Raw genomic sequence first — 288,358 nt, forward strand, 5'->3', positions numbered from 1 at the left:
AATATATTAACCCATTTTAGGAATCTGTCACCAAATCCATATCTCTGTAAACATGCATGGAGGAAAGGCCACTTAAAAGAATCAAAAGCCTTGGCCTCATCCAATGATGCCAATGCCCATTCATTGTCCGGCACCAGAGAGCTATATTGGACCACCGACTGGACTTGTCTAATATTGATGGAAGTACTCTTACCAGGCATAAAGCTGGTTTGGTCAGGGTGTATGAGGTCTAATACGACTGAGTTCAACCTGGTGGCCAAGATTTTCGTAAAAACCTTATAGTCCACATTTACCGTATATACTCGTGTATTAGCCGACCCGTGTACAAGCCGCCCCCCCTAATTTTGCCACAAAAAACTGGGAAAGCTTATTGACTCGTGTACAAGCCGAGGGTGGAATCCATAGACTATGCCCCCATATGCTGCTCCATAGTTTATGCCCCCATATGCTGCTCCATAGAATATGCCCCCATATGCTGCTTCATAGTTTAGGCTCCCATATGCTTCTCCATAGTTTATGCCCCCATATGCTGCTCCATAGAATATGCCCCCATATGCTGCTCCATAGATTATGCCCCCATATGCATCTCCATAGTTTATGCCCCCCATATGCTGCCCCATAGACTATGCCCCATATGCTGCTCCATAGACTATACCCCCATACGCTGAAAAAAAAAACGCCATACTCACCTCTCTTGGGTCCATCGCCGCTGTCTGCCGCTTCTTGTGTCAGTGACTGTTCAGCCAGCAGAGAGGCGGCGCACACTAACCACGTCACCACGCCCCCTGCTGCCTAAACGTCACTGACACAGGATGCAGCAGAGACAGCGGTGAGCAGCGATGGACCGGCGGACAGGTGAATATCGCTATACTCACCCATCCTGCCGCGGTCTCTGCAGCCTCACTTCTCCACTGTCTCCCTTCCTGTCTTCAGCGGTCACGTGGTACCGCTCAATACACTCATGAATATGCGCATATTCATGAGTGTAATGAGTGGTACCACGTGACCGCTGAAGACAGGAAGGGAGATAGTGGAGAAGCGAGGCTGAAGAGACCGCGGCAGGACAGGTAAGTGTGATCTCTGACACCCCCGCTCCCCCTCCCCGCCGACCCCCAGGTATAAGACCTGTGTATTAGCCGAGAGGGGGACTTTCAGCCCAAAAAAATGGGCTGAAAATCTCGGCTTATACACGAGTATATATGGTACTAATGATATGGGCCGATAAGATCCACAATCTAAAGGGTCTTTCCCCTCCTTTTTATGCACTATTATATTAGCCTCGTAGAAGGACTCCGACATGGATCCCCCTCCCAAATCCCCCGAAACACCATCAACAAAAGTGGCGCCAATATCTCCCGGTATTTCCTTTACAGTTCAATAGGAAACCCATCCGGTCCAGGGGCCTTCCCAGAGGCCATATCCTTCATGGCGTCCTCTATCTCCTCCATAGTAAATTCAGCATCCATAAAGGCCCACTGGGAAGAACTTAATGTGGGAAACGTTATATCTGACAGGTAGTCTAGACACCCCCAGCTATCAACATCAGTTTTAGAGTTGTACAATGAACTATAATAATCATAAAAACAGCTTAGTATTTCTTCAGTTGAAGAAACCAAGGTACCATCCGAGTTGCGAATCTGTAATATGGTATTAGTTGTATTATGTTGACGCACCAAGTAAGCTAAAAATTTACTTGCCTGATTCCCCAGCTCGAAATAAGACTAGCGAGCAAAAAATAATTTACGTTTGGATTTAGTGTCAATGTGTTGAGTATATAACCTTTGAGCGGTTATCCACTCCACCCTATTGCTATTAGTCTGGTCAGATATGTAGGCGGCCTCCGAATCTTTCAAACGCCGCTCCATCTCATCATCCTCCCCCATTGTCACTTGTTTAATGTAAGAAATCATAGAGGATAAGCAACCCCTCAGATATGCCTTAAGGGTATTCCAAAATAAGTGAATATTCCGGGGTTCAGGGTGGAATGAGATGAAGCAACGTAACTGATCAATCATTCTAACGGGCGATTTCACCAACTTCAGCCAGAAAGGGTTCAATTTCCACATTATCCTATTATTTAATGGTCCGTATTTAAGCTTAAGAATGACCAGACTATGATCTGAAATCCACCTACTGCCATGTCCAATATTATCCACCCTCATTGCCAGACTGCTGGATCCAAAGATATAATCTATGCGAGACAAGGAGTGCTTCGTGGATGAATGGCAAGTATACTCCCTCATCTCGGGGTGGCGCATTCTCCATGGATCCAACCATCCGCCATCTTCCATGAATTGTGACAGTTGGGATGTAGCCGGCGGTGGGGTCCCACTCTGTATACCATCACCCAGTCTCAGTTTATCAAGATGATTATTCATGACCAAATTAAAATCCCCCATGCAGATGACATCTGCATCTGGATAATTCAGGGCAAAACTCAATGCCTTCTGGAGAATTGATATATTAGCTCTGGGGTGGTTATAAATACACAGAATAACATACTTCCTAGAGTTCATCAGTGCGTGTACAAACATGAAACGCCCCTCAGGATCTTTCCGGGCCTCCCTGGCTTCCCACCTAACATCCTTATGTATTAATAGTGAAACCCCCCTTGAATAGCTGGTATGAAATGCATTAATAAACCATTGTACCCACGGTTTTTGCACACACTGAACTGTGTCTCTGGTCAGGGGTGTCTCAACCAAAGCCACAATGTGAGGATGATATTGCCTAATTTGTGAGAACACCTTAATTTTCTTCCGGGGGGGGGTGTTATGCCCCTCACATTCCAGGTCATACTTTACATATTAATTCAGAACCCATTCCTGCCTATCTGGATATGTTGCATATTGGTGTCCGAGCAGAATTTAAAGATATCACAAAGATAACAGAATTGCCATTGGCTGCGACTTTTACCTAAATAACAATAAAAACTAAAACTTTTGAAAAAGAGGAAACTAAATAAGAACCTAATAATATAGGAGCAAAGTCCCACGCCCCTATCAAAAAGCAAACAAGGGGATAGCATCACTGAACACAGTGTCCGGTATTGTTGGTATCTGGATACTTGCCGAGAAAGCTCCAATTAGACCTTTAGTTGAAAGGATTCAAATTAACAGCCGGTATATTAGGATTTCTTTGCAGGAGATCCCTTATGGGACCGCAGCCATTCAGTCGCCTCCACTGGATCTTTGAAAAACATGTAGGTGCCCCCGTGGACAACCCGGAGCCGGGCTTGATCTATCATTGAATACATAATGTTTCTTTCCCTGAGCTGTTTCTTGATTTTGATGAATTGTGGCCGATGCTTCTGAAGTTCCATGGAAAAGTCCGGGAAGATTGAGATCACAGCATTATCGAACTTGATGGGACTTTTTTGCCGTGCAAGACGCAGAATGGTATCCTTGTCTTTACAGTTGAGGAGACGTGCCAAGAAAGGTCTAGGCGGGGCTCCCGGAGGAAGGGGTTTTGTAGGGACCCTATAAGCCCTTTCAACAGCGAATACTGAAGAGAATTCATCTCCCAGAGAGGTCTTAAGCCAGCCCTCCAGAAACTGCTCAGGATGTTGACCTTCCGAGCGTTCTGGCAGACCGATGACGCGGATATTATTCCGGCGCATTCTGTTCTCCAGATCGTCCGTCTTCTGCTTCCAGGCATTCATAGACCCCGCCACTTTTGTTATCTTGGCCTCCATAGTTGTAATGGCGTCCTCTACCTGGGACACTCTCGCCTCCACTTCCATGATGCGTCCCCTCATGGCCTGCGTATCTTGACGGAGTCTCCCCACCTCAGTTTAAACGTCCTCTATTTTCTCAGTCAAGGATGTCCTAGTTAGGGAGATAGCCTGCATCAACTGTTCGGACTCCTGTTTGAGGGTCAGTTCTTCCTGCTCAGTCTCCTCCTCACCCCCTGAGGGATGGTTTTTACGCTGACCTTGAGAGGGATTATTTCTTAGAGATCGTGCACTTTCAGAGGGATCAGGTCTGGCAAACTCTTTTAATTTTTCGACTGCTCCTGACCCCTTAGATCGATTCATGGTCAATGGCAATCTGACACAGTAAGATAGCTAGAGGTATATGCTGCGGGGACTTCCCACTTCAGATGGTGAACACAGCAGGGCTATTAGTAGATGATTATAGCCCAGGACGCACAAAGGGGCCACGAGAAATTGTGAAGACGGTGACCAGTACCGAGTCAATAGGGTTCTTTGTGGCCGGGGGAGGGAAAGGGGGGGCCCACAGAGACAACAGCAGTGGGGGAGTTCAGAGGCTCCCACAGTGATGACGCCAATGGGTATAGCGAGTCTATCAATGGAGGGGGGAGAACGCAGGGCCCAATCTTCCAGGGCACTCACCGCGCGTTGCCCTATAGTCTTCAGTATGTATATTCACTGCCTGGGTAGCGCTGCAGCGGTATGGGCCGACGCCGCAGCTCTCACTGACAGCGCGCGTCTAAGATGGCCGCCGCCTCGTGCAGGCTCAGCTGCCCATCCCGGCCTCCCTGGCCGCTAGCTCACCAGAGCTGCTCCACGTCCTCCTGCGGGGGGCCAGGGGAATCCCGATATCCAGGGGGTCCGGGCAGCTCCAAGTATGCCGCAGTAATAAGGTCCAGATTCCAGGATAAGGCAGGATTCTTAGGAGCTCTCCCAACATGCGTCCTCTCTCTTCAGCTACATATCCAAGCCCCGCGATTACAAAATTTACAAAACCATTTTTTCAGGGACCACATCACATTTGAAGTCATTTTGAGGGGTCTATATGGCAGAAAATACCCAAAAGTGACACCATTCTAAAAACTGCACCTCTCAAGGTACTCAAAACCACATTCAAGAAGTTTATTAACCCTTCAGGTGCTTCACAGGAGCTAAAGCAACGTGGAAGGAAAAAATGGACATTTTAATTTTTCCAACAAAAATTTTCTTTTAGCATCAATTTTTTTCATTTTCACATGGGTAACAGGTAGTGTGGAGCGATACCTTCCGATATCGGGAAATATCGGATCGAAGTGGATCGGACCAAAAATATCGGGCATCGCCGATTCCGATACCAGAAACCCATGCAAGTCAATGGGACACAAATATCGGAATGAAAATAACCCCTTTCTTTACTTGCACATCCAGTTCGGGAGGGGGGGAGAGTGTGGGCGGTGCGTGGGCGGACACTGTACGTGTCTGTGTGTGCGGGCGGGGTCTGTACGGTCCTCTCGGGGGTCTGTGCGGGCCTGCTGGGGTTCTGTGCAGGCCTGCCGGGGGTCTGTGCGGGCCTGCCGGGGGTCTGTGCGGACTGCCGGGGGGTTGTGCGGGCCTGCTGGGGTTCTGTGCGGGCCTGCCGGGGGTCTGTACGGGCCTGCCGGGGGTCTGTGCGGACTGCCGGGGGTCTGTGCGGGCTGCCGGGGGTCTGTGCGGGCCTGCCGGGGGTCTGTGTGGACCCGCCGGGGGTTGTGTGTGTGTGCAGGCATCGTCCAATGGGACTACAAGTCCCATCGGGCTATGCCTGCTACAATGACAGTGATTGACACATTAGCCAATGATGGGACAGCAGTCCGGCTAATGTGTTGAATGTAAAAAAAAACAAAACATACATACTACATACATACTACATATATACAACATTCATACAACATACATACATACTACATACATACTACATATATACTACATTCATACAGCATACATACTACATAATACATACATACTACATATATACTACATTCATACAACATACATACTATATAATACACACATACTACATATATACTACATTCATACAACATACATACATACTACATACTACATACATACTACATACAGTATATACTACATTCATACAACATACATACATACTACATACTTACTACATACATACTACATACATACTACATACATACTACATACAATACATTCATACAATACATACATATAGACATACAGTACATATAACATAGAGTACATACTCACCATCACTTGTCCCATCGGACGATGCCTGCACCCACACACAACCCCCGGCAGGCCCCCACAGACCCCCGGCAGGCCCGTACAAACCCCCAGTAGACCCGCACAGACCCCCGGCAGGCCCGTACAGACCCCCAGCAGCCCGCACAGACCCCCGACAGGCCCGCACAGACCCCCAGCAGGCCCATACAGACCCCCGGCAGGCCTGCACAGACCCCCGGCAGGCCCGCACAGGCCCCCGGCAGGCCCGCACAGACCCCCGGCAGGCCCGCACTGACCGCGCATCATGTTGACATGATTTCAGCAGCCAATCACAGCCATGCCATTAGTTAACATGGCTAAGACAACTGGCTCATTGCATTATGGGAACTTCTGATTCCGGTATTCGATATTGTAAAAATATCGGTACTCGGTATTGGAACTCCGATACAGCGAATATCGGCCGATACCAGATATTCGCCGATATTCGGAATGCTCAACACTAGGAAGAGGATAAAATGGATCCTAAAATTTGTTGGGCAATTTCTCCTGAGTACACCGATACCTCATATGTGGTGATAAACCACTGTTTGGGTGCACGGCAGGGCTCAGAAGGGAAGGAGCGCCATTTGACTTTTTGAATGGAAAATATGGTGGAATATTTAGCGGTTGCCATGTCGCATTTAGAGAGTCCCTGTGTGCCTAAACATTGGAGCTCCCCCACAAGTGACCCCATTTTGGAAACTAGACCCTCCAAGGAACTTATCTAGATGCATAGTGAGCACATTGAACCCCCAGGTGCTTCACAAATTGATTCGTAAAAAAAAGTCCTTTTTTTCACAAAAAAATTCTTTTAGCCTCAGTTTTTTCATTTTCACATGGGCTACAGGATAAAATGGATCCTAAAATTTGTTGGGCAATTTCTCCTGAGTACACCGATACCTCATATGGTCATAAACCACTGATTGGGTGCACGGCAGGGCCTGGAAGGGAAGGAGCGCCATTTGACTTTTTGAATGGAAAATTAGCTCCAGTCGTTAGCGGACACCATGTCGCATTTGGAGAGTCCCTGTGTGCCTAAACATTGGAGCTCCCCCATGTGACCCCATTTTGGAAACTAGACCCCCAAAGGAACTTATCTAGATGTGTGGTGAGCACTTTGAACCCCCAAGTACTTCGCAGAAGCTTATAACGCAGACCAGTGAAAATAAAAAAATCATTTTTTTCCTCAAAAATGATTTTTTTAGCCCGCTACTTTTTATTTTCACAAGGCTAACAGGAGAAATTGGACCACGATTGTTGTTGCGCAATTTGTCCTGAGTACACCGATACCCCATATGTGGGGGGGACCACTGTTTGGGCACATGAAGGAGCTCAGAAGGGAAGGAGCGCCATTTTGGAATGCAGACTTTGATGGAATGTTCTGCGGACGTCATGTTGCGTTTGCAGAGCCCCTGATGTGCCTAAACAGTAGAAACCCCCCACAAGTGACCCCATTTTGGATACTAGACCCCCCAAAGAGCTTATCTAGATGTGTAGTGAGCACTTTGAACCCCAAAGTGCTTTACTGAAGTTTATAAACGCAGAGCCATGAAAATAAAAAATCATTTTTTTTCCTCAAAAATGATTTTTTAGCCCGCTATTTTTTTATTTTCCCAAGGGTAACAGGATAAATTGGACCCCAAATGTTATTGTCCAGTTTGTCCTGAGTACGCTGGTTCCCCATATGTGGGGGGAACCATTGTTTGGGCGCGCGGCAGGGCTCAGAGGGGAAGGAGCGCCATTTGACTTTTTGAAAGGAAAATTAGCTCCAACCGTTAGCGGACACCATGTCGAGCCCCTGTGTGCCTAAACTTTGGAACTCCCCCACAAATGACCCCATTTTGGAAACTAGCCACACACTAAAGAACTTATCTAGATGCATAGTGAGCACTTTGAACCCCCAGGTGCTTCATAGAAGTTTATAACACTGAGCCGTGATAATAAAAATATTTTTTTTCCTCAAAAAATGATTTTTTTAGCCCCCAATTTTTTATTTTCCCAAGGGTTACAGGAGAAATTAGACCCACAAACTTGTTGTGCAATTTTTCCTGAGTACGCTGATACCCCATATGTGGGGGTAAACCACTGTTTGGGCACACGTCGGGGCTCGGAATGGAGGGAGCACTGTTTGACTTTTTGAACGCAAAATTGGCTGGAATAAATGGTGGCAACATGTCACGTTTGGAGACCCCGTGATGTGCCTATACAGTGGAAACCCCTTAATTTTAACTCCAACCCTAACCCCAACACACCTGTAACCATAATCCCAACTCTAACCCTAAGCACAAGCCTAACCCTAATCCCAAACCCAACCCACCCCTAACCTTAACCCTAATTTCAACCCTAAACCTAATTCCAACCCTAACCATAATCCCAACCCTAATTCCAACCCTAACCCTTATTCTAACCCTAATTCCAACCCTAACTCTAATTCCAACCCTAACTGTTATGCTGAGTCACCGAAGGAGGAAAAAACAAAATACCAGCTAAGTCCAGAAAAACCAGAGCGGTTGGCAGCTATCGGATTGCAGACCCCTGAACCTATCCACAACAACTAGCAGTAGCCGTAGGGGGTTCCTACGGTGCCCTAGACCACTCGATCACAGCCGGAGAATGCACACACTGACACACTCAGTGCAGAAATGAATGCGTCTCATGGATTTATGAGCTATGTAGCCTAAACACAGAAAGGGGAAAAACTAAACTGCCCCAGAGCAGACCCCAAAGCAAAATAGGCAGCCCCCAACATATAATGACGGTGAAGCAAGATGAAAACACTAACACAGATAGAAAGATAGGTTGAGCAAATGATGGGGCCCAAGCTAACTACATAGGACAGGATAGGAAAGCTGCTGTCTGCCATCCGCAAAAACCCTAACAAAATGAGCCAATCGACTGATAGGAAAAGCAGGCCCTTTAGTCGCTAGGCTTTCAAAAGACTATATCAGCACTCAGGTATATTCTGAAGACAGAGCAAAATATCAACAGATCAGAGACAAAAATGGAGTTCAGCTCACCCCTGGCCGGGGATGGCAGAACTCCCAAAAAACAAGGCAAAAACAAAAACAAAACTGAAGAGTACAAAGAAGAGCAGAAAAAGTTAGCTTTGAGATGCAGGAATCAGACTGGTCTTCAAGAATCCAGCAGGAAAATCACCAGCCAGGAAGAAGGGCGTCGGCAGCCTTATATCCAGTCCTCAATTCCAGCCACCCAGTCATCATCTAGCTGCCCAGGTGTTTGGTAATCAGCCTCACTACCTTCCTTCACCAGAGGAGGGAGTTCATCAGACCTCAATGGTGAAGGGAAAAATGAACTCACAACACCTAACCCTAATTCCAACCCTAACCCTAATTCTAACTCTAATGGAAAAATAAAAATATTTTCTTTATTTTATTATTTGTTCCTACCTATGGGGTTGATAAAGGGGGGTTTATTTACTTTTTTATTTTGATCACTGTGAGAGTTTATCACAGTGATCAAAATGATGAGTGAATGAATCTGCGGCGCCACGGTCGCATTCATGCGCCCGCCATTTTCCAAGATGGCGGCGCAAATGATCCGGGATGGTGGGACACCGGGATGGTCAGAGAGACATAGAAGGTACCGGGAGGGTGGAGGGGGATCAGAATTGGGGGGGCGGAGTGGAGGGGAGAGGAGCAGATGTTAACGGCGGCGGCAGATTGCCGCCATCAGTCGGTGTTGGGGATGATCGGCCCTGTCAGTCGTGGGGGGGGTCGGATCTCGGTCTCCAGCCATGGCAGATGCTATTGCAGCATCGGCCATGGCTGGATTGTAATATTTCACCAAATTTCATTGTTGAAATATTACAATTGCTATGATTGGCTGTTAAAAGTGAAACATCCAATCAGAGCAATCGTAGCCATGGGGTCCTGTGCCTGTGGGTCGGGTGACCTTTCAGTGGTCCCGGTCACCTGACCCGCAGGAACTCGATCCCCCCATGACACAGCATATGCGTAACAGGTTGGATTGGCACCGACTTTCATGACGCATACTCTGTGTCACAGGTTAGGAAGGGGTTAATTTTTGGTGGTTTCTTCAGCTCCAGAGTGGAGCACTGACTTACCATCAGTGTTCGCCCTTCTGGGTGCCAGCGAGTGACGTCAGCAGCGTGATCACATGACCTGATCACGCTGCTGGTGTCGCTCTGACCCGGCGGTCAGAACTTCAGTTGAACTGGCATCTGTACAGACGCCAGTACAATTGATCCCTGGGAGTCGGCGCACGGCAGCTTCTCTGCGTCGGCTGTTAGCTTGACAGACGTCACAGAGAACGGCCGACTCCCAGTCCAGGGGGCGGCAGAATGCAGCTGCAAGGGGAGACACTGCCCGACTGCGCCCCCACGGCTGGCTGCGCCCGGGGCACATGCCCCGGCAGCCCCTCCCTAGATACGCCTCTGGCCCTCTGGCTTCTGTCACAGCATACAAAATCGGGGTACTGTGCAAACTACCGCTCTTTTCAAGGGTCTACCAGGGGATTCACCTCTGGGCCATGTTTCTGCATTCTATATCATATAGAAAGCAATCAAAAAGGCAGAGACGGCAATAGACCGCCTCTGCCTTCTATGGAGAGTTCGGCTGAAAAATAAAGTTAAAAAAAGCCAGAAATGCTGTTTTTTTTAGCATCTCTCGTCCCCTCAAAAAATGATAATAATCACATCATATATTTACTACCAAGCTGTAACAATAAAAACTTTAAGGCTACGTTCCCAAAATGAGAGTTTGGTGAGTTTTTGACGCTGCATATTTTTTTCTGAAGAAAAAACAGTGTCTTACAGTTCCATCAAAGTGGATGGGATGTATAGAAATCTCAATACCTGCTGTGTTTTTATTTTACGTAGCATAAACTGACCTCAGATCTGCAAAATGTAAATTTCTCTTGTGAGTATGAGTTTTATGTGCAAATTTTTCCCCATAGACTAGCATTAGATGCAGAAAATCCACAGGTAAAAAAAACTACATGCATTTTTAGCAGGGCTGTGAAGTCGGTAAGCCAAACCTCCGACCCCAACTCCTCAATTTCCATGACACCGACTCCGACTCCCTCATACCAAGGCTGTGGAGTCGGTAAGACAAACCTCCGCCTCCAACTCCTCAATTTCCATAACACCAACTCCAACTCCACAGCCCTGATTTTTTAGTGCATTTTACTGTATCAGTAAAATGTTGTCGAAGCCAAATACCTGGAAGTATCAAAAATAAAGCAGATTTGTTTGAAACATGGCACATCAACAAGAGACAAAAAACATGAGCAAAAATGCATGTAAAAAACTCAATCAAAAACACAAGTACCCTAATTTACATAATAGGTGCAGAAAATCTACAACCTCAAGAACTCACCAAATACTCATCATGTGAGTGTAGCCTCAAGCTATATAGTCACCATGAATTCTTGATGAGTATTTTCAAAAAATGCACACACTGACACACTCAGTGCAGAAATGAATGCGTCTCATGGATTTATGTGTTTTTACATCAATTAAGGAATTTGCTTGTCACGCCGCGCTCACCTGGGGGTGGGACCTCGGTCCCGACGTCATCTCTTCCGGAGCCGTGGTCACTCCGGGGGTCCCGTCGGGTGCGCACGCGCAGCTCTCGTCCCCGGGTCTCCTCCTCCATGTCACGGTTGCGCTTGCGCGCTCCTGTCAGTGCTGTATAGGGCTTGGTCCTCTCTATGGTAGTGGAGGACCTGACCCGGAACCTGTAGTGGTCATGTGCTTTCTGGCTAGGTCCTGACCCGGAACCAGTAGTAGTCATGTGCTATATCAGACGACCTCCCCCTAGGGGAGGTGCCTGATTATTGTTGTGCTTCCTGGCTTGGTCTGCCGTGTCCCTGCCTGGCTGTGCGCTGTATTCAGGTCCCCTGCCTTGCACTCTGTTGAGCCTCTTGGCACATGCTCTGAATCTGCACTCTGCCTTGTACTTGGTTGTGCCTCCTGGCACACGCTCTGACCCTGTGCTCTGTCTCGTACTCGGTTGTGCCTCCTGGCACATGCTATGACCCTGTACTCTGTCTCATACTCGGTTGTGCCTCCTGGCACACGCTCTTACCCTGTACTCTGTCTCATCCTCAGTTGTGCCTCCTGGCACACACTCTGATTCCGTGCTCTCTTATACTCAGTTGTGCCTCCTGGCACACACTCTGATTCCGTGCTCTGTCTTATACTCAGTTGTGCCTCCTGGCACACACTTTGACCCTGTGCTTTGTCTCATACTCAGTTGTGCCTCCTGGCACATGCTCTGATCCTGTACTCAGTCTCTTACTCTGTTGTGCCTCCTGGCACACGTACCAATCCTGTGCTCTGTCTTATGCTCAGTTATGCCCCCTGGCACACACCCTGCTCCTGTACTCTGTTACACCTCCTGGCACACCTGTTGCCTGACTCAGTGCTCTGACGTGCTCCTTGCACGCATCCTGCTTCACTCACACCCGGACGAACGAAGTCTCTGTATACCACGTGTTCCCGTGTCCATGCTTTACACGTCCCTGCAGACACACTCACCCACTCGTGTCTCCTGTGAGCCGGCCGCCTGGTACCAGCAGTCATGGTGCCTCACCCCCTGGGGCTTGCCCCTGACACTCCCTGTATAGGGGGTGGTCTTCACTAGGTCAGCTCGCCCTGGGAGGGTTGGTGTCACGACCCAGAGGGTCCACTCCAGGAGTCGTCACATTGCTCTTCAGACCTTCTGGAGTCATCACACAACACAGAACCAGTCACCAATCAGAGGACAATAAAGTTTTCACACTCCTTATCTACGAACTGTTCCAATATTTATGTTTATCTCTCTCCCACAATGATAGTTCTGCTTCTTGTCACTTGTCTTATCTATTGCATTTTTTCTGTGCTGTATTGTGCATAAATATGTGACTTCAGATTTTGTATTAGTCTATGCCTGATGAAGAGACCCGAGTAGTCTCGAAAGCTTGCAATGTGTTACCATCTTTTCAGTTAGCCATTAAAAGTTATCAACCACTGTGGACTCTCAATTCTTTATATTTTTCCAAAAAATGCAAGTAACCCATTCTACTCAGTGGGTGCTGAAAATCTGCAACATCAAAAACTCACCAAAAGCTCATAGTGGGAAGGTTGCCTAAAAAATGATGAGGTTGCCGCCATTTTAGACAGCATAAAGGAAGAGGGCAGTAGTTGAGTCTTCATTGATCTGATATTGATGGCCTGTCCTAAAGTTAGGCTGTTTATTTTGGAATTCTAGAATATCCATTTACAATACTTAATTTGTTCATTCTCAGACCCTGGTATGCAGAATTCAACCTGCTCTTAGTTTTCAGACTTGCCTCATCTGGACGTCTCTCCTAATAAGGCTACATTCAATATTTTAGCTCAGTATTTATAAGCCAAAACCAGGAGTGGAACAATCAGCGGAAGCGTATAATAGAAACACGTCACCACTTGTGTATTTATCATCTTCTCCTGGTTTTGGCTTCCAAATACTGATGTAAAATACTGATCAAATACTGAACGTGTGAATGTGGTCTATACCTGCTCGATGTTCTGATGTTCTGTCATCCACAATTCTGCTGTACAAAATTTAGTAACACTATAACTGTACTCTAGTTTTTACTATTTTTACCACAACGTGAACAATGTAAAAGCAAAACTCAAAAAAACGACGGGTTTTTTTTTCAATTCTAACCAGCATGTATTTTTTTCTGATTCTCGGTACATTAAATGAAGTCTCAGGGATGGCACAGGATTGATAAGGTGAGCGTTCTGACATATGTTGTTTTTAATTTCACTGGATCATCCACACCTAAAATTTTTGCATCACATAAAGAGAAAAAATAAAGAAGAATAGAAACAATAAGAATTATGAGTATCACGGAAACACATTAAATTTACACACAAGTTTGATCAATATAAATATTTATTTAAGTCAAACTTCCACATACTTTCATAATAAAAAATATAAATTTTCAGGTAAAAAGGAAACATTTTTTATTCATATCACCTGATCTGATGAGCCAACTTTCATCACATCCATGTAACAATCTTCCCACTGCCATGTTCCGATGTTAAATTAAAGGGAAGGAAGATATACCATGGGAATGTACGGTAATTACTTATTTGCTTTCAATTTCTTTGGTTTTGAAAGCACATTGTTAAATACTTTATTAGGTAATTTATCAAGCAGGTGATTGATTCAGAATCAATTCTGCCTTTGATAAAATGTGTTGATTTCTAAGATTACAGATTTATGTCATCTTTTCACATTAGTCATGGTAACATCTTGGTTTACCATCATTGAATGATTCATGATGTGGAGATAAAAGCTTTATCTGACTTGTAAAGATTGCAAAAATGTCAAAGATTTCAGATTTCTGGTGATTGTCACGACACTGATGTCATACTTTGATTTTGACTACCACAACTTAAAGGGGTGGTTCCCATTCAAAGTCAAAGTAAATTTCATTCTAAACTCCTATCTACTGTATACTATTTTCTAATATACTTGCATAAAAAATTCTCTATCCTTCCCTAACTACACTAATTGCTTATCTACTTTGTTTCCCCTACTTCCTCTTTGATGACACTTCATTTGGGAATCCCAGTGCATGCTGGAATAGTCAAACAAAGTGTCCTCAAAGGGCAGAGGCTGTAGTCACTGCTGCAGCTCCTGCCTCCGCCTGGATCTTTTTTGGTCTCTCAATTTTTTTCTTGTTTAATTGTCATGTATGAGAGTGTCCTGCAGATCTGACCCAGAGTACCACTTGGTGCTGTGTTCATTATAAATAGAATGTGTTCTGTTCTTTGGATTGTGTTTTCAGGTGCAAGCTAAAAATAGCCCCTCATAACCAACAAATAGGTTATTAGGTTAGGTTCCCAGCAAAGAGGATCACTTTGTCGTGGCTGCTGGGCAAACATGTATTGGCTAATTTATCTGCTATCTTTATTTTAATCTTTTTTCTAGAGCAGTAATGCAATGCAAACTTCATATTTTTAATATATATTTTCATACTATAGTATTACAGAGTGCAACTTTGTTAGTTATATATGGAGGTGGGTACTTTTAGTGTGTACCTGTTCACACCCATTTTCTGTTTGGAAGCGATGGTCAGTCTTTGATATTTATACATATGCTTTCTGACTGAGCACTCCACATCATGATCCTACCTACCTATATAATCGTAGGCTATTCAGCCCAGGAGAGGTATCATCAGGGTAGGTTCCCAGCAAAGAGGATTGCCTTGTATCTGGCTGCTGGGCAAACATGAATTGACGAATTTATGTGCTAAGTATCTTCATTTTAATCTATTTTCTAGAGCAGTAATGCAATTCCAATTTCATATAATTCATGTTTGCATGCTATAGTGTTACAGAGTGTAACTTTACTGTTAGTTATATGTGCAGAGACCAGTGATGTCACCTGCGGGGGCATCTCTGTTGCTGGTTCATCACTGCTGATCTGAGCTGGCAGCATCGCACACGCTGTGATTGTGCACATCAGGAAGGGACTAGCCCAGCCCTTGAAATGAGTATCACTTTATGCTTTGTTTCAGGGAGGGGCTGTAACAGTGACTGCAGCATCTGCCCCCTGATGGCGCTTCGTTTCAGTATCCCAGCATGCACTGGGATTCTCAAATGAAGTGTCATCAAAGAGAATGTTGGAAAAAGAAAGCAGAATAGCAATTAGATAGTGTAGTGAAGGAAGGATAGGGGATTTTTAATGCAAGTATATTAAAAAAATAGATACGATTATTGCACTAAATAGAAATGAATGAAATTTAATTTGACTTCAGACCATCCCTTTAATGGCAACCAATAAACATATAGCTGTAACCGAAATTTGGTCTGCAAAACTGCTTTCATGCATTTCTTGCATGTGTCTTTTCTGTTTCCAACTCTACAACTTTTATGAAAAATGTGAGATTATAATATGGCAATATTTGGAATGTGCTGTGATTTTTACTCTATGCAGGTCTATTGGTTCTGCCCTAAGGGAAAGCATCTTTCTTATGAGCAGATCAGATGCTGCTTTTCTGTTCAATGCATTTTACTGTTCACTGTGGATTATGTATATACTGTAAACATTTAAAAGGAACCTGAATCAGGCTGTCTGAGGATAATGCGACTTCATTTACTAATCCAAGAGACAGGTCTCCTTTGGCTTCTCTTTTCCTCTGCCCCTGAACTGACAGGTCTCTTCCCTATGTAAGAACTGTCAATCAAGGATGACAAGGCGGGGAAAAACCGCTAAGGACCTGTCTCTAATTGTCCATGATACGATTGTTTTTAAAAGTATGTGTTATATAGTAAAAAAATGGCTGCAATTATACTAATCCTACATGGTGACATGTCATGCAACCTTAAAATTGTGGCGTTGCATTGCGACCTCTCAACTATTGACTTCCTGTGGTGTGGCATCGTGTTCTACAGCACATGGTCAAAAGTTGTATGTTACTCACCTGCCATAGACTTCAAAACAAGTCACATGTGACTGCAGCTTGTATGTGACACAGCACTAAAATAATCGCATGACAGCAAGGTGCACAAATTTTTGGGGTCACGAAACTGGTGTCGCGGACACATCACCCAGCCCTACACAGCCAACTCTTGATTCATGCTGTCGGAGGGACAGGCAGCATGGATCAGTTGTCAGGTTCTCTTTAACATGGTTTCATGTCCTACTGATTCAAACAGTTCTTTTGTTTTGTTACTTAGTTTCCTTCTAGTTTATATTGTTGTGGATCATTTTCCAATTTCTGCTTTTTATAAATGCATAAAAAAATTAATTTCTGATGACATCAGCATAGCCATTCATTCATATACTTTATCTTTGTCCATATAACGCATTTCCATGGGTAAAAGGTACTCGTATATCTCAGCCTAAATACCCAATAGCATAAAATTATGAACTAATTTGTCATGTAAAAACCGACATTTGTGTGCATGTCACCTTGGCATAGAATAGATTTCACAGATAAAGTGAGATGTCTGAAACAATGTAACAGTTGTACAAAGAATTGCTATAATAAATAGAACCATAGCACAATATGTTTATTTCTAAATATTTAGATTCTTAGCTATTATTAGGAAAATATACAGGTAATCTTTATATGTTCCAAGTTGCTGGTGGTTTTCTAGGCCCCTTTGGCTTTGCAAATCGATTCCCAAAACCTGAAAATAGTTAAAAATAGTGTTAGAACGCAATAATTATGGCAGGATTTATGTGACACAAACTTAATCCAATATCCTTCATAGTTTGTGCCATTCTCACAAGGGTTCAGGGAGTTGAGGTACAGGGATTTGTGTTCAGGGTCCTCACACTAGGGCCAATTTCAAACGTCTACATATCACAATGCATGGATTGAGATTTATTCTCTTGACCCTTACTCTACAGGTATATATACAGTACTTAATAGCACTCCCCTGGATAAAGCTATATAGCTATACGCGAAACGCGCATCGGGGTACCGCCGCCACACACAGGTAATGTGCCTATGCATCTTTTTTCATGCATTCCTCTTAGTATTGGCTTTGTAGTCTTTCCCTTTGCTGGCACTATTGCACCCTGAAAGTATAGGGACATTCTTACTGTTCACACAGCCATATGTGATATACAGGCTACCTTATTGATACTTCTTTGCACTTTATGCGCAAAACTCTATCTATTCATCACAATATGTGTCAGTCTTGTACTTATATCTTAGGATATACAACTTTATTTTTACATATACTTGTTGAAATTTGCCTTGCCAACTAGTTCCCACTGGTGGATTTAATTTGGTCATAGTTCTTAGGCCAGTTAAGAATCTCTTACTGGAAGCTGAATTTCTAATATCTTAATGTGTCTTGAACTTTGACCTTTGAACTGGGTTCCTTCTTTTTTACTTATTTTTTTGTCACCTTACCATCTGTGAGTGGCTCTTTTTGCACTTTTTGTCCCTATAATACTCTTTTACTTGCTTTAAATTCATTAGTTTCAGTAAAAATTATGTAATTTTATGGCACATAACTTCCTTTCTCCTTTATGATTTGATCTCTTATTGGACTTATCTAGGCAGTATTATATTTGGATGTGTATATACTTAATAGGTAGATATGAGACTGTCAATAAGACTGACGATTTGAGAAACTACATTTTTGCAAACAGAAAAATGGAAACACATTTTAATTGCAATGTGTAATTACACATACAGTAACATAATGATATGGTGTTAGTAATGCTTTTAGATTGGTTTTTATACTGGTAAGTAAGGTATTTAGTTTGATTTTAGAGGTTGTTTGTCCTTGGGGTACCAGCTTATGTGACTGCAGACTTGTGAATCCACACATCACGTGCACTGCACGCTGGCAGCATTCTCCGGTACCGGCAGTCAGGTGACCGCAAAGATGCGATTTGCAATCTTTCAGCCACATTTCGACTAGATGTGTCTGGCACGTCTAGTCAGCACGTGGCTGTATGTATGCAAATCACATACTTGTGCTCAAGAGCCTACCACTCCTGGCATCGAAGAATGCGCGCAGTGGGTGCAATGTGAGGATTTACAAGCCTGCAGTCACACAGAATGACTGCAGACTTGTATCGTAGGGCTGGATGACCTTTGGAAAGCTCTAGCTTAACCCCTTTCTGCCATTAGACGTACTATCCCGTCCATGTGCCCTGGGACTTAATTTCCAAGGACGGGATAGTACGTCTAATGCGATCAGCGGCACCCATGTGGTGAGCGCTGCTAATCGCGGCCGGGTGTCAGCTGATTATCACAGCTGACACCCGGCACAATGTGTCAGGGGTGATCACGGACCGCCCCCGACACGTTAACCCCTTGTACACCGCGATCAAACACGATCGCGGTGTATCGGGGTTAAAGGGAAGCATCGGCAGGGAGGGGGCTCCCTCCGTGTTTCCCTGAGCCCCCCACGGCAGCGCAATACGCAGCGCTGCTGCGGGGGACTCCTTCCCTACAGGCCCCCGGATTCAAGATGGCAATGGGGGCCTTCGGGGGCCTGTAGGGAGCTGACTTCCTTACTGCCTGCAAAGCGCAGGAATGAGCAAGTCTGCAGAACTGCCTGTGACAGATTGCTGATCTGTCACAGTGATCTGTGATGTGACAGTTCAGCGATCTGTCACAGGACAGTGATGTCCTACCTGGGACTATGTAATATAGTAAAAAAAAAAAAAAAGTGTAAAAATAATTTTAAAAAAATCGCTAAATAAATTAGTAAAAAAAAAAAAATATTCCCCAATAAATTCATTTTTTGAAAAAAAAAAACAATAAAACTACACATATTTGGTATCGCCGCGTCCATAACGACCCGCCCTATAAAACTGTCCCATTAGTTAACCCCTTTAGCGAACCCCTTAAAAAATAAAAATAAAAAACGAAGCAAAAAATGATTTATTATCATACCACCGAACAAAAAGTGCAATAACGCGCGATCAAAAAGACGCATATAAATATCCATGGTACCGCTGAAAATGTCATCTTGTCCCGCAAAAAACGAGCTGCATACAGCGTCATCCGCAAAAAAATAAAAAAGTTATAGCTCGCAGAATAAAGCGATGCAAAAATAATAATTTTTTATATAAAATTGTTTTCATTGCAAAAAACCGACAAAACATAAAAAAACGACCTAAATGAGGTATCGCTGTAACCGTACCGACCCGAAGAATAAAACCGCTTTATCAATTTTACCGCACGCGGAACGGTGTAAACGCACCCTCCCAAAAGAAGTTCATGAAACGCTGGTTTTTGTTCATTCTGCGTCCCAAAAATCGGAATAAAAAGCGATCAAAAAAAGTCACGTGCCCGAAAATGTTATCAATAAAAACGTCAACTCGTCCCACAAAGAATAAGACCTCACATGACTCGGTGGGTCAAAATACGGAAAAATTATAGCTCTCAATATGTGGTGATGCAAAAACTATATTTACAATAAAAAGTGTCTTTTAGCGTGCGACACCTGCCAAACATAAAAACCGCCATAAATAGTAAATCAAACCCCCCATTATCACCCCTTTAGTTAGGGAAAAATAATAAAATAAAAAAAAGTATTTATTTCCATTTTCCCATTAGGGCTAGGGTTAGGGCTAGGGTTAGGGCTAGGGCTAGGGTTAGGGTTAGGGCTAGGGTTAGGGCTCAGATTAGGGTTAGAGGTGTGTTGGGGTTAGGGTTGGAGTTATAATTGGGGGGTTTCCACTGTTTGGGCACATCAGGTGCTCTCCAAATGCAACATGGCGTCTGATCTCATTTCCAGCCAATTCTGCGTTGAAAAAGTCAAATGGTGCTCCTTCCCTTCCAAGCTCTGCCATGCGCCCAAACAGTATTTCACCCCTACATATAGGGTATCAGCATACTCAGGACAAATTGCAAAACAACTTTTGGGGTCCAATTTCTCCTGTTACCCTTGGGAAAATAAAAAAATTGGAGACTAATTGATCATGTTTGTGGAAAAAATAAGATTTTTTTATTTTCATGCCTGGGCATTATAAACTTCTGTGAAGCCCTTGGGGGTTCAAAGTGCTCACCACACATCTAGATAAGTTCCTTAGGGGGTCTAGTTTCCAAAATGGGGTCATTTGTGGGGGGTTTCCTCTGTTTAGGTACATTAGGGGCTCTCCAAAGGCAACATGACACCCGCAGACCATTCCATCAAAGTCTGCATTCCAAAACGTCACTACTTCCCTTCCGAGCCCCGACGTGTGCCCATACAGTAGTTTTCTCCCACATATGGGGTGTCAGCGTACTCAGGACAAATTGGACAACAACTTTTGGGGTCCAATTTCTCATGTTACCCTTGGGAAAATAAAAAAATGGGGACTAAAAGATGATGTTTGTTGAAAAAATACGATATTTTTATTTTCACACCCAGTCGTTATAAACTTCTGCGAAGCTCTTGGGGGTTCAAAGTTGTCACTACACATCTAGATAAGTTCCTTAGGGAGTCTAGTTTCCAAAATGGGGTCACTTGTGGGGGGTTTCCACTGTTTAGGTACATCAGGGGCTCTCCAAAAGCAACATGACACCCGCAGACCATTCCATCAAAGTCTGCATTCCAAAACATCACTACTTCCCTTCCGAGCCCCGACGTGTGCCCATACAGTAGTTTTCTCCCACATATGGGGTGTCAGCATACTCAGGACAAATTGGAAAACAACTTTTGGGGTCCAATTTCTCCTGTTACCCTTGGGAAAATAAAAAAAATGGGGACTAAAAGATGATGTTTGTTGAAAAAATACGATATTTTTATTTTCACACCCAGTCGTTATAAACTTCTGTGAAGCCCTTTGGGATTCAAAGTGCTGACTACACATCTAGATAAGTTCCTTAGGGGTCTAGTTTCCAAAATGGGGTCACTTGTGGGGGGTTTCCACTGTTTAGGTACATCAGGGGCTCTCCAAAAGCAACATGACACCCGCTGACCATTCCATCAAAGTCTGCATTCCAAAACATCACTACTTCCCTTCCGAGCCCCGATGTGTGCGCATACAGTAGTTTTCTCCCACATATGAGGTATCAGCGTACTCAGGACAAATTGGACAACAACTTTTGGGGTCCAATTTCTCTTTGTACCCTTGGGAAAATGAAAAAATTGGTGACTAAAAGATCATGTTTGTGGAAAAAATACGATTTTTTTATTTTCACTCCCGGGCGTTATAAACTTCTGTGAAGCACTGGGGGGTTCAAAGTGCTCACCACACATCTAGATAAGTTCCTTATAAACTTATGTGAAGCTCTTTGGGGTTAAAAGTTCTCACCACACATCTAGATAAGTTCCTTGGGGGGTCTAGTTTCCAAAATGGTGTCATTTGTGGGGGGTTTCCACTGTTTTGGTGCATCAGGGGTTTTCCAATCGCGACATGGTGTCCGATCTCAATTCCAGCCAAAAACGTCAAATGGCGCTGCTTCCCTTCTGAGCTCTGCCATGCGCCCAAATAGTCATTTACACCCACATATGGGGTATCAGCATACTCAGGACAAATGGCACAATAACTTTTAGGGTCCTGTTACCCTTGAAAAAATAAAAATTGGGGGTGAAAAGATCATTTTTGTGGAAAAAATATGATTTTTTAATTGTACTGCTGTACGTTATAAACTTCTGTGAAGCCATTGTGGGTTCAAAGTTCTCACCACATATCTAGATAACTTCCTTGGGGGGTCTAGTTTCCAAAATGGGGTCACTTGGGGGGGTTTCCACTGTTTATGTACATCAGGGGCTCTCCAAACGCGACATGGCGTCCGATCTGAATTCCAGCCATTTTGCATTGAAAAAGTCAAACGGCGCTCCTTCCCTGCTGAGGTCTGCCATGCACCGAAACAGTGGTTCCCCCCCACATATCAGGTATCAACGTACTCAGAACAAATTGCACAATAACTTTTGCAGTCCAATTTCTCCTGTTACCCTTGGTAAAATAAAAAAAATTGAACCTGAAGTATTTTTTTAGTGAAAAAAAGTTAAATGTTCATTTTTTTTTTAAATATTCAAAAAATTCCTGTGACGCACCTAAAGGGTTAATAAACTTCTTGAATGTGGTTTTGAGCACCTTAAGGGGTGCAGTTTTTAGAATGGTGTCACTTTTGGGTATTTTCTATCATATAGACCCCTCAAAGTGGCTTCAAATGTCATGTGGTTTGTAAAAATAAAATGGTGTTGCCAAAATGAGAAATCGCTGGTCAATTTTTAACCCTTATAACTTCCTAACAAAAAAAAATTTTTCGCTCCAAAATTGTGCTGATGTAAAGTAAACATGTGGGAAATGTTACTTATCAAGTTTTTTGTGTGCCGTATCTCTGTGATTTAAGGGCATAAAAGTTCAAATTTGGAAAATTGCGAAATTTTCAAAATTTTCGCCAAATTTCCGTTTTTTTCACAAGTAAACACAAGTTATTTGAATGAAATTTTACCACTAACATGAAGTACAATATGTCATGAGAAAACTTTGTCAGAATCACCGGGATCCATGGAAGCGTTCCAGAGTTATGACCTCATAAAGGTACAGTGGTCAGAATTGTAAAAATTGGCCTGGTCATTAACGTGCAAACCACCCTTGGGGCTTAAGGGGTTAAACAAAAATATAGATGCTTTACAGGTTTATGTGTGTGTGTCTTAAAAGGATGTCCGCTTTGGTAGTAAGCAATGGTGATGACATGACTATGCCACATTCCTATTGGGACCCGTGCACGATCAGCAGACATCATGAATGTATTGATTAGAATAGAACAAGCTCTTGATACTTGCCAATCGTAGACTCGTCCTGACAGGTATGTGAGGTGATATGGTCATTGGCGCTACTCACCTCCAATGTAGAAGTGAAGGATGCAGGAAAACCCCTTTAGGATAGCCTAAACTAGATTAGTTGATGCAAATTTGCAGTAAGCAGAGGATGAGATTTTGCCAAGAATTAAATTACTTTTCCTTTGTATGACACTGGAAAATTTCAGCCTGTTGTTTGTTCTTAATTGCTCTAATTTTAGTGATTTACAGGATTGTAGGCACTTACAATAAGCCTGTGTTCACACATTCAGCATTTGGTCAGTTTTTTACATCAGTATTTGTAATCCAAAACCAGGAGCTGGTGATAAATCCAGAAGCGGTGACGCGTTTCTAATATACTTTTCCTCTGATTGTTCCACTCCTGGTTTGGTCCTACAAATACTGAGGCAAAAAACTCACCAAATACTGAACATGTGAACATTGCCTTAGAATTTAATAACGTTTAATTATATATATTTTTATGTCTTCAGGCTGCACCATAAAAATAAGTAATAAAAATTACCAAAATGTAAAAATGAGAGAGGACTACTGGATTGAGAAGAGGAAGATTCTGTTTTTGCCAAACTGCAAACATCTGATAAAAGAAAAAAAAATTATTTCCATCCTACAGTTAGAAATGATCATTAAGAGCAGCTTATCTGGAATTATTAGTCACAGAAAACACGACAACTCCATTACATACCAACATGCATTTCATGTGTATTTAGCTGCTTTGTCCGGAATGTTCTTTCATGTATAAACAGAACTTCAGTCTCAGTAAACTACTTTTATGGGAACGTATGTCTAGCCTCCATTATAGGAAAAGAATGTTTAAACAAATCCCTTTTCCGACTATGCTTGTTGTATTTCTATATTACAACAGATTCATTTATGTACATGTATTTCTACATAAACTAGGCTTCTCAATCTCTGAATTTCACGGATGAGGCGCCCACTACTTGTAAGGGCTCATTCACACATCAGTTTTTTTCACGTCCAAGAAAAATAGACCAAGTTTCATTAGTGATTTTCAGCAGCATGTGATCAGCGTTTCCCGAGAGTTTGGTGTGATCAGTGTTTCCTTGTATGTGAAAAAACTTCTCCATCTTCTCCTCTTCTCCTATCTAACAGAAGGCTTCTGAGAGGCGTCCGATTTTTGTTTCAAGAACCATTAGACTTGCATTGCAGAGTTTGATCCGACGCTCAGATCAATATTACACAAGTCTCCATGATTTTGCTTGATCTGTGAAAAATCACGAACATGTGTATGGCCAATTTCACTATTATCGGGATGAGTGCTATCTGTAAAAAAAACTTGGGTAACCTTTGTACACCAAAAAAACTTGACATGTGAGAATGAGCGCTGCTCAATTTTAATGCGGACAGCACTTGTCCATATTGAACTGGCGACTGAACAGATCTTTAGTGAGACAGCGTTTTTCCGTCTCTATATTAAGAACTTTATTGTATTTTGTTCTAATATAGCTTAAAATTTGGGTTTGGGCTATAATGACCTGAATAGTGGTAAGACATATGCATAGTTTTGTTCTGGCTGCTGAGGCTCCAATAGAAAAAGGTTGAGATGATGTTGTCTAGGGTAACATCTAGACCAGAGGTCTCAAACTGCATTCGTCAAGGGCCGCAAACAGGTCATGTTTTCAGGATTTCCTAACAACCAGACTGTCAGACATTACTGTGCTCACAGCTAGATTGGGACCATAGTAATGGAAGATAAGGAAAAGCAATTGTTAGAGGTGAAGCCATGCACTTCTATCTTTTACATCCATAGGAAATATCTTTTTCTAAAAAGGTAGATTTAGATAGTGGACTTTTTTTAGAGGCATATTCCAGACATTATCCTGTATAAGATCAGTGATTAATAGATCAGTTTGGCGGCCAACTGCTTGGACCTACACCGATTCCCAGAATGTGGACCCCAGTCATAGAAAGTCATTGTGAAGCCATGTTCTGAATATTGTACAGAAATAAAATTACTTTATTACATTTTTCATTTCAATTCAAACTTACTTTTTTTCATGTTTCTCAATATTTTCAGACTCTGTAAATTGACCAAAAATAAATAAAAATGAATCACATAAAAATGAAAAATACTTATCTAATCCTCTTTATTTGTCTGAACTTGGATGGTTAGTTGTCACGGGTTCTAAATTTCATCATGCAGGTGAAAAAAATAATAAAAAGTATAATATTTTTGTATATTTAAAAATAAATTTCTAAGTAACTAATGATCCAGATGCAGACAAAGGCAGGCTATAGGTTTAAAGGGTGAGTTTACATCAATGACTTCAACACCCTGGTAGTAAGCAAAGCAAATACACTGCTCAAAAAAATAAAGGGAACATTAAAATACCACATCCTAGATATCTCTGAATAAAATATTCCATTTGCAAATTTTTATTCATTGCATAGTGGAATGTGTTCAGAACAATAAAACTTAACAATTATCAATCTAAATCAAAATGAATATCCCATGGAGGTCTGGATTTGGAATAATACTTAAAACCTAAGTGGAAAATCAAATTACAGGCTGATCCAACTTCAGTGGAAATACCTCATGACAAGGAAAAGATGCCCAGTATTGTGTGTGGACTCCAAATGCCTGCATGACCTCCCTACTGTGCAATGCCTGGGCATGCTCCTGATGAGGTAGCGGATGGTCTCCTGAGGGATCTGCTCCCAGACCTGGCCTTAAGCACCCGCCAACTCCTGGACAGTCTGTGGTGCAACGTGATGTTGATGGATGTAGTGAGACATGATGTCCCAAATGTGCTCAATTGGATTCAGGTCTGGGGAACGGGCGGGCCAGTCCATAGCTTCAACTGAATTTAAACGCTATTTACCTGCAGATTAATCTTTTATTTGCAGGTAAATAGCATTTTTTGGATGTGACAGGATCCTTATACTAGTGAATTTTTTGGGGGGACCCTTATTAATAGTCTGTATATTGCGAATTAAACTCATTTGCCATAAAAAAAATTTCAGTTATGTGAGTTGTATCAGATTTACTGTCATTGATGACAGAGATGAGACATTTTGCCCACCATATCTTGATCTCCAGTGCTTACAGAGGAACTGTTGTCAGATTTTGTACTTTTACCTATATGCAGTGGGCTATCACTCTTAATGGTTAATTATTATCATATAAATGTAACAATGCAGGTTCTTTAAATGAAAGGAAGCCTTTGATGAGAACCATTTGAATACTCATGTTTGCTGCCTTCAAAGTGTTCAATACCTTTTTTCTGGTGATTTGCTGTTCAGGCTCTGAAGATGGCACAGAGCCACTGATTTCTGTTTCTATAAGATGTAAGGGCTCGGGGATTTCACGAACAATGCTTTCTACATCTGAAAAAGAGGAGCCCAACTGTAAGGTCTAAGCAGCAAGAACACACTGAAACACAGCTAGTATTTGCTCAATAAGTAATATTTAAAGGAAATCTGCCAGCAGGATTTAACTCTTCCAATCTATTTCTATGCACATGTAACTCCTTCAAAGGACAAGTCCTGCAAAAGCTTTACATGACCAGCCAATTCCTCCATTACTGAGAAATCAGCTTTTAATTGACATGCAAATGAAACAGTAGATCTGAAGCCTCTGTCACTCCAGCTCTATTAATCTCCCAGAGACATCTCCTCTCTCCTCCTGCTTGACTGACAGCTCCTTTGCCTGAAGTCACACAGAACAGAGGCTGTCTGTTAAGTAAGTGATGGCGACACTGGGCAGGGAAAAAGCTGGAGTGAAAGAGGCTTCAGATCTACCATAGTCCTTCAGCCTCATTTGCATATCAGTTAAAATGCTAATTTCCTAATGTCTGAGGAATGGACTGGCCATAGAAAGGTACTTGCATTTGAAAGAGCTACAGTACATGCACCTATAAATAGTTTGGAGGGGAGAGGACAAGGTGAGGTGATATACTGCCACATCATTGGAACCAGGGTCTCTGCCTCTACTTAATGCTGATCTTAGATTACATAGCAAAGTTCTACTGACAAACCCCCTTTAAACTGTCATCCTATCATCTTAAATGGAAAATTTGCCTAAATAATATCATTAATTTTTTTCCTGTTTTTTACCAGTCTAATGAAACTTTTTAAACACTTTGTAAGTCAGTAAAAACAAATGCACGTCTGTTACAATTTTAATTTTGGTTATGTTGATTACTAATTATAATTAGAAAAATTAAAACAAAATCAGATTTTTTTTTTCACATTTTACTCATGTTGGACTGCCTGCGAGCAGTTGATTCGAGGGATCTACTACTGGGAATACCTAAAGCAGAAATCAATATATACTTTTACCATGTCACTGCTGTAAAAAAAACCAAAACATTAATATAGGAAGCCTATGGAAATCAATAGCTACAATTGTTTTCATGTGATGCCGGTAGTCTTCCCCATTGTAATTCTGAACTTGTAGGTTTTGCTAATTGAGTAGGGTCCTTCCATTCTGTTGCCTACACATTCCCCGATGAGCAAAGTCTTTACAAAGTTTATCAATAAGAACAATTTTCCCTTAAATGGGTTGTCCAGTAAAAGAAAAAAAAACTACTTAACTGCTCTTACAATAATAAGTTATACAGTATTTGTATTATCACAACTGCACCAATCTTCACCTATTTGACTATCCCCTTTAACACTGTGCTCCATTGATGGCACGTGAGCAAAGCTGTTTGTGAAAGGGTCTGGCGTACTGCTTTATTAGCCAGCTAAGCTAGCCCACCTCTCTGTCTATGCATTGGCCAAGACAAAAGGAAAGGTTAACTCAGCATGTACAGTATTATGATGAGCTTCAAATTTTTTTTTTACTGTTCTGTCTTTATACTCACAGCAAGCTTCATCAGCGATAATATAAGAGTCCTCAGTTCTTTCTGGTATAGGAGGTGGAGAAGGGGATCTGTTCTGGGGTTTTTCTAAAACATAGAAAATATGTTTTTTTGGTATTGAAAAAAAACACAAAAAACATTGAATAGGAGCTGGAAAGCTGTTCTCAGCAACAGCTAGTAAGTAGTGTATGGAGCTGTGCTATTCCTGTTGCATCCACTGTTACATCTGGAAAGCACCAGAGCTGATAACAGATGATGGGGGGGAGGGAGTACCATGTGCTGGACCCCCACTGATTTGTAATTGATGATCTATCATAAAGGGAATATCCACGAAAAGTCACGTAGTTGCCAACAGAGTCAACTACCTGCTTGTTGTACCCGATGCCGGTCATTGACCGCTCCTGCCAGAGACTTAACTACTCCCTGTCAACAGAGCAGCCGTTTCTCTTGCTGCTGACAGGGCGGAACTACTAGGGTCATGTTGATTGACAGCCGGCTCTCCGCTTGCCTAACTGGGGGAAGCCTACTGTCAATCAGCATGACACCAGTAGTCCTGCCCTGTCAACAGGAAGAAAACTGCTACTCTGTTGACAGGGAATAGCTGAGTTTCTGGCAGGAGAGTTAAGTGACCGGTGCCGGGTACAACAGACAGGTAGTTGCCTCTGTTAGCAGCTACATGACCATGACTTTTTGTTCTAAAAAAAAGTCCCAGATCTTCCATTTAAGGAAATGTCATCAAAATCAAAAGTAGTAGAAGTAGTAGCCAATCTCCTGTGAAGGTGTTTCTGAGACTTGGGGTGTGGATTTTGATAAAAGCCTATGAAATTGTAGAGAGAAAAAAGCCCATTGGGTGGCGTGTTTGCAGATTTCTGAAGCAGATGTGAGCAAAGCATAGTAATGTGTTGCTTAAGCTGCAAGCTAAAAACCCTGTATATAATATCTCTCCCAGGACATCAAGAGGACCACTTCAGACTTTCAGGATTTGATTATTAGCTTCTGTAATGAGTTTTCAGACTGTCTTAATTTTCTGAGACTATATATGTTTGGCACAGCCTTTGGAGTATGGAAGGAAACCGGAGTAGTCAGAGGGAACCAAAACGCCTTGCATATCTTGTCCTTCGTGGGATATGAACCCAGAGTGTAGCAATGCTAACCACTGAGTCACTGTGTTGTCCATATAATAACCAAACCTTCAAGGGGTGAGAGATGGGGTAAAGGTAAAGAATGACAGATATATTAGATTTCACACGTGTAGGCTACCATACACATATTTTATAATGGTTTCCCGAGCTGTTTTCTGCTTTGCTGCCAAGCTGCTTCTACCACCGTTAGTTCCAACTTGGTCTCTCTTCTTATTCTATGTTCTTGTCCAGAAAATCTGCATTCTGCATACCGTATTTTAGTTGTCTGGGAACTAATATCCAGGTATGCTCTTGGACATAAACTCGTTGGTGAAGTCACCATATAACCAAGTTAAAAAGTGATAGAAGCAAGCAAAATTTCAAAAGCAATGACTGGAGGAACACAACTGGTAGCTGGAATGGCCACTGCGACTTAAAGACAAATATATACTGAATAGTAATGATGTACACAGGCTATGCAATATCTCCTGAAACCTCTGTGGAAGGACTTCCCTTCGGTGACTATTGCAGAACTTGCCAAATGCAGGAAATTTCAGGTGCTACCACATAGGCTTATAACCAAACCCTCAAAGTGTTGAGAGGTTCCCCTAAAGGAGAGTAACATCACATGATGCAGCGGGAGCTAAATCCTATAGGTGGCACTAGAGATCTAGTCCTCTTCCTCTATGAAGAGACAATTTTATATATCTTAGTATTATAAGTTATTTATATTGATGTAGCTCTACTAGATGGTGGCCCGATTCTAACACATCGGGTATTCTAGAATATGTATGTAGTTTATTTAAAGGGAATCTGTCACCCCATTTTTGCCCCATAAGCTGGGGCCACCGCTATCAGGGGCTTATCTACAGCATTCTGTAATGCTGTAGATAAGCCCCAGATGAAACATGAAAAATAAGAAAAACACGTTAGATTATACTCATTGGGGGTGCAGGTTGCTTCTCCCTCGGCTCCTGCGCATGCGTACTTTTTCTGCCCTGTTGAGGGCAGAATAAAGTACTGCAGTGTGCAGGCGCCAGGAAAGGTTAGAGATCTTCGGCACCTGCGCACTGCAGTACTCTGATCTGCCCTCAACAGGGCTGATAAAGTGCGCATGCGCTGGAGCTGAGGGAGAGGCAAGGAGGAGGACGTCATCGCATGAAGATGGGAGGCGCCGGACGGGATGGCGACACCCATCAGACCGGACCGAACACCGGGGTGAGTATAATGTAACTCTTTTTTCTTATCTTTCAGGTTTCATCAGGGGCTTATCTACAGCATTACAGAATGGTTTTGAAAGTTTTGTTTCCTTTTTCCATCATTTGCACATGATTAACCTATCTATCGATCCTGTGATTCCCATAATTTCATGACATTTCCTTCTTGCTATTGCAACTTCAACGTTGAGTGCATTAGAATTACACAAAACTTGTGCCTAGTGGTTGATAAATTGCATGCGATTTTAGTATATTCGTAGTATTACCCTATTTTATTATTTTCTGTATATTACCTATGAATTATGGTCACATGTATTTTCAGCGAATCGTTATATAGGCTTGACTAAATGTATGGACCACAGTCTCTCTATTCAAATGAATGGATCAAAATGGAATGATAGACTTACCCAACTTTGATCCTCTCACTTTTACACTCTAAAAAGATAAAGAACAAACTTAATAATAATTAATAATAATAAACATTAAATCACGACATGGTATCCATCAAACACGATCATGATTCAACAGTTTGCTATCACATTAAATGACTGCAGACTTTTTTCTACATACAACCCTTGTAAAAAGGGAATTTTATATTGAAGGCCTATCCTTAGGTAAGGGTGCAACATCTGACACCCCCATTGATCAGCTGGTCCCGATGTCGCTGTCCAGATGTTCTGAGTGACAGATCTGTCAACTGAATAGTGGCCACAGCCGCGTACACTACTTCTGCCGCTATCCACAACTTAGTACATTCGGGCTGCAATGAGAACAGCGGATCAATGGGGGTACCAGGTTTTGCACTCCCACCGATCAGAAATTGATGGACATCAATCTAAAGGTCCTATACAACCACTTTAACGTTATTATTGGTATTATTAGGATGAGAACTAAATCCTATGAATAATTCTGCTATTTTAGACTGATATAATGTATGTGCTGTGTCCTTGGCTCATTTATGCCTTTATAGAATTGCTGCATGCATCAGACTCTATGCATGCTGTGTGCCCATAGAAATGTTCATGTATGTAAGGAAAGGCAAGAAGAAAAAAAGAAGAGGATGAATAAAGTGTACACTGTATTCCTTCCTTTTCATGCTCGTATAAAAAGCAGATGAATCGTCTATTATCTTATAGTCTGTTTGTCTGATTGGTTTAGTTCAAGATATCACATAGCGTATATGGCTCACTAACAAACTAGTAGAAATGTCAACCCCTTCATCAGCTAAATCAAGAGAGTTGTGAACCATAGAAGCAGGTGTGAAGTTTGCAGTGGGAATAAGAAGCTAAGAAATAGTCAGAAAAGCATAAAGACAGGATAAAGCTGAATTTGCACGGAAAGATATCGTCAACAAGCATTATTAATATCACTAGTTTCATGATAACCTTTCCCTGTAACCATTCTGCCGATCACCCAATGAATGAGCAACATGCTTTGTTCATTGGGTGAAATGAACTTTTTTTGCAGTGCAAAACATTATTATTCTTGGCTGTACATTGTCTCATGTATTCAGATCCTATTATAGGTCGCTCGGCGCACATTGTTTACTTTGTTCTGCCTGTGTAAACAGGTTGTTAAACGACCACTGATCGGTAAAGGTTTACCAGTTGGAAGTCATATAATGCCACCGGTCAGTCCATGTAAACAGACTTTAAGTTACTAATTGCGCGTCCCTATTGCAGCTCTGTTTTCTATAAAGCGCAATAATTCTCCTAAAGATGTGCATAGGGCTTCTACTGTACCTATTTGTGCCTCATATAGGGTTTTGTGGCACACTCCATTGGATGATGTTTGTTTGGAGATACAATCTGATCATACAACCTGTTCCAAAACACATGTGGGTTGTGAGAATAAGTAATGTGAAGCTGTAGGGCCTCTTATTTCCCAAGCAATTGGCAAAATAGAGCAAACTATATTTAGGTGGATATTCCACAGCGCCATAAATTTCCATGGGGCAGATATATGCGAAACTTGTGTTCTTTTGCTATATGGATGTTGACATCTGGAAGCTGTTCAAAGCAACAGAGATCCATAAAAAGGGGAATTTATCAGATAAGTATTGGTTCTTTATTACGCACCATTTACTCTTTCTTATCACTCGTTAAAATGCACCCGTCACCATAGATATGTGATTTTTTCAGCCTCCTGAATCTAGTGCTGTTTAATTTTGACCTCCCAATTCCTAAGATTTTTCCTCCGCTTCTTTGTATGGAAATGTAGTCTTGATATCAAAGAGGGTGTGGTCCTCAACTTTTTTCTGTGGGTGTCATCATGAAGATGATGTCCCATTAACAAACAAGACTTGATTTACAGTTGTGTGAAAAAGTTTGTGCCCCCTTCCTGATTTCCTATTCTTTTGCATGTTTGTCACAATGAAATGTTTCAGATCACCAAACAAATTTAAATATTAGACAAAGATAACACAAGTAAACACAAAATGCAGCTTTTAAATTAAGGTTTTTATTAGTAAGTAAAAAAGAAATCCAAACTTACCGGGTCCTGTGTGAAAAAGTGATTGCCTCCTAAACCTAATAACTGGTTGGACCACCCTTAACAGCAACAACTGCAATCAAGCATTTGCGATTACTGGCAATGAGTCTTTTACAATGCTCTAGAGGAATTTTTACCCACTCATCTTTGCAGAATTGTTGTAATTCAGCCACATTCAAGGGTTTCCGTACATGAACCATCTTTTTAAGGTCATGACACAGCATCTCAATCGGATTAATGTCAGGACTTCGACTAGGCCACTCCAAAGTCTTAATTATGTTTTTCTTAAGCCATTCAGATGTGGACTTGCTGGTGTGTTTTGGATCATTGTCCTGCTGCATAACCCATGTGAGCATTAGCTTGAGGTCATGAACTGACGTCTTCTTCAGGATTTTTTGGTAGACAGCAGAATTCATGGTTGCAATTACCACAGAAAGTTTTTCATGTCCTGAAGCACCAAACCAGCCCCAGAACATCACACTACCACCACCATATTTTACTGTTGGTATGATGTTCCTTTTCTGAGTTGCTGTGTTACTTCTACTCCAGATGTAATGGGACATACACCTTCCAAAAAGTTTATTTTTTGTCTTGTCAATCCACAGAGTATTCTCCCAAAAGTCTTGAGGATCATCAAGATGTTTTCAAGAAAAAACAGAGATGAGTCTTTATGTTTTAATTGCTCAGCAGAAGTTTTTGTCTTTGAACTCTGCTATGCAGGCCATTTTTTGCCCAGTCTCTTTATTATGGTGGTGTCATGAGCACTGACCTTAACTGAGGAAAGTGAGGCCTGCAGTTCTTTAGATGTTGTGGAGTCATTTGTGACCTCTTGGATAAGTTGTTGTTGTGCTTTTGGGGTAATTTTGGTCGGCCAGCCACTCCTGGGAAGGTTCACCATTTTTCTATGTTTTTGCTATTTGTGGATAATGGCTCTCACTGTGGTTCGGTGGAGTACCAAAACTTGAGAAATAGCTTTATAATCTTTTCCAGACTGACCAATTTGAATTACTTTGTTTCTCATGTGTTGCAGAATTTCTTTGGATGGCAGCATGATGTCTTGCATTTGAACATCTTTTGGTCTACTTCACTTTGTCAGGCAGGTCCTATTTAAGTGATTTCTTGTTTGAGAAAAGGTGTGGCTTTATTTTTTTAAGGGGGAGGGCAATCACTTTTTCTCACAGGGCCCTGTAGGTTTGGATTTCTTTTTCCTTTAATAATAAAGACCTTCATTTAAAAACTACATTTTGTGTAATCTTTGTCTAATATTTAAATCTATTTAATGATCTGAAACATTTAAGTCTGACAAACATGCAAAAGAATAGGAAATCAGGAAGGGCAAACACTTTTTCACATAACTGTATACAGAAAGCACAAAATGGAAGAGGCGTCAATACATCAGGAATAGAGCGACATAGGAACAAAGAAAAAACAAAAAAAAGCCATCATATTCAGAAGAACAGGAATTTAAAAAAATTACATATTTATGGCAAATGACAGGCCCTCTTTAAGGTACATATTTGTGCATGTTTCCACAGTTTTTATGTGGATCCGTCTGAAAGAAAAATACACAGTTCTGTACATCGTCTCTCAAAGTTATGACAAAACTCTGAAAAAGGACCTGTCTCCAGGCCAAATGTGTCCATTTTTTAATCCTATTTTATTCTTTCTGTTCCCCTGAGTATTCAGCTTTTTGAAAATTTTGAGAATATTGTGAGCCATGCCCCCTTGATAAAGATCATAAAAATTAGCACTAGAAAAGATGTATACATTTGAACCAAAAAGTGGTCACTTTTGTCCTGCTAACAGGTCCTTTTTATTCGGACTCCCATGACAGCACCATGAGAGAGGGGATCCGCCCTATAGGAACAGGAAACCTACAGATACAAAAGGGCGGCACCTCTCCCACGCATCAGTTGGTTTCCTGTTCCTGAGGGGACGGGATCCTACAGAAGACAGCATTTTTGGTAGCGATAACATCCGCACGTAGGGTGAGCGACATACAGGCACTTTCCAGATTTCCCCCTTACACAGAGTTCTTGCAAGATAGAGTAATCCTAAGGCCAGATCCAGCATACCTTCCCAAGGTAGCAACACAATTCCACAGGACACAGGAGATAGTTCTGCCTTCCTTCCTCCCTAATCCAACCAACCCTAAAGAGCAAAAACTTCAGGCATTAGATATTAGGAGATGCTTACTTACATACTTAGCAGCCACGGATCCTTGGAAGAAGGAGAACGCATTATTCCTATCCTTCCAAGGTCCCAGGAAAGGATACAGGGTATCAAAACGCACGTTAGCAAGGTGGATTAGGGAGGCTATCTCTCTTGCCTACACAGCAGGTGGCGGCCCAGCTCCACAGAATCTGAGGGCGCATTCCACTCGGGCAATGGCATCATCCTGGGCAGAAAGATCTGGAGTATCAATTGATCAGATATGTAAGGCGGCCACCTAGTCATCTCCTTCCACCTTTTTTAACCACTATCGGTTAGACATGGGTGCCTCCTCAGACCTCACCTTCGGGCTAAGGGTGCTGCAGGCTGTAGTCACTCCCTAAGTTAGTTTACATCTCTGTAATTCTCTCGTGGTGCTGTCATGGGAGTCCGAATAAAGTATTAAGTTACGTACCGGTAACGGTATTTTTCGGAAGCCCATGACAGCACCCTTAGTTCCCTCCCTTGTTCACGTATAGGGGTGCACTCCTTTAGAAGATTGTTCATAAAATTACCTCATGTGGGAGATGGTGTAAAATAATTCTGGTAAATAGGGTAGATAGGTTGTATATATCATATGTTGTGTACTAACCATGGTAGCCTCTCAAGCTCTGTAATCCAACTGATGCATGGGAGAGGTGCCGCCCTTTTGTATCTGTAGGTTTCCTGTTCCTATAGAGCGGATCCCCTCTCTCGTGGTGCTGTCATGGGCTTTCGAAAAATACCGTTACCGGTACGTAACTTAATACTTTAATGACACTTTTTGGTTACCATTTGGCTTAGCTTTGGACAAGTTTGGTGTATAGATCGAAAGGTTTGTGGGTTAACACAGTCATTTTGATCCTTGCGCTCATTCTTCATTATAGTCACTCAAAACAAAAGGTTTGGCTGCCATAGCTCTACTGGGTATCCCCAATACTTCTGTTTTAAACAACAAATTTACCTTGCTGCGTGCCATGAGCCTGAAATCACCAGTCTTACTTTGGGACATACCACCCCATTCCCGTGATGTGCCAATTCTCACGCAGGGAGCTGTTGATTGCAGTCTTGGCTGTAGCTTAGATGAGTCCTGTGGTTGCTCCACTCCTAGAATAAATAGGAAAGAAATGGTAGTACCAAGATTTTGAATGCAGGATACATAGCAAAAATCATGTTAATGTGTTGTCCAGTCTCTACTGCAAAGAAAGTGGACAAATCCTTCAAATATAAAATTGACATATTTTTAAAACATGTCACTTTTTCTCTGTCTTTTTAGTGATTTTTTTTCAGTTGTGGGAGGAGATAGTAGTTCTCATTGTGTCTTATATGATCTTTTTGGAGCACTTCGTTATACCTGTGCTAGTTGTTCTAAGAACTAATTAAGATGTAACTTTTCTAGCATAAATCTCCGTTTGCAATTTGTCGATCATGTCCTCTTCTCCCAGTTTTACTGCAGTAGTTTACGTTTCTAGTAAATAAAGTAAGGGAAACCTGAAGCTATTGCTTAATTTCCAATGCTTGTTTTAAATACTGCATGATGTATATAAATGTATCTAAATAAGAACCCATGGAGGGACTGGAAAAGACAAATTTCATTAATTGACATTAAAAGGGGTTTTCCACCAAAGGGGATATTTTTTCTTTTTTACTAATATCATTTATGCAACTGGGTTTTAGTAACATTTTGCCCCATTTGCCTTCTATAGCCTCTGTTTTGCATTATCTACTGCTGGCTATAAAATGAGTTAGCTGAGAATCCATCAGTGAAGTTTTTTCTAATGGTTCAGTCATTGGCTTTTTAACACTTTTATTTGTCTTTTCTATGCTCCTTTCAGACAACATCAAAGTTGAATGTGCAGGAAACAAAGAAACACTAAAAGCAGAAACGGTGCAAAATCTTTAATGGAATCACATTGAAAGGAATACTTTTACTGTAGCTCGAAATACACGTATTTGAGGAGAAGAAAATGTCCCCAGAGGAGGACAACCCCTTTACAGTCATTCTCCACTCATATAATTATGAGATATCCATAGAATATTCCATAAATGTCTAATAGATACAGATTCCAGCTGTGCCATTGACATCTACAGTGGTATAAAAAGTCTACATACCCTTGTTAAAATGCCAGATTTTTGTAAAATATTTGTCAATATACACAGCTGCTGTCATTTACAGTGATACAGATTAACCTCATATAAAGTTTAGCTGTTCTAGTAGGATTTTCCTGACATTTTCTTGGCTGCATTTTACAACAAAATCCATGGTCAGTAAACACCTTACAACAAAGTAATGGGATCTCAATGTTACAAGATATCAGTCAGGAGAAGGATAAAAAAAGGCATTAGATACACCATGGAATATGTTGAATGCAGTCATCAAGAAGTAATTTAAATTTGGCACAGCAGTGACATGACATTACCTAGAGCAGGAAGTCCCTCGCAAATTGGGGAAAAGACAAGAAGAAAATTGGTCTGTGAGGGTGCCAAGAGGCCTACAGCAACATTAAAGGAGCGGTAGGAATTTTTGGAAGCACTGGTTCTGTACTGCATGTGACAACAAACTACTATCTTCTTAATATGCCTGGCCTGTAAGGTAGAGTAGCAAGACATAAGTCATTCCTTGTAAAGAAAAACATCCATGCATGGATATGTTTTGCCAAAACTTACATCAAGTGTATCAGATGCGTGTGGGAAAGTGTATTATGGTGTGATGAGACCAAGGTCGAACATTTTGACTAAATTTCAAACAGGCATGTTTGGCTCAAAGGCAACCTTGCACATCACTAAAACAGCACCATACCCACAGTAAAGCATGGTGGAACTGTAGTTTTAGTAAAGATTAAAGTAATTATTAACAGTTCCAAATATTAGTCAATATTGCATCAAAACCTTCACTTTTCATGAAGACATATACCCTAATAAGCATACCTCCAAATCAACAAAAGAATGACTTCGCCAGAAGAAAATCAAAGCCTTGGAATGGCCCAGCCAGGGCCCAGACCTGAATTCAATTGAAAATCTGTGGAGGGGTAATGTGATTAGGGCTGTACCCAGGAGAAGCCTTTGTAATCTGACAGACTTATGTAAAGAAAAGTGACAAAGATTGCTAATTCTAGATGTGCCATGCTGATAGACTGTCTCCCCAAAAGACTGAAGGCTGTCATAAAATGAAATGGTACTTCAACAAAGTATTAGTTTAAGGGTGTGCATATTTATGTAACCATATTATGTTAGCTTTTCAATTTTCTTTTTTTCACCCAAAAAGAAAATTAAAGGTGGAAAGTTCTGAAATGATTCTTCTTGGTATGATTTTTTCTTAGATGTCAAAAACCTGACATTTTAATGAGGTGGTGTAGACTTTAATATCCACTGTAGTCAATCAACGCTTGTTTATAGTTAAAAATTGACCTTGATAAATGAGCCTTTAGATGCAACACCCAGGTGGACAGTTCCATTGGAGTTCCTGAAACAGCTGAGCATACCAACTCTCCAATTCAAGGATTTAGTGGACACCTGTTTTCAACACAGATGTGGGTGCTAGAGGTCAGACGAGCAGCATCTATCAGAGGGTTATGGTACATTATGTGTTAGTGTATTCATGGGATAATTTCATGAACTGTGTAAATTAAAACTTAAACAAGTGTATGTGAGAATAAATGTACATACGGTATATAACAAAAGTGTTGTTATAATTGAGGATTCAAATTGAGTATGGCTGTGCAAAAGAGTGCTGCCGACCTGGCGGTATGGGAATATACCATTTGCAGGAATATCCCACAAAGTGGATACCAAGGTAAAGAGCTAGGGGATGGCGCTCTCACATTTACAGATATTTTTAATATTTTTAAATAATACACTGTTTTTATAGCTATAGTTTTCTTACCTAGTTCATCAGGAACTATAAAGGACTCAGGTGTACGCTCTGGCAAAGGAGGGGGGCTACCATCATCTGTAATAGGAATACGGTCCAACTGAATCACATTTTTTAAGTATACACTGATTCACATACCATTTGATATTACAGGATCCAGAGAAGACAACTGCCACCTCAATACCAGAATGTAAAGAAGCCTCTTTTCCTAAAGCTAGCCATACACTTCAGATGTATAATGCCTGATACTCCCACCACCGCACATTTTGGGGGAACCAGCTTATCATTTAAAGTGCATGAGGGCATACTGAGTGGATTTTAAACAACCTAATCCTTTTGTTTTTGATGATAGGTGTCTGCCTATGGCTTACTGTTCTTACTGAAAACACATTGGCTAAGTTGAACACACACGCGTACGGAGATGTAGGGAAATTTACAAGACGGCAAAAATTTTAGACATGTGTGGAAAACCTGCTGTAATGACAGAATGCTTTCAAAATAGAAGTGTTAATTGTTTAGTTTTATCAATTAACAAAATGCAAAATGAATGAACAAAAGAGAAATGTAAATCAAGTCAATATCTGTTGTGACCACTTTGCCTTCAAAATAGCATCATAGCTTAATTTCTTCTAGGTGCACATGCAGGTTTTGAAAGAACTTCGCCAAGAGGTTGTTGCAGATATCTTGGAGAGCTAATCACAGATTTTCTGTGGATGTAGGTTTGCATAAATCTTTCTGTTTTTTAATGTAATCCCAGACAGACTTGATGATGTTGTGATCTGGGCTTTGTAGTGGACAATATCATCCCTTCCAAGCTTCCTTAGTCTTCTGCACACTTATGATAGTTCTTAAAGCGAAACTATCAGCAGGAGTTTGGTAAAGGCACCGTGACACGCATAAATATGGGTGCTGGAAAGCACGTCCATCATGTGTTCACTTCCGCTAGGCACCAATTGGCTGTTCATTAGAGAAAGTCCCGCCCCTTCCTTTTTTCTTCCGAGACACTATGCTAACTGCACAGCTGACTAGCGGGAGATACCGCGTCGCTGCAGGACACATACGCGCATGGTCTCCGACCACAGGTGGGCTCCACTTTCCTCTGGGACACTCTCCATTCTATTCCTTCGTATGCCACAACCTTTTCTCTATGTTTTATGCCACACAGGCCAAGCAGGCAGAATAGACCTTCGGACACTGATAGTTCAAGTACACAGCGCTCATTTAAAGTGGTAGGCTATGTTTATTTGTATGCTTTCCTCTCATCACACCTCTGATAGGACTAGTAGTCACTATGTTTACCACCCTCTTCATAGATTTATGGCTACTTCTGACTCACTAAATCGGACAAGACTACACATATTCATTGCAGTCTGGTAGGTGATCTTTCCTCCCTCCTCTTACGCTCTTGGTTAGGATATTATTATCTCTAATATCTACAACCTTCTAGTCCTAAATACTGTCTAAACATCCGTTTTCTTGAGCAACTTATATGTGGATTGCACTGCATTGATATTCAGGCTATACCATTTTATGACAAATGTATTATTTTTGTCTATTGTATATACTTTCTTTGTCTTCACTTATTTTGTTTAGTTTCGGCAATATAATAGGCTCTGTTTTCTGTAACAGTTTATTATGGACATTTTTTATTTTATAGTAACTGATGAAGGCCAAATCAGGCTGAAACGTTTTATTTTGATTTCTGACTGCATTAAAATACAAGAAATCATCCAAAGTTGAGTGCCAAGTTTTCTTTCTTATTTACATATGTGACACCCTAGAGTCCGGTTGTCTCAGTGATATTGCCTCCCTCTAAGGGGTAAGGTCATGCCTGGAGGCAGGAGGGGGGCCCCCATGCCAGGTAACATAGATTACATGACAATTCCTGCTGCAGGTCAGAAAGGGGAGCTTCCTTATAAATTCTGGACAGCAGATGGGGTTAGTGAGTCAGCAAGTAGTCAGCTGAGAGAGTGAACAAGGGAGTTGTCATGGAAACGAGAGCAGCTGAGAGCTCATGACAAGACAGTCAGTTGGTGACAGGGATCTGATCTGTGAAGAGGGAAAGGACAGCAGCGGAGACAAGAGGCTCGGGGGAAGCTAAAATTGCATGTAGCTGACCCTAGAGCAAAGAGCTGAGATATAAAAAGAGGATGCCAGAGTCCTAGGCTGAACAGGAGCTGTATGCCCTGATCGCCGAATCTGGAAGTACAGGGTATTGCAAGTTCCTGGGGGACATTGAACACCTGAAGGCGCGGCAGCAGATCAAGAGCCCGGATCTGACAGTGAGAAGGACAGTACCCGTGATATTGGCTCACGCTGTCAGCCATACAGGTTAGAAACCATCACACAAGAGAGGGTTGCAGCTTAGTTACAAACAAAGCGCAGAAAGAAGGTCCCAAACCCCACCTGGCAGGGTGGATCCCCTGAATGCCTCCAGGCGAGCCGGACTCAATCCATCACCTGTATGTGGTACCCCGAATTGCAACGACTTGCAAGTAAAAGGTAAAGAAACCTGCACCTTTCTGTGTCCTTCTCTTATTTCTCTGCACCCCAATGTTCACCGCTATCTGAGCCATTAATCAAATATCTTTGCCCTGGGGCCCCCGCTCTACCCGTGGGGAGCTGAACCATTCTTTGCTGCGTCACCATCAGCCCCAGAAGTCCAAAACCGCAGCGTCGGCCATTCCTTGCCGAACACCACAGGTGGCGTAACATCACACAACTTTCCTCCATTTTATTACTGGACGCCCAGGGCCACGGACCGGGTCACCGTCACCGTGACATTCCCCAATGAAGTTAACGGGCCCGGTACCGAGTAACCTAAGGCCCTGAGGGGCGCTCCAACTGGCGTCACAAACAGGATTTATCGAGCCTAGCAAAGCTGGGTACAAGGGGCCTTGCAAAGCTGGGTACTGTGTGCCATAGACTTTATTAAATTGAGTGCTAGAGATTTTAATGAGTTTTCAAATAACCGCCATAACTGCATCACACAGTGTGTGTGAGCAGAGAGGGGCGTGCCATTGTGGGCGGAGCCAGAAATAAAGTATGACGCGAAGCCCGGCCCGCACTCTGATGTCAGTGGGCAAAGTGAAGCTTGAAGATCCGATTTGGAGACTAGGAAGTTCTCAATCCAGCCTGTCAGAGAGCAGCTGTTGACAACAGTAAAGGTACACTGAGGGAGGAAGAAAATGCCCAACTCGGGTGAAGATTCAGCGGCGGTCGCAGCCTCAGCCTCCATAATGCCGCTATCAATGCCATATATATCAGGAGCAGCCTGGTTACCACAGTATTCAGGGGAGTCACACACCCTGAGCAATTTTAAGGAAAGACTATGTAGTTTGCTCAAAGTGTCCGCCTGTCTGAGAGTCAAAAAGTCAGTATCCTCATTGGCCAGTTAACTGGTGCGGCCCAGAGGGAAGTAAAGTCCTGGCCGGACACTGATAAAGGAACTGTCAAACAAATCTTGGCCAGACTGAAGAACACTTTTGATACCCGCATTGCAACAGATAAAAATGAGATTCTTTAGGTGCAAACAGAGGGTGCAGGACAGTAAACGGGACTATGCTCTTAACCTTCAGGGGTCGCTACGGGCCATAAAGCAGGTTGACCCTGAGAGCATGCAACATGAAGATAGATTACTAACGGAGCAGTTTATAGAGGGAATCCAGTCTAACAATCAAATGACACAGCTGCGTATAACGGCCCTACAAAATCCTGAATTGGACTTTGCACACTTTAAGGAAAGAGCCATCCGGGTTCTGCGTGAACCAAATCTTAGCAGCACAGAGCCCTCTAAGCATCCAGCAATTACATACCATCAGGAGGTAGCATCTTTTCCAAAGACCTCTATTGAGACTGACAAGCCGTCCCAAGATAATGACTCTGCTGCAGACTTATGTCTCCAAGTCAAGAAACTAACCAAATGTGTAACTGCACTCACAAAAACTATGCAGTCCCTACAAGTGGCTCCAAAGAAAGAGATCCAGCTGCCTCCAGTCCAGATGATGCCCCATGGCGACAGCAGAGGAGAATCCCACCGACCAGAGGGAGAGATAGCGATCATTACGACGAGGACGGACAGTCTATCTGTCACCGCTGCAACAAGGCGGGACACCTAGCAAGATTCTGTCATTTAAACAAGCAGCCCCTGGGACAAAGGGCCAACCCTCAGGAGTAAGACGACCGGGCCCACCAAATTGGCGAGACAAGTACTTAGGAGGACGGCCAGTCCTGCCTGTCGTGATTGACGGCTTTCCGATGAACGCTTTACTGGACACCGGCTCCCAGGTGACAACGATGCCATATGTTGTTTTTAAGCAGTACTAGGCTGATTCAGACATTACTCACAGCCCAGATAAAGACTTGCTATATTTGACAGCAATGGTCAGCCCTTGCCTCAGATGGGATATACAGAGGTGACCATCAAGATTGGCCGAGTAGAATTGCAATCGCAAGGTTTGATTATAGTTGATATTGACAAACGAGAATGCCAACCTATGATCTCTTTAGGCACTAATGTAATTGAAAATTGTCTTGGAGAAATTATTGTTTTGTTGCAACAGGTAGCCAAGACCGCCAGCTCCAGTCAGCAAAGGGTCCTGCAAAAGGAGATCAGAGCCCTGATGCAGAGACAACAGGTAGAGCTGTCTGGTGGAGAAGTCGGCAGTGTCAGAGTAAGTGATCCTTTTCCCATTGCAGTACCTCCCAGAAGTGAAATGTTAATTTGGTGTCGGGCAGCAATAGACCTCAGGGGTCAAGATTACCAAGCCATGGTAGAACCCATGTACTCTGATAGTAGGCCCACTATCCTAACAGCCAGAGGGGTAGTTGATGTCCGCAAGGGGAGAGTACTAATACGCATCTTAAATTTTGGAGAGAGAGAGAGAGGTCCATGTACCCCGGCATGCCACCCTTGCTAAGCTGTTAACTGTTAGTAACAATGCAATAGAGGCACTAGAACCCTTGCTTCCGTCTGACAAGGTGGAAGAGAATGGCTCTGAAGGGCAGCAGGAGGATTGGTGTTAGCAGCTACACGTAGGCACTGACTCCACCCCTTCGCACCAAAAGCATGGGGCTTACGGGTGGCTCGAGAATTTGAACAGGTCTTCAGCAAACATCCTTTAGACTTTGGGCAGGCAAAAGGGGTCCAACACCATATCCCCACCGGAGATCATCCACCCATTAAAGAGAGGTACCGGCCTGTACCCCCGGCACACTATCAATGTGCCAAGGGTATGTTACGGGAGATGAAGGAGGCTGGGGTAATCAGATATAGTTGTAGCCCCTGGGCAGCTCCATTAGTCCTCGTTAAAAAGAAAGATGGTATTATGAGAATGTGTGTAGACTACAGGTGGATTAACAGCATTACACATAAGGATGCTTACCCATTACCTAGAATTGAGGAATCATTAGCTGCACTGAGAACTGCTAACTATTTCTCGACCTTAGATCTCACCAGTGGGTATTGTCAGGTTCCTGTGGCAGAGACAGACAAAGAGAAGACAGCGTTTACAACACCAATGGGCCTCTGTGCGAATTTAACAACATGCCGTTCGGGCTCAGCAATGCGCCAGGAACATTTCAGCGGTTAATGGAATGCTGCCTTCGACATAAAAACTTTGAAACCATTCTGTTGTACCTGGGTGTTCTCCAAAACCAATGAAGACCATTTGAAGCACCTAGCCGAGGTATTCGAAGCCCTGTCCAACTTTGGCTTGAAAGTAAAGCCGTCCAAATGTCACCTTTTGAAACCCAAGGTGCAGTACCTAGGCCATATGGTGAGCGCAGAGCGCGGAAGGTGTGGCACCCGACCCTGACAAAGTCACCGTTATCCGGGAGTGGCAAAGACCCAGCACTATTCATGAAGTAAGGCAGTTTCTTGGGTTAGTAGGCTACTACTGAAGATTTATCAAGGACTTCACCAAAATAGCTGCACCCCTGCAAGATCTGATAGTGGGCCAATCCAAGAAAGCCAAGAACAAGAGTACTCCGTTCGAGTGGAATAGATGAGTCCTTCATCAGGTTGAAATTGTCCCTCATGGGAGATGAGGTCCTGGCCTACCCTGACTATGCCCAACCATTTGTACTTTACACTGATGCCAGCAACGTGGGATTGGGAGCAGTGCTGTCACAAGTGCAGAAAGGCAGAGAGAGAGTGATTGCCTACGCCAGCAGGAAGCTTCGTCCCATTGAGAGGAACCCTGACAATTACAGTTCCTTTAAACTGGAGTTCCTCGCCATAGTCTGGGCGGTAACAGAGCGCTTCAAGCACTACTTGGCTTCAGCAAAGTTCACCATCTACACGGACAATAATCCGCTAACCCACCTTGAAACGGCAAAACTTGGGGCACTTGAGCAGCGATGGATGGCCCGGCTGTCCAACTACGAGTTTACCATCAAGTACCAAGCAGGACATAGGAACGTTAATGCGGATGCGCTGTCCAGGATGCCCAATTCACCCGACGGGGGAGAAGATCCAGAAGAACTCGAAGAAATCGAGTTACCAGCCTTCCACCATCCAGTTGCAGCCCAGCGCTCCCAAGGGGTGAGGAATAAGCGCTTTATCATATGAGAGGTAACGTTGAACCCATTTCCCCATCATGAGTGGGCCGAGACACAAGATAGTGACCCAGGTGTTCGCCTAGTAAAGGAGTGGCTGGCACATGCTGATTCACACACTGGTCCAGATGACCCACAGGAAGCACAGCTGTTATGGAAGGAGAGAGGCAAGCTGTTCATCTATGAGGGTAAACTGATCAACTTGCGCACACACGAACTGGTCTGGCAGGTGGTAGTCCCAAAGTGGGATGCTCCAATGGTCTTGGAGGCATACCACAATGGAGAAGGACACTTCGGGTGCAAGAAGTTGGAGGTCCTACTTCGTGAGAGATTCTACTGGGTTGGCATGAGGAGAGCCAGTAAGAAGTGGTGCCGAGAATGTGGCCCATGCAACCTGCGCAGGAAAGACCGTAACAGCAAGCGAGCCCCATTACAGCCGATCATCACAAAACAGCCGCTTGAACTGGTAGCCTTGGATTACGTGAAGTTAACTCCGAGTAGGAATGGCTACGCCTATGCTTTGACCATCGTGGACTATTACTCAAGGTTCTTGGTAGTCGTGCCTGTTAAAGACCAAACAGCGAAGACAGCAGCCAAGGCATTTCAGCAACACTTTTGTCGACCACACAGATACCCTGAACAAGTGCTCACCGACCAAGGTCCAGCCTTTGAGGCAGAAGTGTTCCAGGAGTTCTGTAACATGTACAGTTGCAAGAAAATCAGAACGACGCCGTATCATCCACAGACAAATGGCATGTGTGAGAAGATGAACCAGGTGGTCATTGACTTATTGAAGACCTTACCTCTGGAAGAACGAAACCAATGGCCAGAGAAGTTGCCAGATCTGGTAGATCTATATGATCATATACCGGTAAACTCCACCAACTGCAATCTGGCCTACCTGATGAGGGCAAGACCTGGCAAGTTACCCATTGATTTAAACATGGGAGTCTTAACATCTGATGCAGACTGGGATACAGAGCGGCAGCAACAATACCGCAAAGTGCAAGAATGTGTGTAGAAAAGTTTGTCCCAAGCAAGACAGAGGCAGGAAAGGAATTAACACCTGATGCAGACTGGGATACAGAGCGGCAGCAACAATACCGCAAAGTGCAAGAATGTGTGGAGAAAAGTTTGTCCCAAGCAAGACAGTGGCAGGAAAGAAATTACAATCAACACGCCCCTGCAGTTCCCTTGACACCAGGAGAACAAGTACTCAAAAGAAAAAGACGAGTTCACAAACTAGATGACCAGTGGGAGGCAAAGCCATACACCGTTATACCTTCAGACTTTAATAACACCAAGGTATGCCTCATCAGCAAGGATGGAGGGGAAACCTTAGAGGCAGTCTCGAGAGATCATCTAAAGGTGTGCCCTGATCAATTGAAAGACAAGGAGGAAGTCCAAGACACTCCACGGCCCACAGTAGAGGTGGAAGAGAAGATCCATACTATCCTTGGAGAATTTCCTCAGACATGGACACAAGTGAATCAGGCTATCGCAGTACCAGTCCTAACCTTTCACCAGTCTACTGCAACGGATGAAGCAGAGACTCTTAATGAAATGGCTCCAGTAACAGATGCCACATCTGCAGTGGAATGCGGAAATCTGTCACCTGCTAGCGGCAAATCTGTCAATCTCATGGTGAGTCTAAGAGTCAGTAGAAGGCAGTCCAGAATACCAAGATTACACAAGTCCACTTATAGCGCAGTGACTAGTGCACCAGCAGTAGACATTATAGAACAGGTCAGGTCATCAGAGATACCTATACTGCGTAGATCCACTCGTAGTACCAGAGGTCAGATCCCTGTCCGTTATAGAGAATACATAATGTAAATAAATTAATAAGAATGTATAGTTGTAACCGTTAAGCATGAGAGCCTACAGAGACTTACTGTATGAACTTTTTAAGTATTTGTAATAACCAGTTAAAGGACAATTGGACCACAGGACTATGTGTGGTCAGAACTTTATTTATAAATAGTTACCCCAACTTGGCCTTGAAAATAAGCCACGGGCGTGGCCGAAAAAACAGGCCCATCTACAGAGTGCCCTGTAGCCATGCCCAGGGACGACACACAAAGTGGGCTAAGGCGATTCCCACAACCAAGCTCCAGGTACAAGGACAAAGACAATTCCTGGACGGCAGTGTAAGGATTGGTCGCTGCAGTAACTGTGTTATTGTTTCTTTTTCTATTCTGGTTTTGACAATTTTTACATTTTTTAAGACTTTGTAGATTTTCATTAATTGTTGTTAACAATTCTTGTTATGTTTCCTCAGTCCGGGATTACTGAACTTCACTGGGGGGGAATGTGACACCCCTGAGTCTTTTTGTCACAGTGACATTGCCTCCCTCTAAGGGGTAAGGTCATGCCTGGAGGCAGGAGGGGGGCCCACATGCCAGGTAACATAGATTACATGACAATTCCTGCTGCAGGTCAGAAAGTGGAGCTGCCTTATAAATTCTGGACAGCAGATGGGGTTAGTGAGTCAGCAAGTAGTCAGCTGAGAGAGTGAACAAGGGAGTTGTCATGGAAAAGAGAGCAGCTGAGAGCTTATGGCAAGACAGTTAGTCAGTTGGTGACGGGGAGCTGATCTGTGAAGAGGGAAAGGACAGGAGCGGAGACAAGAGGCTCTGGGGAAGCTAAAATTGCATGTAGCTAACCTCAGAGCGAAGCGCTGAGATATAAAAAGAGGATGCCAGAGTCCTAGGCTGAACAGGAGCTGTATGCCCTGATTGCCGAATCTGGAAGTACAGGAGACTGCAAGTTCCTGGGCAACATTGAACACCTGAAGGCACGGCAGCAGATCAAGAGCCTGGGTCTGACGGTGAAAAGTACAGTACCCGTGATATAGGCTCACGCTGTCAGCTAAACAGGTTAGAAACCATCACACAAGAGAGGGTTGCAGCTTAGTTACAAACAACAGGTAACCTAAGGCCCTGAGGGGTGCTCCATATACAGTGTGGGAACCTACTTGAGCACCTCCTCCAGTAGTGCACACAGTGTTTTTCTTCACTGAAGGATCAGTGACCTGTCATAAGTCCATACTGATGAATAGTACGTAATCAGAACACTAAGTGAAAACCCCCCAGAGGCCGCTCAGGGCACGAGAATATCATAAACTGAAAACTGAAAATAAAGATTAAACAACAACCACAAGACGGATTTCATCAACCAAGGTATCATTTTAATCAGTATAATGGCATTAGTAGTCTACTTAGCAAAATCCTGCTCTCAGGTTCACTTTAATGACATTGGCTGTAGGTCTACGGTAGTTGTTCTATTGCAGAATAAATGTGGAGCCAATCAAATGCCTGATGGTGCTGGATCGTAGATACATATCTGCCTGTACAGCTCAGCATTGAGGACACCAAAAAATGGCAACATCAAGGACCATAGAAACAATTGTCGCCAAGGAAACAGGGCAGCAGATCAAAGACATATTGTTTACTTTCTTTTAAATTAAGAAAATATCCAGCAGGAAGAAGGGCAAAATGAGCAATTATAAGTACACTGTATTATAAATAAAAATAAAAAATAAGCTTTGATGGGAGTGCTTCTTTAAGAACTATATTCAGCATAAAGAACATCAAGGAGTGGTAGAAGTGGTGATATGGCCCCCAGAGAGCACTGATCACAGCATCATTGAGTCTGGGAAAATAATAACAGCATCCAATCCAGGTGTAGAAATTCAAAGGAACTTTATTCTGCCGTATACAGCATACAGCGTTTTGACATCCAGCAGGTCTTTGTCAAGTATTAATTGAATGGCCTTTTCTTAACAATTCTTTCAGGACTGCGGTTATCCTGGTTGTTGTGCACTTTCCTTCCAATCAACTTTCCATTAATATGCTTGGATACAGCACTCTGTGAACAGCCAGCTTCTTTAGCAATGACCTTTGGTGGCTTACCCTCCTTTGTCGAGTGTGTCAATGACTACCTTCTGGACATCTGTCAAGTCAGCAGTCTTCCCCATGATTGTGGAGCCTACTGAAACAGACTAAGGGACCTTTTTAGATGCTTAGGAAGCCTTTACAGGTGTTTTTTGTTAATGATTCTAATTTACTGAGATAATGACTTTTGGGTTTTCATTGGCTGTAAGCCATAATTATCAACATCAACAGAAAGAAACACTTGAAATAGATCACTCTGTATGTAATGACTCTATATCATATATGAGTTTCACTTTTTGTAGTGAAGAACTGAAATAAATTCACTTTTTGATGATATTCTTAGTGAGAAGCACTTGTACATCCACAGAAGATCAAAGATCTGTGGTTAGCTCTCGCAGATGTTTGGAACAGACTTCCTGCTGTTTCCATCAAAACTGTGTGTAAGTATATATAGAAGCAAAGATGCTGTTTTGAAGTCACACCAAATATTGATTTTATTTAGATTTCTCTTTTGTTCATTCACTTTTCATTTTCTTAATTGATAAAAATAAACTATGAACACTTCTGTTTTTTAAAGCATTCTAATTTTTGTAGCAAATTTCACACTTGCCTAAAACTTTTGCACAGTACTATAACTGTCAAACAAACTAGCTCACTCACCTGACAGCTATCTGTGAATGCCCAGCCTCAGAGTAAAGGGCTAAAATTGTAGAGCAAAGTTGTAGACAGCTATCTCTAAAGGTTCTGTCACACTTAGCGATATCGCTAGCAATATCGCTATAACTTGTGACGTTATAGCGATATTGCTAGCGATATCGCTGTGTCTGATACTTACCTACGACCGCTCCCCGCTGGTTATCGCTGATCGTGCGAGAACGTCCTGGACCGTTTCTTGTCGTCAGCTTCCTGCGGCGCTTCCTGTGGAGAGACGAGCGACGAGCGTGGACGCGGGCGGGAGGACGCAGGATCGCCTAGTGTGACAGGTAAGTAGCGACCCCCGACCCCTGCGATGTCGCTGGTGAGATCTGCCTGTGTGGCAGCTCACTAGCGACCACTTAGCGATGCACCAGCGATCCTGACCGCGTCATATCACTGGTCGGGATCGCTGGTGCATCGCTAAGTGTGACAGTACCTTAACTTTGCATGGAACACCAATGTACAGCGCTGACAAAAATTAAGAGGCCACTTTCAAATGTCCAGTTTGTATGATTTTTCCCTTTATAGGTATATTGTTCTTTTAGTCTATAAAATTCTGACAACATGTCTCCGAATTTCCAAGCAAGCAATAAATTTTGTTTTCTTTTTCTGAAAAGGAGAAATGGTCAAAATTTAAAAAAAATAACGAGTGCTTTCAGACCTCAAATAATGCAAAGAAAACAAGTTCATAATCATTTAGAAACAACAATACTAATGTTTTAACTCAGGAAGAGTTCAGAAATCAATATTTTGTGGAATAGCCATGATTTTTTATCACAGCTTTCATGCATCTTGGCATGCTTGCCACCAGTCTTTCACACTGCTTCTGGTGCAAAAATGTAAGCAGTTCTTCTTTGCTTGATGGCTTGTGACTATCCATCATCCTCTTGATTACATTCCAGAGGTTTTCAATGGGGTTCAGGTCTGGAGAATGGACTACCCATGACAGGGTTTTGATGTCGTGGTCTCTTCATTTTTGCCAGAGCTGTATATGCTCAACCGGCCATTGGAGAAGCACTCCCACTTACTTTTTTATTCATTAAATATATACAGTGTATGTATATATATATATATATATATACATACACTTATATATATATATATATATAAATATATACATATATATATAATGTTGTGTGCGTGTATTAATATAGTCACCTATCGCTGCTCTATCTGGTGTCCAGTGCCGTTCTTCTGAGTGATGTCACCACAATTCACAATTGAAGCTACCCGACTCACTCCATGCGCTATGCATGATGCAGAAATCTCTTTTACAATGAAAACTTATCGAGTTTTGTTCTGATGCTCCATAGGCTTTCATAATAAAAGAGACTTCCAGGTCATGCAGAGCGCAGCAAGACCCCAGCCAGGCTGCAGTGCGGTGATATCACAGAGAAGCCGAGAAGAACTGCGCTGGACACCTTAGGTGGGTATATTAATACACTCACACTAAATTACATGCGTGTACACTCAAGTTTGATGAATAAAAAAGTTAGTGGGAGTGCTTCTTTAATCAACAGGAGACTCAGGACCCCGGTTTTCCTGATAGCTTGGGTTCTGAGTTATATAATTCCGTGATATTAGCAATTTATCTCCTATTCTATGGATAGGTAAAAAGTTGTGTTTGTCGGACAACTTCTTAGGCCTCTTTCACACTTCAGTTTTTTACAATCAGTCACAATCCGCCAGGGTTTAAAAAAAACGGATCCGCAATTTTCTTTTGAGGATCCGTTTTTTTCTCCATTGACTTCCATTATTGGCGGATTGTGACGGATTGGCGTGCCGGACAAAAAATTCTCTCTCTCTCTCATTCTCTCTCTCTCTCTCCTTTCCAGGCTGCGATTCCTTTAAAATTCTTCATTTGTCGGATCCGTCAAAAAAACGGACGGGTGGCATCCGTTGTCATCAGTACTAAACGGATCCGCCATCCGTCCTTTTGGCGGATTTTGACTGATGCAAAAAACTGAAGTGTGAAAGAGGCCTTAAACTGCTGATAAGCTTGTGATAGATGACTGTACATTGCTCATTCATCGAGCAACTGTTTGTATCATAACTCTACCATGATGACCAGAACATTCGCATTTTCCTCCAGCAACCCCTGCATTTAGTGTATGGGCTAAACTTTCATCTTTACATCAGCCATTGTAAGGCTGTGTGCACACGCTGCGGATTAGGTGCGGATTCATCTGCGCGGATTTTGTAAAATCCGCAGGTCAAAATACCTGCGGTTTTACCTGCGGATTGCTCTGCGGTTTTGCCCTGTGGTTTTTCATCTCCTCAATGGAGGAGATGGCAAACCGCAGTGGAATCCGCAGAAAGAATTGACATGTCAATTCTTTCTGCGGATTGAAAACCGCAGATAATCCGCGCGGAAAATTCCGCACCGTCTGCATTGCGGTTTTTGATTCCCATAGGGAATCATGGTACTGTACACCGCAGCAAAAACTGCTGCGGGTCCGCAGCGGCCAAAACCGCTGCGGAACCGCAGCAAAATCTGCAGCGTGTGCACACAGCCTTAGAATAAAACATTTTTCTATGGCATTATAGGATCCTAGCAGCACTGAAATGTCTGTTAAAGGGAATCTGTCACCAGGTTTTTGCCACCATCGGGTGCTGACCGAGTGACTTCGGTGTGCTCGAATAATAATATGTTCGAGTCCCCGCGTCTGCATGTCTCGCGGCTGTTAGACATGCATGTGTTTCCGCTCTCGAGCATGTTCGCTCCTCACAAATCACTTTGATATCTCTGCCCATACTTCATGCTGCTCTGAGATGGGGTAGCAAAGACTTGGGGACAGATATATTTTACCAAATATTCAGATCGCTTCAAGTATCGGTTAGCAGAATGTTTGTTCGTGCTTGTATACATAATTCAATCGGCGTTCATGTACTAATTGCATATCAGTTGATACTTACTTTTTCCATTTAGGTTTCTACATTGAGGAACATCTATCTGCTCCATTGGTCGTTGTATGGAAGACTCCTTCATAGGGTACAAATTATGTGAAGACAGTGAATCGGGGTTCTGTATACTGCTGATTTTTGGCTCAGTCATTTCAGGACCAACAGCTTCTAGGCAAAAATCTTCAAATTTAGGTGAGCCTGGATCGAATGATGGAGTTGGAGAAAAATAAGGGTCTTCTGTCAAACGAATATATACATGACTGCTATGAACAGTACTTATGCTTACTAATGAGTTTGTCAGTTTGGATCCTTGCTCCATAACATAACATTTATCATGACACATATCTGACTCTTTTGAGGAATTCTCCAATATACAGGACTGTCTCTGTTGGTGTAGTTGAAAAGGAGTGGAATTGGCTTTCGTTAATGCTGAATGTCCACTGTACATAGTTTTTTCTACTGTTGGAGAGTTAGTATTGGAGTAATCACAAATTACATTCTGGATATGCTTGCGATATTGTGTCCTTGGTAAAGGGTGGGGTTCATCAAAACATAAGTCAATCAGATCCTGCCTTTGGCTTTTGAGGTTATTTATCTCTGTATTGCCACAGATTTTATACATCTTTGGTGATGTTAACGGCTCCAATGTGTTATTTAAGCTTATTCCAGTATTACAGGCTTCGATCCATTTATGAACATCTTCTTTCATCTGCCCTGTAAATCTTTAAAAGGGACAATAATAACATCATAGATACATGCAAGGTCATTAAATTAATACACAATATCCTACTGCCTACCAAAAGGGTTAATTTGCTATGATTGGAGCTGGAATGATGGCAACATCCCTTTATAGAGTGGGTTCACCTCATGAAACCATCAATACACTAACATCCAACATTTGCTCTATAAATTAAGGTTTTTAGCACCATATGACTTAAATACACACAATGTTTTCATTATCTTCAGTATTTTAATATTTTCTCAGTATTGTGTTACCTGGACAATTCTATAAATGATGTCTAAAAGGACACTATTAGAATATTTTTACGCATGTGAGATATTTCAAACCCAGCTTCGGTGTACTGCAATCATCTGTTTACCATGCAGTAACTGCATAGCCCGGCTGCTATGCAGCTTTGGTAAGTATTCCGTGATATTACTGTATGCCATAAATTGAGTCATACAGATTAAAGATTGAGGGTAATGAATCATTACCAGCACCCCTCGCTGTGAACAGATAATTCAAGCAGGTTATCTGATGGAGAGAAGATATGGCATGTGCATACAGTGTAATTAACAGGAAGCTGACAGTTTTTGGAAAGGCAAACTGTGTATATCCTAATCACTAAAGAGGTGCTAGTCAATGTAAGGTGACGATACCTACCCTGAAGGCAGACAGCACGGCTACCTGTCAAATACCTCAGGTAACAATGGAAGTATAATATTTTCCATGCCGTATCTATAAGATCCAAGTTTGACACAATCTATGGGTATACCTATGATCATATTCGCATCTGTGAGTAAAATCACAAATATTTTGGTAGCTGGCAATCCACAAGAATGGAAAATATCCCTGAATTATGGATATATCTAATTCATGCGTGATATGTATAGAATGCTTGAAGGATGTTAAAAGATGGCCATATTGTTTTTCTAGGAAATTCTTTGGGGAAAATATGGCCGACCACATAAATATGGCCTAAAACTCGATTAGAATCTAATCCAATCAGCCGAGGGAGGAATGAGGGGTCTGGTAAATTCCTTTATAACATCTCATCTACTGAATTTCCAAGTTAGGTCCCATGACAAGCAATGAGAATTGTAGATCTGTTCATCATTCCTGTGGTTTTTCCTCCACCAGAAGCTCTCACTGATCCAATTTGTGACAGACAGGGAAAAACTGACCCCAGAGAAATGGGCAAAGATTCTGGCTCCATACCTTACTGAGGAACCACAAAAATCATACTATGATCTTACCTACAGGATGCCAAGGAGTACAAGTTGTAGGCGGAGATTCCAGCACCTTTGGGCATAACCCAGTCAGCAGAGCACACTACTAAAGACATGAGCCTTCTCAGTCCCAGATGTTTGACATGTTACACCTGAAATGGCAGCAGCCTGAGTCCTGCTCTCCAGATAAAATGGTGGAAAGAGTGGTAGTGAACAGATTTATACACTCACTACCGAAATCCATACAAAACTGGGTTGCTCAGGGAGATCCCGAGAACGCAGATGACCTAGTAAGCTTGGCGGACAGATACTTTGCTGTGGAGAGTTCCCTGAGCAGTCTAGGGAGCCTGAGTTGACCTTTCATGGATACCCAAAGAAGAGGCCCAAGATCATCTCTGAGGGGTGCCCAAGGTCCTAGGAAAGGTCAGAACTGGCTTAATTTTGTAACATTATCTGTTGGAAGTGTCGTGCCTCTGGTCATATATCAGCCAATTGTCCCTTGACCTTGGAGATGATGGATGACTCTGTAGGCTAGCACTACTACTACTTCGCCTTGCAGTGCTCCTCATCCTGGCAAGAGGCCTTAGGAATGCCAGGTGATTATGAACAGTGTTCACGTAATGGGACTTCTGGACTCTGGGAGTTTGATGACCCTGTTAGGGGCCAAACTTCCACATGTTCCAGTAACTGGGAAGATGGTGGGCATCAAGTTATTCATGGAGACGGCAAGAACTTTCCTTTGGCTAGGGCCAACATTTCCCCAAGACTGTGGTTCTGTGACCCACAAAGTGGGAGTGGTCAAAATTTGTTGCATCCTATAATTCTCATCCATAGTGTTCCTCTGTTTAGAGATTTGTGTGGGAAAAAGTTACCATCTAGAAGCTCGACTGCCAACCAGGTTACGGCGATAAAAACTTTGTCACATTCCATGATGAATAGGTTGCCATTATCTTTAGGGGTTGGCAAAAATCATGCGGAAGCATCCCATAAATTCAATATCCATGAGCTGGAGGTATCCAGGGAAAACTCTGAAACCACCCAACTCAGGCACCTAACTTTGAAAGGTACCCTGGAAAATGTAAGGGTGGTAAATGTCGTTTCCCAGTAGCTGGAAATCGGTGTTTGGTTTTGACATTTGGCCATGCATAATGATATGTTGTGTCAAGGGATCAAAGCAAGGTAAGATAGCGCCTCATCAGGGCCCAGAAGGAAAATCCCAGGGTGTATAATTGTTCTGCAGTGAGAAAATTTAGACTTGGGGATCGGGTATTGGCGTTGGTGCCCAGAGTTAGCTCCTCACCCAGTGGAAGGGACTGTATAAGGTGGTGGAAAAGGTGGTAGAGGCGATAGAGAACTGGCCACTAGAGTTGAGCGACTTTGGTCGGATCGGGTTTCAAAAAACAAAATTTGGTCTAAACATCTGAAGTTTTATTACTTTCATAACACTCCAGTGGTGGGCACCATCTGCAAGCCCACAGTGCCTACAGCAGACAGTTTTTTTTTCTTTTTAGTGAGGAAGCGTGGCCAGTAGAGTTGAGCAACTTTGGTCGAATCGGGTTTCATAAAAAAAAATTTGTTTCAGATGTAACTGGTCTGACTAGGGCAAAAAAAGTCAGAGTTTCGTCCGAAACCCGACCCCAATGCAAGTCAATGGGAAATAAAAGTCGGCATTGAGCGGATAACATTGGAGCCAGAATGCTGCTTACTACCAGAGAGAATGAGTCCCTACAGTACCCACAGATCTTGAGGAAGGCGAGAATAGCGTTGTGTTACTCTGTGTATGCAAGAGTGCTACCTATCAGATGTTCAGGAAAGCAGGGTGACATGTGTGCTACCGTGCTTAGTTTCGTATGTGCAAGCATCTTGCCGGCCCATCAAAACAGCAAGTGGGGCAGCAAACAAAAAGTCTGGATGTGAGAGCTGGCTATGGGTGCGCACACCTCATTGTCAGCTTATTTCAAGAGATGATAGGATAAGTGAGTGTGGGAACCAGAGTCTCCCATTTCAATAGCATCTGAGGCACGTGTGTCGAGAGCGGGAGGTGTTCGTGACGAGTTATTGGAGGCGGTAGTGTTGATCCTTGCTAGAACGGTGCTTTTGGTGCTTGGTACATCTAACTTTTCGAAAGGCTATACTGCTTGTTTAAATTGGAAGATTCTATGTTGATTTTTTGTTAAGATTTCATATTTACCCATCAGGTAGACATCTTTCAGTGCTTTGCGGCTCTGTTGTGTTCTTGAAAACCTACAAATTAAATACATAAAAATATTTAATGTTTATCTAGTTCTTTAAAATGTATAGCGGATCTGTAGAAGTAGCCTTCAGTATTAAATTGGTGAGGATCAGTCTCTTGGCACCAACATCAATGGCCCTTTTGAAGAGACCAGGGGCACTTTTTCCTTTCCCATTGGCCCCTTCCACAGTTTTGATCTTTTAGGCCGTGTTCGGCGTAACACCTGACTCATTAACTTTGAGTGGGACAACAGTGTAGTAAATTGTAATACCAAGCACAACCGATGCAGCCACCGCTAAAGGGAATATAAGAAAATAGTCGCATTCATACAACAAACCCATATTCTGTATTAATCACTCTTAAAAATAACTCTTAAATAATTTGCTGAACTGTAAAAATTGGCGCAGGTGCACAAATTTAGCAATATATCCATTAGAGGAAGCACTAATTTTCCAAGTTTAACCTTTACTGCACAGAGAGACATGTTCTACTTGTGATGCATGGCCACCCTTTTCTGCCTATGAAGTACAATGTAATGGCCTTCTGATAATATGACAAAACAGCTCATCTCATTAAGAACCATTAGAAGGACAGGATGAAATAGATAAAATGCCTTGATGTTTCAAGGACACATATACAAATCCAGGTCTGTGGACTTCAAGAGACTCAAGAGTTTAAGAGGGAATAAGAATAAAGTATATTTCTGAAATAGAAAGCCACTCAAGTAGCCTTTAAAGGAGAAATTCATTCTAAGTCATTTTCTTCTTTGCCGTTAACTTACATGGAGTTTACCTTACCTGTTCCGTGTTGAATGTATGGCCGGAGTCACACAAGCGACTAAATTGGACGAATGCAATGCGATAAAAAATCGCATTGCATTCGTCCCAATGTTATTCTATGGGGCAGCTCCTATCATGCGATTTTTTATCGGATCCGATCGTCGGACCAAGACAATCGCAGCATGCTGCGATTGTCACCGATTTTCGGATCGGATTCGACAATGCAAGTCTATGGATGCGATTAAAAATCGCATTGAAAACGCACCACACGTGTGACTTGCGATTAAATCGCAAAACTTCTCCTGGGCAACAGGAAAGAGCAGGAGGCATGGCCAGGAAGCTTGGGTATGCAAATTTCTCTTGCAGCATAAAAAAAACCCAGGAAGAACGCCTCCACGGAGTCCTCCATCATGTCCACGCCAGTCAATGTGGAAATGCTGATAGTTCTGGTCCAAGAGAGGCCAGAACTATGGGACCAGAGTGATCCCCACTATGCTGACCGCAGACACAGGGAGGCAGCGTGGACAAGAATCTGTGGCCAGATGCTCCCTGAATATGCGGCAAGACCTCGTGAGGAGCGTGACCAAATTAGTAAGTGAAAGAATGTGTACACATAATCAAATCCCCAAATCTAATCTGCACAATGTAAGGCCCAATAAGTGTCGTCATTACTCAGATATCAGTAATTAATTACTTCGCCTTTTTTTTTTTTGGCCCATATTTACAACATCTACATTCCAACTCCCTGACTGGTGGCAGCATGAAGATTTTGCCTTAAAAATATTTGAATTATTTAGCTAATTGTTCTGCCACCAAATGCAGTGATCTTTTTCTTAGGGCCCGTATCTTAGCCACTATATAACTAGTGTTTTTGTAATAAAAACATCCTAGATGTTCGCATTAATACCACAGGATTTTTTACATTTTTTTAGCAATTATGTTGTTTCGAAGGTCCTTTGTAGTAGGCCGCAACCTTTTTTTTTTTTGGATTGGTGTGGAGTCAACAGGAATATAAATCATATCATTTGTAAAATGTGTGCCTAAGCATAGGTTAACCCTTGATACCATTGCCATATGTGTGTTGTAACAAAATCCTGTGTTTTTGTTAACATTGTAGTGACTGATGTGCAAGGCGTTGGCGCAGCTGCAGGGACACATATAGGAGGGAGAGACAGCTGAGGTCCCGTAGTGGAGCGGCCGGAACCACCAAGAGGAAATACCTCTATTACGACCACCTACATTTCCTGGCTCCTGTGATGGAGCTGAGACCGTAAGTACATGGTTTAATGTAGTACTTTGTATATTCTGTATGCACAATTTACTTGATGTTATTTTTACAATTGTAGCACCGAGTCAAACCTCACAGAGAGGGAGACGGGTTCCGACTCTGAGGTGCTGAACGATCCTGAGTCGGATGTTGCTGCAGGCTCCGGCCCATCTGCAGGACTTCCCAGAGCAACACCACCACCACCACCAAGATCACCACTACCAGAATCAGTTTGCCAGCCAGCACAGCCTGATGACCGGGGCAACAGTAGCAGCCCCACCATGCCACTGGAGACCTCACCACAGCCTTCTGCCCTACCACGACAAGGCAGGCGCAGGAGAGAAGGAGCAGCTTCGGGAACAAGGATGCAGGTTGACCGAGATGTATTGGACTACTTGTCGACAGCTGCTCATGATGATGGGGAGGAGGCTTATGGGTGCAGTCTGGCACAGTATTTGAGGGCAATTCCCCGTGGGTACAGGCTGCGTATGAGAGGGGCTCTCCAAATTGTTTTGGATGCCAGCACACCACCCAATAATCCCCGCAGTGTCTTTCAGTTTCTTGAAAGGTGGCAGCTGTCAGATGAGAATCAGACTGATAGGCTGGTTGGACTTAATGTGACAAGTCAGCCATCCTTGGAACCTGTTCCTCCTCCTCCTCCTCCACGGGTGCCAACACCTCTGCCTCAGCCTGCACATATCCCCAATGTGTCTCCACAGGTCCAATATATGGGCCGGGGCGCACATGCCCAATATGGCCACTTTAACTTACCCAATGTTGGTGGTTGGCCCCAACATGGGTATGGTAGACATGGACATATTGGGGGATATGGGCAATTTGGGCAGCCCTACCAGGACTACCCACAACAATATCCAAATTAACCCTACCAAAACCAACAAATTGATCCTGGCAGGATGCAACAGATGCCACGGCCAGCTGCCAGTGCACAGGGGGACAGAGATGTGGGCCAGGAACCAAGGCCAAATGTACAAACAGGCCCCCCACCTTCACCACCCCCAACCTACCATGACTTGTAGGTTTTCCTTTTTACCTTGTTGGTAGGTTTTGTGTATTCTACATGATGTTTAATTTTTTGATTGTAATGTTTAATACTAATGTGCTGATAACATTAGGCCATAGGCCAGTACTATGGTTATTTTGTACGGCAATAAGCCAAAAAAAAACAAGTAATAAACTTGGTTACATTCACAATGTGTGTCTGTTCATGTACATGTTCTGTAATGTGTTAGATAGATATATTAACAAGTACTGGTTAAAAAATATAAACAAAAAGGTGAAGCAAACAATCTTTATGAGAACACAACACTACCAAACCACTACATAGATAAGGCATCATCTTGCCATGGAGTTGCACCCTGAGGTGTTAGGAAATAATTTGTAAACACATCACGTACTTTGAGTTCGGAAATTGGACAACGGGGTGGGTTTACATGTGTCCTAGGCCTAGACACATTAGCAGAGTCCACTTCAGCATCATCATGAATTCTTGTGAAGTTATGTAGGACAACACAGGCTTTAATAACTTCATTGACATTAGCTTCACTCAGCTGAATTGCGGACTGTAGGACCCTCCATTTGGCCGTAAGAATTCCAAAGGCACACTCCACCAGTCGCCGAGCACGTGATAGGCGATAGTTAAATATTCTACGCCGGTGGTCAAGGGTTCGTCGTGGATATGGCCTCATGACATGTCTGCTGAATTGAAACACCTCATCTGCTTCAATAACATAAGGCACCGGTTCCAGATTTTAGTTGGGAAGCTGACGTGGTGGTGGTAGGTCAAGCTCATTATTACGCAGCCGCCGACCCATAATGGAAGAATTGAAGACTCTGGAGTCTCCAGTTCTTCCATAGGCCCCAATATCTACAATTATAAACCTGTAGTGAGTGTCAACCAAAGCCAACAATACTGCTGAAAAATATTGTTTATAATTATAGAATTGGGACCCTGAGTTGGGCGGCTTACGCACACGGATGTGCTTCCCATCTAGGGCTCCAATACATTGTGGAAACTGGCGCGTGTCCTCAAATCCACGGGAGATACGCAACCAGTCAGGCATTTTAGGCTCCGGCATTACCACATGATGGAGTGTGGTCCAGATTTCAGAGCATGTAGACCGTACAATGCCAGAGATTGTTGATTTCCCAATGAAAAATTCTAAATGCAGACCAGCATATGAAAGGCCAGTTGAAAGGAACCTAAAAAAAAGAAAAAAAAAACATTGAGTACACAGCCAAACAAACAACAGATACAGTTTCAAAAACATTTAAAGTCGAGGAAGTCTAAAGTAGGCATGATGAACATTACATTACATGCCATGGCTTGGTTCCGTAAGCCACAAGCATAACATTTGTTTTGGTAAATGTTTTCTACATCATTTAAGATAATAGGGCAATACGAAATAAGATTCAAGGTGTGTTAAATAAATATGCAGCTTCACACATCATCAACATATTGGTGTGAGACATACCGTAAGGTGAGGAGTAGACGCTCCTCTGCAGAAATAGCTTTGCGCATCCTCGGGTCCTGAAACGTGATCCCAGGGTGCACAATCTCCAGCAAAATATCAAAGGTAGCAAGGCTCATCCGACAATATTGATAGAACTTCTCCGGATGGCTACGCAGAGATGTATAGAGACGGTGGAAATGGCCTTTAGATATCCTTCGGAGCAAAAGGGGATGGACCCACATTCGCCTACGCCTCCTCGGATCCACAATCACAGGGTATTGCTCCCCAAAACGTCAGGATTAAACCCAATAGAAAAGAACATGCTCAGTGGTGTTAAAACTGAGCCTGTCTGTCATGTTTAGCACAAAGCAGAGCTAACCAAATCCAAGCACTGACTGTATGTCAAAGGTAGCAGCCTCACACCTGTAGGAGAGGCCATAAATATAGGGTGAGATGATTTTTTAAATGAGTTTCAGGCCTAAAAACCGTTATTTGTCAAATCGGCAGATGGATGTGAAACGGATCCTTACATGCGATTAAAATCGCATCAATGAAGAAAAATCGCATCAAAAACGGATCACTGGTTAAGATACCTTTGTGCGATTTCGGACAGTTAAAATCGGACCGTTTTTTTCATCGCTGTGTGTGACTCCAGCCTATGAAGTATAAAGTGACATGTTGCACTTTTAAAACCCTCAATACTGGTTCGTTTACATTGTTCCCCGACAGAAATTCCACCATAAAAGTGAATATTTTCGCTTCCTTGTTTCTATAGTCCAAATTTCTATATATAAAAATGAATGTGTGTGTGTGTATCACCAACCAATCTCGAAGCATCCTTCACCAGAGCTGTTCAAAAGAAGCTGAGCTGTGATTGGTTGCTTTGAGCAACAGTTTTCCTTGCAACCAATCACTAAGCATCTCTCATTTCACCAGAGCTGATTAAAAGAAGCTGAGCTGTGATTGGTTGCTATGAGCAAGTTTTCCCACTTGACAATACCTGAGCAGACACTGACATGGTGAGAGAAATCTAGCATCCCCGTCAACATAAGCTCCCAGCCAGAAAGGAGCAGAGAGCAGATGACAGAAATTAATCCCCCCTCCGGTGCCTATATCCCCATCACACATCCTCCATCCCATAGGCACATCTTTCCTCTTAAAAAGATCATTGGTATGAAAGTTAGGGCAAATCCATCCAGCGCTTTGGTTTGCACCCCAGGCCTCTCTTAAAGGGATCCCCGGTATGGGAGTCATGACAATTGCCTTCAAATGCTCTGGTACTGACCCCAAGCTCTCTTAAAGGGATCTCCTGTATGGAAGTTAGGGCAAATCCCTCAGCACTCTGATTCTGACCCCAGGATTCTATTAAAGGGATCATTGGTATGCAAGTCAGGGCAAATCCACTCAGCACTCTGGTTCTGACGCAAGGCCCCTCTTAAAGGGATCCCCGGTATGGAAGTGAGGGCAAATCCATTCTGCGCTTTGGTACTGACCCCAGGCCTCTCTTAAAGGGATCTCTGGTATGGAAGTTAGGGTAAATCCCTCAGCTCTCTGGTTCTGACCCCAGGCTGATGGGATGATGTGGGATATTAGGGGTAGTAGTCCGGTGGCTCTGGCTGACTGGATGATGTGGGATATTAGGGGTAGTAGTCCGGTGGCTCTGGCTGATGGGATGATGTGGGATATTAGGAGTAGTAGTCCGGTGGCTCTGACAGGACAATGTGGGATATTAGGGGTAGTAGTTTGGTAGCTCTGGCTGACGGGATGATGTGAGATAATAGTGGTAGTCCGGTGGCTCTGGCTGACAGGATGATGTGGGATATTAGGGGTAGTAGTCCGGTAGCTCTGGCTGATGGGATGATGTGGGATATTATAGTGAGTGTGGCTATGCGGAGTGGGCAGGGCTCTACACTCAGCTTTATATATAGATATAATCATTATAATTTGTTATAACTAACCATAGTTAGTTACTATGCCCGGGCAGCGCCGGGCTCATCAGCTAGTATTAAAATAACCATGGGCCTGACTCATAAAGAATATCTTCTACGCAGCTCAAAATTTGGTGACTGTTGGCGTTTTTAAGCAAGACCGGTCCAGCTTTGCTAAAGAAGGCAGATCTGGGGCTGGATGGGGCATGGCAAAGCCTGGAAAGTTAATCAAAATTCGTGCCGTGTTAGTGTCTTAAATTATGCCAGACATGTTCGCCAACCCCTTGCTGTAGTAATAATTCTGGCAGAGGCGCATGTCAGGTGTAAGAAGTCCGAGGGGTGCACCTCTAACACCAATATTAATGAATCAGGCCCATTATCTTTGCTTTTCTGGTACACAGCTCAAAAATTTCCTGCATAAACAGAACTACATTTACTGTGGATCTTTCACCAGATATCACAATACAAGCTGAATACATTACTAAATATAGCTCTTAGACTTAATGAGGCTGGTGTACATGCTTTGACAATCCATTTCAGAATGGCTGTCTGATCCTGAAACTAAAATGAAATAAAGAATGAAAGGCCCAGATTCCTCCAAACAATTTTACTGGAATTTTCGATGAAATTGCTTTGAAAAGTCTCAAACTTTTTGTGAAACTTGCAGTCGTGCAAAAATGTTGAGATTTTTGGCGTTATAATAACAATCTCTCCCAACGTCGCCAAAATGAGCGGCGCTGGAGAGGGAGTCAGGAATCTGAAGAAAGATTTCTGGTGAGGTTCACGCCACATATCGCCTGATTCGAGAAGAGGCCTTTTCATCAATCAGATCGTCTGACGCCCCCACGATACCTCATCAAGGTCAGCAAAAAAAAAAATCTCTTGCCTTGTTGAATCAGGACCAAATAGCTCATGAGTCTAAATGTATTCAGTCTCCACTCACATAGACTGACTGACAGCTGCAGCTTGTAGTGAGCATTGTGAGATCTCAGCAGCAACAGAGAGAAGGAATGCTGAGGAGCTATCAATTAGTCTATGTAGGCAGAGAGTTTACATTTCTCCAAAAGTTTTATATAACTATTCTGACATACATTCTCATCAGATATAAGACGATATGATCTACTTGTTTTGAGTGCTTTATACTGTCGCTCAATGTATACCCATTATACAGAAGTCTTTGTTTTATTCTATCCACTGCATCTTCTCTGCACCTTTTATAGCTAGGCTACAGGCCAAGCCTATTGTCATTATTCTAGTAGCACATAATACATCAGGCAGATATACATGACCAAGGATTTTTGCTAGGTAACACACTTACCATATGCTCCTCATCACCTGATATCACATTTATCATCACTTCTTTTTTGAATAGATGAATAACTGCACTGTAGACCAGCTCATACTGTTCCTGGAAAATATTACAAACCAAACCATGCATGATTATATACTGTACTTGTTATCTCTGCCAAGTTATTGAATTCTATAGTGTTATACATAGTCAAGATGTTATTAGTAATGCTATTAATATTTTTTTTATATTTTTTTCCTAAATGTTAAAATTCTATTGGAATTCAATTCAATTACTGAGAGATATTGCCAAGAATGAAAGTAAATGAGAGGGTTTTCAGATGCACCCAGACATCCACTCTGGGGGGTATGTGGGGAATAAATTGACTATACTTTATTCACGCTGCCATTCCTATTGATTTGTCCACTTTAAATATGGAACCGGAGATATTTGGAGGTCATTCACCTTACATTTCTATAGAAATTAACTTGCATGTTGATTCATTAAATTATATAAAAGTGAACCTGACAGCTGATACTTGCTAGCCGTTTCACAGGCAGCATGTATCAGGCACTGGATTTACGACCTCAACCAGCTATGTTTGACTCTGAAACTCCGGCGTTTCAGAGGAAGGCATACTGGAAAGTTCGCCAGGGACTGAGACGCTCTGGATACTAGTCTGATAGGTGGGTCCTAGGTAGTCCCTCCCTGCCCACTGCCCTTATTTCCAGGTCTCTGCCTAGACCTGTCTGTCCAGGGCAGCGGGTGGGGAGAAGTAGGTAGAGACCCACTTGTACGACTAGTCTCCAGCAAGGCTTCTTTTAAATTATTTTTTTTCTGAAACACTGCAGTATTTCAGTCAAACATACCTGGCTGAGATTATACAGCCAGTGCCTGATACATGCTGCCCGTGATCGGCTAGCATGTATCAGCTGTCAGGTTCTCTTTAAGTATGTACATCAAAAGTGTTACATGCCTAGATTAGTGGCACTTCCAAAAAATTCATGAATCAAAAAAAGGGGGGAGAAGAATAGGAAGCGATAGTATATGTCATAAAATCACAGAAGTTTATTGAAACAAATTTAAAAATTTACCTAATAATATCCTCGTTTTTGGGTATTGGGATAGCTGTTTTGATTTTTTGGAATTGAGATGTAGGTAACTGATGATATGTCCTCATTGAATTAACTCTTGTGGCCCCAATATGGCATATAGCTTCCTGTTCTTCCCCTTTTTTGATTCTCTTTAAGTATGGTAGACTTAAAAAGGACCTATCACCCCCTTGCAAAGATCATAGATGAAAAAAAGACCAAATATATATATATATTTCAAATAAATATAATAAGGAGAATTAATTAAATTAAGCAATATTTCCTCATTGATTTAGTGAAAAAAGCTCTGGCCCTTTAAGAAAAGGAGACTGAAATCAGCTCAAGTGAAGTTACACCATGTAATAGTGGTTTAAGGTCTCCTGTTTCTGAGCTGGGAGATACTATTGTGTGAAGGAGAGTGTTGCATGTAAATAACACAAAATAATTTCTTTATTGATGCTGAATGTAATTGTACATATGGCAAAATCAGAATAATCTCTGTATATTATGTAGCAGCTGCAGCAACAGAAGGAGGAAAGAAGCAGGAGCACAGGTAAATCTTACAGTCCTCTCCGGGTAGTTTTTCTACTATTGTTTCTGTGAAGGTTGTAGAAAGAGACTGAGATTAACCGTTTACAAGCTGCGGTGTCCTCCGATAAGCAGATTAACCCTTTATAAACAGCTATGTTCTCTTCCTTTAGCTGGTCTGCAGGAATACACAGGAAATGTCATTACAGTTATGATGAATAACAAAAATCAGTTTCAGAATCTAGATTGAAGGGAGTAAAAATGTTACCTGATTTGCGTCTCACTGATTTACTGCTCTTTGGGACGCATTTGGGAACTGATTCACCATGTTTGTGAATCTGTTCTTGGAGTATTTGTAGGAAAAATAAGTTAATCTCTTCTACTTATTGTATTGTACCACCTTGACAAAACAGGTATATTGATGAGTCAACCCTATATCCTGCAGATCTAAGCCCAAGGCTTCATTTATCATTCATAAGCGGTAATATCTGACACTTGATTTATCCCAACCTCACCAGATTTAGAGCTCATTGTGGAAAAGTGGAACTAAAACCTTTGCCCACGTAACACTGAGAAAAATCAAGTGATTGGCTAATGACATGTATTTGAGAAGAGTCTTATCAATTCCTTGACTTTCGCATGTGATGTTTTTCTCACAACTGATAGGTCCTCTTTAAAGGGTATCCGAAGAAAGGACAGCGAATATAATAAAAAATTGTTGCCAATGATTAAGTACATACTTTGGTCTGGACTAGAGAAGACCTTTGTGTTCTCATCTCTTGGATAATGGAATAAATGCTGAAATTAACTGGAATAATCTAGATTGGGAGAGAAATAATGTTAAAATATGTTACAAAGACACTGAAACCTATTGATGTCTGCATCTGTGACATGAACATTCTTACCTGATCTTTAAGAAGTCTCCATATGTAATCAATGGTGCAAATGACGCCAGTCCGCCCACAGCCAGCACTAAATTTAATAACACATAAACATTCCCATTAAAGAAAAAATGATAGATAGTTTAGATATAACAGTTTCCAGTAGTTTTTTCAATAGCTATTAAAGAGCAATGAAAAACTGATGAAAATGAACTAACTGAATTTTCCTATACTTATGTAAACCAATGCGTTATATGCATCAGCGAATAAACTCTACATAATCTATGTCTAATAATTCATTTTTACATCTAGAAGCTGAAACCTCCTACTAGAAACACTTTAGTAGAAATGAAATCACACTTTCCTTACCTGCAGTGGATGCATATTGGTGGACTGTCATCTTTCTGGAGAAGACGAATGTCCTGTATCATTTCTAAGATATGCTTCACAGAAGATGGGACATCATGATCAGGCCAGTTCGTGTAATGAATTTGGTAAACTATTCGTATCTCCTGCATCAGAGAAGTAATGAAGTGTTGATATAGCATACTGTACGTTATTGACCAGGGACTGATTGAGGATTGCGGCTATTTGTTTCTGAATAGCCATAAATTAACCATGGATTGATTTTTACATCAGCAAGCCATATGAGTGCTTTATTTGTGCAGAATGTTCTGTAACATACAGCATACAGCTTACACCCCTGTGAATGGCATGGGCTCTGCTTCTATGCCAGTTCCATCCACTTGACATGCATTAACAGTTCTGAGTGTAAGGTATAGGCATCATGCACTGTAAATGCCAATAAACAGTAGTTTATTTACTTGGTGAACCCACAAAAACTAGTGATTTATTTTATGTCATAAACACTGTAATCAAAAAATAAAAACATCAGAAATGCCATTTTTTATCACCATTTTTCCCACTCAGCAATGCACTGTAATAAAAAATTTTTTCAAAGCCTTGTATGTACTATAGGGATGCAGGAGGTAACATCCTGGATGGCAAGTATGTATCACCGATGTGACTGGCCTCAGTGATGTAGGAATAGAGTGCTCCAGTAACAACAGGTTACTGAGAGGATTTTTAGTAGTCTGGATTTTGGGTCCGGGTTTTAGGAGCGACCAAAACAGCTTGGGTGGGAAAGGTCGCACCCATACACTCCAGATCAGGTCTTGTAGATCCTATAAAAGGCAAGCAGGGTTGGCTCAGGTATGTCTGACAAGTTGGTGTTGGAGAGTGACCACAATTGACCATGCTGAGCCGAAAGCTGTGCCTGTACTGCTGCATGGGTGGGACCATATTGTGTCTTTTCCTACCCAGTAGGACTGTTTTTTTTGTTATTCGTTTAAGCTGGGAAATGGGTGTTTTCTTTTATTTCAGCGTTGTTAAATGATTATAAAACCGGGGACTGTTTTATACAAGAATCAAGTACCCGTGTGTACACAAACAGCTGCCAGAGAGCTTGAATCTCTACAGTACAAAAATAATGGAAAAGTTCATCACAAAAAAAACCATGTCCTTACACAGGTCTATCAATGGAAAACAAAACTCTGAAGTATTTTTAAATAAAAACATATTTAAATGTGTTATTGCCATAACTGTACAGCCCAATTGTATCAAGTCACCAGGTCATTTTGTCTGTGGTGAATACCAGGAAAACAAAACAACTCCCCAAAAATCAATGGCGTAATTGCATGTTTTTTCACCATTTTGTCTAATGTGTGTCTTCAGTACAATCATCTCATTGTAATCAGTGTAGAGGGAAGGGGAGAAAAGCAGAGCTATGTGTCATTTCATACACCTCTTGCAGCTTTCATCTGAGGGCACTGTCAGCTCTGCTTTACTCCTCTTCCCCTCACTCTGATAGTATCATGAGTGGAGCCCAGCAGATGCTGAGGTGCTTGTATAGACTCGCGTCTGCTCTGTACTCTATTTAGTAGATAATAATAGTAACTTCACAAAGGATAGTAGGGCTGTTTGTCCTTACATATCTAACATGAGAAAGCCTGCTCTAAATTTGTCTAGGGGCATTTTTGCTTTTTTCCCCTGCATGACAAATCCTGCTTATGATTGGTCGATGTAAGGAAGCGGGAAAAAGTAACCGTCCCAGTGACAAATCTCAGCTAACGCCTCCTTGGTCTTAGCATACATGAAAATCTAAACTTCATAAGCTAATATCTCACAACGATCATGAGAAATTAAACAATAAAAACTATGCTTTATTCAGCTCCGCAATCACTATTCCATGATGTGGCCAGTTTAACATGTTAAATCTGGTGAAATGACCTCTTTAAAGAGGTTGTCCACTACTTTTTCATTGATGACCTATCCTCAGGATACCCCCCGCCGATTAGCTGTTTTTGGTGGCGGTTGCCGGCCAAGACTGCTCATTGCGGTGCTGTTCTGTCTTCTGATAGTGGCCACGGCCGGGGACTGCACATCCACCTCATATTCAGATCAATAGAAGGTGGATGTGCAGTACCCTGTTGTGGCCAATATCAGAAGATAGAGCAGCTCCACAATTGAGCAGTTCTGGCCCATGACTGAGGACAGCTAATCGGCGGGGGTGCCGGGTGTCGGACCCCGACCGATCAGACATTGATGACTTTCCTAAGGATAGGTCATCAATTATAAAGTAGTGGACAACTTCTTTATAGGGTTAGTGGACTTGACATTGTGTTGGTGACCTTAGAACCTAGATGGGCATTGTTGTTCTAGTGACAGATCTACTTAAAGACAGTAAAAAGGTACCGGTATGTTATATAATGTATTTATGAAAAAAAAAAAATCACAAAATGCTTACATTCCCATAAGTTATGGCCAATTGCCTGATAACGTAGTCCATCTTTTTCTCTTCTTTAGTCTAAGGAACAAGGAATGATAATTTAAAGGAAATATTACAGATTTTTGCTTGTGCCAATCACTAAAATAGTGATCATGATACTTACACATGTAATAGAGAATGGTCCACACTGTAACACTTCACATCCTACTTCTGCCCAGTAACGTTCACACTTTTTCTAGTTGTGGAAGAAACACTTTTTTTTATTTATAATTTTTGATTTATGAATAAGACATAGCCTAGCATTGAGAGAGAAGAAAATGATGATCTATTGGCTTTTAAACTTACTTTTCCCATTTCAAACTCCATACAGGCCATGACAATAATCTGGAAAAAATAAAAATATATATATATATATATATATATATACACGTAAAAGGTATTTTTGTTTCAAGGGATTAATGTTATCCATGGTATGATGAAAAGTGACCTTAGTTATTGTGCAATGTAACCTTTGTATCAGTTCCGCATGAATTGTAAAGATTTCTGCTTGCTGCCATTCAACAGCGGCCTCCATTATTTATATGCTGTGAATAAAAAGATTTTTGTCCACTGGAAAACATTGTTGACATCAGAATCCCCCAAATGTTTTCATGACAATATAAAAACTGTGAGGGAAATTAATAGGGTATTCTGCAGTTAAAGAGATTACCTAGGTAATATAAAACATTGCCCAGGGGACGGGATCTGTAAAAAATATCAAGTTCAGTCGTACTCACCTACTGGTACTTACCTGAATCCAGCACAGGTGGCTTTGTGGTCTGCAGTAATGTCACTGTTCTACCAGCTGCTAAGCTACTGCTGCCTGTGATTGACTGCAGTGGTCAGGTGACTTTAGCAGTGCATTTCCGGATGTTTGTAGCCAATCACTGGCCATAGCAGTCCAGGGGCTGGTGGAAGAGTGATATCACTGTTCTTCAGTAGGGTTTGGAGGGAGTGGATTGGCAGTCCTTCACCAATCATGGCTATATTACATAAAATTATAAATCACAATACCCCTTTAAGCACACTGGTTATTTTGAACGAACATCTGACACGTCTGTAATTATTTTTCTGCATTTTTACAGATTCTGTTGAAGTTAAATATATTCTTGCCATTTGACAAGACCAGTAAAAAGGCCAGACATTAGCTTATAGGGTGCTTGACAGCTAGCTTTCATCTTCTTAGAGCTGATCTGTACACCTTGTTCCCATACCTATATGCCATAAAATTATAGAGGAAATTATCACTTTAGGCACTTTGGATATTTGTAACGTACATTTTGACGTATCCTGAAATAATGTTTTTCCATTTTTAACATTTTCTTCTAGAGTACATGACGTTACACAGGACCTTCAGTTCAGCATAAAATTGTGGAACTGCTGTCATTTATTAACATTGGTCTCATCGCAATTGCTTCATTAGAGGACCATGACAGTATTAAAGGCAGTGTGACACCCCATAACACAAATTAAACTATTTACAGGGGGCTTAGTTGCTGTAATTCTTACCCACAGTATAGATTTCAGTATCCTGAGAAAAACAACAATTTATTTCCTATGCATGTGTAGGGGGGAGGGCCCCCGCAGAGTGTCCAGGCCGGAACCAAGGGGACCTCCATTTAGGTTCCTAAGGGAACTGTACCCAGGGAACGGAGGAGGGAGGTGGACGGCTGAGAGTGACAAGACAAGGGGAGGGGCGAGTATAAAAGGGGCAGGGAGCGCACAAGGCGGTCAGTTAGCTGAACGGCAGACACGGAGCAAGAGACTGTAGGGGCGTGAGAGAGCCAGAGCGACAAACAGTGACCAGACAGGAGGCCAGCAGCAGAGGGGAGACTTACAGCGGCCTTCGGGTAGGAGACGCCGAGCTTACCGACAAGAGACTGTCACTTCACTCCGATCCGGAGTCACTACCTGCCCATGGTCATCCGCGGCCGTTGCAACTGTGCTCCAGCCCGTTACTGCCTGTCCGCTGCCTCTCGCGGCCACTGCCGCCCCACTCAAGCCTGCGGTTGCTGCCGCTTCGCTTCAGCCCGCTGCTGCTGCCTGTCCATCACCGCCTGCGGCTGCCATCACCCCGCTGCAGCCGGCAGTTGGGGCCTGCTTCTCGCTAGCAGAGAGACTCTTTGCACAGCCCCAGGCCGTGCACGTGGCTGACCAACCGCCACTCCTGGTAACTGCGACACACCCCTGTTTTGGGACTGGGGTCTCCCTGAATGAGCGGAGCCCCGCTGCCTTCCCAGGGGGTTACCTCATCAAAGGACTCACCCAGGGCCTGTTGTGCCCCTACTCCTCCTTGGCGTTGGAGCACCCAAAGACTATGCCAGATCTTCAGCAGCTGGGCCCAGCGGCTGCAACACCAAGCAGCTCCAACAGAGACGCAGAGGGACGTCAAGACGGATAAGTGACACTATGGGAAATAAGGACCTGTAGTCGGCCATATCGTGGCACTATAATAACCGGCCTTTGCCGGGTTAGTCGTGTTCTCTTTAAATAGTGTTTGGTTGTACTGAGTCCCTGCGAGGACAATTGCTGTTACTTGGTTTTGGTTTCTTAGGATAACACTAGCGGCTTCATTTTATAAAAGTTACTTCCCAAAGTACAACTCAGTCTCGCGTCTTGTCACTGCATCCTGCGTACCTGCTATAACCTACATTTGGCGTAGTTGGCAGGATGCAGTCTCCGAGCGCGGACAATGGCACCCCAGATCAGGGCAGGGCCGTGAACTCAACAGATAACAAGGGCCCCGGTCCAGCATTTCGCTGGGGGCTATGCTGAGCAACCTGCCTAGGTTTTCCGGCTCCAATACCATGCTATGGAGCTGGACAGAGCGCATGCGGGGGTTCTTTCGGATGCACCCGATGACTCCTGACCTGGAAGCCGAAGTAGCTCTCATGGCATTAGATGGGGAGGCTCGGAATTCAGTAATGTTGATGCCCCTGGACACCGCAACACCTTTGAGAGAGTTTTACAGATTTTAGAACAGACCCATGGGGACCCAACCAACCTGGGAGAGTTAAGGACCCGGTTGTTCAGTCGGATGCAGGGGGAGGGGGAGGCCATCACCCAGTATATGAATGTCCTCCAAGAGTTACACACGGCCATCGAAAGGAAGGACGGCATAGGGGTAGGACCTATTGACATTACACTATGCGACCTGTTAGTGACTGGACTGCGGGACCCGTTAATAAAGCAGGCATTACGGGAGCAGGTCAGAATGAACCCACATATGGACTTTTCAGAGGTGGAAAGTCAAGCACATGCTCGAGAGCAGGAGCAGGGAATGGCGGTCCTCGTGGGGAAGGTCTGGAGTGTGGAGGCTTCCGTGAACGCAGTTGCGGAGCCTCAATGGGTAGAGGAGATGAAACAAGAGTTGAAGAACATCAAGGGCGAGTTGGCCGAAGTAAAAAGGACTGAGTCCGGGAGTGGACGGCCTAGTTTCAATCCTGGTCCCTGGGGGCCCCGCTCCACCCGGGGCGGTCAGTCTTCGCAGACCAGGTGTTATGAGTGCGGGGAACCGGGCCACTTCGCCTGAGAGTGTCCGCAGCGTGGGAGATACCCACCCCGGCGGCCATTAAACTAGAGGGCTCCGGGCTGGGTGGACGCCGCTCGTAGCCAGAAACCACGATTAGGGGTGGTGGAAGTCCCGAAGATTTGGTTGCAAAGTGTCCGGTGGTATGGGCAGAAGTCGGGAGCCGTGCCGTCTGGTGCCTAGTGGACACGGGGTCACAAGTAACAACTATGCCTGCAACTTATTTCTGGCAGAATTTCGCCGAGGCAGCGAGACCCCAGTGGGGGCCCATGATCAGACTGGTAGCCACCAATCAACTACAGGTCCCTGTTGCCGGGATGGTGTGGGTACAGTTGATGCTGTGCGGTAAATTCCTCGGCCGCAGAGGAGTGGTTCTGACCCAAGGGGAAAACGATAAGCAGCATCCAGTCATTCTGGGCATGAACATACTGCGGGCGTTCGGAAATCTGCTCCTCAATGATCCCACGCATGAGATCCTGAAGCAGTGGGGTTCCCGCATGGCCCAAGGACAGGTATTCCAGCAGTTGGTGTGGGAAGCGCGAGCGCGAGTACATCGGGACTGCCGGGAGGGCGAGGCTCTGGGCAAAGTTATCATGCCAGCGGCTCCCCTGCTTGTACTACCCCCTGGGCAGATGGTGATGGCCCTGCCAATTCGTGCCTCGATACCCTTGGAGGGCTTAGAGATGCAGGTGGAGCCATGCTACTCGGAGCGCTTGCCTCCTGGCATACTGGTGGCTTTCCCTGACCACTGTGCAGAAGGGGACCATCCTGGTTTCGCTGCGTCAACCTTGAAGACCAAGACATCGTCCTGATGTCCCGGACCGAAATGGCCAAGCTAGTAAGGCTGTTGGAAGAAGTGCTGCCGGCTCCTGCGGTCCAATTGAAAGTGCAACCTGAAGACCCTTGGGCAGTGACTATCCGAACTCTACAGGCTGCCGAGACCTCAACTCGGGAGAAGGGTTGAGACATCCTTGAACAAATGCGGGCCGAGCTCTCCGGCCTGACTTCAGCTCAACTCTCCCAGGTAAAAACACTGCTTGGACAGTATCACGAGGTATTTGCTAGTCATGAGGATGATTTTGGATGCACCACAGCTATCACCCGTGGAATTCCCACGGCAGGAGCGGCCCCCATTCGTGAACGATATTGGCAGATTCCTCCACAGCTCTACCAAGAGGTGAAAACTTTTCTGGCTCAAATGCTACGAAAGGGAGTTATCCGAGAAAGCCAAAGCCCCTGGGCGGCTCCCATCGTGTTGGTCCGCAAAAGGATGGCACCCTACGGTTTTGCGTGGACTATCGAAAGCTTAACGCCTGTACCATCAAAGACTCGTACCCACTACCCCGTATAGAAGAATCCTTGTCCACCTTGGGGAAGGCGACGTACTTTTTGACTTTGGACCTGGCCAGTGGGAACTGGCAGGTGCCCATGTCAGAAAAAGACAGAGCTAAGACGGTGTTCATACTTCCCATGGAACTATTTGAGCTCAATCGGATGCCGTTCGGACTGGCCAACGCGCCGGAAACCTTTCCGCAGTTGATGGAGCGGTGTCTAGGGGATCTCAATTTCGAGGCCACGCTAATATACCTAGACGATATTATCATCTATGCTGCCATGTTCGAGGACCACCTGAGGCGGTTGGGGCAGGTACTCGGCCGGCTGCAAAAGTACGGGTTAAAGGTAAAACCCCAGAAATGCCACCTATTTTGCACCCAGATCGAATATTGATGCATACCGTCTCGGTGGAAGGTGTAAGACCGTCCCAGGAAAAGGTTGCTGCCATCTAGGGATGGCCTACCCCCGAGACGATAAAAGACGTGCGGGCCTTCCTGGGGCTGGCCGGATACTACCGGCGTTTCGTAAAAAATTTTGCATGCCGAGCCCTGCACGACCTGCTGAAGGGTGCTCCCGCTGGGGCAAATGGACGGAAAAAACAAGTGGCAACAACCCCAAGAAGAGGCCTTCCAAGACCTTAAGGCTGCACTCTCGGGTGCCCCGGTGTTCAACCGTTCATCCTGCACACTAACGGGAGTCTCTACGGGCTAGGGACTGTGTTGTCACAGGTTCAAGACGGCCGGGAGAGAGTGATCGCGTATGGAAGCTGCTCACTTCATGATTCCGAGCGCAACCCTGACAATTACAGCTCCTTTAAGCTCGAGCTCCTCGCAGTAGTGTGGGCCATGACGGAGCAGTTCGCAGAGTACCTGGCGGGCTCCAAAGTGGTGGTGCGGACCGACAATAACCCGCTGGCCCATTTGGAGAAAGCCAAACTGGCGGCTCTAGAACAAAGGTGGGTGGCCCGGGTGGCTAAATTCAACTATAAGATCATCTATAAAAGAGGGGCCGAAAATGTACACGCTGACGCCCTCTCAAGGATCCGACATACAACTCCAGGGAAGAGTCGAGATGACGAACTGGAAGGGGAAGAGATACTGTTCGCCCTCACTGCCTCCATACTCATGGCTGCCACCCAGAAAGTACCCCCTTTGGAAACCCTAAAGGGCATGCTGGAGCAATCCCATGATAAATGGATCCAACAGCAGCAAGAAGACGAAGAAATTGGACTCCTCCGGCAATGGGTAGCTGCCAGCAAACTGCCCACTGACTCCCAAAGACAGACTTTGACTCAGGACATGTTGCTGATGTTACGACACTGGGAGAGGCTGGTTATCAGAAAGGGACTATTGTATCGTAAAACGACATCATGGACAACATCTATGACGATTTGGCAGGTAGTTGCGCCCGAAGCCGAACTCAACGAACTGGCTCGAGAAGCCCACGAAAAAGGGGCTAATTTCGGAGCTCAAAAGACCTTGCAGTGGTTGCAGCAGATAATTTATCATCCACGCTTGCATGCTGTTGTGGACGAAACTTGCCGGGCCTGCTGCCTATGCGAATTAGCCAAACCGCCCGCCCAGCGAGCCCCAGTACAAACAATAGTGACCTCAGCACCCCTCGAGCTTCTGACGGTGGATTACCTGACCATTGGTCCCGCATTCCAGGGGTATGAACACTGCCTCGTCATGGTAGACCATTTCACCAAGTTCGCTGTGGTCACTCCCACTCAAGACCAAACCGCGGAGTCGGCCGCCTCCGCAATTTGTAGAAACTTCATACAAGTGTACGGCTGTCCTCAACGTATACATTCCGACCAAGGAGTATGTTTTTTGGGAAAAATTATAGAGGAGCTACACCGTCTTTACAGTATTGACAAATCCCGGACCACGCAGTACCACCCGCAGGGGAACGGGGCCTGCGAACAATTTAATCGTACATTAATCGGACCTTAATCCAAATGTTGCGTACTCTGGAGAGTGACAAGAAGGCCTGTTGGCCCGAATATGTCCCTGAACTAGTATGGGTTTATAACAACCGGGTGCACCGAGTTACCGGCTATACCCCCTACTCACTGCTATTTGGATGAGAAGGCAAAGGGATCATGGAGGTAGAGTTGGACCCAGAGGAGCCCCAGCCCTGGACCCGGGTATCATCATGGGTACGAAATCACCGACACTGGCTGCAAACTCCCCATCGAATTGTTCATACCAAACTCGAAGATTTAGAACATCCAGGATGGAATCTACCTCCACCTCCCAACCTCCAAATTGGAGATCGAGTACTCGTACTAGACCAACGCCCCCAGAACAAATTAGAGCCATGCTGGGAAGAGAGTCCCTACCGAGTCCTATGCCGTATAAACCCTGAAGGACCTGTATACAAAATACGACCCGAGAAAGACGAAACACTGCCCACTCGCATTGTGCACCATAATATGTTACGCCCATGTACTTCCACCGACCCGGTACAATCCGAATCTACTCCTCAGGTCTCTGGACCATTGCCAGTGGTCTGGGACCCGGACGACGAAGAAGACTTCCCCACGATATCCATGGGCTCTCCATTCAATGACAACTCAACTGACCCAATTAGCCTGCCCGAACCAGCTAGCCCACCACCATCCACCACCCCAGAAGACTTCACCCTAGTCGAACTTAGACACTCCAAGCGGTCAACAGCTGGCAAACCCCCCCGAATGATACGAACAGGACCAGTTCATATGGCAACAAAAACTGACATCTCCGCAGACTAACCCAAGTATACTAAGGCCATCGCCCGAGGACTGGCGAGCATACAGGATGGGGGAGTGTAGGGGGGAGGGCCCCCGCAGAGTGTCTGGGCCGGAACCAAGGGGACCACCATTTAGGTTCCTAAGGGAACTGTCCCCGGGGAACGGAGAAGGAAGGTGGACGGCTGAGAGTGACAGGACAACAAGGGGAGAGGCGAGTATAAAAGGGGCAGGGAGCGCGCAAGGGGGTCAGTTAGCTGAACGGTAGACATGGAGCAAGAGACTGTGGGGGCGTGAAAGAGCCAGAGCGACAAACAGTGACCAGACAGGAGGCCAGCAGCAGAGGGGAGACTTACAGCGGCCTTCGGGTAGGAGACACCGAGCTTACCGACAAGAGACTGTCACTTCACTCCGATCCGGAGTCACTACCTGCCCACGGTCGTCTGCGGCCGTTGCCACTGTGCTCCAGGCCGTTACTGCCTGTCCGCTGCCTTTCGCGGCCGCTGCCGCCCCGCTCAAGCCCGCTGTGGCAGCCTGCCCACTCCCGCCCATGGACGCTGCCGCTCCGCTTCAGCCCGCGGCTGCGGCCTGTCCATCACCGCCCGCGGCTGCCATCACCCCGCTGCAGCCGGCAGTTGGGGCCTGCTTCTCGCTAACAGAGAGACTCTTTGCACAGCCCCAGGCAGTGTACGTGGCCAACAAACCGCCACTCCTGGTAACTGCGACACACCCCTGCTTGGGGACTGGGGTCTCCCTGAACCCGCTAACAAGTGGAGCCACGCTGCCTTCCCAGGGGGTTACCTCATCAAAGGACTCACCCAGGGGCTGTTGTGCCAATACTACTCCTGGGCGTTGGAGCGCCCGAAGACAATGCCACATCTCAACGGACTCACCCAGGGCCTGTTGTGCCCCTACTCCTCCTGGGCGTTGGAGCGCCCAAAGACTACGCCAGATCTTCAGCAGCTGGGCCCAGCGGCTGCAACGCCAAGCAGCTCCAACAGAGACGCCGAGGGACGTCAGGACGGATAAGTGACACTATAGGAAATAAGGACCCGTAGTCGGCCATATCGCGGCCCTATAATAACTGGCCTTTGCCGGGTTAGTTGTGTTCTCTTTAAATAGTGTTAGGTTGTACTGAGTCCCTGCGAGGACAATTGCTGTTACTTGGTTTTAGTTGCTTAGGATAGCCCTAGCAGCTTCAATTTATAAAAGTTACTTCCCAAAGTACAACTCAGTCTCGCATCTCGTCTCTGCATCCTGCGTACCTGCTATAACCTACACATATGTGGGCAGTCTGGTGCAAGCTTGGTATGGCCAAGGGTTTTGTGCACCAGTACTCCTCTAAATTTGCATTCTGAGCACTTCCCCTTATCCTAATTAGCATTACATGCTGGCCCAGTGTGAGCACTATCTTAAGGCCGTGGTCAAACTTGCGAGAAACTAGGATGAGTCTTACACGTCAACACCCAACACTGCCGCAGGCACTCGGATCGGAGCGTTCAGCTGCATGTATTTATATGCAGCCGCACGCTCCTCTCCCGAGTGCCGGTGGCAGTGTCAGGTGTTAAGATGCAAGACTCGTCCGAGTTTCTCACATATGTGATCCCGGCCTAACTAAGTCTTCCGCACACTGACACTAAATGAGTTTCTCTGCGGGCGTGCACAGTGTGGGTGCAGGTGTACTCCCATCCCTAATTCTTGTCTGAGGTTGCAGCATGTACATTTTTGAGCAGTGGTTACAGTAGCCATTGCTCCATGTCTCTCGGCGGTTCGACAGCCGTAACACTTGCAGGGATTGACTCTATGTTAGGAAATCCCTGTATGTGTTGCGGCTGTTGAACAGTTGCGAGACATGCAGCAACGGTGACTCAAATATAGTATTCAAGCACGCTGAAGATACTCTATTAGCACATGAGCATGCTCAGATAACACCTTATCCGAGCACGCTCGCTCATCACTGATCCTAAGTCAATTGGCAAGACTCGTTAAAAGTGTAGGAAATTAATTTCTACTGTGGCTACCTCCAATAAGTGGCACAAGACTGATAGCTTTTTAATTTGCATCTTTGTTTTCCCAATGATCATTGCCTGACCTCACTTTGAAGATTGGTGGTTGTCACCAGAAAAAAATAGTACCCCCCAAACTTGCAGGAAATGTACTTTTTCCCCTAGGCTTTTTTTTCAATGAAAAGTGTTGTCTGTGTCAGGAGCTTAGACGTAAAGGCCTACAATTATCCACCCAGGCTATCCACGAGTGAGTACAGTTAATATGGCCGCGTATATTGGTCATTTACCGGAATTTACCACATAGGTGTAATGAGTATGGAACATGTAATGTACACTTTACCATCGATACTATTCACATTAATTTTAATACTTTTGGCCTTGTTCAGATGTCAGTGATTTTTCTTGTTAAGTAATAACATGATTTTTCATCAGTGTTCTGTATCCCAGTTTCATCAGTGTTTGGTCAATGTGTGAATTTTCACCATTATTGTTTCATCAGTGATTTTATTGTATGCAAAAATAAAAAAATTGCAAAGCTTCTCCTGTCTATTTACTGTATTTTTCGGACTATAAGGCCCTGTGCACACATTGCGGATTTTTAGCGTTTTTGCCGCGTTTTATCGCCGCGAAAACGCTGCGTAAACGCTAAAAATCCGCAACCCATTGAATTCAATGGCATTCCGCACATGCTATGCTAATGCTGCGTATTTTTCCGCGTCGGAATCGCATTGCAGAAAAATACGCAGCATGCTCATTCTTTTTGTGGAATCGGAGGGATTCCGCACACATAGGAATGCATTGATCCACTTATTTTCCGCATGTTGCTATGCCCACCATGTGCATAGTAAGCGGAAAATGTGCGGATGGTACCCACGGTCTGGAGGAGAGGAGATGCTCCTCCAGGCCCTGGGTACCTTATCCCTGTTAAAAAAAGAATTAAAATAAAAAAATGTGATATTCTCGTGTTCCGGCGTCCCCCGCAGCGTTCCCAGGCCTCAGCGATGCTCCCAACAAGTCCCGTTCCCAGTGAAGCCTTGCGACAATGACCTGTAATGATGTAGCGGTCTCGCGTGATGCTACGTCATCTGGGGTCATTGTCGCAAGGCATCGCTGGGAACGGGAGTTGCCGGGAGCATCGCGAGAATCGTGAAGGCTGCAGGGGTCGCCGGAAGGTGAGAATATCACGATTTTTTATTTTTTTTATTATTATTTTTTATTATTTTTAACATTATATCTTTTTACAATTGATGCTGCATAGGCAGCATCAATAGTAAAAAGTTGGTCACACTTGTCAAACAATATGTTTGACGAGTGTGAACAACCTGTCAATCAGTTTTCCAAGCGATGCTACAGATCGCTTGGAAAACGCTAGCATTCTGCAAGCTAATTACGCTTTCAAAACGCTAGATTTACGCGGGAATTCCGCATGCATATTTCCCGCGGCAGGGAGTTGCGGAATTTCCGCTGAAATTTTGCACATGTGCACATAGCCACTTTTTCCCCCCCAAAATTTGGGGGGACTATGGGGGCGCGTTTTATAGTCAGAATGTACTTACCAGTAGAGTGGCGGCAGCAGGAGTAGGGCAATTCTGCCGGCCCTAGGCTGTGAAGAGGGAGTGTTCCATGGTCCGACGCTGCAGGGCAATGATACGACTCCCGTTGCCGAGATCTCAATCTGCACATGCGCTGCCTCTGGTGGCCATTTTTCCGGAGACCGCCATATTGCAGTAATAGATGTGCGAGGGCTCCGGGCTTTCACAAAATGTTAGAGTAGCCACCGCGCCACCGAGCACTGCCAAATACTGCCACATCAGTCTGGGATGGTAGTTGTATCATCGCCGGACCACCGAACACCCCCTGTGACCCCACTCCACCAGCAATGCCGATCCCCCTGTAAGCTGAATTCAAACTGGAAGAAGGACCCCCACTTGACACATTAATTTTTTTACCTGTTTTCCTTCTGAAAATTTGGGGTGCGTCTTATGCTCCGGTGCGTTTTATAGTCCGAAAAATACGGTAAATGTTAAAAATGGACTGTACACAGATTGCACACAGATGCCAATGTGTACTGTTCATTTTTCACAGAGTTTTTAGGGTAATTTTGATGCCAGACTCTGTTTGACACATCTGATTACGTATGTGATTATATTTTATGGACACACAATCTGCAAAAAAAACATGGACGTGTGAATAGCCCCCATAGACTATAATGAGTATGTGTTTTATTCATGAAAACCACAGATAGAATATGTCTGTGATTTACTGACATCTGAATGAAGCCTTATGTTTTTATTAAGACTACTTTTCTTACCCCAGTATTATATTCCCAGATCATTCTCCAGAAATCTACAACAGTATGTGGCAGGGGGCCTTGAGTGGCAATATACGCCCGGGGTCCATATACACCCTGTAATAAACAAAATATACATGATATAGTCAAAGCAAGCAAATAATGGAAATGGATGTTACAGATGAAGATTCCAGGGGGATCTTTTGTGCCCTGTAGGTGTAGTAATGGCCCGGACTGGGGGATGGTCCAATGCTTACCGCGACCAGACGATGCAAAGACGAGATGGAGGCAGATTCCAATTGTAACAGGTCCGAGTTTATTAGCCGTCTTCCTGATGACCGTAGTCACACACCGCAGCACCTTTACAGCTCTCCGTATCCAGGCCCGGGTACCTTCACCTTTCCTTCAGTCGTGGTGACGTTCCTCGTGGATCTTTCGCTGGGGCTGTCCTAGATCAATCTACTGCCAGCGCTTCACCTGCCCGAGGACGTCATCCAATCGGTACCCCGGGGCCTCGTCTGTCCTGCGGTATGTCGTGTCAGGGCCACCCCCCTGACTGTCTTCTCCTGTCAATCCCTTGGTTGAGCTCTCCACCGTCGTCCGTCTTCTGTCTCTCCACCTGAGCTCCTCCCGGGACTAACCTCTCCTGGAACCCCAACCTGTCCTATTTATCCCCTCTCTCACTGGGAATTTCCCTCCTTGGTTCCTATCTCCCCCCCCCCATGACTAAGCAGTTTCTATAGCCATAAGCTGATGTCAAGTCCAGAAATACACTCCCCCCTGCCATCTTGTGGTCAAATTTCGGTACTGCACTCCCTTTTTCTATCTTTCCCTGCTGTTACCTTTCTGTCATTGCCAATCTCCGTCTATAGTGCACAAATCGTCCCCTCCTACTCCCAGTCAAGTCTGCCTGTCAAGTCACCTTCCACACACTGGATTTTAATCCATGACGGCGTAGTTTATTACTAAGGGAAATGTTAGCGACTGTGGTCCCAGCTCGCTTCATTGATCAGGTCCTCCCATGTAGTTCTGGGCCCCAGTTATTACACTGGCTATGTCTGTAAGTGCCATAGACAAAAATCAAGTGGAAATGTCAATTCTTGACCGGCATTGTGTTCAAACAGGAGACTCCATCAGTACGACAACAATTTGCGACAAATCCTCTATCCTGTGTATAGGTGTTAAGTAGTAATTGTGGGATAACCCCTTCAATTTAATAGACAACAATAACTCAAGCAATAAAACACAGATATCTTGAATCCTAGTTCAATAAAATGTAACACGTCATTTATCTTTTGTAGCTGTAATGTTTGAAGGGAACCTGTCAGGTCAGATAACGATACTAACCAGCAGATATAGTGTTAATCTGCAGGTTTATAGTGTTAGGAGGGTTCCAGGCTTTCAGCTGTATAGGTGTACAAACCCTCCAATGCTATTAACCTGCAGATTAACCCTATAACTGCAGGCTACAATGCACCTAACAGTTTTCACATAGACATGAATTAAAATGTATCCAAAAAGCAGCAACATGGATGGAGGAAGTGACAGGTGGATGAGGCAGTCATCAAGTCACACACACACTATGGATAGGAGATACATATACTGTAGGTATGCAAAGGGGAAGCCATGAATTTTCTTAGTTCAGAAACACTCAATAAAACATTAATGAATTTATGTTATATACACATAGCTATGGTTGGGTGTACTGGGAGATGGCTATCGTTGGGTGTAATGGGTGATGGCTATGGTTGTGTGTACTGGGTGATGGTTATGGTTGGGATGTACTGGGTGATGGCTATGGTTGGGTGTACTGGGCGATGGCTATGGTTGTGTATACTGGGAGATAGCTATGGTTGGGTGTACTGGGTGATGGCTATGGTTGGGTGTACTGGGAGATGGCTATGGTTGGGTGTACTGGAAGATGGCTATGGTTGTGTGTACTGGGAGATGGCTATGGTTGGGTGTACTGGGTGATGGTTATGGTTAGGTGTACTGGGTGATGGCTATGGTTGGGTGTACTGGAAGATGGCTATGGTTGTGTGTACTGGGAGATGGCTATGGTTGGGTGTACTGGGTGATGGCTATGGTTGTGTGCACTGGGAGATAGCTATGGTTGGGTGTACTGGGTGATGGCTATGGTTGGGTGTACTGGGTGATGGTTATGGTTGGGTGTACTGGGTGATGGCTATGGTTGGGTGTACTGGAAGATGGCTATGGTTGTGTGTACTGGGAGATGGCTATGGTTGGGTGTACAGGGTGATGGCTATGGTTGTGTGCACTGGGAGATAGCTATGGTTGGGTGTACTGGGTGATGGCTATGGTTGGGTGTACTGGGTGATGGTTATGGTTAGGTGTACTGGGTGATGGCTATGGTTGGGTGTACTGGGAGATGGCTATGGTTGTGTATACTGGGAGATAGCTATGGTTGGGTGTACTGGGAGATGGCTATGGTTGGGTGTACTGGAAGATGGCTATGGTTGTGTGTACTGGGAGATGGCTATGGTTGGGTGTACTGGGTGATGGTCATGGTTAGGTGTACTGGGTGATGGCTATGGTTGGGTGTACTGGAAGATGGCTATGGTTGTGTGTGCTGGGAGATGGCTATGGTTGGGTGTACTGGGTGATGGCTATGGTTGTGTGCACTGGGAGATAGCTATGGTTGGGTGTACTGGGTGATGGCTATGGTTGGGTGTACTGGGTGATGGTTATGGTTAGGTGTACTGGGTGATGGCTATGGTTGGGTGTACTGGAAGATGGCTATGGTTGTGTGTACTGGGAGATGGCTATGGTTGGGTGTACAGGGTGATGGCTATGGTTGTGTGCACTGGGAGATAGCTATGGTTGGGTGTACTGGGTGATGGCTATGGTTGGGTGTACTGGGTGATGGTTATGGTTAGGTGTACTGGGTGATGGCTATGATTGGGTGTACTGGGAGATGGCTATGGTTGTGTGTACTGGGAGATGGCTATGGTTGGGTGTACTGGGTGATGGCTATGGTTGTGTGTACTGGGAGATGGCTATGGTTGTGTTTACTTGGATATAACTATGGTTGGGTGTACTTGGTGATGGCTATGGTTGGGTGTACTGGGTGATGGATATGGCTGGGTGTACTGGGTGATGGATATGGTTGGGTGTACTGGGTGATGGCTTTGGCTGTGTGTACTGGGAGATGGCTATGGTTGTGTGTACTGGGAGATGGCTATGGTTGGGTGTACTGGGAGATGGTTATGGTTGGGTGTACTGGGAGATGGCTATGGTTGTGTGTACTGGTTGATGGCTATGGTTGGGTGTACTGGGTGATGGCTATGGTTGGGTGTACTTGGTGATGGCTATGGTTGGGCGTACTGGGTTATGGCTATGATTGCACTTATTGGGAGATGGCTATGGTTGAGTGTACTGAGTGATGGCTATGGTTGAGTGTACTGGGTGATGGCTATGATTGGGCTTATGGGTGATGGCTATGGTTGGGTGTACTGGGTGATGGCTATGGTTGAGTGTAATGGGTGATGGCTATGATTGAGTGTACTGGGTGATGGCTATGGCTGGGCGTACTGGGTGATGACTATGGTTGGGCGCACTGAGTGATGGCTATGATTGAGTGTACTGGTTGATGGCTATGGTTGAGTGTACTGGGTGATGGCTATGGTTGAGTGTACTGGGTGAAGGCTATGGTTGGGCGTACTGGGTGATGGCTATGGTTGGGTGTACTGAGTCATGGCTATGATTGAGTGTACTGGGTGATGGTTATGGTTGGGTGTACTGGGTGATGGCTATGATTGGGCATACTGGGTGATGGCTATGGTTGGGCGTACTGGGTGATGGCTATGGTTGGGCGTACTGGGTGACGAGGCCGGTGCCAACAAGCCATATTTATATACAAATATTGGCACATCAATCTGTACTTTTGGCCCTGGGTGATAGAAAACCTAACTATGGCCCTGTTTATAGATAATTTATTGTATATAGTTAGAGCTAATAGTTTAAAGGGAATATTTCACCAGGTATTTGCTACCTGAGCAGCAGACCCTGATTCCAGCGATGTGTCATATACTGAGCTGCTTGCTGTAGGTTTGATAAAACATTTCATTATCCTTATTATTAGCAGGAGATTAACACTAGTAAACCTCTTTCCATACTCATGAGCTCTGCATAACCCCACACCCACAACTGATTGGCAGCTTTCTGCCTATGCATAGTGTACACAGCAAGATAATAATTAGTTGCGGGGGGGGGGGTTATACAGAACTCAGCATCCAGAGACCACTAGATCTGCAGTAGAGAAAACAGTGATTTAAAGAAAACTGCAGCAAGCAGCCTAGTAAGTGATACATCACTGGAATCACAGTCTCTGCCTCTACATCATGTTGCTCTCAGACAGGTAGCACAAACCTGGTGACAGATTCCAAATAACGCTTTTTTGCAGAGACTAGAATTATTAAAATCTCTACCTTAATAAAACTGGCATTGATGTAATCCGTATCTTCATCCGATGTGATCAGAGAGAGCTCTACACGACTGTGGTCAACTGTAACATAGAGAAATAAGGTGAAATAACGCTGAAAACATTCACTGCTCACCAAATTGTGAGCTGTGCCGCCACATATATTGTATGAGCGTCATGCTAATTTTCTAATACATCTGTTTAATGTATGTTGTATTTTACCACAAACCCACTGAAAAGTTTCCACTCCACCCATTTTATGTCCACCCACCATCTTCTGTGTTTTTCCACCTAACCCTAAACATGTTTGCGTCTATACGAAGATTTGTTATATACCATTAGGGTGGAAAAAACTGCACTTTAGGGAGTTAAGAGTTTGCAGGGCGTTTTTTATGCCTTTGGTGTCCATTTATGCATCCAGAATCCAGAGGATTTGCACAGAGAATGCTAGAGAGACCTCATTAACACAAATAGCTGCTCAAGTAACAAGCCTCTATCCCTCAAATTGAATAAAGAATGCCTATCACCAATTTGGGGGTGACCTTTTTATTTAATAAGACAATGAACAGCCTCAGGTTAGTAATTCTAAATATATTACAGTCCCAAAACCTTACAAACAGAGCACTAATGTCCCCCAAAAGGATCTGACTTTCTAGCAAAGTTGGGCCCGAACTTCCAGGTTGTGATCCAGGCATGCAGAACAGGATCCCACAACCCCCCATGGCCATTATCTCTTGTGAGAGCTCACACTATCCATTAATTTAGTGCTTGTGAAAGCTCTTCTTTGAAGGGAATCTGTCAACATTTTTGCCCCTTAATCTGAAAGCAGCATATTGCAGAAGTAGAGACCTTGATTCCAGCGATATGACACTTATTGCTTGATGTATTTTTCATAAAATCACTTTTTTATCTGCAGCAAATCATCCTTAGAGGACTAGTAAAACCTGCTGCCAGCTAGTCACGCGTATTCATAAGTTCAACTAAAACCCTCCCTCCCTGTCCTCTGCACTGATTGGCATCTTTCTGTGAGCATCGCTAGAAAGCAGCCAATCAGTGGTGTGGGCAGGGTTATACAGGGCTCAGCATTCAAAGATCTGCCACAGATAAAACGGCGATTTTATCAAAATAACAGCAAGCAACCCAGTAAGTGATAATCACTAGAATTAGGGTCTCTGCCCTACATCATGCTGCTCTCAGAGGGGGGAGCAAAAACCTTTAACATAAAAATCTGATTTAAATTATCGGTCCTTTACTGATAACACATTCCTTTTCAGCCTGCCAGATACTTTTTATCCCTCCTCGCCCTTGTTGCTTAAGTTTGAATTTAATATATATTAAAAAAGTATCACCAGGCCTATCACAGCAAATAAAAAATTCAAACCTCTTAAACAAATGATCTTTAATAAAGTTTTGATCGTACAAACATTATATAGCAGTGTATGGCTTACATGGAAAGATGTCTTTGTATCGATTTTTTTTTAAGTTCTCTGGCCTCTCCGCCGCCTTCGTTGTATAGTTGTTATCCGTCTTATATTTCGCCGATTGTCGTTTTAGGTGCTGTTGAATTTGAAAAAAGATGTCATTATTTGATTATTTGATAAGATTATTACTAACATTTATTATAGTACAGTATTATAATATACAGATTTCACAAGAAGAACTGAACCATTGTTTTGAACAATATCTCATTTTTTACCCAAGGGATATATTGTTTAATAGATGATCAATAAAATTACTTTAGCAATTAGAAAGTGATAATTTATGTGTATATTTGTGTTTTAAACAAATGTTCTCATCTAATACTACAGCGTTTTGCTGCCTAACATTCTATGATCATTATTCTAAAACTTATATCTATATCATTACATATATTGTTATTTTTCAGTATATCTCTATAATAGTTGGAGCTTTGGAGCTCTGTCTTCCTGATGCATAGCTATAAAGCTCCTATATAGATTTAGAGATAAATAATGTTTTTTTTCTCCTGTTTGAGGTCACCACAAGGAGGAGCCTAAGAGACTACTGTATACTTCTGAAGAATATTGGAGATAAAATTTCATGTTAATCATTTGTCTCCCATTTGGCATGGGATGCATGCCTCTAAAGGGGTCAAGCCTCAAAGCCTGTGAGTGACAAATCTCACACCTTGAGCCATCTAAGCTCAGAGCAAAAGGCTTTCCTGCAAAATAGATACCATGTGGTCTAACTTCTTTGTTGAGTCAGCTATGATGTCTTAAGGAGAATATGGACTTATCGTATGTCCTGGTCACACACCGGTTACATTTTCGAGATCTCTGGACTAGACCGAACGCCTTCCAGGGTCTCGATCCATTCTAGCACCACTGGGTGGGGAGAAACATAGAATTTCTAGTAGGAGTCAGGTAGCAAAGCTGTGTTTGGTCTCAACACATAGTAGGGACCTGGCAGGATCTGATGGCACCAAAAATGCCTCCCTAGGACCGTACATTAAGGAGTTATGACATTGGGCTCCCTCCCAGGGCTGTGGGGTACTCGGTACCAGGCCCGATGAGCTTCAACGGGAGATGTCACGGTAGCTGGGACCCGGCCCATGGCCCTGGGCACCCATTGTAAAAAGGGGAAAGTTTATGAATGATTTGTGACGCCACCTGTGGTGTTCGGCAGTGAAGATGTAAGGGTATGTGCACACTTTGCGGTTTCTGCTGCGTTTCTGCTGCGTTTCCGCAGCGTTTTTGGCTCTGCAGAAATGCAGCAGATTCTGCTGTGTTGTACAGTACCTTTATTTCCTATGGAAATAAAGAAAAGCTGTGCACATGCTGCGCTTTTTTCCGCGCGGTTTTGCTGCGGTTTTCAAAACGCAGCATGTCAATTGTTTGGTGCAGAAATGCTGCAGTTTTACACCTCATCCATTATGAGGTGTAAATCCGCAGGGCAAAACCGCAGATAAACCGCAGATAAACCGCAGGTCTTTGTCCTGCGGATTTACCTGCGGTTTTCTCTACAAAATCCGCAGAGATAAAAAACTATGTGTGCACATACCCTAAGCCGATGCTGCAGGCAGATCCTCTGGGACAGATGGTGTGGTGCAGCAATGATATCATTGCCCTCCACAGGCAGGGCTGTAGTCCCAGGGCAGTGTAGGTGAAGTGACACTTAGATGGTGTAGTGTCGGGCGCAAGGGATGTAGCAGTGCTGGGCGGGTTGACGCAGGAATAAGTGGAGGACACCAGGGCATGTAGTTCCAAAGCTTTACTCAGTCTGTTGCAGGTACAGGTGCCGCATCCGTGCTGTGTCCTCCGGGTCAGGAGCTCAGCCAACTTCCAGGCAAGATGAAGTACTCCTTTCCAACACTCCGCCAACATATGTGCCTTTTCTGAACGTCTCCTCTTATAGCGCCTTTGAATGAAGTACTCCTTGTATTGAGTTACACTGGAGTTCCTCCTGTCAGATGTTCCTATGAACTCTTACTTGTACGACAGACAGCTGTAGCCTGCTTCGGGGACTCCTTCTACCTAGTCCCGGCTCACACACACACGTTGCTGTTGGGCCCCCAAGTCTGGTGTGAGAATAAAGTGGTCACTACTTCTATTCCTCCGTTGTCTGCTGCAGGACCATTAGTATCCATACAACCTTGGAGACCGGACCCCGGCCTTGCGCTTAGAACTTGGGAAGGGTTCTCTCCTTCAACCCTGATCCTTGGCTCTCTTATTCTCCTTATGTTCCATGCTAATCCTTCTTCCCAATGGAGAATCAAGCTTCCTTTCTCTGTCTCTTACCTGTGCCAGCAGACCCAGATCATTATGGCCTGCTGCAGCACTTCCTTCTTCCATCCCTCTCCCGGGGATCTTCTCTGTCTCACTCTCTGTCCTTCTACATCCTCACTCACAGACTGAATGACTGACTGACTGACTCAACTCTTCCCGCTCTTTTATGTAAACTCAGCTCCACCCACCTCCCAGCACATTTCGTGTTCCAAGCAGGGAGCCACCAAGGGGTGCTATGCTACATTCCAAGCAGGGAGCCACCGAAGGTTCTTTGCTACACTACTTTGTGGTGTGGGCTGCACCTCCTTATCTGGATGGTGGGGTACCACACCTCAGGAGGAGGTGCAGTGCCTCTGTGGCGACTGAACCCTCAGGGGCGCCACAACATCATCTTCCATTTTGAAGTTTTTAGCTGTTAGAGGCAAGAGGAGAGGATTTAAATTCAGCCCAGAGTGCAGGAGGGGAGTGACCCAAAGAGGATAAAAGCAAGTGTAAGGCCATATGGTCTTTCTGTCTGATATGCTTGCTGTTCACTTCGAAAGTGGGGGCCGCATTGAGTAACGCGCTGTGAAGGAATGAGAAACCAGCTGACAGCCCATGCCCCCGGCAGCCCAGTGCACACATGATCTAACATCTGCTTATATCTTTTGTCCTAATTCTATTGTATTTGCATATCTGACCATTGTATATGTATAACCATTGTGTATATAGTGTAGTGTCTAGTGTGGCCTTAAGGAGATTAAATATATAATTTAACCTTGGACTGCCCTTTTATCTCAATCCACACGTCTGTTTCTTGGTTTAAGTTTCCATGCTACCGGGACTGGCTTCTGGCTCGTTAACGGACTGGGCTTATATCTAACGAGGAACTGGTGTCACTCCTACTGGGCTGGCAGCGCTCTGGTTCATTGGCGGTAGGGAAAGGGCCTCTCAGCCTTTCATGGTTGTGAGTCAGTGTGGTTCCATGTCTGTGACTGCATGGGCCACATCCTCTCACTCTCTGTGCCTCCGTGGGACTGTGCACAAGAGGTGTCTGTCTAAAACTTTGCCAAGCTGACCTGACGAGTCACCAGGGGGTGCGGAACATCACGTTCGTGAAAGTGGGGAGACCGCACTATGTGATCCTTCTGATATAATAGTGACACCAGGCAGGGTGGCAAGGTGCGGGTTCATCGTATGTGGTGGCCGCAGTGGGATTCTGTGTGATCTCTCCAGTGCCATCCTTCACAATACTGTTTTAATAGTCAATTTGGAAATAGTGTGCAGTAGGCATGCAACTCCCCCAACTCACAGGAGTGGACATCCTGCCTACAGGGGCTAACGAGGGAGTGGAGCCCAATGTCAGAAAGTTCAATATTATGTCTTTTATGTTTAAGAAGGGACAAAATTACTTTAGCCAGCAGGTAGCAGCATTAAAGCACAGCCTTCCGCTTTGGGTCAAGGCTTCTCCATATCACTAGAGGAATGGTAGCAGTGTGGGAGAGAGAGGGATAACAGACTGATAGTCTGCAGAGCCAGAAAGGAAAAGACGAGAAAGTTCAGTTTTCTCCCTTCTGTTCTCTGTGTCCTCCTCCTTCTACACCTGGTTATTATTATTATTATTATTATTATTATTATTATTATTATTTATTTATTGTTATAGCGCCATTTATTCCATGGCGCTTTACAGGTAAGGAGGGGTATACATAAAAACAAGTACAATAATCTTAAACAATACAAATCATAACTGGTACAGGAGGAGAGAGGACCCTGCCCGCGAGGGCTCACAATCTACAAGATTATGGCTTCTTTGTTGTGTTGGCGCCTGCTGCTTCCAGAGATCATATATATCAGTGTGTGTATACAGCTCTGTCAAAAATTAAGAGAAGATGTCTGATTTTTCTCTTTATAGATATATCTTGGAGTAAAATGTAAATTGCTCTTTTATTCTATAAACTACTGACAACGTGTCTTCGAATTTCCAAACAATAAATTTTGTATTTATTTTCAGAAAATGAGAAATGGTCAAAATAACAAAAAAGATACAGTACTTGCAGACCTCAAATAATGCTAAGAAAACAAGTTCATAATAATTTAGAAACAACAATACAAATGTTTTAACTTATTTTGTGGAATAACCATGATTTTTAATCACAGTTTTCATGCGTCTTGGCATGCTTTCCACCAGTCTTTCACACTGCTTCTGGGTGACCTTATGCCACTCCTAGTACAAAAATTTAAGCAGTTCTTCTTTGTTGATGGATTGTGACTGTCGATCTTCCTCTTGATTACATTCCAGAGGTTTTCAATGGGGTTCAAGACTGGAGATTGGGCTGGCCATGACAGGGATGACAGGGATTTGATGTGGTGGTCCTTTATCCACACATTGAATGACCAAGCTGTGTAGCGTGGCGCATTGTCCTGCTGGAAAAAACAGTCCTCAGAATTGGGGAACATTGCCTAAGCAGAAGGAATCATCTTTTTTTCCAGGATAACTTTGGATGCGACTTGATTCATACGTCCTTCGCAAAGATAATCCTGCCCAATTCCAGCCTTGCTGATGCATCCCCAGATCATCACCGATCCTCTACTAAATTTCACAGGGGGTACAAGACAGTGTGGCTTGTACATCTCTCCAGGTCTCCATCTAACCATTAGATGACCAGGTGTTGGGCAAAGCTGAAAATTAGATTCATCAGAGAAGATTACCTTAATCCAGCCTTCTATGTTCCAATCCTTATGGTCTTTGGCAAACTTCAGCCTGGCTCTCCTTTGCTTCTCATTGATGAAAGGCTATTTTCTAGCTTTACATGACTTGAGCGCTGCCTCTAGGAGCCTGTTACGAACTGTTCTTGCCATGCACTTCACCCCAGGTGCCATTTGCCATTCACCTTGTAGGTCACTTGATGTCATCCTGTGGTTGCTGAGTGACATTCGAATAAGATGACGGTCATCCCGGTCAGTAGAGAGTCGTTTTCGCCCTCTGCCAGTCTGTAGCTTTGTTGTCCTCAGTGTCTGCTGCTTGACCTTGTGGTAATGGACTGTGGTCTTAGAAATTTTAAGGATGGAGACAACATGATGCTCACTGTATCCCTCTGCTAGTAAAGCCAGAATTGAGCCCTTCTTTTCCTCACTCAAGAATTTTGTTTTCAACTTCTTTGGCATGGTTGAAAGTTACTTTTTCATTCCTATTACTTTTGAGATATTACTAGCACTTGTCTTGCCATCTAGCTTGCCCTATTGCAAGAGGATTGTGAACATCACAGCAGGGTTTTTATACTTTCCTTCATTAAATAAGATTTGGTTCAGGTGATCGCCTAATCAGAAGCACATTAAGTAGAATGAGGTGTACTCTGGTTGGAATTCAACCGACACTGGAATGGAATGGCTGTCAGACATGTAGAGAAGCTGATTTTTATAAAACTGTGCAGTGGTCCCTTAATTTTTGCCAAAGCTGTATGTGCATACACTATGTACATTCCTTATGTTAGGTCTTCTGTGTGTTAATGAGTGTATGAGGATATTTATCTGCATTCTTCTATATGTATGATTGGGGATTTAAGGAAGGTTTTATGCTTTGAGCAGTATTAGACCCTGTTCTCATGATGTTTTTCATCCATGTTTAGCATGAATTTTGGCAAAGTATGCAATGTACACTCTAAAGCTGTCAATTGCCTTCTATTGCCAGACAGAGGCCAAAATAGTGTCCTTTTGACCTCGGTCTGGCCATTCTGTACGTCCGTATACTTCCCACAATAAAGGTTTAGAATAGTGCAGTAGATAACTTTATACCACACCACAGTATCCTGTAAAATAACCTAAGTGTATAATCATAATAACCCATGGATAAAAGATGCCGCTGTCATTAAACATGACATTATCACAGCGGAGTGTAGACTCTATACATCCACTGTATACTTCAAATCACCTGCTCTTCCATGTCAGTAGATTGCACCCACTGAAACTATTCTTTCTGAACTATTTTATTACTTCCATGATAGTACCATGTAATGACAAGGAAACATCAGCTTTAGCCCACGTTCACACTATTAGTATTTTGTCAGATTTTTACCTCAGCATCTGTAAGCCAAAACCAGGAGTGGAACTGTAGCACCCCAGGAGTACGGTTGCCACAGTGACCTTACCTCCCCCCAGAGGGGAGTGATGTCATGCCTGGAGGCAAGGAAGGGATCTCTCTATCAGGTAGTTCCAGCATACAACACAGTTCCTGTTCCAGGCCAGCAAAGGGAGATCTAAACCCAACTACAGGAGAGCTGCTCTCTCTGGTTAGGAGGAGGGAGTTAGTAGGTAGAGCTCGAGCAGAGAAGCGAGAAGATGTGTGGAAGAAATGCTGGGGACAGGAGCATAGCAGAGCTCATCCCCAAGCTTAAGCGCGAAAAAACGTACGCTGGAGTCCGAGGCTGTGTGGGTGCTAAAGGCCCCACAGTAGAATCCGGAGGACAGGAAGTTGCAGATTCCCTGTTCCCAACTGAGACTTGACTACACAGCAGTATGTGTGAGCCAGAGATGTCATTGAGGAGTGGTTCATGAAGGAGGCTACAGCTGCCTGTCATGCGAGTGGAGTTCTACATAAGTAACAGACAGAGGAACTTGAGTGGAGTTCACAGCAGCAAGTATCTCAGAGAATAGTGCTAGAAAGGAGACCTCACAACCCACCTGTATAGAGAGATTCCCAAATTGCTTCCAAGCTGATCGACTCCTGCACCAACTGTAACTTGAACCCTGGACTGTACCTTCACAGATCAGTAAAAGGTAAAGGAAACTGCACTTTGCTGTGTCGTTTGAATTCTTTCTGCAACACCTTCTCAGCTCTGCTACAACTCTTGCTAAATACTACATCACCATCTTCCTTAACATCTTTCCTCTGCCCTGGGACAAAGCTCCGCCTGTGGGGAGCTATACCAACTATGCTGCATCCTATCATCAGTCCCAGAGGATCTGCACTGCGGCGCTGGTCTCCTCTGATCAGATACCATAGGTGGCGTCATGAACACTCATTACAAAAACTCTTTATCTCATCCCTTGTAAATATACCCCTTTTTGGACACCCAGAGCCACGGACTGGGTCACCGCTGCTGTGACACTGCCCCTTTAAGAGGCTGTAGGGAAGTGGACTGACCTATGAACCTGTCTGCAGCAGGAAGGTGAATACAAAATGTGCCGTAAAAGTACTTGATGTGAACTGGTGTAGATGTATGTGGGGAGACAGCTAGAGACAGTGGAGGATGGTAAAGTACTGGGTTTTGATCACTAGGGGGAAACCAAGAACAGCAGGAAAAGGAGACGGTGCAGTACTAGAGTGTGGCCACAAGATGGAGGCAGAAAGCAGTGAGGAAAGGGCTTAACAGCAGCTTAAGGCTACGAAACTGCAGAGTCATGGTGGGCGGAGTTACAGGAGCTCTAGAGGGGAATTCCTGGGGATGGAAATAAATAGCCAGAGGGCGTTCCCGAAGGAAGCCAGTCCAGGAGGAGGAGCTCAGGAGAAGAGGAGACAGAAGGGAGAGTGGACAGAAGAAGCAGTTCCGGTAGGGACTGAGGAGAGAGATGGTCTGGGGGTGGCCCTGACAGGAGAGCCGCAGGACAGAGAAAGCCCGGGGGTACCAGACGGACGGACTCGGACAGGGGAAGCGCTGTGGCCATGGGCCTAATGGCAGCCATAGTGAAAGAACCGCGAGGGACGTCACTGTAGAGGAAAGAGAAGGTGAAAGGTACCCGGGCCTGTGCGTAGTAGCTGTCATGCTGCTGTTGTGCTCCTGTGGTCGTCGGGAGGACGGCCAATAAAGAGGACCTGTTGAATGCATATATGTTTCTGTCTCCAGTGTGTTCACGGCGAAAAAGGGACTATCCCCCAGTCGGCACACGTACCTACAAAGCGACCCGGTACCGAGTAACCCACGGCCCTGGTGGGCGCTCCAGAACAATCAGAGGAAAACTATAATAGAAACACATCACCACTTCTGTGTTTATCACCCACTCCTGGTTTTGGATTAAAAACACGGAGGTAAAAAACTGACCAAATACTAATAGTGTGAACGTGGCCTACTTCTGTTAATTTATGTGGCACACACAGAAACGGGACAGTAATTGTTTAATTAAAGGTACAGCATTCTAAATACTATCAGGTCAATCTTACTGATTCAGAGATTTATGTTTGCCTGTGAAAATAGTGTTTACATTTTTCACATCAAAAACTAAAGGAATTGACCAGCTGCTTCCACAAACTGGAGATATCTGTTCATAAGGTCATATGAAAAAATGCTGCCCCCTACAGTTAGGAAAGTGTGCCACATGTGAATGCCCAGCTCATGGATCGGGCACTCTGACGTTTCCATGGATCTATATTTTACTATTTCTCCTTCATTGTGACTCAACCCACAAGATGGAAGTAAAAAGAGGCCTAAAAGTTCAACAACAAGTTTGCAATTTTCAAAAACAATTAAAAAAAATCATGCAAACCGTATACTGTATAAGTAAAAGTGTTTTCTCTTTTGGAAAGCCCTTGTTCACTGACTGCTGTTTAAAAAACAAACTGCACTTTACTCACCCTTCCAGGGTCCAGCACTGAGTCTATACTGCTGCTCCCGGTATATGTTATTGCCTGTTATCACTTTCATAGTGCTATAGCCAAACGGTGCGAGGGAGAATAAAGTTCTTTTTCTCCCTGCAGCTTTCTGCAGCCTCCAGGCAGGTTAGTAACGCTATTAACCTGTAGGATAACCCAGTATCTGCAGGTTAATATCGTTTTTTCTAGTGGCAGGTTTCCTATAAATATTTGCTACAGACATTTCTGCATCAAAACGTGTCTCTTGGCAGGAAAAGCGCTGCAAATCCCCCACATTTTTGCAGCATTTCTGCATGCTTTTATCATGCGTTTTTTCCCCAGTTATTAGAATAGGTAAAAAAAACCCTACAAAAACTCTGAAAGACCTGACATGCTGCAGATGTGAAACTGCGTTGCATCAGCAAGGGAAAAAGAAGCAATATGAGCATGAGAATTCAGAAAAATTCACTTTGCAGGGACAGAAAAATGCTGTGTTTTTCGCAACACATAAGTGTGTGTGGGTGGAAAAACAGGAAAACGCAGTGAAAACCTTACAGGTAGACACACCCTAACACCGTATTGGCCAAGTTATTTTTCATTTTTACACTTTTGTTTTTTCCTATCCTTTTTTCCAATAGTCATAACTTTTTTTAACTTTTTATTTGTTTATTAGTATATTTATCTGAAGACATAGCCAAATGAAGACTTGCTTTTCGCGAGCCAAATTGCAGATTTGAATGACATCATTCATTTTATGGTATACTGTACTGAAAAATGGTAAAAAAAAAAAATCCATATGGGATGAAATGGGAAGAAAATGCAAATCTGTCCGTTTTTTTCATTTTAGGGTTTATTCCATTGTAAAATGACCTGTAAACATGATTTCCGTGAGTAGCGGGCTCGGGTGATGAGCATGCTTCACATACCCAAACCCGCTCCATGATGGAATTAGCTGTTATGGGCTGTTAAGGGGTTAAAACATGGCAGTAGAACAGAAGCAGTATATACAATGAAAAAGACAGCTTCCTTGGGGCTTGGCGAAGTGCAGGCAGGTAATTCGGAAGTGATCCTAGTGACCACAAGAAAGGAGACTAGGTAAATAAACTAAAAAAGAGATATGTAGCAGTTTATACAGTTGTGGCCAAAAGTATTGACACCCCTGCAATTTTGTCAGATAATACTCAGTTTCTTCCTGAAAATGATTGCAAACACAAATTCTTTGGTATTATTATCTTCATTTAATTTGTCTTAAATGAAAAAACACAAAAGAGAATGAAGCAAAAAGCAAAACATTGATCATTTCACACAAACCTCCAAAAATGGGCCAAACAAAAGTATTGGCACCCTCAGCCTAATACTTGATTGCACAACCTTTAGCCAAAATAACTGCGACCAACCGCTTCCGGTAACCATCAATGAGTTTCTTACAATGCTCTGCTGGAATTTTAGACCATTCTTCTTTGGCAAACTGCTCCAGGTCCCTGATATTAGAAGGGTGCCTTCTCCAAACTGCCATTTTTAGATCTCTCCACAGGTGTTCTATGGGATTCAGGTCTGGACTCATTGCTGGCCACCTTAGAAGTCTCCAGTGCTTTCTCTCAAACCATTTTCTAGTGCTTTTGAAGTGCGTTTTGGGTCATTGTCCTGCTGGAAGACCCATGACCTCTGAGGGAGACCCAGCTTTCTCACACTGGGCCCTACATTATGCTGCAAAATTTGTTGGTAGTCTTCAGACTTCATAATGTCATGCACACGGTCAAGCAGTCGAGTGCCAGAGGCAGCAAAGCAACCCCAAAACATCAGGGAACCTCCGCCATGTTTGACTGTAGGGACCGTGTTTTTTTCTTTGAATGCCTCTTTTTTCTCCTGTAAACTCTATGTTGATGCCTTTGCCCAAAAAGCTCCACTTTTGTCTCATCTGACCAGAGGACATTCTTCCAAAATGTTTTAGGTTTTTTCAGGTAAGTTTTGGCAAACTCCAGCCTGGCTTTTTTTATGTCTCGGGGTAAGAAGTGGGGTCTTCCTGGATCTCCTACCATACAGTCCCTTTTCATTCAGACGCCGACGGATAGTACGGGTTGACACTGTTGTACCCTCAGACTGCAGGGCAGCTTGAACTTGTTTGGATGTTAGTTGAGGTTCTTTATCCCACATCCGCAATTGTGTCAATTGTGTCAATTTTTCTTTTCCGTCCACATCTAGGGAGGTTAGCCACAGTGCCATGGGCTTTAAACTTCTTCATGACACTGCACACGGTAGACACAGGAACATTCAGGTCTTTGGAGATGGACTTGTAGCCTTGAGATTGCTCATGCTTCCTCACAATTTGGTTTCTCAAGTCCTCAGACAGTTCTTTGGTCTTCTTTCTTTTCTCCATGCTCAATATGGTACACACAAGGACACAGGACAGAGGTTGAGTCAACTTTAATCCATGTCAACAGGCTGCAAGTGTGATTTAGTTATTGCAAACACCTGTTAGGTGCCACAGGTAAGTTACAGGTGCTGTTAATTACACAAATTAGAGAAGCATCACATGATTTTTCGAACAGTGCGAATACTTTTGTCCACCCTCTTTTTTATGTTTGGTGTGGAATTATATCCAATTTGGCTTTAGGACAAATCTTTTTGTGTTTTTTCATTTAAGACAAATTAAAAGATGATAATAATACCAAAGAATTTGTGATTGCAATAATTTTCAGGAAGAAACTGAGTATTATCTGACAAAATTGCAGGGGTGCCAATACTTTTGGCCACAACTGTATGAGAAAATCAACCTCATATATAAAAGAGGACACCAAAAGCCGTGAACCTTTCTAACCTGTTTATTTTTTGGTTGTATATTTTGTTATTGTGTTTTTTTGCTGCTTTTCTCTGTTAACAGCATTCAGAAATATGCTTTACATTAGTCACATGGACATAATCTGTAATCTGAAGATAATTACTTCTATGCAAGAGCGTTGTGGTAATGCTCTATGTCCTGTAGAGAGGTTGTTGGGCATGAAGGAGGAGGAGGTGATCTGTGATATCACCTTTTGAGAATGATGGTTCCTGTGTTATCTACATCTGTCATTGTAAATCTACCTTTGAATCTAGCTGAGCTGATTATTGAGAAGTTTTTAACAAGTGATCTCCTACTATGTGACTCAGTGTCCAGTCGAAGGCTGAGTGCAGACGGAGTTTTGAGCCCTGCGGATTTTTCCGTGCAGAATGGAAGAAAACCGCAGGTCAAATGACCTGCATTTTTCCTGCGGATTTCTTCCATTTTTCACGCGGTTTTCATGCGGTTTTTGTGCGGTTTTCCATTGCGGTCTTCCCCCTGCGGATTTGGTAACAGGGGAGATAGAAAACCGCACAAAAGAAGTAACATGCTGCGGATTTTGTACCGCAGGAAAACCGCGCGGAAAAATCCGCAGCGTCAGCACAGCGTTTTTTTTTTTCATTCATTTTAAAGGTACTGTACATCACAATGCGGATATGCAACATTTCTGCGCGGTAAAATCCGCTGCGGAAACGCTGCAAATCTGCATCGTGTGCACATGGCCGAAAGCTGCGAGATTTCAGGATTATTCTTAAGAGAAGATAACAACATAGCAAATAAAAAAAGATGGAAACAAAATGGTAAAAACAAAAATAAATCAACATAAAGAACTTGATTTTAAGAATAGGTTACTGTTAGGTTAACAAAGTTGAGCAAACAAGTTGTATATGGCCACCCTAGAAATATTTGGGGCCTCGTGTCTTCAGGTGCTAAGGAAAGCTGCAAGTTATAGCTAATGAGAGCGAGTCGTCTAGTGACAATTCTGCAAAAAGTAACCAGCCTACATTCTCTGCATACTGCTCATATAAGAGCCATATAGGGCCAATAACGATCTGAGATACTATCTGATGAAACTAATCTTAAAAGTGTTCAATTGTGGTAACTCAAAAAACATGCTAAGGCAGTCCCACGTAAATGGAATGTGTATGTAACATATACAGTTTAGTACAGAATGATGCAGAAAAATATATTCATCAAAGAAATGTATAGAGCGCCTGGGGAACACTTAAATCATCAGCAGAATTCCGTTATGAGCACTATATTTCATCATAGGAAGAAGAAAACAATGACAACTGGCGTCTATTATCCTTTGAACTATTGCATACACTGGAGTTTCTGGGGTTTCTTCATTTACCGCATCATCCTACACATCAGTATTTACTACATTCAGGTAGACATGGTTTGTATGTGCTTTCCTTTTTTATATATACTGTATAATACATAATGCAAGGATTTCATTACTTTGACTTCAATTCTAAGACTTAGGCCGGGGTCACACTTGTGAGTGCAATGAGAGAAATTCACTCAAGTCTCTCGCCTCAATACCCGGCACTGCTGCCAGCACTCGGGACTGGAGTTTGCGGCTGCATGTCTTTCTATGCAGCTGAACGCTCCGGTCCTGAGTGCCAGCGGCAGTGCCGGGCATTGAGGCGAGAGACTTGAGTGAATTTCCCGCGTTGCATTTGCAAGTGTGACCCCGGCCTTAAAGGGATTATCCAGGTTATATTTTCTTTTTTTTCCCGCTGCTCTGGAAGTCCGTGCCTATTTAAAGTAAACAGAAATGCAGAGTCCACTGACATGGTAGAATCATTAGGTGATTATTGGTTATATTTTATACTATTCATCACTTTTGGGAGAAAATAAACCTGGAAAATTCTCTCTAAAGAAGACGTTTCACCAATTTTTTCAAGTCTAACTAAACACGCGATGTAATACTGGCTGCAGAGAGTAATAAAACGTTTTTTTTCTATTTTGCCTCTCAATTGCAGAAATATTAGCAACAAAGTATCTGGCACCTAATGAGTTCACCTGGTCTACCTCCTGCATGAGTCAGTGTATGGGGAGGGGCATTACATCTCACACAGGAGTAGTCCAGAACAGTCATTCGAGACACGTGTGAGATATAACGTAGCCCTGATCTCACTGTAGATTGATTACTATTTGCATCAGCACAACAGGCATAAATGTGATTCTGACACACTCAGTAACCAGGAGAACTGATAAATGGGTTTGTAATGTGTCACGGCTAAACTCAGCTGCACTTCCTCACACTGACTCATGCAGGAGGTTAGATCAGGAGGTCAGGGCTGTCTGTTATTATACCTATCGCTTAATGATAAAGCTACTCAAAGCTACTGCAGGGGTGTGCTTTTTTTCTCTAAGTGTTGCTGCCTGATTATGATTGGTCAGCTTCATACAGGGAGATTAAGTACACCCCCCCCCAATGAAAAGCTATATTAACACCAACTTGGACTTTAAAAAAGTTAACTCCTTAGATGCCAAACACTTTGATTGCTAATATCTTTGCAACAGAGAGGCTAAATTAAAAAAAGAGCAAAACAAAACCCCAATAATGTTTTATTCTGCTCTGCAGTCAATATTACTTTGTGAGTCCAGCTCAACATGAAAAATTCAGAACAAGGTCCTGTGAATCTCTGATTTGAAACTATGGTAACTATTAGGGCTCGCTTTCAAAACCAAATAAATCATATGAGTGCATTACGATAAGAAAAGGCATCACACTGGGACCAATGTTATTCAGATAGATTGCATTTTTTCTCAGCTGTATTTGACATGAGTGAAAATGCTGGAAATGAGGAGTAAAAAAACAACAACTCACTTATTGTTTTTCCCCACCTTTCTTATTCTGACACTGTACTGTCCTCCACTCTTTTCTGTTTCCAGCTGCAATGATGATGTCCCATCACAAGGAAATGTGACTGCTACAGTCAGTGATTAGTTGCAGCATGAGGGGATTGTAGGACTCTCGTCACAATTTTTTTTATGCTCTGAACCTTTTCTTTTGTAAAGTATCATTATTGATCTCTCATGGAGTGTTACATGCATAATTCTGATAGAAATTATACAATGCATATGCTTTTTGATTATTTTTATATGTAGTGAACTTTAGGCTCCATTCATCATTTAAATTTTTTAAGTCACTTTTCTTTGTCTTGTGGACAGTATTTGTTGATGTTTCTTTTGCAGCAAATTTTTCAAAATGGCTCATGAATTTTGGGTAAAATACAAAATGCTCTTTATTTGTGTCTTTAATCTGCTTTGAGACATTTTAGCTAAATAATTTGCATAAAAATATAAGGTGTAGATAAGATCATTCCAAGGGAGGACTGGAGTACAGTTGTGTCAAAATGTAGCAAATTTTATAAAAAGTTGCATTTGATGGATCAGCCAAAAAACATCTGTGAACCTCAAACCCTGTCCACGATGGCAATCATAAAAAGGTGAACACATATAAAATAGATTTTATAAAAGGCAAATGTCAATGAAGAATAATGCGCAAATCAAAACAGGCTGAAAACACCTAAATCGAGATAAAAAAAAGGTGCAAATGCAATAATGAATACTGTACGGCACTTTATGCTTATCTTTGTATCTGGTGAATACTTGTTTCTCACCATATTTTTTGAGCCTGCATTTCCTCACAAGCACTTCCCCTACATTGCTTGCTAAACACATTAACCTCATATTTAACATACACGGCCCATACAACCCAAGCCCCCGTGACGCCTGCCGCGTCTGACATACCGTAATTTTTACATGACTTCAGTCACTTCAGTTAGAAAATTTATTTTTATACTATTAAACATGGCAGGAAAAAAATCTTTGGGTTTACTAATTATTTTTTTAAATGCTTTCATGCTTTAAGACGGAAGTGGCATCTTCCTCTCTCCTCTGCCTGAAATAACTTCAGTATTTGCTTTCATGTGCCGAGCCCCAGTTACAAAGCACAAATGTAATCATATACTTGCCAAGTTTCGATTCCTATGGACTACATTGGTTGAACAAATGCTATTTTGATTAACTCCTTCCAAAACAAAAATTGGAGGCTTATATATGCCATCATTGACATTTATAATAAGTCATTGCCATAAAGGGGCCCAGCAAGCAGAGATGGGGCCTTCATACATAGGGTCCATCAGAGCTGCTTAACCACTTCCTGACAGTTCATTTGCATAAACATATACTGAGCTTTTTTCATTCTAGCTTTTTTTCTAGAAGAGCCTGTCTAGTATTCATGGTTTCTGTGGCAAAATCATAGTATAGTCATGGTACACTGACAATTATTTATTCTCTCTACCTAGGCAGAGATTCAGTTTGGTGTTCCATTGCCATGGAAGTCTACTCTCAACGTTGAGTCCCGATTGTTGTACAGTAGAGTTGAGTGGATAAGTATGACGAGAATCAACTTGAAGTCAATTTTTCTGAAATTTGCAGGTCTATGTGAATTCAAACACTGTGATTTGTGAATTTTTTTGGATCACTTTGTTATTGTGGTAGTCCAATATTAGACCCGTACATATGCCACCTTAATACCGGACCTGTTGCAGATGCTTTCTTTTGGGATTTGAATTTACCCAGCTTTCTTGTCCTGTCCTTTTTACAAAAAAATCAGTTAACAGAAGTATTCAAAAACTAAAATGTGACCTTTCTTTAATTGTCCAATTTAGCAACTATAATGTATGCTGTTGCCACGTGTCTCTTACCAGTCCTGAATCTACATGTAGCTACTGTACTTCACTAGAGATGGGCGAACCCAAACAGTAAAGTTCGGCATCCAAGATGAGGAGACGTAAAGCCACAGTGCTCCTCTGGGAAATATGCAAATTGTCTCTTCAAAGAGGTAGAGGACTAGAACTCTAGTGCCACCTATTGCGGCTTTAAGTCTCCTCATCTCGGCAGGCTAAGCATGTCAAACTCTGCAAGAAGAAACAATACTTCTTGGACATCGGTCAGACGCCTCTCACACAGCCAAACCAGATCTCACACTTTGCACTGACGAGGGGCAGTACCCCGAAACACAGTGTCTGCAAATTGAGATTCTGGTTTAGCTTTTATCCTAAGTCATGTGACAAGGCTCGTTAAAGTGTCAACATTGACTTTTAGGACTGCTACTTCTAATAGGTGGCACTAGAGTTCTAGTCCTCTTCTTCTCTGAAGAGACAATTTGCATATTTCCCAGAGGAGCATTGCGGCTTTGTCTCCTCATCTCGGCATGCTTAGCATGTCAGTCTCTGCAAGAAGAAACAATACTTCTTGGATTTTTAAAAATAACACAGTTATACTCACTTGATGTCTAATTCCACTGAAACCCTTGTCTTCTGTAATATAACTAAAATAAAAAAGAACAATATCCCTTACCTGTCTGTCATTCTGTCCTACACAGTAAACCATGTCTGGGGGATTAATAGTTTTCAACCTGGACGGTGCCAAAATGAGAGGCGAGTATTTAATTTTATTTCTTTTTTAAATGTTTGGAGCAATATATGGGGCCAATTATATATGGAGCAGTATATGGGGCCAATTATATATGGAGCAATATATGGGGCCAATAAGATATGGATCAGTATATGGGGCCAATTATATATGAAGTAATATATGGGGCCAATTATATATGAAGCAGTATATGAGGCCAATTATACTGAATATGGAGCAGTATATGGGGCCAATTACATATGGAACATCTTATGGGGCCAATTATATGTGGAGCATCTTATGGGTCCAATTACATATAGAGCAGTGTATGGGGCCAATTACATGTGGAGCATCTTATGGAGCCAATTACATATGGAGCTTCTTATGGGGCTAATTACATATGGATCATCTTATGGGTCCAATTATATATGGAGCATCTTTTGGGCCCCATTATATATAGAGCATTTTATGGGGCCAATTATATATGGAGCATTATATGGATCCCATTCTGTTTGGAGCAATATATGAGGCCCATAATATACTAGAGCATTATATGGTGCCCATCATACACTGTATGGAACATTATATGGGGCCTATTCTGTATAGAGCATTATATGGGGCCCATTCTGTATGGAGCAATATATGGGGCCCATCATATACTGTATAGAGCATTATGCAGGTTCATGATACTATATGGAGCATTATATGGGGCTCATTATACTGTATGGAGCATTATACAGGGCTCATTATACTATATGGAGCATTAGATGTCACTCATTATATTGTGTGGAGCAATATATGGGGCTCTTTATTCTGTATGGAGCAATATATGCAGCTCATTATTCTGTATGGAGCAATATATAAGGCTCATTATTCTGTATGAAGCACTATGTGGTACCCATAATACTGTATGGAGCAATATATGGGGCTCATTATTCTGTATGGTGCCCATAATACTGTATGGAGGACTATACTGTCTGGTTTCTGAGCTATTGATATCACTCATATAATGTCAGATGTAAGTGAAATCTTTGGTATATCTGTGCATCATGAATCCGTGGTATGTCTTAAATGGGCCCACTGAGACTCTTTCACCCGGGGCCCACGATAACCTGGAGCCGGCCCTGGTTACATATTTATGTTGCATTTTTGTTGAATTGGGAATAGTAAAAAATGTAAAAAAAAACAATAAGAAGTTAAGGTTTTGCAACTGTTTTAAGTTGCATTTAAGCACATGTGCCACAAAAATACTGTTGGCCTTTGCCACAACTTACTTTTAGTTTTCTTGTGTTTGCAACCTAATTTTTCAAGGTTAAACAATTTTTGTCTTAGGGAACAGTTAAAATTAAAACATAAAATATCTATCCCCAAAAATAAGAAATGAAAATAGTAAAAAAAATTGTACATACATTTTTGCATATCTATTTGAATAATTGACATTGGGCAACAGTATACCAAACAAATATACTGTACTCTTTTGCAGCATGTCTACAAGCATGTGTTTTTACGTTGTCTTTTTTGGCCAGCTGGAATTAATTTACGTTAGCTCAAAATTTGCAAATTATTACAGTAAAGTGAGACATTTAACTGTGCAGGTCTATTTTACCACATTTTTCAATTCTGATACACTGGAACGCCCCACCAGCAGGCTGTTTTTGAGTTTAACGTTTTGTCTGTCACATAAACCCTGCTTAATATTTGTGGTTGATTTGATATTATTCCTGGGTTGGCTATGTGTGGTTGCAAAGCTTTGTACATTAATTAAACGTTATACTTATGTCTAAAATTTATGTTAAACCAAATAGAAAAAAAACTTCTTAGCACGTAAAAAAATATGGGAGCCACTAGCATCAGAAAAGCCACCGGCATGGCTGGTAGCAACTGAGGGACCAAACACGGGTCATACTTGGCCTCTTTTGCCTCTGGGAAATGTATTTGTGTTGAAGAAGTGGAGGGCACAATGGAATATCTGTCAGATCAACTCATCTCATCATCACAGCATGATGTAGCATCTTACAGCAAAATCATCAGCTGGAGTCAGTATTCTGCTTATTCCACCTACTCTGTCGCTATAACACTTAAAGGGGTGCTCCGTGGAGATAAAAAAATGTTGTACTGTCTCTGCCCTCATAAACTATAAAGGTGAGATGCCCAGTGCAGTTCTTTTATCTTTAGAACACTTGCAATTCTATGTGACAGCAGCTGCTCCTCACTGCTCCCCCCATCTTGGATATTACATCACACACCAGCTCCCAACTCTGAATAACAGTCAGTCTCAGAAGAGGGTCATGGCCACAGCCCCTGTTCTCTGCAGAGAAACAGCTATTATTAGGAGACTGGCTGATAGTAGCAGCATAGAGCTGCATACTGCTGCAATGTCACAGACAGAGAGATGAGCATTGAGGAGCAGCAAACAGTGAGGAGCAGCTTCTGTCACACCAGCTCCATGACAATGGCTCCCTGTCTTCAGTCCAAGGTGAGGGGACGTGGCCTGCTCCCTATTAGTAACAATGCAGTGAAGGAGACAATGAACAATGAACTGGCTCAGCAAATTGAACCAGTGGAAAAAAGTGATATAGTTTGCCATCAGCTTACTGTTATGTCCAAACTCCAGTGTACTGTCAGAGAGGGGATTAAGTGCACTCACTAGTTTTGTCACATCCAAGTAGACAAGATTATCCTTCACCAACGTGGAAAATCTTACATTTGTCAAAATTTATCAGGCATGAATCAGTGGCAATATTCATTCGCCAACGACTGATGTCAATGTTTCAATCAGCCATACTACCTGCCTACTTACTTAACTGTCCTTTTTATGTCTTCGACACCATTCTGTTGCCAACAGTACCAATGGCCAATGTTTTTGCTGCTGTCAGGCTACTATTGCTGGCCCTGTTCTGCCACGCATCTCTTTGCATGCCCCATTATAAATCTTTTCTGTGTGGTCTAGGCTGCTGTCACTGCAAAGCTACCTTGGGTAACAAATCTCCTTGCTGCCTATCATGTTTTATTGCTATAATGCAAAATTCTGAAGCACAATTATTGTTGGAAATGCATCAGAATTCTTTTTCACATGTTGAGTGCATGGTCGCCAAGAGTCTAGAAATTCCTGGATAGAAAATCTTACTGTATTAGCACATGTTGATGCCAGTACAATTCAAAGTGTTGTTTGCCCAAAGCTCTGGGACACTACCATGCTGTTCCGGGCAGTGAAGCTGCTGAGATGAGGAGACGCGCTGCAGCGGGGAACGAGGAGAGGTGAGGATTCTAGTTATTTATTTTTTAAATCAGGGAGTACATGGTGGCCATAATATTGGAGGAATATAGGGGCTGCATTACACTCCTATGGGGCTGCATTATACGCCTGTGTGAGCTGCATTATACTCCTTTTGACTGCTGCATTGTACTCCTATGGGGGGGCTGCATTATAATCCTATGAGGGGCTGCATTATACTCCTGTGGGGATTGCATTATACTCCTATTTGAGCTGCAATATACTCCTAGGGGGCTGCATTATATTCTATGGGGCTGTATTATTTTCTGTAGGGCTGCGTTATACTCCTATGGGGGCTGCATTATACTCTTATGGAGGTTGCATTATTCTTCTATGGGGGCTGCATTATACTCTTATGGGGGGTTGCATTATACTCCTATGGGGGTCGCATTATACTACTATGGGGGCTGCGTTATACTCCTGTGTGGGCTACATTATACTCATGTGGGGCTGCATTGTACTATATGGAGGGCTATGGTGTGCATTGTACTGTATGGACGAGTTTGGGGTGTGTATTAAACTATATGAAGGACTATGGGGTGCATTGTATTATGCAGAGGACTATGGGGTGTGCTTTGTACTATATGGAGGACTATGAGGTTCATTATACAATATGGAGGACTATGGGGTGTATTATGCTATGTGGAGGACTATGCGGTGCATTTTACTAAATGAGCAAAATGCTGCCTATTAGTTGAATGATTGGATTGTTTATGCCGAAACAAAAATCATTGCTCTCAGCAGCACATCACCAGGTGAAAACTGCAAATATGCTGCTGATAACATGATACTGTATGGGGACAGATTGATCTACTAGTGATCATTCTGTCTCCATCATTCTTCCTCAGCCGGTGTAAAGAGGCTGGGAAACAAGCGTTGAATGACTTCAATATTGTCAATCACGCTCAATTAACAGGCTGAACTCTGCACATGTACATACAGCCAAAATATTTGTGTGAGGTGCAATATGTGAGCATTTGGGGCCCGACTTTAAACTTTTGCCCAGGGCCCCACTTTGTCTAAAACCAGACTTGGATCAGTGACTAATGACTCAACTGCTATTTTCTATGTTCTCTAGGGTTTTTCTTTTCTTTTAAAACTTTGCACCCCTAAGGATTTTACAGGGTAGAGAAAACATCCATATGGCCCTCACTCTCCCAATGCCTTTGCTGACCACAAACCTTTTCTAGGTTTCCTATTATAAGTAGCTACATTGTGAATGCAGCTATTTATTATCATACACACGGTCAAAATTGTTGGTACCCCTCGTTTAATGGCAGAAAAACCCACAACAGTGACAGAAATAACGTGAATCTGACAAAAGTAATAATACATAAAAAAATCTATGCAAATGAACAAATGAGTGTTAGACATTGCTTTTCAACCATGCTTCCACATAATTTAAAAAAAAATAAAACTCATGAAATAGGCCTGGACAGAAATGATGGTACCTCTGAAAATAATGTGACAAAAGGGACATGTTAAATCAAGGTGTGTCCACCAATTAGCATCACAGGTGTCCACAATCTTGGAATCAGTGAGTGAGCCTGTATAGAGGGCTACAGATTCTCACTGTGCTGTTTGGTGACATGGTGTGTATCACACTCAACATGGACCAGAGGAAGCGAAGGAAAGAGCTGTTTCAGGAGATTAGAAAGAAAATTATAGACAAACATGTTAAAGGTAAAAGTTATAAGACCATCTCCAAGCAGCTTGATGTTCCTGTGATTACAGTTGCGCATATTATTCAGAAATTTAAGCTCCATGGGACTGTATCCAACCTCCCTGGACGTGGCCACAGGAGGAAAATTGATGACAAATCAAAGAGACGGATAATACGAATGGTAACAAAAGAGCCCAGAAAAACTTCTAAACAGATTAATGGTGAACTTGAAGCTCAAGGAATATCAGTGTCAGATCGCACCATCCGTCATTGTAAGAACCAAAGTGGATTTCATGGTTCATGGGAGACCACCAAGGAGGACATCATTGTTAAAAAAAATAACAAAAAAGCCAGACTGGAATTTGCCTAACTACATGTGGACAAGCCACAAAGCTTCTGGGAGAATGTCCTATGGACAGATGAGACAGAAATGGATCTTTTTGGCAAGGCACATCAGCTATATGTTCATAGACAGGAAAAATGAAGCACATCAAGAAAAGAACACTGTCAGGACTGTGAAACATGGAGGAGGCTCTGTTATGTTCTGGGGCTGCTTTGTTGCATCTGGCACAGGGTGTCTAGAATCTGTGCAGGGTACAATGAAATCTCAAGACTATCAATGGATTCTAGAGAGAAATGTGCTGCCCAGTGTTAGAAAGCTTGGTCTCAGTCGCAGGCAGGGGCGGGACTACCGCGGTCGCAGGGGTCGCAGCTGCGACAGGGCCCGGAGTCTTTAGGGGCCCGATTGCGGAGTTGCAGCCGCTCATTGGTTGTGCAGCTCCGTTCCTTGACGGGCTGCAATTGGCTGCTCTGTGCGCACAGGACCTGTGATGAGGTCACAGGAGGGGAGGAGTCTGGGGTCACATGATCAGGAGCCTCCGTGTGTGTGCATGACTCTGCCGTGCTGGTTGTCATGGTGCACTGCTGGATGCGGGTAAGTTTATGTGTGGGGTCAGGAGGGGTTTACAGGGTGGATGTAGCAGAGATGTTTGTGTGTGCAAGGTGAATGGAGCGGAGCCATGTGTGTACTAGGTGTACGGAGCAGAGCCGTGTGTGCGAGGTGTACGGAGTGGAGCCGCGTGTGTACGAGGTGTACGGAGTGGAGCCATGTGTGTACGAGATGTATGGAGCGGAACCATGTGTGTACGAGGTGTACGGAGCGGAGCCATGTGTGTAAGAGGTATACGGAGCAGAGCCATGTGTGTATGAGCTGTACGGAGCGCAGCCGTGTGTACGAAGTGTATGGAGCGCAGCCGTGTGTGTACGAGGTGAGCAGTGCCATGTGTGTATGAAGCGGAGCCGCGTGCATATGAAGTGTACAGAGAGAAGCCACGTACGTACGAAGTTTACGGAGCTGAGCCGCATGTGTATGAGGTGGATGGAGAGGAGCGTGTACGAGGTGTATGGAGTGGAGCGTGTACGAGGTGTATGGAGCTGCACGTGTACGAAGCAGAGATGTGCATGTATTTTGGCATTGTGGGGCCCAGTTGAAAGTTCGCACCGGGGCCCATAACTTTGTAGTTACGCCACTAGTCACAGGTCATGGGTCTTGCAACAGGATAATGACACAAAACGCACAGCTAAAAACATCCAAGAATGGCTAAGAGGAAAATATTTGACTATTCTGAAGTGGCCTTCTATGAGCCCTGACCTAAATCCTATTGAGCATCTTTGGAAAGAGCTGAAACATGCTGTCTGGAAAAGGCAGCCTTCAAACACGAGACAAATGGAGCAGTTTGCTCTTGAGGAGTGGGCCAAAATACCTGTCGAGCGGTGCAGAAGTCTCATTGACAGTTACAGGAATCGTTTGATTGCAGTGATTGCCTCAAAAGGTTGTGCAACAAAATATTAAGTTAACCCCTTAGCGACCGCCAATACGCCTTTTAACGGCGGTATTTACCTGTACTAAAACCACAGCGCCGCTAATTCACGGCGCTGTGGAGAAAGTGAATAGCGCCCCCCAGTGTCGGATTTTCTCCAGGGTCTCGGCTGCCAGGGGTAGCCGAGACCCCAGAGAACATGAATCAGTCGGTTTTTACCGACCCCGCTTTTGCGATCACCGTTATTAACCCTATAACGGCGACCGCAAAAAAAAATCCACGATTTTACATTTAATTTCTCTTTCCTCTGATGTGATCGCACATCAGAGGAGAGAGAAAGAGGGTCCCCAATCCCCCCGGTACCTCTCCGTTGTCCTCTGTCCCCTCCCGGTGGTCCTGCATCCCGCCGATATCCTCCGGTGGGCGCCACCATCTTGGATCCGGGGAAAATGGCGGGCGCATGTGCAGTGCGCCCACCGGGAATCTGCCGACTCCGGCTGGCAGATTCCATTCATTCATTTTGATCACGATGATAAACTATCATCGTGATCAAAATAAACAAAATAGTACATAATCCATCCATTTATCACCCCCTTAGTTAGGCCACCATAACGAAATAAAGAAAATATATTTTTTTTCAGTTTTCCATTAGGGCTAGGGTTAGGGTTGGGCTAGGGTTAGGGTTAGGGTTGGGCTAGGGTTTGGGTTAGGGTTAGGGTTGGGCTAGGGTTAGGGTTAGGGCTCGAGTTAGGGCTAGGGTTAGAATTAGGGTTTGGGCGAACTAGGATTAGGGATTAGGGTTGGGATTAAGGTTAGGGTTGGGATTAGGGTTAGGGGTGTGTTGGGGTTAGGGTTGGAGCAAGAATTGAGGGGTTTCTACTATTTACCAACTTTGGGGGTCTAAAAATTGGGTCTAAAAATTCACTTTTGTGGAAATAAAAAAGACTTTTTATTTTCACGACTCTGCGCTTACAAACTTCTGTGAAGCGCTTGGGGGTTCAAAGTGCTCACCACACATCTAGATAAGTTCCTTAGGGGGTCTAATTTCCAAAATGGGGTCACTTGTGGGGGGGTTTCCACTGTTTAGGCCCATCAGGGGCTCTGCAAACGCAACATGACGCCCGCAGACCATTCCATCAAAGTCTGCATTCCAAAATGGCACTCCTTCCCTTCCAAGCTCTCCCATGCGCACAAACAGTGGTTCCCCCCCACATATGGGGTATCAGCGTACTCAGGACAAATCGCACAACAAATGTGAGGGTATGATTTCTCCTGTTACCCTTGTAAAATTAAAAATTTGGGGGCGAAAAGATCATTTTTGTTGAAAAAAATTGATTTTTTATTTTCACGGCTCTACATTATAAGCTTCTGTGAAGCACTTGAAGGTTCAAAGTGCTCACCACACATCTAGATAAGTTCCTTAATGGGTCTAGTTTCCAAAATGGGGTCACTTGTGGGGGGTTTCCACTGTTTAGGCCCATCAGGGGCTCTGCAAATGCAACATGATGGCCGCAGATCATTCCATCAAAGTCTGCATTCCAAAATGGCACTCCTTCCCTTCCAAGCTCTCCCATGCGCACAAACAGTGGTTCCCCCCCACATATGGGGTATCAGCGTACTCAGGACAAATCGCACAATAACTGTGGGGGTATGATTTCTCCTTTTACCCTTGTAAAAATAAAAATTTGGGGGCGAAAAGATCATTTTTGTGGAAAAAAATGGATTTCTTATTTTCACGGCTCTACGTTATAAACTTCTGTGAAGCAGTTGAAGGTTCAAAGTGCTCACCACACATCTAGATAAGTTCCTTGGGGGGTCTAGTTTCCAAAATGGGGTCACTTGTTGGAGGTTTCCACTGTTTAGGCACATTAAGGGCTCTCCGAACGCAACATGGCATCCGATCTCAAATCTAGCCAAATCTGCGTTGAAAAAGTCAAACGGCGCTCCATCCCTTGCGAGCTCTGCCAAGTGGTTTACCCCCACATATGGGGTATCAGCGTATTCAGGAGAAATTGTACAACAAATTTTGTGGTTGATTTTCTCTTTTAACACTTGTGAAAATAAAAAAAATTGGTTCTGAAGTAAATTTTTTGCAAAAAAAAGTTAAATGTTAATTTTTTCCTTCCACATTGCTTTAGTTCCTGTGAAGCACTTAATGGGTTAATAAACTTCTTGAATGTGGTTTTGAGCACCTTGAGGGGTCTAGTTTTTAGAATGGTGCAACTTTTGGGTATTTTCTGTCATGTACACCCCTCAAAATGACTTTAAATATGAGGTGGTCCCTAAAAAAAATGGTTTTGTAAATTTTGCTGTAAAAATGAGAAATCACTGGTCAACTTTTAACCCTTATAACTTCCTAACAAAAAAAAAATTGCTTCCAAAATTGTGGTGATGTAAAGTAGACATGTGGGAAATGTTATTTATTAAGAAATTTTTGTGATACATCTCTCTGATTTAAGGGCATAAAAATTTAAAGTTTTAAAATTGCAAAATTTTCAACATTTTCGCCATATTTCTGTTTTTTTCATAAATAAACACAAGACTTATCGAAGAAATTTTACCACTAACATGAAGTACAATATGTCATGAAAAAACATTCTCAGAATCAGCAGGATCCATTAAAGCGTTCCAGAGTTATAACCTCATAAAGGGACAGTGGTCAAAATTGTAAAAATTGGCCTGGTCATTAAGCTGCAAACTGGCTCTGTCGCTAAGGGGTTAAGGGTACCATCATTTCTGTCCAGCCCTATTTCATGAGTTTCATTTTTTTTTAAATTCTGTGAAATCATGGTTGAAAAGCAATGTTTGATTTCATTTATTCATTTTCATATACAGTATTTTTGATTTATTATTACTGTTGTCAGACTCAAGTTATTTCTGTCACCATTATGGGTTTTTCTGTCATTAAACCAGGGGTACCAACAATTTTTACCACGTGTGTATACCTATTAACCTGTTACTCAGATACTGGCATGCCAGACCTGGCATGTCTCTCTACATAAGGAGAAAACTTACCTCTTAGATATCAGATTCTGTATAACACAGGTAATGAAATTATATGCATCTGCATTTGATGTAAATATATTGTATTGAATATGGAGTACCTGTCTTTATTTCTTGTCTCCATAGCTATAAGCTTATAAGCATGCTTAATGCTGAGGAGGACACAAAGGCTACTACGTGATTGTCTGTCTACCACGGCAGATATTGTAGAACATGAAGTGCAGCGCTGCACAAACAAACAACTCATATTTTCCTACTCTTCAGGAAGTGGAAATATACTACCTAACCATGGTGCATAAAGAAAGAAAATATTGCAATAGAAACTTAGTATAATTGTAAAGTTAAAAGAAAACACAGCCATGTGTTTATCAAGATAGGAATTCCATCTAATATGAAACTATGTTACACACTTATACATGGGAGATCTATAGAAATTATAGCCATGAGTTACGGAGTGACATAGTACTTTAAAGAGCTGTCTAAGGCATTTATATACTTTGTCAGGGAGTCTAACATGCGGAATCCTTACTGTGTAATGTACTGACTGTTAGGATTCTGCTGTTCTTACTCTCTTGGAGCTCGACATGTGACTTTCCATATGCCACCCATTTGCATACTTGCAATTATACGCCACTTCTTTTTATCTTAGTGGCCTCAATTAAGGGAAGAAGAGAAAACGGTTTCAAGTGATTGCAGGAATGCAAATAGTATGTGAGTGGTCACAGGATGAGCAATGGGAGTGTAAAAACAGCAGAATCCTAATAATTAGTATATTACACACAGTTAAGATTCCATGTTAGACTCCATGCCAAATTACATAAATATCCTGATTTCTGAACAATACCTTTTAACTAGAGTTGCGCGACTTTTGTCGGATCGGGTTTCATGAAACAAAATTTGAGTCGAATTAAACTGGTCCAACTAGGGCAAAAAAAAGTCGGAGTTTCGTCCGAAACCCGATCCCAATGCAAGTCAATGGGGAATAAAAGTCGGCATTGAGCGGATGACATTCATCCACTCAATGCCGACTTTTATTCCCCATTGACTTGCATTGGGGTCGGGTTTCGGACGAAACTCCGACTTTTTTTTGCCCTAGTCGGACCAGTTTCATCGGACTCAAATTTTGTTTCATGAAACCCGATCTGACCAAAGTCGCTCAACTCTACTTTTAACACATAAGGCCTTATTCATCAACACTGTTATGCCAGCATTCTTGTTTTTTATATTTTATCTTTTTTCTGTAAATGATTATAGTCAGCCATATAGCTTCAGATTTTACTTTGAACTGTAAACTGCAGTTTAAAGATTTTCTTTATAGCAGTCATATGAACAAAACTTGCCACTGTTTTATTGTACCTTTTCCATTTTATAAGACAGTGCTGTGGGCATGCTCTATAACCTGTGGAGAGGACGCTGTTTATGCCGGGATCACACATGCGAGAAACACGGCCGAGTCTCGTATGTTAATACCCGGCACTGCCGCCGGCACTCGGAGCGGAGCGTGCGGCCGCATAGAAATACATGGAGCAGCATGCTCTGCTCTCAAGTGCTGGCGGCCCTGTCGGGTGTTAATATACGAGACTCGGCCGTGTTTCTCGCATGTGTGATCTCGACCTTAGGGAGAGGGAAGAGCTGTGACCTTCGCTAATAGGAGTGGATTCTATGATATCTGCTTCCAGCTTTTTAATTCAGATGCCCAGTGATGCTAATGAAATGACTGCTGAAAGAGATTTTTACAAACCAAAAAGAGATAGGCTTCTGGGAGGGACCGTGTGAAAAAATAGGAATATTAAAAAATAACCCCACCACAAAATGCTTACAATATTTTAGCAGAAAAATTTGTTTTATACAGTTGGACATTTTTAGACAATTGATTCCCTTTATTCCTGTAATAACAATCAAATAAAGCAAAATAACAAAATGTGTTCTGTCCTGGTTGTTCCTGCCTGAAAACTACAGGGATTTTTTTGTGTTTACAAACTTATTTCCAGAAATCAGCTGACCGGTTTATCTAAAGGGGAAGTAATTGTTTGTCACTTCCATTCCTTAAACTATATTGTATGCTCACCCATGACAGACTTGTTGAAGAAAGGGCTTCAACAGAAATCTGTTCCATACCTTCGGGATTGTTTCTGCAACATGGATGTGGATTTTTTTTACTTTATTCAAATTTAAAGCATTCATTTTTGATGTCTGCAGTAAAATTCCACATGTGAACATACTGTATGGTCTCCTTTACATTTTTGTGGTAAATGCCAAAGAAATGCCACTCATAAAGGTCACATGGGTAGATGTAGTTTCCTACGAAGTTAGGCTACAGTCACACTATCAGTATTTGGTCTGTATTTTACCTCAGTATTTGTAAGCCAAAACCAGGAGTGAAACAATCAGATAATAATAGAAACATGTCGCCACTTCTGTATTTCTCACCCACTCATGGTTTTGGCTTAGAAATACTGAGGTAAAATACTCACCAAATACTGCCGTATAAACATGGCCTTAGAAGCAGATTGCTATTACAGGTGTTTTGTCTCCAACATTTAATTCATATCATAATCCCTGATTATCTGCTTGTTAATGTTTACAGTGTTTTCTGGCTCCATCTAGTGACCAGAGTCATAGCCGCAGTGTTATTGTGTGTTTTACTTTCACTTTGAGAATTTCACTCCGTTTGCAGTGCATTCTGGTAAGGTTGCAATGCATACTGGTAGACTTTTGCAAAGGATTATGGTTAGTTCAGCCCCCATTTTCCCTCCAGTCCATCATTTTCCTTCTGCCTGCATTCAGGAAGCATTTTATTTCTCTTCTCCCCTTGTGACAGCATTGCTGGTATGTATTTATGTTTCCTGTATCCAATTCCTGTCTCATATTAGCCTGCTTAATTAGTTCTCCCCTGTTTAGCTATTAGTGCAGATGATGTATTATGTATATATGAATCCCTGATGAACCCAGTATTGATTGTATGCATATATGTTTTTGTTTGTAGTTTCACCGTGCCATTATACCATCACGTTCAATAAGGCACAGATTCAACCTACAGTCTCCTTATTGTACCCCGGTATAGCGGTTTAGCTGCCTGTATAAACTCCATGAATTCTGCTTCATTTATTGAGGACAAAACAGTGAAACAGCAGCTATCCAGCTAGTGGGAATTTAGAGAGAAGAGTCTTCCATCCTGCTGGGGCCAGTGAAACAGCGGCTATCCAGCTAGTGGGAACTCAGAGAAAGAAGAATCTTCGATCCTGCAGGGGCCAGTAAAACAGCGGCCATCCAGCTAGTGGAATTCAGGGAAAAGACAGCCCTTCATCCAGCTTGCAGTAACTAGTGAAACTGCAGCCACCCACCTAGTGAGATTCAAGTCACCGGCTACACAGAGACTAATACAACTCCAGCAATCTCTGCACAGCCAAGCATTCCTCCAAGACACAATGTCCCACAAATCACACAGGACAAAATCTGGTACTTCTATCTCCTCAAAGACTATATCCATCAGCAGCGCGGTCGCCATTGCACGCGCAAATGCTGAAGCCGCCAAAATGCGAGCAAGCTATGCTGAAGAAGAAATGCAACTTAAATTAGAGAAAGCACACTTAGAAGACCAAGAGAGAAGGTCAAACATAGAGAGAGAGAGGTCACACTTAGAAAGAGATGAGCAAGAGAGAAAGATGCAGTTAGAGAAGGCACATGTGGATGCCGCTTTAGAGAGCTACACAGTAAAAAGAGAAGCTGCTGCAGCACTAGCTGAAGCAGAATCGCTAGAAGCCGCGCACAACCCTGAGCTGCATAGCCGAAGCAGTACGTCAAGTCTGAAGTTGCCACTGCAAGATTCGCCACAACGCACATCTCAGTATGTTAATGAACTTCCTGATCCAAACTATAACCAAGAACATGACACATCCAGTGAAGCGAGTGAGAATCATCATGAGGCTCAGCTCCAGGAAAACGTGGAGCAAAACAATTCTGCTAATGACTACCTTGCTCCTCACCAGGTAACCAACGTGAATCACTTTGCTGACACACCGCACGTCAGATCGAAGCAATATGACAGTGGCTGGCGTCACTCTGAGGATACTAACAGGTATGAATGCACCTCACATCACTATCAGGGTGACCCATCACCAGTATACTCTGCTGACAACCGGTTCGCAACAGAATTTGCTAAGTTCTTCACATGATGTGATCTCATTGCCAAGGGACTCATGAAATTCACTGGCCACACTGAAGGTTACAGAGCTTGAAAAGCTTTCTTCCAAAATGTCACTAGAGACTTGGAGCTACAACACAGGGAAGAGATAGACCTCTTAGCCAAATACCTAGGAGAAGAGTCAGTCAAACACGCAGTAAGGATCAGAGATATTAAAATAAACCACCCTCAAATTGGCCTCAAAGAGATCTGAATAAGTGTTAAGGCTCAGCAGAGGTAATAGAGAGAGCCTTGTTCAAAAGAATAGATGACTTTCCTAAAATATCTAACAAAAGTCTCCAGAAACTTAGAGAACTAGGTGACCTGCTAAAGGAAGTTCTAGTTGCCAAATGTGAAGGTCACCTAAAAGGACTTGCATTCTTTGATACAGTCAAAGGTGTTAACCCTATAGTCCAAAAGTTGCCCTACAATCTACAGGAGAGGTGGCTCACACATGGTTCCACGTACAAATACAAACACAGTGTTCCATTCCCTCCCTTCTCCATTTTTGTAGACTTTATACACAAACAAGCGACAATCAGAAATGACCCCAGCTTTGATTTTGCAATGTCATATGCCACACCGTCACCAGCTGCAAACCAGTGGTGATACAGACAAGGCGTGCACTGTGGATATGAGGTAGGTGCAAGCTGAACCTGGAACTAAAGGTACTGTCACACTAAGCGATATCGCTAGCAATATCGCTATAACTTGTGACGTTATAGCGATATTGCTAGCGATATCGCTGTGTGTGATACTTACCTACAACCCGCTCCCCCGCTGGTTATCGCTGATCGCGCGAGAACGTTCAGGACTGTTTCTTGTCGTCAGCTTCCTGCGGCGCTTCCTGCTGTGATGACGAGCGACGCGTGGAGCCGGGCGGGAGGACGCAGGATCGTCTGGTGTGACAGGTAAGTAGCGACACCCGTCCCCAGCGATGTCGCTAGCGAGATCTGCCTGTGTGGCAGCTCACTAGCAACCACTTAGCGATGTACCAGCGATCCTGACTGCGTCATATCGCTGGCCGGGATCGCTGGTACATCGCTAAGTGTGACAGTACCTTTAGTCCAGACAGTCATCCAGTGAAGAGAAAACAGCTGCACTCTGGGAAATTTTGATTTTCAATGCAAAAAATTTTTTTTATTATTGAAGACACCACAGGGGAATAGTGCGTTGAGGTAACGTTTCGACCCTATGTCGGGTCTTTTTCAAACCTCACTTAAAGCACAAGAGAAAAAGAAGCAATCATGGCAGTATGAATGTGCAGGAGGGGCTAAAGTGCCATATGTAGAAGTCCGGTCTGGCAGGGACTAGGCAGAGGTCCTAAGATGAGCTGGAAGCGTGGGGCAGCTAGCGCCGTCTGTGGTGTAAGAAGTGAAGTACGGCAGAGAAATAGCGGTATAGTACAATGAAAAATACTTCACTTCTTACATCACATGACTGATATCCATTTTAAATTCCCCAATAGCTCCAAAAACGGACAGTATATTACTCCATACAGTATTATGGCCACCGCATATTGCGCTATACAGAGTAATGAGGCCCATTTATTTCTTCAATCATTGGTCCCATATAATGTTCGATACAGTATTTGATGAGCTCCACATAATGCTACAGTATATGTTGGTCCCCATGGATGAAGCTCCACTGTCTTATGGGCCCAAATAATGCTCCATATATAATGGGCCCCATTTCTAATGCTCCAGTGTATAATGGGCCCTGTAAATGCTGCTCAAGTGTCTGATGTCCACCTTTGGAATGCTCCTGTGTATGGTGGGCCCCATATATCATTCTCCAGAGTATAGTGCTCCCCAAAAATTGCTCCCAACCTTTAAAACAATTAGATAAGTCTCCTCGCTAGGGAATCCTTGTACTAGTCTGGACTCCTCGTCGTCCCCATCTTCCATCTCTCTGCACTTGGACTGTTTAGGCAGAGGGCGTACAGAAGTGATGTCATCGCACTCTCTGACCAGAATGTCACTGTCAGGAAACGCGGAAGGCGTCACAGCGGTGGAGCAGGGAGAGGTAAGTATTTCAACTTTGCAAGTGCTGTGATCCTGAGCAAGCGGGGGGGGCCCACTCGTTGGCGACGGCACTGGCACAGGGCCCCTTATAGTACGGCGGTGTGTCTGATGGCGGGTGGGCCCTCTGGCAGAGACACTTTTGCATACTATGAGGGGCCCTGTGCTAGTGCCGTCGTCCATGAGTATGCCCCCCCACCTGCTCAAAGGTCTTTGCGCACTTTTTGCAGATAACCTTTGCCTGATCATTAGGATTTGGTTCAAAAAAGTGCCACACTGCACTCTTCCTACTATGGAAGACATTTTGAGGCCTTGCACGCTGTGCTAATTTGACCATCTGGCCAAGCTGTCCTGCAACTCTTTTGGTTTTTGTAAACCGTTTTTGAACTGCTACGGGCCTGCCAGATAACAGGTGTTGCGATGCCGATGCCTGCTGCGGATCCTCCTCCTCCTCTTCTGAGCTATTGGCAGCGGCACCCTCTTCCCCCAATGGATGCTAATCTGGGTCAACAACTGGATCATCCATCACCTCCTCTTCAATTTCATGTGCACCTTCCTCTGTGTCACCGTGTAAGGTGGTATAATATGTGGGAAGGGGCACCTGAGTTTCATCAGCGTCAGATTCTGGCTCAGTACACTGCGAGGACAATGTAGTGCTCTGAGTGAATGTATCAGCAGAAAAATCTAGCAGTGACTGTGCATCAGTGCACTCCATGTCAGATTCATCTTGGACTGGGGAATTCACGATTTGACTTGATAACCCAGGCATGGTATGTGAAAAGAGCTCCATGGAGTAATCTGTAGTGTGGCTTGCCGCATCCTTCACTTTTGGTAGGGGTGAAGGACACAAGGAAAGGTGTTGTTCCTGACCAGGAGCCTCCACTGACGACTCAGTGCTTTTATTTTTTGAAACTTCAGAAGAGGAGGCAAGAGTGCTGGAGGCTGTGTCAGCAATGTAAGCCAAAACTTGTTCCTGAAGCTCCGTCTTTAAAAGCGGTTTACCTACTCCCAGAAAAGGGAGCCTTCGAGGCCTTGTGGAGCCAGACGATGACGCAGGCTCAACACCTCCTGCCTTAGGTGCTATTGTGCTTTTGCCACTACCATACAAAACCTACAAGAGACAAAATGAAAAAAACCCTGCTATAATTAAATAAGTAACTTATTTAATTATAGCAGGGTTTTTTCATTTTGTCTTTTGTAGGTTTTGTATGCTTTTTGGCCATGTGAACATGCATTTATATGCTGCATGTGTACCAACTCAAACCAAGCTCAATTTTTGTGTTTTTTTTGCCACTACCAGCAGATGCACCACCACCACCATCAGTACCAGCTGGCAACCCCTGCCCACTTCCACGGCCTCTTCCACCATACTTCCTCATTTTTGGAAAAATGTACCCAAAATACCACCAGCTATATGGTACTGTAAAACAAGGTACAAGGTGTATATAGTATTGGGGAGAATTGGAAGCTCCCTAGAGATTTTAGGAGGCTGAACTATTATCTCAGGCCCACTATAGATTACACCTCAATTTAACAGGCTGAAATAGGCAGGTGTATGACCAGGTACAAGGTGTATATAGTATTGGGGAGAATTAGAAGCTCCCTAGAAATTTTAGGAGGCTGAACTATTATCTCAGGCCCACTATAGATTACTCCTCAATTTAACAGGCTGAAATAGGCAGGTGTATGACCAGGTACAAGGTGTGTATATAGTATTGGGGAGAAATGGAAGCTCCCTAGAGATTTTAGGAGGCTGAACTATTATTTCAGGCCCACTATAGATTACACCTCAATTTAACAGGCTGAAATAGGCAGGTGTATGACCTGGTACAAGGTGTATATAGTATTGGGGAGAATTGGAAGCTCCCTAGAGATTTTAGGAGGCCGACAATGATGCTCTCAGTCCAAGTATGGCAACAGGCAGCATAATAAGCAGGACTGCTGCACACAAAAGTGTGGAAAAATGAACGCTTGGTAACTGTGCAGAAAAGAGGAAGAAAAGTATTTTTGCTTTTAAAAAAGCAGTTTGCACAGCAGTGTGCAAACAGCAATGCAGCTATCAGGGAGCCTTATAAAGCAGCCTAATAACCAACAGAGCTGATGCACAAAAATATAGCCTCCCCTGTCACTGGACACAAACTGTTGTGTTGTACAGTGGAAATCGCTACCAGAAGACGCAGTTTTTTTGTTGTTCTTCCCTGCCTAACGCTCTCCCTTATTCAGAATCAGCAGCTGCAACCTCTCCTTAATGCTAATATCGGTAGAAGTAAGATGGCGGTCGGCGTGCACGCCCTTTTATAACCCCTGTGACACCACACAAAGCAAGCCAATCACTTGCATGCCCTTCTCAAAGATGGTGGTGACTGATGCCCATGTCATCGCGTTGCCCACAGTGTGCGTCATCCATCATTGGCTGAAAAAGGGAGCTGGAAGCATCATTTGAAACGCGACTTTGGCTCTCTGGTCGCCGACCTCATGGCCGACCTCACGCTATGGTCGGGTTTCGTTTCATGAAACCCGACTTCAGCAAAAGTCGGCGACTTATGATTTTGACCGACCTGTTTCACTCAACTCTACTCCCTATGCCCAAAGGCTAGACCTAGGATGGGTCATAATAAGAAACATATGCTGGGGACATATGCACGCCCCATCTTCTGTGACAAGTATGCTAACAAATACATTGGAGAAAGGACGCCCATCTCTGTTTCAACCTTGCAACAACGAGTTCCATGTCAAGGAACTACCACACAGCAGCCAACTACCCAATTATTTAATAGACTCTACTCATGACAGCAGTATGGTGTCAGGAAGCTATGTGGATCAGTTGGTGTGAACAGTCTTCCAGAGAACTAAGCAAGACAACCAAGTAGCAATGTCGGTAGAGGACAAGTTGTTCTTAGAGGTAATGGACAAGGGACTTGTAAAAGATGAGACCAACAGCTGGGTCGCACCTCTTCCCTTCAGAACCCACAGATCACGTCTACCGAACAACAGAAATCAGGCATTAAAACGTTCTCCTTCTTAAACATAATCTGCAGAAGAAACCAGAGATGAAAGATCACGTTTTCTCCTTCATGTCAAAGATTTTTGAGAACTGCCATTCAGACCTAGCTCCCACTCTCAAAGACTCTGAAGAATGCTGGTTCCTACCCATGTTTGGAGTATACCACCCTAAGAAACCGGGCCAGATTAGAGTGGTGTTTGACTCCAGTGCTAAGTTTGATGATGTCTCCCTGAATGATGTTCTACTAACAGGACCAGACCTCAATAACAAAATGCTGGGGGTACTTATGCGCTTCCGTAAGGATTCCATTGCTTTCATCGCTGACATCCAGCAAATGTTCCATTGTTTCCTTGTGAGAGAGACAGGAACTTCCTAGGATTCTTCTGGTACAGAGACAATGATCCTACTAAAGTGGTCACATAGTACCGCATGAGAGTGCACATCTTTGGCAATAGTCCTTCACCTGCAGTCGCCATTTATGGACTCAAAAGGTCAGCTCAAGAAGGAGAAACAGAACACGGATCAGGTGTCAGACAAAAGGACTTTTATGTTGATGACTGTCTGAAAGCCATGCCTTCAAATGAGACTGCCATCAGTCTTCTCAGGAGAGCCCAAGAGATGCTTGCTTGCTCTAACCTCAGGCTTCACAAAATAGCCTCAAACAGCCAAGAACTCATGAAAGCACTCCCTTCACAAGACTTGTGTAATGGACTCAGAGACCTGGACCTGGGGTCAAACCCCACACCAAAGCAACGCAGCCTCGGGCTTCTCTGGAATCTTCAGTCAGACACTTTCACCTTTCAGGTCAGCCAGGAAGAAAAGACTTTCACACGCAGAGGTGTCCTGTCTACCATCAACAGCCTGTACGATCCTTTGGTTTTCGCAGCTCCTGTTACTATACAAGGCAAAGCCATACTAAGAGACTTAACTAAGGAGACATCTGACTGGGATGCACCTCTGCCACATGATAAGAGAATCCAGTGGGAAGTATGGAAGAACTCTTTAGCAGCCCTCTCCAACCTGAATGTTCCAAGACCATACACCCCTGTGCCGTCTACATGGACATCGACCTGACACAAGCCAAGTTCTACTCAGACAGCAAAGTAGTCCTGGGATACATCCACAATGAAACTAGATGATTCTATGTTTATGTCAACAACAGAGTGCTACGAATTAGGAGATCAGTTCATCCAAAACAGTGGCATTACATTACCACGGACCAAAATCCTGCAGATCACACAACTAGAGCAGTTGACGCAAGTCGACTAGGAAGCACAACATGGCTCTCAGGACCAAAACTATTGTACACTGAGGAACGTTATCCAGATAGCTTTGAACTAGTAGGAGAGGACTCAGATGCTGAAATTCGCCTTCAGGTGTCTACACTTCATACAATGACTTCTGCTATCCAGCTTGGATCCCACAGATTTGACAAATTCTCAAGTTGGAAGTCACTTACTCGAGCCATTACTTGCCTGACTCATATAGCTCGCTCATTCAAGATCACCAGAGCTTGTGACACAGAAAAATGTAAAGGTTGGCATCTCGGTAAACACACCTATGTTACCTCCGACTTGGAATCTTCCAGAAACCATGTCATCTTCACTGTTCAGAGAGAAACCTACTCTGTGGAAATCCAATGTCTCCTTAACAAAGCTCCAATACCAGCGAGCAGCGCTTTGAGAAAACTCTACCCATTCATCGACAACAACGGCCTGCTGAGATTAGAAGACTGACTGAAAGAAGCTAAAATGGAATTTAAAGAGAAACTCCCTCTTATCCTCACCCAGAAAACAGGACTGTCCAGTGCCCCTCCAGGAGGATTCGATGTTAAGGACCTCTACAAGCGCCAATGGAGACAGATACAAAGTCTTGCCAATACATTCTGGGACAGGTGGCGCAAACAGTATTTGTCTACCCTGAAGCCATGGATGAAGTGGCAATCTACCATGCCATATTCTAGGCATTGGTGACCTTGTCCTTGTGAAAGACTGTCAAGTCCACCGAAACCAGTGGCCAATTGGTCTAGTGACCGCAACATTCCCGAGTAAGGATGTTAACATCCGCAAAGTTGAACTGAGGATGGCCAAAGGGGATGACATTCTCCAGACATTCTCCAGACCAGTAACTGAGCTGGTCCTAGTGGTGTCTTCAGAGAAAAAGAATAGTGACATCCATTTGATGCCAGATGAGGAGTGTTCTGTCTCCAACATTTAATTCATAATCCCTGATTATCTACTTGTTAATGTTTACAGTGTTTTCTGGCTCCATCTAGTGACCAGAGTCATAACCGCAGTGTTATTGTGTGTTTTACTTTCACTTTTCACTTTTTTATTTCCCGCCGTTTGCAGTGAATTCTGGTAAGGTTGCAATGCATACTGGTAGCCTTTTGCAAAGGATTATGGTTAGTTCAGCCCCCATTTTCCCTCCAGTCCACCATTTTCCTTCTGCCTGCATTCAGGAAGCATCTCATTTCTCTTCTCCTCTTGTGACAGCATCGCTGGTATGTATTTATGTTTCCTGTATCCAATTCCTGTCTCATACTAGCCTGCTTAATTAGTTCTCCCCAGGTTAGCAATTAGTGTAGATGATGTATTATGTATATATGAATCCCTGATGAACCCAGTATTGATTGTATGCATATATGTTTGTTTGTAGTTTCACCGCGCCAATATACCATTACGTTCAATAAAGCACAGATTCAACCTACAGTCTCTTTATTGGACCCAGGTATAGCGGTTTAGCTGCCTGTATAAGCTACATGAATTCTGCTTCATTTAGTGAGGACAGGACAACAGGGGATAGGTGATATCTTATTTATTGGGGGGGGGTCCGACCACTGGGACCTGAACCAATCTGCAGAAAGGATTATTTTTTAGCCCTATTTGAAAGGAGTGGCAGTGACAATGCTCGCCAGGCACTCCATTTATTCACTGGGGTGCTGATGATTGCAGTGCTTGGCTTTTTCTCTATAATGACCAAAGAGCAATTTTGTAATAGGACAAAAGTTCTCAGTCGGGGATGAAAATGCCCAAAAGTGCCAATCAGTGGAGGTTACAATCATGGGACACCCACCGATTAGCAAGTTATCTCTGGACAACCCCTGTAATCTGAACCTGGATTGCTGTCATTAGACCACCGTTTTAGCATTACTGAAAGCAAGTCAGTGGTCAGTGCTGTTATTCTTCCCACAGGAGACTGATAAATGCATGGAAATCTCTTTAGAAGACCACCTCTTTCAGATAGCTACTCATAAACTACTCATAATCTAGATTTGATTTTTCAGTAAAAAATCTTTAATTTAAAATTTAGGTTTAATTTCTCCTCTCTTTTGTGTATATTGGCATCTTTATCAAGAACAGTTGTTTATTAGTTCTCTATGATGGTTATATAGGTCATATTGATTGCATGAGAATACAGATACCAGCAGTTTAACCCCTCAGATGTCAGATGCCGCAATCAAAGCAACTGCAGCAACGGAGGAGTTTGACAGAGGTAGATTGCACCCTATCAGCCCATTGCTTCCCCTCTCAACAATACAAAAACATGGTGCAGACGGGTTCCATTGGCAACGGAAAGTATCATAAAATCCTCTGCATGCGCCATAGTGGACATTATTGGACAATTTACTGCACTATATCAGCAGTACAATGCATTATCTGTGCTACTAGAGTATTGCATATACAGAGCACCTCATTGGACTAAAGAATATTGGGAAAAAAATAAATGTTTTTAAGTTTAAAAAAAAAAAAAAAGTTTCCCCAACTAATAAAAAATAGTTTAATTTCAGAAAGAACAAACATCCCTTCAAAAAGATGCATATTTGGTATCAGTACTTCCACAACAACACAGTTTTAATGTTTTTTCTGCACATGAAACACTGTAAGAAAAAACATATAAAGAGTGATAATTACTTTTGTTTTCATTCTATGTCACAAAAATGAAATACAAAATAATCAAAAGGTTGTCTATGTTCCAAAATGGTACCAATAAAAATTACAATTTGTTACGCAAAAAAAACAAATCATCACAAACCTCATGGAATTTCTCTGAATATGACAACCAAAGAAGGTCATTTTCATGTACAAAAGTAATGAACATAAAAAAAAACTTTAGGCTACATTCTCACAATTAGCTTTTGGTGCATTTTTCATGCTGCTTTTTTTTTGCTGAATCAAAACACAGCACCTTACAGTTCTAGCAAATTGGATGGGATTTATAGAAATCTCATGCCCCCTGTGCTTCTTTTTAAAGCAGTGTAAAGTCGTCTGATGTGCACGTTTCAAAACTGCAACATGTCAAGTTCTTTTGTACGCTGAGTTTTCTTTACGGAATTTGCCCATAGACTTGCATTAGGTGTGCAAATTCCGCAAGTAAAAAACTTGCATGCGTTTTAAGTGCAGAAACACATAAAAAAACGCATGTAATACGCACCTAATTATGTCAATGAAGTTTTGCTAAAGCCAAATAGCAGAAAGTATCAAAAACAAAACAATTTTATGTAAAGCATGACACAACAACAAGAGACAAAAGCTGCAGTGTCAAAAACGCCACAAAAATGAATGTTAAAAAAACACACCAAAAACTTAATCAAAAAGTGCTTGGAACCTAATTTAAATAATAGGTGTGTCTGGGGATAGTAAATGTGTTTTTTATATATACTGGTACTGCTACACCACTAGCTGTATTACCATTTATTGTCTTACTGCTACTGCTACACAGTCAAGTGTGTTACCATTTTTGTGCTAAATGTATTATATGTGATATCTTATTACATGTTAAACATTGTTAGAGTGTGCATAGCTTATAGTCAGAGTGTAGTACAGTACATGGTTAACATTTACATTTTATATACCATGCATTATTTATCTACTTATGAGTTCTATTTTTTTCACTCAGATTCAAAATTAAAAATGATACATTTTTGGAACCCATTAAGGGAGTGGTGAGTCAATAGGTAATAGAATGGAAATAAAGAACTCCCTTTTTATTTTAGTCTGATCACATGATGCATGATTTCAAGTACTATATCTATTCTTTACTCAGGGTGAAGCTTTCTATGATGGTAAGTTTTAAAGAAATAAAATAAGGAAGTTGGGTCTGACATTTATGTGCTTGAATAGGAAAATAGTAAAATACCAGCAGCACAATGAAAATCTAGCAAATAAAACCATTATGTGAAATCCAATTTTACATTTTTAATATTAGCACCTTACTCCAATTTGAACTAATAATTTGCTAAGGGCCAAAAACTGATAAGGTTCTCCAGAGTTTTTGATTTTATATACACACCAGTATGTCCAAATAGATGCCTGTGCATATATACTTGCCCAGGTGCAATATAGTAGAGTGCAAGCGTGAAACATCACTTTGTAAAGTCCAATTATGGTGCCAAAAAAATAACTTTCTAATTTTCAGTTGTTTTTGAGCTAGTGGCTGGAGAATAACTGATATGATTTCTCCCATAAACAGAGGGTTTCCTGCACTCCTGTCTGTATAAAGCATGCCTTCAGAATCAGTGACAACATATAGGACATAGCAGTACTGAGCAGTGTAGCAGTATATCCAACAATGAGATAAAATAAAACACTTAGTAGAAAGCATAACTAGAATCTTTGTATCCTTGCCACTTTCCCTCTTTGCGCCTCCTTCTACAGTCCAATGACTTCTATAGTCACCATGTAACCTGATCTCTCAGTGAGTTGAAAGTTCACTTCATCTCTTAAAATATGAGGTAAAGAAGTGGCATCCATGCAAAATGCGCGTCGGGGTATGTGGCCGCAGTCTTGGCAGGAGCTGTTATATAATGGCTAATTAACCTTATGACTAGTGTTGAGCGATACCGTTCGATACCCAAAAATATCGTATTGGATGGTATCGCCCGATACGAAAAAAATATCGGGTATCGCCGATTCCGATACCGGAAGTCCCATTCAAGTCAATGGGACTTCGGGTATCGGAATTTAAAAAAGCCCTTTATTTCCTTGTTGGCTAATTCTACATACCGTAATTGAAAACAAATAAGAATCATGTAGAATGTATTGTGGGAGGTGGAGGAGACATTAAAGGCATAGTGGTTTATTCAAATCACATGGCATATCATTAATTCCAATTTTTTTTTCAAGACGTTCGGAGTTAAAAAGATATTGACTATGTTAACTAAAAGTATTTTGTCAGATATGTATGTTTCACAACTTCCATGCTCTTCACCTTCTTTCGTACTTCTCCCACACTTTCTCCTTCATGATCCACAGCAGTAGCATTTTTTTCATCAACTTTTTCTTCACCTTATTCATCTTCTTCTTCTTCATCTTCTTCCCATTAATTTTTTTTTTCCATTCTTCATATTCTTCTTATTCAGCTATTATTAATTTTAATATGCTATTTCTTCATCTTCTTCCTATTCTTCTTTGTCTTCAATTTCTTATGGTGACAGGCATTCCTGTAGTACTTATCTATAAAAGTTATAAGATTACACCTTACGTTCTGCCTGTCACTAAAGATTTACAACAGGATTTGTCCGCGTTCAGTTTGGCCTGCAGCAGCAGGCATTTTCCAGGGGCACCACGAGAAGGAACGGACTCATCCCCATTTACTGCTTAGTCTTCTTCTGCTTATAATTTTGATTTCTTCTATGCTGATTTTTAGTCTTATGCTTAATGTTCTTCTGCTTTCTGTTCTGCTTTTGCTTCTTCTGCTTCTTGTTCTTCTGTCTTTTGTTCTGTATCTTGGTGGTTGTCTTCATGTTCTTTGTCCTCTTGGTCTTATTATTTAGGGTCATATTCCTGGTCTTCTTTGGTGTGGTCTTCAGGGTCGTCGTCATCAGGGTCGTCGTCATGGAGATCAATAAGAATTACCAAAGACAATTTCAAAAAGCTTGATCTTGGAAATGTAGCAGAAGGTACAAGAAGGCTGAGAAACTGGCGAGAACCAGCAGACAGTGCTGGCACCCGGATGGGTAGCAGAATGAACAAGAGCCAATGGCACTACCGAGGACCAACTGACGGTGCTGGACCACGGTTACTAAGCAGAAGGTACCTGTGCTAAAAAGCACTACCAAGGACCAGCTGACGGTGCTGGACTTCGGATACCGAGATGGAGGCACCTAGGCCGAAGGCTGTGGCGAGAACCAGCAGACAGTGCTGGCACCCGGATGGGTAGCAGAAGGAACAAGAGCCAATGGCACTACCGAGGACCAACTGACGGTGCTGGACCACGGTTACTAGGCAGAAGGCACCTGTGCTAAAAAGCACTACCAAGGACCAGCTGACGGTGCTGGACCTCGGATACCGAGATGGAGGCACCTAGGCCAAAGGATCTGGCGAGAACCAGCAGACAGTGCTGGCACCCGGATGGGTAGCAGAATGAACAAGAGCCAATGGCACTACCGAGGACCAACTGACGGTGCTGGACCACGGTTACTAAGCAGAAGGTACCGGTGCTAAAAAGCACTACCAAGGACCAGCTGACGGTGCTGGACTTCGGATACCGAGATGGAGGCACCTAGGCCAAAGGCTCTGGCGAGAACCAGCAGACAGTGCTGGAACCCGGATGGGTAGCAGAAGGAACAAGAGCCAATGGCACTACCGAGGACCAACTGATGGTGCTGGACCACGGTTACTAAGCAGAAGGTACCTGTGCTAAAAAGCACTACCAAGGACCAGCTGACGGTGCTGGACTTCGGATACCGAGATGGAGGCACCTAGGCCAAAGGCTCTGGCGAGAACCAGCTGACAATGCCGGAACCCGGGTGGGTAGCAGAAGGTACCCATTCAAAGCAAAGTAGCCAGGCCGCAAGCCGGCCGCAGTTACCGAAACCCACAGTCCTACAGGTGGTCCATGTCCCATTGGCACCATGGATCCAGCCTTCAGTGCCAGTTCCCGCAGCCCACATAGGAGTCACCTAAACTGCAGGCACCGTAGAGTCGGCTAACCCGGCCGCAAGATGACAGGACAACGGATTGGTGGCATAGTGACCTTGACACTACCCGGAAACAGCAGGCGTGCTGAAAACAGGCTGGGCAACAGGGAGTACCCGTGCCAAAGACACTGCCGAGAACCAGCTGACAGTGCTGGAACCCAGATGAGTAGCAAAAGCTACAAGAGCCAATGGCACTACCGAGGAACAGCTGACGGTGCTGGACCACGGTTACTAGGCATGATGTACCTGTGCTAGAAAGCTCTACCAAGGACCAGCTGACGGTGCTGGACCTTCGGATACCAAGATGGAGGCACCTAGGCCAAAGGCTCTGGCGAGAACCAGCTGACAATGCCGGAACCCGGGTGGGTAGCAGAAGGTACCCATTCAAAGCAAAGTAGCCAGGCCGCAAGCCGGCCACAGTTACCAAAACCCACAGTCCTACAGGGGGTCCATGTCCCATTGGCACTACGGATCCAGCCTTCAGTGCCAGTTCCCGCAGCCCACATAGGAGTCACCTAAACTGCAGGCACCGTAGGGTCGGCTAACCCGGCCGCAAGATGACAGGACAACGGATTGGTGGCATAGTGACCTTGACACTACCCGGAAACAGCAGGCGTGCTGAAAACAGGCTGGGCAACAGGGAGTACCCGTGCCAAAGACACTGCCGAGAACCAGCTGACGGTGCTGGAACCCAGATGAGTAGCAAAAGCTACAAGAGCCAATGGCACTACCGAGGAACAGCTGACGGTGCGGGACCACGGTTACTAGGCATGATGTACCTGTGCTAGAAAGCACTACCAAGGACCAGCTGACGGTGCTGGACCTTCGGATACCAAGATGGAGGCACCTAGGCCAAAGGCTCTGGCGAGAACCAGCTGACAATGCCGGAACCCGGGTGGGTAGCAGAAGGTACCCATTCAAAGCAAAGTAGCCAGGCCGCAAGCCGGCCGCAGTTACCAAAACCCACAGTCCTACAGGGGGTCCATGTCCCATTGGCACTACGGATCCAGCCTTCAGTGCCAGTTCCCGCAGCCCACATAGGAGTCACCTAAACTGCAGGCACCGTAAAGTCGGCTAACCCGGCCGCAAGACGACAGGACAACGGATTGGTGGCATAGTGACCTTGACACTACCCGGAAACAGAAGGCGTGCTGAAAACAGGCTGGGCAACAGGGAGTACCCATGCCAAAGACACTGCCGAGAACCAGCTGACGGTGCTGGAACCCAGGGACAATCATGGTGCAGGCCGAGGCCTACTTGGTGGCAGTTTTAGATTGTTTGTAGGCTACAACAGACTGTCAACGTGCTCCAATTAGGCATCTGTCTCCACTCTGTTTCCAGGATTTCACGTGACCACCAACACCGCCAGTTTATGCGTACAGCAGCCGTCTCCCCAATCCACACGTGTTCCTGTGTTACTGGGGTTCTGTAATGTCAGCAGATCCCCTGATGTGTGTCTGCCACAGTCTCCTGCTCTGTCCACTTTCCCACCGCTTGCAGTGGGAAGGTGGACAGCGCAGGAGACAGTGCCGGACACACATTGGGGGATCTGCTCACGTAACAGAACACCAGGAACACAGGAACACGTGTGGAATGCGTGGACGGCAACTGTGAGCAGGAACTGACGGTGTTGGAGGTCAGGGGAAATACTAGAGACAGAGTGGAGACAGAGGCCAAATCAGAGAATGTTTAAATCTGAAATAGTTACAATTTGGAGGCAGCAGCAGTTTGCCCTCCACACAGCAGGGGATCAGCTGACGTTACTGTCCCCCACTTTCACATGAATGAGTGTTTTTTTCTGTGTGGACAGCACTTCCGAGCAACAACTGATGATGTTGAAGCCCAGGGATAGTCATTTTGTAGGCTGAGGCCTACTTGGAGGCAGTTTAAGATAAGACGTTGTTTGAATTTGGAGGAAGCAGCAGTTTGCCCTCCACACAGCAGGGGATCAGCTGACGTTACCGAACCCCACTTTCACATGAACGAGTGTGTTTTTCTGTGTGGACAGCACTTCCGAGCACCAACTGGCGTTGTTGGAGCCCAGGGACAATCATGGTGCAGGCCGAGGCCTACTTGGAGCCAGGTGTAAATCGGAGTTATTTTGACTTTGGAGGCAGCAGGAGAGTTTGCCGTACACACAGCAGGGGATCAGCTGTCGTTACTGACCCCCACTTTCACATGAACAAGTGTGTTTTTCTGTGTGGACAGCACTTCCGAGCACCAACTAGCGTTGTTGGAGCCCAGGGACAATCAGGGTGCAGGCCGAGGCCTGCTAGGAGCCAGGTGTAAAGCTGAGGTATTTTGACTTTGGAGAGAGCAGGACACTTTGCCTTCCACACAGCAGGGGATCAGCTGTCATTACTGACCCCCACTTTCACATGAACAAGTGTGTTTTTCTGTGTGGACAGCACTTCTGAGCACCAACAAGCGTTGTTGGAGCCCAGGGACAATCAGGGTGCAGGCCGAGGCCTACTAGGAGCCAGGTGTAAAGCTGATGTATTTTGACTTTGGAGGGAGCAGGACACTTTGCCCTCCACACAGCAGGGGATCAGCTGACGTTACTGACCCCCACTTTCACATGAACAAGTGTTTTTTTCTGTGTGGACAGCACTTCCGAGCACCAACTAGCGTTGTTGGAGCCCAGGGACAATCAGGGTGCAGGCCGAGGCCTACTAGGAGCCAGGTGTAAAGCTGAGGTATTTTGACTTTGGAGGGAGCAGGACACTTTGCCCTCCACACAGCAGGGGATCAGCTGACGTTACTGACCCCCACTTTCACATGAACAAGTGTTTTTTTATGTGTGGACAGCACTTCCGAGCACCAACTAGCATTGTTGTAGCCCAGGGAGAACCAGGGTGCAGGCCGAGGCCTACTTGGTGGCAGTTTTAGATTGTTTGTAGGCTACAACAGACTGTCAACGTGCTCCAATTAGGCATGTGTCTCCACTCTGTTTCCAGGATTTCACGTGACCACCAACACCGCCAGTTTATGCGTACAGCAGCCGTCTGCCCAATCCACTCGTGTTCCTGTGTTACTGGGGTTCTGTAATGTCGGCAGAGCCCCTGATGTGTGTCTGCCACTGTCTCCTGCTCTGTCCACATTTCCACCGCTTGCAGTGGGAAGGTGGACAGTGCAGGAGACAGTGGTGGACACACATTGGGGGATCTGCTGACGTTACAGAACCCCAGTAACACAGGAACACGTGTGGAATGCGCGGACGGCAACTGTGAGCAGGAACTGGCGGTGCTGGAGGTCAGGGGAAATACTAGAGACAGAGTGGAGACAGAGGCCAAATCAGAGAATGTTTAAATCTGAAGTAGTTACAATTTGGAGGCAGCAGCACTTTGCCCTCCACACAGCAGGGGATCAGCTGACGTTACCGAACCCCACTTACACATGAGCGAGTGTTTTGTCTGTGCGAACAGCACTTCTGAGCAACAACTGGCGTGTCGGAGCCCAGGGAAAATCGGGTAGTAGGCCGAGGCCTACTTGGAGCCAGGTGTAAATCTGAGGTTGTTTGACTGTGGAGGGAGCAGGACACTTTGCCATACACACAGCAGGGGATCAGCTGACGTTACTGAACCCCACTTACACATGAGCGAGTGTTTTGTCTGTGTGGACAGCACTTCTGAGCAACAACGGGCGTTGCTGTAGCCCAGGAAATAAAGTTCAGGTCATAGAAACATGAACACAACAGGAGACCTGGATCCTGTTGCCAGTCAATTATTTATTCTGGAAGAGGACTGGCAAATTCAGGTGAGATCCAGGCCTTGTTCATTTTCAGAAAAGTAAGCCGTCAACATTATCGGCCGATAGTCACGTGCGACGGTCTGTTACCACACCACCTGCAGCACTAAAGACTAGAGTTGAGCGAAACGGGTCAAAAAAATTAAAAAGTCGCCGACTTTTGGCAAAGTCGGGTTTCATGAAACGAAACCCGACCCTAGGATGAGGTCGGCCACGAGGTCGGCGACTTACGCGCCAAAGTCGCGTTTCAAAAGTTTGTTTTGCGCTCTTTTTCAGCCAATCAGGATCCACGGACACTGTGGGCAACGTGATGACATAGGCACGGGTCACCACCATCTTTCAGAAGGGCATGCAAGTGATTGGCTTGCTTTGGTGGGCGTCACAGGGGGTATAAAAGGGCGTGCACGCCGACCGCCATCTTACTTCTGCCGATCTTAGTATAGGGAGAGGTTGCTGCTGATTCTGTAGGGAGAGCGTTAGGCAGGGAAGAAGACAAAAAAACTGCTTCTGCTGCTAGCGATTTGGCCTGCACAACACACAAGTCACTGTGTGTGCAGTGCAAGGGGAGGCTATATTGTGGTGTATCAGTGGTGTTGGTTGTTGGGCTGCCTTTTAAGGCTTCCTGACACGCTGGCATTGCTGTTTACCCACTGCTCCGCAAACTGCTTTTTTAAAAGCAATCCAATCTCCCTTATCCTCTCGTCACTTTGGTCACAGGCAGCTGTGCCATCGAGCGTGTCACATAGCGCTCAGATATCAGTGGGCCGCACACAATCCACAAGTGTCCAGTGTCCACAAGTGTACGCAGAGATTCAAAATCTCCATTATCCTCTCGTCACTTTGGTCACAGGCAGCTGTGCCATCGAGCGTGTCACATAGCGCTCAGATATCAGTGGGCCGCACACAATCCACAAGTGTCCACTGTCCACAAGTGTACGCAGAGATTCAAAATCTCCATTATCATCTCGTCACTTTGGTCACAGGCAGCTGTGCCATCGAGCGTGTCACATAGCGCTCAGATATCAGTGGGCCGCACACAATCCACAAGTGTCCAGTGTCCAAAAGTGTACGCAGAGATTCAAAATCTCCATTATCCTCTCGTCACTTTGGTCACAGGCAGCTGTGCCATCGAGCGTGTCACATAGCGCTCAGATATCAGTGGGCCTCACACCATCCACAAGTGTCCACTGTCCACAAGTGTACGCAGAGATTCAAAATCTCCATTATCCTCTCGTCACTTTGGTCACAGGCAGCTGTGCCATCGAGCGTGTCACATAGCGCTCAGATATCAGTGGGCCGCACACAATCCACAAGTGTCCAGTGTCCACAAGTGTACGCAGAGATTCAAAATCTCCATTATCCTCTCGTCACTTTGGTCACAGGCAGCTGTGCCATCGAGCGTGTCACATAGCGCTCAGATATCAGTGGGCCGCACACAATCCACAAGTGTCCAGTGTCCAAAAGTGAACGCAGAGATTCAAAATCTCCATTATCCTCTCGTCACTTTGGTCACAGGCAGCTGTGCCATCGAGCGTGTCACATAGCGCTCAGATATCAGTGGACCGCACACAATCCACAAGTGTCCACTGTCCAGAAGTGTACGCAGAGATTCAAAATCTCCTTTATCCTCTCGTCACTTTGGTCACAGGCAGCTGTGCCATCGAGCGTGTCACATAGCGCTCAGATATCAGTGGGCCGCACACAATCCACAAGTGTCCAGTGTCCAAAAGTGTACGCAGAGATTCAAAATCTCCATTATCCTCTCGTCACTTCGGTCACAGGCAGCTGTGCCATCGAGCGTGTCACATAGCGCTCAGATATCAGTGGGCCGCACACAATCCACAAGTGTCCAGTGTCCACAAGTGTACGCAGAGATTCAAAATCTCCATTATCCTCTCGTCACTTTGGTCACAGGCAGCTGTGCCATCGAGCGTGTCACATAGCGCTCAGATATCAGTGGGCCGCACACAATCCACAAGTGTCCAGTGTCCAAAAGTGTACGCAGAGATTCAAAATCTCCATTATCCTCTCGTCACTTTGGTCACAGGCAGCTGTGCCATCGAGCGTGTCACATAGCGCTCAGATATCAGTGGGCCGCACACAATCCACAAGTGTCCAGTGTCCACAAGTGTACGCAGAGATTCAAAATCTCCATTATCCTCTCGTCACTTTGGTCACAGGCAGCTGTGCCATCGAGCGTGTCACATAGCGCTCAGATATCAGTGGGCCGCACACAATCCACAAGTGTCCAGTGTCCAAAAGTGTACGCAGAGATTCAAAATCTCCATTATCCTCTCGTCACTTTGGTCACAGGCAGCTGTGCCATCGAGCGTGTCACATAGCGCTCAGATATCAGTGGGCCGCACACAATCCACAAGTGTCCACTGTCCACAAGTGTACGCAGAGATTCAAAATCTCCATTATCCTCTCGTCACTTTGGTCACAGGCAGCTGTGCCATCGAGCGTGTCACATAGCGCTCAGATATCAGTGGGCCGCACACAATCCACAAGTGTCCACTGTCCACAAGTGTGTGCAGAAATTCTAAATCTCCCCTGTCCTATAGACACCTTTTACCTTGTTTTACATTACTATATAGTTTGTTGGATTTTGTCTACATTTCTACCAAAAATGAGGAAGGCTGGTGGAAGAGGCCGTGGAATTGGGCGGGGGTTGGCAGCTGGTAATGATGGTGTTGGTGGTGGATCTGATGGTAGTGGCAAGAGCAAAATAGGACCGAATGCAGGAGGTGCTGACCCTGCGTCATCGTCTGGCTACATATTGACTCGAACGCTTAGTTTTCTAGGAGTTGGAAAACCGCTTTTAAAGGCAGAGCATCAGGAAAAAGTTTTGTCTTACATTGCTGACTCAGCCTCCAGCTCTATCGCCTCCTCTTCTTCAGTTGTAAAAAGTAAAAGCACTGAGTCGTCATTGGAGGCTCATGTTCATGAACCACACCTTTCCTTGTGTCCTTCACCCCAACCAAGATTGAAGGATGACGCAGGCCATACTACTGATTACTCCATGGAGCTGTTTTCACATATCATGCCTGGATTATCAAGTCAAATGGTGAATTACCCAGGCCAAGATGAATCTGACATGGAGTGCACTGATGCACAGCCGCTGATGGATGATTCTGCTGGTACATTCACTCAGAGCACTACATTGTCCTCGCAGTGTACAGAGCCAGATTTTGACCCTGATGAGACTCAGGTGCCCCTTCCCGCACACTATACCACCATACACGGTGACACAGAGAAAGGTGCACATGACATAGAAGAGGAGGTGATGGATGACCCAGTTGTTGACCCAGATTGGCATCCATTGGGGGAAGAGGGTGCTGCTTCCAATAGCTCAGATGAGGAGCATCCACAGCAGACATCGACATCGCAACAGCTGTTATCTGGCAGGCCCGGAGCACTCCAAAGACAGGTTCCAAACATCAAAAGAGTTGCTGGACAGCTTGTCCAGAGGGTCAAAAGATCACAGCGTGCTAGGCCGCAAAATGTCTGCCAAAGTAGGAAGAGTGCAGTGTGGCAGTTTTTTGAACAAAATCCTCATGATCAGGCCAAGGTTATCTGTAAGAAGTGCGCAAAGACCTTTAGCCGAGGGAAAAATCTGAAAAATTTGAATACCAGTTGCATGCTTAGACATTTAACCAGCATGCACTTGCAAGCGTGGACACAACACCAAACCTCAAGTGCCACATGTGCAACTGATCACAACGAAGGTAGTCAGCAACGCTACATTGTTTCCCCCACTGTAAGCCCACCGGTTAGCACAGCAGCAAATGTTGAGGTGTCGTTGCAAGGCCACAGCAGTCAGGGAATCCCACTGTTATATCAACGAAAGACTGATTCTAGGCCATCAGAAAGAACACCAACTCCATCACCATCATCAACCCTCTCTCAGTCCGCCCTGTCCACCGCTACTTCCACCATATGCAGCTCTCAAGTCCAGCTCACCCTCCCAGACACTATGAGTAGGTCAAGAAAGTACTCAGTCTCTCATCCGCGTACACTGGGTTTGAACGCCCACATTGCCAAACTAATCTCGTTTGAGATGATGCCCTTTCGGTTGGTGGAAAGCACAGCTTTCCGCGAACTCATGGCCTATGCAGTACCACGCTATGACCTACTCAGTCGCCACTTCTTCTCTCGCAAAGCCATCCCAGCCCTCCACCATCATGTGAAAGACCGCATTGTCCATGCACTCAAGCAGTCAGTGAGCGGAAAGGTGCACCTCACAACTGATGCATGGTCCAGTCGGCATGGCCAGGGCCGTTACGTGTCCATCACTGCGCACTGGGTTAATGTGGTGGATGCAGGGTCCACAGGGGACAGCGGTGGTGGGACAGTGCTGCCTAGCCCACGGTATAGGAAACAGTTGGCTGTAGGCGTTCGACCCTCCTCCTCCTCCAGAAGCGACAGCTCGTCCACAGAGCGCAGTCGTACGAGCACTCCATCTGCAGCTGCCACTGTTGCACACGATGTGTCCCCCTATTGAGCAGCTAGTGGAAAGCGTCAGCAGGCTGTGTTGCAGATGATGTGTTTGGGCGACAGACACACCGCCGAGGTGCTGGCCGAGTACTTGAAGCGACAAACTGAGTCATGGCTGGGCAGTGTACATCTTGAGGCAGGCAAGGTAGTTAGTGATAACGGCCGTAATTTTGTGGCAGCCATAGCCCTTTCAAAACTCAGCCACATACCTTGCTTGGCTCACACCTTGAACCTGGTGGTGCAGTGCTTCCTCAAAAATTATCCGGAGTTAACAGCCCTGCTCCAGAAGGTGCGAAGACTGTGCGCGCACATCCGCCGGTCGCCTGTACACTCCGTTCGTATGCAGAAGCTGCAGCGATTGCTCCACCTTCCCAACCACCGCCTCATTATCGACATTGCAACAAGGTGGAACTCCACCCTGCACATGGTGGAGCGGCTGTGCGAGCAGAGGCAGGCCATAATGCATTTGTGGGAGGATACACGGCCAGGCACTTTGAGAGCAGACATGGAGTTGACAGGCGTGCAGTGGTCGAAGCTGAAAGACCTTTGTAAAGTCCTTCAGTGTTTTGAGGAATGCACACGGCTGGTAAGCGCAGACGACGCCATCGTAAGCATGAGCATCCCACTTATGCGTCTGCTCATGCAAACTTTGACGCACCTTAAGGAGCAGGCGTCTGCAGCCAATGTTGATGAGGAGGAAGAGGAGGAGGGAATCCTTGATGACATTCAGCCATTGTCTGCTCAGGGACCTCTCCTGGACGAGGTGGAGGAAGAAGAGGAGGAGGAGGAGGAGGATGATGGGGATGATTACTTAGGGGAGGAGGATGCATCTCGTGGGGCAAGTGAAAATGTTGGCGTGGCAAGGTCTGGTACAGGGTTTGTGCGTGACTGGAGGGATGTGGATTTGCCAGAAAGTGCTCCTCCACCCAGCACTCGCAGTGCATCATTGACACCGGGAACATTGGCCCACATGTCAGATTATGCCTTGCGGATCCTAAAAAGGGACCCCCGCATTGCCAAAATGATGAACGATGACGACTACTGGTTGGCCAGCATCCTGGATCCACGCTATAAAGGCAAATTACAAAACATCATGCCACAGGAGAACCTTGACCTAATATTGGCTAATAAACAAGCAACTCTGGTAAATCGGTTGCTTGAGGCATTCCCAGCACACAGCAGCGGTGATGGTTCTCACACGAGCCGTACGGGCCGGGGGCAGCTTGGCAGAGGTGTTCGTGGTGCACACAGCAGAAGTGGCGTTGGAGACAGGGGTTTCATGACAATGTTGTGGACTGATTTTTCAAATACCGCTCACACAACTGGTAATACTGCATCGATGGAAAGTCACAGGAGACAGCAGTTGTCAACTATGGTTACAAACTACTTTTCCTCCCATATCGATGTTCTCCCACACAGGTCATTCCCCTTTGACTATTGGGCCGCTAAACTGGACATCTGGCCTGAATTGGCCCAATATGCCTTATAGGAGCTCGCTTGCCCAGCTGCAAGTGTGCTATCAGAAAGAGTCTTCAGTGCAGCTGGATCAATCCTGACAGAAAAAAGGACCCGTCTGTCAACCCAAAATGTGGATGATCTAACCTTCATTAAAATGAACCACGCATGGGTTTCCAAGGATTTTGTCCCACCTTCCCCTGATGACACATAGGGTGACAGAAAAATGGCTTGCTTTGGTCCACCTCTTCCTGGTACTTCACCTATTTCGCCTTTTGCATCAGTTGAATGTCCAACATCAACATATGCCACTTTCTAAAACTCCCTAACTGTGCTGCCTCCCCCCCCATGGCCGGGGTCACCACCTAGCGCACGACACCGTGCGAGTGCCGTTGCCCTGGACAGGTGGGTAGGCCGACTCTTGGGCGCGTGCACTGGCACAGGGTCCCTCATAGTGCAATCAAGTGTCTCTGACGGTGGTGGTGCACACCCGCCGTCAGACACACCGCTGTACTATGAGGGGCCCAGTGCTAGTACCGACACCCACGAGTGGGCCCCCCTTGCTTGGCCAGGGCCCCAGCATTTGCAATCTTTACCTCTCCCTGCTCCTCCGCTGTGTAATCTGGGCCGTCAAATCCATACTGTGCCTGACACCGTCTGAGCCTGCCTCCTGAGACATATATTTTGAATGTGTACGCTATCCATACATGTTATCCGGGGATACGGTACCCTTTCTAACCTTTGTGCAATGACGTGCAATCCATACTGGGCCTAACACCGTCTGAGCCTGCCTCATGCTGTATAGACATATATTTTGAATGTGTACGCTATCCATACATTTTATCCGGGGATACGGTACCCCTTCTAACCTTTGTGCAATGATGTGCAATCCATACTGGGCCTAACACCGTCTGAGCCTGCCTCATGCTGTATAGACATATATTTTGAATGTGTACGCTATCCATACATGTTATCCGGGGATACGGTACCCCTTCTAACCTTTGTGCAATCCATACTGGGCCTAACACCGTCTGAGCCTGCCTCATGCTGTATAGACATATATTTTGAATGTGTACGCTATCCATACATGTTATCCGGGGATACGGTACCCCTTCTAACCTTTGTGCAATGACGTGCAATCCATACTGGGCCTAACACCGTCTGAGCCTGCCTCATGCTGTATAGACATATATTTTGAATGTGTACGCTATCCATACATGTTATCCGGGGATACGGTACCCCTTCTAACCTTTGTGCAATGACGTGCAATCCATACTGGGCCTAACACCGTCTGAGCCTGCCTCATGCTGTATAGACATATATTTTGAATGTGTACGCTATCCATACATGTTATCCGGGGATACGGTACCCCTTCTAACCTTTGTGCAATGACGTGCAATCCATACTGGGCCTAACACCGTCTGAGCCTGCCTCATGCTGTATAGACATATATTTTGAATGTGTACGCTATCCATACATGTTATCCGGGGATACGGTACCCCTTCTAACCTTTGTGCAATGACGTGCAATCCATACTGGGCCTAACACCGTCTGAGCCTGCCTCATGCTGTATAGACATATATTTTGAATGTGTACGCTATCCATACATGTTATCCGGGGATACGGTACCCCTTCTAACCTTTGTGCAATGACGTGCAATCCATACTGGGCCTAACACCGTCTGAAACCTGCCTCATGCTGTATAGACATATATTTTGAATGTGTACGCTATCCATACATGTTATCCGGGGATACGGTACCCCTTCTAACCTTTGTGCAATGACGTGCAATCCATACTGGGCCTAACACCGTCTGAGCCTGCCTCATGCTGTATAGACATATATTTTGAATGTGTACGCTATCCATACATGTTATCCGGGGATACGGTACCCCTTCTAACCTTTGTGCAATGACGTGCAATCCATACTGGGCCTAACACCGTCTGAGCCTGCCTCATGCTGTATAGACATATATTTTGAATGTGTACGCTATCCATACATGTTATCCGGGGATACGGTACCCCTTCTAACCTTTGTGCAATGACGTGCAATCCATACTGGGCCTAACACTGTCTGAGCCTGCCTCATGCTGTATAGACATATATTTTGAATGTGTACGCTATCCATACATGTTATCCGGGGATACGGTACCCCTTCTAACCTTTGTGCAATGACGTGCAATCCATACTGGGCCTAACACCGTCTGAGCCTGCCTCATGCTGTATAGACATATATTTTGAATGTGTACGCTAGCCATACATGTTATCCGGGGATACGGTACCCCTTCTAACCTTTGTGCAATGACGTGCAATCCATATTGGGCCTAACACCGTCTGAGCCTGCCTCATGCTGTATAGACATATATTTTGAATGTGTACGCTATCCATACATGTTATCCGGGGATACGGTACCCCTTCTAACCTTTGTGCAATGACGTGCAATCCATACTGGGCCTAACACCGTCTGAGCCTGCCTCATGCTGTATAGACATATATTTTGAATGTGTACGCTATCCATACATGTTATCCGGGGATACGGTACCCCTTCTAACCTTTGTGCAATGACGTGCAATCCATACTGGGCCTAACACCGTCTGAGCATGCCTCATGCTGTATAGACATATATTTTGAATGTGTACGCTATCCATACATGTTATCCGGGGATACGGTACCCCTTCTAACCTTTGTGCAATGACGTGCAATCCATACTGGGCCTAACACCGTCTGAGCCTGCCTCATGCTGTATAGACATATATTTTGAATGTGTACGCTATCCATACATGTTATCCGGGGATACGGTACCCCTTCTAACCTTTGTGCAATGACGTGCAATCCATACTGGGCCTAACACCGTCTGAGCCTGCCTCATGCTGTATAGACATATATTTTGAATGTGTACGCTATCCATACATGTTATCCGGGGATACGGTACCCCTTCTAACCTTTGTGCAATGACGTGCAATCCATACTGGGCCTAACACCGTCTGAGCCTGCCTCATGCTGTATAAACATATATTTTGAATGTGTACGCTATCCATACATGTTATCCGGGGATACGGTACCCCTTCTAACCTTTGTGCAATGACGTGCAATCCATACTGGGCCTAACACCGTCTGAGCATGCCTCATGCTGTATAGACATATATTTTGAATGTGTACGCTATCTGTACATGTTATCCGGGGATACGGTACCCCTTCTAACCTTTGTGCAATGACGTGCAATCCATACTGGGCCTAACACCGTCTGAGCCTGCCTCATGCTGTATAGACATATATTTTGAATGTGTACGCTATCCATACATGTTATCCGGGGATACGGTACCCCTTCTAACCTTTGTGCAATGACGTGCAATCCATACTGGGCCTAACACCGTCTGAGCCTGCCACATGCTGTATAGACATATATTTTGAATGTGTACGCTATCCATACATGTTATCCGGGGATACGGTACCCCTTCTAACCTTTGTGCAATGACGTGCAATCCATACTGGGCCTAACACCGTCTGAGCCTGCCTCATGCTGTATAGACATATATTTTGAATGTGTACGCTATCCATACATGTTATCCAGGGATACGGTACCCTTTCTAACCTTTGTGCAATCACGTGCAATCCATACTGGGCGTGAGAACGGCTGGCGAGCTGTTAAGCAAGCTACAGCACCTGTCCAGACAAGTACAGGGTTTCCCTAGCGAGGAGACTTATTTGATTGTTTTCTATGTTGGGACAGCAATTTTTGGGGAGCACTATACTCTGGAGAATGATAGATGGGGCCCACCATACACTGGAACATTCCAAAGGTGGACATCAGACACTGGAGCAGCATTTACAGGGCCCATTATACACTAGAGCAGTAGAAATGGGGCCCATTATGTTTGGAGCATTATTTGGGCCCATAAGACAGTGGAGCTTCATCCATGGGGACCAACATATACTGTAGCATTATGTGGAGCTCATCATATACTGTTTCAAACATTATATGGGACCAATGATTTTGTATGGAGAAATAGATGGGCCTCGTCATGAGATGTAAAAAGTGAGGTATTTTTCATTGTACTATACCGCTATTTCTCTGCTGTATCGGAGCATGATGAGTTGTGGTATGTGTTAAAGGGGCGCTCTTTCGCCCAGGGCACATGAAAACCTGCAGCCAGCCCCCCCCCCCACAAATTTAGCCAAATAACCCCCATTTTTCAGTGCGTAACTTGTATTATGAAGTTAATTAAGGTTGACAAGCTTAAGTAAGAAGAATTGATGCTTTTGGCATTCAAATGGGCACTGTAGGTGTGTTTCCTGTCCTCCTCTCACTGCCGACTTTTATTCCCCATTGACTTACATTGGGTTTCGTGTTTCGGGACGACCCCGACTTTTCCCTATATTCGGACGATCTTGCTCGACCCGACTTTTGGAAAAGTCGGGTTTCACGAAACGAAACGCGACCCTAAAAAAGCAAAAGTCGCTCAACTCTACTAAAGACACGTTCCGATAATACACTGGCAGCAGGGCAAGCCAGCACCTCCAATGCATACTGGCTAAGCTCTGGCCATGTATCCAGCTTAGAGACCCAATACTTGAACGGGGAAGAGCCGTCTGGGAGTACACTAACAGGGCAAGACAAGTAGTCTGTCACCATCTGACGGAAACGTTGCCTCCTGCTGACTGGAGCCGTCTGTGATGGTGTAGCCGTTTGTGGCGGTCCCACAAAACTTTTCCACATTTGGGCCATACTGGCCTTGCCTTGTCCTGCGGCACTGCCTCTGCTACCTCTTTGTGCAGAGCTTCCTCCACTGCCTCTACCCACATGGCTGCTTTGAAAAGCACTACCAGCAACACTTGCGGGAGGAATGGAGAACATGATGGCCTGCACAAGTGTTTCTTGGTACTCCCGCATTTTTCGCTCCCGGTTCAACTGTGGTATGAGGCTTTGTAAGTTGTCCCGGTAGCGAGGATCTAGGAGGGTGTACATCCAATAATCAGCCATGTGGAGAATGTTGGCGATGCGGCGGTCATTTAACAAGCACTGCAGCATGAAATCAACCATGTGCTGCAGACTGCCAACTGGACCGGAAACGCTGTCCCCAGCTTGAGGCAGCATCTCTGCCTGCTCAGCATCACCCCACCCTCGCTGTACACACTGACTACTAGAGCCTTGTGTACCTCCCTCCTCTGGAGAGATGTGTTCCTTCTCCTCCATTGACTCCTCGTCATCCTCCTCACTAAGTGTCCCCTGCCTGGGCCTTTGTGTGGAAGCACGTTGCGCAGACTTGCCAGAAGCAGATGGCATTTCTGACTGCTCATCCTCGACCTCTTCAAAAACCTCCTCACTTAGTGCTTGTAAGGTTTTTTGAAGCAGACACATGAGGGGGACAGTCATGCTGATTAGTGCATCATCTGCATTGGCCATCCGCGTGGAGTCATCGAAGGCACGCAAAACTTGGCAGATGTCCCTCATAGTGGCCCACTCAGTGGTGGTGAAGTGTGTCCGGCGCACAGTGCGACTTGTTTGCGCCTGATGCAGCTGGTACTCCATTACTGCTGCCTGCTGCTCACACAACCGCTCCAACATATGTAACGTTGAATTCCACCTGGTGGGGAGGTTCCATATGATGCGATGTTCTGGCAAGCGGAATCGGCGTTGCAGAGATGCAATGCGCGATCTTGCCATGCTGGAACGCCGCAAGTGAGCACACTCTAGGCGAACCTTGTGCAGCAGTGCATCAAGATCCGGATAGTCCCTCAGAAAGCTCTGCACGACCAAATTGAGCACGTGTGCCAGACATGGTATGTGAGTGAGGTTGCCTAGGCCCAGAGCTGCCACTAGATTTCGGCCATTGTCACTCACTACCAAACCTGGCTGGAGATTCGCTGGCACAAACCACACATCGCTCTCCTGCTTGATGGCATTCCAGAGCTCCTGTGCTGTGTGGCTCCGATTCCCCAAAGAAATTAATTTAAGGAAGGCCTGTTGACGTTTGGCCACACCTGTGCTCATATCTGGCCTAACAGGCTCATGCAGTGCTGATTCCGAGGAACTAGAGTAGGAGGAGGACTCAATATGTACAGACTGCATTCCTGCAATCCTTGGAGTTGGCAGAATACGTACAGAGCCACTCTCCAGATCTGTACCCGGCTCCACAACATTGACCCAATGGGCAGTGAGGGAAAGGTATCGTCCCTGTCCATGGCTACTGGTCCACGCATCGGTGGTCAGGTGGACCTTGCTACTGACGGAGTTTAGTAGCGCATTTTTAATTTTTCCCTCCACATGCTTTTGCAGGGCAGGGACGGCTTGCCTGCTGAAATAAAAGCGGCTGGGCACATTGTATTGTGGAACTGCCAATGACATAAAGTTCCGGAAGGTGTCAGTCTCCACCAGCCTGAATGACAGCATCTCAAGGGCCAGTAGTTTGGCAATGCCGGCATTCAGAGCCAGTGCTCGGGGATGGTTTGCCGAGTATGGCCGCTTTTTCTCCCATGCCTGTGCTACCGATTGCTGGTGAGTGGCCTGGGAGTGTGCTGATGACTGCGAACGTGGTTCAGTGGGTGGAATTTCACTGGGTCTCTGGACAACAGTGGCAGTGGTTCTTCCATGGCGTTCCAGTGAGGAAGCCGAACCAGCTGTGTGTGAGCTGGAGGAAGAGGCCCCAACACGAGCTGAAGAGGTGGTAGGTGCTGCTGAAGGTTGGCCTACATCTTCAGTGTGTCTGTGTAACTCCACCTCGTGCTTGGTATGCACATGTTTCCACATATTTGTGGTATTGAGGTTGCTCACATTTTTCCCTCGCTTCACTTTCTGATGACACAGCTTGCATTTGACAAAGCAAATGTCATCTGCAACTGTGTCAAAAAAAGACCACGCACTGCAAGTACTGGAGCACCCGTTTTGTGTTTTGGAAGAGGATTGCTCCTCACGGGTGCCAAAGTGGAGGCTACAGGCAACCAAGTCTTCCCCCGCCCTCTCCCTCCTCTTTTGGCCGTTTGGGGAATCTCTTCCTCAGAGCTGCTCCCACCACCTTCCTGTGGCTGACGCCATGATGGGTCAAGGACCTCATCATCTCCACTCCCCTCTTCAAGCACCGGCTGGTCCTGGGTTGTCTCGCCAGCACCGTACGCACCAGAAATTGGCAACTGAGACTCATCATCATCAGATGAGCACTGAGGTGTGCTGACAATAGGCACTGGCCCACCCGCCTCTTCAGATTCAGAGGGACAAAGCTGTTGCGCATCACTGCATACTCCCTCTTCTTCACGCTCTAGAATGCTGCTTGGCTGGCCACCTCTTTCCAAGCCAACAGATTCTGAGAACAGAAGTAAAGATTGAGATGGCTCCTGTCCAGGGCTCTCAGACTGCCTGGGCAATTTGGCAGGTGGTGAAGAGACAGATGGTTGCTCTTCAGTGCTCTGGCCTTGGGAGGATGCGGAAGTCATTGAAGTGGATGCGTTAGCTGCCATCCATCCGACAACGGCTTCAATTTGTTCGTCACGCAGCAGTGGGGTACGGCGAGGTCCTACAAAGCTGCGCATGAAGGACTGTTGCCTGGTAAAAGTGGGGGATGCCGGATCACTGGTGGCCGCAGCAGACACCGAATCCCCACGTCCTCTCCCTGCTGAATCCCCCCGTCCTCTCCCTGCTGAAACTCCACGGCCACAACCACGTGCCTTACTCCCTGCCTTCTTCATCTTGGTAGACTGATAAAGATAGGCAGAAAAGTAGAAAAGGGGTGGCTTAGTGTTCTTATTCCTGAACACCTGCTAACCAGTATAAGAAACACTAATTTGGCTAAAAGTGTGTGTACTACACTTTAATATGATCTAATGTGGCCTACACAACTGTAAAGTGGAGTGTTTGGTGAACTTTATTTCCTTTTTTTTTGGGGGGGGGGGAAGAAAAGGATGTGACCAAAGTTTGAAAGCTATAGTATCACAAACTTTTTGGAGCGATTACAAGGCAGGAAGCTAACCTACAATGCAATTGATGAGGCTCCAAAAAATAGGGTGATACTAGTCTGGCTGGCCCTGAAGGGCACAAGCCAGCAAAAAGGCTCCACTATCTAATCCTATATAGTGTTTGCAACCAACCAATGACAATGGATGCGGTTGGAAGCACACTAATATAGGAGCAAAAATCTGGCTAAATTAGCTGCAAAAAAAGGACTATGTATGAGGCAGTGACACACGCTGAGCGGACTACAGCTAGCGGTGGCTGTAGAACACACCGCAACGTGAGCTGCACTCACACACAGAGAGACCTATCAGACAGCCAAAAACAGTGCAGAGAAATGGGCTATAGCACTGAAAGGCTGCTGAAAGGCTCCGCTGTCCACTCCTTCAGTGTTTGCAACCAACGTATATGGATATGTATGGAAGCACACTATAGAGGAGAAAAAAAAAGCAGCAATAAAAGAAAAATGTGTATGAGGCAGAGACACACGCTGGGCGGCCTACAAGCAGACGTGCCTGCAGGACACACTACACAGCGTGGGTCTGCACTCACACAGCCCTTGCAGACAGCTATTAAAACAGCGCTGCTGGGCTACAAAAATGCTACAGTGGTGGATTATGTAGCCTGGGTAGAGCAATAGATATTTTTGATGATCGCTATTTCTAACTGTCCCTCACAGTCTTCAACAGCAGCCTGTCCCTAACTGAATTCACAGCAGAGTGACCAGAAATGGCGGCTGCAGCGGTTTTTATAGTGCATCATGACATCATTTCAGCAGCCAATCACAGCCATGCCAGTAGTTAACATGCCTACATGCCTAACAGGATGTGCCCACACTTCTGAGGATCCCCATTGGCTGAATCAAATCGAGCGGGTTCCTAGCAATATGGGAACTTCCGATTCCGGTATTCGATATGAAAAAAGTATCGGAACTAAGAAGTATCGGAATTCCGATACAGCGAATATCGGCCGATACCCGATACTTGCGGTATCGGAATGCTCAACACTACTTATGACTTTTTAATTATATTTCTATGTACAGCAGATACCAAAAAATTACTTATGTTACCTGATGTTAGATTGCTCATGGCAACATGTTGGTTTGGATAATCTTCTTTGCCATATTTGAACCTAGGATTATATATTGAACAATTGAAATTATTGTCCTATCATGTTGCTGTTGGCTAAATTCTATTTTCAGTAGAACAAACTGGTATTTTGTTTAATTACTATATGATCCTGACCATAGCCTTCGGCCACTGCTTTTCTTTTGCCTTTTAACTTTGTGTATCTGTATATACAAAAACTTTTTAAAAATTTGTATGTATTGTAAATACAAAAAAACTTTCTTTTGCATTAATAATTTGTGCACACTGGCGCCCTGCTCCGACCTCCGCCCCTGGTGACTTAGTGTGGCTCTCTGCTCGTAAAATCAGGCTGCGGGTCAAGTCCACTAAGTTCGCGCCTCGCTACATAGGTCCTTTCAAGGTCCTCGAACAGGTTAGCCCTGTGGTCCACCGGCTGGCCCTTCCTCCCGATACCTTCCACGGGTCCCTCCTTAAGCCCGTCCACATGTCCCGGTTCTCTGAGTCATCTGCCAGGACATCCGGCTTGTCCTCGGACGAGTTTGAGGTGAATGCCATCATGGGGTGCAGGATGATACGTAGAAAAAAGTATTATCTGTTGGATTGGAAGGATCATGGCCCAGAGGATCGGTCCTGGGAGCCTGTGGACAACATCCGTGCTCCACTACTTGTTGCGGCCTTTGAGCGTAGTGAGGCTTAGGGGGGAGGGGGCCCTAGGAGGTGGGGTAATGTTAGGCATTGAGTTTCCCCCACTGCACAGGGGGAATCTCAAGCCATGTCATCTGCGGCCACAGAGATTCCTGCTTAGCAGACACGTCGGTCCCGTTGACTTGCCCAGGCTGATGATAGGCGTCTGGTTGCTCCTTCACGCTCTGCTATAGCACCATGCTCGAGTTAGCAGCAAGCAGATGCTCCTAGGAATAAGTCCTGTCTTTTGCCTACTGAGCATACCCATGGGACGACCTCTCAGTGGAGGTCGGAGGTCACATGCGCAGGTCCCGTTCCTGCTCGGATCGGTCCACTGGGAAGGTCCCGGAAGGACACCGCTATAAAAGAGTCGCATGGCCGAGTGGCCATGCGCTAGCATAGATTCTTATGGGTAGATGTGTATGTGTAGATGGATGCATGAGACTGAAGACTGACTCATTATGATCCCCTCCCTTTGGTTCTGTATGGTATAGGGGTTACTGAGTCAGAGTCAGCACCAGTAGTGGCTTAGTCTATGTGCCACAGAGCATCCCACTGTCCACACGAGCATTAGCGTCATATAGTGCCATTCAACACAAGGCACCTTTGCACCACACGAGCAGCTGCATTCCTTACAGCGGCGCCGTGCGCCAGTTAAGCGCTTTCCTCCCTGCTCTGGGAGGTTAGTGGCATCCGCCAGAGCGGTGCAGTGTGCACTCGGTGCAATTAGTATTAGTCTGTCCTCTTGCTGGCACTGCAGCTGCGGCGCTTAGCGCTAGCGGTCTACAGGGACTCTATCCCTGTGTCTCTGGGGCAGAGTTCTGTGACTGTTAGCTAGTGCTCACCCAGCCGAGCTTTGTATTAACAGGCTCGGGCAGTTGTTTCAGCGGCTCTGTGAGGTAACAGCGTTTTCCCTTGTGCACACCGGGTCAGTGGATACCCCACCGATGTTCACTTAGTTCTCCGCCATTACCGAGTAGCAGTTTTACCATCTCTGCATGGTGGACCCCGGGCTGTGAACGCACCTCATACCATCTTTATTATTCGGTGCGCTCCGCAAGCCCCTAACAGATGCCATGTCGCATTTGGAGAGCCACTAATGTGCCTAAACAGTGGAACCCCCCACAAGTGACCCCATTTTGGAAACTAGACCACCTAAGGAACTTATCTAGATGTGTGGTGAGCACTTTGAACCCCAAATTGTTTCACTAAAGTTTATAATGTAGAGCCGTGAAAATAACAAATCATTTTTTTTCCACAAAAATTATCTTTTAGCCCAAATTTTTTTATTTTCCCAAGGGTATCCGGAGAAATTTGACCCCAAAAGTTGTTGTGCAATTTGTCCTGAGTGCGCTGATACCCCATATGTGGGGGGAACACTGTTTGGGTGCATGACAGAGCAAGGAAGAGAAGCGCCATTTTAGAATGCAGACTTTGATGGAATGGTTTGTGGGCATCATGTTGCATTTGCAGAGCCCCTGATGTCTCTAAACAGTAGAAACCCCCCACAAATGACCCCATTTTGGAAGCTAGACACCCAAGGAACTTATTTAGATGTGTTGTGAGAGCTTTGAACCTGCAAGTGTTTCACTAAAGTTTATAAAGCAGAGGCGTGAAAATAAAAAATCATTTTTTTCCACAAAAATGATTTTTTGTAGCCCCCAATTTTTTATTTTCACAAGGGTAACAGGAGAAATTGGATCCCAAAAGTTGTTTTCCAATTTGTCCTGAGTGTGCTGATACCCCATATGTGGGAGAAAACTACTGTTTGGTCACACGTTGGGGCTCGGAAGGGAAGTAGTGACGTTTTGGAATGCAGACTTTGATGGAATGGTCTGCGGGCATCATGCTGCATTTGCAGAGCCCCTGATGTGCCTAAACAGGAGAAACCCTCCACAAGTGAACCCATATGTGAGGGTAAACCACTGTTTGGGCACACGGCAGAGCTCAGAAGGGAAGGAGCACCGTTTCACTTTTTCAACGCAGAATTGGCTGGAATTGAGATCAGACGCCATGTCGCATTTGGAGAGACCCTGATTTGCCTAAACTGTGGAAACCCCCCAATTCTAACTCTAAACCTAACCCCATCACACACCTAACCCTAATCCCAACCCAAACCATATCCCTAACCACAATCCTAACACCAACACACACCTAACCCTAATCCCAACCCTAACCATAACCCTAATCTCAACCATAATCCTAATCTCAACCCTAACCCCAACCGTAACCCTAATCCAAACTCTAACCCCAACCCCAATTTTAGCCCCAACCCTAACTTTAACCCCACCCTAACCCTAACTTTAGCCCAACTCACTTTGGCCCAACTCTAACCCTAATGGGAAAATGGAAATAAAGTTTGTTTTATTTTACTATTTTTCGCTAAGTAAGGGTGTGAAAAAGGGGGGTTTTATATACTATTTTTTTTATTTTGATCACTGTGATAGGTTCTATGACAGTGATCAAAATGAACCAATAGGAAAAAATCTATTGCTATCGTGTGCCGGTCAGCAGATCTCGGCGGGCGCACTGTGTATGCGCCCGCCATTTTCTCCCAGAAGAAGTAGCTGGTGGCCCGGGGAATTTCAGGGGGGCCTGCAGGCACAATGGAGGTACCGGGGGGTGATCGGCGTACCGGGAGACCCTATTTCTCTCTCCTCTGATGAGCGATCACATCAGAGGAGAGAGAAATTAAATGGAAAAATCAGACTTTTTTTTTTTGCAGTAAACGTTATACCGTTAATAACGGGGATTGCAACTCCGAGGTCGGTAAAAACCCACCCGAATCATATTCTCTGGGGTCTCGGCTACCCCCGGCAACCGAGACCCCGGAGAAATTCCAACTCTGGGGGACGCTATAACCTTAAACCTCAGCGCTGTTAAAAAGCGGCTCTGTGGTTTAAGTACCCTTAACTGCCGCCGTTAAAAGGCTTATCTGCGGTCGTTAAGGGATTAAATAAAATGAATTGAAAAAATAAACAATTTAAACATATTTAGTATCGCCATATCTGCGACAAAAGATATATTATCTTTGCCGGCATTCTCAGATCACAATTTCCCACTTCCAGGTCAAGCATTAAAAAAATTTGTAGTTCAAATCATAGAATGGATTCTCCAAGTGGAAAAGAGAAATGCAGCACTCACTGATAAATAAAATATATTTGCTTTATTCTATTTGCATGAAAAATTAAGGCCAATAACATGTAACTGAAAATGGTACCAATAAAAATGAAACATTTTTTAAAAATATACTGACCTACAGAAAGTTATCAACATTTATATCACACAGTGACCGCTGCAAAAACTAAGCCAAAAAAATAATGCTGTTTTTTTTTTAAACCATCACAAAAGCGTACACAGACATACTGTATGTATGTGGAAAGGATGACCCAAGACCTCATCCAACTATATCAGTGCAATATGTAAAACAATATATAAAATTCTGAAATAAAAAAATAGCATTATGTCAGTTGAGAACATTCACTTTTTAATTTCAGAGAATGGTTCACTATCTGCATAAATGCTGCATACAGAAATGAGACAAGAGGGTTTTTTGATGTGCTAAAAGGCTTTTGATGTTGTGTAAGATGCCCAAGCAATGTAGTTGAGGGCGAGCTTTGGTCTCCATTCGCTCTGGCATCCTACAGATAAGGTGTGTCTCAGTCCTGGTGTGCTGCTGTGTGTGTGGAGCTTCTCACTTAGTTCTGGCCTGCAGGCCTCTTCTGACTCCAGGAATCCTTCTTCTGGAACCAGTGCAGCAATTAATCCAGGAGACACGTAGTTCATAAAAACCAAACTTTTACTATGTGAATGGCAGTCTATACAGCATTTACAGGCAGGTACAAAGAATAAGGCCCAACGGGTTGTCATCTTTCCCATAGGAACCGGATACAACTTTAGCCCTGGTTCTTGGCATATCCCCTTTTCTGGCTTTCCTAGCCTTTGGGGATCTTCCTCACCTCTTGCAGTATATCTGGATTGCAATACCTTCTGCCCCATGTAGTGAATCCATCTTTTCCTGTAGCTTCAAAAGCTGAGTGTGCCCTGGCACCCAACGTCCATCTCGAGGTTGCACTTGGCGATTAGACTGAATCACAAGGAAGGATATTTACGGCAATCCACCACCCTAAATATTAGGCTTACGTCACTAGCAGCCAAAAGTCCCGCTGCGTTCTCAGTGCTGCCCTCGCATGGACTAACTCACGCTTGCTGCCTCTGGCACTAACATTCAGTTCCCCCTCCCAACTGGGCTGACCACTTCAGTTAACCCTGTCCCAGCTAACTGCTGCTTCAGGGGGCATTATACCTTTACCACATACAAATGCATGAAAATACATTTAACCCTTAGGTGTCAGGGAGTAGTCCATTAGCTCAGAATGAAATTCCCCAACACAATTTAAAGGGGTGTTCCAGGACCGTAATATTAATGGCCTATCCTAGGGCCATGTTCAAACTTAATGTAAATATCAGTCTGTGGTTTTTTTTGTGTGCAGAAAGTCTGCTGTGTTTAACCCCTTCCTGACTGGATGATTTTCCATTTTTCTGCTTTTGTTTTTTCTATCCCTATCTTCCAAGAGTCATAACTTTTTTATTTTCCAGTCGACGTAGCCGTGTGAGGGCGTTTTCTTTCTTGCAAGACGAGTTGAGCTTTTGAACCATCTATTTTATCATTTATTGCACTGGAGAGTGGGGAAAAAAATTCTAATTGAGGCAAACAGCTTTTTTAGCATAATTCCACAATTGCTTTTATTTTTTTTAATTTATTCATTATATAGTGAAAATGATTTAGCGATATGTTTCTCTAGAACAGTATGATTACAGCAATACAAACCATCATAGTATTTTTTAATTTAAGTGGTGAAAGAAAATTTGAAAATTTGCTATTGTCGCAATTTTATGAGAGCTGGACGTATTTCATTTTTAGGTGGTCGTGTTGTGTGAGGGCTTGTTTTTTGCAAACTGAACCAATGTCTTTATTGATACCATTTTGGGGTAGATACAATATTTTGTTGGACTCGGTTCCTGAGCCTGCATCACAGTCAGGAAGCAGGAGGGGTTAATCGTTTAAGTAAAGTGTCATTTCATGAGAACTCTTACCGCTGTGCATATAAAGACGCTGTTGAACTGTGGAATTTTAGCTGCATTTTTTCTCTGCAGGAAGCGAGAAATAAGCATGTAAAAATGCAGTTGCATTTGACAAGAGGAAAATGCATAAAAAATGCAGCAAAAAATACCCAGAAAACATGCAGATAAAAAGCCGCAGAAAAAATGCATCATTTAAGCTACGTGTGAACATCGTCTAAAGGTGTATTTAATGAGCTGAATGCAAGGCAATAAGTCTGCAAACCCTGTCTTATGAGGAAAGGTTGCAGGATTTAGGATTGTTTAGTTTGCAAAAGAGAAGACTGAGAGGAGACTTAATAGCTGTCTACAAATATCTAAAGGGCTGTCACATTGTAGAAGGATCAACTTTATTCTCATTTGCACAAGGAAAGACTAGAAGCAATGGGATGAAACTGATTGGGAGGAGACACAGATTAGATATTAGAAAAAACTTTTTGACAGTTAGAGTGATCAATGAGTGGAACAAGCTGCCACGAGAAGTGTTGAGTTCTCCTTCAATGGAAGTCTTCAAACAGAGGCTGGACAGACATCTGACTGGGATGATTCAGCGAATCCTGCTTTGAGCAGGGGGTTGGACCAGATGGCCCAGGAGATCCCTTCCAACTCTACGATTCTATGATTCTATGTATTTAATGAGCTGACAAAAACGTTTGTTTCCCATTATCGGCCTGTGTAAACAGCCCGACAATCACCTTGACAAATAAGCAGAACATTGATTCTTTGGGTAATTGGATTGTTTTTGTTGGTATTAAAATCCTCATTATCAGCAGCACATTAGACTGTAAACAGGAGATGTGCTACCGATAACATGGCACTATATGGCAACAGCGTTATCGTATTACCGATCTGTTCCCAGCAGTATATAGATGATCTCTCCAGGAACCCAGAGATCAGCTGCTTCCACTTTTGTGTTTCCCTGTGAAATAAGCATTAGGCCAGAGTCACACTACCGTATAACACGGCCGAGTGCTTTGGAATAAAACATCACATAGCACTCGGCCCAGTGTTATACTATGGGGCAGCTCAGATCTGCGATTATTTTCTCATGCCGATTTGGCATGAGAGAACAATGCAACATGATGCGGTTGGCAGCGAGACTCGGCTCACATGCACCCATGTAAGTCTATGGGTGCGAGTGAAACATCACACTGCAGTTGGATATCAACCGAGTGCAGTGCGATATACGCTGACACCGGCAGCAGAGGCGATGGAGAAATTACTTTCTCTGTCTCCTCCACAGCTGTGCTCCTATCTCTCATGCAAGAGTATTGGAAACCAATAGCATGACACTTGGCTCACGCACGCAGCAGAGCAGGAGCTGAGGGTCATTAGTATATCGCATCTGGTGCTCTCTGGTGTGACTCCGGCCTTAGGCTAAGTTCCCATGATGAGTATTAGATGAGTTTTTGATGTGGTAGATATTTGGCAGCATTTCTGCACTTATGAGATTGCATTAGGTTACTTGAACTTTTTCATTGTGTTTTTTTTATATGCGTTTTTATCGTCTTTTTGGTATGTCATATTTTAAATTAAAGGGGTGGTCCGAGGTCAAAGTACTGCCCGTGTGTCTGTGTGAAAAACCCACAGACATGTAAGTTTTTTACTTGCACCTTGGACAAAATGCATGCTGTACACTGATGACACATTGATAACATCCAAGTGTCATCAGCGTGACATGTACCGGTGCCTAGAAAAAAGTGGTACAGTTCGTGCTGTTCCCAGGCACGAGGTGCTGAAGACAGCTCTGATCATTTTCGCTTGGTCTCCCTGAGATCAGCACAACCAGGTGACAATGATGAGAGTTGTATTGAGCACCCACTTAGAACATCATGTGTAAAATAAAGATATAATTAAAAAATTGGCGTTGGCTCTCGTGTACTTTTAATAACCAGCACAGTGAAAGTCCAAGGATGAGGGATGATGTTCCCAATCTGGGAAAGGGCCAATATCCCAAAAGGTTCACAGGGTATTAATAAAAGCTCACAGCTGTTTGCTTAGCCTTTACTGATTAGTTTACAGGAGACCCCATAAAAAATGACATAGGGTCCCCCTATAAATTCTAACTAGCAATTGCTAAACAGACAGCTGTGGGTTGATGTTAATAGCCTGAGAAGGGGCCAGTGATATTGCCCCCCCAGGCTACCAACATCAGCCCTCAGCTGCCCCAGAAATGGAAAATCCATAATCTGGCACTTAGGCTCACTCTTCCTACTTGCCCTGGTGTGATGGCAAGTGGGGTGATAGGGTTGGGGTTGATATCAGCTTTGTATTATTTGTATTTCTGGGGTGGCTGAGAGGTGATGTTTTTAGGCTGGGAGGGGGCCAATATCCATTGCCATTTTCCAGCCTATTAATATAAGTTTGCTGCTTTCTGATTAAGCACCCATTAAGTCCATGTAGCTATTCACATATCTCTGTCTCTATGAGGACTGAGTGTCTGCAAAATAAAATAGAGACATGTCCGTATCACAGACACTGTCAGTTTTCTAATATTTAATGGGTAGAAGAAGCTTGGAATTTTTTTGTAAACGAGAAAAACGAGTGGACATAAGGAACAAAAATGGGTGAAAATTGTATACTGCGACATGATTGAACTGTCCATTTTTCCTCATATGTTAAAAAAAAAAAAATGGATGTCTAAATTCAGCCTGATCTCTATTTTCCCCTATAAATTTGCTTGCAGAGCTTGTACGTTACAAGATGCATTACTAGTTGCCTACTAAGCCTTTTTTACTCCTTTCTATTACACTTAGTATTTTTCACTGTTTTTACTTGTTTTGCACTGTATTTTGCTTCTAGTAGTGTTCTTCCACAGAAATCTGTTGTTGCATGGAAACTGTCAGATAACAGTATACCTTTTCATTAAAGCAGTAAATCTGTAAATTTAGCAAGGAAAAGTATAGTAGAGACGTGTCATCCCTTCTGTATTTTTCACCCATTGCTGATTTTGGCTGACAAATACTGATGTAAAATACTGACCAAATACTGATCGTGTGAACATGGCCTGAATCAGACTGTGATCCTCCCAGAATATCGATGTTACAAACCATCTTACTGGTGAATTATATGACATATTGGATTCTATTACTGTCATTGGATGTTGGCTTATGTACATCATTATAATGCGACTACAACCATTATAACAACACCATCCTAGGCGAGTCTGACCATACGCCATATTCGCCATTGTCCCTTTCCCTGATGAAGCCGTTCTTTCGGTGAAACATGTTGAAGGGACATGTGCAATTTTGTATAAGTTTTAATATTCATTATTTGCGCATGCTATTCATGGTTGTCACCCCTGGGAGTCATGCCATAGTTTGAGAGATAAATAACTATCCAATAGATTTATTATATTTAGGTATACACAATCGTGAATGTGTTTTTTAATGGGAACCTCCTAATTCAGCTTTTAAAATATTAAAATATATAATAAAAGTTTGATTCTAATAGCCTGTTAGAGAGGTGATATTAGTGGGGCTTTGCACCTTATTTTTTTATAGATAAATGTACCCTCTGGGCCGATTTGTCTCCCATAGTGTATGTAACTAAAACTTAGTCAGTCACAACATTTTTTAAAAAAAAGTTAATATTTGTATTTTGTGTAAATGATGAAAAAGCGTCAGGTTTGTAAGCCGGTAGTGTATCTGCTATGGTGTCTGATCATGGTTTAGAAATAAACATAATATAGAGTAGAGTGGTATCCATTGTAAAATGTGCATCCTTAAACTTGGCTTGAGACGTAGAGAGCTATATTCAGACTATTAAAGCTCCATCTTTGTTGTTCTACAGTCCTCTCTGCGCACGAACTACGTCTCCAGATATAATGGTTTCTTCATGTTTGGGTTCTTGCCCTGATTACTGAGTATGGGAGGGAATATCTGTACACAATTTTATATTGATGTCATGGGAAAAAATGAACTCCCAGCTTAACCTTTTAAGTACTGGCGCATAGATTTAGTAACATGATGTAAAAGCAATGTTATTCTCAGTTATTTTAAAAAGAAGTGATTGAATGGTGTGGGCAAATAGTTGCTTCAACCTGGTAGGCTCCTTCAGCAAACTGACAAAGGCTGGTGCCCTCACCACATTGCCAAAATGTCTTAAAACGAGAGTCAAGCCATCCATAAACTGCAAAATTATTCTACCGGCAACTCCTGCAAGTCAGTGGCAAAGAGTTTTATATTTACGCAAATATGCAAGCTGATTGTGTGCAAAGAAATGGAGAAAATTTACCCAAATCTTTGCTTTCCAGAACACTTAAATGTGACTTCCATTTGCAGAGGATTATCAGCATGTAATATATTTCCATAGGCCAAAGATTATTAATAAGACAGAAGTCCATCTGGAGTAACCTGTTATCTAGCAATGTTCATCCAGAGGAAGGTGAACTACGTGGCCATTGTCAGATGTTACTATAAAAGTGATGACTTATCTTGAGCCCTGATATAATAATCAGGATAAATCCTTGGATCATCAACCCATGCAAGCAATCCTGTATAATGTAAGCTATGGTTTGACAACTGGATTCTAGAACGACGACAATTAATTTGACGAGACCTGTGATGCCCAGCACAAGAAAGGGATGTCCAGCTCTCTTCCGAAGATAACAAATTTACGGCTTTATTGTTCACAAATTAAAATCCAGCTCACAACAGCAAGAGATTTTACTGACGCGTTTCGAACAAGCAAATGTTCTTGATTGCAGCAATATAGCATAATTGTTAGGAACGGCGGAACGCACTAAATAAAATGAATAATAAAGTGCGTTCGCCGCTCGGGGTCCACCGTGCAGTAGGTGTAACAACCGCTGCTGAGTAATGACAGATGAGCAATATGGTGGTATAATGTGCACGGGTTAGACTTCACCCGAAGTGCGCAAAGTGGGCTCTGTTCACACACAGAGGCGCAGCAACATAAACATACGAAAACGCTGAGCCTGTTAGTGTCACAGACCACAGGGAAATGCACACACGGTATCTGGTCACAGGAGCAGGACCCAAGGCAGAGGAGCTGCATCCGTCTAGAACTACCGTGTGTGCGGCGTCGCTACTGCGGATGCCAAGGAGGGCTGCAACTGCAGCGCGGCGTAGGGCACGGCCGCTAGTCGACAAAGCTAGGAAGCAGGCGCAATGTCGGACGCTAGAGTAGAGGTGCGGTGTGCACAGTGGTCTAAGGCTTGCCACTGACTGGCGCTGACTGCTGCACTACTTCCCTATCCACATGCGTAGTATCAGAGGGAAGCGGTTTCAAATGAGTCAGTCACCAGAGTCATACATCCGTCATCATTCACACATTAGCTTGAAAAGTCTATACTAACGGTCATGCGCACTTTTTATAGCCGTGCGGGACCTTCCAGATCTCCGAGATGGACCAATGAGATCTGGAGCAGGACCTGGGCACATGACTCCCGATCTCCAGTGGGAGATCGCCTCGTGAGCATGCCCAGTAGGAGCACAGAGGAACTTAGTCTCTGGAGCAGTCTGCTGCAAAGTAATCTTCTCTGCAGTAGATAGACAGCAGGAGACCACAGAATGTGAGGCTCTGGATTCCTGCAGAGCAGACGCAGAACCTAGACGCTTAACAATAATATTGTGATGCCTACTACAGCAAGTGGAACGTGCAAAGACTAGATGCACACTATGCCATAAATGAGGTCCACACCTCTAGGTTGATCAGAAATGGTACTCTGGCCTCCTGGAGTTCATTTGCTGACTCTGCAGGCAGAGCTAGGAAGTTGGTAAGCTAAAGTTCCAACTTCAACTCTTCAATTTTTCCAGGCTCTCCTTCTCTCTTCCTCTGGTCTTTAGAAGAGGGACTCCATTATTGAACGTGTGAAGCTTGGATTTAGAAATTTTAATGAGTAACCATCCTTTTAATATTATAAATCAATAGTACACATTAAAGTAAGCAACTTTGTAATATGTCTTATCAGAGAAATCTGCTTCTTTGTCCTCCTGGACTGATCTTTCAATCTCAATTCATGGGTAAAATGAGTAAAATTAGTATCCAGAGAAGACAGATATTCCCATTACTGAGATAGGAGATGGCAGGGAAGAGGAGGGAGGAGGTAGAGGCGGACACAATCATTCTGCTGCAAGTTCCTTGCTACTTTATGAGCATCAACTTCCATGTTCTAGGTCAGGAATGGGAAAATCTGTATTCACTGAAGACAAATTTTACAGGTGAATTGAGAATTTTGAGAATGATCAGTCCAGGAGGAGAAAGAAATGGATTTCTCTAATTAGATATATCAGGAGTTTTCTATTTTCAATTGTACTATTGATATCGGATAAATAAAGAAAAGTAAAAACAATGGTTCCTCTTAATGATACCTAAAACTGGAGTCGCAGTCAGTACATTTTAATGACTCCAAGTAAAACGAGCTCCGACTGACACCACAACTCCAACTCCACAGCACTGCGTGTATGACTGAAGTGCGACCTGCAGGGGAAGGTAAATTAATATGGTGCCTTTCCCAAGATAAAGGCCAAGCACGAGGGCTCCTATACGCTGTATACTCTGCCCAACCATACAAAATGACAAGCCATAAATACCGCTCTAAAGAAGTCATGCATCTTATGTGTGCCGACCTCTTGATCTAGCCCTTTATCAATCTACTGTGCGGCCCTGTAGGATGGTCCAGGGCCACGTTAATGTTTCAGATGATACATTGTCCAGGCCAGAAGCCACGCATGTTTAATCGGGGCGTTAAGTAAGATGTGTTTGCAATATATTTTTTATTAAAATGCAGCAAATCAGATAAAATAATATATTAATATCTAGCAGAACAGATCAGGCCAAAGGAATGTTATATATATATATATATATATATATATATATATATAATTTGCTTAGGATTTGGCACTCGGCCTCTAAAGTCATGTAATTATTTTTTTATTATTATTATTATAAAATTTCTAAATTTTTTATGCCTTTTTCATATTTTTTGGACAAATAGTTAAATACCATCTCATTGAGAAGACTAGTACAATTTCCAGTCCTTATTCCCTGTGACATATTTTAAGCTGTACCATAGGTTATGTATACTGGCCATACTGATACGCTTGAGGAGACCACCCCTATAGAAGACCACTTTTCGTGCGATCGTCTTTCAGTGTTATCTCACTTACTGCTAGGTTACAGCTCATCTGAAGGCATTCCAGCTAATATAGGCAGATTTTCCCAATATCCTGCCCTCTTGATGTATTATTACAGGTGTACGTGGGGCATGAAGTACATAAAAAAAACTAACCATACGAAATAACACGAGGACAAAATGACTAGATTAAGCTTTGTCTTACCATGAAATCATTGGCAAACGCTTCCGATTTTGCTCTTTTTCTTTCGTAACCATTGATATAGCTCTGAATGATTTCTCTCTGCTCCATTGCGAGGCCAGCCGTGAATATGGTCACATGAAGTATTCGTTTCTTGAGACCACCAGGCAGAGGCGAGGAGTGCGGTTAGCAAACATCTCAACAGCGCTAAACAAGAAGAAAGTTTTAAGCGGAAGCTATTACTGACAGCTACTTGTGGTCAAGATAACCCAGAACTGAACTGGGTCCTACTGCCTTCCAGTTTGATATCGTGTACAGTGAGTGGTCTGGTTATTATTCAGGGGTTGAGTTCTTGACTTTGTGGTGGAAAATGTTCAGCTTGATAATTCAGTAGACGCTTCACACGGCAGCTGTGAGGACACACATCCCTGCGAGGGCTGCGCACATACGCTACACGCTGCTGCTGTGACAATATCTGGTTACCTCTTCCTCTGTCTCATACACAATGTGCTCTCTGTTGATACAGATCACCAGAAAGTCGCTCTTTTGAACATACACTTGTGCTATTTTAGGGCCACAGTGCAGTCAAATATACACAAAGTAGAGGAGTTTGTTACATGATTAAAGTGTATCTGTCACCAGATATCACAATACTAACTGCATATACAAATAAAAAGATCTTAGTCCTGTGGATGCTGGTGTACTTACTTTGAAAATCCACATCAGAATAATTGTACAATCCTGTTGTTAAAGGGAATCTGTCAGCAGGTTTTTTGCTATGTAATCTGACAGCAGCATAAAGTAGGACAAGAGAACCTGATACCAGTGATGCATCACTTACTGGGCTGCTTAATATTGTTTTCATAGAATACCTGTTTAGTCTACTGCTCAGTGTATAACCCTGGCCAGACCCCCAAATGGCAGCTTCCTGTGTACACTGCATTGTGCGCAAGCTGCTAATCAGTGGTACAGGCGGGGTTACATAGATTAGCCTGACTGCTGGTTGCATGAGCTGTAGTACTGGCCATGATAATCTCTTGCTAATAAAGCACTGTTTGTATTGAAACTACAGCACACAGCCAAATAAGTGACACATCCCTGGAATCAGCGTCTTGTGCCCTATATTATGCTATGCTCATATTAAACAGCAATCATCTGCTAACAAATTTCCTTTCAACTGAACATTTTAGTTTAAAGTAGATGTACACTTTCAATAAATTGGTCCCAAAAGTGTGTAAATAACATAAAATAATAAACTCATCAGGGATTCATCCTCCCTAGATCGCGCTTCCCACTGCTGCTGCTGAGATCTGATGTTGTGTCACTCACTGAGCTTACTGGTTGATGGTACGTGACACTGAGCTCAGTGCACGAGTCTCTGAGCCTAGTGACTGACTCTGAGCTATGCTTCACAAGCTGTCTACCTCTGCAACTGAGCTCAGTGAGTGGCTAGAACAGTGAAGAGAGCTGATGATGTGACGTCACTGCCCTAGTTGCAAACTGGAACTGCAGCAATAGTGGAAAGCCAGACCTGTTTTGAATGGAGAATAGCATTTTCCAAATGTCAGTTGTCCATTCGCAGCTTTCAGTATTATGTCTGTGGCCCATTAACTCTTTCTAGGAAAAATTTGACATAAAATAGGACTGTGGGCAACAAGCTAAAAAGCTACCTTTTCTTTTCATAACCTCAACTTCCTTGATAGTGTAGTACGTGTGCCTACTGAGGGGTGGGTGGTCCCTTTCGTCTGCGAGACAGACTGACGACAGACGCAGAAACTCGTTCAACCAGGTCCAACTTTATTGGGTGCCCTCTTGACATCCACAGCAAACACGACAGCTTCTGCTCCTAGGCCCGGGTACCTGTCACCTCCCTCCTGCTCCTGTTGGCGAAGACCCCTGGGTTCCTTCACTGTGGCTGCCGTTAGGCCCACGGGCACAGCGCTTCCCCCGACCAAGTCTGCCCACTGTGACACTTACTGCTCCTTCAGTGTCCAGCTGTCCGTTACCCCAGGCCTCCTTTAGTCAGCGCCTTTCTGACCTGCAGCTGTCCTCTCAGGGCCACCCCCCTCCGAGTCTCCGTCTCTCTCCCCTCTCTTTTCTGACCTCTTGCTTCCTCCGCCTTCTCCTGAGCTCTTCGCTCTGTTGTCGCCTCCTGGGTGTCTGCTCTGCCGCTGGGACTCTCCTTCTTTTTATCTCCTTACTCTGAAAATCCCCCTCTCAGTCCCATAACTCCGCCCACCAAGACTCTGCATTACCCTAGCCTAAAGCTGCTGTTAAGTCCTTTTGTCACTTCCCTATGTCTCCATCTTGTGGCCAAAACCCGGTACTACGCTGTCTCTTACTAATTCTAGCTGTTTCCTTAGACATGTATACGAATTCTCATCAAACAGTGTACACAACATAATTTACATGTTCCTTCTGCATCAGACAGGTCAGTCCACCCTCCTACAATAGGTTTAGTCAGTGAAGGTTTAATCTTACCTTTTCTGGTGGTCAGTAAATGGGTCTTCTACATAAAATCATAAAATGTTACAGTTGGAAGGGACCTCCAGTGTCATCGTGTCCAACCTCCTGTTCAATGCAGAATTCACTAATCCATCTCAGATGTCTGTCCAGCCTCTGTTTGAAGATTTCCATTGGAGGAGAACTCACCACCTCTCATGGCAGCCTGTTCCACTCATTGATCACCCTAACTGTCAAAAGGTTTTTTCTAATGAAAAATTGCTTCTCGTGTTTCCATGTGCAAATGAAAATAAGGATGATCCCTCTACACTGTGACATCCTTCCGTTCTGTAGATGTAAATTTTGTTTTACTTGCCCAGATGTAGAATCTTGCATTTCCCAAATTGAGTTGTTTCTGGGAGTCCTGTCCAGAGATACAAGACCTTGGAAAATTTCCAGATTGCACCCAAAGAACTAAGCCTTGATATAAAAAGTGGTGCTGATTTTATAAAAAGTGAAGAGGCAAAAGTGCAAAAAAAAGAAAACTCATTTGGGTGTTAAAGGGAATCTGTCACCTACCTTTTGTCCTATGAGATGCGGCCACCGCCATCAGGGGCTTATCTACAGCATTCTATAATGCTGTAGATAAGCCCCCGATGTAACCTTAAAGATAAGAAAAACGAGTCCGGCGCCTCCTATCTTCTAGCGATGATGTCCTCTTCATTGCTTTATACCGTGCTCCTGCGCAGGCGTACTGATCTGCCCTGTTGAGGGCAGACCAGAGTACTGCAGTGCGCAGGCGCTGGGAAAGGTCAGAGAAGTCCTGTGCCTGAGCACTGCAGTGCTCAACAGGGCAGATCAGTACGCCTGCGCAGGAGCGCGGCATGAAGCAATGAAGAGGACGTTATCGCTAGAAGATAGGAGGCGCCGGACCACGACACCCATCGGACCGCACCGGACCGCCCCCGGGTGAGTATAATCTAACTAGTTTTTCTAATCTTTCAGGTTACATCGGGCGCTTATCTACAGCATTACAGAATGCTGTAGATAAGCCCCTGATGGCAGTGACCGCATCTCATAGTGCAAAAAATTGGTGACAGATTCCCTTTAAGGGGTCTTCTGGCTGACAATTGTTTACAAAAAATCCTTTTTCACACTACTCTGGTCCAGCGCTGAGACTCTGCTGCTGCTCCCTTTGTCTGATATTTTTTGGAGTGCTGAAATCACCTTGAGTTTAGCAGTTTTGCCTGAGTTAATGACATGAGCTACTCAGACCTGCTGAGCTTAATGATTGACTGCAGCATTGTCAATGTGACTAGAGAAGAGCGAACCTTTTAAGGTTCAGTTCAATTCACCCAATGTTTAGATTTTCGCCGAACATGATCACTGAACAGTTCGATGAACGAACCCAAACTCCATTAAATTCAATGGGAGGCCAAACCAAACATATAGACAACACCTTAACCCTTTCACGACCTTTGACGCCACATAGGCGTCATGAAAAGTCGTACTAAAACGACCCATGACGCCTATGTAGCGTCATGACTTTAAAGCCCCCCTGCGGGTCGGGTGACTGGGGTCACTGAAAGGTCACCCAACCCGCAGATACAGGGGGCTTTGTTCTTCACCACAGTGGGCGTGACTTCACCCCCATGTGGCTACGATCGCTCTGATTGGCTGTTAAAAATGAAACAGACAATCAGAGCGATAGTAATATTTCATCAATGAAAATTGATGAAATATTACAATCCAGCCATGGCCGATGCTGAAATAGATTAGGGTTTTGGGATTAGGGTTAGGTTTGTGTTGGAGTTAGGGTTGGAGATAGAATTGAGGGGTTTCCACTGTTTAGGCACATCAGGTGGTCTCCAAACACGACATGGCGCCACCATTTATTCCAGCCAATTTTTGCATTCAAAAATTCAAACAGTGCTGCCTCCATTCCGAGCCCCGACGTGTGCCCAAACAGTGGTTTACCCCCACATATGGGGTATCAGTGTACTCAGGAAAAATTGCACAAGAACTTTGGGGGTCTAATTTCTCCTGTTACCCTTGGGAAAATTAAAAATTGGGGGCTAAAAAAATAATTTTTGTGTAGAAAAAATTATTTTTTATCTTCACGGCTCTCCGTTATAAACTTCTGTGAAGCACTTGGGGGTTCAACGTGCTCACCACGCATCAAGATTAGTTCCTAGGGTGGTCTAATTTCCAAAATGGGGTCACTTGTGGGGGGTTTCCACTGTTTAGGTACATCAGGGACCAGTGGCGGATTAAGTGGACTATGGGCCCGGGGCTGTTCATAAAACCTGGGCCCCTGTACCCCCCTTCCCAGGAAAACATTTTCTGTCCAAATTTTGTGGCTCTTCTCACAAAAACACTGCATATGCTGATTTTTAGGTATACAAATTGTAACATTTATTAGACCATAAAAACAAAGAAAAATTACTTTTTTCTCACAAGAAATTGTATTGTATGGTCAAACAATATAAATAATATTAAATATTCCTCAAAATCAACAGTCAAAACAGTCAAAATATATAATGTGGTATATACTGGCCTGTATTTCTTCATACAAGGTAAACATAAGGCTACATTCACCGTACCACATGTAAGTGCAAGTAAGAACATGTAAACATAATATTAAACAATAATTCAACATAATTATTTATCTATACAGATATATATCTGTATGGGTGGTAGCCTAACAGGAAAAGTGCAATGAGCACAGGCAACAATTTCTTAATAGACTAGAAACTCGGATTTTTTTTGACACTGAAGATCATAAACTGCTCACAGACTTTTGCGGCGAGATTTTTTTGGTGCTAAAGTCATTCATGATTTCTGAGAGGTCTAGACTCTTCAAAAGCTCTTGTTCAATGCTCATTAAAGAGAGATGATTGAGTCTGTCTTGTCCCATTTGACTCCTCAACTCATTTTTAATTCGTTTAAGTTTTGAAAAGGATCTCTCACCTGTGCAGTTTGAAACCATCATGCATAAATATAGTCTCAGAATTATCTCTGTATTGAAAAATGTTTGCGTGAGGCCATGTTGATGAAGAAAAAAGAACATGTGGAGATCGGCTCCTTTATCACCACAGCATGTTATTGATTGTGACTTGGACCGAAGAAAACGCTGCACTTGCGCTGGTGGCGGCGCTGCACTTGTCCTGGAGCACATGATGGGTAAGCACTTTAGCACGGGATAACGGGGTTGTTCCTCAAATAAATTTCTTACGTTTCTAAAATATTTTGGACTTTCACTCCATTTTTTTGTGTTAACATATAAGTTACACTTAGGCTGTGTGCACACGCTGATTAGGTGCGGATTCATCCGCGCGGATTTTGTAAAATCCGCAGGTGAAACCGCAGGTCAAAATACCTGCGGTTTTACCTGCGGATTGCTCTGCGGTTTTGCCCTGCGGTTTTTCATCTCCTCAATAGAGGAGATGGCAAACCGCAGGAGAATCCGCAGAAAGAATTGACATGTCAAAAACCGCTGCGGAACCGCAGCAAAATCCGCAGTGTGTGCACACAGCCTTACACAGGCTGCCTGCGACTGCCTGGCTGCTGTGTGTGTGAGTGACTCTGTGTGACACTGAGGAAGGAAGCCGCCCGCAGGGAGAGCTCAGCAGCTGACTGAGCATGGAGGGAGGCTGGGGAGAGGCAGAGCATCCTCCTCCCAAATGGTGAGTGACTGTGACCCACCTGCGCTAGCCGCTGCCAAAATCTCCTGAGTCCTCCTAATACTCAGTCCTCTTCTCTCCTCACTGTGCCTCGGCCGGCCGCCTCCACGCTTCTCTCCCGAGTCCCACAGCACAGAGAGGAGGAATTTCTGCTCCTGCCGTGCTGCGCCGCCCCCACACACGTGCCGCCTGGGGCAGCCCGCCCCCCCGCACCCCCCCACAACCCCCTTCCTACGCCACTGGGCGGCGGCGGCTCACACAGATGCCGACCGGATTGGCCCCTGCCCTGGGCCCCCAAAAAACCTTGGGCCCGGGGCGACCGCCCCATCCGCCCCTATTAAGATCCGCCACTGTCAGGGACTCTGCAAACGTAACATGACGCCCGCAGACCATTCCATCAAGTTGACATTTCAAAACGTCACTACTTCCCTTCCGAGCCCCAACATGTGCCTAAACAGTGGTCCCCCCCCACTTATGGGGTACCAGCATACTCAGGACAAACTGGACAACAACTTTTGGGGTCCAATTTATCTTATTACCCTTGTGAAAATAAAAAATAGTGGGCTAAAAATAATTTTTTGAGGGAAAAAAATATTTTTTATTTTCACGGTTCTGCGTTATAAACTTCTGTGAAGCACTTGGGGGTTCAGAGTGCTCACCACACATTTAGATAAGCTCCTTAGGGGGTCTAGTTTCCAAAATGGGGTCACTTGTGGGGGAGCTCCAATGTTTAGGCACACAGGGGCTCTCCAAACATGTCATGGTGTCCGCTAACGATTGGAGCTAATTTTCCATTCAAAAAGTCAAATGACGCTCTTTCCCTTCTGAGCCTTGCCGTGCACCCAAACAGTGGTTTATGACCACATGTGAGGTATCGATGTACTCAGGAGAAATTTCCCAACAAATTTTAGGATCCATTTTATCCTGTTACCCACGTGAAAATGAAAAAATTGATGCTAAAAGAAATTTTTTGTTGGAAAAATTAAAACGCCCATTTTTTCCTTCCTCGTTGCTTTAGTTCCTGTGAAGCACCGGAAGGGTTAATAATCTTCTTGAATGTAGTTTTGAGTAGCTTGAGGGGTGCCGTTTTTATAATGGTGTCACTTTTTGGTATTTTCTGCCATATAGACCCCTCAAAGTGACTTCAAATGTGAGGTGGTCCCTAAAAAAATGGTTTTGTAAATTTTGTTGCAAAAATGAGAAATCGCTGGTCAACTTTTAACCCTTATAACTCCCTAACAAAAAAAAATGTTCATAGAATCATAGAATTGTAGAGTTGGAAGGGACCTCCTGGGCCATCTGGTCCAACCCCCTGCTCAAAGCAGGATTCGCTAAATCATCCCAGTCAGATGTCTGTCCAGCCTCTGTTTGAAGATTTCCATTGAAAGAGAACTCACCACTTCTCGTGGCAGCCTGTTCCACTCATTGATCACTCTAACTGTCAAAAAGTTTTTTCTAATATCTAATCTGTGTCTCCTCCCATTCAGTTTCATCCCATTGCTTCTAGTCTTTCCTTGTGCAAATGAGAATAAAGTTGATCCTTCTACAATGTGACAGCCCTTTAGATATTTGTAGACAGCTATTAAGTCTCCTCTCAGTCTTCTCTTTTGCAAACTAAACATTCCCAAATCCTGCAACCTTTCCTCATAAGACAGGGTTTGCAGACCGGTCACCATTCTGGTCGCTCTTTTCTGAACTTGCTCCAGTTTGTTGATGTCTTTTTTAAAATGTGGTGCCCAAAACTGGACACAATATTCCAGATGAGGTCTGACCAGAGTAGAGGGAAATAATGACCTCACGTGATCTAGACTGTATGCTTCTGTTAATACATCCTAGATTTGCATTTGCCTTTTTTGCTGCTGCATCACACTGTTGACTCATATTCAGTCTGTGATCTATTAGTATACCCAAGTCTTTTTCACATGTGCTGTCACTTACAGTCATATGTAAAAGTTTGGGCACCCCTATTAATGTTAACCTTTTTTCTTTATAACAATTTTGGTTTTTGCAACAGGTATTTCAGTTTCATATATCTAATAACTGATGGACTCAGTTATATTTCTGGATTCAAATGAGGTTTATTGTACTAACAGAAAATGTGCAATCTGCATTTAAACAAAATTTCACCGGTGCAAAAGTATGGGCACCCTTATCATTTTCTTGATTTGAACACTCCTAACTACTTTTTACTGACTTCCTGAAGCACTAAATTGGTTTTGTAACCTCATTGAGCTTTGAACTTCATAGCCAGGTGTATCAAATCATGAGAAAAGGTATTTAAAGTGGCCACTTGCAAGTAGTTCTCCTATTTGATTCTCCTATGAAGAGTGGCATTATGGGCTCCTCAAAACAACTCTCAAATGATCTGAAAACAAAGATTATTCAACATAGCTTTTCAGGGGAAGGATACAAAAAGTTGTCTCAGAGATTTAACCTGTCAGTTTCCAGTGTGAGGAACATAGTAAGGAAATGGAAGAACACAGGTACAGTTCTTGTTAAGCCCAGAAGTGGCAGGCCAAGAAAAATATCAGAAAGGCAGAGAAGAAGAATGGTGAGAACAGTCAAGGACAATCCACAGACCACCTCCAAAGACCTGCAGCATCATCTTGCTGCAGATGGTGTCACTGTGCATCGGTCAACAATACAGCGCATGCATAACGCCTTTTTGTATGACCAAACAACTCAATCTTTGTTTCATCAGTCCACGGGACCTTCTTCCAAAATGTAACTGGCTTGTCCAAATGTGCTTTTGCATACCTCAGGCGACTCTGTTTGTGGCGTGCTTGCAGAAACGGCTTCTTTCGCATCACTCTCCGATACAGCTTCTCCTTGTGCAAAGTGCGCTGTATTGTTGACCGATGCACAGTGACACCATCTGCAGCAAGATGATGCTGCAGGTCTTTGGAGGTGGTCTGTGGATTGTCCTTGACTGTTCTCACCATTCTTCTTCTCTGCCTTTCTGATATTTTTCTTGGCCTGCCACTTCTGGGCTTAACAAGAACTGTACCTGTGTTCTTCCATTTCCTTACTATGTTCCTCACACTGGAAACTGACAGGTTAAATCTCTGAGACAACTTTTTGTATCCTTCCCCTGAAAAGCTATGTTGAATAATCTTTGTTTTCAGATCATTTGAGAGTTGTTTTGAGGAGCCCATGATGCCACTCTTCATAGGAGAATCAAATAGGAGAACTACTTGCAAGTGGCCACTTTAAATACCTTTTCTCATGATTTGATACACCTGGCTATGAAGTTCAAAGCTCAATGAGGTTACAAAACCAATTTAGTGCTTCAGGAAGTCAGTAAAAAGTAGTTAGGAGTGTTCAAATCAAGAAAATGATAAGGGTGCCCATACTTTTGCACCGGTGAAATTTTGTTTAAATGCAGATTGCACATTTTCTGTTAGTACAATAAACCTCATTTGAATCCAGAAATATAACTGAGTCCATCAGTTATTAGATATATGAAACTGAAATACCTGTTGCAAAAACCAAAATTGTTATAAAGAAAAAAGGTTAACATTAATAGGGGTGCCCAAACTTTTACATATGACTGTAGCCCTATTCCTCCCATTCTATATATGCTTTTTTCATTTTTATTGCCCAGATGTAGTACTTTGTATTTCTCCCTGTTAAAAACCATTCTGTTAGTTGCTGCCCACTTCTCCAGTTTATTTAAATCTTTTTGAATCCTCTCTCTCTCTTCTCTAGTATTAGCTATCCCTCCTAGCTTTGTGTCATCAGCAAATTTAATCAGTTTACCCTCAATTCCTTCATCTAAATCGTTGATAAAGATGTTGAACAATACAGGGCCCAGGACAGAGCCCTGTGGTACCCCACTTGAGACATTCTTCCAACTGGATGTGCAGCCATTTACGACCACTCTTTGGGTCCGATCACTAAGCCAGTTATGAATCCACCTAACAGTTGCCTTGTCCATTCCATACTTAGTCATTTTTTCAATAAGGATTGTATGAGAGACTCACCCTCCATAGCTACAGGCCCTCCCCGTCTACATGAAGAAGCCCTCATCACACAGTAACAAATCCTCCCCCTCTAGCAGCCTCACTGCAGAGAGCAGACCACCCAGCTGCTCCTCCCCCAGACACACGCTGAACAGTGATCTATGGAAAGTGAAACTAGTGAGGAGGGAAAATCGTCCTGTATTCTGGGACAGGCTGCTCCCATCAGTATTTGTGTCATTAGAGACACAGTGCTCACACATACACTGCACCAAATCTGCTTTGTCATACAACAGATTACATCAGTGACTGCCATCCCCTGTGCAGATTAGAAGCCGCAGACCCCCATCACTGGCCATCACACAGTCTGTTCTCACTGCTGCCAGCAGCCTGGGACAGTGAGGGAAGGAATTACTGATAATGAGTTATGTATTGTAATCATGGAGTGGCCCAGAATACAGGACGATTTTCCCTCCTCACTAGTTTCACTTTACATAGATCACTGTTCAGCCTGTGTCTGGGGGAGGTGCAGCTGGGTGGTCTGCTCTCTGCAGTGAGGCTGCTAGAGGGGGAGGATTTGTTACTGTGTGATGAGGGCTTCTTCATGTGGACGGGGAGCGCTTGTAGCTATGGAGGGTGGGGTTGTTGCTATAGAGGCCATGTTTGGAGTAGAGTAGGAGGTTACGACCAGTTCTCATTTCAATGCCATAACACCTCCCCCTTGGACGTTCTGTTCAGAATATCTAGAAAACCGTGCAAACTAGTGACAGAAAGTAAATTACTTATTGTCATAATTCTGCAGCCCAGATATGTACTGAGATTATGTGAAAAGCCCGGACAACCCCTTTAATCTGGTTGACTGGGACAATGTCCTCAGAAATAAGAATACAGATAATAAAAGGGAAATGTTTAAGAACATGCTAACTAGGTACTGTAAGAGGTTTATACCTTGTGGGAATAAAAGGACAAGATATAGGAAAAACCCAATGTGGCTAAACAAAGTATTAAGAGGGGCAATTAACAGTAAAAAGACAGCATTTAAACTACTAAAGCAGGATGGCACCGCTGAAGCTCTATAAAACTATAGGGAGAAAAATACTTTATCTCTAAAACTAATTAAAGCTGCCAAAAAGGAAATAGAGAAGCACATTGCTAAGGAGAGTAAAACTAATCCCAAGCTGTTCTTCAACTATATCAATAGTAAAAGAATCATAAGTGAAAGTGTAGGCCCCTTAAAAAATTGTGAGGAAAGAATGGTTGTAGATGACGAGGAAAAAGCTAATTTATTAAATACCTTCTTCTCCACGGTATTCATGGTGGAAAATGAAATGCTAGGTGAAATGTCGAGAGACAAAGAAAACCCTATATTAAGGATCACCAATCTAACCCAACAAGAGGTGCAAAACCAGCTAAATAAGATTAAAATAGATATATCTCCGGGTCCGGATGGCATACACCCACGAGTACTAAGAGAACTGAGTAATGTAATAGACAATCCATTATTTCTTATATTTAGGGACTCTATAGCGACGGGGTCTGTTCCACAGGACTGGCACATAGCAAATGTGGTACCAATATTCAAAAAGGGCTCTAAAACTGAACCTGGAAATTATAGGCCAGTAAGTCTAACCCCTATTGTTGGTAAAATATTTGAGGGGTTTCTGAGGGATGTTATTCTGGATTATCTCAATGAGAATAACTGTTTAACTCCATATCAGCATTGGTTTGACAGGAACGATTCCTCATAAACCCATCTAATCAGTTTTTATGAAGAGGTAAGCTGTAGACTGGATCAAGGTGAGTCCTTGGACGTGGCATATCTTGATTTTTCCAAAGCACTTGATACCATGCCACACAAGAGGTTGGTACACAAAATGATAATGCATGGTCTGGGGGAAAATGTGTGTAAATGGGTAAGTAACTGGCTTAGAGATAGAAAGCAAAGGGTCATTATAAATGGTATATTCTCTAACTGTGACCAGTGGGCTACCGCAGGGGTCGGTGTTGGGACCTATTCTCTTCAACACATTTATTAATGATCTGATAAATGATAAACTTACCTGGTGCTGCAAGTGCCAGGCAGCAGCTGCCAAGGCAAACAGGATCATGGGGTGCATTAAAAGAGGTCTGGATACACATGATGAGAGCATTATACTGCCTCTGAACAAATTCCTGGTTAGACCACACATGGGGTACTGTGTACAGTTTTGGGCACCGGTGCTCAGGAAGGATATAATGGAACTAGAGCGGGTACAAAGGAGGGCAACAAAATTAACAAAAGGGATGGGGGAACTACAATAACCAGAGAAATTAGCAAAATTAGGATTATTTAGTCTAGAAAAAAGACGACTAAGGGGTGATCTAATAACCATGTATAAGTATATAAATATATATGTGTAAATATCTCTCCGAGGATCTGTTTATACCAAGGAAGGTGACGGTCACAAGGGGGCATTCTCTGCATCTGGAGGAGAGAAGATTTTCCACCAACATAGCAGAGGATTCTTTACTGTTAGGGCAGTGAGAATCTGGAATTCCTTGCCTGAGGAGGTGGTGATGGCAAACTTAGTCGAGGGGTTCAAGAGAGGCCTGGATGTCTTCCTGGACCTAACAATATTGTATCTTACAGTTATTAGATGTAGATCTGGGGATTTATTATGACGGAATATAGGCTGAACTGGATGGACAAATGTCTTTTTTCGGCCTTGCTAACTATATTACTATGTTACTATGTAATACAGACAAAGGAAAATACCAATCGTACAAACATACACAGACAAACAACAGAGGAAAACACTGGGGAGTGGAGGATGAGGATAAAACAGATTAGGAGAAGAAAGGGAATTATCACACACTCAAAACCTACCAATAGTCATGGATAAAGCCACCAAATGCCATCTCCAACAGTAACCACCAACAACCTCCAGCTATGCAGCATAAGCAGGGTCTGACAATGAGTGCTAACCAGGGCCCAGATTATGTAGCAGATAGGAGTGGCTAACAGTGCACAGCTGAGAGTCTAAATGCAGGAAATCTTGCAAGAGCGCTCAACTGAACAGATTAACCCCTGTACTGCTAAAAGAAATTAACACCGTGTAATATGAAGTTGGAGTGTTTCTAATCAGTGCAGGAGTAGAAGAAATAGAAATTTAACATATTAAAAAATTAATATTAGCATATTAGTTTTAACACTGCCTGATTGTGGTGAGCCATGGCTGCACAGTATGGAGGTGGGTGGATTCTATCTGCACTGTTGGAACGTATGTCTGATTAAAGGGGTCGTCCGGGCTTTTCACATAATCTCAGTACATATCTGGGCTGCAGAATTATGACAATAAGTAATTTACTTTCTGTCACTAGTTTGCACGGTTTTCTAGATATTCTGAACAGAACGTCCAAGGGGGGTGTGTGTGTTATGGCATTGAAATGAGAACTAATCGTAACCTCCTACTGTACTCCAAACATGCCCTCTATAGCAACAACCCCACCCTCCATAGCTACAGGCCCTCCCCGTCCACATGAAGCAGCCCTCATCACACAATAGCAAATTCTTCCCCCCCAGCAGTCTCAGTGCAGAGAGCAGAGAGCTGCTCCTCCTCCAGACACACGCTGAACAGTGTTCTATGGAAAGTGAAACTAGTGAGGAGGGAAAATCGTCCTGTATTCTGGGACACTCCATGATTACAATACGTAACTCATTATCAGTAATTCCTTCCCTCACTGTCCCAGGCTGCTGGCAGCAGTGAGAACAGACTGTGTGATGGGGGTCTGCAGCTTCTAATCTGCAAAGGGGATGGCAGTCACTGATGTAATCTGTTCTGTGACAAAGCCTCTGCTGTGTGAGACAGCTCTATGTCACTGATGTCTTCTCACAGCAGCAGATTTGGTGCAGTGTATGTGCGAAGCTCCACCAAACTCCCAGTAAGCTCCAGTGACCAGCACCACCCACTGCCCACTCATTTGCTGGCAGTAAATTGCACCAGCATTCATCTTTATCATCATTCCAGCATTGGAAAGAACACAGCAGTGATCCTGTATTTGTGAAAGCAGCACAATACATACATACATACACCCCCAAACACTTCACACTGTTACAGCTGCTGATTGGACTGGCTGCTCCCATCAGTATTTGTGTCATTAGAGACACAGTGCTCACACATATACTGCACCAAATCTGCTGCTTGGGGAAGACATCAGTGACACAGAGCTATCTCATTCACACAGCAGAGGCTTTGTCACAGAACAGATTACAGCAGTGACTGCCATCCCCTGTGCAGATTAGAAGCTGCAGACCCCCATCACTGGCCATCACACTGTCTGTTCTCACTGCTGCCAGCAGCCTGGGACAGTGAGGGAAGGAATTACTGATAATGAGTTATGTATTGTAATCATGGAGTGGCCCAGAATACAGGACGATTTTCACTCCTCACTAGATTCACTTTCCATAGATAACTGTTCAGTGTGTGTCTGGGGGAGGAGCAGCTGCTCTCTGCACTGAGGCTGCTGGAGGGGAAGAATTCGTTACTGTGTGATGACGCCTTCTTCATGTGGACGGGGAGGGCCTGTAGCTATGGAGGGTGGGGTTGTTGCTATAGAGGAAATGTTTGGAGTACAGTAGGAGGTTACGACTATTTCTCATTTCAATGCCATAACACCCCCCCCTTGGACGTTCTGTTCAGAATATCTAGAAAACCGTGCAAACTAGTGACAGAAAGTAAATTACTTATGGTCATAATTCTGCAGCCCAGATATGTACTGAGATTATGTGAAAAGCCCGGACAACCCCTTTAAGGTTAGGTTCACATTAGCGTTTCTGTGCGCAGTGTATCATCTGCATGCGCAAATGCATGCAAAAACGCATGTTTATGCAGCGTTTTTTATCTGCATAATCTTACGCATGACGGCAAAAAAAGCAGTGTGTGCATGTGTTTGTATGCATTTTTGCATGCGTTTTTGTTGTTACTGCACATGCGTTCGATATTTCCAATGCTTTTCCAGTAGAGTTTCCTTGATACCAGACACCCAGTGGGCTTGTCTCATGGGATTTTTAGATATAGACATACTGCACAGATGAAATCCTCGTCTTTTGCTGCTGTATCCAGCTGCAAGATGGATCTTAGCGTGAAGAGCTTCCCTATTAATCTTGATTTGCAATTGAAATTGGCTGTTGCCTTTGCCGTGGCTTGTGAAGAAGAAATAATAAGAGAAAGATGGAGAAGACGTCGTCGTCGCTATTGGCAACACCCCATCGTTGAAGTCCGAGAGAGCCGTGGAGCCTACCACTCTTTGTACACTGAGCTGCGTGAAAACCCGGAAAAGTTTTTCAAGTACACGAGAATGTCGGAACAGAGCTTCGAAGACTTGCTGCAAGGTGTCCGAGAATCCATCACCAGACAGGACACACAACAATGTCGAGCAATTCCTTCTGAGGAACACCTGTTGGTAACCCTAAGGTAGGTATTGTTGAAAAAGAAACACCTGTCATTAATATTATTGTTCTAAAAGCCATGTAATGTGTTTTTTCACATTTTCTGCTCCGCAGATCGCTGGCTACAGGGAGACCTTATCATCTCTACATTTTCAATAACGCATTGGAGTGTCCACCCTTTCTGGAATTGTTGGAGACACCTGCCATGCTTTATGTGACGTTCTGCATGAAGAATTTGTCCCCCAACCCACAACTGAACTCTGCCTGGAAAATGCTGCAACATTTCTGGACATTTGCAATTTTCCAAACTGTTTGGGGGCTGTGGACGGCAAACACATTCGAATTATGAAACCAGCTGGAAGCGAGTCCGAGTATTTCAATTACAAAAAAATACTTTTCCATTGTTCTCATGGTGATTGCAGATGCTGACTGTTGATTGGCTCAGTCATGGGCCAACGTTTGTATGGTAATAATTTCAATTTCCCACAGCCATGACCTTTTCCAAACACTGAAGGACTGCCAATGCCATTTGTTGTGGTTGGGGATGAGGCGTTTCAAATGTGTGCCAACCTCATAAAACCATACTCAAGTTGGGACTTGAATTACACCAAAAGGATTTACAACTACCGATTGACAAGGGCACAAAGAACTGTGGAGTGTGCCTTTGGATTGCTGGTATCTAAATGGTGCATTTTCGGTACAGCTATCAATCTTAAAATTGAGACAATTGATGAAGTTGTGAAAGCGTGTGTTCTGTACAATTACATCCTGGCAAAAGAGCGACCCAACTTAGAACCTGAGGAACCTGTTAATAACACATTGCAGGATTACCAAGATTACCCTCTGAGGACTACAGTGCAAGTTGCCCAAATGAGGGATAAATTTGCTGCCTACTTTGTTTCGGATATTGGACATGTGGCATGGCAAGACAAAATAGTTTAAGCCACTAAGTAAACTGTACCTATAATGTTATGTACCTGTACTGTTTGCTGACTTTAACTTTAATAATAAACACCTTGACTGTAACACCCGTTATTACTTAACACAATACACATGTTTAAAAAAAGAGATAAAGAAAACACAGGGAGACCGGTATTGTGAAATAAAAGAATTTTTAATAACAAAAATAAAAACAATTTGAAACAACACATAAATAAAAAAAAAGAAAAATAATGGGATTTACTTTCGGGGTCTGCGGGAGGGAGTTACATTGTGGACCTGGGGGATGTCTGGCTGTGATGGTAGGCTAGGAGTGGTTGGAGAAGTTGTTACAGGGGAAGTGGCAGTCAATTGGAGGATTGGGTCAGAAACATTGGCAGAGGGCACAATGGGGGAAGAGAACACATTAGGAGTGCTATACAAGTTGGAAGGGGTTGACACATTTGATGGGAGAGAACCAAGGGAAGGTGGGGATATACTTGGAAACGAAAAAAGAAGAAATATGCAGCACTCACCGATATAGCTGAAAAACTGTGTGTCTTTATTTCACATAAATTCCATCAATAGATGTGTGGACATGCAGGACATTAGAGGAATGCTAGGGGAGGGAGGTGCCGGACAATGGGGGGTGAGTAATATTTCTTTGCTACTTTTCCTTTCATGGTCTTCGTTTTGCTGGTTCCTCTGCATTTTTTCCCTGTTCCTGAGCTGCTGAACTTGGCTGCATGGTGGAAGTCGAAGGCTGGGCTGCAGCACTCGGCTGCATGGTATAGCTGGGTACTGTAGGAACAGTCCTAATGTCCAGTGGTGGTGGTGGTAGATAGGTCACTTGTTGAGCAGACTGTTATCCAAGTCCTGGCGAATTCTGCCACTGATGCTGTGCTGGAGCTTGTTGACCTGTAGGGAAAGAACTTTGTGCCTGCTGCTGATATCGGGACCGCTGCATGGTCTTGGTGTAAGCATCCTGACAGGCCTTCATCACATACAGCTGGAGTTCAGGACTAAGATTTTCCGACATGTCCCTTTCTATGGCGGAAAAATAATATTGCGCCAGTCTATTAAGGTCACCTTCCAGGCAGTCAAGGCGTCTGTGGACTTCCTGGAAAAGTGTGTTCACCTGAGTGAATCCAGTCTTTCTACAACCACCTTTATCCCATCTTGGAAGATCGAGCCTAAGTGAACAAACTCGGGTATGACTGACCTCTCCCAGGCCCTCTGCCGCTGGCGAGCAGACCCAAGTAAAGTAGTGGCAGAGGGCTGGGAGAGGGGAAAACCAGATGGACCAGCTGCGTGTTCCCCAGCCTGTGAAGCCTGCCTGGTTGCTCCATCACTGGTGGATGATTGGGATTGGGCCTGTTCGTTGTCTGGTCAATGAGGGGCCGCTCCAACAGAGGACGCTCTAGGTTCTGTGCGGAAAATAAATGAAAAACATTAGTAAAAAAAATAAAAAGTTTAAATAATCGTAAGCCAACACAAAAGATACTCACGTTCGCTGAGCAATCGCAGGCATCAGAAACAAAAGCGGACGATGGTACTTAATATTTTTGGATTGTTGGAGCAGCACCACTTCGAACCTAACTCTCTTCTCTCATGTCCTTATTGAAGCAATCCGTCATCGAACGCTAACAGACTTTTATTCTCTTCACTGTGAAGGGGAAAAAAAGGAAAAAATTAATAGTAAAACAATGCACCCACATTAACAGGTTCACTTCCGCGTCAGACCACAATGGAATACTTAGGAAATTCCCAATCAGCCAGCAGCGATCCTGCCACTTCTTCCTAGAGACGTCGAATGCATGCTGAGTCAGAAAGATTACAATCACGGGGGTCCCACAATGCTGCTCGCTCTTGCACTGATTGAATTAGTTGGTCATTGTCAATGTCTGGTTTGTTTTCCTATTGATGAAGTAAAAAAAAATTGTAAGTAAATCTGAAAACAAATTCAATTACAACTCTGAAAAAGAAAAGACTACTTACACCCCATCTTTCCTCCTCAGAAACTTGAGGCGACGACCCTGGGAAGATTCAGTTCCACTCTACAGGTATCTTCCAATGTGGAACAGCAGGAGCAGTAAAGAAAATACATGATTTACCACATGTATAGTATTGCCAGTCAATACACACTAGTCAGTATATCAAATGTGATTACATAATTGGTGTCATGTCCACTCTTGACTGGTTCCCTGGAGGACATGTTGGAATAGCAGACAGCAGTCAAGTGAAACACTAGAGAAAAGAACAGAGAAGAAAAATTAAACTTCTTAAGAGCCAAACAAAATGAAGCAAAAAAAAATGGACACCGATACATTACAGGCAGTAGTCCAACAGCACAGCAGTCAGGCAGCACAGAACAGGGACAGCAGCACAGCACCAGGACGGATGGCAGCACAGCACCAGGATGGCAGCACCAGGAAGGCAGCACTAGGAAGGTGGCACCAGGACCGGATCAGCTAACAGTCTACAAGGAACAGAAAAAAAAATTACTACAGAGTAGAGACTGCAAAGACAGACAGACATTTTCGAAGCTTTTATACTTACATCCAAAGTCTTGTGCTTGCATCCAGAGTCTTGAGAGTAATGAACTTGCTGTGTCCTCACCCCCTTTTATACCCCTTTGTTTTAGGATTGGCTGGAACCAGTTCCTGGACATGTTCAGTCTGTCGTACGCATGCGTATTGAACACATGCGTACGCATGTCTTTGCGTACCAATGTGTTCCAATAGACAGTAATACGTTGTTTTGATGCACTCATCCGCATGCGCATAATTGACGCCTCAAAAATGCAATTTGCTGTGTTCGCCGCACACCGCGAAGCGAAGCATGCGTGTGCATCTGCATGTGAACGCAAGCAAACGCATGTAACTGCGTACAAAATGTTAAAGATATGTACGTATGACACATGCAGATCTATGCGGATCATACGCTGCGCACAGATACGCTAATGTGAAACAAGCCTAAGGAAGAGGTTGAGGGCACAGGTGGTGGCCCAAGAGGAGGCGGAGGATCCAGGAGCAGTGGAGGAAGTGTTAGATGCAGAGGTTTGTCCCACAGAGCAGCCCCTTGACTGCCTGGCCCCACAACCACCAGAGTCACCTAGTGCCCAGTCAGCGAGATGTAATGCTCCATCCCATGTTTGCTCGTTCAGGTATCAGTGGTGAAATGCACCATGGCAGACACAGATATTTTCAGGGAACAGGTGATGTTGTCTGCGAGATGTTGGTGTAGTGCAGGCACAGCTTTCCTAGAGAAATAATGGCAACTAGGTAACTGGTACTGGGGGACTGCGATGGCCATCAACTTTCGGAAACCACCTGTATCCACCAGGTGGAAAGGCAGCATTTCCGTGGCCAACAGATTGAAGATGGTGGAGTTCAAGTTCTTAGCTTTGGCATGTGTAGCAGGAAACATTTTTTATGTGACCACAACTCCAGGGCCAAGGGCTGAATGCTGTGCTGAGAGAAGGTAGAGTAGGGTGAATAGGACAAACTGCTGGATTGTAAGTGAGGTGCAGGTGTAGATGTTATGGTGGGTTGAAAAAGATGTGTTTGGTGTATGCTAACTTCCGTAACAGCTGACAGGCTCTCTCTCACCCCGACTGTAGGGGGTAAACAAGTGGAGTTTCTGTGGCTGGAGACCTGTGTAGGAACATTTGGCATGGTAACAGAGGAGGAATATGCAGCAGATTTGGTTGATGGCATCGTTAATGGTTGGCGAGGCCCACTAGTTTGCATTTTAGCGCAGTGAAATTCCCAGACTAAGGCATGTTGGTTGCGCATGTTCCAGTTCATTCATGTAGTAGTCAAATTATTGCAAGTTTCCCTCTACTGAGTCTTTTTTTTGCAAATTTGGCAGATAAGGTGAGTTGGGTCATCCTTTGCGGTCTCAAAAAAGGCCCAGGCTAGACAAACCTTGCCACCCTTGGAACTGCAGACTCACGACTGCTGCTGGCCAAAACCACAGTTGTGCTTGTTGTAGTTGCAACACTGCGTGTCTGTGTGGCAATCTGCAACATAGCCTCTTTGTTTTCCTTCTCCTCCATCTCCTCTGCTGAGCTACTCAGCTGCATGCCTCTGGGTTCACACCAAGTGAAATATGCAACCTCATCGTCATCCTCTCTGTTTTTCCAATCCTCCCCATGAGAGTCACCCTCCTCCTCTTCCTGCCCTCACAACACAGTACATTCCCCTTGCTTGTCTGGTATCTGAATTTCATGAGTATCACCTCCACCCTTGGGAGTTAACGTCTGGTGTCGAGGGTCTGGATTGTGCTCTGACCCTACTTCTTTCGGTCCTAGATCCAACATGAAAACATTTTGGGCATTGGTGCAGATGCTTTCCTTCTCTGGATTCTGTGAATGTTTGCAGCAGACTTCCGATGCCGATGGAATAGAATGTGTGAACAGCTCTGCAGAATGGCCCATTTGTGGTTCCCCACAGTCAATTGGGCATTTGGAAATTTGTGACATGGGGGGAAACAAGGGTAATTGGGGTGCCACCTATGAGGATTATACTGTACGGCTGCCAAAGAAAGGGAGTCGAGTAGCCCTTCCAGTAACAGATGAATAGGACGAGTCAGTGTTTGTTCAGTTGAGCTTTCTTTAACATTAACAGAAATACCTAAGCCTCGCACACGTCGAATACCAAGCCTATTCCCCCTTCCACCATGATCTTGCTTTTTCCCGCTCATGTTGTATGTACCCTTCCCCTCTTTTAAACTGCTGTTTCACAACCTTAGGCCCACAACTGTCAGTCACCTGTCACTAAATGAACAATCACTATTTATTTTCTTAGATAATGTGCCTTAACAACACTCTTAAGGGGCCTTTACACATAGCGATATCGCTAGCGATATCGCTAAAGCGTCACCGATTTTGTGACTCAGCAGCGATATCGCTAGTGATATCGCTATGTGTGATACTTACCTCCGACCGGCTCCCCCGCTGTCTGTCGCTGATCGCGTGAGATCATGCATCTCCATTTCTCGTCGGGTGCTTCCTGCTGGCGCCGACGAGTGACGCGTTGACGCGGGCGGGAGGACGTCAGGATCGCCGCATCTGAAAGGTAAGTAACGACCACTGCTGCGTTGCTACATCGCTGTGAGATCTGCCTGTGTGGCAGCTCACTAGCGACCATTTAGCGATGCACCAGCGATCCTGACCGGGTCGTATCGTTGTCGGGATCGCTGGTGCATTGCTAAATGTAAAGGGGCCTTTAGACCTAACTATTTTGATGAGCAAATGGGGCCTCCTGATTCCTCACTGCAACACAGTTTTAGCCAAAGCAATTTGGATTAGGAGATAGGACCTCCTGGCTTAACCCCAATATTAGGCCTAACAATTTTTAAGTGGAAATGAGGCCCCTGATTCTTCATTGCAACACAGTTTTTGCCCAAATGATTTTGAATAGCAAATGGGGCCTCCTGAGTGCAACACAGTTTTAGCACAATCTAGTTAGATCCTGGAAGATCGATTTCACACAGGACAGGATCCTATCTAGCTAACTGACAAGTTCACTTTCAGCAGCAGTAGTAGTAGGAGCAGCCTCTCTGCACTGTTACCCTGAGAAAATGGTGCCAGCAAACCAAGATGTCCAATGTTTATATGGACAGGGATATGTGACCTAGGTAGCCAATCACAAAAGACTTTGTGTCATGATGGTGTGGATGTTTTATGCGCCCTTATTGGCTGCCAGACTGTACACATTAAGTTATTACAGAATAAAAATAAAAAATTTGCACTCCGCTGCTGCTCTGACCTAGACACACCCCTTCCCCTCATAAAACATGTCCTGTCCACTCATCATACAGCACCACTATTCTAGACAAAGTCAAAACAAAAATATTAGTGGTAACTAGAGTTGAGCGATACCAGCCGATACTTGAAAATATCGGATCGGAATGGATCGGCCGATCTTAAAAAAAAATATCGGTATCGCCGATTCCGATACCGGGAACCAATGCAAGTCAATGGGGCCAAAATATCGGAATTAAAAAAAACCCTTTCTTTCCTTGTAGGTTAATTCTAAATGAAGAAAAACAACTAAGAATAATGTAGAATGTATTGTGGGAGGTGGAGGAGACATTAAAGCCATAGAGTTTTAGCCCAATCAAAAGGAATAGCAGGAATTAAACTTTTTTTTTAAAGACGTTAGGAGTTACAAAGATATTGACTATGTTAGCCTCATTTATATTTTGCCAGACATGTATGTCTTCTTCTTCTTTCTTCTTCTTTCTTATTCTTCTTCCCTTTTTTACCTTCTTCTTCTTCTTCTTCTTCTTCTTCCTCCTTTTTTTACATTCTTCTACTTCCTTTTTTTACATTCTTCTTCTTCCTTTTTTTACATTCTTCTTCTTATTCCTTTTTTTACATTCTTCTTCTTCTTCCTTTTTTAAATTCTTCTACTTCCTTTTTTTACATTCTTCTTCTTCTTCTTCTTCCTCCTTTTCTTACATTCTTCATATTCTTCTTATTCAACAATTATTATTCTACATATTCAACTTCTTCATCTTCTTCCTATTCTTCTTCATCATATTCTTGTTTGTGTCAGGCATTCCTGTAGTTGTTATCTAGAAAAGTTAGAAGTTTACACCTTCCGTTCTGCCTGTCACAAAAGATTTACAACAGGATTTGTCCGCGTTCAGTTTGGCCTGCAGCAGCAGGCCTTTTCCAGGGGCACCACGAGGAGGAACGGACTCACCCCCATACACTGCTTAGTCTTCTTCTGCTTATAAATAAGATAATATCATTTGCTCAGAGTATTAGTCTTATGCTTAATGTTCTTCTGCTTTGTTTTTTTTATGCTTCTTCTCTCTCTTGTTGTTCTGCATCTTGGTGGTTGTCTTCCTGTTCTTTGTCCTCTTGAACCAGCTGACGGTACTGGCACCCGGAGGGGCAGCAGAAGGAACAAGAGCCAATGGCACTACCGAGGACCAGCTGACGGTGCTGGAACCCGGTTACTAAGCAGGAGGTACCTGTGCTACAAAGCACTACCAAGGACCAGCAGATGTTGCCGGAACTCGGATACCGAGATGGAGGCACCTAGGCCAAAGGCACTGACGAGAACCAGCTGACGGTGCTGGAACCCGGAGGGGTAGCATAAGCTGCAAGAGCAAATGTAAATAGAGAGGACCAGCTGACAGTGCTGGCACCCGGAGGGGCAGCAGAAGGAATAAGAGCCAATGGCACAACCGAGGACCAGCTGACGGTGCTGGAACCCGGTTACTAAGCAGGAGGTACCTGTGCTACAAAGCACTACCAAGGACCAGCAGACGTTGCCGGAACTCGGATACCGAGATGGAGGCACCTAGGCCAAAGGCTCTGACGAGAAACAGCTGACGGTGCTGGAACCCGGAGGGGTAGCATAAGCTGCAAGAGCAAATGGAAATAGCGAGGACCAGCTGACAGTGCTGGCACCCGGAGGGGCAGCAGAAGGAATAAGAGCCAATGGCACAACCGAGGACCAGCTGACGGTGCTGGAACCCGGTTACTAAGCAGGAGGTACCTGTGCTACAAAGCACTACCAAGGACCAGCAGATGTTGCCGGAACTCGGATACCGAGATGGAGGCACCTAGGCCAAAGGCTCTGACGAGAACCAGCTGACGGTGCTGGAACCCGGAGGGGTAGCATAAGCTGCAAGAGCAAATGTAAATAGAGAGGACCAGCTGACAGTGCTGGCACCCGGAGGGGCAGCAGAAGGAATAAGAGCCAATGGCACAACCGAGGACCAGCTGACGGTGCTGGAACCCGGAGGGGTATCAGAAGTTACCCCTGAAAAGCAAAGTTGGCATGCCGCAAGCTGGCCGCAGTTACCGAATCACACAGTCCTACAGGGGGTGCTTGTCCTACTGGCACTATGGAACAAGCCTTTCTTACCAGAACCCGCAGTCCACATAGGAAGCACCTAAACTGCTGGCACCCTAGCCTCGGCTAACCCAACCGCAACACGACATGGCAACTTGGGGTGGCAAACTGACATTGACACTTCCCGGAAACAGCAGGCAGGGCTGGAACCAAGCTGGGCAGGAGGGAGTACCAGTGTCAAAGTCAGTTATGAGCAGCAACTGGCGATGTTGGAGCCCAGGACAAGCACTTAGCAGGCTGAGGCCTGATGTGCTGTCAATTGGGAGGCAGCAGGACAGATTGCCATCAAAACAGCAGGGGAACAGCTGACGTTACTGAACCCCACAAACACAGGAGCTAGTGTTTTACTCTGTGAAGACGGCACTTCCGAGCAACAACTGGCTGTGTTGAAGCCCAGGGACAAGCACGGAGCAGGCTGAGGCTGCATTGAAGAAATTTTAAGATCGGTTGTAGACTACTAATTTTAACCAAGCTCCACTTAGGCCTGTGGCTTCACTGATTTTCGTATTTCCCCTGTCCTCCCACCCCGCCAGTTACAGCTCCGAAGTGGCGTCTGCACAATCCACACTTGTTCCTGTGTTACAGGTGTTCAGTCCGGTCAGTTAATCCCCTGATGTGTGTCCGGCAATGTCGCCTGCTCTGTCCACATTCCCATAATGGGAATGTGGACAGAGCAGGCGACATTGCCGGACACACATCAGGGGATTAACTGACCGGACTGAACACCTGTAACACAGGAACAAGTGTGGATTGTGCAGACGCCACTTCGGAGCTGTAACTGGCAGGGTTGGAGGACAGGGGAAATACGAGAGACAGTGGAGCCACAGGCCTCATTGGAGCACGGTTAAAAATCAGTAGTGGTACGACTGTGTAGGCAGCAGGAGACTTTGCCATCTACACAGCAGGGGATCAGCTGACGTTACTGAACCCCACTGAGACACGGGAGCAAGTATCTCTTTCCATGTGGACGGCACTTCCGAGCTACAACTGGCTGAGTTGAAGCCCAGGAAATAGGAGGGTGTAGGCAGAGGCCTACTGTCTTTGGAATGCGGAGACAGCAGGAGAGACTGCCATCTCCACAGCAGGGGAACAGCTGGCATTGCTGAACCCCACTAACACTTGAACGAATGTGTTTGGCTCTGTGGAGACGACACTTCTGAACACCAACTGACGCTGTTGGAGCCCAGGATTAGGCGAGGAGCAGGCTGGGGCCTACTGGATTTTGGCAGGTGAAGGCAGCAGGAGACTTGCCATCTCCACAGCAGGGGAACAGCTGGCAGTGCTGAAACCCACTAACACTCGAACGAATGTGTTTGGCTCTGTGGAGACGACACTTCTGAACACCAACTGACGCTGTTGGAGCCCAGGATTAGGCGTGGAGCAGGCTGGGGCCTACTGGATTTTGGCAGGTGAAGGCAGCAGGAGACTTGCCATCTCCACAGCAGGGGAACAGCTGGCAGTGCTGAAACCCACTAACACTCGAACGAACGTGTTTGGCTCTGTGGAGACGACACTTCTGAACACCAACTGACGCTGTTGGAGCCCAGGATTTGGCGAGGAGCAGGCTGTGGCCTACTGGATTTTGGCAGGTGAAGGCAGCAGGAGACTTGCCATCTCCACAGCAGGGGAACAGCTGGCAGTGCTGAACCCCACTAACACTTGAACGAACGTGTTTGGCTCTGTGGAGACGACACTTCTGAACACCAACTGACGCTGTTGGAGCCCAGGATTAGGCGTGGAGCAGGCTGGGGCCTACTGGATTTTGGCAGGTGAAGGCAGCAGGAGACTTGCCATCTCCACAGCAGGGGAACAGCTGGCAGTGCTGAAACCCACTAACACTCGAACGAATGTGTTTGGCTCTGTGGAGACGACACTTCTGAACACCAACTGACGCTGTTGGAGCCCAGGATTAGGCGTGGAGCAGGCTGGGGCCTACTGGATTTTGGCAGGTGAAGGCAGCAGGAGACTTGCCATCTCCACAGCAGGGGAACAGCTGGCAGTGCTGAAACCCACTAACACTCGAACGAATGTGTCTGGCTCTGTGGAGACGACACTTCTGAACACCAACTGACGCTGTTGGAGCCCAGGATTAGGCGTGGAGCAGGCTGGGGCCTACTGGATTTTGGCAGGTGAAGGCAGCAGGAGACTTGCCATCTCCACAGCAGGGGAACAGCTGGCAGTTCTGAAACCCACTAACACTCGAACGAATGTGTCTGGCTCTGTGGAGACGACACTTCTGAACACCAACTGACGCTGTTGGAGCCCAGGATTAGGCGAGGAGCAGGCTGGGGCCTACTGGATTTTGGCAGGTGAAGGCAGCAGGAGACTTGCCATCTCCACAGCAGGGGAACAGCTGGCAGTGCTCAACCCCACTAACACTTGAACGAATGTGTTTGGCTCTGTGGAGACGACACTTCTGAACACCAACTGACGCTGTTGGAGCCCAAGATTAGGCGAGGAGCAGGCTGTGGCCTGTTGTTTTTGGCAGGTGAAGGCAGCAGGAGACTTGCCATCTCCACAGCAGGGGAACAGCTGGCAGTGCTGAAACCCACTAACACTCGAACGAATGTGTTTGGCTCTGTGGAGACGACACTTCTGAACACCAACTGACACTGTTGGAGCCCAGGATTACGCATGCAGAGGCCAATGGGCAGCGGTTTTTATGGAGGTTGTGGACTACTACTGATTCTAACCATGCTCCACTTAGGCCTCTGGCTCCACTGTCTCTACTATTTACCCTGGCCGCCAACCCCGCCAGCTACATCTCTGAAGTGGCGTCAGCACAATCTACACTTGTTCCTGTGTTACTGGTGCTCAGTCCCGTCAGTTGATCCCCTGATGTTTGTCCGGCAAGTTCGCCAGCTCTGTCCTCATTCCCACTACTGGTTATGGGAATGTGGACAGAGCAGGAGACCTTGCCGGACACACATCAGGGGATAAACTGATGGGACTGAGCCACAGGAACACAGGAACAAGTGTAGATTGTGCTGACGCCACTTCAGAGATGTAGATGGCGGGGTTGGAGGTCAGGGGAAATAGTAGAGACAGTGGAGCCAGAGACCTAAGTTGGGCACGGTTAAAAATCAGTAGTGGTTTGAATGTTGATGGAGCTGGTGACTTTGCCGTCCACACAGCAGGGGATCAGCTGGCATTACTGAACCCCACTAACACAGGAGCTAGTGTGTTTCTCTGTGCAGACGACACATCTGAGCGACAACTGGCTGTGTTGAAGCACAGGGATTATAGTTCAGGTGGTAGAAAAATGAACACACCAGCAGACCTGGATACAGTTGCCAACCACTAATTTAGTCTGTAAGAGGAATGGCAAAGTCTTTTGAGATCCAGGCCTTGTTCATTTTCAGAAAAGTCAGCCGGTCAACATTATCGGAAGATAGTCGCGTGCGACGGTCTGTTAGTACACCACCTGCAGCACTAAAGACACGTTCCGATAATACACTGGCAGCAGGGCAAGCCAGCACCTCCAATGCATACTGGCTAAGCTCTGGCCATGTATCCAGCTTAGAGACCCAAAACTTGAAGGGGGAAGAGCCATCTGGGAGTACAGCGACAGGGCAAGACATGTAGTCTGACACCATCTGACGGAAGCGTTGCCTCCTGCTGACTCGAGGCGTCGCTGATGGTGTAGACAATTGTGGTGGACACACAAAACTTTGCCACATTTGGGCCATAGTGGTCTTGCCTTGTGCTGCGGCGCTGCCTCTGCTCCCTCTTTGTGCAGAGTTTCCTCCACTGCCTCGACGCACAGAGCTGCTTTTTAAAGCAATAGCAACAATGCTGTCGGGTGGAATGGAAAACATTATGGACTGCACCAGTGACTCTTCGTACTCCCGCATTTTACGCTCCCGGTTCAACGTTGGTATGAGCCTTTGTACGCTGTCCCGGTAGCGAGGATCTAGGAGGGTGTACACCCAATAATCAGCCGAGACGAGAATGTGGGCGATGCGGTGGTCGTTTCTCAGGCACTGCAGCATGAAATCAACCATGTGCTGCAGACTCCCAACTGCCAAAGAACCGCTGTCCCCTGTTTGAGGCGTGACCTCGGCCTGCTCTGCATCACCCCACCCTCGCTGTACATACTGAGTAGAGGTTTGTGTACCTCCCTCCTCTGGAGAGATGTCTTCCTCCTCCATCGACGACTCCTTATCCTCCTCACAAAGTGTCCCCTGCCTAGGCCTTTGTGAGGAAACACGTAGCGCAGACTGTCCAGAAGCAGATGGCATTCGGGACTCCTCATCCTCCACCTCTTCCGAAACCTCATCCCTTAGTGCTTGCAGTGTTTGTTGAAGCAGGCAGATAAGGGGGACAGTCATGCTGACTAGTGCATCATCTGCACTCGCCATCCGCGTGGATTCATCGAAGGCACGCAAAACGAGGCAGATGTCCTTCATAGAGGCCCACTCAATGGTGCTGAAGTGTGAACGGCGCACAGTGCGACTTGTTTGCGCCTGATGCAGCTGGTACTCCATGACTGCTGCCTGCTGCTCACACAACCGCTCCAACATATGTAACGTTGAATTCCACCGGGTGGGTAGGTCACATATGATGCGATGTTCCGGAAGGCCAAATCGTCGCTGCAGAGCAGCGAGGCGCGATCTTGCCGTGCTGGAACGTCGCAAGTGAGCGCACTCTATGCGGACCTTGTGCAACAGTGCATCAAGATCCGGATAGTCCCTCAGAAAGCTCTGCACGACCAAGTTAAGAACATGTGCCAGACATGGGATGTGTGTGAGGTTGCCTAGGCCAAGAGCTGCCACCAGATTTCGGCCATTGTCACACACTACCAAGCCCGGCTGGAGATTCGCTGGCCCAAACCACACATCGCTCTCCAGCTTGATAGCATTCCAGAGCTCCTGCGCTGTGTGGCTTCGATACCCCAAAGAAATTAATTTGAGTACAGCCTGTTGACGTTTGGCCACGGCTGTGCTCATATCGGTCGTAACAGGCTCCTGCTCTGCTGTTTCTGAGGAACTTGAGTAGGAGGAGGAGTCTATGTGTACAGACTGGAGTCCTGCAATCCGTGGCGTTGGAAGAACACGTACAGCGCCACTCTCCAGATCCGTACCCGGCTCCACAACATTGACCCAGTGGGCAGTGAGGGAAAGGTATCGTCCCTGTCCATGGTTACTGGTCCACGCATCGGTGGTCAGGTGGACCTTGCTACTAACGGCGTTTAGTAGCGCATGTTTTATTTTGCCCTCAACATGTTTCTGCAGGGCAGGGACGGCTCGCCTGCTGAAATAAAAGCGGCTGGGCACGTTGTATTGGGGGACTGCCAATGCCATTAAGTCCCGGAAGGTGTCAGTGTCCACCAGCCTGAATGACAGCATTTCAACTGCCAGAAGTTTGGCAATGCCAGCATTCAGAGACTGTGCTCGGGGATGGTTTGCCGAGTAAGGGCGCCTTTTATCCCATGCCTGTGCTACCGATGGCTGTGATGGATGGGAACGTGCTGCTATGGGTGTAATCTGACAGGGTCTCCGGACAACAGTGGCAGAGGTTCTTCCTTGGCGATCCTGTGAGGAAGCCGAACCAGCAGTGTGTGAGCTGGAGGAAGAGGCCCCAACACGAACTGAAGAGGTGGTAGGTGGTGCTGTACGTTGGCCTACGTCTTCAGGGTGTCTCTGCAACTCCAACTCGTGCTTGGTGCGCACATGTTTCCACATATTTGTGGTATTGAGGTTGCTGACATTTCTCCCTCTTTTGACTCTCTGATGACACAGCTTGCATTTGACAAAGCAAATGTCATCTGCAACTGTGTCAAAAAAGGACCATGCACTGCAACTCTTGGGAGCGCCCGGTTTGCCTTTGGAATGAGGAATGCTCCTAACGGGTGCCGAAGTGGAGGGTACAGGCAACCAAGTCTTCCCCCTCCCTCTGCCTCCTGTTTTGGCCGGTAGGGGAATCTCTTCCTCCGAGCTGCTCCCACCACCTTCCTGTTCCTCACGCCATGATGGGTCAAGGACCTCATCATCTTCCCTCCCCTCTTCAAACAGCTGCTTCTCCGGGGTTGTCTCGCCAGCACCGTACGCACCAGAAAGTGGCAACTGAGTCTCGTCATCATCTGATGCGTACTGAGGTGTGCTGACCATAGGCACTGGCCCACTCGCCTCTTCAGATTCAGAGGGACAAAGAAGTTGCGCATCACTGCATACTCCCTCTTCTTCACATTCAGGAATGCTGCTTGGCTGGCCCCCTCTTTCCAAGCCAACAGATTCCGAGAACAGAAGTAGAGACTGTGATGGCTCCTGTCCATGTCTCTCTGACTGCCTGGGCACTTTGGCAGGTGGTGAAGAGACAGATGGTTGCTCTTCGGTGCTCTGACCCTGAGAGGATGCGGAAGTAATTGAAGTCGATGCGTTAGCTGCCATCCATCCGACAACGGCTTCAATTTGTTCATCCCGCAGCAGTGGGGTACGTTGAGGTCCTACAAAGCTGCGCATAAAGGACTGTTGCCTGCTAAAACTGGGGGATGCTGATCCACTGGTGCCCGCAGCAGGCCCAGAATCCCCACGTCCTCTACCTGTAGAATCCCCACGTCCTCTCCCTGCAGAATCCCCACGTCCTCTCCCTGCTGAAACTCCACGCCCACGCCCACGCGCCTTACTCCCTGCCTTCTTCATCTTGCAAGACTGCTTAAGATAGGCAGAAAAGTACAAAGGGGGGCCTTAGTGTGCTTATTCCTGAACAGCTGGTTACAGGTACAAGAAACACTAATTTTATGAAGTGTGTGTGTGTGGACTACACTTTAATAGGAGCTGATGTGGCCTACACAAGTTCCAAATGTAGTGTTTGGTGAACATTTTTTGTGGTTTCTTTGTTGGAAACAAACTCAAAGTATGTGAACAAAGAATTGAAACTGATAGTATCACCAACTTTTTGGAGCTATTACAATGCAGGCAGGTAACCTACAATGCAAAAGATGAGGCTCCAAAAAAATTGGGTAATACTAATCTGGCTGCGCCGGCAGGGCACAAGCCAGAAAAAAAGGCTCCTCTATCTACTCCTATATAGTGTTTGCAACCAACCAATGTTGATGGATACGGATGGATGCACACTAATAGGAGAAGAAAAAATTAGCTGCACTCAAAGACAAATATGTGTGAGGCAGTGACGCACGTTGAGCGTCCTACAACCAGACGTAGCTGCAGGACACTCTACTCAGCGTGAGCTGCACTCACACACAGTCAGAGACCTCTCAGACAGCCGTCAACAGTGCAGCTAAGTGGGCACTGGCACTGACAGGCTGCAGAAAGGCTCCACTGTGTACTCCTATATAGTGTTTGCAACCACCGTAGATGGAGACGGATGGATGCACACTAATAGAAGAAAAAATGAGCTGCACTCAAATAAAAATATGTGTGAGGCACTGACGCACGCTGAGCGTCCTCCAGCCAGACGTAGCTGCAGGACACACTACTCAGCGTGAGCTGCACTCACACACAGTCAGAGACCTCTCAGACAGCCGTGAACAGTGCAGCAAAGTGGACACTAGCACTGAAAGGCTGCAGAAAGGCTCCGCTGTCTACTACTAGTGTTTGCAACCAACGTATATGGATACGGATGGAAGCACACTAGATTGAAATTATGTAAAAAATGCAGCTCAAAAAATAAAAGATGTATGAGGCAGCAGTGATCACACTGGGTGGCCTACAGCCTGACGTGGCTGCAGGACCCACTCCACAGCGTGAGCTGCACTCACACAGCCCTTGCAGACAGCTGTGAACACTGCTGCTAGGGCAAAGAAGGCTACAGTGGTGGTTTATGTAGCCTGGGTAAAGCACTAGATGTTTGGTGGAATCGCTATTTCTAACTGTCCCTCACAGTCTTCTACAGCAGCCTGTCCCTAACTGAATTCACAGCAGAGTGACCAGAAATGGCGGCTGCGGTGGCTTTTATAGTGCATCATGACATCATTTCGGCAGCCAATCACAGCCATGCCAATAGTTAACATGCCTACATGCCTAACAGGATGTGCCCACACTTCGGAGGATTCCCATTGGCTTAATCAAAGCAAGCAGGCTCATAGCATGATGGGAACTTCCGATTCCGATTCCGGAATCCGATATGACAAAAGTATCGGAAGTCCGTATCGGAATTCCGATACCGCTAATATCGGCCGATACCCGATACTTGCGGTATCGGAATGCTCAACACTAGTGGTAACACTATAATTTACCTATCTGTGACTGAATTTTGCCGACTTTGAGGAAAAATGCTTGAAAACGGAACACGAATCCAAATGTGCTACATTCGTGCCGAATTTGACTGTCACGATTCCTCCACTCAGAGTGTCTGGGAATCACTGGCGGACTGCTCTGTCATCCTATCCTGTACTGGGGTGTTCTGTGCTGTCATTGCTTTAAATGACAGCTCGGATAACCTGAGACTGGGAGGTGCAGAGATTTCCACAGGTACTCCCTGTTCTTAATAATTGCCCTGCTGTATAGGTGAGCTGTCTGGCCCAGATCACTGCCAGTTAAAAGCTTATGTTCTCTGGTGTGTGTTCACCTGGTCCCTGTGCTGTAAGTTTGATCTTCTGCTGCTAACCTTTGGACCGTGTTCTGACTACCCGTTTGTTATTACCACTTTGCTTCTGATCTTCTGCTGCTGACCTTTGGACCGTGTTCTGACTACTTGTTTTTTACTATGCCTTTGCTTATCCACTATTTCTCTGGTATTCTGACCCTGGAAAGTGACCTAACTTACAACTTCATATTTTTGCTTGGTTTACTACGTGCTCTTTTGGTACTGACCCGGGAACATCTGACTTTGCTGACTCACGGCCTGTCCGTGGGTTGTGACTAACGTCACATTGAGATGAGTGAACGTTTTTCAAACAAGTTTGCTCATCTCTAGTCTTTGTAATCATGAAGATGTTTTCTGCTAAAACTGAGGTAAGATTTTATGTTCTTATTGCTAAGCAGTGGTTTTCTTCTTGGAACTCTGCCATGCAGGTCATTTTTGCTCAGTCTCTTTCTTATGGTGGAGTCATGAACACTGACCTTAACTGAGGCAAGTGAGGCCTGCAGTTCTTTAGATGTTGATGTGGGGTCTTTTGTAATCTCTTAGATGAGTCGCCGCTGTGCTCTTAGGGTAATTTTGGTGGGCTGGCCACTTCTGGGAGGATTCATCACTGTTCCATGTTTTTGCCATTTATGGATAAGGGCTCTCACTGTGGTTCACTGGAATCACAAAGCATTAGAAATGGCCTTATAACCTTTTCCAGACCGATAGATCTCAATTACTTTGTTTCCTGATTGTTCCAAAATTCGTGTGTTTCAAAAAAATTTTCCCATTGGTCTACTGCAATTTGTCAGGCAGGTCCTATTTAAGTTATTTCTTGATTGAGAACAGGTGTTTGTGAATTCAGGCCTGGGTGTGGCAAGAGAATTTAAAACTCAGTTTCCAATGATGTAATAAACCACAGTAAATTTATGTTTTAAGGGGGGAATTCACATTTTCACAAGGACCTTGTAGGTTTGAATTTCTTTTTCCCTTAATAATAAAGACCTAGACATCTTTCATTTTTCAATTATTGTAGCCACTAGAGTTGAGCGACTTTTGGTTTTTTAGGGTCGCGTTTCGTTTCGTGAAACCCGACTTTTCCAAAAGTCGGGTCGAGCAAGATCGTCCGATTTTAGGGAAAAGTCGGGGTCGTCCCGAAACACGAAACCCAATGTAAGTCAATGGGGAATAAAAGTCGGCAGTGAGAGGAGGACAGGAAACACACCTACAGTGCCCATTTGAATGCCAAAAGCATCAATTCTTCTTACTTAAGCTTGTCAACCTTAATTAACTTCATAATACAAGTTACGCACTGAAAAATGGGGGTTATTTGGCTAAATTTGTGGGGGGGGGAGGGCTGGCTGCAGGTTTTCATGTGCCCTGGGCGAAAGAGCGCCCCTTTAACACATACCACAACTCATCATGCTCCGATACGGCAGAGAAATAGCGGTATAGTACAATGAAAAATACCTCACTTTTTACATCTCATGACGAGGCCCATCTATTTCTCCATACAAAATCATTGGTCCCATATAATGTTTGAAACAGTATATGATGAGCTCCACATAATGCTACAGTATATGTTGGTCCCCATGGATGAAGCTCCACTGTCTTATGGGCCCAAATAATGCTCCAAACATAATGGGCCCCATTTCTAATGCTCTAGTGTATAATGGGCCCTGTAAATGCTGCTCCAGTGTCTGATGTCCACCTTTGGAATGTTCCAGTGTATGGTGGGCCCCATCTATCATTCTCCAGAGTATAGTGCTCCCCAAAAATTGCTGTCCCAACATAGAAAACAATCAAATAAGTCTCCTCGCTAGGGAATCCCTGTACTTGTCTGGACAGGTGCTGTAGCTTGCTTAACAGCTCGCCAGCTGTTCTCACGCCCAGTATGGATTGCACGTGATTGCACAAAGGTTAGAAAGGGTACCGTATCCCTGGATAACATGTATGGATAGCGTACACATTCAAAATATATGTCTATACAGCATGAGGCAGGCTCAGACGGTGTTAGGCCCAGTATGGATTGCACGTCATTGCACAAAGTTTAGAAAGGGTACCGTATCCCCGGATAACATGTATGGATAGCGTATACATTCAAAATATATGTCTATACAGCATGAGGCAGGCTCAGACGGTGTTAGGCCCAGTATGGATTGCACAAAGGTTAGAAAGGGTACCGTATCCCCGGATAACATGTATGGATAGCGTACACATTCAAAATATATGTCTATACAGCATGAGGCAGGCTCAGACGGTGTTAGGCCCAGTATGGATTGCACGTCATTGCACAAAGGTTAGAAAGGGTACCGTATCCCCGGATAACATGTATGGATAGCGTACACATTCAAAATATATGTCTATACAGCATGAGGCAGGCTCAGACGGTGTTAGGCCCAGTATGGATTGCACGTCATTGCACAAAGGTTAGAAGGGGTACCGTATCCCCGGATAACATGTATGGATAGCGTACACATTCAAAATATATGTCTATACAGCATGAGGCAGGCTCAGACGGTGTTAGGCCCAGTATGGATTGCACGTCATTGCACAAAGGTTAGAAAGGGTACCGTATCCCTGGATAACATGTATGGATAGCGTACACATTCAAAATATATGTCTCAGGAGGCAGGCTCAGACGGTGTCAGGCACAGTATGGATTTGACGGCCCAGATTACACAGCGGAGGAGCAGGGAGAGGTAAAGATTGCAAATGCTGGGGCCCTGGCCAAGCAAGGGGGGCCCACTCGTGGGCGTTGGTACTGGCACTGGGCCCCTCATAGTACAGCGGTGTGTCTGACGGCGGGTGTGCACCACCACCGTCAGAGACACTTGATTGCACTATGAGGGACCCTGTGCCAGTGCCCGCGCCCAAGAGTCGGCCTACCCACCTGTCCAGGGCAACGGCACTCGCACGGTGTCGTGCGGTAGGTGGTGACCCCGGCCATGGGGGGGAGGCAGCACAGTTAGGGAGTTTTAGAAAGTGGCATATGTTGATGTTGGACATTCAGCTGATGCAAAAGGCGAAATAGGTGAAGTACCAGGAAGAGGTGGACCAAAGCAAGCCATTTTTCTGTCACCCTATGTGTCATCAGGGGAAGGTGGGACAAAATCCTTGGAAACCCATGCGTGGTTCATTTTAATGAAGGTTAGATCATCCACATTTTGGGTTGACAGACGGGTCCTTTTTTCTGTCAGGATTGATCCAGCTGCACTGAAGACTCTTTCCGATAGCACACTTGCAGCTGGGCAAGCGAGCTCCTGTAAGGCATATTGGGCCAATTCAGGCCAGGTGTCCAGTTTAGCGGCCCAATAGTCAAAGGGGAATGACCTGTGTGGGAGAACATCGATATGGGAGGAAAAGTAGTTTGTAACCATAGTTGACAACTGCTGTCTCCTGTCACTTTCCATCGATGCAGTATTACCAGTTGTGTGAGCGGTATTTGAAAAATCAGTCCACAACATTGTCATGAAACCCCTGTCTCCAACGCCACTTCTGCTGTGTGCACCACGAACACCTCTGCCAAGCTGCCCCCGGCCCGTACGGCTCGTGTGAGAACCATCACCGCTGCTGTGTGCTGGGAATGCCTCAAGCAACCGATTTACCAGAGTTGCTTGTTTATTAGCCAATATTAGGTCAAGGTTCTCCTGTGGCATGATGTTTTGTAATTTGCCTTTATAGCGTGGATCCAGGATGCTGGCCAACCAGTAGTCGTCATCGTTCATCATTTTGACAATGCGGGGGTCCCTTTTTAGGATCCGCAAGGCATAATCTGACATGTGGGCCAATGTTCCCGGTGTCAATGATGCACTGCGAGTGCTGGGTGGAGGAGCACTTTCTGGCAAATCCACATCCCTCCAGTCACGCACAAACCCTGTACCAGACCTTGCCACGCCAACATTTTCACTTGCCCCACGAGATGCATCCTCCTCCCCTAAGTAATCATCCCCATCATCCTCCTCCTCCTCCTCTTCTTCCTCCACCTCGTCCAGGAGAGGTCCCTGAGCAGACAATGGCTGAATGTCATCAAGGATTCCCTCCTCCTCTTCCTCCTCATCAACATTGGCTGCAGACGCCTGCTCCTTAAGGTGCGTCAAAGTTTGCATGAGCAGACGCATAAGTGGGATGCTCATGCTTAGGATGGCGTCGTCTGCGCTTACCAGCCGTGTGCATTCCTCAAAACACTGAAGGACTTTACAAAGGTCTTTCAGCTTCGACCACTGCACGCCTGTCAACTCCATGTCTGCTCTCAAAGTGCCTAGCCGTGTATCCTCCCACAAATGCATTATGGCCTGCCTCTGCTCGCACAGCCGCTCCACCATGTGCAGGGTGGAGTTCCACCTTGTTGCAATGTCGATAATGAGGCGGTGGTTGGGAAGGTGGAGCAATCGCTGCAGCTTCTGCATACGAACGGAGTGTACAGGCGACCGGCGGATGTGCGCGCACAGTCTTCGCACCTTCTGGAGCAGGGCTGTTAACTCCGGATAATTTTTGAGGAAGCACTGCACCACCAGGTTCAAGGTGTGAGCCAAGCAAGGTATGTGGCTGAGTTTTGAAAGGGCTATGGCTGCCACAAAATTACGGCCGTTATCACTAACTACCTTGCCTGCCTCAAGATGTACACTGCCCAGCCATGACTCAGTTTGTCGCTTCAAGTACTCGGCCAGCACCTCGGCGGTGTGTCTGTCACCCAAACACATCATCTGCAACACAGCCTGCTGACGCTTTCCACTAGCTGCTCGATAGGGGGACACATCGTGTGCAACAGTGGCAGCTGCAGATGGAGTGCTCGTACGACTGCGCTCTGTGGACGAGCTGTCGCTTCTGGAGGAGGAGGAGGAGGAGGAGGGTCGAACGCCTACAGCCAACTGTTTCCTATACCGTGGGCTAGGCAGCACTGTCCCACCACCGCTGTCCCCTGTGGACCCTGCATCCACCACATTAACCCAGTGCGCAGTGATGGACACGTAACGGCCCTGGCCATGCCGACTGGACCATGCATCAGTTGTGAGGTGCACCTTTCCGCTCACTGACTGCTTGAGTGCATGGACAATGCGGTCTTTCACATGATGGTGGAGGGCTGGGATGGCTTTGCGAGAGAAGAAGTGGCGACTGGGTAGGTCATAGCGTGGTACTGCACAGGCCATGAGTTCGCGGAAAGCTGTGCTTTCCACCAACCGAAAGGGCATCATCTCAAATGAGATTAGTTTGGCAATGTGGGCGTTCAAACGCAGTGTACGCGGATGAGAGACTGAGTACTTTCTTGACCTACTCATAGTGTCTGGGAGGGTGAGCTGGACTTGAGAGCTGCATATGGTGGAAGTAGCGGTGGACAGGGCGGACTGAGAGAGGGTTGATGATGGTGATGGAGTTGGTGTTCTTTCTGATGGCCTAGAATCAGTCTTTCGTTGATATAACAGTGGGATTCCCTGACTGCTGTGGCCTTGCAACGACACCTCAACATTTGCTGCTGTGCTAACCGGTGGGCTTACAGTGGGGGAAACAATGTAGCGTTGCTGACTACCTTCGTTGTGATCAGTTGCACATGTGGCACTTGAGGTTTGGTGTTGTGTCCACGCTTGCAAGTGCATGCTGGTTAAATGTCTAAGCATGCAACTGGTATTCAAATTTTTCAGATTTTTCCCTCGGCTAAAGGTCTTTGCGCACTTCTTACAGATAACCTTGGCCTGATCATGAGGATTTTGTTCAAAAAACTGCCACACTGCACTCTTCCTACTTTGGCAGACATTTTGCGGACTAGCACGCTGTGATCTTTTGACCCTCTGGACAAGCTGTCCAGCAACTCTTTTGATGTTTGGAACCTGTCTTTGGAGTGCTCCGGGCCTGCCAGATAACAGCTGTTGCGATGTCGATGTCTGCTGTGGATGCTCCTCATCTGAGCTATTGGAAGCAGCACCCTCTTCCCCCAATGGATGCCAATCTGGGTCAACAACTGGGTCATCCATCACCTCCTCTTCTATGTCATGTGCACCTTTCTCTGTGTCACCGTGTATGGTGGTATAGTGTGCGGGAAGGGGAACCTGAGTCTCATCAGGGTCAAAATCTGGCTCTGTACACTGCGAGGACAATGTAGTGCTCTGAGTGAATGTACCAGCAGAATCATCCATCAGCGGCTGTGCATCAGTGCACTCCATGTCAGATTCATCTTGGCCTGGGTAATTCACCATTCCACTTGATAATCCAGGCATGGTATGTGAAAACAGCTCCATGGAGTAATCAGTAGTATGGCCTGCGTCATCCTTCAATCTTGGTTGGGGTGAAGGACACAAGGAAAGGTGTGGTTCATGAACATGAGCTTCCAATGACGACTCAGTGCTTTTACTTTTTACAACTGAAGAAGAGGAGGCGATAGAGCTGGAGGCTGAGTCAGCAATGTAAGACAAAACCTTTTCCTGATGCTCTGCCTTTAAAAGCGGTTTGCCAACTCCTAGAAAACTAAGCGTTCGAGGGCCTTATGTAGCCAGACGATGACGCAGGGTCAGCACCTCCTGCATTCGGTCCTATTTTGCTCTTGCCACTACCATCAGATCCACCACCAACACCATCATTACCAGCTGCCAACCCCCGCCCAATTCCACGGCCTCTTCCACCAGCCTTCCTCATTTTTGGTAGAAATGTAGACAAAATCCAACAAACTATATAGTAATGTAAAACAAGGTACAAAGTGTCTATAGGACAGGGGAGTTTTAGAATTTCTGCACACACTTGTGGACAGTGGACACTTGTGGATTGTGTGCGGCTCACTGATATCTGAGCGCTATGTGACACGCTCGATGGCACAGCTGCCTGTGACCAAAGTGACGAGAGGATAATGGAGATTTTGAATCTCTGCGTACACTTGTGGACAGTGGACACTTGTGGATTGTGTGCGGCCCACTGATATCTGAGCGCTATGTGACACGCTCGATGGCACAGCTGCCTGTGACCAAAGTGACGAGAGGATAATGGAGATTTTGAATCTCTACGTACACTTTTGGACAGTGGACACTTGTGGATTGTGTGCGGCCCACTGATATCTGAGCGCTATGTGACACGCTCGATGGCACAGCTGCCTGTGACCAAAGTGACGAGAGGATAATGGAGATTTTGAATCTCTGCGTACACTTGTGGACAGTGGACACTTGTGGATTGTGTGCGGCCCACTGATATCTGAGCGCTATGTGACACGCTCGATGGCACAGCTGCCTGTGACCAAAGTGACGAGAGGATAATGGAGATTTTGAATCTCTGCGTACACTTTTGGACAGTGGACACTTGTGGATTGTGTGCGGCCCACTGATATCTGAGCGCTATGTGACACGCTCGATGGCACTGCTGCCTGTGACCAAAGTGACGAGAGGATAATGGAGATTTTGAATCTCTGCGTACACTTTTGGACACTGGACACTTGTGGATTGTGTGCGGCCCACTGATATCTGAGCGCTATGTGACACGCTCGATGGCACAGCTGCCTGTGACCAAAGTGACGAGAGGATAATGGAGATTTTGAATCTCTGTGTACACTTTTGGACAGTGGACACTTGTGGATTGTGTGCGGCCCACTGATATCTGAGCGCTATGTGACACGCTCGATGGCACAGCTGCCTGTGACCAAAGTGACGAGAGGATAATGGAGATTTTGAATCTCTGCGTACACTTTTGGACACTGGACACTTGTGGATTGTGTGCGGCCCACTGATATCTGAGCGCTATGTGACACGCTCGATGGCACAGCTGCCTGTGACCAAAGTGACGAGAGGATAAGGGAGATTGGATTGCTTTTAAAAAAGCAGTTTGCGGAGCAGTGGGTAAACAGCAATGCCAGCGTGTCAGGAAGCCTTAAAAGGCAGCCCAACAACCAACACCACTGATACACCACAATATAGCCTCCCCTTGCACTGCACACACAGTGACTTGTGTGTTGTGCAGGCCAAATCGCTAGCAGCAGAAGCAGTTTTTTTGTCTTCTTCCCTGCCTAACGCTCTCCCTACAGAAGCAGCAGCAACCTCTCCCTATACTAAGATCGGCAGAAGTAAGATGGCGGTCGGCGTGCACGCCCTTTTATACCCCCTGTGACGCCCACCAAAGCAAGCCAATCAATTGCATGCCCTTCTGAAAGATGGTGGTGACCCGTGCCTATGTCATCACGTTGCCCACAGTGTCCGTGGATCCTGATTGGCTGAAAAAGAGCGCAAAACAAACTTTTGAAACGCGACTTTGGCGTGTAAGTCGCCGACCTCGTGGCCGACCTCATCCTAGGGTCGGGTTTCGTTTCATGAAACCCGACTTTGCCAAAAGTCGGCGACTTTTGAATTTTTTCGACCCATTTCGCTCAACTCTAGTAGCCACCAAACTCCCATAGAAACATATTTTACTAAGAAAAAAGAGAAAAAAGTCACTGGGGAACTCTGGTAGGGCCTAATGAAAGAGCCAGCTGCTCCCCCCTACTTACTATAAAGCACCCTAAACTGGGGTCAACTTTACTGTATTGACATTTCTGTAAAACATACAGTATATTTCATATAACTTGATGATCTAGGAGAAAGAGCTAGAAAGTTGGGACTAAATGAAACTAACTTTCCTTATATGTGTTATATGATTAATTTATACTCACTTATATATAATCACATATATTGAACACTGTTGCCCTACTGTTACATAAACCAATCAAGTATTTAAGTTTAGCTAAGCCCTTCAAAGGCTTTGCAGAACTCATTAGTGGTGAGGATATTTCATTTGGTGAGCTAAATGCTAACTCCTTAGCTAGGTCTACAAAAAAAAATCCCCCCGTGTTGCAGCCCATTTTGACATCTTTACTAAAACATAAAGCAAAACCATCAGAAGAAATAAGGAATGTGCATGAAACGCCCCCGGGCCGGGGGGTACTCGGTACCGGGCCGGTCAGGCTCTTTCAAAGGGGAAGTGCGTCACGGTGGTGATAGTGACCCGGTCCGTGGCCCTGGGTGTCCAATGTAGATGATGGAAGTTCAGAAGAAGGGGAAAGATGGTAGGATTATTAATAGGGGAAAGGGGATTCGTGACGCCACCTGTGGTATTCGGCAATACAGGTGTTAAGCCGACGCTGCTCTGCAGATCCTTTGGGACGGTGTTTGGGCAGCGGGAATGGTGAAGCTCTCCACAGGTAGAGCTGTGTCCCAGGGCAGTTGAGCCGGTGACGAATGGTGGTGTTTGCAGTGTGAGGCAGGCAGTTGTAAAATAACTCCAAGGACACAGTTAGGTGCAGTTTCTGGGTTTTTACTCACAAGTTTCGTGTACACGTTGGTCCACTTAGTGCTGCGTCCTCCGAGGGAGGGGTCCGGCAAACTTCAAGACAGATTGGGTACACCTTTCTGGACTCCTCCTTGTGTCTCTCTCAAGGCTGTGTCTCTGCGCTGAAATCTCCTTACTTTCCCTGCCCTGCACCTTCACAAGTAGTGCCCCCAGCTGGTAGCCACGGATCTCCTCAGGCGACGTGGGTCAGGCCCCGAGGTCCGTTACTCATACCGCTGCCTTTTGGAGGGTGCTTGTGGCTGTGGCTGAGGCACTTGAAGTTACGTCAGCCTCCGGCTTCCCAGCTGAGTCCAGTAGTCCTCCACTAGTTTCAGGGGCCGGCTCCCTCCCTCTGGCCTGGTCCTTCCCTTCCAGGATGCTGGCCTCACGGGTGGCCAGTCGCACTACCCGTGCCCCTAGGACCCCTTCTTCCCAGTCTAGGAGCGTGGTTAAGTTGTTTCTCTCTTTTCCACCCATAGTCCGCTACAGCAATCCTGCTCTCCTGCTGTCCTGTCACCGACTCACTAGTTTCTGCAAGGATCTCTTTACCTCAAAGCTAATTCCTCCCACCAACTGTCACCTTACTCACTCTGATTGGATGCCCAACTATCACTACACTAGCTAAGCTCCTCCCACTCTACCTACCTTCTACACTAACCCCGCACACCCTTTCCTAGCCAGTCTGGGATGAGGCCATCCTCCCGAAGGGTACGCCCAGGTGCCCTGACTAGCTAGTGTGTGTGTTGAGTGCAGTGTTAGGAGTCCTGGGTGGTAATCCTTCCTTACCTGAGGGTGGGATACCACACCTCTGGATGAGGTGCAGTACCTCTGTGGCGACCGGACCCTCAGGGGCGCCACATGCACAATGACCTGCATAAGGGCTCATGCACGGATGTACTTGAAAGGTTGTGGCCCTGCCTTGGTACTTGAACAAAGATTAGGACTAGACCTAAATCATGGAGCAGAGCTTGGAGTTGATGGCTTAAAGGAAAATTAGGGCATATTGACTATTACAGTTGTGGCCAAAAGTATTGACACCCCTGCAATTCTGTCAGATAATACGCAGTTTCTTCTTGAAAATGATTGCAAACCCAAATTCTTTGGTATTATTATCTTCATTTAATTTGTCTTAAATGAAAAAACACAAAAGAGAATGAAGCAAAAAGCAAAACATTGACCATTTCACACAAAACTCCAAAAATGGGCCAGACAAAAGTATTGGCACCCTCAGCCTAATACTTGGTTGCACAACCTTTAGCCAAAATAACTGCAACCAACCGCTTCCGGTAACCATCAATGAGTTTCTTACAATGCTCTGCTGGAATTTTAGACCATTCTTCTTTGGCAAACTGCTCCAGGTCCCTGATATTAGAAGGGTGCCTTCTCCAAACTGCCTTTTTTAGATCTCTCCACAGGTGTTCTATGGGATTCAGCTCTGGACTCATTGCTGGCCACCTTAGAAGTCTCCAGTGCTTTCTCTCAAACCATTTTCTAGTGCTTTTTGAAGTGCGTTTTGGGTCATTGTCCTGCTGGAAGACCCATGACCTCTGAGGGAGACCCAGCTTTCTCACACTGGGCCCTACATTATGCTGCAAAATTTGTTGCTGGTCTTCTGACTTCATAATGCCATTCACACGTTCAAGCAGTGCAGAGCCAGAGGCAGCAAAGAAACCCCAAAACATCAAAGAACCTCTACCATGTTTGACTGTAGGGACCGTGTTCTTTTCTTTGAATGCCTCTTTTTTCTCCTGTAAACTCTATGTTGATGCCTTTGCCCAAATAGCTCTACTTTTGTCTCATCTGACCAGAGAACATTCTTCCAAAACATTTTAGGCTTTTTCAGTTAAATTTTGGCAAACTCCAGCCTGGCTTTTTATGTCTCGGGGTAAGAACTGGGGTCTTCCTGGGTCTCCTACCATAGAGTCCCTTTTCATTCAGATGCCGACGGATAGTACGGGTTGACACTGTTGTACCCTCGGACTGCAGGGCAGCTTGAACATGTTTGGATGTTAGTTGAGGTTCTTTATCCAACATCTGCACAATCTTGCGTTGAAATCTCTTGTCAATTTTTCTTTTCCGTCCACATCTAGGGAGGGTAGCCACAGTGCCATGGGCTTTAAACTTCTTGATGACACTGGGCACGGTAGACACAGGAACATTCAGGTCTTTGGAGATGGACTTGTAGCCTCGAGATTGCTCATGCTTCCTCACAATTTGGTTTCTCAAGTCCTCAGACAGTTCTTTGGACTTCTTTCTTTTCTCTATGCTCAATGTGGTACACACAAGGACACAGGACGGAGGTTGAGTCAACTTTAATCCATGTCAACTGGCTGCAAGTGTGATTTAGTTATTGCCAACACCTGTTAGGTGCCACAGGTAAGTTACAGGTGCTGTTAATTACACAAATTAGAGAAGCATCACATGATTTTTCGAACAGTGCCAATACTTTTGTCCACCCTCTTTTTTATGTTTGGTGTGCAATTATATCCAATTTGGCTTTAGGACAATACTTTTCGTGTTTTTTCATTTAAGACAAATTAAATGAAGATAATAATACCAAAGAATTTGTGTTTGCAATCATTTTCAGGAAGAAATTGATTATTATCTGACAGAATTGCAGGGGTGTCAATACTTTAGCCACAACTGTAGGTAAAATATCACAAAAGAGCTTGCTTTCTGTAGCCCAATACTTTATAGGGAAAGGTTTATTTAGTAAATCCAGTACCTGCATCCTGTTTGGCAGAAAAAAAACAGAAGTCAAAGAGGTAAACTCTGACATGTTTAACCTCAAGAGCACTTCTTCTCCTACAAAATATTAAAATCGTTTAGAAAGAGAGAAGTGCTGTACCATGTGCTCCAAAACTCATATGGATATCAAGCATGGAGTTTGCTGACATACCAAATGGTAAAAACCGAGGCTCATAGTCCCTCGTAACAGTGGTTGGACACTTTTTTGGGGGTTTGGGCAGCTTTCCTCACAAACTCACAAACTGACTAGTACTTCTGTCCATAAAATGGCTACTGATGGAGCAGCATGTGACCAGACCAGTCCACAAGCCTCCTCCAATTGTTAACCATCAGGCTGATGGACTGGTATGATCACATGCACCAGCCATTTTGTGGACAGAATTGATGGTCAGTTTTTCAGTAAAGCTATACTGACAAGAGAAAGTGTCCTCTAACCATTTTAAGAAGCTAAAGACTTATGAAGCCCTTATGAGCTTATGAGTAGTTTGAAAGAAAAATGCCTCAATTGGCACGCTGATAATTTTTTCTGATCAGGATACCAGGATTAAAGGAGTTGTACAGGGCTATTATATTGATGCGATGAATAGGTTATCAATATAATTTCAGTAGGCGTCCACCCAACACATCCACATATCAGCTATTTAAAGCTTCTGTGGTATCTGGATGTATACAGTGTACAGTATACAGTGTACAGAACTGGAACAGCATGGATCCATCCACTATTAGTAGCAGTACTGGGGTACTGCAGTTCAGCTCCCATGCACTTTAATCAGAACTGAGTGGCAGAACCTGAGAATAATCACTTCCCATTGTAGGAATCCATGCTGTTTAAAGAGAGGACTCACTCTCGAGACAATTACTGATAATCTTCTTCTGATAAAACCATGATTTTATTGAAATTGGAAGTGACACATTGCTGAAATCAGGTACTCAGCACCCATTACTGCTCTCAGATTACACAGCCCTTTAAGACTGACATGTGCAACGCCAGTCTTAATGAAGCGGCCCCATGGATCCACATTTATTAAGTGAACGTTTAGGTTTGGCAAGCATTGTGCACCTTATGTGTTACCTTGACATGCAACATTTTTATCTGCAAAATGTGCACATTTTGTAATCACTCACCAAATGTCGCTAGGCATATATTTAAATTTTATCACTGTCAGATTGTTAAAAATATAACTAATATGTAGAGATGAGCGACTTTGCCTTTTTTAGGGTCGAGTCGGGTTTCATGAAACCCAACTTTCTCAAAAGTCGAGTCGAACGAAATCGGCCGACTATAGGGAAAAGTCGGGATTTGGGAAAAGTCGTGAAACACGAAACCCAATGCAAGTCAATGGGGAGAAAAGTCGGCAGTGAGTGGAGGACTGTAAACACACCTGGCATGAATTTTAACCCCAAAGGCGGCAAAATCTCTCTCTCTCTCTTCTCTCTCTCTCTCTCCCCCTCTCCCTCTCTCTCCCACTCCCACTCCAGCTATGCTCCGCTCCGCTTCTCTCATTGGCTGAAAAAAGTCACGTGCAAGCATTCGGCGAAACCTTACTTTGATGCTTGGGTCGCCGACCGCATGGCCAACTTCACACTGTGGTCGGGTTTTGTTTCATGAAACTCGACTTTGGCGAAAGTCGGTGACTTTTGAATCTGATCAACCTGTTTCGCTCAACTCTACTAATATGCCTTTTAATAAATTTGGCAGAAATCACTCCTGCTTTACTTTGACAGATGTGAAAAACAACTGTCTACGCTTACAAAAGCTAGTGCAAGTCCTGCCTGTAAATAGTAGTCATAGTAGCAATATCTATTCTATTATTTCTAAACACTGTTTTTCGGTGATTTTTTTGTATCCACGTTCATACTGCACCCACATACACAAATGATACACCATCTGAAAGGTAAACTTGCCCCCTTCAGCAAGAAAATAACCAAACAAACCACACATCCACAATTTGATCACAAAATACAGTTTAAGCATTAATTTTCATAAACCTGCAGTAAGGAAAAATGACCTGTAGGTGGCACCACAGTACCCCAAAGCACACTACCAACACATTTGTAAACATGCACAGCTTTTTCGCCCCACACACACAAATGATACACCATTTGAAAGGTAAACTTGCTCCCTTCAGCAAGAAAACAGCCAAACAAACCACACATTCACGATTTTATCACTAAATACAGTTTAAACATTAATTTTCATAAACCTGCAAAAAGACACAATGACCTGCAGGTGGCACCCCAACCGGAAAACATTTTTTGGCCCCTAATTATCAAAACAATTTATTGTATTACCAATCTACATATATAAATACCAGTATGTGTTCATCAGCTCATGATATTTCGTTTACATTTGACCAGCTTGCTTTTTCTGAAATTGCCTGCACCCCCGAAGATCAATGTGCAAAAATTTTGCATGGGCCAAGCTAGTATACAATAATTTGCATTATTCCAACACACTCATTCAACAACTACTGTAACAGCTGTGTGGTGGAACCACTGCACCAAGGCCCAGGGAAAGCCTGGAGGGGTGTACCTAGGTGCCTCACCAAATTTGACCTCGGATACACAGTGGCTGATGATATTGTTATCTGAGGAGAGACAAAGGAGGTGGGACCAGGTACTACACCAGGACTGACCTCAGGTAGATGGCAGCTGACCCCGAGGGACGGGTAGCAGGGACGGTCTGGAGGAAGAAATAGTAGATGCAGGCACTGTAGGAACACAGGAATCATGAATTCAGACTGGTCTAGCTGATGTACAGATGAGCACTGGCAGGTGCAGACTGGAAAGGCTGCTGCACAGATGAGCACTATCAGATGCGGACTGGACCGGCTGATCTACATATGGGCACTGGCAGGTGTGGACTGGATTGGATGATGTACAGATGAGCACTGACAGGTGCTGACTGGACCAGCTGATGTACAGATGGGAACTAACACGTATGGACTGGACCAGCTGATGAATAGTCTGACACAGCTTATAGACAGGTAGGCAGGCATGGCTGATAGACAAGCTGGTGGGCACAGCTGATATACAGGCAGGCGGACACAGCTGACAAACAGGCAAGTGTACAGGAATATGAGCACTGGGACCTGACAACTAACAAGAGAGTCTAGGAACAAACCTACAACATTGCACAGGCATCTCCCTTCAGGTGGAGGTGCCTTAAATAATGAGTGTCTCCCAACCATGGGCTGGGGACACTTTAGGATGGCGCGCACTGCTGCTCCTTTAAGAGGACAGGACTGCATGCGCAGCCTAAGCACAGTTCCGGCAGATCTGCCCGCAGTGTGCACATCCTGAGCATCAGCAGATAGAGCAGGAAGTATGGGATGGAGGCCGCGGCAGTGAGTAGGTCAGCGTCTCTGCTAGGAAAGCGGGCAGAAGGCAGAGAAATTGACACTACATTTCCCCCCTTTATGCCCCCTCTTTTTCAAGCCCATAACAAATCTCTCCAGGAGGAGAGGGGAATTTATGTTCCCCCCTGGGCTCCCAGGACCTCTCCTCAGGACCAAACTCCTTCCAATGCACCAGAAAAAAAGGTGCTTCATCTTACCCTCTTGGTGGCCAAAATGTTCTCTACCTCAAAAACATCTTCAGTGCTGACTGAAAGGATGATAGGCTTGAGGTGAGACACACTGAAAAAAGTTGGGGATCCGTAGAGAGGCCGGGAATTTGAGCTTGTAGGCTACTGAATTGATTTGCTTCAGAACCTCAAATGGATCGATGAAGTGAGGACCCAGGACAGGCAGACCTTGTCCCCAGGATGTTAAAGGCAGATCCAGACGTCGCTTGCCTGCGTGTTTTTTCATACGTTCACAGGTCTTCAATAAAGAGAACTTGGTGTCCTCCCATATCCTAAAAAAACCTTTGATGAGGAAATCAGCAGCAGGAATATCAGAGGTAATAGAAACAGGAAACGGAATATTGGGTGATGTCCGTAGGCCACAAAAAATGGAGATTTGGCAGTGTATTCACTGACATGGTTGTTGCAAGAAAAGTCGGTCCAGTCACTGTGGTGGGTATTGACGAAGTGTCGGATGAAGTTGGTCAGGATTTGACTGACCCGTTCCACCTTACTGTTAAACTGGGGATGGTAGGCCAAGGATAAATCCAGAGTGACATCTAATAGTCTGCAGGTGGCCCTCTAGAAGTGAGAAGTAAACTGGACGCCCCTATCAAGACAATATGGAGCGATAGACCATGGAGGCAGAAGATATGTGAAATAAGCTTCTCTGGAAGCACTGGAGCAGACGGGAGACCAGACAGTGAAGTGAAATGAGCCATCTTGTAGAAGCGATCCACAACCACTAGTGATGAGTGAACGTGCTCGCCACTACTCGTTACTCGTCTGAGTGTCACTGTACTCGGTGTACTCGGCGAGCACCGAGCATTTCCAGGATTACTCGGCGGGAACTCGGGTCTCCACCGTGCATTTTTGGCGGTCTTTAGATACCCAATCACTATGTAGGGATAATCTGCCAGGCACAGTAATGCCACAGCCATCTTTGTTGTGGTCTTGCAGTGATTGGCTAGCCGCACAGCATCATCAGGTGTATAAGAGACCGGACGCCGCCCTGATCGGCGCATTCAGCTCTGGATTGAGATAGTGTAGGGAGAGCTGCTGCCGAGATAGGATCAGATTTGGGGATTTCTTAGTGAGTGTGTGGTCTACCGTCCTAAACTACTCAAATCCAGCTAAACCAACAGTCCTTGTAAGGATTAATTCCTGAGTATATAGGTTGCAGTGTTAGGTAGGCAGGGGAGTGTACATCGCTCTATACATATCAGTGCAGGCCTTCAGGCACTGTATGTGTGTTGTGAGGTGCCAAGGGGAGATGTACTAGAAAACAGGTATGTTTCTCCCCGTTTCATTTCATATGTCTCCCTGTACTGATGATGAAGCCAGTTTATTTCACTGTAATCCAGTCCTGGTTTCCTTAGTGATCAGCATGGAAAGGACTGGTAGCTCCCCCTCCACTAATTCAATCCAGGTTTTGGTTTCCTGACTGGTCCAGCTGATATAATCAGGAGGAGCTGGAATCTCTCAGGCTATCATCTGCTGAGCTGGGAGCTGACACAGTAAGATAACATGGACTTGTTTGCTGTTATATAGGTTTATTTTGTAGTTAGCCTGCTATTGTTAGTTAGTGGCCAGACGGCCTTAGACGTTTTATTTCATGTTTGGCATGTGTAACATTGGATAACAAGTGTGCACAATAAATATGCCGTGTCCATATTGCTAGTCTGCTGAAGTGACTTCATAGCCACACGCTTGTGCCAAAGCAAAGATCCCAGCTGAGCTATCTATTCCCCACAAATGGTGGAGAATGCGGGCAAGGCTGGGAGTAAACACGTATGTACGTGCACAGAGGGTGCATTTATGGAATTTTGTGGAGCATCAGCCAGCCCGCTCACAAATGCATGATCTCATCCATCTAGTAAAAAAATGGCTGCAACCGGAGGCTTTGACATCCGCACAGATGGTGGAGCGTGTTGTTCTAGACAAGAACCTGTGGTCCTTACCCGCTAAGATCCAGAGGTGGGTTGGACAGGGTGACCCAACTACCGCTGACCAGTTGGTGAATATGGTCGAACGCTACAATGCTTCTGAAAGCCTACTCCAAGGGACGTTAGCACCCCACTGGCCCCCCAAGAAATCGCTGGAGAGTCCTGCGAAACCTACTCCATCTTCAAAAGAAGAGAACGTCACAATGAAGGGTAGCAGACCTACAAAGGACTATGGAGGTGGTACGGGCTCACATCAAGCCAGCAGACCTCGTCTGGGATCTCCATCGAGGAGACAAGGGCCTATACAATGTTGGCGATGTCGCGGGCTTGGCCATGTAGCAGCTAACTGCCCAATGACTACAGAGCCAATGGACTGTAATGCTATGAGGCGTCTTTCATTATATGTGCAGTCAGTCTGTGTGGCGGAGACCCTCACGGGAAATGAACAACACGTGTGCCATGTCGAGGTTGACGGTTATAGTGTGAATGCCGTCTTGGATTCCGGCAGTCAAGTAACTTTGGTACATGCCAGTTTGGTGGACTCTAGCGCCCTAACGAACTTAACCGTGGGCATTAGTTGCATCCATGGGGATACTAAGAACTACCCCACTGCCTGGGTTACTCTTGCCACGCCAGTAGGGACCAAAAGACATCAGGCGGCAGTCATAAAGTCTATGGGACACAGTGTAATCCTGGGGGGAGACTTTCCCTTATTTTGGGACTTGTGGAACTTCAAAAGTGGCATGAACCCTCTAGTTGAAGACGGTGCTCCGGAGCTAGCCCCTGAACCATTGCAGCAAGACGACGGAGAACTCATCTCAGAGGAAGTACTAGAATCTGTGGACTCTCCTCTGGCTGTGTATGCAGGCGAGGCAGACCAGCTAGAGGATGTTTTAGAAATGCCTGACCTTGAGGTGGCCCGTGGTAAGTTCGGGACCGCTCAGCACCAGGATCCTACTCTAGCAAGGGCGTGGGAAAACATAAAGGTCTCCGAGGGAAGACCATTGTACCCAGGGGCTCAAAACGAGTTCCCACACGTGGCGGTGCAGCAGGATATGTTGTATCACATAGACAAGGTGAGAGGGGTGGTGGTAGAACAACTAGTGGTACCTAAGTCCTTTCGCCAGGTAGTTTTGGAGTTGGCACATAAACATCCCTTGGGAGGTCACCTGGCGGTAGAAAAGACAAAACACCATATTCTGCAACTTTTTTTTGGCCGGGTCTAGTGGGAGACGTGACCCAGTACTGTCGGTCATGTCCTACGTGTCTATTGACCGCACCTATGTCACATTTCAGAAGCCCCTTAGTGCCCTTACCAATAATAGAGGTGCCCTTCGAGAGGATAGCAATGGATATAGTCGGTCCATTAGTTAAATCTGCCAGGGGTCATCAGTACATTTTGGTACTATTGGATTACGCCACGCGTTATCCCGAAGCAGTGCCCTTGCTGAATGCCAATGCGAAATCAATTTCAAAGGAGCTGGTTAATATGTTTTCCCGCACCGGCATTCCGAAAGAGATACTTACGGATCAAGGGACCCCCTTTATGTCTCGTATACTTAAGGATTTATGTAAACTGCTAAAAATCTCCCATTTGCGTACCTCAGTATATCACCCTCAGACTGATGGTTTGGTGGAGCGCTTTAACAAAACCCTAAAGGGAATGTTGAAAAGGGTGGTGGATAAGGACGGGAGAGATTGGGATGCCCTACTACCATACCTCCTGTTCGCTATACGTGAGATACCACAATCCTCCACAGGCTTTTCACCTTTTGAGTTGGTTTATGGGCGGTGTCCTAGAGGCCTGTTAGATATTGCCAAGGAGACTTGGGAACAAGAGGTGACTCCTTATCGCAGTGTAATTGAACACTTAACACTTATGCAGGACCGAATTGCAGCAGTTATGCCAATAGTTAAAGAGTGTTTAGAGCGCGCACAACATGCCCAAAGCACGGTATACAACCGAGCGGCAAAAACACGAGTCTTTCAACCCGGAGACAGGGTGTTGGTATTGGTGTCTACCATAGAGAATAAATTTCTTGCGAAATGGCAGGGACCATACGAAGTGCTGGAACGAGTAGGTGAAGTAAATTATAAGATACACCAACCAGACAAGAGAAAGCCCGAACAAATATACCACATAAACTTGCTTAAGGCCTGGCGGGACAGGGAGAGTCTGGTGGCAGGAGCTGCCCTTGAGGATGGGCCTCGAGGGGCACCACCTTCTAAGGTAAAGGACCCCCAGGTAGCTCCGCCAGAAGTGGGTATTGCAGACACGCTATCCGAAAGCCAAAAACGAGACACCAGGGAGTTCATACAGAGGAACGCAGATATTTTCTCGGAACTTCCTGGCCGGACTCACCTAATTAAACATGACATTATTACTGATCCACAGGCGCGGGTACGGCTTAAACCATATCGAATTCCGGAGGCTCGGAGACAAGCCATTGCCCAGGAAGTGAAGAAGATGTTAGAGCTCGGGGTCATTGAGGAGTCCCGGAGTGATTGGGCTAGCCCTATCGTACTGGTGCCCAAACCCGATGGGACTATCCGATTTTGTAACGATTTTCGGAAAGTAAACGAAGTATCGAAATTCGATGCCTACCCGATGCCAAGAGTCGATGAACTGATAGAGAGACTGGGTTCGGCTAGGTACATATCCACTATTGACTTAACAAAAGGTTATTGGCAGATTCCCCTCACGGAATCAGCCAAAGAGAAAACTGCCTTTGTTACGCCCCAGGGATTATTCCAGTACCGAGATATGCCATTTGGGTTGCATGGTGCCGCAGCCACCTTCCAACGTCTAATGGATATTGTCCTAAAACCCCATGGCCAGTATGCGTCCGCGTACTTGGATGACATCATTATCTTTAGCGATGACTGGGACACGCATTTGTCAAAAGTACAAGCCGTCTTAGACTCCCTAAAAACAGCTGGGTTGACTGCCAATCCCAAGAAATGTACGTTGGGATTGGAAGAGGCTCGCTATCTGGGATATAGCATAGGGAGAGGCGTCGTGAAGCCTCAAGCCAATAAAGTGGATGCTATTCAAAATTGGCCACGACCGGTAACCAAAAAACAGGTTGGAGCTTTTTTAGGGATCGTTGGTTATTATAGGCGGTTCATCAAACATTTTGCGACCATCGCAGCTCCTCTCACAGATCTTACTAAGGGGTCAAAATCTGTCACAATAAAGTGGAACGCAGAAGCAGAGGAGGCCTTTCAGCGATTGAAAACAGTCCTCTGTAACCAACCAGTGTTGGTTGCACCAGACTTTAAACGGGAGTTTATTGTCCAAACAGACGCCTCTGGGGTGGGCCTCGGCGCGGTTTTGTCTCAAGAAGTAAATGGCGAGGAACAACCAGTGGCCTATCTAAGCAGAAAGCTTACGAGAGCAGAAAAGAACTACAGTGTAGTTGAGCGGGAAGCCCTGGCTGTGAAATGGGCCCTGTGCACCTTGCACTATTATTTACTAGGTCGCCAGTTTAGGCTAGTGACGGACCATTCGCCCCTAACGTGGATGTCCCGGGCAAAAGAAGGCAATGCACGGGTGACACGCTGGTTCTTAGCATCACAAGGGTTTAAATTTTCCGTTGAGCACAGGGCGGGCACAGCGCACAGAAATGCAGATGCGTTGTCTAGAACGCACTGCTTGGTGACTCGTCGTGTCCGACCCCACGGGCTCGAACAGAGGAGGGGGGTGTGTGAGGTGCCAAGGGGAGAGGTACTAGAAAACAGGTATGTTTCTCCCCGTTTCATTTCATATGTCTCCCTGTACTGATGATGAAGCCAGTTTATTTCACTGTAATCCAGTCCTGGTTTCCTTAGTGATCAGCATGGAAAGGACTGGTAGTTCCCCCTCCACTAATTCAATCCAGGTTTTGGTTTCCTGACTGGTCCAGCTGATATAATCTAAATAGCAAAGCCATTGAAGAAGACTCAGGTCTTCAAAAATTCATTTATAACAACTAGCAAAAGGCAGCAACACTTACTTGCCCAGGTCTAAAACAAATGCACTGCAGGGTGCAGCCAGCCCATATAGCAAGATGTCAGCAACACAGGTGCAAAATACCAGATTAACAGCCACTCTCCACATACCCATTCCTGGAGGGGGTGACTGCCCAGTATACAATTGCACAATGAGGGTCCGCATAGGGTACCGTTCACACAAGGGAACTGCATGGTGTCTGGTTCACAGCCTATTAATAACGCCCCTACTATTCGATTAGGCGGGCTGGCCAGCACCCTCTCAATGCATCCCAGTGTGAACACCCCTCATACGAGACCTGGGCTCGGCTGCACCCTGATTGTTGTAGTGCAAAAAAATTTTTACCAATTAGTGAGGTATTAGCTGATATTTTGGCCAAAATACTTGAGCCCGTAAACTGCGCCAAAGTTCCTCACGCTTACGGGTCCCTACACTAAATTAAACTAAATAGCAAAGCCATTGAAGAAGACTCAGGTCTTCAAAAATTCATTTATAACAACAAGCAAAAGGCAGCAACACTTACTTGCCCAGGTCTAAAACAAATGCACTGCAGGGTGCAGCCAGCCCATATAGCAAGATGTCAGCAACACAGGTGCAAAATACCAGATTAACAGCCACTCTCCACATACCCATTCCTGGAGGGGGTGACTGCCCAGTATACAATTGCACAATGAGGGTCCGCATAGGGTACCGTTCACACAAGGGAACTGCATGGTGTCTGGTTCACAGCCTATTAATAACGCCCCTACTATTCGATTAGGCGGGCTGGCCAGCACCCTCTCAATGCATCCCAGTGTGAACACCCCTCATACGAGACCTGGGCTCGGCTGCACCCTGATTGTTGTAGTGCAAAAAAATTTTTTTTTTTTTCCAATTAGTGAGGTATTAGCTGATATTTTGGCCAAAATACTTGAGCCCGTAAACTGCGCCAAAGTTCCTCACGCTTACGGGTCCCTACACTAAATTAAACTATATAGCAAAGCCATTGAAGAAGACTCAGGTCTTCAAAAATTAATTTATAACAACAAGCAAAAGGCAGCAACACTTACTTGCCCAGGTCTAAAACAAATGCACTGCAGGGTGCAGCCAGCCCATATAGCAAGATGTCAGCAACACAGGTGCAAAATACCAGATTGACAGCCACTCTCCACATACCCATTCCTGGAGGGGGTGACTGCCCAGTATACAATTGCACAATGAGGGTCCGCATAGGGTACCGTTCACACAAGGGAACTGCATGGTGTCTGGTTCACAGCCTATTAATAACGCCCCTACTATTCGATTAGGCGGGCTGGCCAGCACCCTCTCAATGCATCCCAGTGTGAACACCCCTCATACGAGACCTGGGCTCGGCTGCACCCTGATTGTTGTAGTGCAAAAATTTTTTTTACCAATTAGTGAGGTATTAGCTGATATTTTGGCCAAAATACTTGAGCCCGTAAACTGCGCCAAAGTTCCTCACGCTTACGGGTCCCTACACTAAATTAAACTAAATAGCAAAGCCATTGAAGAAGACTCAGGTCTTCAAAAATTATGCGGACCCTCATTGTGCAATTGTATACTGGGCAGTCATCACCCCCTCCAGGAATGGGTATGTGGAGAGTGGCTGTTAATCTGGTATTTTGCACCTGTGTTGCTGACATCTTGCTATATGGGCTGGCTGCACCCTGCAGTGCATTTGTTTTAGACCTGGGCAAGTAAGTGTTGCTGCCTTTTGCTTGTTGTTATAAATGAATTTTTGAAGACCTGAGTCTTCTTCAATGGCTTTGCTATTTAGTTTAATTTAGTGTAGGGACCCGTAAGCGTGAGGAACTTTGGCGCAGTTTACGGGCTCAAGTATTTTGGCCAAAATATCAGCTAATACCTCACTAATTGGTAAAAATTTTTTTGCACTACAACAATCAGGGTGCAGCCGAGCCCAGGTCTCGTATGAGGGGTGTTCACACTGGGATGCATTGAGAGGGTGCTGGCCAGCCCGCCTAATCGAATAGTAGGGGCGTTATTAATAGGCTGTGAACCAGACACCATGCAGTTCCCTTGTGTGAACGGTACCCTATGCGGACCCTCATTGTGCAATTGTATACTGGGCAGTCACCCCCTCCAGGAATGGGTATGTGGAGAGTGGCTGTTAATCTGGTATTTTGCACCTGTGTTGCTGACATCTTGCTATATGGGCTGGCTGCACCCTGCAGTGCATTTGTTTTAGACCTGGGCAAGTAAGTGTTGCTGCCTTTTGCTTGTTGTTATAAATGAATTTTTGAAGACCTGAGTCTTCTTCAATGGCTTTGCTATTTAGTTTAATTTAGTGTAGGGACCCGTAAGCGTGAGGAACTTTGGCGCAGTTTACGGGCTCAAGTATTTTGGCCAAAATATCAGCTAATACCTCACTAATTGGTAAAAATTTTTTTGCACTACAACAATCAGGGTGCAGCCGAGCCCAGGTCTCGTATGAGGGGTGTTCACACTGGGATGCATTGAGAGGGTGCTGGCCAGCCCGCCTAATCGAATAGTAGGGGCGTTATTAATAGGCTGTGAACCAGACACCATGCAGTTCCCTTGTGTGAACGGTACCCTATGCGGACCCTCATTGTGCAATTGTATACTGGGCAGTCATCACCCCCTCCAGGAATGGGTATGTGGAGAGTGGCTGTTAATCTGGTATTTTGCACCTGTGTTGCTGACATCTTGCTATATGGGCTGGTTGCACCCTGCAGTGCATTTGTTTTAGACCTGGGCAAGTAAGTGTTGCTGCCTTTTGCTTGTTGTTCCAGCTGATATAATCAGGAGGAGCTGGAATCTCTCAGTCTATCGTCTGCTGAGCTGGGAGCTGACACAGTAAGATAACATGGACTTGTTTGCTGTTATATAGGTTTATTTTGTAGTTAGCCTGCTATTGTTAGTTAGTGGCCAGACGGCCTTAGACGTTTTATTTCATGTTTGGCATGTGTAACATTGGATAACAAGTGTGCACAATAAATATGCCGTGTCCATATTGCTAGTCTGCTGAAGTGACTTCATAGCCACACGCTTGTGCCAAAGCAAAGATCCCAGCTGAGCTATCTATTCCCCACAGTGTATATAGATATCATTGCATACATCAAGAGGGTCCATTCCATTACTGTCTGCTGCTGCTACCTATAGCATATATTGACCATATATACCTAGCTCCAGGTATAATTGGCTGGGAATTTTTTTTTGCCAGGTTAATAGAGATTATTTTATTCATAGCAATCCAGAGCCCTTTTGTTTTCTCCAGTTGATTTTTGATGCTGCACAATACAGCCAGATCCTTTTCCTAGAACAGCATGAAAATCCAGCAATTTTAAAGGGGTCCCAAAAATCACTTTTGAGTGCGTAGAGAAATCTTTCATTTTTATGTGGTACGGTAGAGTAGAAATTTTTTGAGTGTCTTACACAATTTCTTGACACCATTTTGCTGAACCCAAAAAAAAAAATACATGCAGGCCACATATTTTACAGTGTGACACGCCTCATACATCTGTGTGCTAAAAATTTGGGCATTTTAGGCCTGAATTCCATTTTTTTGCTGTCTGTCACTCTACTTATATACAGCACTATTTTGCATTAAAAAATCAACAGACCACATATTTGGCAGTGTGGTATCTCTGTGAAAGGCCTCATATATCTGCGTGCTCCAAGTTTGGGCATTATATGCTGGTATTCCAGTGTTTTTCCTGTCTGTTACTCTAGTTATATAAAGCACTATTTTGCATTTAAAAATAAAAACAGGCCACATATTTGGCAGTGTAGTATCTCCGTGCCAGGCCTCATATATCTGCATGCTCCAAGTTTGGGCATTTTAGGCCCGTATTCCAGTGTTTTTCCTGTCTGTCACTCTAGTTATATACAGCACTATTTTGCATTAAAAAAAATACAGGCCACATATTTGGCAGTGTGGTATCTCTGTGAAAGGCCCCATATAGCTTTGTGCTCTACGTTTGGGCATTTTAGGCTGGTATTTCAGTGTTTTTCCTGTCTGTCACTCGTTATATACAGCACTATTTTGCATTTAAAAAAAGAAAAAACAGGCCACATATTTGGCAGTGTCTTATCTCTGTGCCAGGCCTCATATGTCTGCGTGTTCCAAGTTTGGGCATTTTAGGCTGGTATTCCAGTGTTTTTCCTGTCTGTTACTGTAGTTATATACAGCACTAATTTGTATTTTTTTAATAAAACAGGCCACATATTTTACAGTGTGGTATACTGTATCTGTGACACGCCTCATACATCCGTGTGCTAAAAATTTGGGCATTTTAGGCCTACATATTCTAGTGTTTTTGCTGTCTGTTAGTGTACTTATTGACACCAATTTGATAGCCAAAAAACATTTTTCACTAAAGTCCAGATAGTTTAAAGTGTGGTTTTCCCGCACAAGTATCACATACAAGTTCGCTCCCAAGTCAGCCATTTACAAAGGGACGGGGAAGTGGACGTGATGGTGATGGTGCATGCCGAGGCCAAGGCCGAGGCTGTGGGCAAGCTGAAATTGGGCCACAAAAAACACCCACATCTTCTTGCTGAACCTTATTGTCCAAAGTCCTAGTGGACCACAGCAAGACAGCACTATTGAAGCCAGAGCAGTGTGAAAAGGTTGTTTGTTGGATAGCAGATAATACTTCCAGTTACTTGCCAACCACAACCAGCACCCTGTCTTCCACAGGTTCAAGTCTGAGCAGTCGTGAATCTGGACTACATATTCCTCACCCTGATCCTCCTTCCTCCAACCATGCTGAGTGCCCTGAAACAACTGATCCCACACTCGGACATTCCGAAGAGCTGTTCAGTTTTCCATTTATAGATTCGATCCTCTCGCCTGGTCCACTTGAAGTGGGGCAAGATGAGATTCCATGTAGCGATGCCCAAACATTTGAGCAGCCATGGTCACAAGAGGTTTACGATGATGAGACACAATTGCCAGAACGTCAGGAGGAGGACCAGGGTGCGGAAGTGGAAGATGATGTGGTGGATGATATAGTAACTGCCCCAGGAGGAGGACATGCAGAGCGAGGACAGCAGCTCATAGGGGGAGGGAGGCGTAGCATTCCTTCACGCAGGAAGAAGCAGTGTGGTGGCTGCAGACAGAAGGCGTGCAACTGTTCCCCGTAACACCAACATCGCGAAAGGTCTTCCCGAGTCTGGTTATTTTTTAAAGACTCTGCCGATAACCCCAAACAGGCCATTTGCAACACCTGTCATGCCAACATCAGCAAGGGTAGCAAAACTACCAGCCTTACCACCACCAGAATGATCAGGCACAAGGCAGAAAAGCACCTGACTTTGTGGGCCCAAACCCAGGCTCCAGGAACAGTGTCTACGGGTGACACCCCTGCTTCTTCTGCTGTTGTGCGTGCAAGCCAATCCCCTGTCCACGGTGCATGCAAAGATGTCTCCTGCCCTGCACCTGTCATTGCCCACAGTCAAATAGCACCATCATAGAGCACAGCCACGTCCTTGTCCCAGCGCAGCCTTCATTTGTCCATACCCCAGTCATTGAAACGTAAGCGGAAATACGCAGCCAGCGCCACACAGGCTACAGTACTAAATTCTCACATTTCTCACCTGCTTGCTCTTGAAATGTTGCCTTTTAGGCTCGTGGAGACAAAAGCTTTCCGCAACTTGATGACGGCGGCCGTCCCAAGGTACTCGGTCCCCAGTCGCCACTATGTCTCCCTCTGTGCCGTCCCGGCATTACACAAGCACGTGTCCCACAACATTACCCAAGCCCTCAACAATACAGTTACTGGGAAAGTACACCTAACCATGGACACGTGGACAAGTGCTTGTCGCCAGGAACGGTACATCTTGCTGACGGTCCACTGGGTTAACATAGTGGAAGCCGGGACCCTGTTAGACCTTGGGATGGAACACGTCCTCCCGACGCCAAGGATTCCAGGCCCTATGTCAATCAGGGTTGACCCCACAGTGTACAGCTCCTGCACCACCTCCTCCTCCTCCTCTTCAGCCTCCATCTCTGAAATGAGCACATCAGTCACAGCTGGAAGCACTGCAGCACTGCCAGAGCCAAGCAGCAACAGGCTGTGCTGAAGCTAATTTGCTTAGGTGACAAACCGCACAATGCTGAAAAGTTGTTGACAGCTCTGAAAGAGCAGGCAGATATGTGGCTGACACCGCTGAATCTCCAGCCAGGCATGGTTGTGTGTGACAATGACAGGAACCTGGTGGTGGCTCTGTGGTGAGGCGAACTGACACACGTACCATGCCTGGCCCATGTGCTTAAGCTTGTTGTTCATCGTTTTCTAAAAAGCTACCCGGAGCTGTCGGATCTGCTTGTGAAAGTACGCCACCTGTATACCCATTTTAGAAAGTCAGCTACAGCTTCAACTGCTCTTGCCATGCTTTAGCAGCGATGGCAGATTCCAGCTCACAGACTGGTGTGTGATGTCCCCATGTGTTGTAACTCTCCACTGCATATATTGGAAAGGATTTGTGAGCAGAAGAGGGCAGTTGTTGAATACCAGCATCAACAAGGCCGTCATTATTCAGGTTTGACTCCACACATAAGACCTCAGGAGTGGACATGGATGTCAGACAAATGTAACATCTTCTAAAACTTTGAGGAGTCCACCAAGATGGTGAGCGGCGATGACGCCATAATTAGCGTCACCATCCTGCTCATTTGCATTCTGAAAAGCTCTCTGCTCACAATAAAAAAGGATGCATTGGAGGCGGAGCACGAGGACATGGAGCAAGGAACCATGCAGGGTGATTGCACACAGCCCAGCCTCATGTCATCCCAATGTGGATTGGTTGACAATGAGGAAGAGGAGGAAGAACAGGAGCTACTTTCATGCGCTATAGATGGTACTACAACCACAACTGTCATGCCGTCTGTTCAACGTGGATGGCCTGAGGACAGGGAGGAGGAGGAGGACACCTTTGTCAGTCGTCCTGTTGGTGAGGACACAGAAGGCTTGCCTGTTACCAGTCTGGCACGCATGGCTGACTTTATGCTGCGCTGCCTTTCCCATGACCCTCGTATTGTAAAAATATTGGGTAACAGTCATTACTGGGTAGTGACACTTTTAGACCCACGCTACAAGGAGAACTTTCAATCTCTTGTTCCAGAGGCAGACAGGTGTACTAAAATGGTGCAGTACTAGAGGGCCTTTGCTGCAGAATTATTAAAAAAAATTCCCATCTCAAAACGCTGGCGGCAGACATAACAGTTCGTTGGACAACCAAGGAGTATAGGCGAGAGAGACACAACTCCAATCCAGCAGAGGCAGGGGAACACTGGCAAAGCTCTGGGACAGTTTTCTCAGACCCTCCCATCGCCCTGGCCCTGAGGCAACGGGGTAATATCACAAGGAATGCAATGTTTAATAAGATGCTGAGGGAGTGCCTTGCTGACAATACCAACATCCTCCGTGATTCCTCCGTGTCTCTTAATTATTGGGTATCCAAGCTGGACACGTGGCATGAACTGGCTCTCTACGCCTTGGAGGTCCTGGCCTGGGGAAATGCTTTTCAACCCATACACATAGTGTATGGGTATTACAAGTCTAGGAGACCCGCTCCTTTACATTGGACTATTTTATGATGGGTGTCAAATATTTGTTCAGAAAAAGGTTGAGGTGTATCCCACAGGGGAAATGTTTGCCAGCCCAAACACTTAGTGTATGGGCATTACAAGTCTAGGAGTCTCATCATCCACCGCCAGTAGATCAGCAGGGTTAAAGTGTTCCATGCTGCTACAGCCAGTGTTGAATTGTTAACAAGGGTGGGTGGTTATGCTGGGTGTAAAATACTTATTGAAAAAAAGAATAAAAAACTTGAGTCTGAACTGAGAAAGTAAGTTAATGTGTATGCACAATGTAAGTGCATATTAACACATGACCATTAACCAGAGAAAACAAAAAACACAAATATCCTAAACTAAAAAGTAAAAAGTTCAGACTCCAGTTTTTTATTCATTTTACTGTGCATTCTGTGCATATATGGGTGTGACCGCCCTCTTTCTGAGCTGGGAAAACCATCTTGTCTGGCCTAAGCTTTTACTGGTGGCTCAGTCGCTCGATCCTTGTTCACATTCATGTCACTTGGCAAGTGAAAAGGTTTTGAATACTAGAGTAGGGACTGTCCCTCATGGGTTTCCGTGACGTGACGGGATGGCTTGTACATTATTTTGATCAAAATTATGTTTACTAAGTACCCTTATTATTATTATTACCTTTATGCATTATTTTCAGTTTATTTTTTACTTTTTAGTTTAGGATATTTGTGATTTTTGCTTTTTTTTTAAAAAAAAAGGTTGCGGTGTACCCCACAGGGGAAATGTTTTCCAGCCCATACACTAAGTGTATGGGCATTACAAGTCTAGGAGACCTGCTCCTTTACATTGGGCCTATTTTTTAATGAGTCCTTCCTCCATGTCTCATCATCCACCACCACTAGATCACCAGGGTTAACATGTTCCGTGTAGCTTCAGCCAGTGTCGTATTATTAACAAAGGTGGGTGGTTAAGCTGGGCGTAAAATGCTTGTTGAAAAAAAGGTTGAGGTGTACCCCACAGGGGAAATGTTTGCCAGCCAATACACTTAGTGTATGGGTATTACAAATCTTGGAGACCCGCTCAGTTGTAATGGGACATTTTTTTTATGAGGCCCACCTCCATGTTTCTTCCAAGGGGGGATCGGGGTTATTGGGGTGCATATGACTTGGTAGCAGGGCAGGCCTTGCAGTCAATGCTTAAGAAAACAGAATGGGAGTACAAAATGATTAATGTGAAGTGGATTTTCCTGTGCCCTTCCAGTGCGTGGCTTGAAAAGCTTATTGGGGTGCATGTAACTTTGGGGCAGGCAAGGCCTTGCATTCAATGCAACATTTTTTCAGGAAGCCCTCCTGTACCTCTCGTGAAACGGGTATTGGGGTGCGTCGTAATTCTTGGAAGCCCATCCACTCACTGCATAGGCAATAACAGCATAGGAGACCCACTGTTTAATTATGGCCCTTTAAGAAGATTAATGCTGCCTGATGCCCCTGTAAAAATAGGCTCTGTGACTAAGGCTAGGTGCACACGTAGCAGAAAATTTCCCTTCCCAGAAAACCGAGTGGTTTTTTCTGTGCGTTTTCCGCACAGTTTTTGCGCAGAAAACGTGCGGTATTGATGCGTTTTTTCCAGCGTGTTTTCAAAATGCATAGAACTAGCCAGAAACGTGGAAAAATCTGCAAAATTAATGAGCATGCTGCGTTTTTTACCACGATGCATTTTTTCGCGGTAAAAAACGAATCAATATGCACAAAAAGTGCAAAATGCATAGAAATGAATGGGAAGCTTATTTTTAGCGGTTTAATAGGAAAAAACGCTAAAAATACAGCTAAAAAAACACTGTGTGTGAACACAGCCTAAGAGTCCCTCCTTCATAAATTAAACAAGATGTGTCTGTTTATGTGTCACACACCACATGGCCAGCTAGGGTTGTTAAATGTTACAATGAAATTTTTCAGTGAATGCATTTGCATTGATTGAAAGCAATGCTAAAGTTGCAAAACGCATCAAAAGTGCTGTGTGTGAACATAGCCCAAGTTGTGGAGGAACATCTTTGTTTTGGCTTAATTATTTTGGCTCAGATAAAAGTCATTAACCTGGAACATATTTCCCAGCAAAATCCATTTTGATTTTGTTTTTGTAGGTTTTGTGGTGCGCCTGTAAAAAGGGAGTGAAACTCTGACAACATTGTTTAGAGCTGTGACCTAGGAGTGAGAAAAGCTTCCAGGGACAGTTGCCATGATGTTCCCGTGTCATTTGAGCAGTGTTTCCATAATTTTCTGACTTTTTTAGATCTTGAATGGACCCCCGGGGGGATCGTGGTAAAAATGCTCGGGTCTCCCATAGACTTACATTGAGCTTGTTGTTCTGTCTGAGTACCCGATCATTCCAATTTGCTCGACCCGAGCAACGAGCACCTGAGCATTTTAGTGCTCGCTCATCACTAGTGATAATCTTCTGTCCCACAAAGTGTCAAGTACCAGTTGAGGTTGTGGCAGATGTCTACAAATTTTAGGTGCTGGGCAAAACTGAGTTCTGTTGAGGAGATATTTTCATTGTAGCCTCTATGGTCCTGTTAAAGCAATGTACCATTATCTAACTCAACCCTTTTTTTCTATAGAGGTAAGTACAATCTACAGACACCGTCCACATCCCTAGTGTAAAACAACTGAGGTAATCCTTATGAGGTAAGTTATGGAGGTGCAAAGGTAGGTTTACTCAATTTGGCATCTGCATCTGTGGCCCCAAACCTGTCCATGACATTTGCCAACAACAACCAACGAATTAGGCAGGGAACCCATCTATTTACTGTGGAAAACCGATCTTTCTTGGTGATCTGAGAAGCCTAACCATATTGATGACAAACTTATAAAACTTGTGAGGGGGTCAGACAATTCAAGTGCTCATCATTAGTAGACTATCAGGTTATACTGGTCACTCCTGTACAATCCTTGAGCGTGTTTGCCTAAAAACAGCCTTGGGACCAGGTACGGACTGGTGCTGAAATTCAGCCATGGCATTTGAAATCACACAGTCCCATGCTGTCCCCGTCCCAAGCACAAGATGTGATATATTACTAATATTACCCTGGCTGGAGGAAAGCAAGATTTATTACAAGACCAATATTTCTAATGATACCCGTGGCCTGCTGGGGTAAGTGATGGAGTCAGCTACTTTGTGCTCCGTCACAACTCTTAACAGTATGAGTGTCAGCAATTTTGTTAAAAACGTAGCCGCCAAGCGGCCCACTACCAGACAGGTCCTTCTGGCATTTGCCAGAATTGCCAGATGGCCAGTCCGGCCCTGCTTGGGACTACTACCTATCTGTGACAGCCACATTACTGCTGCGGATCTTCTGCAGCATTTCTGTACCAACTAGCTAAATTAGTCTACTTTCATTTCTTTACATGTATTTTTATAGCATTTTTTTTCAGGTACAGTTTTTCTCTTTTTGGTATGTCATCTTTTAAATAAACCTACTTTGTTTTGTAAACTTTCTGTTTTCTGTGCTTTGATAAAACTTTATCGATAAAGTCATATGCAGATTAACCCCTTTCTGCCATGAGACGTAATATCCCGTCCATGTGCCCTGGGACTTAATTCCCAGGGACGGGATAGTATGTCATAGCGATCAGCGGCGCTCACGTGGTGAGCGCCGCTGATCGCGGCCGGGTGTCAGCTGATTATCACAGCTGACACCCGTCAAAATGTGTCAGGGGCGGTCATGGTCCGCCCCCAAAACGTTAACCCCTTGTACACCGCGATCAAACACGATTGAGGTGTACCAGGGGTTAAAGGGAAGCATCGGCAGGGAGGGGGCTCCCTCCGTGCCTCCCTGAGCCCCCCACGGCAGCGAAATGTGCAGCGCTGCTGCGGGGGGCTCTTTCCCTACAGGCCCCCGGATCCAAGATGGCGACGGGACCTTCGGGGGCCTGTAGGGAGCTGACTTCCTCAATGCCTGCAAAGCGCAGGCATGAGGAAGTCTGCGTCTATGCCTGTGACAGATCGCTGATCTGTCACAGTGATCTGTGATGTGACAGATCAGCGATCTGTCACAGGACAGTGATGTCCCACCTGAGACAATATAATAAAGTTAAAAAAAAATGTGTAAAAATAATTTTAAAAAAAATCGCTAAATAAATTAGTAAAAAAAAAAAATTTTCCCCAATAAATTCTTTTTGAAAAAAAAAAAATTAAAAGTACACATTTGGTATCGCCGTGTCTGTAACGTCCCGCCCTATAAAACTGTCCCATTAGTTAACCCCTTTAGCGAACCCCTTAAAAAATAAAAAACGAAGCAAAAAATAATGATTTATTATTATACCGCCGAACAAAAAGTGCAATAACGTGCGATCAAAAAGATACATGTAAATATCCATGATACCGCTGAAAACGTCGGCTTGTCGCACAAAAAACGAGCTGCCATACAGCATCATCTGCAAAAAAAATAAAAAAGTTATAGCTCGCAGAATAAAGCGATGCAAAAATAATTATTTTTTATATAAAATAGTTTTCATTGCATAAAACCGACAAAACATAAAAAAACCAACCTAAATGAGGTATCGCTGTAACCGTACCGACCCAAAGAATAAAACCGCTTTATCAATTTTACAGCACGCGGAACGGTGTAAGCGCACCCCCCAAAAGAAATTCATGAAACGCTGGTTTTTGTTCATTCTGCGTCCCAAAAATCGGAATAAAAAGCGATCAAAAATGGTACCAATAAAAACGTCAACTCGTCCCGCAAAGAATAAGACCTCACATGACTCAGTGGGTCAAAATACGGAAAAATTATAGCTCTCAATATGTGGTGATGCAAAAACTATTTTTACAATAAAAAGTGTCTTTTAGCGTATGACAGCTGCCAAACATAAAAACCGCCATAAATAGTAAATCAAACCCCCATTATCACTCCCTTAGTTAGGGAAAAATAATAAAACTAAAAGAAAATGTATTTATTTCCATGTTCCCATTAGGGCTAGGGCTAGGGTTAGGGCTAGGGCAAGGGTTAGGGCTAGAGTTAGGGCTGAGATTAGGGTTAGGGGTGTGTTGCGGTTAGGGTTGGAGTTAGAATTGGGGATTTCCACTGTTTGGGCACATCAGGTGCTCTCCACATTCAACATAGCGTCTGATCTCAATTCCAGCCAATTCTGCGTTGAAAAAGTCAAATGGTGCTCCTTCCCTTCCAAGCTCTGCCATGCGCCCAAACAATGTTTTACCCCCACATATAGGCTATCAGCATACTCAGGACAAATTGCAAAACAACTTTTGGGGTCCAATTTCTCCTGTTACCCTTAGGAAAATAAAAAATTGGTGGCAAAAATATCGATTTTTTTTTTTTTTTTTTTTTTTTTTTTTTTTTTTTTTTTTATTTTTATTTTCACGCCCAGGCGTTATAAACTTCTGTGAAGCACTTTGGGGTTCAAAGTGCTCACCACACATCTAGATAAGTTCCGTGGGGTGTCTAGTTTCCAAAATGGGGTCACCTGTGGGGAGATTCAATATTTTAGGCACATCAGGGGCTCTCCAAACTTACATGACACCCGCAGACCATTCCATCAAAGTCTGCATTCCAAAACGTCACTACTTCCCTTCCGAGCTCTGACGTGTGCCCATACAGTAGTTTTATCCCACATATGAGGTATCAGCGTACTCAGGACAAATTGCACAACAACTTTTGGGGTCCAATTTCTCCTGTTACCCTTGAGAAAATAAAATAATTGGAGACTAATTGATCATGTTTGTGGAAAAAATACAATATTTTTTATTTTCATGCACGGTCGTTGTAAACTTCTGTGAAGCACTGGGGGGTTCAAAGTGCTCACCACACATCTATATAAGTTCTTTAGGGGGTCTAGTTTCCAAAATGGGGTCACTTGTGGGGGGTTTCCACTGTTTAGGTACATCAGGGGCTCTCCAAAAGCAACATGACACCCGCAGACCATTCCATCAAAGTCTGCATTCCAAAACGTCACTACTTCCCTTCCGAGCCCCGACGTGTGCCCATACAGTAGTTTTCTCCCACATATGAGGTATGAGCGTACTCAGAGCAAATTGGACAACAAGTTTTGTTGTCCAATTTCTCCTTGTACCCTTGGTAAAATAAAAAAATTGGTGACTAAATGATCATGTTTGTGGAAAAAATACGATTTTTTTATTTTCACGCCCGGGCGTTATAAACTTCTGTGAAGCACTGGGGGGTTCAAAGTGCTCACCACACATCTAAATAAGTTCCTTGGGGCGTCTAGTTTCCAAAATGGTGTCATTTGTGGGGGGTTTCTACTGTTTTGGTACATCAGGGGCTTTCCAAACGCGACATGGTGTCCGATCTCAATTCCAGCCAAAAACGTCAAATGGTGCTGCTTCCCTTCCAAGCTCTGCCATGCGCCCAAATAGTGGTTTACCCCCACATGTGGGGTATCAGCGCACTCAGAACAAATTGAACAATAACTTTTAGGGCCCTGTTACCCTTGGAAAAATAAGAATTGAGGGTGGAAAGATCATTTTTTTGGAAAAAATATGATTTTTTAATTGGCTGTATGTTATAAACTTCTGTAAAGCCCTTGTGGGTTCAAAGTTCTCACCACATATCTAGATAAGTTCCTTGGGGGGTCTAGTTTCCAAAATGTGGTCACTTGTGGGGGTTTCCACTGTTTAGGTACATCAGGGGATCTCCAAACGCGACATGGCGTCCGATCTGAATTCCAGTCAATTTTGCACTAAAAAAGTCAAACGGCGCTCCTTCCCTTCTGAGTTCTGCCATGCTCCGAAACAGTGGTTCCCCCCCACATATCAGGTATCAGCGTACTCAGGACAAATTGCACAATAACTTTTGCAGTCCAATTTCTCCTGTTACCCTTGGTAAAAATAAAAAAAAATTGAACCTGAAGTATTTTTTTTGCGAAAAAAAGTTAAATGTTCATTTTTTTTTTTAAATATTCAAAAAATTCCTGTGAAGCACCTGAAGGGTTAATAAACTTCTTGAATGTGGTTTTGAGCACCTTAAGGGGTGCAGTTTTTAGAATGGTGTCACTTTTGGGTATTTTCTATCATATAGACCCCTCAAAGTGGCTTCAAATGTGATGTGGTCCGTAAAAATAAAATGGTGTTGCAAAAATGAGAAATCGCTGGTCAATTTTTAACCCTTATAACTTCCTAACAAAAAAAAATTTTGGTTCCAAAATTGTGCTGTTGTAAAGTAAACATGTGGGAAATGTTACTTATCAAGTTTTTTGTGTGCTATATCTGTGATTTAAGGGCATAAAAATTCAAAGTTGGAAAATTGCGAAATTTTCTAAATTTTCGCTAAATTTCTGTTTTTTTCACAAATAAACGCAAGTTATATGAATGAAATTTTACCACTAACATGAAGTACAATATGTCACGAGAAAACAATGTCAGACTCACCGGGATCCATGGAAGCGTTCCAGAGTTATGACCTCATAAAGGGACAGTGGTCAGAATTGTAAAAATTGGCCAAGTCATCAACGTGCAAACCACCCTTGGGACTTAAGGGGTTAAATCTTTTCTTACTACTGTAGGCTTTCGCTGCGGAAGCACCATAAAATGGCTGTATGTTTTTTGTCTGCAGATTTTCTTCATCACATTCAAGACTATTGGAAAAATCCACAGATAAAAGGACATATACCGCAAGAGAAATTGACATGTTGCAGATTTCAAAATTGCACCACAAGTGTTGTAACTGTATCATGCTACGTTTTTTTTCTGCACAAAAATACGCAGTGCCAAAAACACGCTAAATATTCATCGGGGGAACCTAACCAAGCTGCAATAATGCAATGCAGCCAGCAGAGGGAACTCTAATAACACAATCCAAGCTGTAGCACAGAGATCGGGACAGATAGTGAAAATAATAGTAAATGTTTGTCATGGGTTTCCCCAGGGAAATATCATTGGTAATTAGAGATACTCAGTCTTGAGACACCCCAGGGGAATTCTTGTCTTGCGCTGACAGGAGTCATAGCAAGTGAAATTTAATGTGTGGTTCCCCGTATGAATATTATTATGTCTGCTAAAATCATAGTCACATTTACTATAGTTTATTTAAATGGTGCTTTATAATAGATATATCAATTTATTTTAAATAAGTGGAAGAATTGAACATAACAGACATAGTTATCACATTTGTGTGTAACACTGAAGTGTCACCATTATACATGCTGTTCCACATAAATAACATAAATAAAAAATATTTTTCCCTCAGGCTTTCTTATTAGCAAAAAAAAGTGTGAAGTCACATGTAAGCGTGTTTCCAGCAGGAACTGTCATTGTTGGTATTTTCAAATGTGTGTAATGGTGAAATACAATTGCTAAAACATTGAGAGCAGGAATAATGTGTTAATGTTATTTTTTTTAAGCTGATTGGACTTCTTTAGCTGTTCCATGACTTTTGAAGAAAACTTAATGCAGAGTATGAGCACATGGCACTGCTTTGCACCCACAGAGCTTCCCAGGAGAAACTGCTTCACAACACCGGGTTCGGCCATGCTTTTTTTGGCTGCACCGAGTCAGGTGTTTTTACTCTATGATTTTAAGTATTAGGTAAAATGAAATTACTATGTTACTTCTTTTAATTGATTCAAGAGAAGATATGTGTAGGGCTTTTGCCGGCGTTGCGTTATGGTGTCCCTTTCTCCCTCCATTCAGGCACACCAGCTTACTCACCGCTCTGGCCCACGGCAAAGTCCCATGGTCCTGATGCGGCCAGTCCTGTTTCTGAAATCCTCTGGTCCAGGTGTGGCCACTTCATGAACGTTGTCCCCTTGTTCTGGAGTGGCCAGTCCTGAATCCAGACTCTCCTTGTCCCGGTGTAACAGGCCAGATTAACCCCCCCGCCCAGAATATACCTGGGGTTAAAGTGGCCTAGGCCAGATTATACCCCGGGTATATTCTGGCCTAGGCCAAACTATACCCCGGGGTATAAATTGACCTAGGCTAGTTTATACCTCTCCAGGTCAGAATATACCCCAGCTGCTGTAGATCAGATTTTTCATTCTTTTGAGAACCATCAAAAACTGGGCCCCAGGCAGCACACGGGGGGGTTTGAGACAGTGAATGGGGTCCCGGCAGCACACGGGGTCCCAGGCAGCACACAGGGGGCAGAGGCAGTAAATGGGATCCCAGGCAGCACACGAGGCCCCAGGCAGCACACGGGGGGGAGCAGAGACAGCGAACGGGGTCCCAGGCAGCACACGGGGGGCAGAGACAGCGAACGGGGTCCGAGGCAGCACACAGGGGCCCCAGACAGCACACAGGGGGCAGAGACAGTAAACGGGATCCCAGGCAGCACACGGGGGGGCAGAGACAGCAAGCGGGGTCCCAGGCAGCACACGGGGTGCCAGGCAGCACACGTGGGGCAGAGACAGCGAACGGGGTCCGAGGCAGCACACAGGGGCCCCAGACAGCGCACAGGACCCCTGTCAGCATTTAGGGGACCCAGGGAGTGCACCTTACCTCAGATAGCATACGGGGGCCCCAGGCAGTGCACATGGGCCCCAGGAGGCACACAGGGCCCCAGGCAGTGCACAGGGGCCTCAGGCAGCACACAGTGGCCCCAGGCAGCACATGGGGGCAGAGACAGCGAACGGGTTCCCAGGCAGCACACGGGGTCGTGGCAACACACGGTGCAGAGACAGTGAATGGGGTCCCAGGCAGCACACGGGGTCACAGGCAGCGCACAGGGCCCCAGGCAGTACACAGGGGCCCCAAGTAGCACACGGGGGTTCCAGGCAGCACACGGGGGCCCCTGTCAGTGCACAAGGGGCAGAGACAGCGCACAGGGCCCCAGACAGCTCACAGGGCCCCTGTGCACTGTCTCTGCCCCCTGTGCGCTGTCTCTGCACCCCTGTGTGCTGTATGGGACCCCCTGTGCACTGTTTGGGAGCCCCATGCGATGTCTGGGGCCCCATTCTTGAGTATATCACTCAATCCTGTGCAATGTCTAGGGCCCCTGTGTGATGTCTGGGGCCCCTTTGCAATGGCTGGGGCTCCTGTGTGCTGTCTTGGGCCCTGTGCGCTGCCTGAGGCTCCTGTGTGCTGCCTGGGGCCCTGTGCACTGCCAGGGGCCCTGTGCGCTGCCAGGGGACCTGTGCACTACATGGGGCCCCCGTGTTCTGCCTGGGGCCCTGTGCACTACCAGGGGCTCCTGAGCGCTGCCTGGGGCCCTGTGCGCTGCTTGGGAATCCGTTCACTGTCTCTGCCCTCTGTGTTCTGCCTGGTGCCCCTGTGTGCTGCCTGTGGCCCTGTGCGCTGCCTGGGGCCCCCGTGTGCTGCCTGGGACCCTGTTCGCTGTCTCTGTCCCCCATGTGCTGCCTGGAGCCCCATTTTTGATGGTTCTCAAAAGCATGAAAAATCTGATCTACAGCAGCTGGGGTATATTCTGACCTGGAGGGGTATAATCTGGCCTAGGCCACTTTAACCCTGGGGTATAGTTTGGCCTAGGTCATAATATACCCGGGGTATATTCTGGCCCACAGGGGTATAAACTGGCCTAGGCCACTTTAACTTCGGGTATATTCTGAGCGGGGGGTTAATCTAGCCTGTTACACCGGTGTGGCCAGTCCTGTTCCCGAAGTCCCCTGGCCCCAGTGCGGCCAGGGCCTGATCATTGTCCCCTAATCCATGTGTGGCCAGTCCCTGATCCAGTATCCTATATCGGTGTGTCTGAACATAGCCCTAATCAGTGTCAGCGAACCTGACCCCTGGCACCAGTACTGGGTTCTACCTTGGAGTGGTACCTGATGGCTACCTGCAGCCCAGTCTGTCTCCACCATCAGGAGCTCCAGTGAACACCTGGTAGTCACTTAGCTATGCCCCTTCCTAGGCGGCCCGGCCCTGTGGCACAGTGGGTCTGTGGCGCCCCTGAGGGTTCAGTCCCCACAGAGGTACTGCACCTCCTCCTGAGGTGTAGTATTCCACTCCTCAGGTAATATGGTAACACCTGACCAGACTCCAGCACCTACATCCAGCACAGACACCTTAGAACAGCAGAGCCCCTTTATGGCAGCTGCTTTGGTTCATGAAGGGTGCTGGGTGGTGGGTGGAGCTTAGATTACACTAGAGGGGAAAGCTGACAGTAAGATAAGTGAGTTCCCCCATTGGGGGAATCAGTGAGAGGACGTAGATGCAGCAGCCTCCTGTGAGCTGGAGCTGCTGGCAGGAAAGAGAGAAAAGGGAAGGATCAGTTGTTCGGAAGAAAGATAGAAAAGTACGGAACGTGAGGAGGAGAGAGAACTGGGATCAGAACAAGAGCAGAGCCCTTTCCTATGTTTAATGCGCCAAAGGCCAGGTGCCGGTATCCGAGGCTGTGTGTGATACTAATGATCCTACAGCAAAAACCGGAGGAATAGAAGTTGTGACTACTTTATTCCCACCTAAGACTCGAAGACACAGCAGCAACGTATGTGAGGCGGGACATGATGGCATGGAGTCCCCAAAGCAGGCTACGGCTGCCTGTCATGCAAGTGGAGTTATAAGTAACAGCAAGATAGGGGAACTTGAGTGTAATTCATAACTACAAGTACTTCAGATTAGCGCTAGAAAGGAGACGTTCAGAAAAGCCTCATGAAAGGGAGTACTGGAAGGGTGTATTCCATCTGCCTGGGAGTTGGCTGAGCCCCTGACCTGGAGGACACGGCACTGAAGCAGGCATCTGTCTATGCCAGAAATGTGAGTAAAGTATCGAAACTGCATTCAGCTGTGTCATTACCTTCTTCCTGCGCCAACTTACTCAGCACTGTTACATCTCTGTGCCTAACACTACACCATCTACCTCAACATCTACTACTACTGCCCTGGGACTACAGCTCTGCCTGTGGATAGCTTTACTAACTCTGCTGCATCATACCATCTGTCCCAGAGGATCTGCACTGCAGCGCTGGTCCCCCTTCTGATCAGATACCACAGGTGGCATCACGAACTATGTACCCATAAACTTTATTCAATCCACCTATTTTACATGGACACCCAGGGCCATGGACCGGGTCACTGCCGCTGCGACCTATCCCTTTAAGACATTGGCCCGGTTTCTGAGTAAACCCACAGCCCTGGAGGTGCTCCAGGTCCACAAACCCACATGCGCCACCGTTGAGAGTAACATGGGACCCGCTGATCCCCACTCCTCTTTGCACTCAAAGCTGTGTCAGCAGCTGTGCTACCAGTGAGAGAGCCAGGAAAAATTTTTGTCACATCTGATGACACTAGATGCCCGATTGGAAGCCCTAACTAAAAGATGGGCGGGCATATTGATGTTCGGGTCCGGCCGAACAGTTACAAAAAGGTCTGGTTTGGGTACCAGAACAGTACCCGGACCTGAACCCAGACCCCATATACTTGAAAGAGGGGCCTAAACATCCAGTGTTTGCCACGCTGTCATGTGCATGACATTGCGGCAAACCCGCTTTTGATCATGGGTGAAATTAACCCTTTCGGTTCCCATGCTGTTAAAAGACAGCGTGAGCGCTCAGCTGTGATCGGAGGTAAAAAGTTTACCTCCAGTCACTGGTTTCAGCTGATGGGGCTACAGCTTTTATCAGCTGACACCTGCTGCCATTAATAACAGTGAGAGCAGGAGTTGCGGATGAGAGTATTGATCAGCTGCTCCTGCGCTGTAAATAAATAATTTACAGCATGGGGTTCCCCCAATTTTTGACAACCAGCATTGCTAAAGCAGACAGCTGGGGGCTGGTATTCTCAGGCTGGTAAGGGGCCATGGATATTGATCGCCCAGCCTAAAAATAGCAGCCTTCAACTGTCCAGAAAAGGCACACCTATTAAATATGCCAGTTCTGGCGCTTTGCCTGGCTCTACCTATTTGCTCTGTTGCAGTGGCAAGTGGGTTAATATTTCTAGGCTTAATGTCACCTTTTTATTGTCCGGTGACATCAAGACCATGGCTTAGTAATGGAGAGGCATATATAAGACACCTATCCATTACTAATTCTATAGATGTATGGTAAATAGCACACGGTGGCTCAGTGGAGAGCACTGCAGCGCTGGGGTCCTGGGTTCGAATCCCACCAACATCTGCAAGGGGTTTGTATGTTCTCCCTGTGTTTGTGTGGGTTTCCTCCCACATTCCAAAGACATACTGATAGGGAATTTAGTTTGTGAGCCCCATCGGGGAAAGTGATGATAATGTGAGTGCAAACTGTAAAGCGCTGCGGAATGTTAGCGCTATATAAAGATTATTATTATTTATTAATTTAAATAAACGCACAGCCAGAATAAAATCTTTTATTTGAAATAAAGCAAAGCACACTTTTTACTTTTTTATTTAAAAATAACAAGCACAGTTATGCTCACCTAATGCCTAATTCCACTGAAGTCCTCGTCTTCTGTAATAAAGCAAAAATAAAAAAAAATATCCCTCACCTTTACGTTGTTCTTTCTCATGCCGTAATTCATGTCTGGGGGATAAACAGTTTTCAACCTGGACGGTGCCAAGAAAAACTCTCAGATGCTAGCGGGGATCTCACCAAGGATTAAGGCGTGGGACAGAACAAGGTGAGGGATATTGTTATTTTTTTATTTTTCTGTGTGTTTATTTACCATACATCTAAAGAATTAGCCGTGAAGAGTAGGTGTCAACTTCCTGTCCGACGGCTCCAGATTCTCGTGAGGTGTTTGTCTAGTGAAAGACAAACTCTACTCAGAAACAGTCAAGTCATGTCTGTGCAGTGTGAGCTCCAAATCGGAGCATTAGACACAGAGAAGATTGCCTTCCATGTGCTACCTGGTATTCTCATCGGTCTTCCAGAACTGAGAACTCAAGTGCCCATTCTAGTCTGGAGCCCTGTGTTGTGCTTTGTTGGGAACAGCAAAGTCACAAGAGGTGTCTGGTTCCCAAACATTCAGGTCAGCCAGCAGTGGTGCCATCTACTCCGCCAGGTCTGATAGTCACCAAGTCACTGTGTGCTGGTGTCTCCGAAGAAAGGGAAGTAGAGGGGATGTCCTCACACAGTACTGATGATTGTACCAATAATCTGCAGACAGTAACCTCCCTGCCTTGTGGGCATGTCTTGGAAACCAGGCTGGAGACAGACCCAGAACAGGTATCCCCATCGTTTGCTATGTCTATTTTTCTGCCTGCGTTTGTGTTTTCATCTTGTCTCACCGACAATATATGTTTGGGGGCTATCTATTCCTTTGGGATCTACTCCGGGGCAGTTTAGATTTCCCCTTTCTTGCTTTAGGCTTAGTTAGCTCTCCGGCTGTGCTGAGGCATCTAGGATCATCATAGGCACGCTCCACGGCTACTGCTAGTTGCGTGGACAGGATCAGGGGTCTGCATCCGCTTAGTTACCAACCTCTCTGGTTTTCTGTGGCTTAGCTTGGGCCTGCTATCTTCCTCGGTGCCCATTCATAACAGTTAGGGTTCTAGGGAGGAACCTGGAAGTGTACCCTCTGGGTCGTGGCTCCAGAGCCCCCAAGGGCGAGCCGACCAGGTGATGACCACCCCCTATACACGGAGTGTTAGGGGCAGGCCCGAGGGAGATGGAACCACAACGGCTGGAAACCAAAGGGGCGGCTAAGGGTGTATACCGGAGGGGTCTGAAGAAGGCCAGGGTTAAGACAGAGAGAAGGTGGTGGAATGGAGGACTATGGAGGCCGGGATGGGCTGGAAAGGCCTGGACAGGCTGGGGCCAGATGCTCAATGGGAAGAAGGACACAAATGAGAGTGGGAGACACAGGGCAGGTAGCCACAGCAGAGACACTGAACTGACGGAGTGGATGGATGGACAAAAAGCTGACAAGGACGGGCTAGCAGAGGTACTGAAGGAGGTGGCTAGGCAGGACTGAACAGGAAGCAAGAGCAGGCAGGCAAAAGACAGGGATTCCAGGCGGTAAACAGGACAGAGGCACAGAACGCGCTGGGAACAGGATGCAGGGGCCTGAGAGACGAGGAGTGACGCTGCGCTAAGAATTGCAGTCGCCACAGAGTGCGACAAACAGGCGTCTTACCTGCCGAGACGCCAAGCAGAAATACCCGGTGGGCGCCACCATGATGGAGCGGAGCCACCGGGTCACAAACTCCCAAGATGCCTTGGAGCAGAGGATGAGCGAGCGCGCATGCGCGGACCTCTGACGCGCTGCAACCCCGAAAAGGCAGACGGGGAGCGGCATGGGAACAGACTGGGGGTGCGCCAGGGGGCAGAGACCCCCAGGTAAGAGTCCGGGGTTGTGACAGTACCCCCTCTCTTACTCCCCCTCTTTTTAAGGCTAGACAGGAACTTCCTCATGATATGAGGGGCATTGATATTCTCCTGGGGCTCCCACAACCTCTCCTCAGGACCGAACCCTTTCCAATCAATAAGAAAAAAGGTCTTACCCCTGACTATTTTCTTGGCTAGAATGTCTCTGACATCAAAGATGTCATCAGAGGAGCTAGGTTGGGGAGAGTGGGATGAAGCTGGATGAAAACGATTAAACTCCGCGGGTTTGAGGAGAGAGACGTGGAAAGCATTGGCAATCCACAGAGAGGCAGGTAGTTTTTACTTATAGGCCACGTCATTGATCATTGATGCGACTCAAAACCTCAAAGGGACCAATATAACGTGGGCCCAACTTATAAGAGGGGATTTTAAGTCTAATGAAACTTGAGGATAGCCGGACCCTGTTGCCCGGAAGATAAGTGTGAAGCTGTGGAGACTCCAAGGGTGAACCCACAGGACCGCGACGACGAACCTACCCCCAGGCGAGCAGGCCAGGTGTACCACCCCCTATACAGGGAGTGTTAGGGGCAGGCCCGGAGGAGACTATCGCCACGGAAGCTGGTACTTGGGGACAACTGGAGGAGTAGACAGGCGAACACGGAGCTGGCCGGCAGGCTGGCGAGCACAGGGGAGACGGCTGCAGGACTGAACAGAGAGCAGGCAGGAGGAACAGGAGACGGCAGGAGCGGACCAGGAAGGCACACACGGGAGTTGGCAGGAACGGACAGGAATGACGGACTCTGGAAGGGAATACAAGATGGAGAGAGATCAGTGGAGCACACAAGGCGGGAAGGGCACAAGGCTGGGAGTTAGCGAGAGCAAACGCAGGAGCCGGAGGACCAGAGAATCTGTCGTGGAACACAATAGATAATCAGGCACGGGTCTGAAAGAGCAGCTCCCTTTTATAGGGGCAGGACTTCCAGGTCAGACCTCCAGGGTCACGGGGGCGGAGCGAGGGGCTGAGCCAGACTGTGCTGAGTTCTGGGGTGAGGCACGCATGCGTCCTGGTCTGGTCAGAGGAGCTGACCATGGGGCAGGACGCAGGAGGGCGGGCGCGCGTGCGCCTGTTACAGAGCGCACCGGGAGCGGCAGACAGGCCGCGAAGCAGGGCGCAGGAAAGCCGGAGGACGCGCGCCTGCCGCGGGAGCGCGCGGGGAGCGGCGGACGCGCCTGGAGTCCGTGGCAGCGGGAGCAGCGGCAGGAGCCGCGGACGCGAAGGAGGCAGCGGGCACGGGAGCCGCGGTAAGCATGACAGTACCCCCCTTCTTACGCCCCCTCCTCTTAAGGCCGGACAGGAACTTTGCCAAAATCTGAGGAGCCTGAATGTTCTCCCGGGGCTCCCAAGATCTCTCCTCTGGGCCAAAACCTTTCCAATCGATTAAAAAAAAGGTTTTACCTCTAGATCTCTTCATGGCAAGAATGTCCTTAACTTCAAAGATATCTTGCGTGGAAACGGGCGCTGGAGAGCGACCAGCAGAAGCATGAAAGTGGTTAAGTACAACAGGTTTCAAGAGGGAAATGTGGAACGAATTGGGGATCCGTAGCGAAGCCGGGAGTTTTAGTTTGTAGGCCACATCGTTGATACGAGCTAAAATCTCAAAGGGACCGATGTACCGGGGACTCAGTTTGTACGAGGGAACTTTGAGGCGAACAAATTTTGAAGATAGCCAGACTTTATCTCCAGGGTGGTACAACGGGGCATCCAAGCGTCTTTTATCAGCATGTTTCTTAAAACTGTCACGTGCCCGTTCAAGTGCGGCTTTGGTCTCCTGCCAGACCCTGGAGAACTCCCTGGCTAGAAGATCGGCCGCCGGCACACCCGAAGCCGGAAGTACTGGCAGAGGTACACCAGGATGTTGTCCGTAAACAATAAAGAAGGGTGACTTGGCAGAGGATTCACTGGTATGGTTGTTGTAGGCGAATTCGGCCCACGGGAGCAGGCTGGACCAATTGTTCTGGTGAGCGTTAGAAAAATGTCGGAGGTACGTTACGAGAATTTGGTTTGTACGTTCTGCTTGCCCGTTAGATTGAGGATGGTAGGCGGAGGAAAAGTCCAATGTTACCTCCATCAACTTGCAAAGAGCCCTCCAAAATCGCGAGGTAAACTGAACCCCTCTATCCGAGACAATGTGCTTGGGGAAGCCATGAATCCGAAAGACATGAGAGACGAAAATTCGCGCCAGCTCGGGGGCGGAAGGTAGTCCGGGCAGAGGGATGAAATGGGCCATTTTGGAGAAGCGGTCTACGACCACAAAAATGACTGTGTGGCCTGAAGACTGAGGTAGATCCATAATAAAGTCCATCGCGACATTCTGCCACGGAGCTGAGGGCACCGGAAGTGGATGCAAGAGACCGGAGGGTTGGTGTCGAGGGATCTTGTTCTTGGCACAAGATGGGCATGAAGCGACGAAGTTTCGGACATCTTGAGGCAGGGAGGACCACCAATAAAAACGGGAGATGAAGGAAAGTGTCTTCTTGAGGCCAACATGACCTGCTAGCTTGGAGGCATGACCCCAGTAGAGAACTCGCCTCCTGTCATCCTCTCGAACAAAAGTCTTCCCGGGAGGTAAGGAAGTCATGCTCACTGGAGCGACCACGAGGAGCTTGCTAGGCTCCACTATGTGTGAAGGTTCCTCTTCGGTATCAGTGACCAGAAATGATCGGGATAAGGCATCCGCTTTAAGGTTTTTATCACCCGGACGGAAGTGAAGCTCAAAGTCGAATCGGTTGAAGAACAGGGACCACCTAGCTTGTCGGGGGTTCAGCCTTTGTGCAGACTGGATATACGCTAAATTCTTGTGGTCGGTGTAGATCTGGAGTGGATGTACAGCGCCCTCCAGAAGATACCGCCACTCCTCCAAAGCTAGTTTGATGGCGAGTAACTCTCTGTCCCCAATGGTGTAGTTCCTCTCCAAAGGAGAAAATGTTTTGGAGAAGAAGCCGCAGGTAACCAGTCGTCCGGAGGAGGATCTTTGAGAGAGAACCGCTCCTGCCCCGGTGGCGGAGGCATCCACCTCCAGGGTGAATGGCTTGTTAGCCTCTGGACGGTGAAGTACGGGAGCTGTGGCGAAAGCTTGTCTCAGGGCTTGGAAGGCGTTCTCGGCTTCAGAAGACCAGCGGTGGGGGTTGGCACCCTTGCGGATCAAAGCGGAGATAGGAGCGGTCAAGGATGAAAAGTGTGGGATAAACTGCCGGTAGTAGTTGGCAAACCCCAGGAAGCGCTGGATTGCCTTAACTCCCTGGGGACGCGGCCAGTTGAGTACCGCGGACACTTTTCCTGGGTCCATGCGCAAGCCAGAGTCAGAAATTATGTACCCCAAGAACGGCAGTGGTGACTGTTCAAAGGCGCATTTCTCCAGCTTGTCATAGAGACGATGTTCTCTCAGACGAAGCAAGACTTGGCGGACGTCTTTTCGATGCGTAGACAGATCCGGAGAAAACACCAGGATGTCATCCAAGTATACCACCACGCAGGAGTAGAGTAGATCTAGGAATATGTCCTTGACAAACTCTTGGAACACTGCGGGAGCATTGCACAACCCGAAGGGCATGACGAGGTACTCATAGTGGCCGTCCCGGGGGTGAAAGCAGTCTTCCATTCGTCACCAGAGCGAATCCGGACCAGATTATAGGCCCCCCGAAGGTCCAACTTAGTGAAGATCCGTGCCCCCCGTAGACGGTCAAAAAGCTCTGGAATGAGAGGAAGGGGGTATTTGTTTTTAATGGTGATATCGTTGAGACCTCTATAGTCAATACAGGGACGGAGGGACCCATCCTTCTTCTTCACAAAAAAGAACCCAGCCCCGGCGGGCGAGGAAGACTTGCGAATAAAGCCTCTGGCCAGGTTCTCCTGAACATACTCGGACATAGCCTGAGTCTCAGCGGGAGAAAGCGGATAAATCCGACCTCGGGGCGGAGTGGAACCGGAGACAAGGTTGATGGGGCAATCATATGGCCGATGCGGAGGCAGGCTCTCGGCCTCTTTCTTGACAAAGACGTCCAAAAAAGCCCAGTAGGCAGAAGGTAACTCTGTTGCTGTTGAACGTGGAAAAAACTCTGCGGCTGTACGGTGAGCAGACACTTATTTTGGCAAGGCTGGCCCCATCGCAGAACGTCACCGGAACGCCAGTCAAGAGTAGGCTTGTGTGTTCTTAGCCAAGGAAGGCCCAAAAGGATGGTATGAGATAACGAAGGCAGTACATAGAAAACAATCTTCTCCCGGTGTAAGGCTCCAATCTGAAGTTCCACTTCCTCGGTGACCTGAGTAATAGACTCCCGGAGGGGTTGGCCGTCGACCGACGCAATCTGTCGAGGGGTCTCCAGGGATCTGACAGGAATCCGAAGCCTCCTAACTGCCTCGAGTTGGATAAAGTTACCAGCCGCCCCAGAATCAATATAGGCCCATTCGGAACAACGTTTAGAACCTAGATGCAACAGGACGGAAAGAGTCAAGGGTAGAGAGGGGTCAAATTTACCTAGGCAGACCTCTCTTACCTGTCCTAGGCGGAGGCGTTTCCCGGACGTATAGGACAGGAACGAAGGAAATGGGCAGCACTCCCACAATAGAAGCAGAGCCTCTGTTCGACCCTCTCTCTCCGGCGCTCCTCCACCGGCTTGAGACGGTCCAGTTGCATGGCCTCCGGTATCAGGGCCACAAATGCTGTCACTGGGCGGGACTATAGGTGGCAGAAGGAACGCGAGAAGGTCTTCTCTCTCTGGCAACCTCTCGGGATCGTTCCTGAAAGCGTAAGTCGATGCGGGTGGCCAAAGAGATCAGATCCTCCAGGGAGGTGGGAGTATCTCGACCCGCCAATTCATCCTTGATCCGACTAGAAAGGCCCCGCCAAAAAGCTCCCACCAAGGCCTCATTGTTCCAGCCCAACTCCGAGGAGAGGGTGCGAAATCGAATGGCGTACTGGCCTACCGAAAGCGAGCCCTGGTGCAGATTGAATAGGGATTCGGTGGCGGAAGCCAAACGACCCGGCTCATCAAACACTTTACGGAAGGTATCCAGGAAAAAGGAGAGTTGGGCGACTAAGGGGTCATCACGTTCCCAGAGGGGGTTAATCCAAGCCAGAGCCTCCCCTTCTAAGTGGGACACAATAAAGGCCACCTTGGCCCGATCGGTGGGGTACTGTTGCGGCAGCAACTCAAAGTGTAGTTGACATTGATTTAAGAAGCCCCTACACGACTTGGGGTCGCCACTGTATCGCGGGGGCTTTGCCAGGCGAGGACTGGGAGGCGGGGGCACGGGCTGAACCGGAGTTGCGGCTGCGGTCTGAAGAGCTAGCAGGCGGTTATCTACCGAAGCCATGTAATTCAAAATGTGGGCCTGGGTGTCACGCTGCTGGAAGAGCTCCTGTTGGAGACCGGCGATCTGGGAGGCACTCCCTGGATCCGAAGCCTGTAGCGAAGACAAACGGGACTCCATGGATTTGAGGAAAGACATGATCCTCGCCTGATTTTCCCGTAGGAACAAAAGTTCCTTTTGGGTCGGGGTCGGGGTACCAGCGGGGTCCATGGCCTGATTATTCTGTGAAGCTGTGGAGACTCCAAAGGTGAACCCAAAGGACTGCGACGACGAACCTACCCCCGGGCGAGCAGGCCAGGTGTACCACCCCCTATACAGGGAGTGTTAGGGGCAGGCCCGGAGGAGACTATCGCCACGGAAGCTGGTACTTGGGGACAACTGGAGGAGTAGACAGGCGAACACGGAGCTGGCCAGCAGGCTGGCGAGCACAGGGGAGATGGCTGCAGGACTGAACAGAGAGCAGGCAGGAGGAACAGGAGATGGCAGGAGCGGAACAGGAAGGCACACACAGGAGTTGGCAGGAACGGACAGGAATGACGGACTCTGGAAGGGAATACAAGATGGAGAGAGATCAGTGGAGCACACAAGGCGGGAAGGGCACAAGGCTGGGAGTTAGCGAGAGCAAACGCAGGAGCCGGAGGACCCGAGAATCTGTCGTGGAACACAATAGATAATCAGGCATGGGTCTGAAAGAGCAGCTCCCTTTTATAGGGGCAGGACTTCCAGGTCAGACCTCCAGGGTCACGGGGGCGGAGAGAGGGGCTGAGCCAGACTGTGCTGAGGTCTGGGGTGAGGCGCGCATGCGTCCTGGGCTGGTCAGAGGAGCTGACCACGGGGCAGGACGCAGGAGGGCGGGCGCGCGTGCGCCTGTTACAGAGCGCACCGGGAGCGGTGGACAGGCCGCGAAGCAGGGCGCAGGAAAGCCGGAGGACGCGCGCCTGGCGCGGGAGCGCGCGGGGAGCGGCGGATGCGCCTGGAGTCCGTGGCCAGCGCGGGAGCAGCGGCAGGAGCCGCGGACGCGAAGGAGGCGGCGGGCACGGGAGCCACGGTAAGCATGACAATAAGGAGGGGCGTCTAGGCGTCTTTTATCGGCGTACCTCTTCATCCTGTTGCTAGCTCTTTCTAGAGCCCCTTTAGTCTCCTCGCAAATCTTAGAGAATTCTGAGGACAAGGAGTCCGCTGCCGGCACGTCCGAGGCTGGGGAAATGGGAAGAAGAATGCCAGGATGTTGCCCGAAAACCACAAAAAAGGGAGACTTGGAAGAGGACTTGTTGGGATGATTGTTGTAGGCGAATTCTGCCCAAGGGAGCAGGGAAACTCAATTGCTCTGGTGCGCATAGGAGAAGTGCCAAAGGTAGGTGGTTAAAGCTTGATTAACTCGCTCCACTTGGCTGTTGGACTGCGGATGATAGGCAGAGGAAAAATCCAGGGTCACCTTCACTAATCCACAGAGGGCTCTCCAGAAACGGGAGGTGAATTGAACTCCACTGTCTGACCCGATATGCCGAGGGAGGCTGTGAAGTCGGAAAATATGATGCAAGAAAATCTTCGCCAACTCGGGAGCTGAAGGCAGACCAGGCAGAGGAGTGAAGTAGGCCATTATGGAAAAACGATCCACGACCACCAAAATGACAGTACAGTTGGAGGACAGAGGTAAATCCGTGACAAAGTCCATGGTGATATGGCTCCAAGGGACCGAAGGCACAGGCAACAGATGCAAGAGTCCAGAGGGCAACTGTCTTGAGACCTTTTTTCTGGCACAGGAGGAGCAAGAAGAGGTGAACTCTAGGACATTGTCATGATCCATGCTGGATCAGGACTGATAAAAACCACAGGTAACCTTTTTTTTCTTAAGCTGTGCCTAAGTTTGTTTTTTGCCCCTGGTGGCCATTAGGATTATTGCACTGTGGTGTGGTTTCTTCTAGTTTCCCCCCAGTGGTGGTGAGCATCATTGCACTCTGGTTTCTGTAGTTAAGTGCACATGATTATAATGCAGGTGTGATTGCTCTTGCTCGGCTATAAAAGAGTCACAGGTGTTGCAATCAGTGTTGGTGATAGTGTTCATTTCAACCATCCTTGGTGGAGGAAGGAGCTGGAGAGCGTTCCTGGCAGCACTGTCTTAGCCCTGGTGTGGAAGGAGTCATAGGGGTTTTCCTTGTAGCTCTGACAGAGCTTGGTGGCAGCGATCCAGGAGGAGAGCTGCATTCTGGTGGTGGACTCTGTTGCCAGGAGCAAGTGCAACACAGTAATGCTAAGTGGTGTTTCCCTGTTTGTGTTTTTCCTTAGTGTGTATTAGCACAGCGGTGGGGCCAGTGCCTGCGCCACCCAGCTCCCTAGCAAGGGATAGGTGTAGGGTGTGCTAGGGCAACAGGTTCCTGATCGGTGCCCGGTGTGGAACTGGCATAGGGAACGTTAGGAGCGTTAGGGACACTGACTCAGGGGAGTGCAGGAGGTCTCCACATCCCCCTTCCCTATCACAGGGCCCACCGTTGTAACTGTTTCCCCTTTCCCCGTGTCTTGTTGTTTTAGTTACCGGCCTGCGGGCCGTGTCACACAGGATAGTATCACGTGCCCCGTCTTGTTGTTTTAGTTACCGGCCTGCGGGTCGCGGGTCATCGTGACAGACATCATGGCAAAGCGATGGCCACCAATAATGGCGGAAGATGAGTGACAGAGTCTTCTTGGCTCCGGCATGTCCGGCGACCATAGAGGAGTGCCCCCAACTCAGGACTCTCATTCTGTCGCGGTCCAATACCAAGGTCTTGCCAGGTGGTGGGTTGACCAGACTTAGGGGAGCCAGGGTGACAATCTTAGCTGGATCGATGATGTGTGCAGGGCTCTCTTCCTCATCGACAGGCTGGAATGACCTTGATAGAGCATCAGCTTTGGTATTCTTATTACCGGGCCGAAAGTGGAGCTCGAAGTCAAAGCGTCCAAAGAACAAGGACCACCTTGCTTGCCGAGGGTTGAGCCTTTGGGCGGACTGATCATAGGCCAAATTCTTGTGGTCAGTAAATATGGTGAAGGGATGAACGGCTCCTTCAAGAAGGTAACGCCACTCCTCTAAAGCCAGTTTTATAGCTAGTAGTTCCTTGTCCCCGATGGAATAATTGCGTTCGGAAGGGGAGAAGGTTTTAGAGAAGATTCCGCAAGTAACAGTCTGACCAGTGGAGGTTCTTTGCAAAAGAACTGCTCCTGCTCCAACAGTTGATGCATCGACCTTGAGGATGAAAGGTCTATTGGCATCCGGACGGAGGAGAACTGGAGCTGTAGCAAATTATTTTTTCAGAGTTTGGAAGGCGTTTTCTGCCTCAGAGGACCAGAGATAGTGATTTGCCCCTTTGCGTACGAGAGCAGAAATAGGCTTGGTTAGGGTGGAAAAATGAGGGATGAATTGCCTAAAATAATTGGCTAAGCCGAGAAAGCGTTGAATAGCTTTGAGCCCAAGGGGACGAGGCCAGTCGAGGACAGCAGATACTTTCTCGGGATCCATCTTCAGACCAGACTTCGAGACAATATAACCTAAAAAAGCAAGGAGGGCTGCTTGAAGACACATTTCCCCAACTTGGCGAAAAGGTGGTTTTCTCTCAGACGTTGTAAAACATGACGTACGTCTTGTCGATGGGTGGAAAGATCCGGGGAAAAGGCAAGGAAGTCGTCCAGATAGACCACGACACAGGAGTAGAGGAGATCCCAAAAAATATCATTTATGAGCTCCTGAAATACCGCTGGCGCATTGCAGAGGCCAAAAGGCATAACAAGGTACTCATAGCGATCAACACGAGTGTTGAATGCGGTCTTCCACTCATCCCCAGCGTGAATTCGGACCAGGTTATAGGCTCCTCGAAGATCAAGTTTGGTAAATATTTGCGCTCCCCTCAGGCAATCAAAGAGTTTGGGGATGAAGAAGAGTTGTGGGAGTCCATTAAGAGGTATTGGCCTCCAACTTCTCTGTAGAGTCCTCGTGGGCTTAAGGGCGTAAAGAAGAGGGGGTGTAAAGGGGGGTCCTGCATGGTGTCCCTGTAGGGTTGAGAGTCTTACCCCTTTAAACCTCCATGTTGTTGTTATGTATATATATTTATATATTTTATACCATTGTAGTGTAATAATGTAGATTTCATGCTGCTGTATTATTTATATATTGTGTTGTTATGTTTCAGCACCATGTACTTGGTAGGGACAGTGCAGTTTGGGTTATGGTCACTAGATGGGGGCACTGAGTCCACTACTTGGTAGATATAGCTGTAGTACACATAAGAGTTAACTGTAGGAGGGGCTAGCTGGGGAATAAGCCAGGAATGTCTTCCTGTATCAGTCAGTCAGGGGCCTGACCTCTGTGTGCTCGGGTGGGCTATATGCCGGAGCTACCTAACTACCCCATAATGTTAAAGCGTATGTCCAGTCATCCATGGGGTATACAGAGAAGAGCAAGGAAGGAAGCAGATGAAGATTGAAGGTCACTCACCGTAAAAGTGTAAAGGAAGGTCACTCCAGATTGTGGTGGATAGGTACGTGGGCTGAATCTCTGATGTCTGGACCAAACAGGCAGGAGAGTACTTCACCGTGGTGACGCTTTACAGGGAGGACACTGAGGGGCCGTCTGAGACTCTCCGCCATGCAAAACACTTAGTGACACAAGGAACAGTGAAGGGAAAGATGAAGTAATGTGCCGTCTTTACTGTGTTGGAAATGCTGGAAACTACGTGGATGTGCTGTGTCCTGAAGTAAATAAATTTGTTCAGTTAAGAGTTGCCCTGGACGGTGTCTCTATTTATTGGGATCCAGGATCAGCTTCAAGTCAGCACAGCAAAGAAGATGCTGACAGCACCGTGAGTACTGATAGTACAATGCAAGAGGAGAGGTACTGTTTTCCTGTAGAGGAAGGCCAGGGTATACAATACCTGAAATACTCAGCCACGACTACTGCCCTGGCCGACCTGTTGTGAGTTCATTTTCCCCTTTACCACTGAGGCCCGATGAACTCCCTCTTCTAGTAAAAAAAGATAGTGAGCCTGATTATCAGGCATCTGGGTCTAATGATGATGATTGGCTGAGTGAAGTTTCTGACTGGATATAAGGCTGTCCACGCCCGTCTGCTCTGCGGGTGATTTCTCTGTGGATCCTTGGATACCAGTCTGAATTCCTGCTCTCCAAAAGCTAAGTTTTCTGCTCTTCCGTTTGCATTTGTACGTTGTTTTTGTTTTTGCTGGATTTCTGTCATTCCCTGCTGGGGTGATCTGAATTCCTTTAGCTCTGTCTTCAGAAAATACCTGAGTGCTGATATAGTTTTTGAAGCCTAGCTGCTTCAGGGCCTTTTTCCATATCAGCCTGTTGGCTTATGTCTTTTCAGGGTTTTTGCAGATTGCAGACAGCTCCTATCCTATCCTGTCCTATTTTAGTGAGTTTAGGCCCCATTGTTTGCTCAGCCTATCTTTCTATCTGTGTGTGTGTTTTTTCATCTTGCTTCACCGTCATTATATGTTGGGGGCTGCCTTTTACTTTGGGGTCTGCTCTGGGGCAGTTTAGTTTTCCTTTTCTGTCTTTAGGCTATTTAGTTTCTCCGGCTGTGATCGAGGGGTCTAGGGCACCGTAGGAACCCCCCACGGCTACTGCTAGTTGTGTTGTTAGGTTCAGGGGTCTGCAATCTGATAGTTGCCAACTTCTCCGGTTTTCTGGACTTAGCTGCTATTTTTGTGTCTGCCTCCTACGGTGACTCATTCATAACAGAATCACCCGCCGAACCGCAGATCCTAGGGTACTCAATAGCAGGAAAGAATTGTAAAAAAAAAAAAAAAAAAAAGTGTGTATATTTTTTCCTCTTTATCTCTGAGGCCGTAGGGGGATTTTTTTTTCTCTCAATGGAGATAAAGCAATTGTCTGATCGTGTGGAGCAGCTCGCTGCGGAAGTGCGGGGAATTTCCGCCTACCTTGCTCATTCTCATACTGCTGAACCAAAGATTCCCACACCTGATGTATTTTTTGGGGATCGGTCTAAATTTTTGAATTTCAAAAATAATTGTAAATTATTTTTTGCCTTGAAGCCTAACTCAACGGGGAGCTCCGCGCAGCAGGTTAAAATTGTCATCTCTTTGCTGCGTGGCGATCCCCAGGATTGGGCGTTTTCTTTGAAACCTGATGATCCTATTCTGACTAGTGTGAACGCATTTTTTTCAAGCCTTGGGGTTGTTGTATGACGAACCTAATGCCATTGATCAGGCTGAAAAGACCCTGCTGGCATTGAACCAGGGTCAAGATTCTGCAGAGTCGTACTGTCAAAAATTCCGAAAGTGGGCGGTACTTACTACCTGGAATGATAATGCCTTGGCTGTTCTCTTTCGGAAGAGTTTGTCAGAAGCCGTAAAAGATACTATGGTGGGATTTCCTGTTCCCTCTGGTCTTGACGATTCTATGTCATTAGCCATTCAGATTGATCGGCGTTTGCGCGAACGCAAAACTGCACGAGTGGTGTTGCCACTTGTTGAACGAGTGTCTGAGCCTATGCAATGTGATAGAGTTTTGTCCAGAGAGCAGCGTCAGGAGTTCAGAAGGCGTAATAAGTTGTGTTTTTTCTGTGGAGATGCCTCGCATATTATTTCTGTCTGTCCTAAACGAGAGAAACGCTTTGCACACACGTTTTCTGTTGGTGGTGTTCAACCTAAGTTTCTTCTGGCTATTACTCTGATCTGCTCCCTGTCCACATTTTCCACCAAGGCTTTTGTGGATTCGGGAGCAGCTCTAAACCTAATGGACTTGGATTTTGCTAAACGTTGTGGATTTCCGATGACACCTCTGCAGACGCCTATTCCTTTGAGGGGGATTGATGCTACTCCTTTGGCAAAAAATAAACCTCAGTTTTGGACCCAGGTGGTAATGCGGGTCGCCCCAGACCATCAAGAAAATTGCAGATTTTTGGTGTTGCATAATCTGCATGATACCATTGTTCTGGGGTTTCCCTGGTTGCAAATTCATAATCCAGTTTTGGATTGGAAATCTGTGTCTGTGGTGAGTTGGGGTTGTCGGTGTGCCTTTAGTGAGGCTCCGGTGTTTTCCACCCCTCCTCAGTCGCATGATGTTCCTGATTATTTGGTGGACTTTTGTGATGTATTTAGTGAGAATGAGTCTGCGTCTCTACCTCCTCATAGAAGTTATGACTGTGCAATTGAACTGAGCCCGGGGTGTAAATTCCCCAAGGGTCAGCTCTTCAATTTATCTGTACCCGAGCATGAGGCTATGCGATCCTATATTAAGGAGGCGTTAGAGAAGGGTCATATTAGACCATCCTCGTCACCGTTAGGTGCCGGGTTTTTTTTTGTAGCCATAAAAGATGGATCATTAAGACCTTGTATTGATTATCGTGCCCTCAACAAAATTACTGTTAAATATCAGAATCCGTTACCCCTGATTTCGGATCTATTCTCTAGAGTTAAAGGTGCTTGTTGGTTTACCAAGCTTGACATCAGGGGGGCGTATAATCTTATTCGCATTAAGCATGGGGATGAATGGAAGACGGCGTTTAATACTCCGGAGGGACATTTTGAGTACCTGGTGATGCCTTTTGGGCTCACTAATGCCCCTTCTGTCTTCCAGTGCTTCATGAACGATATTTTCTGAGATTTTGTCGATAAATTTTTGATTACCTATCTGGATGATATTTTGATCTTCTCCAAGGATTGGGATTCTCATGTGGAACATATTCGGACTGTGTTCCGGATATTGAGGGAGAATTCCCTGTATGTCAAAGGATCTAAATGCCTTTTTGGAGTACAGAGGATTTCATTTTTGGGATTTATTTTGTCTCCGTCAACTATTGAAATGGACCCGGCCAAGGTACAGGCCATTCACGATTGGGTTCAGCCCACTTCTTTGAAGGCCCTTCAGAAGTTTTTGGGTTTTGCTAATTTTTATCGGAAATTTATAGCAAAATTTTCTAGTATTGCCAAGCCATTGACTGATTTGACTAAGAAGGGTGCTGATGTGTTGAATTGGTCTCCAGAGGCTGTTTCTTCCTTTCAGGAGCTGAAGCGAAGATTCACCTCCACCCCGGTTTTGCGGCAACCTGATGTCTCACTTCCATTCCAGGTAGAGGTGGATGCTTCTGAGATTGGTGCAGGAGCTGTTTTGTCCCAAAAGGATCCTGTAACATCTAAAATGAATCCCTGTGCTTTCTTTTCCCGAAAGTTCTCTCCATCTGAACGTAACTATGATGTGGGGAATCGGGAACTGTTGGCCATGAAATGGGCATTTGAGGAGTGGAGACATTGGTTGGAGGGAGCTAAGCATCAAGTCGTGGTCCTCACTGACCACAAGAATTTGATTTACCTAGAGTCGGCTAAGCGCTTGAACCCTAGACAGGCTAGGTGGGCATTGTTTTTTACACGTTTTGATTTTGTGGTTTCTTTTCTTCCTGGAACTAAGAATGTCAAGGCAGACGCCCTCTCTAGGAGCTTCTTTGCTGATTCTCCTGTGGTGACCAAACCTGCTACCATCTTAGGCGAAGGGGTAGTTCTTTCTGCCATCTCGCCCGATTTGAGACGTGCTTTCGAAGAGTTCCAGGAGGACAAACCTGAGCGTTGTCCCAGTGGAAAGTTGTATGTTCCTGACCAGTGGAAGAGGAGAGTGATGTCTGAAGTTCATTGCTTTGCTTTGGCTGGTCATCCAGGTATTTTTGGCACTAGAGATTTGGTGAGTCGGTCTTTTTGGTGGCCCTCCTTGTCTCGTGATGTCAGGAATTTTGTGCAGTCCTGTGGGACTTGCTCCCGGTCTAAATTGTGTTCTCGCTCTAGTGGGTTGTTGATGCCTTTGCCTGTCCCCAAGAGGCGATGGACCCATATTTCAATGGATTTTATCTCTGATATGCCTGTCTCTCAGAGAATGACTGTTATTTGGGTAATTTGTGATAGGTTCTCTAAGATGGTCCATCTTGTACCACTCCCTAAGTTGCCGTCTTCCTCTGAGTTGGTACCCCTATTTTTGCAACAGGTGGTTCGCTTGCACGGGATTCCTGAGAACATTGTATCTGACAGAGGGGTTCAGTTTGTGTCTAGATTTTGGAGAACTTTCTGTTCCAAGCTGGGAATTCAGTTGTCCTTCTCCTCTGCTTTTCACCCTCAAACCAATGGGCAGACAGAGAGAACAAACCAGACCTTGGGGTCATATTTGAGATGTTTTATTTCTGCTGATCAGGATGATTGGGTTTCATTTTTGCCCTTGGCCGAATTTGCTTTAAATAATAGAGCTAGTTCTGCCACTTTGATGTCACCTTTTTTTTGTAACTTTGGGTTTCATCCTCGATTTTCTTCAGGGCAGGTGGAGCCCTCTGCCTGCCCAGGTGTTGACACTGTGGTGGAGAGAATGCACCAGATCTGGGACCAAGTGGTGGATAAGTTATCTCTCTCCCAGGAAAAGGCCCAGCGGTTTTCCAACCGACATAGGACCATTGGTCCCCAGTTTAAGGTTGGTGATATGGTGTGGTTATCATCAAAAAATATTGCTATGAAGGTGGCTTCTCCTAAGTTTAAGCCTAGATTTATTGGACCTTACAAGATTTTGGAGATTATTAATCCAGTCTCTTTTCGTTTGGCTCTTCCTGTCACATTTAAAATCCATAATGTGTTCCATAAGTCTTTGTTGAAGAGGTTTGTTGTACCTGTTGTTCCTGTGGTGGCACCTCCAGACCCTGTATTGGTTGAAGGTAACATGGAATATGAGGTAGAGAAGGTACTGGATTCCCGTCTGACTAGACGGAGACTCCAGTATTTGGTTAAATGGAAGGGTTATGGTCAGGAGGATAATTCCTGGGTCTCTGCCTCTGATATTCATGCCAAAAGATTGGTGCGTGCCTTTCATCGGGCTCACCCTGATCGCCCTGGTGGCGTGGTTGAGGGTTCGGTGACCCCTCCTCAAGGGGGAGGTACTGTTGTGAGTTCATTTTCCCCTTTACCACTGAGGCCCGATGAACTCCCTCTTCTAGTAAAAAAAGATAGTGAGCCTGATTATCAGGCATCTGGGTCTAATGATGATGATTGGCTGAGTGGAGTTTCTGACTGGATATAAGGCTGTCCACGCCGGTCTGCTCTGCGGGTGATTTCTCTGTGGATCCTTGGATACCAGTCTGAATTCCTGCTCTCCAAAAGCTAAGTTTTCTGCTCTTCCGCTTGCATTTGTACGTTGTTTTTGTTTTTGCTGGATTTCTGTCATTCCCTGCTGGGGTGATCTGAATTCCTTTAGCTCTGTCTTCAGAAAATACCTGAGTGCTGATATAGTTTTTGAAGCCTAGCTGCTTCAGGGCCTTTTTCCATATCAGCCTGTTGGCTTATGTCTTTTCAGGGTTTTTGCAGATTGCAGACAGCTCCTATCCTATCCTGTCCTATTTTAGTGAGTTTGGGCCCCATTGTTTGCTCAGCCTATCTTTCTATCTGTGTGTGTGTTTTTTCATCTTGCTTCACCGTCATTATATGTTGGGGGCTGCCTTTTACTTTGGGGTCTGCTCTGGGGCAGTTTAGTTTTCCTTTTCTGTCTTTAGGCTATTTAGTTTCTCCGGCTGTGATCGAGGGGTCTAGGGCACCGTAGGAACCCCCCACGGCTACTGCTAGTTGTGTTGTTAGGTTCAGGGGTCTGCAATCTGATAGTTGCCAACTTCTCCGGTTTTCTGGACTTAGCTGCTATTTTTGTGTCTGCCTCTTACGGTGACTCATTCATAACACCGACCTTTACATCCCCTTCTCCCTCCATGTGGGGACATTAGCTTAATGACCACCCCGGCGAAATCACCTGGTCCTGATGCAGCCAGTCTTGGTCCCGAAGTCACCTGTTTCCTGTGCGGCCAGTGCCTGAATGTTGTCCCCTGATCCCGGTGAGGCCAGTGCTTGAACATTGTCTCCTGGTCCTGGTGACCAGTCCCATTCCCGAATTCCCCTGCTCCCATTGAGGCCAGTCCTGTTCCCAAAGTCCTCTGATCTTTGCGTGGCTAGTGCATGAATGTTGTCCTCTGGTCCAGGTGTGGCCAAACCTGTTCCTGAAGTCCCCTGGCCACAGTGCGGCCAGCACCTAAACATTGTCCCCCAGTTCCTGTGTGGCTGGTCCCTGATCCAGTATCTTAGACTGGTGTGTCTGAACATAGGATCGCTAACACTGATTGCACTGATTGGGGCTAACAACTAGGATCAGCAGCTCCAGTACAGTGTTCTGCACAGGGTTTAGCACCTGGTGGCTACCTGCAGCCCAGTCTGTCTCCACCAACAGGAGCCCCAGTGAACACCTGGTAGACGCTTAGCTATGCCCCTTCATTGGCATGCCCGATCCTGTGGCACATTGGGTCCGCAAATCCACATGCGTCACTATTGGATATAACAAATATCTTTTTGACATTGCTGTGCATTATGTTCAGTTTATGGGGTGCCTTTGAAGTACTTTTTCAAGAATCCACCTGAAAAAACCGCTGTGTACACATACCCTTAAGTGGAAGCTTGTTTTACTAACCCATGGTAATTAGATGTCATCAGCAGGGAAACTGTTTCTGGCTAAACATTTCTCCTACAGCAGCATTACAGAAACATGGATAAAATGTAGTGTTATGCAGCAGTCATGGATGTAGTAGTTTCAAAAGCAAAGGACCTGAACTTACAGCTCTCCATTCTGACTCATAGATGGGAGCACTAAGGCTGCTTTTGCCATCATTCGAGATCAGCATCTCGCCTCAGGAGGTGGTCTGCTAAACTGAAAGCTTGCTAGGAGAAGCCATAGAACACCAATTCACTGCTGTCTGCTTTCAACTGTAAGTGAATATTTTAGATGTGAATGAAATTGAAGAAATAAAAGTTAATCTGTAGTGATGGACTAACCTCTGTATGTTTGGATCCAGCGGATTCTGCCAAACATTTAAAACAAGTTTGATTCGGGAACCAGAAGAGTAACCAAACCTAAACCTGGACCCCCATGGGGGGTCTTAACATCTGTTGTTTGCCACTCTGTCATCTGCATGACAGCGCTTCAAACACTGCCTCTGATCGGGGGTAAGATTTTTACTGCTGGTCAGAGAGCTTTGGTTCATCTGACAGCCAGCAGCTGTGACTGTTGGTAAAAAGTTTACTTCTGGTCATGGAGGTGTCAGCTGAAGAGAGAGTATTACTCCCATCAGCCTATGCCTGCTGCTGCTATTAAAAGTGAGAACAGGCACCGTTGATTGGAGTATTCAGCAGCCAACACCTCCACTATAAATCAATAAATACCGTATTTTTTGCTTTGTAAGACGCACTTTTTCCCCAAAACTTGGGGGGGGAAATGGGGGTGCGTCTTACAACGCATACATGCCTTACCGGCTGTAGCTGCAGGGGTGTCCGGGTGTCTCTGGGTGCCCAGCAGTGCTGTGGGTGTCTCTGGTGCCCAGTGGTGTCTCCGGCACTGCCCGGGGCTCTGCCAACATTTTGCGACAGGCCAGAGTCCCTGGGAACTTTCTCGGTTCCCTCTTTTTAATGGACTCCGGCAATAAGGCCGCCGCCGGGGGCAGCGCATGCGCTGATGGTGATCTCGGGAATAAGATCTCGCGATGTGGACTATTATAAATTCCTATTATTTTCTTTAATAAATGAAGAAATGAAGAAATTTTTGCATCAGTAGAATCCTGTCCTTTGCGCCCTGCAGACCGGGTCTTTTAGCAACTTTTATAATCCGGAGCGTATTATAAAGCGAAAAATACGGTAATTTAAAAAAATGACATGGGTCTATTCTATTTTTGATAATCATCATGGCTCAAGAATAGAGGGGTCTCCGTGCCGTTTTTAAATGTATTTTTAAATATACAATTGAAAAAAAAGATAAATTCGGATGATTTAATTTCCTGTGTCAGCTGATGTGATCGCTCTCCAACTCATCCGAATCGTCTTGTGACAGTATGGATTAGTTGCATTTCGAACAGGTGAGGAATATGGTTGTTTATTTGTCTTATGTTAGGGGATATGGGCATCGTTGAATTAACTCCTTAGTGAGAGAGCCAATTGTGTACTTCATGACCAAGCTAATTTTTACAATTCTGACCACTGTGACTATATGAGGTTATAGCTCTGAAATGCTTCAATAGATCCCACTGATTCAGAGATTGTTTTTTGTGACATATTTGTATTGCCAACTGTTCAGCAATAAAGGTTCGGATACAGCTTTAAAGAAGGCTACTACTTGGATATAACACAATTTTATTATACAATGATCAATCCAAGTGAGAAAAACACCAAATCAATGGAATGTATGACAATGATATCGAAATAGAAAATAGTATGATATTGCGTATTCTTATATATTCAAATTACAAAGGTTTTGGTACACATACTCACATCAGAAAGAAGAGAAAAGAATCTTCACTAGGGGCATTTACACCTGTCCGGAAATACTGCAGCTGGAGGAGTGGTCAGCGAAGACAGAATGCGCCCTAAGACCAACTGTTGTGAGTTCATTTTCCCCTGCATCACTGAGGCCCGAGGAACTCCCTCTTCTTGTAAGGAGAGGTAGTGAGTCTGATTATCAGACACCTGAGATTAATGATTATGACTGGCTGAGTGGAGTCACAGACTGGATATAAGGCTGCATACGCCCATTCTCCCTGCGGGTGATTTCTCTGTGGTATCCTTGGAGTCCAGTCTGAATTCCTGCTCTGCAAAAGCTAAGTTTTCTTCCTTGCTTTTTGCATTTGTGCCTTGCTTTGTTTTTTCTGGATTTCAGCCATCCCCTGCTGGGGTGAGCTGAACTCCTTAGCTCTGTCTCCTGAAAATACCAGAGGGCTGATTTAGTTTTGAAGCTTAGTTGCTTCAGGGTCTTTTTCCATTTCAGCTTGCTGGCCTATGTTTTTGATAGGGTTTTTTGCCGATTGCAGACAGCAGCTTTCCTTTCCTTTCCTGTTTAGATTAGATTGGGCCCCAACGTTTGCTCAGCCTATCTTTCTATCTGTGTCAGTGTTTTTTCATCTTGCTTCACCGTCATTATATGTTGGGGGCTGCCTTTTGCTTTGGGGTCTGCTCTGGGGCAGTTTAGATTTCCCTTTATATCTTTAGGCTATGTAATTCTCCGGCTGTGTTCGAGGGGTCTAGGGCACCGTAGGAACACCCCACGGCTACTGTTAGTTGTGTTGATAGGTTCAAGGGTCTGCAATCGGATAGTTGCCAGCTCCTCTGGTTTTCTGGATGTAGCTTCTATTTTTGTGTCTGCCTCCTACGGTCACTCAATCATAACAACCAACACTGCGAAGAGCGTCCTCTTACACAGGTCCACAAAGCTCCTGCCTTCAGTGACTGCTTCACCAGCTTTTATATGCTTTAAACAAAAGGTTTACACAATATAATATTGTGTAAACATGAAAATACACAAGTTAGTTGTCTGATGTTCCAATCACATGACAGTGGCCAGCTATCATGAATAAATAACATCAAACAATACTTGCCTCTTCAAACTATTTACTCTTGCCCTAACATTTACATATGATAAGAGTAAATCATACACCAGAACAAAGTTTCCAACAACATGCTATGAGCACAAAATATATATATTTCAGACTACGGTTAAAGAGATCTTTAAGATTGAATATACTATAATGGTTGCAGATCGCCAACTATATTTCTGGTTTTACATCAGGCTTACCCAGCTATATTTCTATAGCTTTATGTAAAAGAATCTGCAATTGTCTATATGCCTAGTCCACTTTTAACCCCCATATGACACAAATATCAGATGATGTCTTGTCAATATACTGCACCATTCACTGCTCTTAAAATTCAAGTAAGTCAACAGCGTACACAAAGGTTAATCCTTTCCAGTAATCCAGATTAAACATACTGTTTCAACAAGCATTGTTTTTTAGTATACTCAACATTGTGTCACTGCGGGAACATCACATCAGAAATGCAGCTAATGGCCTGATAAACTAACCACAGACAGAGGTCAAATAAACCTTAATGTTTTACAATGACAAACAGCAAACATAGATTCTCAAGATTGTCACTGTAACCATTATCTTGTCTGTCCTGGTCTAAATGCAGTCTGTATATTTCAGGTTCCTATATTTCAATATACAGTAATTTCAATATGGACTCAAAAATAGGCATCTTTTATATAATTCACACTACACATATAATACTTTGTTAGTAGTGATAAATCCAAAGGGAATTCGTAGTTATATTCCGCGCTACCGTTAAGACAAATTCCAGGAGAATGCTGTATGATTGCAGTGGTTTTATTCTACGCGTTTCAGGGGTCTCATGCCCCCTTCATCAGGAAATACCACCAACCAGGTGAGCATATTTCAAGATATACTGCCCTCTGTAACGTGGATAAGACCCTATTGCGCTTTTTGTCTCCCCCCCATTTTTTGTGCAATAACTTTGTTAGTAGTAAAATTTATTTAATATGACTTGCGTTTATTTATGAAAAAATTGAAATTTGGCAACATTTTGAAAATGTAGCAATTTTCAAAGTTTTAATTTTTGCACCCTTAAATCAGAGTCATATTGCAGATAGTAGCTAATAAATAACGTTTTCCACATGTTTACTTTACATCAGCACAATTTTGGAAACAATTTTTTTTTTTGCTAGGACGTTATAATGGTTAAAAATTGACAAGTGATTTCTCATTTTTCCAACAAAATTTATAAAACCATTTTTTTAGGGACCACCTCACATTTGAAGTGAGTTGGGGGGGTCAATATATCAGAAAATACCTAAAAGTGACACCCTTCTAAAAATTGCACCCCTCAAGGTGCGTAAAGCCACATTCAAGAGGTTTATTAACCCTTCACCTGCTTCACGAGAACTAAAGCAATGTGGAAGGAAAATATGAACATTTTACTTTTTTCACAAAAAATTTACATTGGAACCAAACTTTTTTTACTTTCACAAGGGTATACAGGAGAAAATAGACCACACAATTTGTTGTGCAATTTCTCCTGAGTACGCCGCTACCCCATATGTGGAGGAAAGCCACTGTTTGGGCGCATGACAGGTCTTAGAAGTGAGTGAGCACCGTTTGACTTTTTGAACACAAAATTGGCTGGAATCAATGGCGAGCACCATGTTGCGTTTGGAGACCCCCTGATGTACCTAAACAGTGGAAACCCCCAATTCTAACTTGAACCTTAACACAGCCTTAACCCCAACCTTTACCCCAACATACCCCTAACCCCAACACAACCCTAACCCCAACACAACCCTAGCCCTAGCCAAACCGTAGCCCAACCCTAAAGTTAGCCCCAACCCTATTCCTAACCCAAACCTAGCCCAACCGTAACCCTAACCCCAACCCTAGCCCAAACATAAACCTATCTCTAACCCTAACCCTAACCTTAGCCCCAACCCTGACCCTAGCCCCAACCCAAACCCTAATGGAAAAAAAAAAAAATTATTTTATTTTCTCTATCTAAGGGGGTAATAAAGGGGGTTGGATTTACTATTTTTTGTTTTGATCACTGTGATAGACCCTATCACAGTGATCAAAATGAACCAATAGGAAAAATCTCCTATTGTTGCCGGCAGATCTCGTCAGGCCCATTATTCTTGTAAGACAACGCCAAGGGCTGGGGACCGGAGGGAGCGGGGGACACCGGAGGTACCGGGGGGGGCTCGGGGGACCCCATTTCTCTCTCCACTGATGTGCTAGATCACATCAGAGGAGATAGAAATAAATAGGAAATCAGACCTTTTTTGTGGTCGGTGACTAACAGTGATCACAACACTGGGAAAAGAAAAAAACAACCCAAATCATGTTCTCTGAGGTCTCAGCTACCCCGGTAGCCAACACCCTGGAGATTTTCCGACACTGGGGGGCATTATAACCTTATTTCTCAGAGCTTTTAAAAATCGGCATTGATGAATAAGTACCCTTAACTGCCGCCATTAAAAGGTGTATAGGCGGTCATCAAGTGGTTAAGTGTAAGGTGAGGTTTTTTTGTTAATTGTTTTCAGGTTTTTTTTTACAGGTGACATGGGCTTAAATGGATTCGGTGTAAGGTGTAAATTTATAAAACGGTGTGGGTTTTTATTTTCAATAAAGGACTTTATTCTGGGTGGTTTTTTTTTACAATATGACTAGGGGTTAGTAATGAATAGGCATCTTATAGCTGCTTTTCCATTACTAACCTGTGGGTTTGATTTCACCTGACAAAAAAAGATGACATCAACCCACCAAATATTAAACCCACTTGCTACTGCTACAGGACAAGCGGGAAGAGCTGGGCAAAGCACAAGAATTTATGCATCTAATAAATGCGTCTTTTCTGGGGTGGCTGGGGGGCAATATCCATAGCTCCTTACCAGTCTGAGAATACAAACCCCTAGCTGTCTGCTTTAGCTTGGCTCGTTGTCAGAAACGAGGGGGGACCCCATGCTGGTTCTTTTAATTATTTATTTAAATAATTTTAAAAAAATGGCGTGGTATCCCTCTATTCTTGATAATCAGCCATGATGAAGCTGACAGCTCAGGGTTGCAGCCCATAGCTTTCAGTTTTGCCTTGCTGGTTATCAAAAATAAAACAGACCCCCACATCTTTTTTTATTATTTATTTATAGCATGGGTGCTGGTTGATAAATACTCCCAACAGAGGCACCTGCTCTCTAGTATTAGCAACAGCAGGCGTAGACTGATGGGAGTAGTACTCTCTCATCAACTAACGCATCTGTGACTGGAGGTAAACTTTTTACCACCATTCACAGCTTCTGATGCTCTGACTGGTGGTAATAATCTTACCGCCAATCTGAGCTGCCGCTGTTCCTTGCACTGTCAAGCAGATGACAGCGTAAGAAACATCTGATGCTTAAGGTGCGAAACCCATACAGTAATTTGGACTTCCTGGAGAAGTCCATGTTCGAGGTCCATGCATGAACAGTTGGTGTACGTTATGGATCCTGAACCTTATTGTTCGAGTTTGCCTATCACTACTCCTCTGCAGGCACAGAGTTCTCATGCATAAGTGTGATAATGTTAGCTAGTCACGTCACTGATATCACTGCTGCATGGCAGAGGATTCAAAGACAGTGTGGAGTTGAGCACATCATTGAGGCGAACATACAGGGGACTTTTATTGTTTGAAGGAGGGAGGGTTAGTGGGAGGCAACAGTATGGAGGGGCAAGGTGAGGAGGAGGCACAGTACGGTGAGGAGGCAATGTGAGGGAACAGGAGGAAAAGCGAGGCACCATGAGGATGCAATATGGAGAGGGGCCAGTCTGAGAGCACAGTTTGAAGAGGGACATGAGGGTGAAAAGTGTGAAAAATGGGTAATATGGGTAGAATAGTGCGGGGGATAATATGGGGGAGTGATGCAATGTGCGAGCTCTGATCCCTGTCAACAATTCCCAGTATCTCTTTATAATTGCTAACGACATACATGGTAGGTTCATGTGAAACAATTGTATACGGTGAGGGCCGACATTACATATGATCGCGTTACTAAGCTTGGTGATGTATTCATGTACTGACGGTTACTTAAGTGCTGTTTTCATATCCTGATAATGGCTTTGGTGCTGTACTCAGGTAATGGTGGTTCTGTGGTTGTTTTCATGTGCTGCAGGTAGTTCTAGCGATTTATTCATGTACTAGTGGTGGTTCTGGTGTTGTAGTCATGTACTAAAGGTGTTTTGGTGCTGTATTCATGTTCTGATAGTGATTCTGCTTTATTCATATACTAATGGTACATTTGCTTTGTATTCATGTTCTGATGGTGGTTCTGTCATCCTGTGTATTTAGCAAATATTATTAGCCCAAACATTTAGGCTGAGTTCACACGTGGCGTTTTTTTTGCGTTTCCGCGGCCGTTTTAACCGCGCGATTTTGCGCGAAAACGCTAAAAATAAGCATCCCATGCATTCCTATGGGATTCCGCAATGCTGTGCTAATGCTGCAGTTTTAACCGCGGCGGAATCGCTTTGCGGTAAAAAACGCAGCATGCTCATTAATTTGCGGAATCGCGGCGATCCCGCACCCATAGGAATGCATTGTTCCGCTTACTTCCCGCATGTGGCTGTGCACACCATGCGGAAAGTAAGCAGAACAATTGCGGATGGTACCCACTGTCCGGAGGAGAGGAGACTGTCCTCCGGGCTTTGGGTACCATATCCCTGTAAAAAATAGAATTTAAAATAAAAAATATTGTTATTCTTACCTTCTGGCGTCCCACGCAGCCTTCCCGCCCCTCTTCACGCTCCCGGTCCCAGTAATCCTTTGCGAAAATGCCCGCGATGGCGTCCGTTCTCGCGGGATCGCGAAGTCTTGCGGTCATTCGCGCGACGTCATCGCGAATTACCGCGAGACATCGAGATCCCGTGAGAACGGACGTCATCGCGGGCATTTTCGCCAAGGATTACTGGGAACGGATGCGCGGGACGTCGGAAGGTGAGAATAACACCATTTTTAATTTTTTTTACGTTCTTTCTTTTACTACTGAGGCCGCAGTAGTAAAAAGTTGGTCACACTCATCAAACACTATGTTTGACGAGTGTGACCAACCTGTCAATCAGTTCTCCAAGCGATGCTACAGATCGCTTGGAAAACGCTAGGATTTTGCAAGCTAATTACGCTTGCAAAATGCTAGTTTTTCTGCGGGAAAATCGCGGGAATTTAAAATACGATTTTCCCGCGGAATGGAATTCCAGAATTCTCGCGGTAATTTCCGCGAGAGTTCCGGTACGTGTGCACATAGCCTAAGGGTGTGTATACTTACCAAACTTTTAAATGCTTTTGTAGGAGAATGTATTTTTTTTCTAAATAATGTGTTCCTATATCTGAATGTGTTCCATCATGCTTGTGTTAAACTTTATTGTAAGAGTGTAAATAGAAATTAGATGGCTTGTGACTAGCAAAACAGGGCCACTGTCCCAAGCATTGCAGCCCCCGAGAAACTGACTGGTTCCCTGCCCCTGCCCTACTTAGGGAGCAGTGGCGGGGACTGTGATGACAGCATTGCGGTTGGTTGTCTTACCTGCATTATTATGGCAGGACTATTGTTTTTCTTCAGTAGGAAGATAACTTGGTGGTTTTATTTTCAAGAGTAAAGAAACTTCTTGTCACTAATGAGGGAAAAAAATGAAAGAGTAAATATTTGCCATGGAGTACAAACATGGTGTGAATATTCAATCAGCCATGCTCTTTTCAAAATGTTGTAATATTCTTATTTCATATTATTCAAAACAATTGGTATTCTGTGCCAGATATCTAAATATAATTTTTAATAAAAAATTTCTGATAATGCTTACCCCTAAAAAGAAAGCTGGGTTTAAACTGGTGCTATTTACATCTACCTTTCTAGGATGAAAAAGGGAGGATAATTATATAAAAATATTGTAACGTGAAGGCTAAAGACTATAACAGAAAAACACCTTTTCTTTCTTTTCAAGTACAATGTAAAACTTATCTAGTTACGTTGACTCAAGACCTTCATTGACTAAATGGGGGCGTACACAAACTCAGTAACTAGGGCAGTATAAACCATTAATACTGCCCTCTGATGTGTGCATGTAACAGGAAAGGTGGTTTCACCACGCGTGTGGCTATTGTCAGTTTCTTAATTTTCAATCTCTGTGTAATGTAGTAAGTGCTGATATTGTTATTGTGAAACACCTGAAGAAGACCTAAGCATGAGTTTCCGGTGGTTACTTTTAATGCTCTTTGTTCGGCCAGGTAAGGAATGGACATATTGATAACCTTTCTTAATTTTTACAGTTAAAACTATGTCTAATATTCTAATGATATACAGTATGCCTTATTTGTGCATTAGACAATGAGGAAAAATAGGAGAAAAAAGTGAGGAAAAATCACACAAAAATAAGTACACAAAATGATGGCACCTAGTTAAAAAAAGAGAAAAATCAATATTTGTATAGCTAAAGTCTGAAATTTTGTTCATACCATGTATTTTTTTACATTTCTTACTGACAGTAGCATAGTAACATTCTATAATTTTACTAACTTAAATATTTAGAATTGAGGAAAACGATTTGCAGGAGGCTGTTTTGCTAATCCATTGTCACTGGACCAGAGCCCCGTGAACCTCTTCCTACTTAGCAGTATGCCCGGCATTTGTTATGATTAATAGACTGGATGCAATGTCATGCATGCATCATACCACAGTAATGATGTTGCGCAAGGCCTACAAATTTGAAGAGGCGCCGTGGGGCTGCTGGCGATTAGAAAGAAGTTGGCAGGGCTCTGGTCTGGTGGCCATGGATTACCAACATGGCTGCTAGACCAGGGTGCAGAGTCTTTTTTGCTCTATTCTATAACTATATCAAATTATGTGCAACTGGATGTAAATTGTCTCATTTCATCTTTTTCAGTCCATGCCTTTTACATTTTCAAACATAGCATGTTGTATTTAGTTTACAGAAATATATTCACTTAAATGCATTTAGTTCCTGCATGCTCCTCTATAGATATTTACCGTTTCTCTGCCAAGGACATACAGTACATCACATAGTTGCACAGTGACAACTCAGTAGCCAAGAATGTACATATTAGCTACTAATAACCATATCTCATCAAGGACCGCAGCTATAGCATTGATCCAATGGCTCATTTTGAAGCTGAAAATTTTCACATTTAGGATACAGTCACACTATCAGTATGTGGTCAGTATGTTACATCAGTATTTATAAGCCAAAACCAGGAGTGGAACAATCAGAGGAAAAGTATAATAGACACAAGTCACCACTTCAGTATTTTTCACCCACTCCTGATTTTGGCTTCCAAATACTAATGTGAAATATTGAACAAATACTGAATGTGTAACCATAACCTTAAGATGAGACTGGAATTTTTTAAGTAGACACCTGTAAGATCATGAGTTAAGGCAGGTTCACACCTTCGTATACAGAAATCAGTGAGAGTTTCATCCATAAAAGTGGGACAATTTTTTTTTATCACTTGTTATCCACGTGCAATCTGTTTTTACAGCAGCTATTAATCATTTACAAGACCATTTACAGTTTCCTGTGCTACAGAGTTACATTGCGTCGGTTAAAATCAGATGTTATACTGTGTCTCCGTATTTCTTTTTACTCACCCATAGATTTGAATAGGCGAGTCCCATCTGATTTACATTATTAATATTGCAAAATCATCAGCCCCTAGCTTCTCCCAGACCAGGTCTCGCAATGAATGCTCTAGCCATCATGAGCTTGATCAAGTGTCCTGTTATCTCTATGTGTAAATACAGTGATAGCAGTGCAGACTCCAGAACAAGGCACTGATGGCTGAATGTGTTACAGCAGAACTTGTGCTGACCTTCATAGTTCTACTAATATTACAACTCTGCTATTCAACAGAACTGTCACTCATGCAAGAGTGCCCGCCCTGCTAGAAACAAGGAAGTAAGGAGACTGCATAGCTTTGATCTGTTCAAGAGATAACTTGAGAATACCCCTTTAAGTGTGGTGTAAGAAGTGAAGAATTTAAAATTACTCACAGCATGGGATTTAGTCAGTTATATTGAGAAGTTCTGCAAAAGTACAACAGGTCCAAGTTTTATTCTCTTACTTTCCTGTCAGGACCACCCCCTGACGTTCTCTCTCCTCAGTCCCCCTGCTTTGGTTTTCCTCAGAGTGCACAGACAGTCGTAGTCCTCCTGTCACTTGAGCTCCTCCTGGGGACTGGAACTTTCTGGAACCCTCCCTCAAATTTATACCTTTCCTGGTTCCCTGTAACTCCGCCCCCATGACCAACGGTTTCCTAAGCCCTAAGCTGATGTGAAGTCCTTTGCTCACACTCCTCCCTGCCCTCTAATGGTCAACCCAGGTATTGCACGTCCACTATACTTTCCTAGCTGTTTCCCCACTGTAGTAACTGACAACTATCTGAACTGTGCAAACCTTTCCTTCTCTATACTGACAGGGCCGTCCGTCCGTCCGGTCACCTTCCCTACACTCCCCCTTCCTTTGTCCATTGTCGTCCTTGACAATCGTCATCCCTGCCTTCGTCGTTCTGAAGCTTCACCTACACTCTGTTGTCGGACCAGCTGTTGGGCCAAACCCACTATCTGCGGGGGCCGAACCATACTGGGAGCACCATGCTCTGAGTAGCCTACTGCTACTCACCAGCGCACACGCCACATGACAACGTCTTTCACACTAGGCTAGGTACACCCATATTCTCTCTATGGTGTGTACCTTCCCCTACTCTCCCCTTCTGTTACCTTCCCCAGTCTGGTACACCATGATCTAGGTCTCACACCTAGCAGATCATTGCCGGCGTCCATTTCTCTCCTTCAGGGGTGTCCGTGGTGTCGGGGACCTGACCTAGGACGACTGTCTTTTCACATCTTTCACCTCTTGTACCTTTCTTTCAATTATATGTCATGATCGGCGTCTCGGTCTCCCAGACCCTCTTCACACATAGACCCATCTTCGGATCTCACACTTCCCGTTGGTCCCTCAGACCTTCCCTCACCCAGACCTGTTGCATTTTACTTTGGCATACTATACATTAAACAACTCTATAATAGCACAAGTACCCATTTTTATTTTTTATTTTCATTTTCCTTTGCTTCTAAACCAACATATAGCAATACAACATCACATGTTCTCCTTCCCCCCTTCCTTTGACATTGACACTTCCCCTTTTTTTCGCATCCCTGCCATGTCAGGCAAACTAACTGCAACTTAAAAAAACATTTTCTGTAACCTGGATGGAAAACTGTCCTCGTGGTCTGCACAATGGTGCAACAAAATCCTGACAGTCCAGACCATCTCCTGATGCCCGGTAGCAAGGGGCCCCACCGCTGTGGAGCTCCTGGGATGCAGGGAGTGTCCACAACAGTCCTCTTTACGGGGGTTTGCATTCTTCAGGCTCCGCCAGTACTGCCACCGCATAATATCCGCGGGGGCAGTATTCTTTATAATAGGAAACTAAGTCCCCTTCCTTCAGAGCTTGGCCATGCCGTATGGAGGCCACATTCACGTACACCTTCTGGCCAGTCTTATCACGGATGAAACCGTACCCCCTGCCGACGTTGGTGTATACCAGCCGTCCCCGTGATCTCTTCACCGCCATGCCAGCCTCCCCCTTTGAGTGGAGCAGGCTCCATACCTCCTGCTCCCGGACCTTCTTCTGCTTGATCTTCTCCGCGACCCAAACGGAGTGTGCCGCACCAGTCCCAGAGTCCGGTGGGCGGGACTTTGCCGAAAAAGCACGTGGGGCAGAGGCGGCCGATGATATTTACAGCCCAGCAGCCGCTGGGGCTGGGTGGCGGACGGGAGCAGCCGTGTTTCCGGAGGACTGAGTCGCAGGGCCTGTCAAGCAGGCCGCTGTTGTGAGTTCATTTTCCCCTTTACCACTGAGGCCCGATGAACTCTGTTGTGAGTTCATTTTCCCCTTCATCACTGAGGCCAGAGGAACTCCCTTTTCTGGTAAGGAGAGGTAGTGAGTCTGATTATCAGACACCTGAGATTAATGATGATGACTGGCTGAGTGGAGTCACAGACTGGATATAAGGCTGCATACGCCCATTCTCCCTGCGGGTGATTTTTCTGTGGTATACTTGGAGTCCAGTCTGAATTCCTGCTCTGCTAAAGCTAAGTTTTCCTCCTGGCTTTTTGCATTTGTGCTTTGCTTTGTTTTTTCTGGATTTCAGCCATTCCCTGCTGGGGTGAGCTGAACTCCTTAGCTCTGTCTCCTGAAAATACCAGAGTGCTGATTTAGTTTTGAAGCTTAGTTGCTTCAGGGTCTTTTTCCATTTCAGCTTGCTGGCCTATGTTTTTGATAGGGTTTTTTGCCGATTGCAGACAGCAGCTTTCCTTTCCTTTCCTGTTTAGATTAGATTGGGCCCCAACGTTTGCTCAGCCTATCTTTCTATCTGTGTCAGTGTTTTTTCATCTTGCTTCACCGTCATTATATGTTGGGGGCTGCCTTTTACTTTGGGGTCTGCTCTGGGGCAGTTTAGATAACCCTTTCTATCTTTAGGCTATATAGTCCTCCGGCTGTGTTCGAGGGGTCTAGGGCACCGTAGGTACCCCTCACGGCTACTGCTAGTTGTGTTGATAGATTCAGGGGTCTGCAATCGGATAGTTGCCAGCTCCTCTGGTTTTCTGGACATAGCTTCTATTTTTGTGTCTGCCTCCTACGGTCACTCAATCATAACAGAATCACCCGCCTGACCGCAGATCCTAGGGTATTCAATAGCAGGAAAGAATTGCAAAAAAAAAAAAAAAAGTGTGTATATTTTTTCCTCTATATCTCTGAAGCCGTAGGGGGAATTTTTTTTTCTCTCAATGGAGATAAAGCAATTGTCTGATCGTGTGGAGCAGCTTGCTGCGGAAGTGCGGGGAATTTCCGCCTACCTTGCTCATTCACATTGATCAGGCTGAAAAGACCCTGCTGGCATTGAATCAGGGTCAAGATTCTGCAGAATTGTACTGTCAAAAATTCCAAAAGTGGGCGGTACTTACTACTTGGAATGATAATGCCTTGGCTGCTCTCTTTCGGAAGGGTTTGTCAGAAGCTGTAAAAGATACTATGGTGGGATTTCCTGTTCCCTCTGGTCTTGACGATTCTATGTCATTAGCCATTCAGGTTGATCGGCGTTTGCGCGAACGCAAAACTGCACGAGAGGTGTTGCCACCTGTTGAACAAATGACTGAACCTATGCAATGTGATAGAGTTTTCTCCAGAGAGCAGTGTCAGGAGTTCAGAAGGCGTAATAAGTTGTGCTTTTTCTGTGGAGATGCCTCGCATATTATTTCTGCCTGTCCTAAACGAGAGAAACGCTTTGCACACACGTTTTCTGTTGGTGGTGTTCAACCTAAGTTTCTTCTGGCTATTACTCTGATCTGCTCCCTGTCCACATTTTCCGCCAAGGCATTTGTGGATTCGGGAGCAGCTCTAAACCTAATGGACTTGGATTTTGCTAAACGTTGTGGATTTCCTATGACACCTCTGCGGACGCCTATCCCTTTGAGGGGGATTGATGCTACTCCTTTGGCTAAAGATAAACCTCAGTTTTGGACCCAGGTGGTGATGCGGGTCGCCCCAGACCATCAAGAAAATTGCAGATTTTTGGTGTTGCATAATCTGCATGATACCATTGTTCTGGGGTTTCCCTGGTTACAAATCCATAATCCAGTTCTGGATTGGAAATCTTTGTCTGTGGTGAGTTGGGGTTGTCGGTGTGCCCTTAGTGATGCTCCTGTTTTCTCCACCTCTCCCCAGTCACATGATGTTCCTGACTATTTGGCTGACTTTTATGATGTATTTAGTGAGAATGAGTCTGCGTCTTTGCCTCCTCATAGGAGTTATGACTGTGCAATTGAGCTGAACCCGGGGTGTAAATTCCCCAAGGGTCGGCTTTTCAACTTATCTGTACCCGAGCACGAGGCTATGCGATCCTATATTAAGGAGGCATTGGAGAAGGGTCATATTAGACCATCCTGTTCACCCTTAGGTGCTGTTTTTTTTTTTTGTAGCCAAAAAGGATGGATCATTAAGACCTTGTATTGATTATCGTGCCCTCAACAAGATTACTGTTAAATATCAGTATCCGTTACCCCTGATTTCGGATCTATTCTCTAGAGTTAAAGGTGCTTGCTGGTTTACCAAGCTTGACCTCAGGGGGGCGTATAATCTTATTCACATTAAGCATGGGGATGAATAGAAGACAGTGTTTAATACTCCGGAGGGACATTTTGAGTACCTGTTGGTGCCTTTTGGGCTCACTAATGCCCCTTCTGTCTTCCAGTGCTTCATGAACGATATTTTCCGAGATTTTGTGGATAAATTTTTGATTATCTATCTGGATGATATTTTGATCTTCTCCAAGGATTGGGATTCTCATGTGGAACATGTTCGGACTGTGTTCCGGATCTTGAGGGAGAATTCCCTGTATGTCAAGGGATCTAAATGCCTTTTTGGGGTACAGAGGATTTCATTTTTGGGATTTATTTTGTCTCCGTCAACTATTGAAATGGATCCAGTCAAGGTACAGGCCATTTATGATTGGGTTCAGCCCACTTCTTTGAAGGCCCTCCAGAAGTTTTTGGGTTTTGCTAATTTTTATCGGAAATTTATAGCAAAATTTTCTAGTATTGATTTATCTAGAGTCGGCTAAGCGCTTGAACCCTAGACAGGCTAGGTGGGCCTTGTTTTTTACACATTTTGATTTTGTGGTTTCTTTTCTTCCTGGAGCTAAGAATGTCAAGGCAGACGCACTCTCTAGGAGTTTCTTTACTGATTCTCCTGTGGTGACCAAACCTGCTACCATCTTAGGCGAAGGGGTAGTTCTTTCTGCCTTCTCGCCCGATTTGAGACGTGCTCTGGAAGAATTCCAGAGAGACAAGCCTGAGCGTTGTCCCAGTGGAAAGTTGTATGTTCCTGACCAGTGGAAGAAGAGAGTGATGTCTGAAGTTCATTGCTCTGCTTTGGCTGGTCATCCAGGTATTTTTGGTACTAGAGATCTTGTGAGTCGGTCTTTTTGGTGGCCCTCCTTGTCTCGTGATGTCAGAAATTTTGTGCAGTCCTGTGGGGCGTGCTCCCGGTCTAAATCATGCTCCCGCTCTAGTGGGTTGTTGATGCCTTTGCCTGTCCCCAAGAGGCCATGGACCCATATTTCAATGGATTTCATCTCCGATATGCCTGTCTCTCAAAGGATGACTGTTATTTGGGTGATTTGTGATAGGTTCTCTAAGATGGTTCATCTTGTACCATTCCCTAAGTTGCCGTCTTCCTCTGAGTTGGTGCCCCTGTTTTTGCAACAGGTGGTTCGCTTGCACGGGATTCCTCAGAACATTGTGTCTGACAGAGGAGTTCAGTTTGTGTCTAGATTTTGGAGAACTTTCTGTTCCAAGCTGGGAATTCAGTTGTCCTTCTCCTCTGCCTTTCACCCTCAGACCAATGGGCAGACAGAGAGAACAAACCAGACCTTGGAGTCTTATTTGAGATATTTTATTTCCGCTGATCAGGATGATTGGGTTTCATTTTTACCCTTGGCCGAATTTGCTTTAAATAACAGAGCTAGTTCTGCCACTTTGATGTCACCTTTTTTTTGTAACTTTGGGTTTCATCCTCGATTTTCTTCAGGGCAGGTGGAGCCGTCTGCCTGCCCAGGGGTTGACACTGTGGTGGAGAGAATGCACCAGATCTGGGACCAAGTGGTGGATAAGTTATCTCTCTCCCAGGAAAAGGCCCAGCGGTTTTCCAACCGACATAGGACCAATGGTCCCCAGTTTAAGGTTGGTGATTTGGTGTGGTTATCATTAGAGTTGAGCGATACCGTCCGATACTTCAAAATATCGGATCGGAATGGATCGGCCGATCTTTAAAAAAAGTATCGGTATCGCCGATGCCGTTACCGGAAGTCCCATTCAAGTCTATGAGACTTCCGGTATCGGAATTGGAAAAACCCTTTCCTGCCCTTGTACAGCCTCTCGGGGGTCTGTACGGGCCTTCCGGGGGTCTCTGCCGGCCTGCCGGGGGCTGTGCCGGCCTGCCGGTGGGCTGTGCGGACTGCCCGGGGTCTGTACCGGCCTGCCGGGGGGCTGTGCCGGCCTGCCGGTGGTCTGTGCACCCTGTGGGGGTCTGTACCGGCCTGCCGGGGGGCTGTGCCGGCCTGCCGGGGGGCTGTGCACCCTGTGGGGGTCTGTACCGGCCTGCCGGGGGGCTGTGCCGGCCTGCCGGGGGGCTGTGCTGATGTCCGGGGGTCTGTGCAGGCATCGTCCGATGGGACTACGAGTCCCATCGGGCGATGCCTGCTACCATGACAGTGATTGACACATTAGCCAATGATAGGACAGTAGTAGTCCCATCATCCGGCTAATGTGTTAAATGTTAAAAACAAAACAAAAAAAAAACTACATACATACTACATGCATGCTACATACATACTACATGCTACATACATACCACATATGCACATGCATGCTACATGCTACATACATACTACATATATACTACATGCATGCTACATACAGTACATACTACATGCTACATACATACTACATACATACTACATATATGCTACATACATACTACATGCTACATACATACTACATACATACTACATGCTACATACATACTACATACATACTACATATATACTACATGCATGCTACATACATACTACATGCTACATACATACTACATACATACTACATGCTACATACATACTACATACATACTACATATATACTACATGCATGCTACATACATACTACATGCTACATACATACCACATATATACTACATGCATGCTACATGATACATACATACCACATATATACTACATGCATGCTACATGCTACATACTACATATATACTACATGCATGCTACATGCTACATACATACAACATATATACTACATGCATGCTACATACATACTACATGCTACATACATACCACATATATACTACATGCATGCTACATACATACTACATGCTACATACATACCATATATATACTACATGCATGCTACATGCTACATACATACCACATATATACTACATGCATGCTACATACATACTACATACATACTACATGCATGCTACATACATACTACATGCTACATGCATGCTACATACATACTACATGCTACATACATAATACATATATACTACATGCATGCTACATACATACTACATGCTACATACATACCACATATATACTACATGCATGCTACATGCTACATACATACTACATATATACTACATGCATGCTACATGCTACATACATACCACATATATACTACATGCATGCTACATACATACTACATGCTACATACATACCACATATATACTACATGCATGCTACATACATACTACATACATACTACATATATACTACATGCATGCTACATACATACTACATGCATGCTACATACATACTACATGCTACATACTACATACATACTACATATATACTACATGCATGCTACATACATACTACATGCTACATACATACCACATATATACTACATGCATGCTACATACATACTACATACATACTACATATATACTACATGCATGCTACATACATACTACATGCTACATGCATGCTACATACATACTACATGCTACATACATGCTACATACATACTACATATATACTACATGCATGCTACATGCTACATACATACCACATATATACTACATGCATGCTACATACATACTACATGCTACATACATACCACATATATACTACATGCATGCTACATACATACTACATACATACTACATATATACTACATGCATGCTACATACATACTACATGCTACATGCATGCTACATGCATACTACATGCTACATACATACTACATACATACTACATATATACTACATGCATGCTACATACATACTACATGCTACATACATACCATATATATACTACATGCATGCTACATGCTACATACATACCACATATATACTACATGCATGCTACATACATACTACATACATACTACATATATACTACATGCATGCTACATACATACTACATGCTACATGCATGCTACATACATACTACATACATACTACATATATACTACATGCATGCTACATACATACTACATGCTACATACATACCATATATATACTACATGCATGCTACATGCTACATACATACCACATATATACTACATGCATGCTACATACATACTACATATATACTACATGCATGCTACATACATACTACATGCTACATACATACTACATACATACTACATGCATGCTACATACAATACATTCATACAATACATACATAGACATACAGTACATATAACATAGAGTAACATACTTACCAATACTTGTCACATTGTTCCCCGAAGCCATTGTCTTTTACGGAATAAATATTAACATAACAAACCACAAAAATACTCACCCATGATCCGAAGCAGTCCACAAGTGTGTCCCACGACGATCTTGGGTAGAGAAAAAAAAAATAGTCCCTAGTCTCACTTTTGACATTGCTGTGTGAGAAAGTTCCCACGCAGCTTTTGCCATAAAGTGAGACTAGGGACTTTTTTTTTTAAGTGGCGGAGGAATACAGTGCAGAAGGATACCTACCTTCCGTCATTGGATTCCTGCAGCCCGTAGAGAGCGGCAGCATCAGCTGATGCTGCAGTTCTCTACCCAAGATCATCGTGGAACACACTCGTGGACTGCTTCGGATCATGGGTGAGTATTTTTGTGGTTTGTTATGTTAATATTTATTAAGTAAAAGACAATGGCTTCGGGGAACAACGTGACAAGTATTGGTAAGTATGTTACTCTATGTTATATGTACTGTATGTCTATGTATGTATTGTATGAATGTAAGAATGTATTGTATGTAGTATGTATGTAGTATGTATGTATCATGTATGTAGCATGTATGTAGCATGTAGTATATATGTAGCATGCATGTAGTATGTATGTAGTATGTATGTAGCATGTAGTATGTATGTAGTATGTAGCATGCATGTAGTATGTATGTAGTATATATGTGGTATGTATGTAGCATGTAGTATGTATGTAGCATGTAGTATGATTCAAGATTCAAGATTCAAAGAAGCTTTATTGGCAGGACTAAATACACATTAGTTTTGCCAAAGCAGGTATGTATGTAGTATGTATGTAGCATGTAGTATGTATGTAGCATGCATGTAGTATATATGTAGTATGTATGTAGCATGTAGTATGTATGTAGCATGCATGTAGTAGATATGTAGTATGTATATAGTATGTATGTAGCATGTAGTATGTATGTAGCATGCATGTAGTATATATGTAGTATGTATGTAGTATGTATGTAGCATGCATGTAGTATATATGTGGTATGTATGTAGCATGTAGCATGCATGTAGTATATATATGGTATGTATGTAGCATGTAGTATGTATGTAGCATGCATGTAGTATATATGTAGTATGTATGTAGTATGTATGTAGCATGTAGTATGTATGTAGCATGCATGTAGCATGTAGTATGTATGTAGTATGTATGTAGCATGCATGTAGTATGTATGTAGTATGTATGTAGCATGTAGTATGTATGTAGCATGCATGTAGTATATATGTAGTATGTATGTAGTATGTATGCAGCATGTAGTATGTATGTAGCATACATGTAGTATATATGTAGTATGTATGTAGCATGTAGCATGCATGTAGTATATATGTGGTATGTATGTAGCATGTAGTATGTATGTAGCATGCATGTGGTATGTATGTAGTATTTTTTTTTTTTTTTTTTTTTTAACATTTAACACATTAGCCGGATGATGGGACTACTACTGTCCCATCATTGGCTAATGTGTCAATCACTGTCATGGTAGCAGGCATCGCCCGATGGGACTTGTAGTCCCATCGGACGATGCCTGCACAGACCCCCGGACATCAGCACAGCCCCCCGGCAGGCCGGCACAGCCCCCCGGCAGGCTGGTACAGACCCCCACAGGGTGCACAGACCACCGGCAGGCCGGCACAGCCCCCCGGCAGGCCGGTATAGACCCCGGGCAGTCCACACAGCCCCCCGGCAGGCCGGCACAGCCCCCCGGCAGGCCGGCAGAGACCCCCGGAAGGCCCGAAATGACGGCGCATCATGATGCGCACACACCGCGCATCATGATGACGTCATTTCGGCTGTCAATCAACTTTGAACTTCCGATTCCGATGCCCGATATTGAAAAAATATCGGATGTCGGTATCGGAATTCCGATACCGCAAGTATCGGCCGATACCCGATACTTGCGGTATCGGAATGCTCAACACTAGTTATCATCAAAAAATATTGCTATGAAGGTGGCTTCTCCTAAGTTTAAGCCTAGATTTATTGGACCTTACAAGATTTTGGAGATTATTAATCCGGTCTCTTTTCGTTTGGCTCTTCCTGTCGCATTTAAAATCCATAATGTGTTTCATAAGTCCTTGTTGAAGAGATTTGTTGAACCTGTTGTTCCGGGAGTGGCACCTCCAGACCCTGTATTGGTTGAAGGTAACACTGAATATGAGGTAGAGAAAGTACTGGATTCTCGTCTGGCTAGACGGAGACTCCAGTATTTGGTTAAGTGGAAGGGTTATGGTCAGGAGGATAATTCCTGGGTCTCTGCCTCTGATGTTCATGCTAAAAGACTGGTGCGTGCCTTTCATCAGGCACACCCTGATCGCCCTGGTGGCGTGGTTGAGGGTTCGGTGACCCCTCCTCAAGGGGGAGGTACTGTTGTGAGTTCATTTTCCCCTTCATCACTGAGGCCCGAGGAACTCCCTTTTCTGGTAAGGAGAGGTAGTGAGTCTGATTATCAAACACCTGAGATTAATGATGATGACTGGCTGAGTGGAGTCACAGACTGGATATAAGGCTGCATACGCCCATTCTCCCTGCGGGTGATTTTTCTGTGGTATCCTTGGAGTCCAGTCTGAATTCCTGCTCTGCTAAAGCTAAGTTTTCCTCCTGGCTTTTTGCATTTGTGCCTTGCTTTGTTTTTTCTGGATTTCAGCCATTCCCTGCTGGGGTGAGCTGAACTCCTTAGCTCTGTCTCCTGAAAATACCAGAGTGCTGATTTAGTTTTGAAGCTTAGTTGCTTCAGGGTCTTTTTCGATTTCAGCTTGCTGGCCTATGTTTTTGATAGGGTTTTTTGCCGATTGCAGACAGCAGCTTTCCTTTCCTTTCCTGTTTAGATTAGATTGGGCCCCAACGTTTGCTCAGCTTATCTTTCTATCTGTGTCAGTGTTTTTTCATCTTGCTTCACCGTCATTATATGTTGGGGGCTGCCTTTTACTTTGGGGTCTGCTCTGGGGCAGTTTAGATTTCCCTTTCTATCTTTAGGCTATATAGTCCTCCGGCTGTGTTCGAGGGGTCTAGGGCACCGTAGGTAACCCCCACGGCTACTGCTAGTTGTGTTGATAGGTTCAGGGGTCTGCAATCGGATAGTTGCCAGCTCCTCTGGTTTTCTGGACGTAGCTTCTATTTTTGTGTCTGCCTCCTACGGTCACTCAATCATAACAGAACTCCCTCTTCTAGTAAAGAAAGATAGTGAGCCTGATTATCAGGCATCTGGGTCTAATGATGATGATTGGCTGATTGGAGTTTCTGACTGGATATAAGGCTGTCCACGCCCTCCTGCTCTGCGGGTGATTTCTCTGTGGATCCTTGGATACCAGTCTGAATTCGTGCTCTCCAAAAGCTAAGTTTTCTGCTCTTCCGTTTGCATTTGTACGTTGTCTTTGTTTTTCTGGATTTCTGTCATTCCCTGCTGGGGTGAGCTGAATTCCTTTAGCTCTGTCTTCAGAAAATACCTGAGTGCTGTTATAGTTTTTGAAGCCTAGCTGCTTCAGGGCCTTTTTCCATATCAGCCTGTTGGCTATTGTCTTTTTAGGGTTTTTTGCAGATTGCAGACAGCAGCTGTCCTATCCTGTCCTATTTTAGTGAGTTTGGGCCCCATCGTTTGCTCAGCCTATCTTTCTATCTGTGTGAGTGTTTTTCATCTTGCTTCACCGTCATTATATGTTGGGGGCTGCCTTTTACTTTGGGGTCTCCTCTGGGGCAGTTTAGATTTCCTTTTTCTGTCTTTAGGCTATTTAGTTTCTCCGGCTGTGATCGAGGGGTCTAGGGCACTGTAGGAACCCCCCACGGCTACTGCTAGTTGTGTTGTTAGTTTCAGGGGTCTGCAATCTGATAGTTGCCAACTTCTCCGGTTTTCTGGACTTAGCTGCTATTTTTGTGTCTGCCTCCTACGGTGACTCATTCATAACAGGCCGCAGCCGGTTCTAGCGCCGGCATAGCCGCGGCTGCAGGGTAGGCTGCATCCAAAACCTCCAACAGAACTGGGGTGGCGGCCGGTTCTGGTAATGAAGCCGTTACCGGTCGGGGGAGCACAGCCGCATCTTCTGTAACCGAGCTCCACGCTGATGACTCCGGGCGGGATGACTCAGGGACAGGGACTGGGGCCTCGCTCAACTCCGCGTACACCATAGGGCCCTCCGCGGCCAGACCTTCCTATATGCTGGAGGCTGCGTGCCGCGGCAGAATGGTGGGGGCCGCTGGTGAAGCCGCCGGCAGGGCCGGGGGAACTCTCACCTTCCCCGGCGCCACGGCCTCCATCACGTCACCACGCGGCTCTTCCCGCAGTCTCCGCTCCTCAACTCGTTGTCCTGCAGGCCTAGCTTCCAGGCTCAGGGACTCCGCGGGGAAGTTCTCCGCCGGTATCAATGGCGGCCGCTTTTTCTGGCTCCGCACAGGCTCCGTTTCCTGCCCGTGGATCTGAAGATGACGTCTTCTGGCGCAGCTCAGTCTCCCGCCGCCATTGGCACTCCAGGCGGCCGATGCCCCGACACCTGCAGCGTCTCATACCGTCCGGTGGGCAGCAATTGAATGGCACCAAGCAGCCACACCCAGGCCTTTCTTCGGTGTCACTCCCTCTGTGGGGTGGTGCGTCGGCAAGCCTCTCCACCCACCTGTCAGGGTCCAATATATGGAAGCGTCGGTCTCCGGGCACATTCCGCTTCCCTTTGGGGTACATTGGAGGGGGTCCCAGTCCATTCTGAGCAACTGCGAACACCTGGACCTCTCCTCTATGCTGAAGCAATACCGCCATACTGCACAGTACCTGGAACCGCCCCGGATCCTCTGCTGGCCACACAAATCCGCCACAGCGCTCCCCATTTGTATTTCACAGGTAGGTAATTTGTAATCCACAGGTGATTGTAATCCAAGCAGAGTAATCCAAGTCTTTTCCCATTCTTTGAGGCAGGTCTGCTGCAGAAGATGACGTATTAGCGGCGTTGATCCTGCCGACTACTCCAAGTGTAGGGTCGGTGGGCCGAGCTGGGGGGTGGTCCCTCTCTTACCATGCAGAGATGTAACAGAGACACGATGGAGGCAAATGTCGGGTACAACAGGTCCAAGTTTTATTCTCTCTTGCCACCCACATGACGACCTCCGCAGTACACCGCACTTCAATGCACTTCTTCACTTTACTTATCGGCCCTCCGTTCCCAGAGCCGCTTCCCACACACCGTACTTTACACTGGAGACGTGTTTGTATACACCGTCCCCTCTTCACTCTTCGACACTCCTGTCAGATCCGTCACTGTGGTCGCCTAAGGCCTGTAAACCAACAGTACTTCTACTGAACAGGCATCTCTCTCAATACGGTATGCTTTACCTCAGTGTCTCGTCTTTTCTGCGGTACTTTCCTGTCAGGAACACCCCCTGACATTCTCTCTCCTCAGTCCCTCTGCTTTGGTTTTCCTCAGAGTGCACAGACTGTCGTAGTCCTCCTGTCACTTGAGCTCCCCCTGGGGACTGGAACTTTCTGGAACCCTCCCTCAAATTTATACCTTTCCTAGTTCCCTGTAACTCCGCCCCCCATGACCAATGGTTTCCTAAGCCCTAAGCTGATGTGAAGTCCTTTGCTCACACTCCTCCCTGCCCTCTAATGGTCAACCCAGGTACTGCACGTCCACTACACTTTCCTAGCTGTTTCCCCACTGTAGTAACTGACAACTATCTGAACTGTGCAAACCTTTCCTTCTCTATACTGACAGGTCCGTCAGGTCACCTTCCCTACACGGCCACAATATAAAAATGAGAATATCACTATAAAGATGACCTATAACCAGGGGATCATCACTTTTTAATGAAAAATAACCTACACAATAAAATTACCATATTTCCCTAATGGCATGACAGGAACAGCTTAGACAGGAGCTCATCTGCAACTTTACAACATTTTTTTTAAATGTTTTTATTAGTTATAGTTAGAGAATTCATTTCTGTGGGACTAATTTGGTTGATGATCCTCTTGTAATAAGCCCTCTCCAAAGTGGTTGTCCAGTGAAAACAATTAATCACCTATCCCCAGGATAGATGAAACTTGTTTATCTGTGGATGTCTAGGACCAACAATGTTTGGCAGACCGGAGACATTTTGCCTCCAACAAAGAACTTTTACCCCATTACAAAATGATGAACACCACTCCATTTATTCCCTATGGTTCTGCTGGAAAAAGTAGAGAGCAGCGCTCGGCAGCCCCATGGCGAATTAATGGATCAGCTGGTGAGCATGTACGTTGCTGCTCCATTCTAACAGGAATACAATTTCCCCGTTATTCTGACCAATGCAGGTTGAATCCCCAAAAATCAACAAGTTATCACTTATCCTATGACAACCCCTTTGAGTAGTACCTAGCAGAATTGGTGTAATCTTCCAATGTACTTTTGACATACAAACCTGTGAGTGATATACAGTATTATAATCCTACTTAGGCCGGATGGCAACAGACCTCAGCACAGAGAGAACAAGAACTGGAAAAGCTGGAGAAGACATTACCATTATGTGTAACTATGACAAGACCAGATTTGCACTGTATGATAAATTTTGGTGCCGTGGTGAGTGGAAGAATAACTGTGTAATTCTTTGTGAAAGACAATCGTCTGTACAAAACTGTCATGACAAACGAATGAGCATTAACGATAACAGATATGGAAACCTTGTCATAACTATGAGAAATCTTGTCTTAGAAGATGGTGGAACGTATTGGTGTGGAATTAAAAAACAATATGGAAATCCTATGATACTGGTAAATCTCCACATCATTGATGGTAAGTTTGTCTTTAATGTGTCATATAATATAAAATAATTACACTGAAGATAAGTTATTTAAAAGGGATGGTTCTCTCTTATCCTTGAATGGTGTCTGGTATTAGAGCTCATTTTCATCGGCGTGAACAGTGCTGAGTTGCTATACCAAACACAGCTAGTTGATGTTCATAGAACATTTTTATCCTGAAAGCTTTATTTTACTGCGGCTCTTTAGTAATCTGTGTCTTATTGTTTTTGATCCTTTATTTCATCTATGTAAATTTCATAGCACGTTTTTAGGCCTACCATTAGCTTATAAGATAAGCCATTTTACTTTTAGATTGTGAATAGAGTAAGGCAATAAGATTTTTAGGATCTTGTCCTGCAGCCACGTTGGTACTCCTTGGCCGCCAGACCAGAGCCCTGTAAACCTCCTCCAAACTGCTGGCATCCCCATCATCTCTTCTGATTATTGGGCCCAGCATAACATTATCATTACGATGGGATGCAAGGCATGCATGACATTGTGTCAGGCCTACTAAAAAGAATAGGTGCTGGTCATACTGATAGGAGGAGGTTTGGTGGGCTTTGATGAACTACTCATATGGCTGCTGAGACAGAGTCCTGCAAATCTTTTTGTTCTCAACTCTAATTATAAGGTGTACCTTCACAACATCTATGTTATGGCTAAATCATTCATGTGTCAGGCTAGGGATCCACAGCACATAGACTCTTCACCTTTTTGGTAATTTTTAAGCATTTCTATGATATCAGTGTTTACCTAAGGGCCTATGCACATGCACTATTTTCACATATGACTACTGTCCATAGTAGGTCAAAAAAATGGTCCAATTCATTTTGGCAGTTTTGCAAATGGTGCTTAGAAAATTGCAACATGCACAACTTTAGTGTGATTATCCGATGAGACTCCCATAGGGTATATTCTTACAGATAGATCATGAATATAACTTATTCTACTGAGATATAAAACTAGTTCGTCACGAAGGAACGCAACTTTTTCATCGTTCATCTGAACACAATCTAAAGGAAACAATCTTCCATATAATCTTCCAAAAATCACAAAATTAAACAACATACCTGCATTTTGATGAAGTTTTCAAGGGTCCTTGCTTCTTTCTAAAGCACAGACCTAAAATAGTGTTTTTGTCCAAAATTAAAAATGTCACGTTCATCTTTTTTATTGGTTAAAGGGAACCTGTCAGAAGGTTAACTCAATATAAATTAAAACTACCGCCTTTTAACTCCTCTTGTTCTGCAGTCCAGCAATCTGTAGATCAGCCCCCAATAAGAACTGCACATCCAAAATATACCTTTTATTATTTTCCCGTGCTTTTTGCTGATAGGCATTGTTGGCTTTTGCCAGGCGCCTCCTCTATGGCCACAATTACGTCTTCATGCTTTGATTGATGTAGATGACGCATCGTACGTTATCCACACAGTAAGTATGCATAGCTGAAGCACAGACCTACACCTCCACAGCAATCAAGGCAAGGAGGACACGATTGCAGGGATAGAATAGGCATTGGACAAAGACTGGTAACACCCATCGGACTAGATTACGTTAATTAGCTTACAGGGGGGTTGAGGCTTATATACATACAATTTGACTGTGGTACAAGAGACATTAAAGGTGGTGGCTTTAGTTTATATTGGAAATACCTGCTGACAGGTTCTTTTTCATTTACTTCTGGGAAATTTCTGTTTCAATTGAAACTATTTTTATTTTGACAACAGCTATAACATGATGTTCTAAACTCCAAATAAACTCATGTAACTTAAAATTAAATGTGAATGGGCAAAAAGCACCTTCATTTTTTTTTTGCAATTGGTTACCTTAGTCAGTGACCACAAAGGAAATGTCATAATGTTGCAATGACAACTTATAGAGCTTTAGTATAAAGAAAAAACAAAAACTGGCAAAGCTAAGACCTATACAACACATCAAATGGAGTATTGGAGTGGGATTACACATAATGAGTATTCAGATGGTAAAACCAAACAAGTCTGAATGTCCATACAAAAAAATTAAGAGTTTAAAAAAAAGTTTACTTTCAAGTTTATTCTTAAAAGGTAATTAAACAGGCAGGTTAGAAAAAGCAAGACACAACAGTAATAGCACAAAACAGCAGTTACCGGTTTTTCCTTCCTTGTTCTAATTTGTTGACTTATAATAATCCTTTTATTGAATAATAAAAAAGATAAGTTCTAGTCGGAGCATGATGGTTCTACTCCTTTTAATGGATTTATAGAACTTTTGTTTAGTGAGGTCAAAACATCCCTCTAGGCAATTTATGAGGGGGATGTCTCACTGTCACAACCATATCAGCTCAGACTTTGACTATGAAAACTTCAACTACAGGTTACATCACATCTCAAATTATTTTTTTCAATGTTTCTGAAAATTATTTTTTCTAGAATTTACATAATATTTTTATTTTTCCCAAATTAACATATTAATCACATAGTTTTAATTTTAAAAAAATAAACAAAAACGTATATCATATATTTTACAGTTCCAAAAGTGTATAGAATACAGCAGGACACGAAACAAACCGTGAAGGAAGGAGAAGATGTAACTCTAAAGTGTTTATATGACAAGAGAGACCTGGTGACCTACAGGAAGTACTTGTGCCAACAAGTATCAAGCACCCAATGTAATATGTTGGCAGACACCAAAGGTTTCCTATCGCATAAAAACAGTAAAAAAATACATATTTTGGATGACAATTCAGGGACTATATCATTTACAATAAAGACCATTGTAATTGAAGATACTGGAAAATATACATGTGGGATTGAGGTAGAAAAGTTGCATTCACTGGCTTCTTTTGAGATCATCGTTGAGCTTGGTGAGTTGACCTCATTTCTATTGTTTTTAATTTGTAATTATTATGTTGTGCACACGATTTACCTCTCCGATTTCTGATTACCTCCTATAGCCTGGCTCAATTTTTAATATAATACTTATCAAGGTCTGCAGCATAAGCATTGTTTTATGCAAAATATGGTACAAGAAGTGAGAGGGTCAATTCTACTGAATGTAAGTGAATGCGCTAGTGAAGCATGTACTAGTCTGACGCACATTGCAGACAAGACTTATCCATTGTGGCGAATGGCACAAGACTTTTGTGTCCATTCATGATGTACAGTACGCTGAGCTGCACATGGAGGCAGTAACCTCCAAAATTTGTGGACGTGACTAGCCTATTAATTAGCATGATCGTATGAATGTAGTCTTAATATTGGAATTGTGCATGTAGTATTTTAATGCCTATTCGAAAAAAAAAAACAAGACTAGGAGATGAACCAATTTTGGATCCACTACTGTATTTGACTCAAAAACTGCTTAAAAATTATACAAAATGACTGTTTAGACCAAGCAGAGGCGCAAGGTGCACCCGTGACATAGTTGAGCAGTTCACTGCACTTTTCCACCTACTTGTTTTGAATCTGTCTTCCCTCTTTCTTGATTGACAGCTTTGGCTTTACAGGAGGGCAGAGATAGATGGAAAACATGTAGGTGGGAAGGTGTGCGGGGTACTAGCAGGAATGTGGGATGCAGTAACGGACCAAGGCAGAGCAAGGGTTAAAGAGGTTTTCATAATACAGTGGATACTCCACGCAGGGAGGAGTGGGGGAAATGGCAAGTTTAAACAGGGGTATTTAACCTAGAAAAGGGGATGGTAACAAGTATATTAGGCAGACAGTTCAAAGATGATAAACTTATCCAGCCAGCAACTTCAGTAGATGAAGTCCTGGGTATAGGTGCTGGCGCCAAGGTCGTGGCGCATATGAAATCAGGTGTTGTCCTGGAGATAATGACATCCTAGATCCTGGCGTGGGTGATGAGGAAAATGCCGCATGGCAGTTATATGCAGGCTTATTAGGCCCCAGTCCACGGGGGGTCACCAGGCTTTCCTGCTGGGAGAGGCGCGTGTCAGAGTGTCTAACATGGGCCTTACGGCTCACGGTGTCGGCGGTATAAGTGTTGTCAGCGGTGTCAGTGGTATAAGCGTTGTCAGCGATGTCAATACCAGTCTCTGTGCTACAACTCCTGCAGTGACGCTGAGGCCCCTCTGGATCAGGTCTGCTCTAATGCGATGCCCCGAGGTTGGAATGCTGACACAGTCCCCCTGCATGCTGCACGCTCCCGCAAAGACTGCCTGATTTTCTGCGTGTTATGGCATTTTAAGCTTAGCTACACACCCTACCACTGTGTGCAAAGGGCGGTCCGGGGCCCTTTGTCTTCCCCTGTGTAACATAGGTGACAGCCCTGATGATTACGAATCCTTCACAGAGAAGGTACGCCTGACCTGGCTATTCTCCTTACAGGTGCATTAAACTATGTGGCCACATCGAGGGACCACCGAGTGCCTGTGCAAGCTTTGAATTCATTTTATGCTGATAGACTCCATTTAAAAATTGCTACAAAGACTGCATGTGTGCTTATAAATTGTAAGAGGACCTATCCCAAGGAGAAAAGTGGCCATTTTTTGCCTATATTCTCATTACACCACTTACTAATCATTTATGGTTGCTCTATTTTTTTTTTTATCTTCCATATGGTTTTAAAGATATGGCTTTTCTATTTAGTGCTAT

At 45.0% G+C, this 288,358-nt stretch overlaps 1 protein-coding gene across 1 annotated transcript; it reads right to left on the minus strand.

Moving 5' to 3' along the window:
* Positions 1-13,857: 13,857 nt before the first annotated feature.
* Positions 13,858-164,280, minus strand: PTPN22 (protein tyrosine phosphatase non-receptor type 22). The gene is made up of 21 exons (XM_073587062.1): positions 163,830-164,280; positions 88,015-88,123; positions 86,574-86,650; positions 82,147-82,242; positions 70,541-70,579; positions 70,359-70,430; positions 70,214-70,273; positions 67,777-67,919; positions 67,432-67,498; positions 67,267-67,344; positions 64,938-65,027; positions 57,133-57,185; positions 53,004-53,713; positions 38,950-39,015; positions 36,031-36,173; positions 30,794-30,821; positions 28,052-28,135; positions 26,461-26,570; positions 25,233-25,263; positions 23,728-23,799; positions 13,858-17,126 (listed from the first exon to the last, which is right to left on the minus strand). The coding sequence occupies exons 1-21, from the start codon at positions 163,914-163,916 to the stop codon at positions 17,062-17,064; spliced, it is 2,280 nt and encodes a 759-aa protein (XP_073443163.1). The 5' UTR covers positions 163,917-164,280; the 3' UTR covers positions 13,858-17,061.
* Positions 164,281-288,358: the final 124,078 nt, after the last annotated feature.

Source organism: Dendrobates tinctorius, unplaced genomic scaffold, assembly GCF_039654945.1.
Source record: "Dendrobates tinctorius isolate UK_male_01 unplaced genomic scaffold, ASM3965494v1 ptg000098l, whole genome shotgun sequence".
NCBI classification, from domain to species: domain Eukaryota; kingdom Metazoa; phylum Chordata; class Amphibia; order Anura; family Dendrobatidae; genus Dendrobates; species Dendrobates tinctorius.

Coding starts and splice junctions, on each gene's coding strand:
- PTPN22 (XM_073587062.1), bottom strand. CDS start 163,916: ATGGAGCAGAGAGAAATCATTCAGAGCTATATCAATGGTTACGAAAGA. Junction 70,431..70,540: donor TGGAGTTTGAAATGGGAAAA/GTAAGTTTAAAA, acceptor TTCCACAACTAG/AAAAAGTGTGAACGTTACTG. Junction 26,571..28,051: donor TATCGCTGATGAAGCTTGCT/GTGAGTATAAAG, acceptor CCTCTTTTTCAG/ATGTAGAAAGCATTGTTCGT.